The sequence below is a fragment of the Pseudopipra pipra genome, chromosome 8, assembly GCF_036250125.1.
Source record: "Pseudopipra pipra isolate bDixPip1 chromosome 8, bDixPip1.hap1, whole genome shotgun sequence".
Taxonomy (NCBI): domain Eukaryota; kingdom Metazoa; phylum Chordata; class Aves; order Passeriformes; family Pipridae; genus Pseudopipra; species Pseudopipra pipra.
The window spans coordinates 20046245-20333458 of NC_087556.1; the positions used below are offsets into that span (position 1 = coordinate 20046245).

General features: G+C 38.6%; 5 protein-coding genes and 1 long non-coding RNA gene across 10 annotated transcripts; 4 read left to right on the forward strand and 2 right to left on the reverse strand.

The window, feature by feature from the left end:
• Nucleotides 1–60328: 60328 nt before the first annotated feature.
• HTR7 (5-hydroxytryptamine receptor 7) lies at nt 60329–99729 on the reverse strand. Of its 2 annotated transcripts, none has more exons than XM_064662873.1 (3): nt 98564–99729; nt 73056–73802; nt 60329–64310 (listed from the first exon to the last, which is right to left on the reverse strand). In XM_064662873.1, the coding sequence occupies exons 1-3, from the start codon at nt 99712–99714 to the stop codon at nt 64274–64276; spliced, it is 1935 nt and encodes a 644-aa protein (XP_064518943.1). In that variant the 5' UTR covers nt 99715–99729; the 3' UTR covers nt 60329–64273. The 2 variants fall into 2 exon arrangements, with proteins under 2 accessions (XP_064518943.1, XP_064518944.1); XM_064662874.1 differs by having other exon boundaries at nt 73051–73802.
• Nucleotides 99730–105712: 5983 nt separating this feature from the next.
• RPP30 (ribonuclease P/MRP subunit p30) lies at nt 105713–125028 on the forward strand. The gene is made up of 11 exons (XM_064662876.1): nt 105713–105858; nt 106820–106875; nt 107190–107246; nt 107926–108000; nt 108543–108614; nt 113920–114009; nt 116116–116232; nt 119623–119652; nt 120084–120121; nt 121230–121309; nt 122759–125028. The coding sequence occupies exons 1-11, from the start codon at nt 105777–105779 to the stop codon at nt 122866–122868; spliced, it is 807 nt and encodes a 268-aa protein (XP_064518946.1). The 5' UTR covers nt 105713–105776; the 3' UTR covers nt 122869–125028.
• A 224-nt stretch (nt 125029–125252) lies between these two features.
• On the reverse strand, nt 125253–133768 carry ANKRD1 (ankyrin repeat domain 1). The gene is made up of 9 exons (XM_064662875.1): nt 133645–133768; nt 132021–132200; nt 130086–130223; nt 129888–129995; nt 129124–129222; nt 127885–127983; nt 127642–127740; nt 127378–127476; nt 125253–126194 (listed from the first exon to the last, which is right to left on the reverse strand). Exons 1-9 carry the CDS (start codon nt 133672–133674, stop codon nt 126084–126086), a joined length of 963 nt encoding a protein of 320 aa, XP_064518945.1. The 5' UTR covers nt 133675–133768; the 3' UTR covers nt 125253–126083.
• A 279-nt stretch (nt 133769–134047) lies between these two features.
• On the forward strand, nt 134048–152183 carry LOC135418044 (uncharacterized). Its single transcript, XR_010432301.1, has 4 exons — nt 134048–134159; nt 136526–136627; nt 147248–147442; nt 151697–152183. It is a non-coding gene; the product is annotated as an uncharacterized LOC135418044 (long non-coding RNA).
• A 29397-nt stretch (nt 152184–181580) lies between these two features.
• On the forward strand, nt 181581–182943 carry LOC135418434 (collagen, type I, alpha 1b-like). The gene is made up of 2 exons (XM_064663840.1): nt 181581–181730; nt 182341–182943. Exons 1-2 carry the CDS (start codon nt 181581–181583, stop codon nt 182941–182943), a joined length of 753 nt encoding a protein of 250 aa, XP_064519910.1.
• Nucleotides 182821–248115, forward strand: PCGF5 (polycomb group ring finger 5). 4 transcript variants are annotated; one of them, XM_064662879.1, is made up of 11 exons: nt 182821–183185; nt 192251–192362; nt 212260–212569; nt 223315–223411; nt 227683–227738; nt 227861–227920; nt 231698–231846; nt 233191–233289; nt 234309–234398; nt 236288–236347; nt 238559–248115. In XM_064662879.1, exons 3-11 carry the CDS (start codon nt 212458–212460, stop codon nt 238604–238606), a joined length of 771 nt encoding a protein of 256 aa, XP_064518949.1. In that variant the 5' UTR covers nt 182821–183185; nt 192251–192362; nt 212260–212457; the 3' UTR covers nt 238607–248115. The 4 variants fall into 4 exon arrangements, with proteins under 4 accessions (XP_064518949.1, XP_064518948.1, XP_064518951.1 ...); XM_064662878.1 differs by lacking the exon at nt 182821–183185 and having other exon boundaries at nt 192222–192362; XM_064662880.1 differs by lacking the exons at nt 182821–183185; nt 192251–192362 and adding an exon at nt 211720–211853.
• Nucleotides 248116–287214: the final 39099 nt, after the last annotated feature.

The following is a 287214-nucleotide window of genomic DNA, read 5'->3' on the forward strand; positions in this document are numbered from 1 at the left end:
TTGGATTTACTGTTGGTACTAGAGCTAGGGAAGTTGAATAATACATCACTAAAATCTCTCTCAGGAAAAGGCAAATGCTTTAATCCATGAAGAATGGCTTCACTGGTGTCCTTAAAAATTTTCAAGTGCTTTTCAAAAGAATATTTTCTTCTTCCTTCCTATCCATCAGCTTAAGAAATGGTGCACTATGAACAGAAACAAAGGCTTTTCCATTCTCCAACCATTTTGTGACTTGTTTAACAGTGTTGGGTTTGAACACAGCCACCTGAATGGCCACTGAAAGAGTAAAGGTGGCTGGTGAATGTGAAGCACAGTTCCAGCTGAGACACCTCTGAAACCCCTTGAAACTATTGATTCTGAGGTACTGAGAAAATGACCCAAGACCGCAAATGTGGCCAGTGACCCTACAATGAGTTTAGCTCATCCAAGGAATTTCTAAAGGTTTTTCTAATCTCCTTGTCTCTTTTTAAAGTCTTCAAGTGTTATGAAGTAATGCGTTACTGAGATAGTAATGCAAAGTATGTCATTTATATATAATAGGTATATAAGCTATATAACTTATTTATAACTGTAATTTTTATATCATGTGCTATAATACACACATATTAATATGTATTAATTTCCAAATCTCTCACTAGCTTGTTTCATAAAATAACTCAGATTTTCCTCTGAGACACCTAATTCGCAAATTATTAGGTGTTATGAAGAGTTCCATCATTGGTAAAGTTTGGTAAGGTTGCTGCAAGTAACAGTTTCCTTAAGATTGCTTGGATTCTGAAATTTTAAAAATTTTTCATTGCAGTGAATATTGTGTGTATGTAAAAAAAAATTAGGGGAAAGCCTCCTGGTTGATGGCATTCTGTCTACATATTTTGGTATTTAGGATTTAAATAGGATAGATATTGAGAATAATAATTAGCTGTCAAAGACAACTGTGACTGATAGCTTTGTAAAGAGAATATTGACCAAAGCCTCAGGTGGCAACATATCTTTTCAGTGCTAATGGAACTCTGTAGAACACATTATTCTTAGTTGTAAATTCACTACCGGTTTTTGTCTATTTTAAGGTAAATCCTACTGTACAGTGTACAGGATTAGAAAAGCTGAATGCATTTTTATCTTCCTCCTCTCCAGAAAAAGGCAGGCAGGTACCTTCAAATTTACTGAAGTGGAAGGAAGGCAGGCAATAATTTAAATTTCCACCTAGGTAATGAAAGCTCAGAACTAATGTGAATCTTCATGTCTGTAGTTGTTTGTTTTTCTGCTCATAGAAATGAGACATGGCTGCATAGATAGTAACAGAATCAGTTGTGTGCTCCAAGTGTATATGGGACTGATGTCTAAAAGCAAGTTGCAAACCGTATTATCACTGAAGTTAAATGTACTGAAAATAACTATAAGACTATAGAAGTTGGCAATGAAATTGTCCTATTCTGAAGAACAACCTCGTATACCGAAAAATGGTGTTGTGTCTCCCAAGTACGGTGTATTTACTAACTTTGTGGGCTTGTTCTTCCAAAGCATGATCCCTTTTGGACTACCTGTCCTAGAGTCCAGAAGATACAATGAGATTTTGAAAGTAACTGTTGTAATGAACCAAATAAATAACTAGGGTGAAAGTGATACTTCTTTGGTTTGTTTTCAGGCAGCTGACATTGAGTGCAGTGTTTTGTTCCTAAAATATTACTTCATGTAATTTATATGTAATGAATCTTTGCTGTTGTTGTATTTTCAAGTACATAAATTCCTTACACTGATTTATTGGAACCGTTCCTCTCACGGAAGAAGGAAGACTGTAGGCAACAATCGAATTTCAGTGTTTTATTTTATGCTGTTTACTTGCACTGTCTCCATCCTAGAAAAATTTGCACTGGTGTTTATAATAGTTCTCTTGCAAACCATCCAAGTATTTTTGGTTTGATTTCCCCATTGTTAAGATTTGCAGCTGATGAGAGAATTTCAGGGAGCAGTGTATTCACTGTATGGAGCAGATCTGTTCTTTTGAAGTAAGCTTTAGTCTCCCTTGAACAAATGCTGATATCATCTCAGTTTCATGATCTTATTAGTCCCTCCCTCTATTCCTACACTATTTAAAGACATATGATAGTCTGATACTGAACACCTTAGGAATTATCTGGAGTGTTGATTTTTCTAGTAAATGTCACCTCTTTGCTTATGAAGAATTATGATGCATACTCAAACAAATGTAAATATGAACAGTTTTTGAAAAATAAAACTATCCTTGAGGCACACTATTTAGTAGTACAGAGGTCTAGATTTATATTAGCAATTAAAAAATGTTATTTAAAACATGTCATTTTTAAATGTCATGCCCTGATATTTAAGAATTCCAAGAGGATCTTCCTGAAGGCATCCTATATTCTGTTATTTTTAGTTGAAGACTTTGTTTATAAGGATGTTAAAGGCATGGTATAATTATACAATATTTCAATGCGCATCTATGGTAACCATTACTTAGAAAAAAAAAGTATTAAATGAAATCTATGGATATTAACAGATAAAACTATTTACAACAACAGAATAAATTCTCTGTCAAAAAATCCCATTGCAAAATCAAGTGGTTGTTTGGTTTTTGGTTGGTTTTTGGTTTTTTTTTTTTTTTTAAACTTTTCATTAGGAGGATGAAATATGTTAATAGCCAATGACTCTTTTCTATTTATAGATCACATTGTTTTTCTAGTCGTTAAGAAAACTGTCTAGACATCAGTAACTTGACAAATCCAGGTTTTCCAGTTTTGATCCTCAAGATAGGTACACTCATGCTTTGCATAACTTTGTATTATACTCTAATGCTCTGACAATTGGGAATTGTTGTAATGTGGGGGTTGCAATATTATTTGTTTGTGTTCTTTAATAATAGAAACAACCGCAGAAATTTTCTGCATGGGAGTTGACTTCTGGCTGAGCTAAATAAAGGTAATCATGTAATAAGCTGAAATAAATGTAGAGTTGATCTTACATTTTCTAACATTATTGTAACTGACCATCACATTTTAAAAAAGATAATGCTGAGCTCTGTTACTCAATTTGGCCAGGTTGAATATTTTCTACCAATTATTTTTCATTGCAAAAATGTTTGTGATAATTATTGAAAGTGTACAGTTTTTATGGAAATGGGTAAATAGTGGTGGTAACTCTGGTTTGCTGTCTGCTCACTTCCCTCTCCTACTTGGCAGCCTTGTACCACAAGAACACATGGGTTGGCCGTTTCTTAACAGCCCGTCTGGCAAGCTGTCTGGGAGCTGTGAAAACTGTGGCCCTAAGAGTCATCTTCTCAACATCTAGGCACCAAAAATCCTTTTGATCCTTTTGGGGCTGTTAAGGGAGCCCTGGCTCTGAAAAAGGTCCTATCCCCACAGTTGTTTTGTGTGGAGACCTTGTATATCTCAGGAGAACCTGACTGAAGCAGCACTAGCAAAATTGGCAGTCATGAGCTTAAAGATCAAATAATTGTTGGTGAAATCAACACTGTAAAGTGATTTTTTTTCTGTTTTTTTTTCATTAGTTCTCAAACATCAGGTATTCTAATGGTTTTATTTGATGTGTCCATTTTGAAGAATATGTCTAACCCCATCTTAGCATCTAAACCTGTAGTGAATTCAACATTATTCCAGAATTTACTGTTGGAAGAATGTTTGTAAAATCCAGATCAATATGACAACTGAAAATATTCTTCAGATGTGTGGGTGTCCAATCCTTGTGGTTATGACCATGTGTCTATCTTCAACTAGAACTTGTGGGCCAGATGTTCTCGTCTGTTTGTGTGCTGTGTGTGCTTGTAGCAAAATGGAGAGAAGAAAGCTGCCTGTTTTCTGAAATATCCTTAAGATTCTCTTCCTTCTACAGCACTTCAACTTTCTTGATCTGTATTTGCTATCTGAATTTTCTTCACTGCAGCACCTTCCAAAACTGCCACTATTCAGTGTGCAGGGTGAACTGAGTAGACAGATATAACATTTTGAGCAAGAAGTGATGAACACAATTGACCTTCAACTTACTGGACAATTTTAGTTTACTTTACTCGTTGATACTGTTGCCTAAAAGACCTAGGAGAAAAAAAGACTCCAGGTCAATTTAGGTAGGAGATAAGATGAGCAGAGCTCTTGGCCCACAGGAATACAAACTCATGTGCCTGCGCTCGGAGGCAGGTTCTATGATTTTATAATGATGTCCATCCAATCCCTGTTCAACCACCGCCCGGTTCTGCCCTGTTCCGCCTCTCGGCACACCCCCTCAGGAATTGAGTCTGGGGGAGTTTGGGACCCCTCTTTCATCATCCTCATCCTCCTCTCATCACGTCGAGTCCTTGGAGGCCCTCCAGTGTTCTGGGCTTGAAGGTCACTTTTGCCATGTTTACATCTTTGGGTCCAGGCCTTAAGGTGTTTTTCTGCATTTCCATCTAGAAAAGAAGACTAAGCAGCTAACAGAATTTTGAGGGATTGGTATGGGACAGGGTTTGGTATGTGCAACTGTTAAGCTACTGCCACTACTTTTACTGGAAAATACTGGTAAAAGATATAATACAGCGAGACAGTAAAAGAATGCATGTTAATTATGCTGGTAGAGACTTCAGTGTGGAAGTCATACCTGAGTTTGCTGCTGTAGTTACTTCTACTGGAAATACCGATACATTAAAATCTACATCCGATACATTAAAATCTACATCCACTACATCTAAAATCTATAAAAATTAAAAAATCAAAAAACTCTGAGGCATCAATACAGGTTTTGGAAATGCCTTTGGAAACTGTTTCCAAGTTGAAATGGCAGAATAAGAAAAACATGAAACAATGTTAATTCTAAATGTCACCTGTTTTTTGAAGTTTTATAGCCTATTTTAAACAGTAGCTGCTCAGTGCCAGGAGCTGTAAACCCTGGCATATTCTCCATTGGCTGAACTTAACATTGCCTGCAGAAGCATAAAAAGTAGTGAGCTGTAAAGCAACTCAGTGGATATTCATGAATCAATAACGAAGTGTGTATGAAGAGGATACTTCTTAAAAACTATTATTTTGAAATGCAATATTGACTGTGAACTTGGCACACCCAGGTTAACTAATGGGCAACCTGATGTATCCTACTCTTGGGGAAACACCAATCAGTTTAAACTTTGAACATGTTTGGTGTGTGAAAGCACTTCCTTCATTTGTCATTGCTCTCCTCTGCTTCCTAGTGGCCTTTCATAACTTTAGATACATCCAGAAAAAACTGAATACTAAAATGCACAGAGTTTGTATAGAAGTATCCAAGCAAGTGCCTAGAAATATATAGGCTTTGGTGTGAAAGTAAGTGATTTCAGGGCTAGTTTATGGTGCAGAAATAAAAATCAACAATCATGGAAGTGTTTAATAACCAGTGTGGTTAAACTTACGTTGTAATCCTTTTTGGTTGATCGAACAGATAAATTTGCATTAATCCATAGAGCTTTTTTCCTGTCCTCTCAAAACAAAAAGTATTTAGAGGATACGTGTAGAAGGAGGATTGAAATAATGAGACATACTTATGCTTTAAGTAGTAAATTAATTGCATTTTCAAGCTGGGCTATTAATCCTAAAACCTCAATATAAATGCATTTATGGTATATCCATGGGGCAGAACAGATGTTGCATTATGAAGCACATATTGAATATATAAGGCAGTGAGGCAGTGGCAAGCATTGCTCTGTCAAATGCTGCATAGCCTGAGGAGTTAATAACTACTATCAGTGTAAAGCTGAAACCCTGTGCTGAGGGGTTTTGGAGCTTTTACCTAATTTTCAGCACAGTTTATGGTACAATATGAGAATGCAAGAGATAAATTCGCAAATCCTATCTCACTGATACTTATCTCAGAGTCATTAAGTTGTTTGACTAAACAAAAGGCTACAGGCATTAGTGACTTTCTCTCAATGTGTTCTTTTCTCCTCTGGGTGACAACTGACAGGCTTGGGCAGCATTATTGGTAAACATAATTTCTGCAGTTGACTGAAAAATGAAGCAGAAATGATCCCTGTGCTGGTCGATGCAATACATTTGCACCATGCAGTATTCCCCTTGCTCCAGTAAATTTGACCAAATTTGTTTGGGATGCTTGTTTGTCAAGATCTATTCTGATTATGTGCCTAAAGAAAAGGAAGAAATAAAACATCATTGTTGTTTTCTTTGTCTAGAAAAAGAATTTCTTTAGCATGTTGTTTCTCCCTTGTGTCCTTGCATTCCATATGTTAAGAGCTGCAAAAAATTTTTTTGCATTTTGCTTAATTATGCTGAAATACTTTTGTAGTCTCACCTCAATACTTCTAATTCAATATTTTCAGTATCTCCAATTTGCACAAAACTCCCATTCAGATCGATTCAATATAAACTCCTGCTGGTCAGTTCAGTACATCTCAGCATTTTCCTCACTCGTGAAAAAATTCACCTTTTTGTTTTTGGAATTGAATATTTGTGTGTGTGTGTATGCATTTTTCTCCAGCTGCAGCTTTGCTGCTAAACCCTTTGATTTATGAGAGTCTTATAATTGCTCTCTTTTCACTACCTAAAAGAGAAAATGCTGTTTGCTTTCATCCTAGATGACTCTTGTTGAAATAAACATATATAGACACTCCAGGAGACAAGGGAAAATTATGTTCTACAAGCAGCAGTGACCACAATAATTGCTCTACTGGCTGACAGGCAGATACAGCCTTGGTAGGCACCATATTCAGGAAACAGAATACTTTCTTAAATGTAATAATAACATGTACTGCTACCAGACATGTTTGGAGGTTTAGTTCAGAGATCCAGCCAGTCTCCAGCTTTCTGCTGGATCTTATGCTGACTAGAACAGTGCCATTAAAAATAGCAGAGATATAACAATCTTTCATGTTTTCTTTGCAGAAAAAATCCTGTTCTTGCTTGGGGAGTTCAATCATAGTAGAAGGTGAGTTGCAGCACTTCCATCGGATGCTGTTGCAAATTATGGAGTTTCAGAGAAAGCTAACTGCACTCTCTATTTCAAAGGCTAAAAAGTGCATCAATTATAAAAGTATGTACTTATGGCTCCACAAAACTTTTTTTCAAGGTATGCAGAAGGTAAACCTTTTTCTCTTGAAGTAGTTAGAAGTTCTTTTTTCTCAACTAGTGAATTTTCCATTAAACTAGGTTTTCATTTAAAAACATTAAGAAAACATTGATTTCAATAACATGATGCACAGATATGTTCTTACAAAGTCTTTTTCATCAGCCTCAATGGAAAATATGATGCAGTGTGCTATCAGATAAGCAGTTAAGAATATTCTTTTTTTCCAGCATATATCTTCCAAAAATGTTTGTTGGCTAAACGTATCTGCAGTTTGATTTTCTAGATGCTTAATGCCTGTAAATATTATATACCATTAGAACTGAGAATGCATGCTCCTTTCCAAGCTCATTTAGCTTTTTATAGAAAAGTTGGTCCTCTTGGTTTCAGGAGATCTCATTCACTTCTAAACTAACCTGTGTTAGTTGGTTTTGGTGTGATTGCTATGCTGCAAGTGTAAAATGACCTTTATTAATGTGCCCCCTTTCCACGTGATCATGGTTCAGGAAATGTTTTGGGGTGAAAATTTAATTTCTGTTCACTCAGATGTCATTTCTGGTATGATCAAACAAAAGCTATTCAGTAGGTTAAGATACCAAGCAAACCTTTATTTCTGTTGAGTACATTTTTAGAAAGGCTTTGATAAACAATCTGTATATGTGCAGTTGATATCTGATGGAGAACTGATTTTGCAAATTGTTCTGCCAAGTTTCTTTTGTTTCACCTCCCTGAGCTGAAGCAGGAGTAACTGACTGCACACTTACAGAGAACAGAGTAATTGGCTGGTTGATGTGACTTGTGCAGAGGGACTGAGATTTACAGTGGTTAATGAGTTGAAGAGGTATCTATGATGTTGTGCTGTTGAGAAAGGCAAAGGTCGTATAAAAGCTGCAATACCGTTTAGAAGACATCTGAATTTTTTCTCCTGTTATATTTTTATAGGGCTTTAGGGTGTTACCTCTGTCCTATGGGGGTAGGTAATAGAAGAACCAAATAGAAGGGACCAGAACAGACTGGTGTTTTGAACCATCACTTCTGGAAAAATATCTGGTGTGAAAAAGTTGCAGGAATTTGTGCTGAATTTGTCCAGAGATGAAAAGACAATTTGGACTGTGGCACTACAGTTTTCAGATAAGTGAAAGGTGAGAAGAGATAGAACTTTTCTCTGTGTACAAATAATGAGCAGAGTGCTTAAATATCACAAAAAGTAGTTCATCATGCACTGAGAAAAGTTCTAAGGAGCAAAAGGAAAGCACTGCAATAACCTACCAAGGGAGACTGTTGAATCCCTGCTGTCTAACACGTTCTGATGATCATTACCATGCATCCATCTGGAATGGCACAATGTTATTGATTTCTGCTTTATGAAAGAGAGACAATTATCTTCTGTCTCCTAGGGAGGTGGAAAAAGACTAGGCAGGTTAAAATTTCCAAGTGAAAATAGCACAGTATGGTCAAAGTGGAAGAAAGCACTTATGAAAAAATGAGCAAATCTGCAAATGTGTGATGTGCTAAATCAGTAATACAGTCTGTTCTCTATAAAACATGTAATAGATCTGATATTGAGGTAACAAAGCAGTGAACAGAGAATGTTCCTATGAACATGCACAATGAAACCAGGTCAAAGTCTCCCAGATGTTGCAGATGTGCTCAGTACCACACACTTCCTGGATTTGCATTATAGCAGAAAAACCTGCAGTATTCCATCAGATGCCTGAAAACTGGAATGCTGAAAAGGTAGGAGTCTGATAGTCTGATACAGAGCAGCATTAACTAGAGAGTGTCTTAGCACCAGAGCTTAAAAAAAATCCTCAGACACATGGACTGTGGTGCAGCCGTCAGAGAAGGGTTGGCTGAAAACAGCTGCAGAGTATCAGTCGGTGACTGCTGCAGGATGTTGGGGGAGGCCTTTGGCCAAACTGCCAATGCCTTAAAAGGTTGCAAATTCCAATGTCTTGAAAAGGTTGAAAATTCCAATGTCTTGAAAAGGTTGCAAATTCAAACTGCTGAGACAGTTGTGCCAACTCCTGTATTACATTTACTGTATGATGTCATTATTGATCATATCACTTTGCAATGTGATTTACAGTCCTACTACAGTGTTCACAAAGTCTGTTTCCCGTGTCAAGGTTGTACTCAGTTCTTCTTGTTACACAGATTGTTTTGGGGGTTGAGTTTCTCTGTCCATTTCCCCAAGAGAAAGGGAATTTTAGATAATGAAGCAGCGATGAGGAGGGAGGGGTACTGGCCCTGACACTCAATTGGCTGCAATTTGTTTTGCCTGAAATTATGTTCCTTCAGATACTAATAGGTCTTTGGGTTCCCTGGGGGAGGAGTGAGGAAAGATATTCTTGCTTTTTCTATAAGATCTGTTCTCACCCCTTTTGTTGTTATCATTAGGGTTTTTTTCTCCTCGACAGTGTTAGAGAATTTTCTATTGCGTTGGCTAATCTTATAATCTGCTGAGACTCAGAACAGCTAGAAATAGACACATTAAAGAAATCCTCTATTATTCTGCTTAGCCAGTTCTCTGGCATTTGCCATTCCCACTAGTACATAGACAAGTGTTTTTTGCTTGATTAGGTAAATTGAGAATAATCATGATGGCAGTAAAAACAGAGCTAATATGGTTAGTCTTTAAGTCTTAAACACTCAAAATAAAGTGTTATTATGGGAGAGGTACTACAGAATAGACACAAATGTGTGTGTAGTTGCACACACAGTGCAACTAATCTTTACAGACCTCATAGTTTTTCTTGGAAATGAGAGTGACACTTGCATTAATGACACTAATGACAGTCCTGTACTAAACTAGAGACTAAATTAGAACAGTCCTATGACAATCTACTTTAAATTTGTCTCTAGAACTTTCCAAAGCTATGACAATAGTTGCCATGTAACACTGCAGTACAGCCAGCATCCTTCTTATGAGTTTTCCAGCATAAGTTATGCATGTATACAAGTATTCTGTTGCTGAAAAGACACTGAATAGAGAGAGATTTAGAGGCACTGTTGAAAGAGATTCTGTCAGGTTTCTAACTTTTATTTAACCAGAGAAGAAATTATTTGTTTTTAAAAAGTTGTTTTTTTCTTTTACCAACAAAGATTCTGTGGTTTCTATATGATTGGTTGGGATTTTTTACACAGTAAATGCCAAAGAGCAATAGAATAATCTTAGCTCAGAATAAATAGGCAGTTTATTTAACACAAGCTTATAATAGATAGCTTTGGCATCCACAGTAAAACCAAGGACAATAAATTATCTGATTAAAACCTCTATTTTCTCCTCTGTGTTGGAGAACTCAGTCTATAAGCAGAGACTCAGCCAACCTGAAAATCTCTAAGAGAAAATACAGTAACAGTAAACAGTAATTTTTTTTTTCTGATATGGAACCCAGCTACAGATTTTAGTAGCTTCTGACAGGTTAAGAGATGCACAAAGTTTGAAGAAGATTATTGAAGTCACAACCTGCATCTAAGGAAGAATTAAATCTCAGATATTGCACATAAATTCTTACTGGATTAAAACTTTTGTGGGAAGATCATTCTATGGCAGGGATATATCTGTTATTGTGACATATGCACAAACTTTACAAATGTGCAATCTAGATCAATAATCAAAGATTTCATTTTGAAATTAAACCCCTGCTAATAAAATTCTCTCTGTGCTTGTTTATCTCAGTCTCAGTCATTTGAAGCAAGTATTTCTGAAGAGGTTAATGGATTTTTATGATAAAAGGCAACCCACATGTGAGTTCTAGCTCAATCTTCTGTCTTCAAAAGAAAACCCAATCAACTTTATTGAAAGAGATTTTTCAGGGATGTTTTGGGAGAAACTGCATGAACGGCCTAACATAAATTGAGGTTTGCGTGTTTTGACAGCAAATGGATATTTTTCTGACCAAGAATGTGATTTTTACATAAAGAAAGATTTTTATAATGAAATTTTTCCAACACAGATTTTTTTTTTCTGCAACTGTTACAATTCTGGACATTAATAACAGCAGCTGCTTTATGCAGGTGTTCCCTAAATAAAAAAGGAGGCCAGCTCCCATTCTCAGGATTTCACTCTGCCATTGTTCAAAATATAATTCTTTTCTCACCTTTCAATGGCTAAATTCTTCTAAGAAAGATCAACTGCTTTGTCAAAAAGGGGCCTTTAATTGCTTTGGGTTTTAGCATTCTCCACATTGACTGAATCCTGAACTTCCATAGCATAACTCTTTAGCCATATATATTGACTGTGTCCTGAGACAAACACATAACATGTTTATCTATATAATAATATAGTATGAATACCAAAATGGTTCTTTTTCTGAACCTTCTGCTCACAAATGCTGAACAGGTTTAAACACTCTGACGAGTATTTCATGCTGTCTGTAACAAATGCATGTATTTTAGGTTTTGGATAAGGATAGTGCTTTTTGTCAATGAACCTGCTTGGCACTGGAACTGATGGGGTAGAACTGAGCAGCACAGTTCACAGAATTTCAATAGTAAAAAGACAAAATACATATTAGATTGGGAAGCTGTTAATGATTTTGCTTTGCTTCAGGTGAGACTCGGTCTGCAAAGATTTGCTACACAGTCAGCTCCTTGAGATTATTGTACTTTTGTGCAAGTATTATTGACCAGTTAAACATAAAACTTCCACAAAACTGCAATAACAGTGTCCCAAAGAATCTTTCAGTCGTTACTTAAATCAGATGGTGAAAGCTGCTACAGCTCTGTAATAGCCATTATCAGTAGTTATTTCTTTTCACACCTTCACTACTCATTTCCTATGATAAAACAGGAGGAAATGTGCACAAGTAACCTCCTGATGTTAATAATTGCAATACCAGTGACAAATTTTTATATTTGGAAAAAATTGCTGCAGGAACAAAATGGTAATTACTGCAGACAATCCAGAAATGCTTGTACTTGATGGGCCCTCTGATTTGTGAGGTAACTAATTTGCTAACCACACACAATACAGCTACAGCAACTTTCTAAAATTGTTTTGTCATTGTAATTATACCTTGTGCCAGCAGTTCTAAGCAAAACTTGCTATTAACTTAATTGAGGAAAGAAATGAAGTGAAAAAATATCCAAACTAGTAATCCAAATTCTACAGCAGGTGCACAGCAAACTCGAGAAACCCTGGAGAACACAGGGGTGAAGTCCTGATTCTGGAGTACTAAAGATAAATCATAGAATCAGCCAGGTTAGAAAAGACCTCCAAGATCATCAGGTCCAACCCTTGATCCAACACCACCATGGTTACTAGACCATGGCACTAAGTGCCACATCCAGTCTCATCTTAAAAACCTCCAGGGACAGTGAACCCACCACTTCCCTGGACAGCCCATTCCAATGTCTGATTACTCTCGCCATAAAAAATTTCTTCCTAAAAATTCTTCCTAATATCCAACCTAAACTTCCCCCAGCAGGGCTTAAGATTGTGCCCTCTTGTCCTACTGCTGGTTGCCTGGGAGAAGACACCGATGCCAATGACCCTGAAGGTGCTTCATGAATAGATGTTCTCAATGCTTTTGCCTACTTTTTAAACAGGTCTTGGAACGAATTCAACTATACTGTAGTTTTTACCAAATAGGCATCCTTGTATTGGCTTGGTTGTGGGCTGTGAGGTGCATTTGCTTCTTGTCTACCAGAAGAGAATAACTGAACCCCTGAGGAGCTGAATGAGAAGCCCAGGAAACTCAGTATGAGAGGAATGCCAGATCATCACATCTCCATAGAGCAGACACTGGCAAGTTTCACTGCTGACCCTGCAAGTCAGGCAGCTGGGTTCTGCTGGCAGAGAACAGCAGTGAGGATGATAACCTACCCTTTTCCATCCTGGAATACCTGGATTTGGTGACATTGTACCTGACAGTGTAGCTGCTATCATGCAGAATGTGACTGGACCATGCTAGATTTATAGAGCACAAGGAAGGGGAAAAGGGGAAAAAGTAACAGTGAGCAGAACCACATGATTTTATAGCAGTGCCTTTTGTATGAAATACTGCTGTTGGAGACTTTAGCTACAGCATCTTCTATAGTAGCACTAGTTACAGTGCTGAATTCCCCTCTTGTGAGCAATGCTGCCTTGTCAAGAAGGCTTCTTTGATTTCCTTTAGGTAAAATAATGCCTGTGCTTTGTCTAGCAATACTTATAAATTGGGGTGGGGAGAAAAAAGAGAGACAGTTATATTTTAAAACAGTAACCTCTATTTTTTTTATTTAATTATTTTGCTGCTTATTCCTCAATGTCTAGGATAAAGCTGATTCTCTTGGCTTCCAATCTTTCTGCTTATCAGCTCTTATTTTAATAAAATTAATGAAAAGTATCTTTGAAGCTCTGTGAAATGATCTGAGAGTCAGCAACTCAAACTTGAAAATATTTGCTTCATCTTTTTGAAAGGCATTAATTTCTCTTAGAATGCAGTCATTATTTTTAGACTAGTGAGAGGTATTCTATTGTCCTGGTAAATACTGTTTTGTGTATTGATGAAAGAAAGTAGAGATTTTTTTCAGTTTCAGTGCTTTCATTATTAATTTACAGTGTTAATCAATTTTACTAGAAAACTAATGAATAAAAGGCAAATGTTCTTGCAGGACGAGACCTTCTGGCAATGTTCAGATCCATTTGCAATTCTTGCTGCAGGAATTTATCATCAGTTATCAAAATATTAAGTATGCCAAAATTTATATATGCCTAAGGAAAAGTAATTTAGTCATAAACACGTGGATTTAAGGTTAGCCCTGCTAATATCAGTGAGCAGGTTAAAATTAATGATGTAATCTGGCCTTGGGTAATCTGCATTTTAAATAGCTCACTGAACCAAAGTATCAAAGGTCAATGCAATGCCAGCTTCACTCACATGATTTGTTGTTACAGTGCTACTAAAGTGAGGCTTGAAATGCTTACTTATAGTCATTATTTAATATGTTTCAAAAGTCAGCCACAAGTGTATTTACCATTTGTAGCAGAGCAGTACTAAAACAATAATATTTTCAGACAGGGACAGCTATCATTCCCAATGGCTCTTGGAAATATTGTCCCCTGTTTTAGTTGGAAGTAATAGCAAAGACCATTTCTTATAAAATACTTCTTTCCAAATTTTTAGCCACTGTGACCTTAAGGGACTTGACTCCTTAAAAGATCTTATTTAATTGAGAGAATACTGTCTCTTCTTCTTGCCCTTTATTTTGAAAGCTCATGTCAAAATAAGGCTAAAAGTAGACTTTTGGGTCAAACCATGGCACGTTCTTCATATGAAATTGTAGGGTTTTTTATCAAGAGTAGTCCTTAGAAAGTCAAAGGGAACAGTTATCATAGAAGAGTGGTGCTACCTGATTCTTAAGAATTATGATTCTTTCTGGGCCAAATAGATAGCCTTGCCTCTTACTGATGTGTATCTCTTCCCAAGAAAAAGCAGATGTATAAATAACTGTGAATGTATTTAAGTACTTCTCTTTCACCTGAAGAAATAGTCCTGTTCCATTAGTCATTAAGAATACAAAACAGAAACCTTTATTTGTCTTGCATTTTTTTAGAAAGACAAACTTGATGAGTACATTTGCTATTTTAATAAACCTCAAACTATTGTAATACATATAAAACTCTTCAACTACAACTTAGATAAATCTTTAGTCACCTTGTTTCCAAAAACCTCTGCTCTTTCCTAGATATTGGGGGTTTGGCTTGCTTTAATTTTTACCCTCTACCAGATTCATTTACAGTGCTGATACTGAACTTTGCAGAATTAATGCTATTTGAATATAATTCCTTTATGGTAAGATAGTTCCTAAGACAAAAGTTTGAAGCAGCATTTCAATGATTTAAAATGATTTTTAAAATCCACAGAAACTCCCTCCAAAACTCTCCTTGAAAATTCTGGCCAAAACTCTTATGTTTTCTCAAGTCTCATAGACAAGGAGCATGCAGAAATAATGATTCAGAGACATAAGTGTTTAAAAAATATAAGTATTAAATAATAAATCAAAGTTCTCCTTAAAATAGCCAGTAATCTTTTATATTTGCATTAAAAAATCCAGTTGTTTAAGAATTTCAAATTATGCCACATCGTAAAAAAAAAAAGAACAGACTCCAATGGATCCACATTCTCACTGGAAAAAAAAGGCCTTAACATTTTCAAGAATCTGGACCAAAATGCTTTGCATGATTGTTAAAACCAAAGTGTGTCTCTTGTAAACCTCAAGAAAATAAGATAGTATGAAGTATTCTTTATGTTAAAATAGTCTGTGCTAATGCTTGGATCATTTCTTTTTAAATGCATTTGACAAGATTTTATTAACTATCAAAACTAACAAATACTAGTAAATACTAGGTCTAGAAGCAAACAATGCTTTGGTCAGCAGAACATATATCTTACACGTAGGTGTTAATTATTGACAGGCATATGAATTTAAGGTTTGCATAAAATACCACATTTACAGAGAATCTGCTTAGGAAAGTTTTTAGCACCTAATTAGAACTGAAGTGTCTCTGAGGATTGATTACCTTATATTTCTGCTTATCTGATTATTCTGGTGTTATCTTCCTCTGATTTTATTAGTCAGTGTGAATAAGCAATCTAATTGGTCACATTAGAGCAAGAATCCAAATAGTCTGAGATTGAGACTCAGTTGTATGAAGAAGCTGTAACTCCATTTCCTTGGTATCTGCACTTTAAATATTCTCTGTAAAATTATTTTATACAAGATACTGTTTTATTTTGGTTTTATTTGTTTTATATGTTTATATATCACAGTGAATTTATAACAATACTCCTTATCCCTGCCATCTTTAGCCTAGTTTTCAGGAACAGCAAATAAATGTCTTCCAGGCTGACCCAAAAATACAAGAAAAAGTCACGTAATTAAATACTTCAGGAGTTCTCACTGACTCCTAACCAATCGTCCTTGGAAACCACAGTGTCTGCGTTCACAGACATGCATGCAGCAATATTTTTTAGTATCTCTCTGAGCAATAGTATAATTTTGTGGTTTACTTGCCTTAAAAGGACAATTTGTTGGCTGAGATGACATAGCAACAGGAAACTGTGTTGTTTTTTCAACCAACACATAATCTTTTAATTGCACATAGCAGTCTTGCTGATGCAGAACTAAATATGTCATCTGGCCACAGTTAAAATTCTGCCTTGATTTTCTGTTGTGCTGCTGTCAGGCCCACAGTGTCTCTATAACTGATTTTGAGGGTATGTTGGTATATTCCGCTGCCTGACATGCAACTGCCAAAAGCCAGGCATGTTTGGAGCAGTCTGGTACTGAGGTCCTGACAACCCCTGCATATAGTAATAATGCTCACCTCCAGGGGAGCACAGCTATGTAGTTGTAGCTATTTGTTTGTTGGACTTAAATAGAATTTTGTTTATAAACTTCTGTGGCTAGATTGACTTGAATAATGACTTTTATGAGTTTTAACTATTCTTGCATTTTTAGCATGCAAATCATAAAATAGATTCAGAAGATGTCAAAGCTGGCTAGTTCACCTGCTTACTTATGGTGCAATCAGCTTAATCTAAACCATTTATTCAAGCTGGTCTTAACAAAGCTCCTAAGTAACCTCTTTCTGGATTTAGCTATAGCTAAGGAGAAAAGTTTCATCTTAGGTCAAACATAAGCTTTGCTTCCTGCCATATACAACTGTTTCTTCTACATTTTCAACAATAGTTACTGCTTTGCAGAACACCTATTTCGCATTTTCTTTGTGGTAATATTTTGTGGAAGATAAAACTTATTCCTGCATCTACTCTGGTCTTTCTCTGATTTCATTGGCATTGTTTGTGCAACTGTCTCTCATGGACCATGGGGTTACACTTGTGATCATTTACTGCTTTTCCTCACTGATCTAAACCTTTTTTAGAATGTAGTGCTTGAAATTCACCCAGGTGCTTCAATTGAAGCCTTACCTAGGAGAGGTAGAAAGAAAATTGACTTGACAGATTTGCATGGGGTTAATCTGATCCTCTACCCAAGGCCACTATTTTCTTTCTTTGATTTCATATTCAGTTTGTGTTCTGCAGCACCCTATTGTGTATTTCAAACTCTGAGTTGCTCAGCAAGCAATCGCTCTTTATTGTTTCAAGTGTTTGTTTTGTAGTTTGCCATCCATAACAAGGTTACCTAAATCATACCATTGGGTTTTCCCCTTTCTTTCTTGCCTCATACAAATAGATGGGTAACAATTTACAAGCATGAGTTCATGCATTTACAGGGTGAGTGATCTTGTATATGTTTGTGTATTGTGGAACAATATAATGATTTCTGTCGTTTTTCTTAAGCACCTTAGAGGTGTTCCCACATTCTTTTCTGTACTCTCATTATAGCAGATTTTCAAATGCAGTTTGGATGGGCAGGATAGGCAGTTGTGCTTTGTGATGGTTGAGTACTCTGGTTTTGTTGCTTGGGTTTTTTTCCTGGCTTCAGTTTTTTCCCTGACAGATTTTCATAAAGAATGTGTAGAAGCGACTTCATGCCCTGAGGTGTTCTGTGTACTCAAAGACTTTGGTCTGATCAGTGTTAAAGGCATATTATTAAATCAGCGTATTTTACTTTTTCTTATATCATTATTATTATAAACTATTATGTCCTGCTGAGTACAAGTACATATTTCAGATAGCTTATTGGTCTGGTTTCATTATTGACATGCTAGGATGGGAATTTTTGGTACCTTGTGACTCAGCAAAATAATTTACTTTCTTCCGGAGATCAAAGTTTAAAAGAGCTTACATCTACAACAGTGCAAAGTTCCTTGCATCTTGAAATCCTCAGGATTTTTTTTTGTTGTTTGTTTGGATTTTTTTCTTATTCTTACTGAATGCTGAAAGGAGTATATGTTTGGGGTTTTTTCCTAAAATATTTCAAACTATTTTTAGGATTCACTTGAATTAAGTAGCATCTATTAAGAGCTTTTACAACTTCTGGGAATCTGTTTTGAAGCAAAACTGTTCTCTGCACAGCCATGACAGTTCTGAAATTGGAAAAAAATATTTATAAAACGATCTTTCAATCTCTGAATGATAAATATATTTCTAGTTGTACTTCCATTGCTAGAAAGACTTTGAATTTTCTTTGCTTTATTATGCTATTTATAAGGCTTGTTTAAAAAGGAAATCATAAATCACGGACAAAGCTCCCTTCAGAATAATGTTATGAGTGGATTAAATCTCCCACAGATGATCAGTATATTAATCTCTTCAACATCAGTTTCTCTGTAAAAGAAAAGTGAGACCACTAGTGATATTGTCTTCAGTTACACTGTGCATCTGGGTCCAATATGTTATAAAAAGTGTATGTTCACATACTGTGAACATACATAGCAGTGGTATAAAAGTCAAAGATCACAGGAAGACAAACTCTACTTATACCAGTAAACTTACAATGGTGTATAATCACATTAAATTGGTGATTAAATGAGTATTGATCTAGGATGGAGCATCCCAACTGATAGGGAACAGTTTTTTAATGTTCATTTTAGAAAGCAGTAATTTCAAAAAGCTGTTTAGTGTTCCATTTAAACAAGTATGACACATTTGGATCTGGAAAGTGAAGGTGGTTAATAATGCTAACAAATTGATAAAACTCAATTAACAGGTGGAACATGGTAGTTATATGGGCAGTATTTGGACTTGCAGATATGCAAGTCTTACCTTAATTATCTAACAAGGAATGTAGGGTGTTCATTGCCTTTTTTAGATGACCAATAAAAGATTTCCATGCACACATTAATAATTACATATAGTACATAAAAGTATGGTTGATTTAGCTCTGAGTTTTGCTTGTTTGCTTTGGTGAGAGCCGCAAAACTAAGAAGCAAATCTCGGGCAGATATTCAGTAACATGAACATCTCTTTTCCTCGCTGTACAGATAAAAGTCCTGGCAAAGCTGAACAGGAAAATTATCTTTGCTGTGCCAGTGACATTTCTAATGACTGTATTGGCTTAATGCCAAGTTAATATCTACTTAATATCTGTTTCCAAGGCTTAGTAAATGAAAGTACAAATTGAATATTCTGTATAAGCTTTTCAATTTAGTTAAACATTTGAAGCTGTGGCATACCAGAATCAAGAAAACGTTTGCTGAAGTTTACCCCACTTTTACAATTGCTTTTTAGTCACTGTATTTTAGACTGTGTTAGATTTTTCCTGATATTTTGCCTGTAGTCTTCCATATGGGTGTAATACATTATACAAAGCCTAGCATTTTGTGTGAATTCTTCTGTAGTAATCGTTTTCAGTATATTGGTCTAGGTCTTCCTGTTTTGATGCCAGTGGTAAGAATTCCATTAATTTAGGTAAAAAAAGAATATGCCTGTTCAAAAAATAACCATGTGCTGGCTTTTGAAAGGCTTGATGCACAATTTTATTTAAAGAAAAATGTTCAAAATCACTTCAATAACCAATAATACATTGACACACTTCACATATTTTTATGAGCTTTAAGAGTTGATTGGCCAGAACAGCTCAGCCAATTCTTTTCATTTTAGCTAATCTCCCACTTTTCTTTTCATCTCATGGGATGAGTTGGCCGTGGTGTGGGTGTTTGGATACTGTTTATTAAATCATTGTATGTTATGTTTATGTTCGTCCCGGGTTATATATTTTTGTCTGGGCACACTAATGAATCTGTTTCTAAGTGTTTTTAAATGGTGATCAAAGTGCTAGCAGCATTGGCTAGCCGTGTTTACAAACTGTAAAGAAGCTGGATGAAAAAGGAGTTAAATCTTTGAAACTCCATGCTGTATATATTAACCCTGAGCAAAGTAACCTCTTAGCTACTGTTCAAAATAGTGTTCAAAACGTGACCATTTTGGTGGTGGGTCATCCCCTCCCAGTCTGGAGACTTGCCAAGAAACTGTCTGTTTTGCTTTAAGCCAGTTTATAACTCCTATTGGAAAGAAAAAATATTTGTCTTTTCCTTTTAAAAATATAATTGCTGCTTGAGAAAATATGGCTTTTCATCTGCTAATAGTACTTGCTGACGTTGTCAGCTTTTAGGAACAGTCTTCTAGAATTAGAACAGATTTGATAAAAACTTTAAATGGAATCTAAATCAAAATTGCTCAGAATAGGACAAAAAATAGCAAAATCCATCCCTACTAATTTGGCTGAATTTCTATGGAAAAACAGAGATAATATTCTGTTGAAGAAGCACACACATACAAACATATATACACTATTTATATAAAATCTATTCATGCATACATAATCTGTATGTGTGTTTGTCTATTTAAATGTACATAAACACTCACATTTTTGCCAGTGTCCTTACCCCATCAATGTGCCAATATAATTTTATTTGTAATGATAAACACAATCATGATGACAAACTTTTTTACAAATTAGTTTTGGCTTTTAAAAGTTTATTGAATCTATTCCATTGATTCAAGTAGTACTGTGTAAAAAATATTTCCAGTGCATGATAAGCAATCATTACTCCTATGTCCCCATAACATAGGCATCACTGGACTTCTGACTGATAATAGAACTTAATCCTTACTAGAGTGCTTATCATAAGTCGTATCAAGTGCATGGCATAATCGTGTGTGGGATCGATGTGTAGTTGTGTGATATATATTATTACATAACTAAAAGTAATTTTAAGTTTCTCTGTGTGAACCACTGAGTTGCGAGTCAATGAGTCAATGCATGTCATTATGCATGGCACATATTTTAAGAGTACTGGTAGGGGAGTAAGCATAAACACCAAATTACATTGCTTCATCTTAATGTTACTCCATAAAATCAAATTTCATGCTATGCAGTGGTTGCTGTGAATGTCTCCTGGTGGCTTTTCCCCTCATTTACTTATTTCATTTGGCCACTACATATCGTAAAACTGTCCATGTACAGGCTTCAGTATTTTCTGGAAGCTGTAAACTTGATACATGCAGTGGGCAGATGGAGACTCCAGCAGCTCTTGTCAGGTCTTGCAGAGAATGGAAGGCACCTGCTTCTGTGGACCACCTTGACTTGACCCTCTAACTGGGAAAGTGCCTTGGTTTCATCTGCAGTCTGTCCACTGCAAAATAACAATAGAAATGACAGGTCTCTGTATGCTCTGTAATACACAGGTTCAAACAGCAGAAACACTTGCATTCCTAGTAGGGGTGATAACTAAACCTCTTCTGGAAAGGAAGCTTACGCAGGAGAGTGAGTCACAAGACCTGTCACAAAGACCAAAGATTAATTAATTAGACTGAAGAGATTACCTACTAAATGGAGAAAAAAAACCAAAACAACCCTTAGGTTAAGCCCTTGCATATTATTCCTGTTCAAAATTAAACTCTAAAGTGTCTCCACTGACACTTCCTAACGTATGATTAAAAAACCCTAATATTTAGACATCCTAAAATTTCTTAAGAAATTTGAAAGCAATGTCTGAAAATCCTTGTGCAGTATCAACTGTCATACAAGGCCATCTTGTTGGATTCTGAGGAGTTGAACATTTGTGAATTCCTCCAACATGTTTCTGGAGTAACTCACACAGTAACCATTTATCATGTTCCAGAACTCAAATATTTAGCTGCCTGGCTTTGTGATTGTATTCAGCATCACTAACAAGCCATTCTAATTCCATCCATTTGTATTGCTTCTGCTTTCTGTTTAGATATCATCCTTTGCAACTCAAGTGACACACTGCAGTTATCACCTGATCCTTAAACCCTTTTTAATGCACCGAGTTTACACAGAGAAGGCTTAAACTCTGTTTAGATTAAGCCTAGTCAGAAGCTGAAATTTGCCAAAATAGTCCAAGCCATGCTTTAGAAGCAACGTCTGCAAGGTATGCCCTTGCATGCTGGTGACTGCAGAGGTTTTATTCAATGTGTCATACTTATTCTGGCACTGTGATCCTCCCTGTGCTTTGACGCAAAGTGGCAAATGTAAAGTGCTTCTGGACATGTCTTTGCACCAGTGCCTGCATCCTGCTTGCTGGTCACAAAGCCTGACCTGATGGCTCTTTTTTTGATTCCACTGACAAGGCTCTCAGTAAATGTTGTTTCCTGAGCTACAGTAGATCTGATCTGTTTTCAGTTTTTCCATGTGCGTTTTTCACAGGAGGGGGAGATGACTGATAGGCTGACCTACTAAGTTCCTATACTGTGCAGAGACCAAACCTGATTGTAGAGAGCCAAGGGTAGCCAGAGGCACAGTTGGTAACCCCCTCCAATATGCCACATAACTTGTGGAAATGCTGGCACATGAATGGAGCCCTCTTGAGTATCTGGGATCTTTCCATGTCACAGCAATAAGGAGGCATCAGACTTTGAAACTTGTACCACCAAGGTGTGTCAGCTCCCGGGAAAACAGCCTGTACTAGCAACTGTCCCATGTTGCTTCTTGGACAGTCTTCTCTCATCAGTATGTAAGAATGGTTTTGCTGTTTTGTAGCTTTCCAGAGATGAGTTAGAGCTTATCTTGCCTTGGAACTGATGTTCTGAATGCAAGTAAGGGTTAGCGACCTGACTTAGAAGAGGTAACTTAGAACTGATGGTGTAGTTTTACCTTCTGAAGTAATATTTTTCTTTTTTAATAAGACTTTTCCATCTTCTTCCAACCCCCAGTGTAACTCTCTATATTATTAAGTAGTCAGAGTCTGTAGCACCAGTTTTCTCCAAGTCAGGGATAATATCTCTGTGGTGTGGTCTGTACAATGGAGTTGGAGATGTGACCTCAAGGTCACATGTAAGATAAACTGCAGATTCACAAATAGCCTCTGAATCTCTAAGTCTCTATTAAAAAGCAATTCTTTCACTCACCTTTTTTGCCTCATAATTACTTTCTCCCTTGTTATGTCCTATTTTGCATTTTAGTAATGTACATTAATGTTTCTGTTTCATAAGGGAAATAGATCAAAAGAGCTGCATTAAATAAACACTCCGAACTTGAATTTTTAGAAGTAGTTACAAGTAGTTCTGCATCTACTACAAATAGTGACTTTTTCATACTTCAGCAGAAGAAAAATATTTTTCAGTAGAAAAATAACTGAGTATTTCAACACTGATAACTCATTCCACTTGCGGCAGTAGATAGTCAGTGGATTACCACCTTAGTTTAAAGATCTATTAATCTTGCTGAAGAACTGAGGCTGAAGGGTATAACTCTTTTCTCTTCACAAAGCTCTTTCTGCCTTATTTCAAACTAAATGAAAACAGCTGCATATCTCAAATTATGCTTTCAGAGAGCCCTCTGACATGGTACTCTTCAAAACATAATTAATTTTAATTTTTCTCATGCAATCTTCTGACAAAAAAGATTGATGATGCTTTGTTTCACCTCTTTTCACTATAATTTTGACAGTGAAATATCAGAGTATATTAATGAGTCTACTAGACATCTTATTCAGACTATGACCAGGGAAGATGTAGCCTATCTATTTCGTGTTCATCATTTCGTGAAGCAAATCCAAAATATAATGTGGCAGATAAATCTGAAAGAAAAAAAAAGGGAACTCAGATATATTGCCATGATATGTTTCTTTCTTTCAGTGAGGGTCCTGAAGTATGTCCATGATTGCAGTGCATTTGGTAAGGCCCTCAGAGCTTAATTTAGATGTTTCTTTGGTGATATTTGTAAAGGCTTTCTCATTTGGAACTATGCTGAAGCAGAGTTATTAACTCTGAAGCAGAGGTAACACTCTCAACACCAGAGTGCTTAGTAGCTGAAGTGTGTGGTAGAAAGTGTGTGCCTAAGAGCCATCACAGCAGCAGATTCTCAGTGTTCAAGTGACATTTTTAAAAATGATATTAATAAATCAAGTGGAAAAAAGCTTGAATGGCAGTGAATCGTTGTTGTTGAGTGCGTTATTTCCATCTCTCATTTTTCCAAATGCAGTGATTGAAATGTACCAAGGCCATTTGTTCAAGTTCCTCAGCAGATGATGCATGTTCTTCACACTTTTCCCTTTACCTGAATATGAAAGTAGTAGCAGCAAAATTTTCCATTTCTTGTTGCAACTAGTAACCTTAGAGATCTGCAATGCCTTGTTCTCCTAGTGCCTGCTCTGTCACTACTGCGAAACCCCAAGGGTGTTTTTTGCTACAGAGGTGACAACAGAATCCTTGACACAGCTAAAGGTGCAAGAAGCCTATTGAGAAGTTTTGACCTGTCTCTGAATCCCAACATCTGCTAATCCAAATGAATAACACATGTTTTTGTCATGATCTACAAAACTCATCTAGATTTCAAGGACACTCTTTCTCAAATGTACTAAAAAAATAAGTTGTGAAGGGTTTTCTCAAAATTTCATGATAATAAGGGAAAATGTTTCATCCTGTTAGTGTTTCCTTTCAAAAAAGTAAGTCTTTTTTGCACTGCTTTCCAGATACCTTAATTCAGAAACAAACAGCAGCTGACTGCCACAGTAGGGCCTGAGAGTGCCCTAAATGCCTTTTATTGGCTTCATGTTGGCTGGTAGTGGAGCCCCAAGGAGACTCACAACTGGGTGACTTGTGGATGACTGCTGTCTGTAACTACCTGCTGTGAAAATCAACTCGGAAGTGTGCTCTAAGCAGCTGTACCACAATTATCAACAAGCACAAAAATGAGATAGGAGATGTTTTTCATTCTTTGAAAGATGCACAAGGGACATCTCCAGCTCTGGAAATCCTGGAAATACTCCTTAGCCAGAAGAGTTGCAAAGCATCAGAAGTCACTCTTAATTCAGTACCCATCTTTAAAGCCCTATGTATGCTTCTAAACTATAATTTTATTTCCACCATTATTAAATGCAATGAAACTCTACTGATAAAGTGAAAACTCAGCTCAAATCTTAAGGATGCATTTACAAAATTAAACCTTGTGATTCCTCTTCCTTCTATTGTGAGTTTTGGACATTCTTCCCATAAATCTTGTAAGTTCTGTAAAATGACTTTTAATCATTGGAATTTGCAGCTTTTTTTCAACCCAGTTGTAATCTTGATTTTTTTCAATTTGATAAATTGATTTGCATTAAAGCCAAATAGCTCTTTAATGGGTCCAAGTAAAAAGGATCAGTGAAGTGGTTATAATATCCAGTATTTTAGCTGTTTTTCAAAATGTTCAGCATTTCTGAGCTAGATATTCTTCTTAATTTAAAAATAATGTAGACTTATAAAACATGCCTTCCTATATATTATTAGAATTATATGATATGTTCTCATGGAAAAATAAAATGGAAAAATTTTCCATCTTTACAAGGAGGTAGGAAGAACTATAATTTCAGTGTCCAATGTATTGTATTTTCTTTTTTTGTGTATGAATAAAACCTAGTTGTACATGTATGCATATATATAAAACCTAGTAAAGAGAAGAGACAACACATGCTGATGCTTTCTGTGAAATCTTGTTGTCTGAAGTCTATGTAAAATCATCTTTTTATTGTGCAGCTGCACATTGATAGTCATCTAAATATAAGTACTAAGCTTCTAAACAAGAGTACTGAAATGCCTTGTTGCCGCAGGATGGTACACGTATATTCTGCTGGACACAGTGTATTGCTGGAAAGCTCTGTTGATGTTCCACGTCTGGTTTCCACTTCCATGCTAGAAAACTACTGCAAATTCACTCAGTGTCTTCTCTTCTTCATGAGATTTAAATTGATGAAAATATCGCAGGGTGATTTTACTTCTAATTCCCTCATGTTATGAAAAACTGTGATTTGCTGACAGAGGATGGTCTTCAGCATGTCGCTGATATATTGTGGGTTACTTAATACATGTGATAATATTGAGTGACTTGAGGAAAATCTCCAAGTTGAGTGTAAGAGGCAAGCAGTGTCTTAGAACAGTGTTAAATTGATCCCAGTGCATGTTTTGCCTGGTTATATGCAGAGAAGTATTGCAAAATAAATGTAAACTACACATTTTAAAAGGCTTTGATGTTGCACATTGCTAGGAGTTCTTTTCCAGCTCATTTCTGAGAACACAGAGAAAAAATAACTGGTAGTGATGTTAAACAATATTCTGTTATAAGCTGGTGAGAAAATAGGAAACAAAATCTAGGTTCTTCATACAATTCAGAAATTGGTTGAAACCTGTTTACAGCTCTGAGAGCACTACACAATAAAATGATGAACTCAGGCAGTGGTAAATCCTGGTGATCTTGGGAGTTTGCTTTTTTTTTCTTCATCAAAAATTACCTATCCAGAGGTACAATTGGTATTTCAGATATAAGGTGACTGACACAGTACAGTGAACGAATGCTGTACAATGTATGTTTTAAATAGGATTTTTAAAAGACTCGCAAAGCGTTTTGTAACAGACATCTGAAAGTCAGTAAGTGATTCCTTCCCATGGGCCCAGTATAACCTGTACTGCCATTGTATTGTTATTCAGAATTGCTTGCAGTAATACTTCTGGCAAATGCAGCTGCAGCCTGTGCTGTGTGGATAACTGGCATTTTGTTTTGTTTGTAAACCCCAGCTCGTTTAAGATGGTTCCTAAAATTTTAACAGGCAGTTGAAAAGTGATAGTAGAATAATATTTACAAATTCGGCAAGTAAAACATTGTCTCTCACTACATTTGGTCTGCTCCTCTATCACAGCTCAATATTCCCTGACACTGTGACTGGAAAGCAAAGAGCCCTTCATCACAGCAGACAGGGTGCTGCATGCCCCTGAGCCTTTTTGAAAGTCACAGTTTGGTTTTGCACTTGTAAGCATCTGTTGAACAATAATGATGATTGCATTTGTTGTTTCTCACTAACAGACATAATTATTTCTTATTCTGTTTAGAAATGTAATTTTTTTTTGTTTTGTCTATAAAATGTCCTTTTACTTGAAAATTTTCAATAGTTTTCCAAAAATGGTTAAAATATTCACCTTATATAAACTATATTTGATGTGAAAGAGATGAATTCCAAGAGCCTATTAATTACAAGGTCAGATATATCAGATAACAGGATATTAGCAATTCTAGTGCTCACAGGAAGATTTACCAGAGTAGGTAGAGCAAAGTTCTGTAAAACACCCTATGCCCATTTCATTACTTGTTCTGTCTTACACTCTTCTTACAGTTCTGTCTATACTGTCAGGAAAAAAGTATTTTTGGTTTTGCTAGGTACTTAATTGTTTTTTCTTTCAGTTTTTACTTGTGCCTAAATTTCCAGTGTCTGCATTTAAAGTAATGCTTAAGAAACTGAGCAACTGTACATACTGCCTTTGTAGACAGAGAAACCAGTAAAAGTTAGAAGGATTCCTCTCTATGTGTCTTAAAGGCAAGAAATCTTTTTTATATATATTCCATAATTTCAACAGATTTTTTGTTGTTTAGTAATATAGAATGTAGCACATTTGCAATTTATTTTATTTTGCTGATTGCATACCAATTTCTGAACCTTTTGCCTCAAACATTGGAGGACACTGAAATTCTCTGGGCGGTCTTTAGCAGTGAAATAGAGGTTCTTAATCGACATGTGTGAGACATCAGCACCCTGTTGGTTCTCTCTGCTTTTATCAAATTCCAAATGTTAGTATTGTGCATTGTAAAGGTCTATAGCAACAGATGATCACAGATTTCTCTGAGTAATCTCTATGGGGGGTTTTTTGAGAAAGAAAATGTATCTACTGGAAATCGTTTCAGTTATGTTGTGCTCCTACTATGTTAATGTTGCTCCGTCAGTAAAATGCAGAAAAAAACCCATAAACTACTTAATGAAAGAATTTTTCCTTCCTCACTTTGCACTAAAAGCTTTTTTTAAGTATTAAAATTAGAATAAAATGGCTTTGTGAATTCTGATGCAGGATTTATCACAAAATGTATATTACATAGACTGGCACTCTTATCAGTAATTTCATGTAGTACAGGAGTACAGAAAGCAGCTGTTGAATGAGAGCTAGTCAAAAACCATGCTACTGTTGTTACTGACTCATGATAATGTAATATCGTCAAATAGGAAGTTTTAATAAATATTTATAGTATTTAAAAATTATTAGCAAGTGCTAACTAGTTTTGATAGAAACATTTAGTCTTCCCTCTACTTGGGCTGCAAAGAATTGCTCTGACACTGCATTACAAGCTGTAGAGTAATATGGAAATACCTGAAGCAAGCTTAATATCCAGAAATAGTCTAATTGCAGCACTGTAGCAATTCAGCACAGGCTGTTTTGCCACCAAAAGAGTTCTATTTCAACACAAGACCAAGCTGTGAGCTGTGCAAATTGCCTATGGAGTGGATTAAATTTCAGCCACACATCTTAGAACATATCCACTGTTTTCTATTTTTACTCTAGAAATAGGAATACTTAACATGGTGGGTCTCTCTGTTAAGCTAAAAGAAGAGGGAGGAATTTTCTGAATAGTTCTATTTCTTCCCTAGGACATATAAGTTTGTTTATGATCTACCATGTCACCGAAATGCTCAAATGCCTTTATTTGGTGGGAGTTGCTGAGTTGGCCCATAAGTTGTATGCCAAATTTCATGTGTAAGAGCACTAGAGGAGAACAATTCACTATGTATGCATGGTGCAGTTTTCTGTGCCACTAAACTTATTCAACAGTTTTCCAAAAGCAACTGGAGACAGATTTTAATACAAGTTATTATGGCTCTTTCAGATATAAGGTTAGAAAAAGAAGCTGCTGAAGCTGCAGCAGAGAAATTATAGCTTAAGAAAATCCAGGTTTCAGGGGAAAAAATTAATGTAATTAAACTCTACCAAGAGAAACCTGGCATAAATGTCTGGATTGCCAGTGTAGAAAAAATGCAAAAACCAACTTCTATCAGGAGTCAGTTGAAAAGGAAGGATTTGTGGAAGTTTTGGCCTTAACATCAGGGTTTTCTCAGCTGAAATCATCAAGGACAAGTCTAAAAGGGATACTGATTCTTCTGTGTTGCAGAGTGTGTGAATCATACCCTCAGGCTTCTCAGAGTACTCTGCTATAGAACACTTAAATCAGAGGGAAGGTTCTCTAAGGCCCCACTTTATGAGAATAAGGATGCTAATAGCTGGGCATTTTTTTAAGCTATGAGGTCTGTATTTATTGCATCAGAGTTGAATTTCTATGCAGAAAATAATACAAAATCCAAAGCATCTAAAGGTGACAGGTTCTATGTTCTTGGCAGTTTCACTGGTTATAAAAACTGTTTTGGAAAATTTTGGGGACATAAGTGAACAATCCTGAAATGAATTGTTCTACCCACATGGCATTTATTTGGTCTTTTCCAGAGAAATCTGTGTATAAAGGTAGAGGAAAAAAACATGGGAAGGAAAATGGGGATGGAAATTAATTTGAGTTGTGGATGAAGCTTGTTTACTCAGTGGAATAAAATAAGTAAGCAGTAAATAAAATGCTTAGGCAAGCTTTTCAGAGCTCATTACTTGCCTAAAGACACTCAGGCTCTCTGAAAATCCCCCCAGTCTACGTCTTTAGGCAGATAATGACCCAGTAAAGTCAATGCTTTTCCCATGCACCCTTCTGAGAGAAACACCATAACAGTCAGCACACGTAAAGTGCAGGTGGAAAATATGATGGGAGATATTTTAAAATAAATTTGTCCAAAGTAAGTTATGATTGAATACAATTCCTAGCAAGCAACCCTAGCATAATATTATCTACTCAAGATCCTATTTAAGACAAAGTTTTAGCGATAGATTTTTGGTTTAGCATGTTTAATGAAGAGCATCAATTCATCGTACTGTGGATAACTTCAGAAGTAAATGCTCATTTAAACCATGTTTAGTAAGTACTTAAAAATGTTTGGCTCTTAGGTGAACCTTTTTGAAAAGTGACAAGAAAACAAACTACTATTTGCTGCCCAGAAATTCCTGCTGTCATAACAACTTTATGGCAGCTGCTTTGTAGTATTCTTTCTTGCATTTCAACATCTCTAATGCTCCAATATATTAAAAATAAAGGAATTTTCCCCCCTGAGTTTGCCTTCTGCATTAAGAATAGCTTTATATCTAGGTATTTGACAGAATGATCTGCTTTTACTACATCCCTCTGACATTTTCAGTAGTATAGATAATATTTTAAAAACCTGACTAGGCCTTGAATCCTGATTAGAATAGTGAAAGTTGTCTTGTTCAATAGAAAAGAAAAACAAACATAAAAATACCTACAGAAAAACTTCAATTACAATATAAACTAGGAATATTCATCTACAAATATGCCACGACTGTTTTCAGAAAGAAAATAAACTCTGCTAGCTATAGGTGTTATTACTTCCAATTTCTACTTTTCTTTTTTCCAGACAGTTATAGAACAGCAAAAGTGTGGAGTAATTCTGGCACAACAGATATTTTTGCTACCTCCATTTCAGCATATACAAAACATTACTGAACTGAATGTGGTACTACAGTGCAAGTGGGGAGAAGAAGTAATTGAAACCAGAAATGCAGAAACAAGCCTAGGGCACTACCTAGGGTTTGTGTTTGCTGGTCAATAACTGTAAATACCCAGAGCAAAACTGTCAAATGTTATTAAACATCTTTTATTTACTTAGTTTTTTGATGCTTGATCTTTTCTGGAGAGGTTGGCAAATGATTGATGTCTATGCATTGTTCATTCAGTTCATAAGATCCAGACACACCAAAGCTCCTTGAATTCTCATGCAAATTTAAGAAGAAAGCAGAACTCTCCAGAAAGGGGCTTTTTAATTGGCTTTTTTTCCCACTGTGTTAGTTTTAAAACTTTTTTATATTTCATTTTCTATTTGTTACTTATTCCAAAATCTCAGCTTGGGTCCAATTTTCAGCTCAGCAAATACCAGTCAACCAGGGCACCTAACATCTCTGAAAATATCTTCTGTTCAAATATAGACTCTGAATGTTCTCATTCAGCAAAGCTACCTTTCTGCTGCCCATCTCCATGGCAGAACAACCAAGAGGTTCGAATGATTCTACTCTTTTTAGTCTCAGTTACTGATGGAGTCCTCAATGCAGCTGACACGGGCTTTGATTTATCCAGCTGACTAATGAAATATAACACATCTCATAGACTTCTTGTGCTATTTTGCCTTTTTCATTTTAATTTTATTTACCTCTCTTATTTCTCTTGATTTACAATCCTCCTCTCTCCTATGTGCACAGTTATTTTGTTCTCTCACCTGTATTTTTTTCTTCAACTATGAAAACAGGTGAAGACTTCAGCTAAATTAAATTTTAAGAAATAGTTCATTTCTTTAAGTCAGGTTTGTTTGTTTTGTTTTGAACTGACTGAGAAATCATTAATAAAGAGAAGTATTTAAAATATGCTACATTAGAGCCATTTACAAGAGATTACATGGCATTCATTGCTTCCTGACACTTGCATGACCACCAGTCTGATTTTTTGCTTCCATGCTACATTTTAAACTGTGGGTCTGATAAGACTTGTTTTACCTCTTCCTCTCTTCTTTAGTATGGCTACTGTCCAGGTAACACTCTCTACTTGCTGTGCTCCAAATCAGTTCATTTTCTGCTTTTATTTCCAGTCTTTCCAGGTCAAATTACTTTTTCCAGTGATAACCTCACTACCAGATTTTATTAACTTGAGTTTCTCTCATGCTTACCCAATGTTTCCCTATCTGTTAAAGTAAAACTTCACTAGAACTCTTTTCTTGAAATTATGAACATCAGGGTATCTAGCTCATATTTTTAACTATGAGTTGTCTGGTAAATTTTATTTTTGATCCAGTGGTATGAATTTCAAAAGTAAAAAAAGTTTATTTTAAAAATAAGATTTAATTATATACTAGGAAAAATATATATAGCAGCTGGAAACTGCTAGTATGATATCAGAAAAATATGCAAATTAGCATGTTAAACCACATTTGTGCTGCCTAAACTTTCAGCAGCACTAGGGAATTACCCTGTCTCTAACTTGAGAAAAAAAATAACCGTAACAGTACTCTCATCCTTCAGGCCAGGGCAACAAACAAAATTTTATTAGTTCTGTATCTTTATGCCTGGTGGATAATCTATGTCATTTCTGTGTCTTCTGCAGTTTTTCAAATCATCAGAGTAATATAAAAGGGATGGGATGCAGCAGGGAATTGTTCTTGCTATATCAAGTGCTTGACTGGAATTTAGATGGATTTACTTTATTCATCTCCCTTTTCCCCTGCCTTCCCCAGTTCTCAAAAAATTAAGAAATTGGGTCATTAAAAGGATACATTTTTAGAAAATTGAGTTGATTATCATCTCCAAATATTTTAGTTTCTCAAAATATTTCATTTGATATTTTACTGGAATTTTATTTACCGGTATTTTATTCCTGATTCATTCTGATTTTCTGTGATTTACAAAAGAATAATTGTGCAAACATTAGTCTTGTAAATTAATTCCTTTGAAATGCGAAAGTGTTTCCCCATTCTTGACTGCTTGCATAAATTGATATTGACTGCTTGCATAAATTGATATTTAGCAACATTTTCTTTTTATAATTATTCTTGTATTTTCTGGTTTTTTCTATTTTATTTGTGGTACTTATAAGATATTATACCAAAAGTTTTAGTAATTTGATAGTGTTAACGTGTTTATTTTGATGTTCTTCTCCTTTGTCCTCAGAGACACACTTTCTCCATGTTTTTTTTTTTACTGCATTTTTGGAATCTCATTCTGAACTTCTTAATCCATAGGATATTATTATCACTTCTTCTTGAAGAATTCCTCACACACCATCACCACATTTAATACACTATACATTCTTGGTTATTTCTTCTTTTTCTTATGTAATTTGCTGATTCTAGAATCCTTTTTGAAGATATGTCTGTTTCTGAAGTTGCATATGTTGCTGTTTATTTGTTGTTTCCTTTCTTTTTTGAAGAACATTGATAACATTTGAACTATTTTATGGTTTATTTAGTTTTCTTTCATTTATCTAAAATGTTTCCCTGCTGTATCATATTTCATAGTTTTGTCCCTTTTAAAATATCCTCCTTGTAAAAAAAAGAAAATGCTAAATAACCAAGCCCCCCACTTTCCTCAATGCTGATTTCACCAAGCCCTGACTTGTGTTCATATTCTAGCACAAGGGCTTTGCACTTATTGCTTCATGCGAAATAAAACTTTATTCATAGAGCCACTGAAGAGGAGCTAGTTCTGATTGAATCCAGCTGCCCAGCCCTGTCAAGGCTGAAGTATTTCTGGACATGCTCAGGAATAAAGCTTTAGTTAAGTGCAAATGAGAATGCTGAAAGTTTAAAAGCCTCTCCTCATTTTGATGGAAATAAAATTGGCATTTTCAGGTTTGCAGTGCTGAAGTGGTGTGACTTAAATCCATCTTCTCTGCTGTTAAATTTTTTATGGCTTTATATTCTAGCTTCTGCTTGAAAAGGTTGAAGATTTAATCAGTATACACAATCTTGTGCCTTATTGTCATTTTAGGTGACTTTCAACATACAGTGTAGCTGATATTCCTGTTTAAATTACCTTATTTTCAGAATTTCTCTTCATAAAACCATGGCTAGTTCTCTTTCTAAACACAAGAGGACGTTAATTTTTTGACTGCACTTTGCAGTCTCCTATACTGGCTTTTAAATTTCCAGCTGAACTAGTTCCTCTCCACATTTATGTATTCACTTAAACACTTCAGTCTTATTGAGAGGTGTCAAGATTTGTCTATGGAGAGCTGGCAGACAACTGCTTTTACAAATTGCAAGTTTCATCTCTTTGAATTTAAGAGTAATAACTTGACTTTCAACTTGTAACCTCCAGAGATCAAATCTCATGCTCAATGTTTGCTTCTCTGACAATTGGTATCTTAGATTGTAGAAATATGTCCTTTTATGATCTGCTTTTTGAATGTGAATTCTGGCAGATTTTACTTTGGATATTTCCTTTTTCGCAGGAAAGCAAGCAAAATATATTGTTTTAAGGAGCACTTAAAGTTCTTGTATGTGATTAGGAGCTGTTGAAAAAAAATTTTAATGAAGTGAACTTGATCCTTCAGGTCAGATATCTGTAAATACTGGACTGTACTCTAAGGTTTTATGTACCTCACTGATAGTAGGCTTATTCCACTGCATGATACATTTTCCTGTTGGTATTCAACTAAAACTTCCCTCATGCAAATTTAATTCGCACCCAAGTGATAAGTTTCAAATATTTTTGACTCATCCTCAATTCATGCAAGATACTTCATATATCTGTGTTGATAAATATATTCTTATTACTCTTTTTTTTTGGCAATAATATACATTGTAGTGAGAAAAAACCAATGTTTTCATATTGAAAAACTAGTTGTTCTCATAATTTCTTCTTTCTTTTCATTCTTCCCATGGCATGTAGTGGGCAATACCTGTAATCTAAAGGTTATTTTATTGCCCAGAGTACAGTTAAAATTCAATTTTCAAACTCCCAGTTCCTTTAGCAATATTAACTTGCCCTTGTCAGTTTCCCATTAAAGAAATGCCTGTGACTCAAAATGATTTGTGGTCAACTCATGTCAGGGAATTGTCACGAGGTATATGAAGAGACCGTTAATCCATAACACATTTTTAAATTTTATACCTAAATACTGTGAACTAGATGTAAGTCCAGATTAGTCATATTTCTATTCTATTTTACTCTATTGTAGAAAAACTGATAAATATAATATTAAATAGGGTGCGTTATTGGTATTCATTTTTACTGTCATGGGACAGAATTTAAATAATGTTTTAATAACTAACAGCATTTTGAAAGGCAGAAGAACCTTAAATAAATCACTGAAACTGTAATCTAAGCTAAATTGCCATTAGAGAGTCTTGTGCTGTTAATGTTGGAATTGACCTTAAGCTGAAACATCAGTGGCTGCTGCTAGCTGTGCCCACAGCTACCAAACCCAAAATCATAGCATACTGGCTTATTTAAATTATAGACTGCTGTATGAAATAATTTTCTGCTGCTGCTTTGTTAGATTAGGTGTCATTTCACTGTTTAGGAGGTCTGTCAAGGAACAGTGAAGGTTAAAACATGAAATCAAGCTGTGTCAATAAATATGCTTTTTATTCTGAATTTTCTTCACTTACAGTTTACTCTCCAGCCCCCCTAATGTGCAAGACAAGTAAAAATCATCATGGATAGATCTGCAGGCATTGCAACTTTAAACTACTTATTTAAACAAGTGGTTTAAAGAAGCCCTTAAAGGAAGAAAGTTTTAGGAAAGTTAATGATCTTCAGAAGCTGAATTAGCTGAGACAACTTCGTGGTGTGATTAAAAAAACACATTGTCAGGAATAAGTTGATGCTGAATTTGCTTGTTGGGCAAATGGGGTCCTGACTCTTCTCTCAGTGACTTTGGATCAGATCAGGAATGACTGTACCTCCTCTGGAGATCTGAGGGTGAAGCAGGGACTGTCACCCTTTGGTGCTCACGACGTGCAGGCGAGTTGCCCTAAAAGCAGTAGGGACTAGGACTGGATCACTGACACCACTCCCAGTGGTGTCAGGGGGCCCCAGAGCAGCTCCCACCGGGTGGAGGTGGCTGTGGGAAGGCTGCTGGGCAGTTCAGGGGGTTGATCCTTACAAGGGGTTGTCACCGGCAGCGCAAAACTCAGACTGTGCAGAACAAAAGGCATCGTTGCTCTCCTAATAGGTCATGAAAACTGACTGTCCAAGCTGAATTCGTTCCTTCCATGACAAATCCAAGGAAAATTTAACCCTGATGATGGGACTAGGGTGGGCACAGAACTTATATCCGTAATACCCAGATGGTCACTCCAAGAGGTGTGCACTGAGGTATTTGACAAAAAACAATTATCAGGTCAGTGGTGCCAGGTTATCTTCAAGCAGCCTTACTTGGAGCTTGCAGTCTAGGAATTGGGAGTCTATAAATTAGGTAAACCTCTTGTGTGTTAGGTCTTCAACTTACCTGGAAAGCAAATTTTCCTCAAACGCATTTTGAAAACAAGCTTTTATATGGCAAAAGTACTGCTGAATTATCCTCCATATTTAGAGTGACAATATGGATGAATTTTAATTTTGTTTTTGTGTTATTCTTATAATATTTTTAGATATTATAACACTAAAAAATCTGAATTCTTGAATAGCTGAATGTCATACATGAGCATTAGATTTTTTTTAAATAGTGAGGTGCAGAGGTGAAAATCGTGTTGTGAATTCAGTTAATTAGCAAAGAAGTCACTTTTCATTGCTTATGAAGAGATAATTACATTACTAATGTACTGAGCCATATGATTTAGTAATAACATCAGTACCTCTCTCATACGATAGCTTCATCTGTGGATCACAAATCACTTTATAAAGGAAGTAAATATAATTACCCTCATTTTATGCCACTAACTCTGTAAAGAAGCAGAAAAACCTCATAAAGAAATATTGTGCTCCAATTTTACTTAATTATTATAAAATAATGCTACTATCAGTCTTGTATTTATAACTCAGCATAGTTTCTAACAGTGCTAAGGATTTTTTAATAACCACAGAAACCAGAATTTAGGTTTAAATTTTTGAATACTTTGTTTCTCTTTTCAAATCTATTACTACATAACTATTTTAGCCGTACTCTCAAAGCTATTAGTTAAAAGCTATTAAATCATAAGATTTTTATCTGAATCTGAGGTTTCTGTGCAGGTAAATAGCGATTCAAGAACATAGATAGCATAGAGTCTCATAAGATTGTTATCTGATCTTCTTCAGTTAGCAATTCACAGTAGACTATATCTCACTTGAATTCAAAAACGAAGGCAACTTCAAATTCTTTTTTTTTTTCTAATTGAGAAATGCCGCTCCTGCTATGTACCTATTATCCTCTAGCCTCTATAAAGCACTTTTAAATTTGTTTAGAGAGGGATATGCATTCCATTGTGAGATGATAAAGCTCCTCAAAAAGAATAAAGTTCCAAACTGTAACTGACATCAAATATTGTGCTAATAAATTGCTGATTCTTTTTTCTTTTTAAACCGTTCAAAGTACAGTGTTGTGGGGATTTGCAAAAGATTAAATACTCTGCTCCAATTTCAAGCAAGCCAAAAGTAATTAGAATTATTTGCTTGACTAAATTATTTTCCTACCCCTTAGTTTTTCTCTCCTCCTCCTTCCTCATGATCTCAGTGCCACCCTAAGATTGCTTCTATAGATAATATGATGAGTTCAGGAATTTGATCTCACTTGTAAAACCAGTTCTGCTGTAAAGCAAATCACAGCTACTGAAACTAAACTGGATCAGCAAAAATACTTACTTATTTGAAAACTTGCATCATTTTCCAAGTAAATGAATTCTGTCACTGTTCAGTATCTGCTTCATCAAGGGCAGTATTTCAGTAAAGCTTTATAATTGGTAGGGAGAGAAATCTTTACTTCATTTTGGAATCTAGACATCTTTATTTTTTCTTTATCAACAATTAAATATAATTTTTAACTGACCAATATTTTGGCCAAGTATCTCCAGTAGGAATTGAGAACATAATGTAAAGAGGTTGATTAGAAAAGAGTGGTGCAATAGTAGATACAACAGTATATGCAACAGTGGGCAAATATAATCTCCAGTTCTGTTCCTTGAAAAGATTTTCAGTTTTAATATCACTGATGAAGGAATAATCTGAGTGAGCTGTTGCAATATTTTAAATCAATGTGTACTTCTGAGGTCGAGTGAATTCTTTAACTTTGGAGTTCCACTTAATTAGGCATTTCCTTGATTTATGCTCTTGAAATCTGTAAATACTTGGTAGATAACTACACTGTTATTTAGCAACTTGCATATGTTTATAAAACACAGTTTGGTTGCAGTTTGTTTTTGCAAATCATGGTATGTGATGGTTAAATTTATCAGTTTGGAGATAGGAGTTTTTTGGTGTCTTAGGAGAGAAACGAACTAATTAAGTGAATTTTTGAGATCAGATTCTTTGTTGTGATCTCCACTGTCAAACAACTGTTCAAAGGAACTTGGCAGAAATTACAATGGAAACATAACCTGTTGTTTCTATGGCTCTGGAGGCAATAAGGCATAGGGATAGCTTGCCTAAGGAAGATAGAGAACCCTCACAAGTGGGGACTTTAAAGAACACAATATACAAAAATCTGTCCAGAACAAGGCGTGTAGAATTCATGCAATGATTTCCTAGTGCTTCCTGTAATTCTGTGATGAAATGACTAATAGATCATTAGGAGTAGCTAAAAACCCTAGTTCTTCAATAAGAGTAAAGCAGTTTTTGCATAGACAAGGATATATTAATTTCTTCTATAAATTACAGTGAAATAAACTATACTTTCCTGGCAATATTAGTAACTAGTTTATTTTTTTAATTCCTACAGCAAAGACACTGTAGTTCTTTATCTCTTTGAACACTGAGCCCTAAATTTTATGCTCTAGTCAGAAGTAATACAGGCATTTCTAATTTTCTGTGAAGAAAAATTTCTTCCGTAATAGTTTGTTCTGCTGACATTTTGGTGGAAACTCTTCTGGCTTCATTGTGTCTTTCAGCATGAAAGACATGAATTGGTGCAGCTCATAATAGACAAGACAGAAAACTGCAGGAAAGAACAGCCTTTATGGGAGTGTGTCCTCAATTTTTTTCTCCTTCCTTTTGGCATCATGGCTGTGCTGGTGTGTTAGTCTGCTCTTCACACAGACCAGCTCTCTGTGTATTGGTGGCTGCTCCACTCCATCCCACTGCCTGGGACTAGGGGTCAAAAGCAGTAGAATTTCATGAGTGGATGTACTAGGTCTGAGTATAATGTGCTTGTTTAGCAGTTAAATTTTGTCCTTCAGTGCCTCTGTGCTGTGTGATGCTGAATGGTGATTCCTGGTATCCAGAAGCTAGAAGGTGAACTAGAAGCAGTAAGGAATGGTCTCCTTCAGTGTATTTCTCACGTGAGAAAATTAGCAACTCTGCTTGTTAGCACACTGAAGCACTCATTCAGAATAGCTTTTACTGAAAATCTGTTTGAGTTGTACCATAATATCCTTTAACTAATGTATGTAACCAAGGGTATTGTTAGCAATCATAAGAAAATATACACAGCTCAGTTGCTATGTAGAAATTGAGAAGAACTGAACCAGTGCATGGAACCTTTTTGTAATCCAAAGAGGTGACAGGGAGATATATATCTCTCTATTATATGTAATATGAACACTATGGAGAAAGGAAGGAAATGGCTTCTTTTGTCTTTTAAAATACAATAAGCAGTAAAACTGGATGCTGGGAATGACTCAGTGCATGTGTTAGTGTGTGTGTGGGGGGGGAAGTCTGAAACTATGAGCAGATTGACTGTTGTATGCACAGTAATTCCCTTCTGATAGATAGCCAGAATGCTACCAGTGGCAGGCATACATGAAGAAATATATGAAGAACAGGTCAATAAAATGTACCTGGATCTGATCCCTTTAACCAGGCAAGCTTTGTGAGTTGCCTCCTATAATTAAAGCATTCACTGATTCAAATTTTTCTTCAATGGCTCTAGAATATTTTCTTTTTTTTTTTTTTAGTTAATTATTCTTTTCCAACATCAATTTTGTGATTAATTTTAAATATATATCCTATAAAATATATCCAAGTATGAACTTTCAAGGCTCATGAATTGCTGAGCTAGAATTGGCAACACTGAAATACTGTTCTTTCATTTGGCCACAAAACCATTATATCCTAGTTGTCACCAGTTTAAAGAGATGATTTAAAAGCAGTCAATTGGCCTTTAAATGCCTTCAGAGATCCCACATAATTATATAGATGCCAAGCTCTACCCACAGGCAATCTGCAAAATTTCCTAGCACTCATAAATTGTCTTCATCCAGACTGAAAAAGGAACTATTATCCTTGTTAATGGATCTGATTTTAAAATTATCTGGATCTCATGATAAATCAGTATTAACTTCCCCTCTTTGTTAATATTTAAAATAAGAAAATTGATTAAATATTTAAGATCTTAAAAGAATTTATCCATTAAGGTAATTTATTAAAAACGGAAGTCAACATTTCATTAAAGGTGTCTATTTATCATTTGAGAAGGAATTCTTGGGCAATGAGGAGGGCAGGAAAGACATATTATGCCAAGTGTCTTCATTAGCTTTGTACAGAGCAGATGGGCTTTTCTATTACAGCAGTGTCTGCAGAGAATGTTTTGAAACCTTCTGCAAGAATGCTTAGTCTAAATTTCCTATGTCTTGTTTTGTGTTGATCCCATTTTACTTGCTTGCTTTTTAGGATCCACAGGGGGGATGTTGCCACGTTTACTGTTATTTTAGAGATGTCTTCTCTTTTATTCCCAGGCTAAATGATCAATGGTTATCACTAATAGTAAAGAGAGTTTAAAGGATGCAAGTCTGTCACTGATTAGTAAAGAGTGGAGCTCAGTCCTCATACCCAAAGCAGGCAGGACTGAAAAAGGGAACAGAGAAAGTATTTGGCACAGTGTGTAAGAAGTGCAGAAAAGGCTTCTGCACTACTTTATAAATACAGAAGCACATAAACACATGATTAGCCATTAGGCTAAAGAAGATTTCTCTGGTCCAGTCTCTCACCTAAGAGCAAGATTTGAACCTGAAGATTTACTGTGGTTTTAACCATGAGCCAGGGACTCTCAACACCCTGTCTTAACAGGCCAAAAAAGAAACATGTATTCTTTTTTCTCTTTTCCTTAGAGGCTGTCTGCGTGAGCCTTTGTCTTGGGTTTGACAAAACTTGTGATTTTGGAAGAAATACAAGTAGTTTCATTGCAACTTTTCTATAATTTGCAGGAAGCAAAACTTGGGTATGTAACTTACTTTCCACCACACACCCCCCCCCCCCCCACATCCCAACCATAGAAATAAAGACAATAGAACATTTTATGTTTTGTGAGATGAAGGGTACTCATCTTGCCCCGAAAGAATAGGCATTCAAGACATGCAAGCAAGCTCCAAATCTTTTTCTGAGTTAACGCCGTCTTGTGAGTTACTGTTATAAAGAAGTGCTTCTGGGATAGCTCTTTTCATTTCCTTCCGTTGCTTTGGCATAAAGGTATTCCTATTTTCTGATCTTATGGATGGTAAACCATGTAGGCTGCCAGATCCAGGCACAATAGTGAAGATCACCCACTAAACCTGCATTAGCTGGAATCTCTCTGGCAGCCAAAGGGAACATAGGAAAACTGATAGGACTTCCAAGAGTTCAGGTGAATTTGCAGCACAGACAAATATCATAGAAAACAGAGGGAATTATGTCATTTAAGATTGTTTTGAATGCTGATGATGTGTGATACTGTTACAGATTAGCATTTCTATGGTTGTCTCCCATGTGGATTGATTGCTTGAGCCTATTCTTGTAAATAGTTAAGTTCAGCTTAAAATAACATTTTTTGCCATTTCTTACATAAATTTATAGTTGCCTCTTTGGCTGCTGCCCCCAAGAGCATCTGATTACCAGTGTTCGCTGCAATCTCTGTGGGAATAAAATCGCAGCTAACACTATGCTCTAACTGAGCTCATTCTTTTGATTACTGTCTTTGACTCCTGATTGCAAATGAGCTTTTAACAATACAATCATACAAAAGAAATTAGAAAAATGTCAGGGCCAGATCCATCAGTCCCTCCTGAGGACTGCAGGATTGACAGAAATACTCAGTACAGCTGATGAAATGAGAAAAATAATAGCTCAGCTTTGAGCTCTGAGCTCTTCCACTTAGCAGAGCTCACATTTACTAGAGTTGTTTGTTAAAGCATCTCTTGTCTCTGTTCTGTCTCTTAAATGCAGTTTAATCACATTTATCTACTTAATATTTTAGAAAGAGTAGTTCTGAACCTTAGGGAAAAGTGATACGTTGACTTTTATTTGACAGTTTAGTATATTGCAAAGGACATTGCATTTCATGGAAAGCTGACCCAGGGATGTCAACAAGTGCCTCTGAGTGCTAATTTAATGCTTCGGAGCTTCTCTGTAAGTGAAACTTTTCTAGCATGGTGTTTTGATTCATCAACAGCAATTCCAGTCACGTCTCATCGAACTCCCTCTTCCCAAATCAAATTGCCTTGCAAGTCATTAACATGTTTACTCGATTTTTTAAGTGTTTTAAATGACAGTTTGGTTTTCAGGTATTGCGAATCTCTCTATGCATCATTCGCAGAAAATGTCTTAATGTTCACTGACAGAACTGGGCTTCTCTCAAAATAGCTTCTCCCTTCTTACTTCCTTATTGCAAAACCCATTAATGTGGCATTTAGAGAACCTAGATGCAGGAAAGAGAAGTTCAATTCTTAAATAAATCCAAGAGCATTAAAATCCCTTCTTTCAACCCCTGAGAATACTACTCTAATAGACTTGGTCACATACCATAGGAAGGGTGGGAATACCTCTCTTCTCCCCTTTCAGTTCTCTTATGCAGAAAATCATTCAATGGACTGAAAGTGTGGTCAGGTTATATCCAAACATTACAGACCAGCAGTTGGGGCATTAACCTTGGAGGGCAGAGTCACTCGTTCTGGTTCCTTCTTTGAGTACTTTTTTAGAAATTAAATGAAACATTCCTAGAACATAAACCACAAACTAGTACTCTACTTCTAGAACAGTGCCTGAATCAGTGAACTTTAGAGCCATGCTCATGCTTGCCATCACTTTCTGGTTCCACACAGGCACACAAAAAAGCGTATCTGTGTTTCCATAACTGGAAAACAATTAAATGGTGTAAGATGAACAGGTTAAATCTCTATTTATATAATGCATGTGCTTTTTCATTAAGGCAGTTTAAATTCTTCTCAGCAATAGCTACATTGCTTGTCTTCTACGGAGACAGGTTTAAGCTGGAAATACTTTTGTGATATCAAAACACCTTTTCTTTGTATGACTTCATTTTGCAGACAAAGAAGTTTTTTATTGAAGGTTGATAATTTCTGAAAGCACTTATTTTGAAAGTAATTTATTTTTAATGCCAGCTTCTCAGATTCAGCAGGTCAGGATTTAGATAACAACCCTCTTTAATTGTCTTGCATGGGATTTGTGTGTTTTGAGGACTGGTACTCATTCACAGACACAGCCTTTAAGGGCACTTGGAGCTGCTGTAATTTTTGGTCAAAGTTGCAGACTTGGTAGACCCCTTCAACTAGAGAAATGTAGCTTTTTAACGTCAATCTAAGAAGCGGTCACACATTTTGAACAGAATATCTGATATCACTATTTGCTTAAATGAAGACATTTTTATCCAAAGAAGGTTGCTTGATAAACTTTTTTGCAACCATTGAAAAACAGAACCATTTGGTGGAATGTGTTCCATAGTCTTTGGAGGCAAAAAGTTGATGAAGGTATCTGCAAAAGTAGGAGGACAGTCTCTTAAATAAGCTTTTACATTTTGTCCGGACATTCCTGGAGTTTTTAACTCTCGTTTTCTCCATTAATATTTTATCCTGATAATGTGTGTTAATTTGGTTTGTCTTGAGGCTAAAGTTGAATTACTATAGCCTGGGAAAACCCCTCTAGAAATAATTTAGAAATCTTTACAAAATCAAACTAATTGCAGGATGATAAAATAATTAAGCTCCTCAACATTTATTCACTTAGAATAATCCCAGATAATAAAGTATAGTAAAATGAGTAATTTTGCTAGAATAATTTTCTTTTGCTGAGCATAAAAATATGAATGTCACTGCTTACTATTTGAGTATCTCTAATGTAATAATGTAGATCACTGTAAATGAGCTTTGTTTTGAAAATTCACTGATTTACAGGCAGCATTTGTAGTCAGAATTTCTGCAAAGAGCAGAGATCTCTAAGATAAGCAGTCTGTTGCCTGTGAAAAATATGTTCAAGCTACATATGGCTTACTGTAGGTGTGTATGGTATCTGTAGGCCATAGAGTGATTCACAATTTATACATGAGTACTAGTCATAATAACGAAGCACAAAAGGAAAACAAATTCTTCAGTTGCAGCCTTTTCGTATTAACTTTGATTGGTACTATTAACAAATTATTCAGTCTAGCAGTACATATGAAAATAGAGGGGGGATTTAGAAGTACACATGCTCAGACGGACTATGATTGCTTAAGGAATTAGACTTCATCTGAGTTTCCCAAGCATGAAGGAGATGAAGTACTGTCCAAACGACTCTCTCAAGTGCAGCATTTCCTGGTCAAACACACTACAACTGAAGAGTGGATGACAGCCTCCCTGAAAGGGATTAGAATAACACTCCTCTACACTATCAAAGCAAAAGAGAAACCAACTGCAGCTCCCTGGCTGTGGATTCCTATGCAGCATGCAGGAGACCTCTAGCAAGTGAACAGCCATTTCCGTGTAGTCCTGGTCAAACTGTATTTTTTTGGCAATTCTTCTTTCACAGCAAGTGCTCCTACTTGTTCATGCCAAAGGCTCCTCTGATTCTGTAAGTGAAGCGTGCTGAGGTAATGCCTCGTAGGAGTTGTATTTTACTTTCCTTACATCTCAGGGTTTTTTGTGGCCCACGTAGCTGACAAATGCTTAGACAAACATTACCAGATGTGTCTTGCTTCCTTCACCATGTGCAGAGAAATATAACATTCATAAAGACTTGGCACACCCAGAATGAGATCAGAAGGCACCCAGCTGCATTACTCAGGAGGTACCACAGCAACATTTCTGAATCCAAATGTTTGAACAAGCAGGAGTAATCTTAGGGAATCATGGGGAAGAGCTCTTTTTCCTTCCGGTCAGGCTTAGAACATACGTATTCTCCTTGCACTTAGATTATGGAGCAGAGCTTGTCTGTGCTGATGTGGTTGACAGGTGACAGTGAGGCTGCTGGTTTGCACTAGCCTAATCTGGAGCTGTGTTAGCCAGAAAGGAAGGTACAGTTTGCTCTGTCCTCTGCTGTGTCTTCTGAGAGTGCTGTTGGAGTGTTTGGCCTGGGTGTCAAATAAGCTGCTTGGAAAAGAGTATAAAAGGGAAATCTTTGCATTTGTGGACTGTTGTAAATCTTGTGATTTTTTTTTTTTAATGTGCAATTTAGGTATATTCTCTACTTTTTCCTCATGGAATAAGCAGTAAGTGTGACGTTAGTTACTCTTACCTTTGTAACTTTCTCCCATGAACCGTTCTCTCTATTTTTGCCTGTCATTTCCAGAAGTACAATTATTTTTTAACTGACTGGGATTTTTTCCAATTGTATTTCTTTACATGGTCTATCTTGGCTTTGCAGCGTAGCCCTAACATATTAAACAAATGTATGCTCTGAGAACTGACTGCCTGACACAACCAACATTTTTCTACATCATACATGGATCTAAGAGAGAGACAATCACGTAAATTCCTGTCACTGCCTCACCAGCTACTCACCATTTTTACTTCCCAAAGCAGTGGTTAGTAAGGTTGACTGAACAGAGCAGGACAGAACTAGCATTTGGTATGTCTCAAATTTTCCAAAGTTTTAATATACACTGTAAAAAATGATGAGTTGGAAACAAAAGGGCTCCTCAACTTTCAAAATCAAAGCTGCAGCATGTTACATACTTACAGTCTCAATAGTATACGTTCATCAGGTAGAAGCCAGAAATGTGCTATGCACTGAAAAACCATGATTTATCCACCTTAAGCACATTGCAGCAGATTCAGATTGTGCCTGGAAGTGTTTTTCCATCAAAAGAGCCAGGATGATTTTAAAAAAACCCACAACCTGATCCTCTTCTGAAAGCTGTCAGCATCAGAATAGCAATAGTTGGGCTCTTTCCATCTGTACTTTTTGTTGCTGGATTAATTTTAGATATGCCGCATATGGATTATGCACAAAACGTTGCTTTCCTGTTTTTGTTGTTGCTGCAATTAGCTCCACAGTAAGCAACTCTTCTGGGGATTTCAGGGTCCAGCATGCCAGCCTGCTCTGGAAACAGGAAAGTAAGACACATATTGAAACCTAAAAAGTAGTTATATATGCGTTGAAAAAAAAGTATCAGTGGCTCTAAAGCTACCTGTGGCAGTGAATAGGAGAGAGAGAGCCACCAGCACAGATTCCACCAGCTGTGTGCTTTATCTGGAGCTGGTCATGGTTTGTGATGTGCTGGGCATACCTTCCTTCAGCTGGGGAGCCCTTGAAATTATCACACACTGGAACTCAAATTAATTAAGATGCAAATAGCATATCTAGTTTAATTTTTTATATTTTTACCCCTCAGATATTTTCTAGTGACATCATAGAAATAGGAACTGACAGTTATATGACAAAAATATATCCATTGGTAACTGTCACCAGGTTTTTCTATGTAGATTTCCTCTATTTTACAGCTGCTGGTTGTTTAAATGGTAATGCTGGATCTATTGCCATTTACATTAGTCAGTAATTCCTGAAAATTCAGCTAACACAGGGAAATAGGACTTTTGTTTTGTTTTAATTGAAAAAGAAAAATCCTGCTTCTGAAAAAAAAGTACCCTTTGGTGATAATATTCACATAAAGTAATGTAAATAAAGCCAAAGAACAAAATGTAGCCTTTTTAAACTTGGAACTGTTTCTAGCATTGTACCATTCTTGTAAAATCTGTACCAAAATAAATACTACTTAATTAAAGCACTTAATTAAAATTTTTAAGCATGGACCTTTTTATTTTTAAAGTAAGGTTTTATTGAATATAACATGAATAAACAGTTTAAAATGGTTGTTTAATTAGTGGACTAACATTAGTGTTAAAAATCTCTTTGAGTTGAAGCTGCAGATTGAGATTCTTCTAAAGTCTTCTAATGTCAGTGTGCTGTGTGAATCTCTTAGGCACTACTAAGGGTTTTGTACTATTCCCATGTTTTGGAACTCAAAAATAGAGGAAGGCACACATAATGGACTTTGTCCTTGAAAAATTATGGTATCTTTTGCTCCAGCTGATGGCACTCAAAGGGAATGGATTTAGGGTCGAGTTTCTTCTTCCCCTTTTTTACTCCAAGATGGAATAAATGAGGGCTTATTTCAGCATGACTTTATAAAAGTTTAAATTATATTTTCTGTGTGTGCCACAGCAGAACTCCAGCCAAACAACTAGAATGGAGAGCAGACCCACGAATGAAGTTATCACTGACTGTTCCTGGTGGAAGAGGGACGTGGGTGTTTGACTTTCAACTTGGGGACAGACTGTATACGATGAAGGTGCATTAGCTGCACTTTGGGAGGAGCATACTGGAGGCATTTCATCAGCAACAGGTAACACTTTATAAAGTCGAGAGCGGGAGGAGTGAGAATGAATGCCATGTAAAAATGTTTGCTCTAGAGTTGTGTGAGATGGTGTGAGCTGATTTAACCATTCATCCTTCTGACAGAAGGGAGGCTCTAGACCTTGCTGGATCCTGCACTGAAATAGTTCAAAGGCTGACCCAGTTGTGAGCCATCACCTTCCCTTGGACAGCTACACACAGATGCAGGTTCTTCCTTTGGACCAGAGCAGGTCTCAGCCAACTCTTGCTACCACTTGCAGCACCAAAAAGTAATGGAGAGTGACCACAGTGCAGGATGGGCTCTGGCCAAGATAGATGAGAGAGAGGAGGGAAACCTCCAACTCAGACAGGAATGAGCTCTTGGATCAGCTAAGCCATTTCTTGTAACTTCTAAGGTTCACTGAGTGTCTTAAAATAGAGAAACGGTAAAATCACTTTTAGATGAGAGATTTCTGTACAGAGTTTGAGGGGTGGTTGATTGAATGGGTACTGCTGCTACAGAAGGACCAAATGAAGAGGGATAATTTGTTAACTGCCTTTATTTTTGCACTGAACAATGCAAATTTTCCTACTAAGAGAATCTTATGGGAAGACAATGGAGAGAAACATAAAGGCTTGTAAGATAATGTATTTATCTTTAATTGATAACCTGTGACTACAGAACTTTCTTATTTCTCCCCCATTGAATTAGCTATATACATTTTTGGGTCCTATTCTGGGCTCCTGTATCTGTTGAGCATCACATCCATTGCAGACACACTTGTTTTTTCTACTTATCCTTGTCAGCATTCTGTGCTGCCAGTGAATATTGGCATTTCAGCATAGCACAGAAGAATCAAAAGCAAGAATTAAGTTTTAGCAAAATGGATAAAATGCTTATTCTATGCAACTTTTTCTCTGCATCTAATTTTTTTATTTCAAATCTAAATTCTAACTACACATGGTAAATAGGGATTTAAAGCCTGCTTTGCAGGGTAACTATACACTGAGCTGAATAACAATGAGGAGATAAACATTAAAGTGGTCTTTCTTTAGTGCTTCCTATTAATGAATGCTAATGTGTCTCTTCAGACACTGTAGCTTTACAGTTGCATTTATATGCCTTTTTGGGGCAAAGTACACATCAGAGTAATAGCTATATGTTAAGTGACAAGTCAAATAGTAATATATATTTACAATTCTTTTAAAGAAAATTTTGTCTTATGCAAATTGTAAACTAAGGCTTGTGTCCTCATAATGAACCCTCCCCTACTGCCTGATTGCAACACAGAATGCAGCTTTTCCTATTGTGTTCCCTGGACACTTCATTAAGTGTGAGGGCTGTTTGTGTAAGGCTGTTGCAAAATTTAGGCCCTACAGATTTCAGCTCATGCAGAATGATATGAATGCATGAACAACTTGGTACCACTCCTACAAATATTGGGAGCAGGCAAATGTCTGTCTAGAAATCTTCATTATTCATATTTGCAACATAAAATGTGTTTGTAGTAGAGTACTGAATATACCTGCTATACTGCAGTGCAAGTGTTGTTACTTTATAGATTGTGTTCTTCATAACAAGAATCCTGTATAATAGCTTATTTCCCTATAAATACTAATTACCAATTGGTCACATGAGAAATATTAGTGTATGTTGGGAAACACCCACAGTTTCCTGGATATGTCAGATTTTATCAATAGGATTAAACTAGAGTGGGTTAAACATTAATGCCCAGAGGGACAGATTGAGAAAGTATGTTGATTATGTGAGAGCATGCCCTCAGCTGTCTACTTAGTAGTGAAGTCTCTGACTTATGGAAGACAGAAACTGCTATCATGTGTAACTAGACTCATTCAGATGGAAAATCAGAAGTACAAATTGATGAAAAGTGAGCTAATTAAGATTGATAGCTTTGTTCTTCCTCCAGTTATTTTGTTCTATTACACTAAAAGTGTTTTCCTACCTACTTGCTGATGCCCTACTCTCCTCCTTAGGATGAAACCTGAGTTGTTCTGTGACATTGTTGCTCCAATTTAAAGGTCACCACCTCACCCACTGCTTTGGGGCACCATGATTAGTGGTTTAGCCCTAGATTTTTGATGTTTAAAGGCGCATCGAGGCTATTTCTTCATAAGTGGACACATAGTCCCTGGAGAAAGGAAATAAGTTCTTTTCCTCCTAGCATTTTCCAGAGTTGTGCTCTAAGCTGCTCCTTGCATTCCCACAGGATATCAATATAACAACTCCATTTTCTTCTTATATAGTAAATGACAGGGTTTTATCTCTACCATGTGTGTAGGTGAGCTAAGTATAAGAAACTGTCAAGGATGTTTTTGAGGGAACTCTTCTCAGGCAGAAAAAAAACATCCTGAGAAAAATCATAAAGTTTCTCTTATGAGAGAAGCTCAGGGGTGAAGCAGAAGGGTGGACAATAAAGAACCAGGATGCTGGCACAGTGATGCTAGAGATGATCATCACAATGGGATACTCAATTTTGACTTGGAAGGGCTAAATGATACAAGGACTTAATGGACAATGAGAAGTCTTGCAAGAACAAAAGAGCAACCAGGATTAAATGGTGAAGCATAGATGATCTACACAAATTTCCGTGGCATTGTATTGAATAGAGATAAAAAAAGTTGCTAGACTCAAGGTTTAAAAAGGGTGAGTTTAAATATAATATGTTGAGATGTTGGAGATGCACACGGAACAACAGAAAGGATGATGCAGTCTTTTGGAATACTAGGTAAAGAAAACAAGTAAAGTCTGGAAAAATCTCAATCTGGGCAGATCGAGAGGGCTTGTTGAAATTATTAATAATTATAAAATTTCAGGACTATTATAAAATAGTGAGATTTTTCTTCATCTGAACTGCTGCAGTTGGGTTGCAAAATGCCTAGAATAATTTTTTGTCTAAATCAGCACTCTTGACATATGTGAATTTATTTATTTCAAATATCCAAAGGTCATTTATATAAACTAATCACCCACCAGTGAAATATCACTGAGACGTCTGTGAGAAGAGCAGACTGTACTTGTAGTTTACAAAATCAAACAAAAAAGCAGTTTATCCAAAATACTTTTTCTTAGGCTATTTCATTTCAGCGCATTCAAGCTGCCTTCAAATATATATAATTTTGAAATGTTTTTAGGAATATGTTGATAGTAATACACCAGCTTGTCACCTTGGTTAGAAACATTTCTGTACAGAAAAGCTTTCCTAGGAGAAATGCAAAAATCAGATTCCCAGTCATGATTATCTCATCCTGACAGCTAGCACTGTCACAGCCGAGTAAGTTATATCACTTCATGGTCATTCCTGCCTAAATAGCTAAATGAAAAATTGGCTTCTTCGTTTTTATGGCTTTCTTTACATCTTCCTGTTTCTCTATTCATTCTCAAATTATTGCAAAATATTTAAGACTATGACTTTTATTATAATTGTGCTGCTAGAATACATGTATATGAGTAAGTTCTTGTTTTTAATATTGAGTTTTATTTAAATTAATTTTTAAAATAATTTAACTCGTAGATAAATAATATGGAAGAATGTTACCCTGCCAGTTAAATGAAAAACATGAATAATTTAACATGTTAAATATATTATAAAGTGAACAGATACACACAAAAAGATAATGGAGAAATTAAAAAAAATATGAAAAAACCCAATAAAAATAAAACAAGAACACAAAAAAAAAGCTAACTTTCTTTTTTCAAGGTTGCTTCCTAAAAATCCATTGGCCTAGGATCAAAGGTCAAAGTGTTTTACTAAACTGGAGGTCGTCCTCTTTCCCCATCTCACATTGATGCCTCTGTATAGACACTCAAGATATCAGAAGTTATTATTGGCTCACAAATAGCTGCTGAGTTGGTTTTTTTCTGTGTTAATGCAGAGAGAACCCCACGCTTACAGTCTCAAACGGATGTTTTTCTATTTATTTATGGCTTTGAAACAGGATCCTCAAAGAAAATACCAAACAAACAAAAGTTGTCTTAGATACAACCATACTAAATCCTTTCTTTTTCCTCATTTTAGCCTAATGGGGCTTAGTTTTATCTGACCATTTGAGCTCCACTTGCTCTTATTGATTTTAATGAGACTGATATGTGATTAAATGCATTCTTACATGCTTTGCTGACTAATAAGGGAATTAATTATATGCTTAAATAGTTTACTGAAGCAGAACAATGTTCTTTCCTTGCCTTTTAAATATGGAAATATGTAAATATAATAATCTCTATAGATAAAGATGCATGTATATAAATACAGTCATGCACGCTCCTGCTCAGATGGCTAGCCTTCAGAGCAATAAACACACTCAGAAATTTCCCAGAGCCAAGTTGTTTTAGGACAGGAGTTGTACCTCACCAGATCTTTGCAGCATGGACTGTTTCACTATTAAAAAGTGGTCCATGCCAGACTCTCTAGGGAGGACAATTTCGTAAGTCTTCTTCCCTCAGTCAAGCCTAACAGCAACATTGGATAAAAATTCAAATACAGTAAGTTCTGTTGTTGGCTAGATTTTATGTGAGGAGGAAGGGATTATAATAATGGTGTCAAACTTTACCACGTATGACAGGGTTATCAGGTATTATCTTCTAGTAGGTTTATTTGAGGTCTGATAGCTAAAAGTGTACAATATTCCTGAGAAAATGTAGGAGAGCTCACTGGCAAACCTGCTGTTTCCATTTTAGAAACTGCTGCAGCTGTGCTTTAGTTCTTTTCTCACCTCTAAGTCTCCATGTTCTTGGTATTCTGCATCAATCTTCATACATCATGAATTTTGCCATTCTGGTTTCACCGTATCCTTCTATTTTTCAGCCATGTTGCTCTTATAGTGTCTGGTCTCTTTTCAGGTCAGCCTACACTTGTTTCTTTGCTTCCATCATGAGTTATACCTTTCTGTGCACCCTCTTTAATTTCAAGTCTCGCTTACTTTATCCCATTGATTGATTATATACAGTACTTAGAGTACAAGCAGTAGCATACATATGATATGCCATCTGTAAGGCCCTGTAGCATTCATACTCAAGAATTTATTATACTTTGTAGTCTATAACATTATCTGAATGAAGGAGATGAATTTGATATTTGGCTTATGCCACATTTTCTTGTTCCATTTTACTCCAGGTGTTTCCTATTTTTCAAGAGTCCTTCAGCGTTAAGGAATCAGATCACATTTGTGTGAAGGCAGCTCTCCATGTATTTGTATCCCCCAGCAGGCACCTGCAATAACTTGATAGAAAGATGAAAACTCTGCTCAGCCTCTCTGAGAAGGAGGCTGAAGCTGTCCAGGAGGAGTACTGGGTTTTGCTACTCTGGCAGGTAAGCACACTGATGTTGATTTATCCTGCTACTATTACGTGCCTTGTCCTGCAGGAGTGTCATGTTTGAGTTTTAATTGCTCCGCATTGTGCACTGAGAGCATCTTCACAATGAACTCATTCGGTTTCACTCAGACTATCAGAGAAGTGTTTTTACAAACTGCTTGGTGAATTTATTGTTTGCAAGCTCTATCTTTGCCTGCTTTTCTTGGTCTTACCCCTTTCTGCACATAAGGCTAGTCAGGAGGCATTGGACTTGAGCTGATGGGGAAGTCTGAACCTGGAATTATCAGTACAGAAAGATCAATAATGCACTAATCTGAAGCACCAACAGCCAAAGACACAGCAAGTTCAATAATAGTGAAGATGAATGAGAGATTTGGTTTGTAATACTGGGCTAGAAAAACATTAAATGTCATAAGTTTTGATGCAAAAGAGCTCTTTATGAATGAAGAATGAAGAAAAAAATTCTTGCTTGGAGATGCAAGGGGGTTGATAATTAACCTCTCGATGCTAAATTTTCTATGGTGACTCAAAACTGAAGTATCAGTTATTAATATTGCTTCCTACACGTTCGGTAACAAATAATTACCCTTTATTGAAAAATAGCTTCATAATGTGGTACAAAGCACAGAGGAGTTAAGAAAACAGCAGATGCATGTGTTAACAAACAAACCCTTACAAAAGTTGTTTTTCCAGAATGCTATTCATTCCCAAAGGGAATAATTAAGTAGCTTGTAGCAAATTCAATTTTGTGTCATCCTTCAAAGTAACTTACGCTGTTATTACACACCTACATTGAATATCCTGCTTTATTGCTGACCTAAGTTAGAAAGCTTAAGCATAAGGCCACAGGGCACTTCTTCAGTTCCAGTAGTGCAGAAACCTCTGGACCAGAGCCTTATCAATCTACATGGCCCTGTATTTTACTTTCAATAATAGTGAAGAGTACTGAGACAGGTTTGGATTTATCTCTGAATTTTTAGAGTTCTACTTATAAATGTACAAATTCTGTATTTTCCCTGCTATTATAAATGTGGGTTTTGCCCACAGGGGATGTTTCATGTAGACTGAGTTTAGATTTAACATAGCCCTCATTCACAAATTTCTGCTTCCTTTTCAGTATACAACATGACTGTTAAATAGATAACATCAATGAAGGATTCATTTGTGGAGGTTATATGGCAAAAAAATCTAGGGTAATCAACATATCAGCCTCAACGGCCTGTGAAAAACTTATTTAGGGTATAACAGTATCAGGACAATGCCTAAAACAAAAAAAATTATGTTGGAGTGAATCCTTTATCTGAAACCTTCCTTGTTAGGTAAGAACATACCTTTAAGGTTCAAGAAATCACAATTTTGTCAGTGAGAGCCTATGGTATACATTTACCACCACTTTGCCTTACCAAGTGTCATACTATTGAGTTAGCTGAAGTATCAAAATACAGATCTGATACCACAGTGTTTTTAACTGCCAGGTCATCTTTTGGTAACCATGATCTCAGATAAGATGCCCTGTTTTGAATGTTCTCGGTTTAATTCACTCTAAAACCAGGAAAGCTTCTTTTCTTTTTTGAATCTGTAATGTGTAATTATTTGTTACCAGTCACTTCTGAAATACTGAGGAACAGAGGGACCAGGAAACTATTTATTCAGCTCATTAAAATACAGGTCCTGTTACCATAGGTTAATAAATCACTTAGTTTTAGAAGTGTAGAACACATCCTTTCTCCTTTGTGTTACATAGCAAATCAATTATAAAGTGATATTTTTCTTCAAATCCATTAAACTTCAATTTCCATTCTAAAAACAGTTTGACGTATAACACTGGTTAAAGCATCTTTAATCTGTAGCCCAGATCTCTTAATATTTAATAAGAAATATCATTCACCTGTTACAAAACTTAAATTTTAAGATTCTGAGTACGTGTGCATTAAACTATATAATTTCTTGAACATTCACATCATGTCCTTTTCATCAACAAAGGCAGGTATCAAGTTTAAAGTACATTTATCTGCAAATCTGTACATGTTAATAATTGATAGTTATTGAAAACTACTCCTTTTGAAATACAGCAGAAAGTATAAATTTAAAGACTAAAACTGGTCTTTTAACTCAAGACTTTTTCCTTGCTGGTTTAAATCTGAAGTTAAAAGGCGATTTAAGAATTTCAGTTTACCACTATTGCACAACCACTCAAAATTGGTCTAACTGCTGATTTTTAGAATCATTTTAAAGAGAAAGTGAACTTCTGAAAGTATAAAATTTTTTTGTGCTGAATCATCATCACAGAAGACTAAAAGGAGTTAAGGAAGATAAACTTTTCTGTCCTTTGTGACCTTTTTAGTAAGCGTAAACTAAAACTTATTAATGGCTGCTAACATGGTGTACACGATACAGGGATGCAGAGAGATGCACCCAGACTCAATTACACAACCTATAGTATGTTTTTGTCAATCACAGGCCCATCATCTCGAGCTAGTTGTGTCTGGGAAAAAAATCCATAATAAAAAAAAAATCCGTAATTAAAATAAAAGTGTGCTCTGATTGCCTCTTCCTATAAGGAAAAAATTAATCCTCTGTCTTCCAATAAACAACAACTGCAACAAGTTTTCTTCATGGGTCCTTGTGGATTTAAATTAGTCAGCCAGCAGACGTATTTGCATGGCACCAGCAAAAGGCAGAGCTGCTTGTTTCCACTATAATCCACAAATGGTCAGTGTTTCCCAGTTTCTTTCAAAGCCTTTGCTAGCCAAGAATAAAAATTCCATACTAAAAATTAAAAAAGGTTGAAATATATCTGTCAAATGTCAGCTGGAGGACAGAGATACCCATATGAGTTTGTATCCCAAGTAATCTCAGGACCATTTTCTCAAATAAAGGCTTAATCTTTCTCTGTGTTTTATCAGAACTAGTCAGTCTTTTCTACTACTTCATTCCCTAAATCACAGTTTAGGCTCTACAGGCTGTAACATGAAGATAAGAGTTTGAAGTCTAAATGGAAAAAGGTTTATCTATGTGAGCTGCAGTTTATGGAACTATACCAGATAAAGAGAAATATATTTTTGGAGCTCATTCAGGTTATTTATCTTCTAGGTATGTGTTTTGCTATCTGCTGTGCTGCTTAACCAGCTAATTAGGTAGGCCAATTTGAGGAAATGGAGAAAATTCAATCTATTTATAGCCCCTTCTAGGTGATAATTTAACAAATAATATTTTTTCACCCTGTCGATTATCTGGGACAGTTCTAAAGGGAGAATTTTAAAGACTATAGTGTTCCTTTGTGACAACAGAACAATTTTGAACAACTATTTAAAGCTTGCTTTGATATGAAGTCTTTTATGCTTAGTCTGAAGATCTTGCACTCAGATTAGTCACATTGGAGCAGAAGAATAAGAGACCCCACATTATAAAAGTTATCTTAAGTTCTCAGGTTTTCAATGTTGTATTTTGATATTTTTTAAGCTGTTACATAGGCTTTCCCTGCCAAATCCAAGCTTATACTATGTAAAATTTTAGTGTGTTATATGCAACAGGTACTTTTTTAGCTTCAGTTATGCTCTGTGAAAGTACTTCTGCCATCTAAACTTTTGTGGATAGCCAGGAATCAGGGATAAATTCACTAGAATGAATCCAAATAAAGGAGCTTGCCCAGTTTCTGTTATTATTTCCAACTACTAAGTGTAAGGACGCCAAATATTCTTAATAAGGCCTCACTGAAGCAGTTAATATCACATCAGTATTAGTGTAATGGCTGAAGAAGTGCCTCTGGTCTGAAACCCTCCCTGTAAGTTATATTTTTTGGGTTGTGCTTAATGTATATTCATAACACCTGCACAGCTTTTCATTAATAGGCAAAATATCAGTGCTTTCTTATTGAAGTCTTGTGAAGTTTCAGCCATTACTTAGACATGAGGAAACTTCACTTTTGCATTTTGAGAGTATATTTGTAAATTAGAGCAGGGACTCACACTGTACTAAGCAACCAGAGCATAGTCATAATCTCACATACAGCCTTTGGAAAGTAAATATGAACTGGTAATTCAAACAGCAAGATGAATGTAGAATTAAAGGCTTTAGATTAATGACTTAAATATACATATTGGTTGATTTTGGTTCACATTCTTAAAAACTTTATCTGTCTATATCCAAAATACCAGTAACACTGAGGATTTTTCTTATTTACTGTAGCTCCAAAATGTATCACAAGGAAGGAATTACTACTTTTGCTGATAGAAACATATCTTCAAATACATAAAAATGAAAAGTTGTAAATGAAAGTTTGAGTTGCCTCTGGTAAACTATGTTAATTAACATAATCATTCACTGTAAAATAATTTCTATCCCTGTGCAAGCTGCACAGTGGTTCTATGAACTTACTTCTTTTCATTGCATCTTAGTTGTTCCTCAGAGAGTACAGTATAATTTTATTTTAGTTAATTAAAGTCGATAATATAATGATTTCATCTGTATGTTCCAGCATACTTTGAAAATAATTGCATCAAATCCAATACAGGGCTTACTTTCTTGGGTGCCTGATGACCAAAATAAAATGACAATGCTGATGTTAGGTATATAGGCTTTTTCTGCAGTGTCTGAGGAGGGGCTGGTAGACTTAGGGTGGGATCCAAGAGCAATAAAACTTCCTTCAACTAGCCAGTGTAATACTCTATGTTATACTTAACTTTCTGGAATTAGGATATGCCTACTATTTTTTAGGTTCACTCCTAGAGATGGGCACCTATGTTCTTTCCTTGCAAAGATTTCAGGGAAGATCTGTGTTTTCTTTGAAAAGGCAGTTGCATTGTGGGCATAGAAAAAAGTGTTTATGACGCTCTCTGCAGACAGTGATACTTACCATAAGAAATCTGATCCGTGGGTGCCTCTTGAGAAAGCACTGAATTACCAAGGTCTTCTGACTTGGTAGTGGAAAGGTTTCCCACTCTGCTGTTGAAGTAATGTTCTTTTATGGGGAAAGATTTGAGCTCTGTGGACCAAACAGAATCTCTAGAGATTTGATGATGAAGCTCGTCTGGAAAACAGTAAACTTGAGTCCTGGTTTCTGCTCCCAGAATTTTGTCAACAACTTTGAATGTACTTTCACAATACACTCACTGGATAAAAAAACCTCCTTAAATGTAAATTAGCATCTGAAGTACTGGGCTATGGCATCATGTACCCCTTCAGTTCCAGTTTGGTCTGGTTAATATTGAATTGCTTTCTGCAAAGGGTCTTCCCCAAAAGGGACAGACAATTCTTCTGTCACTCAAAATAGCCTGCTGGCTGCAGCACTCTGGAAGTAAGGAGATTATGGATTTAATGTGAGCCTTGATGACAGGTTTTTCATGTGCTAAGTGATCTGATCACCTTAAAAGAAACAGAGATACTACCACTCTCACAAGCATCTCTAAAAGGTGGTGACATGGAGAGCTCTAGTTCTGGTGGGTACATGGGCCACGTTCTCAGCCTGTGTTGGACTGACAACTTGGACAGTTCATAAGGGCTCTGGCTCTGGCTCTGCAGACCTCTGTGCCTTGCAGGAGTTTACAGTCAGAGAATTGGCCGTTCAGAGATGTCCATGCTATGATGGCAGCTAGGTAGGGTTTTACTGGATCATAATTTTAGAAATATTTCATTCAATCTCACAAAACTTTTCCCTTCAGGATAATTTTTATTATATGTACACCATATTTATTATATATACACCATATTTCTGATCAAAAATTACTATTTCTTGATCATATATGTGTAAAAACTAGGGCTTGGTTTCACTTTGTTATCACATTCAGATTTGAAAACAAGCTTTTCTAGTGTGGCAGCTCTTAATGATTTGAAACAGGCTGCAGCTTTTCTACTGTTTTTCTCTTTGCTTGCTTCTTGCCCTTGCTGTCCTTTTCAAGAAACTGATCACTCACTATATCTTCATCTTCATAATGTTTAGATGAGAGATAAGCTTGTGGTAGGGCATTTTTCTCTAATGATTCATCTATAAATCGTGATAATGATTAAAATAATTATATTTAGTTAATTGCCATCCAGTTGTAAATTGATATTAAAATCTAGTTTCCCACCAGTAATTACTCCTCAGAAATCATATTTTATTCAATCTCTAAATATACTGCGCTGTTCATAGTGCTATTATACCTGTGACATTGTATTAGCAGGAGTGAAAATCAAATCAACTTTCTGCTGACAGAATAAGAGTAGTAAATGTCAAACTAATCAATATGGAGTGGGCATATGTAAATGGCCTAGGAGAGCAGAAAGGTTCTTAACATTTCTCATTTTAAGCGCAGATCAACCTGAGTTTCACCATGTGAAAGGTTCTTACATTGTTCATCTGCACCGGCTGTAACTTGATCAGAAATCATTTTAGAAAGGGCTTCCTATTCTTGCTAAAAACTTAGCAATGGTTAAAAAATGTCCAGCTTGACAAGAATAAATTAAGAACTGGGATAGCACAAAGATTCCTTTCCATTCAGTAATATGACAGCTACAGTCAGAAAGATGGGAACTGGAGAGGGGAGGCTTTTTGGCCCTGCTTCATTCCCACCAACTGCCTCCTCAGAAGGAGCCAGATGTGACCTTTCACCAAGGACACTTCTCCAGAAAAAGAGGGTTAATTGTGACCTGTTGAGCCCTGGGAAAAGGTTTGGTGACCTGACTTTGGGAGTGGGTCCTTAGGGCTCACTGAGCTCTTATTCCTCAGCAATCCATGCTTTTGGGGAGAGATGTGTCCCAGAGCTGACCAGAGCAGGAGACATGGTGTGTGCTCCATCTTGCTCAGTGCCTACCCTGCTCCCTTCCTCATGGACACAGCACGGGGAATGGTGCTGGGGAGAAGATGTGCTTTGTGGTACCTGCCCCAGATACACATCTGGATTCAGGCAATGGGAAGTAACCCCAGACTGAGGACACAGGTATAACCTGCTTGTTTGGTTTCCATTTGTTCTGGAGACCTCTGTATACATGCTGACTGTCTCAAATATATCTCTCACTGGCTTTTCTCTGATATGACTTCCCATCATGGTTTGTGGTGCTGTTTGTGTCTGTCATTTTTCCTGAATTAAAACCGTAAGAGAGGAAGTTTGCTCAGAACAACTCAAATGGCTACATGCAAAACTGATTTTTTTGAGAGCAGTTTCAAAATACTCTGTCTTCTAAAAACTTCTTTTGTGATATGTTGAAAAAAGTAATCAAATTATCATCTGTGCTGTCTCATCTATCAGTTTATTGTAACTCAGATGGAAATAATCTCTGCTTATTTGACTAAATACCCCACTTAGATACCTGGTATTTTTAACAAAATAATTCAGATAGGTAGTCAACTATAGGAGAAGTTGTTGGCTAAAGAAACAACCATTGATTCAACAGAGAAAAAAGAAGAAAATGCTTGCATAAATTAAATATATTAAAAAACATCTGAATATTGTTTTCTGAGGATGTCCCAAGATTGATGCCCTCTGCGCATTGAAGAGATTATCAGAGATGAGATTGGATGTTCATGTAATTCAAGAAATTGGACAAAATATGCTTTCTGTCTTTCAATATCTTTCAACCTTCTCTGGACTGAAATGCAAATAAAATTTCTAAGCCTTTCCCATTCCTTGAAAAGGATTGAATAGATGAAATCAGCTTCCTTTTAGGGGCAATCAGTCTCGACCTGCTCAGTATGGCCCGTGCCAGTGCTCCTTGTAACAGTGCCTGTGCTGAGCACACCAAACCACCCTTTCTTTAAGAGAGTCATTAACATTGCCTATCTCTCTTTCTTTCAGTTCAGGGCTATTCAACAAATGTAGATAGCTTTCTTTAACATTGATTTTAATAGAGTAAGGATTCTAAATTGCTTGAACTGAAAAAAACAGACATTTTTGTAGATGAGAATGTCTTCCATGAATCTAAATTAAAATCACTTATACAAATGAATTCTCTATTTTATGTAGCACTAATTCAAAGAAAGCACATGACACAGAGATTAGTATTCAGGAGACTTCTTATTTTATTGTATAAAAGTAATTACCTTTTAAATACTATCCAAATTAACATTATAATATTCCTCTGAGCTTATACATTTTAAAAGCATAATATAACTCTGTACCTAATACAGAAAAACCATATTTCCTTTTCTGCTAAATTAGTCTGCTGTATAAATTTGAATAATTTTCAATGCAAGTGGCAGCAATTCTCTTTTTTACAAATAAGACTCATATTACAACAAAAGACACTCTGCGTTTTCAGCACAGACCACTTAGAACTTGAAGAGCTTCATTTCCTTGTATCTGTATTTCTTAGTAAGCTACTTGTGGGACATAATCTTTTATGTTAAATGTTTTTATGTTTTACTAGACCTCATCAAGGTAAAATATATGACCGAAAATAGAGTTGCAACTCAATCCTCTAGTGACTTTTGCATACTAGAAGTCCCACCTGACTGAAATAATATATAGAATTCACTTTTACCTATTGAAATTATCAAGAACATCTGACTGGTTTTGAATTGTACATAGATATGGTTTTTGTGCTTTCACATAAATTTTTTCATCAGTGTTTCTTGTGATAATAAGAAAAATTTTCTTATTTTATCATTACATTTATTTTTTGCTCAGGTCTGAAGCAAATTAATCACTTTCTCATATGAATCAAGCTAGATAATTTAGCAGTAACTTTACAGTAAAATCAAGGGGACAGCTAGGAAAAGGCTTTAAGTTTTTTAAAGAACAGATCAACCTGGACAAAGAACAGGTAATGAGAGAAGGGCAAGAGAGACATAATAAAAGTGTAGTAGGCTGGTCCACCAAATATCTCAGTGGTCTGTTCACCCCAAGAACATATGGGGAACAAGACAGGCTGGGGTGGATAGTGAAAGATCAAGGGGATTGCACATTTTTTTAAAATTAATTTTATTCATTAAAACTGACAAATGCAATGATATCTACCATAAGGCAGCCCTGTGAAAATACTGTCACACCCCAGAACAAGATGCCAGAAAGGCATCTTCTGCAGATCCAGAGCAGTGAGTATGAGCCTTGTTTCTGACATTATTCACTCTGCTGGTTTTATGTCTACAGCCTGGGGACTCGCATTATCTCAGTGTGAGGCAGGTTTGTGTGCTGCCCTTCTACTACTGGCTGCAGGAACTATTGGAAGCTCAACTCCTTATCCCAACAGGTCATCCAATCACTTGACTTCTTTTGCTCAGCCCTATTTTTTTCTCTGATCCTCTAAAATATTGTATGCATTATTTGCTATTATTGAATATGTCCTTAGCCTTGAGTGACTTCTAGTTACTGCACAGATTAGCATGTTGGTTTGAGAGGGGGCAGACCTGGCAGCTACAGCCAGAAAAAAATGAGCTTCATCTTGTATGACAAAGCATCAGTATTCTGTAGTTCCCAATTTTCTCTGAGTTTTTTATGTGTCTGAAAATTCCTGGATGAAAAACTCTTTATGGAAAGAAACAGGTAGAACTGCAACTTTATTAGGTCCATGATGCCACAACCCATCCTAAAATATCCTCTAATTTCTGCACAATTCTGGGAATGTAATAGTATTAAAAGAAACAGATGTTTTTACCAGGTAATATTAGTTTTATTGCCTTCTTTTCATGAGGCAGTACCATTCTAAAATATGAGGGATGAATGTGTGTTATATATCTGTATAGTTATATCTAACTAGAACTGTAGCTCCCTAACAGCTCTTTCTGATTCTTTTGCCCTCCATTAGGTTTCTCCTAAAACATGACTTTTCACTTAAGCCTAAAATAATGATGTTAAAAAACCCAACAATTTTCACAGAAAAATTTCATTGGTAGCATTTTTTTATTTGAGTGGGGGTTTTAAACCTTCAAACTATTCTCATGGCATACAGTTTTTCCATTTCACTTTAAGTTCAGGTTTTGGCACAATATTATGATCAAGGAAAATGACTGTGTAATTCATCAAGGTAAAATTGATTCATGGCCCTTGTGAAATGGACATGCAAGTGAGACCGTAAAGCCTGAAAATGAGTTTCAGAGTATGACTAGTGCCCTTCATTTTAAGGTTTGGGTTTTTTAAAAGAAGAAACACCTTTTTTTTTTTTTTTTTTTTTTTACTGTTACATTTATGGATCTATCCTCTCTCTCATTAGGTTCAGTTATAATATTATCTGCTAGTGTAGTTTTGCCTTCAGCTGTTTCTCTGAATGCATTCTCATGTAGTGCAACCAGAAATGGTCCATTCACCATTGACAATAACTGTCCCATTTCCAGTTAAATACTTAAGGCTAACCAAGTAAAAAGCATTTCTGAGTCATTCCATTGGGGAAATAAAGCAAATTATAGGACTCATTTTGCTTCAAATGCAGAGTTCACAGTGATTAGTTTTATCAGTGAAATACTGAAAAGAGCCTTGCTGATCTACTACAATGAAAATATGATACTCTGGTGCTCTCTTGTGTAACCACAGGAGTTATCTTAGGGTCTCAGGACAGTGTGTAGAAGATGAGTTAGGCTCTCTGTTCTAGGTTTTACATAGGCTTAACATGTATTGATTTGCTTCCAGTACTTATCTCTTGCCAATAAATGAATTGGCCTGTCCTGATATCCCTGCTGACTGTTGTGAACTTGTATGTTAACTTAAACAAAGGAAATCAAAGCCATGATGCCACGTGGAGTCAGTGTGTGATTTACCAGCCACATTTTGGTTAAACTGCAAGTAGGAGACCATGTTATCACAAATCACACAGCTATGGAAATAGGGTAAGTGCTCACTGAGATGTACCTTTAAGGAAGATAGCCTTTAGGAATGGGATGTGCCACTGCCTTGTGGATGGTATAACCATGAATAGTTTAAGAAACTCTGTGGGGAAATGAATACGAGAAGCTCAAAACAAATGTTCAAAGATATATTTTAAAAACAATCTCTTGAATCAATTTTCCCCAGGAAAAATGTTCATTAATACTTGCCTATTTGATTTTTGTCAAGCCAAAGAGATCTATTTTAATTATAACAAAAAATTGGCAGAAGTAACACTTCTTAAACACATTTTTTAAAATAATAAATGTTTTAATTCTCTCTCTAGCTACCTAGTAAGACAAAAAGCAAAGTACTATAGACATTCTCCAGCCTTTTGTACTTATTTGAGTTGAAATTATAGAAATTTGTAAATTGGCAGTTCATGAAAATTACATTAAATCAAAGCAATCGTATTTGTAAATTAGCTGTGGTGTAACACATGTGCATTCTAATTCTGTCCCTTAACTTTTGTCACAGCATAACTGAAAGCAGCCTTTTTAAAAGTTTTGGGAGAACAAACCACATGTATGTTAACAAGTAACAGGCATTTGCTTAGTACAATAGAATGTTTGAATGTTTTTACAAAAATTGGTCTTTTATTGTTGTTGTTTTCAATCCCATTCCAGGTGCATGGCATCTCTAACACAAGCCCTGAAAGCATTCATAGAGCCAGCATTTGCCTGAAAACCTCTTTTTGTAGTGCACCAAAATACATTCAGTATCACTGAAAATCCCTGAATATTAATACTAATGTTATGATCCATGAGCATGGTAAACATATGAATACTCTTCTACATTGTTTAATGTGGTAGAAATCTGTACAATCTTTGAGTTTTAGTTGCATGTTTGTTTCTCAACCCTGTGTGCCAAACTCTTATTGCTGAAATGGCTTGGCTGTCTCAGGCAGAAAACTATTTTCATTTGTGTATAGCAGCACTTTCCTTCATAACAAACAAGATGTGGCTACTTCCAACAGAAATGGATTAATGTAATGTATTGAGCTCACGGAGTATTTTTAGCACATTTCCATCAAAAGAAGATGAAGTATGTTTCATAAATCTATCCAGATCTTTAGAAGCCAACTCTTCATTTTTCTTCTTCCTGTTCTGGCTTGGCTTTTTCTGGCTGCTTTAAAGCACATTTGGTCATGACTCTTTTTCCCTGGAGAAATCAGAACTTCTCCTGTATTTAAAAAAGTGGATGAATTAGATGAGAAATATCCTGGAGCAACTAAAATTTCTGATCCATATACCACTGAAACATTTCTTAATCTTGGCCATTAGATCATGTCTATAGAGAAGCTGGGGGAAAATGGAGCATTCTGGGGGCCTTCAGTCCTTCATACTCATTATATTTCGGGTTCTTGTGAGAACTGAGGAAGTTCCCAGTCCATTTTATGCAATTCAGTGTGAAAAGCCCAAAAATATTTTAGAAAATGTGGGTGGTTTTACTGAGATCCCTGCATTTGGCCCAGCCTTGCAGCCTCCGGTGGCAGCACTACACGAGCCACTGCTCATGGGGACCTCGCGTGTGTGAGAGAGGGAGGAAGGAGCCAGAGCAATAATGAAGACTTCTTCCTCAATTCCATAAAATTGTCTGCAGACAAATAATGTCTGCAAAAGCTTTGCATGGAAAATACAAATTCCTGCCTCTCTTCCCAAGTGTTTTAAAGGGAAGAAACAATCTTCTACAGCAACCAGGCTGAAATGTTGTAACATTTGAGTTGCAAGACAGCTTTTCAGGGCATCCCATGTCCAATTTTGCTTGGATGTAGCATGCAGCAAGGTACTGTTTTGTCTTTTTATAGTCTCCCTGTTGAAATCAATCACGGAATTATTCATATCTTGAATGTATCAGGAGCAGGCATTTTTACAGAGAAACCTGCATTCTCACTTATTTCAAATATTTTATTACATGAAAACACATCTTTGCAAAAATTGATCCAAATTAAAGGATGGCAGGTAATTACATTCAAGTTCAAAATTAGGTATTAAGTAAAGATATCTTCAAATGTTATGTTTTAGCTAGTTGTGGATTTTTTTTTAAGTCAGAAAAAAATTTTGGACTTTATATAATTTGCCCTAAGAAACATTATTGTCTGTTAGATATCACATTAATTGGATGAGCAACTTTTAAGAAAATACATGGAAAAAACCCAATGTTTTATTTCATTATTATGGCTAAAAGTTTACTTTTATAAATCATTCCAGACCATTTTAGTGCTGATGGTTTTTAGGCTGTTTTCTGGGCTCACAGGAGATTATTTTGGAAAGAAAATACTAATCTTAAAAAAAAATAAATGTTATTTTGTAGCATTAACTTTATGCATCTAACTGAACATTGGATTTTTTTTCTTGTAATGACAAGTAAAAGGTCCTTAACACGATTTTCACTTGCTGCATTTACTTCTTTTTTTGAGGACAGAAATAAAATTCATGGATTTGTCAAGAATACTTACTGTATACAAGCCAAGAAAAAAAATAAATATTCTGGAAGAAAGAGAGAGGCTCTTTGAATGTTTGCAGTGAAATATCCCAAACATTTCAAGTTCTCTGTATGGGTTTGTTGCCCATGTTACTTTTATTTATTCCTGTTATTTCTTCAGTATCAAGATAAATATTTGGGCTTCTTTAATGCCCTTTGCTTGGAGAGGCAACAGATACCTTGAGTAGGTTCTCTATAACATATCAGCACACAGAAGGTGTACATCCTCCTTACAGCAAACACATGCTGAGTTTAATAGACTGCAAAACCACAGCAACTTGCTCCAGCATTCGTTAGAGAAAGTCTCTATTAATTGAATATGAAAGGAAAAGTCCCTAAAATTGTTGGCAAGTAGCTCTAACTCAGTTCCAAAACATACCATTAAGGTATTAATTTTTGTATTTCTACGAAGCACCTGTAATATTTTGTCATTGTGCTGTTTCAGTCTGCAGATTACAAGAATATCATCATCGGTTTTACTTACTGGGTGGAGCTGTTTTGCTATTGCAACTATTGCTGGGAAGTAGATGTTCATTTAGTTTGCCTAATTTTGTCTTTTCCTTGCAACCATCTTCAGGATGATAGATTTGACTGAGGAATCTCTGCTGTTTTAACACAGAGCTGCTGAAATCCTGGTTAGTTTGGCCAAAGATGCAAAGTTTTCTGAGACAACAGTGAGCTTATCCAGATGCATTCTTCTGTGTTTTTCCATGCTTTAAAAAACACAGAATCTCCGGAAGGGCTGAACTAAGCGTATTACAGTGGCTTGCTTTCTCTTCTCTTGCAGAAGAAAATAAGTATACTGTAAACAGAATTTTCTGGAACTAAAAAGACCACACAACTACTGAATTAATGAAATATTGTTGGTTTTGACTGAGTAGATAGAAAACTAAAAGCAAAATATTTATTCAGTCTGGTATGTTGGTTTATAAAACTGCATGGTTCTTCTGGAAACTTTGATACATTCGTATGCTTTTTTTCTGAACTAAATTGACTGGTTCTATGCAAATGATCACAAATGACAGAAAAAATTTCAATCAATAAAGTCACAAAGTTATAAATCATCAAAATATTCTCTCCAACAGCAAACATATATTATTATCTTAAGAAAATACATTATCTCAATGGGTTTTCTTTTGCTTACAGCAGTGAGAAATGAACCTGGGAATCATAAGAATCTTTTCAGTTTTCAGCAAATAAAAGCCATTCTGCCCTTTTGGAAATATGACTTTATGAGAAGGGATTTGGCAATACAGCAGAGCAGCTGGATAGTGAGTGTGGGGAAGGACAGGCCCACAAAGTGGGTATAGAAAGCAGTACTAATTCACTTCAAACTCATGCTGAAGCCGCTCTTTAGCAGCAATAATTATTTAGAGATTTGAAACCATGAAGAGGGATATAAGTTTGGTTTTTTGCACATTGTAAAGATTGCAGTGTTTCTTAGGCTACTTTTAAATTTACTTACTTGAGTCCGTCTCTTAAAAGAAGTAAAAATCTAGTTCTCACAATTGTTACCTCCTCACTCTTTGAAATAAAGAGTGTCTTCTGTTCCAGGATATTAACAATTTTGCACATTAAGACCATTCTAAATTTTCTCCCTTCTCTCTCCCTGTGTCTTCCTGAGCAACACTGTTTTAAAAGACAAGAACTGATTCTTAAGCAAACTGTGAAGAGGATTTGATGACACATTGATCTTGCACATTTTCTGAGAATAGTGTAATTTGAATAGTTTTTCCTGAAAGATAAGAAAAATAATATGAAAATTTAAGGGGAAAGCAAGAGAACAAACAGCATTGCTTCCAACACCTTCTAGTTGTGTAACTGCAGCATCTTGGTCAGCAATCAAAACACTTAACTCAATAATGTTCTTCTAATGATGCTGCGCTGCCTGGAGCAGTGGTTGCCTGGAAAAACATTTTCCTGCTATAAATCAGGGGGGAGGGAGTGAATAGATATTGTCTGCATTACTTATAGTATTAATTTGATAAATAATTCTCTCCTCTATGTCTCATTGTAGATTTATTTCCCACTGCTCGACACATCTTTCTGCAGGTGGTTCTAGCTAGTAAATCTCTGAACAGAGCATGAAGGACGTTGTTTTTCTTTTTCATGGAACTGAAATGTGAAGCAATAGATGTATAATAATAAGATATTATAATCAATTCACGTTTTACAACTGGTATTTCTATTATTACCCAGTAAGACTCCTACTAAACAGAGGAATTTACTGTGTTACAGTATTAAACCTATAGGCTGGTAAGTGGCAAGAGTCTCCCTCAAAAAAGCAGTATTAAGTGAGCAGGAGGGGTACAGTTTTCACAATGTATTGATACTGCCACAAATCTTTGAGTTTTATTTGAACAAGGAGGGAAAACACCGTGGGAAATGCTATGTGTTGTTTCTGCCCAGTTTTACTGCAGGTTAAGTGCTACCATGAAATGGGAGTGGGGTTTACAATAGCACATTGTATATTTACAAAGGTAGTTGTCAGCAGGAACGGCAATCAAGAAATACGGTCCTATGTGGCACTTCAGAACATCTAAGCAACAGTTACTGATTTGACTCTGGGTAATTAAATGAAACCAGAGGTGGGAGGGTCCAAGGTGAGCAGGAAAGGCTGCAAACTGGCCACACTAAATCGTTACCTCAAACTCTGGTCCAAGAGTGATATACTGAGGAGATTTATTCAGTCTAAGTCTATTGATCTGAAGCCCTGTTCATTGAGGAAAATTGACATAAACGTGGTGCATATGAGCAGGATGAGAGAGAAGGAAACAGGGGGACTTCCTGGAAAAGTACATTTGGTGCTTTATTACTGGTGTCAGACATGCTGTGAAAAGACTGTTTCAAGTAAAGGAGGCTCATCCAGGACCATCTCATCTGGAATTCCTTGAGAGTTAGTGTTATTTTTACAGATAAATTATAAAAAGGGTATTGCTAATACCATATAATGAACTATGTAAGAGGAGGAGGGGAGTGGTTCCTGTGCCTTTCAAGCTTTGCTATTTTGCTTTTATTTTGGCCACAGGTGATGTTTATCTTGGGTCAAATGTGCTTGTGATACTGAAAAGTGGACTTAAGGAAGGATCTCTTACATAGTTGTGACTAATATCCTTTTAGAGAACTGCCTCACTCAGTGGCTACTCTCAAGCACTTTTATACACACTTTAGAGGTGAACAAAGAGTTGTATAAAGTAAACAAGGTCTAATTGGCATGCTGATATCTAGATAATTCTGGCAGCAATTGAAGATCTCGTGCTGCAGCTGAAGGCTGTGACTGAGTAGCCACTTATGCTGGATGAAGAGGAGGTCTAGATGCTGCCAGAAGCTGCACAGCTACTTCCTGATTTCCTCAGCTCCTAGCCCAGGCTATGGTAACCACTGCATTTCCCAGGATCACCTTGGCCATTGGTCCCATTTTCCTGCCACCTCCACCATCCAGAAATCTCATAGTGGCTAGAAACCAATTTCAGAACTACCAGCTGGTAGGAAGATGGTCTAGGACGTGCAGCAATATGACTGAGGTTTCTAATCAGAAACACTGAATGTGGGTCCTGTAGCTAATAAAAAAAGCTGCCTTGAGTTTCCCCAGATGAAAAAAAATCATCTGGAGATAAGGCCAGTTCTGCACTATAGTAAAAGGGCAATCCTGTTCTCTAGGATAACTTTTTCCATGCTGTCTTGTATTCCAGACTGTACTGCCCTGTGCATCTAAGGAACAACTCCAACCTTTCCCGTCAAACACTTCAGCTTACACAAAGTGACATCTACCTTCATAGAAAACCTGAGATTGTCAAATATTGTAAGATGGCGTACTCTGTAGTTAATGCGGGACTTCTCACATTTCAGACTGTGGCTTAAGGATGAGATAGCTGAAATCCTCCAAACCTCCCAGGAGTGGGGTTGCAGAGTGAGCTGTCACCAGCGTTCACATTCTTCTCTGACTACAATTTATGGATTTAGACAACATGAACTGCTTCTTAAATAAGAAAAATTGGCTTAGATTTCCCATCAACAGATCTTACCTAAGGTCAAAATTCTCTTCATGCTGCTATTAATTTTTTTTTTTTAAATAGATTTTTGTTAAATCCAGAGCAGTGGTGACCTACAGAGCCCAGCTGTCCTTTAGGCAGTGAGGTAGCAACAGTCTCTTCACTGGCATTGTACAAGCATATTTTAGAGAGGTTTGTGTCTTTATTCTCAATTTTTTGGATATGTACCTTTGTTGCCTCTATATTTTTGCACATTTTCCCAAAAGTAACTATCACAAGTCTGAAACTCAGAACTGCTTCCCCGTCTTGCTTCCAATATCTCACTTTTCTCTTTCTCTCTCATTTAGTCAGTGTTATGCTGGCTCCCTGTGCTCTGGATGGTTCTTGGAGTATTTTGTAGATGTTTTTTCACAAAACCATCTATCTAATTCACCCCTTTTGCTTTCTTCTCGAAACACATGTAAAAACACACTGATCAAGAGTGCAATCTCTTCTTGGGTTTGGTAAAAGCATGTACCAGGCTGCACACATGCTGATGTAGACTTCTCTCTCACCCATTCATATGTTACCCCCTTGTCAGATGTGCAGTGAGTTATCTAAGTTAAAAAAATGCTACTGCTGCATTTATAGTTCTATTTATTTATCTTTTTAAAAAGTAAAATGTCCTGTTCATCAACCCAAGCAATTATTTCCTTGTCTTTCCTTCCTTATCCAGGCCTCTTTCCGTTAGAATTCTGTCTGAAAACTTTCTCCTCTGTTTCTTTTATTTTTATCTGTGTGCTTTGGCAAAGGGACATTGTTCTAATTCTTCTTGATTCTCTACTTTTCCCCTCAAATACAGGTCCATCTAACAACAGCTTCCATTTGTCTATGTTTTGGTTTGGGTATATGAATAAACTTGGTGGTGGTTTGTTTTAGTTTCGTTTTGTTTTGTTTTTCTTTTCTTTCCAAACATATCCAGACATGAAAGGTGGATGTTTATCTCCAAAAACTTCAAGGATTGGTACACAGCCCATAACAACTCTTATTCTTTCCTGGGCTCTCATTACCTGAAACAGAGGAAAACTGGAGTCCTGCAGGATGTGTTCCCTGAGGAAAGGAATTGCCTTTAGTGACAGCTGGGCAAATATCAATTTCTGACTCATAAGATGCACATTTAATTAAAAAAAAGAAAAATCTTATTTGGAGGGAACACAACTTCTCAGACTTTCCTGCTGAATAAAAAGGCTGAAACTTCTGCCCAGAATTCTAAAATCACCTTCAGAGGTTTTATAGTTCCACTTGGAGTCTTCACAGATACATTTATTTGTATATATTCTCTTGTATATCCTTACACAGAGAAAAGAATTTACAGAAGGCCTTGAAAATGCCTTACTTATGCTGGAAACCAAAAAATTGCTACTCTGATAGGTAACAAAGAAACAACAGTAATTTCATGTTTAATATGGAAAATATGCTTGAATTAATATGAACTCTACTCTGTACTCCAGAGCTTGTGTATGTTCTGGGCCTAAATATCTTCTTGTTCTTCTGTACATAATATTGGAATATTTAAAAGAAACAGGACTGTTCCAAATCAATGTGAAACTTCTTCAGAAAACTGTTTTGAAGCTGGGATATTGCCTCTTACTATTACAAAACTAGGACTCTTCTCTAAAAATGAGACCAAAATGTTCTTCCTACTGTATGTATCCTGGTGTATAAATGTGTCTAAAATGACTGAAGCATGTTTCAGTACACATAGCTCAGCATATCTAATCCAAGATTTAATGTATCTGCTACTTAAAAGCTCAAGTGTTTGCAATTATGTCTGAATCCTTTGAACAAGGGATCTGGCAGAAAATTCTCACTACTTATCCCAAATTAACATCACTGAACTCGTTTAAGTCATTTTGGCTTCATACTGGAGACAGTGGGGACAGAAGTTAGCTTAAAGTGTGATCTGATGCTGAGGCAATTTGAGAATGAACATGTCTCCTCACTGATGTTCTGATATCTGAAAAAGTAGATCAAGCTCTGAAGCAGTCTCTGTTCACTAATATACCCTGTTGCTTCATCTGGAACATGGTGTGCAGCACAAACTTGGTCCAGAGAAAGCATTTTGATCTTATGAGTTGTTTTATATTATTTTAGGTTCTTACAGTAATACCTGATGCAATCAGTGCATATTATATTATTAAAAATATATTATTATAATCAACACCTTCGTAACTAATTTTTAATAAGAACGCTGTTATAATATTTGGCCCTGTTCCACTGAGGGCAGAACTTTGTTACCAAAATCAGGAGAAATAGGGTCACATACTTGGACAAGCTGCAGTGGTGGTAGGAAAAGCTAGAAACAGTAAACTATCTTGATTCTTACAAAGGGCAAGGCTTTAAATTACTTTAAGAAGAAGTGATGATTAAAATCAGTTTGTAAGGATGAAGTCCAGATGCCTCTGAAGTCATAAGGTCTTAAGTTTATTTTTTTCTTACTGACTTCAGAAGAGAAGGAAATCCCAAGTAGAAGAGCTTTCAAATAGACAGTAAATTAGCTACTGAAGTGGAACAAGGACTAACCATACATCAACAGAAATTACTTGAGCACAGACAGAGTCTCCATCTAGATTAGAGAAGGGCTCAGCTAAGGAAGCCAAGAGAATTAAAGACTGAAGAGATGGACAAAGACCAGACAGATACTGGAATAAAATGTAATCAGATATATTTCTTATGTTAGAAACATAGGACAATATCTTTACCTGGTGTAGTTAGCATAGCAGCACTGAACTAACTGTGCTGCATGACTGTATGCAGCAGTAGAAGTTGGTCCTTGTGACTTTACTCAAACTCTTATACTCACATTGGAAGTATAATGTATTCTTTCAGTGCCAGAGTTGCTGTGCAAAGGCAATATTAAAATTCACAAAGTAGTTCATTTCCAGGCAATCTAGTAAATGAATGTTTAATGAACATATGGGTTTTTATAATAAGGAATATTTCTAAATGATAGAAGTTCCTTGATCCAGCTTCTTCTTAAATGGTTTATTTTTATAATAACAAAGTGGAAAGTAATGAATTACAGTAAACTTTTCAACATTCTCAGGTCTTTATTATAGCAAAGAATCTCTAGGATACAAGATGCATCCAACATTCAGACCTTCAGTTGTTTGGGCCAAACAGGTGGGTTAGACCAACTTTGCTCTTTCCTCACTAGCAGCTCATACATCCCGCACCATATTTTACTCTCCTCCTTTCTCGTATTCCTCTTACACCCAAATTCTTCAGATGGTGGTCTTGTTTTTCCAGGCTCACGGGTGGGCTCTACACTGCTACCTTCCAGTTTCTCGATGACTGCATTAACAGTCCTCAAGAAGCCTGGTTCTTCCTATAACTCTTCTTTCAAATCTGTGGGGAAAAAGCTAATGTGATAAACCAACAGATTATCATAGTAAAGGATGAGTGACCTTACAGAACAAATTCTGGCTTTTCTGCAAGCTTCAGAGCCTCATGCATCCCTGCAGCTGACAGTTTCCGGTTGATATTCCTGTATCTGCACTGCAGGAGGTTGCGATAAGTTGTCCTCAAGTCTCGATTGAAGAAGGCATATATAAAAGGGTTAATGAGAGAGTTTGCATAGCCCAACCATAGAAATGTTCTCTCAACCCAGAGTGGGATACAGCTGCATGACGTCCCGCAGATGAAGGGCCTTGCAGTTGAGAGGAGGAAAAAGGGCAGCCAGCAGAAAGTGAAAGCCCCAACAATAATCCCAAGGGTAGTGGCAGCTTTCTGTTCTCTTTTAAAGATGGAAATGTTTTTCTTGTCGTGCTTCAGGAGTCGTGAAAAATTAGCACATTCTTCAGATTCCTTGTGCAGTTTTACAACTCCATTCATAGAAATCCCTTCCGTTTCTTCCAGACGGGGAAAACCAGTAAACTTGTGTTTAGCAGCACTCCTCTTGGCAGCTTTGTAAATCTGATAGTACATGAAAAGCATCACTGACATGGGGATATAAAATGCAACTGCTGTGGAGTAAATGGTGTAGCCGAAGTCTTGACTGATCAGACAAACCTTTTCGTCATTTACATTTTGGGCCCAACCGAAGAGCGGGGGTATAGTGATAGAGGCAGATAAAAGCCATACACACAGGATCATTTTGGCCATACACTTCCCATTCTGCCTTACAGGGTACGTAAGAGGTCTTGTTATTCCCAGGTACCTAGAACAATAATGTAGAGTTACTATATTATGCAGGGGTTAACTGTTAAAATTAATGTAGTCTGCTCTAAGCCAAAATCTTTCGCTAAGTTTTCTGTTTTGTATTTTTCAATCCTCTCTTTGCATGTATTTCCAACTTGTAAATTCATTTGTCTTTCATGTTAAAATTTATAGTGTTGATATTTATATAAAAGGTCTTTTATTTCAGAAAGAAATCTCCTGTTGGCCCTAATGGGCTGTGATTTTAACCAATTTGTACAATCTTCATGCAGATAACTCTTTTTTTTTTTGGCTTTTAAGGCAATTCTGAAACCTAAATTTAAATTTGCTAACTTATGAAATCTTGGAATATAGATGAATGCTCAGTACACAAAGCCTACCACTTTTCATATTGAGCGAATGGTTAAGTTATAACAAGCAAACATTCATCTCCATTCTTCTTACATATTCAACAGTTAGGACGATTCCTGCCACTAAGCTGAGACAATGAGTTGTCTTTCTTACCTTCATGTTTCAGACAGGAACAACCAACTGCAAACTTACACCAAGAGTAGATTATTTCAATATTACAAAATTCTTTTTATCATCATTTAATTAGAAAGAAACTATATTTATTCAATGTCCAAACTTCTACCAAACAAAATGAAAATCTATCACAGTTCAAGAAGACCTGGGGAAGAAAACACAATTTTACAGACAAGAAAACTATTTTTAATGTGTCAATTTTTTCATAGAAAAAAAATTAGTCTGTTGTAAATATTTCCTATTCTGCAGTATCTTATACTATGAATAATTTTCTAATTAAAAAAATATGATTATGGCTCTATATAGCTGGATAATAATATCCTAAGTTTGAATTTACACTAACCTACAGAGAGTTTCCTCTCTAGCTATGGGAATTTTCTCTTGGATGAAATCAGATGCTTTTTTTTTACATCTAATATTTTTAGTTTCAAATTTGTTTCTGCTCAGTTGAAACTTACCGGTGAGTTACCATTAACTTCTCAAATTGTTCTTTTTTGCTTCTTCCAAAAGGAAGAATTTTGAGAAAATCAGTGTGATTCGCTTTGCTACTTGTAAAAGAAATGGTTTCAAATCAGGTTTCAGAATAATGTTTTGGTTTCAAGAGTTACCAATGTTTACTCAGACAGTGAGGGTTCTGGAGGGTTAGAAACAAGAAATATAATAATGGGATTAAAAATATTTTTGGGGAGCATGTTTTCTCTCTCTATTCACTTAGCAAATCAAATATGAGATTTGTCTGGCTCTGGGGAATGCTGCATTGTTGATTTTACTGCAATGCAGTAAATTATGGCTGGTGCTCTTGCTTTGCACAAGCACCCAGGTATGCTACAGTTATGGAAGTAAAAAGAAGCATCATTCTGATGAGTAACAACAATTCTTCTCAACAATGTCATTGATTTTATATTGCTGTTATGATGAGTGTTGCACAAAGGACAGACTGGTTTAATGTGCCCTACTCTCAACAGGATGCACAAGTAAATTACAGCAGGCCAGTATTTTGCCAGTGAATCTGTGCCTGGAGCTAAGAACTGTTATTAAAATTGTCTGGGATTAACGGAGTGCAATCCATGGACCATGATGTTAAACAAGGCTTCTTCTTGTGCCCCTCACCATCAGCATCACAATATAGTCACTGCTCAGCTCCAGCAGCTGTGGGCAAACTGCAGAGATCACGGACTTAGTCTGTTTTACAGCAGCATGGCCAAAACCATTTGCACTCCCAAGGATCCAAGAGTTTTCGAGATGCTCCAAGATATGGAAGAGCAGAGTTAGTGCAGTTTAACTACCTAAGGGATAGATCACAGTGCTTTAAACAATTTAACAGCAGCAAGGGTGAGTTATTAAGTGCAGCCTTTCTGGGATGAGTGGCACACCCTTAAAATTTGTCCAAGAATAACACAGTTTAGCTACAAAATAGTCAAATGCATCCTTTCTGCAGAAAGACTACTTGCTGTTTACAATCTGTTGTTTTCAAAAAATCTTTTAAAAGTTGGTCTGAAGTATGCTTTTTTCTAGCTATTACCCAATTGGTCACTAAAAATAACACACTTCTGAGGTGCACTTTATTATGTAGCTAAAAAAGTTAAGCTGGATTTCTGTAAAAATCAGATCTGTGGGCTGCATGCTCTGAGTGCCTACTGATGCATTCTCATACACCAGAATATAACAAAAAGAATTCATGAAAGCATAAGTATACTGAAAAGAATTAAAATTCATTAGTTTTGCCCTGGCACCAATTTTTTTGGAGTCTATCTTAGCTTCAGAAATGCTATTTGAAATTAAAATACATTAATTAACATAAAAATATACCAGCATCCTTTCTGCCTTATTTTTTTTTGCTAAATGTAGTATGATAGGAGAAAAGAAAAGAAGTCACCAGGCACAAATGAAGGAATGCTATCTTTTAATGTCTCTATATGAAATCCATTACCCTTGAAAACTTATTTGCAACTCCAAAATAATGTAAATCACTAGTGTTGTCTATACTGGAGAGTGATCAGGACTTACAGATTGATGAACTTCAAAAACATTCTGTCAAAATAAGTGTAAAAATATGCTTTGTAATGCTTAATCTGTAATTACTACCCTGAAAAAAAACCCTGAAGGCAAATCAGCTGAACTTAACATATTCGAGAATATGTAACACCTTGAGGTCTTATTGCTGGCAAAGAATGAAGTCAAAGTCCCTAAAAAGCCCATTTCATATATCTCAGCTATCCCCCACATGAAAGAAATGTCTCAGACTTGTTATTCTGAGATTTGTTTTTCTTACACGCCACAGATGTTCATTTTGATCTTGGTGAAGAAACTGTGCCTCAGTTCTCATTTGTATGAGAAGGGCAATGCTATTTTCTGAATTTCATGACTACATGGTTCTGCCAGACAGGGCATATTACACCCAGCACAGTGAGATCTGTGTCTAGGTAACTCCCCAAAAGCACAGTACTACAGACGAAACAGCCTTTATATTTCTTATAAACTGGTCATGGCATTTCTCATTCAGCACTACCTTATGCTGTATGCAGAACACTGAGGTGCAGGATGCTGTACCAGTTGGGCAGCCCTACGAGAGGCACAGGACATACAGCAGTCACATCCTGCTGCTATTCCAAGGGTGCTGGGTGAGTGAGAACAGTGAGAAGGAAGAATCTGGCTATTAGACTAGTGTCTAACAGATACAACAAAAAAGGATGATGAGAACCTTTTTCCTGCTACATCACTGAAATCTGGAAAACAGCCCCTTGCTCAAATACCAGACAGCATAGACCCAAAAAATGGCACATGGTGAAGGACAGAGTAAACTTCTTTTTAAATGTGTGTAAATGCATGAGCACATCCCCATTCTGGGTTTGTTTCTTGTTACTTCTTCAGTGTCTCTTCTTCCCTGTAGGAGGATTGGAAACTGGTTCCTTTGCTGCACTGTCATTCAACTCCAGAGAGGCAAAAGTCCCCTGCACCATTCTTTCTGGAGCTCTGTTCAAACATGGGAGGGGGAGGGTAAAGAACTCCCTCCTTTGTTGGGGTGCTATTGTCAGCTATTGTATAAAATTGCCATTTGCCACATTCACACAATGAACACCAACAATGGAAAAGGTAAATTAACAAGTTCTTTCCTTTTGCTTTATAAAATTCTGGCTCCCTCTAATCCAGTATTCTTTCCCAATATCTCTGAATTGTTACCATATAATGACAGGCAATTGTTACAGACAATTTAATGTAAAACCATTATAACTATATTGGACTGCTCCTGAGATCATTCAGTTTGTGGGTTTTTTTCATTCTGGCTTTTCTGATACTGATGCATTACAATGGCCACACAGAATAGATTTTATTCTACAGGGCTAAAAAAAGTCTCCATTGTCACTTGAACTGTAGATTGCACAGGCAGTTCTTACTACAGTGTGCTCTATATATTAAATGCTACAGTATGCATTAAGATGTAACACATACAGATAATAGATTGCTATATAATTTATCTCCCTGTGATTCTTTGTATTGCCTCTTCCTGTCTTCATTTGTCTTAGTTATTTGCTCGTTGTGATGGCTGTGGCACCCTGGTACCTTACAGCTTGCACAGTGATTATCAGACTGGAAGCTGGACTGCCACCATGACTCACTAGAGGTAACTATAAACATGAAGGTTGCAATACAGTTTCTTTTCTTGTGAATATATTTATTTCATTCTCTAATCTAGGAAATTGTGAAAAGTAGTTTGCTTTATCTGCCCAGCAGTGGAGTGAATTCACACAGTCATCTACTTATCATCCACTAGAATAACTTTCAGGAAGATCTTTCTCAACACCTGCATATTAATAACCTCAATTTGTGGCTGAATTGATTAGTAATTCTCTAGATGTAGAAGATATCAATTTTTCCTCCAGGAAGTAAAAATCAGGAGTACCAGGCATTGCAGCATTTCAAGTAAACCAGGCATGAATTTTTTGTCTGTATGTGTGTGGTGTGAACCTGATTGTTTTTTCAGCAGTAGAAAAATTAATTTCCTTTTCTTTGTGGTTGTCATGGTTTAACCCCAGCCAGCAGCCAAGCCCCACGCAGCCCCTCATTCACTCCCCCACCAGTGAGATCAGGTGGAGAATTGGAAGGGTAAAAGCTGGAAAACTCATGCATTAAGATAAAGACAGTTTAATAGGGAAAGCAAAAGCTGCATGCAGAAGCAAAGCAACACGAGGAATTAATTCACTGCTTCCCATGGGCAGACAGGTGTTCAGCCATGTCCAGGAGAGCAGGGCCCCATCACAGGTAGCAGTTCTTTGGGAAGACAAACCATCACTCCAAATTCCCTCCTTTTCTCCTTCTTTCCCCCACTTAATATATCAAGCATGATGTCATTTCCCTGATCAGTTTGTATACTTTATTCTACTTAAAAGCAAGTCTGAGGGACAGAGCATCTCTTGCATTGTGTAAACACATCATCTGTGAAAAGAGAACAATTTCTGTTAGGTGTTTTGACATAGCCATAACAAAGTTGTAAAAATGGTGAATTTTTCATTACTAGGTTGGAAACTTTGAGATGAGTCTAGTCCTCACACCTTTTGAAATATCCAGACAGCAAACTGAGACCTTACAGCTACATTAACTTCAACAATAGAAAGAAAATAGTAATAGATGGTCCAATTTGTGATCATATGTCCAAAATCTTTCTTTCTTACCTTCCATTATATGGCTAAAAGATAAAGAAAAAAAGTAAAAGGACTAGTCTCTCACTGTGAGCAGTCACAGAGCAATAGAAAACCTAACAGCTAGAAGCATTAAAATAGTTCTGAAGCTTCCTGCCCAATTCAATAATAAATTGAAAGCACCATGACATTGACATCACTTATGTGACTTTTGTATCACACATGTAATTCCACTGTCTCTGCTCTCCATGTATGGTATAGGCAGATAGAATTCCATTCTAATTAGTCCACATTTCTTTCTCGGAATTCACTGACTTGATCTAACAGATTCCAGAATCAGATTAGTGTCTTTCACTGTCTGATTTAACTTTTATGAAGCAAATTGGATTACTACGGAATAGAACTAGAAACATTGTACTGGAAATGATACAGATGTGTATTATAGCTATTTCTACAAGGAATTGCAACATATTGTTCTCTTATCACTTATCATTTGATTTGGAGTTGTGCTTAACCTGGAGTTCTTTCAGTTCTTCCTACTTTTGTATTTTAAGAGTCATAAAACTTTTATTCCAGAGACACAACAATGCTTACTCCTGTGCTTTTATCCTCTTTCTCTAGTTCAGAAGCTTTCCATCTTCAATACGTGTCTCCATGTATTGTTTTCTCTGCCAACCCACAGCAATAGAATCCTGTCTGGTGATTTACCTGCAATAATAATTTATTCTGAAGAACAATGCTGATCTACTGATTTTTCTTCAGATCATGATTCTCTCATAATCTTTCATAATTTTTTTCTGTCTGATTCAGTTCAACATTAATTACATTGTGATTGTGAGATACTTCACGAGAATAAGAGCAAAATGCCATTCTTGAAAGCTATCCAGCATTTAGAAATATTCTTCCTAGTATAGTCATTGATCTAGATAATTTTTTTCCTTGTACTTCAATACATTAAACAGTAAGTCAAATGTAAATGTAACAGGTTGAAACAATCTATTCTTTCTGTTATGGCTATGTCAAAACACCTAACAGAAATTGTTCTCTTTTCTTCAAAGATGATGTGTTTACACAATGCAAAAGAAGCTCTGTCCCTTGGACTTGTTTTTAAATAGAATAAGACATACAAACAAAAAAACTGATCAGGGAGATGCTATTCCCATCACATATTTAAGTAATTGAGATGGAAGCAAATGGATAGAAACATGAAAAGACCTAAGTCCTGAGACATGAGCATTACAGTGCACAGCTATGGTGCTATAATGTGACAATTACCTCACTAATTATTATACAACAGTATTGATCCCTGCCTTTCTGCAATACAGACTGGCCTCACAATCACATCATGATGACTGCCAGTTCATTGTCTTGGAAGAGGAGGATATTTCAGAGGCATTTCCTTACCAGAAGTGAACAAAGTTACTGATTTCATTGCATATATGAAACCTTTTAGAATATGAATTGGGTCACTTTAACACCTCAACATAAAATATTAACGTTAGAGAGGCAAAACTAACAAAATGAAACCATTACTCAGTGGAGAGAAAAAGACTTTGACTAACTCTGTTCTCCATCTAGTTAAATGTTGCATCTTTTCTATGTTGTGAACTAGTTCACAGTTTATAAAAAATCTTCGCACAGTGGCCAGCTTCCACATCTTAACTGCATTCGCTAGAAGTGCTGGAAAGCTCTTCTTCATCTTTCTCAGTTGATGGCGAATGCACTGATGTGAAAGATCTTAAATTTATGTTTTGGTATCTATTCTTTTAGATGCTTATGCTTCACATTTCATATAATTTCAAAAGTATTCTTATTGTTGAAACAGTGATACTTCAATTTTGATATTTGGAAGAATGAGAATTAAATACTTGTTTTGTTTTCAGTAAGGTTAACACCTTCCATTATTCCCCTTCTGATTTTAAATTAATCATATTTTCTTAAATTCTTTTTATAATAGGATGACATTTATTACCATTGCTACAGTGGGTACATATTGAATTTATTCTACATAGTAAATGTTCTGACTTGATTTTTCTTTTTGTCAAAAATCATTGTGATGGAACTGAAGAAGTGTAGGCTTTCCTGGCAGTCGTTGATGATTAAGTCAATCAAAATTAAATATCTATTCATTCTAAAGGAATGTAATTTGCATAGTACAAGATTCTCCTCTCCTACAGTTATTTTAGTTTCTCTGAACTTTCATGGACTTTCTTCCTCTCATATTGTATAATTTTACAGCTTCATATTTTTCTTATTTATTTTAGCTCATTTTTTATTCTTTTATTTCACTCATTTTTATTTCACTTTCTTGCCGTCTTATTTCTATTTCTCTGTTAGCTCTGTATTTTCCCTTCTTCATTTTTGCCTACCAGTCTAAGATATCCATCCCATAGACCGGGAGATGTTTTCTGCTCTCATTCTAAGAAATACCTAACAACCGTATCGCCAGAAAGAGATGTGCAACATCTTTCCACTCAGCTTCTACTGTCTTACATCCCATTTCTGAAACCATATTGTTCTTTCCTTTCAGACTTTGGCAAATTTCTTTCACCTGCCCTCACCCTTTGCCTTTCGTTTTCCCCCTGCATGACTGATATGTCAAAGTATTTATCACCTGTCACAGCCTTGTTCTCAGATCCTTGACAAACCAGTTTGGTAGCCTTTTCTTTTCCTCTGCAAATTGTACCCTGTGAAGAAAAGTTCCCAACATGCAGTTGTTGATGTTTACTTTGCAACACTGCCCAAATGTTAAATAATATGTATTTCCTACCCAATATTTTGCAATTACCCATATAAATATTCTATGTTATAGACTGAATGCTCTTATTAAATCCCTTTGAAGAAAACAGTATATGTACATTTTCCTTTTGTCTATTTTCACCAAAGACATAAAGGTATGAGACATAAGAAGGGAAGTGCCTTTTAGCCCATTTAATCCTTCACCAGCCTCCTAGAAACTAGATGCATTTGAAAACTAAAAGGTTTGAGCACGAATTATTTAGAATTAAGTTGCACTCTGCAATGGAAGACTTCCTATTTTTAAGTTTTTCCAAAATGTCTGAACTCCAACTTTGTGTGTTTCATCATCCCTAGTTTTCTGTATACAAGTGTGGTTTGCTTACTGAGTGCAATAGGATTAATTATATACAGAGCTCAAAAGTGCTTCTCGCCCCACTTCTTGATAGATAATCTGTAACACTGCAAAAGCTCTGTAAATCTGGGCAAGTCACACATAAGAAGAATCTATTTTTCTTTACACTGTTCAACATTGTGAAGGTTGAGGGAAAATTAAAAAATAATTTCATGCTTTTCTAAAAGAAAATGTATAACTCTGTTGGGGACAGACCACCCATTTCTGCCCTTTCACCACCACCACCTCTCCCCTTCCCAGATTTGCAAACTCCCTTTAATTAATGTAGATCTGGTTTTTTGTGGAAGAAGTAAGAGAGTCAAAATGCTCTCCCTAAATCTTTTGTTCCTTTCAAAATAGAAAATAATAATCAAAATATAGGGTAAACTATAATTTGCAATACATATCAGGAGCATTTTAGGAATACTCCCTAGGGAAAAACTTCTCAGGCTTTTTAAGAAATATCTCCGTTCACTGAAAAATTCTTAATGGAATTCATCATAGTATACACACAAACTACTCCACAAGTGCAGATGGCCTGTGAGATGGCCTGTACACTGTTAGAGATTCAAACCCTGCGGTCTGATTTACAGTACTTGTTAAGTAATTTTATCAATCAAGGAGAAAAAGGAAAAGCAAAACATTTTCAAAGATGGCAGTTTGTTGCTATATTCAGTAAGGTGATTTATATCAGAAAACACTATTTTGATTAAAATTTACATTTCGGTTTATTCCACATTGAGTCCCTTCTTATTATTCCAAAATATTTTAGACTCATAGGAACAAATGCAGTGCATTTGCATCACGTCAACTGTTATATCTAACTAAATATGTAATTACTTGTAGACTGATGACTGTCTTATGTGACTATTTTTTCACCTTTATGTGTATGATGCAGTATTTAATTTTACTAAGTTATTACAAGATGCCTTTTTGAGGGGGCAGAGAAGCTACCTCAACCTTCTGATACTATCTGGAGACTAAGATAGGAAAAGCTTTGCTCTAGAAAAAGAATTAAAGAGAAATCACATTCTCATTTATTTCAGTCTAGTTGTACTGCAATGTTCACTAGAGACTGAGCATGCAGGAAAAAAGTTCAGGTTGGAAGAAAGCTAGGAAAAGAGGTTTTATCTCACATGGCCTTTTGTATTTTAGAGGACAACTGCTTAAATCTGAAAAAGGAAAATGAATCTGAGTAAAGGATTTGGCATGACTGGAGGGAGGTGGTGTTGTCAGTGAGCTTGAGGAGCAGCAGAAACCTTGAGCGTGAGTGGACATAGTTCAAACGTTACTGAGGAAGGATGTGGCCTGGCCTGAAATATTGCTTAATGTGTTACCTGGGACTTACTCTCTGCTGTGGGGGAGAATAACTTTAAGCAAAGACGTGATTTCTTGAAACACCAGCTCAGATGAAATCCCTACTCTGTTAAACAAAGGCAGTTCCTGAGCAAAAGAAAACAGAGAAATGGAAAAGAATATGTTTTGCAGATAGGAACTGGAAAATCCTCATTTTCCTTTTGTGTTCCCCCCATCTTAACCCTCTTGTTCCTCACACCCGGGGGTATTGTAAAAGACAATGAAGATTTCAGATTTTTGTCAGTCTGCAGCACATCTAACACACTTTTTCTCCCCCTTAATGTCTTCAGAAAGGGTTTTAGTTCTCAAGCTCACAACTTACTAACAGAGCTCAGATCTCCCACTTTCCCATGTCCTGACTGATGTTGTCCCAAGATGAGCAGTCGTGATTCCAGGCCAGTCTGCTGGCTGCAGCCAGGCCAGAGGAGATGTGCCAGGAGACAACCACCAGACATGCCTCAGTCTTGGAACCACCCTCTTCCATGCAAGCATTCAGGTAGGCTGTAATGAAAATGGCAATGTGATTTCTCTCAGTTCTGTACTGTGTCAGACACCAGCACAAACATCCCTTAGGTAAGCAACGAGGTAGGTTGGTAGCCCACAGGATTCCGTGTCTATATTTTGACCAATGTATCATCTTCTCCTTCCATGTCTGTGCAGCCATTCACATACACACACACCCCAGATGACCCCTTTGTATTGTCAGCACGGTGGATCCCAGGATGTACATGTAAAAAAACATTGAATCCAGAGCACGCCCTAGGAGGAAGGGTACGGAAGTACCCACTGATGCACATTGCATAAGGGAGGGTGCCTATGTGGATGCACCTGAGGCAGCCTGGAGGCTTCCTCAGGATGGAGTCAGGCCTTTAGATGGTTCTCAGGAGGAGGAGGAGGTTGCCAAAACAGTACTGTGTTGTCCAGTTCAAAACAAAGAACTGCCAAGTCCCTGCACCCAGCTAAGCGCTCTGGCTGTTCCCTGGCTACACACTGGCACACGACCCAGGCCTCCTGAGCCCCTTGCTTTTTGCAGGAGAGAGCCTAAACACACATGGAGCTATAGAGACCTCTGCTCTGGGTGATCAGGGAACATAAATATCAGGATTTGCCCTGAGCATATCAGGCTGTCACTTTAGGTGCAGTTTAAGTGGCCTGCCCAGAACCACAAAATAAGCCTATAGACCCTGATCACAGGGTCATCACAAGCCAAGATTGCTGCTTTAGTTACATAACCATTTTTGTGTGTGTTTCTTGAGGCCGGATAACAGATACCTGCAACTAAAATGTGTGGAGGCTCAATTTCAGAGCTATGAAAAACCGTCTGTTCTTTTTAAAACAGTAAACCCTCACCAGACTCCTCTAAAGTAGAAATGGCTAAGGTGATTTTCTCCAGCTTCATTACATGAGTCACTTGGATTGACACTAAACATCAGCTTAAAAGGAATTATTTTGAAAGTTATAATGGTGTTTAAAAATGAAAGCCTCCCACAACTTTAACTACAACATCATGACTGATGTCTTCAGTACAATTAAATGAAGCATTTCAGAAACTTCCATATTATAAGTGATGAATGAAATGAAAAATCACAGACCATTGAACTGATCATACCACTACATTAAAACAAAGTGTCTTCAGGAATTAGCTGTATAAATGTGCTGATATGTCTCTTCCTTCCTTGAATACAAAATGTTTAAACATAATATCTCCAGATTCAAGGAACAACCCTCTCTAGAATACTTCTTCCCTCCTCCCCCTTCTTCCTCTTCCTCTCTCTGAAGAGACAGGAAAAATACTGGTCCAAATTCTCCTCTTTGCTTCTCCGTGACAGTAATTTTGCAAGAGCCCTAAGGAACACCTATATAGTCATTATGGGTGAATCGCAGTACAGAACTAACCTTCTTGGACATTTTTGGCTTTTTCTATAGCTGTATTGGCCCAAAGGCAGATCTGAATTTGTCAAAAAGCACATAAAGATTTTGCTATGTTCCACAGGATCAGGTATGTGAAAACTGTAAATGTTGACCTCAGGCTTTAATTGTCCAAGCTCAGATAGATAAAAACCAAAGGATATCAGTAAACTGTGTTAGATATCACAGGAAAATCTAAGTCTAAAGCAGGTTTAATTAGGAGTCTCCTTTCAAAAACTTTGAGATGTGCAAAGCATCTTGTATAGGATTTGTCTAGAGTTCAGTTTTCTCTGCAATGGTACCTGTGGAAATGTCATACAGAGGTACCTACTGTTTCTAGGAAGTAGGCACCATGGGTTTTAATTTCAGCCCTTTCCTTAAAAGTCTTTTTTAAATATTGCCATTGCAGTTCAGACTAAAATACAGTTTTCACTAATGTAATCCTCTCAATGCAAATAGGTCTGAAAACAAGAAGAAAACCCACTAACAGAATAAAAGTGAGAAATTGCAACTTTGCAATTGTAACTGAGACACTGAAGCAGCCAAAGCATCTAAAAAACCCTGCTTCATAAAACAGTCCAAGATTAAAAAGAACAGTGTCTCCCCAAACACGAACATGTTTTGTCTGTCTAACTTAGATCAGTGGTGCGTTACCTGAGAATAGCGGCAATCAAGCAAAGAACTATCATAAGGCTGAGTCAGTTAAAAAAAAAATCACCAACAAACAACAAAAAACCAAAACCAAACAAAAAAACCCCAACCCCAAACGTGAGGTAGGGATTTTGTCATAAATTTCCAGTGTGTGAGCAACTAAGTACAACTCTAGTCAAAGCACTAGAAGAATAAGCTGCTTCTGCCTGAAGTCACATACTGATGGCTATCTAGCAGTGCTGTGAAAAGAATGAACAGAGCCATGTTGTGTTTCTGGAAAGCTTTAAAATTGGTCTTCATTTTGAATTTTATGAAGGAAAAATCCAAAGCTTTTTTTTATCTTGAACTGACTGGCTAGAAACACAATGGTGCCCTGAACTCTGCTTTTCACATACAAACAAATGAACTGAACCAGCTTGTTGTGAAGTATCAAAAGAGGACATTACCAGAAGATAACATTAGTTGTGTTACTCTAAAAAAACCCACCACATTCTAGCAAAATCATCTCAATGTTTCATTTCATAAAAGATTCTGATAATAGAACATCCCATTCTGATCCCCTATACTACCAGTTGTTTTTTAAAGATGCAGACTGGAGTTGCTTGTTTCCTACAGCAGTAAAATAATTTCTCTCTTCCTAATACAAATAAATCTTAACACAGGAAAAAATCATAACTTGTTTTGGAAGGGGAGGCAGTGGACTGGAAAGAGCACAGCATGAGGGAAAGCTATCAAGGAAGGAAAGCAGAAGGCTAGATCAAATTCTGTATGTATGATTCAAGAACCTTTTAGAAAACTGCTATTCACAGTCCTTTCCAACAGAAACTTCTGGTACAGGGTCCTATTAGATAATAAGGTGATTCCTTCCCTGTAACTTATAAAAAAAGCTATTTATTTACCATTTCTTTATATTTTAGCAGTATATTTTCTGCTCAGTATGTGGCACAGAATGAGGTTATCATGTCTCATCATCTTTCATGTCAATGAATGGAAGGTTTACTGTAGCTACCACATTTCTCAACCATATGTCATTTATTTCCTTAACACTCATTTTAACTAACATATTTATTTACAGCACGCTTGTACATCCGATCCCAAGTTCTCCCTTCACATGTAATCCTCCTGCCTGCTGTCATTTTTCTCACAAAATGTCTCATTCAGTGATATTTTGGAATTTAATATCAATAAAACACAGAATCACAGAGTCAGAATCACAGAATATTCTGAGCTGGAAGGGACCACAAGGGTCATCAAGCCCAACTCTTCAGTGAATGGCCCATAGGGGGATCAAACCCACAACCCTGGTGTTATTAGCACCATGCTCCAACCAACTGAGCTCATCTCAGGGTCAAATAATGGCTCAGATTGAGCTTTCCTCTATAAACTGGAAACAGAAAATTTGTAGGAATTTAATATTACTTTACAAATATAACTGCCCCTTGCAGTCACTCAGAATCCTTAAATACACAGGTGCCCTTTAACTAAAGGAGAACGTTGAAGGGGAGAAAGATTTAGTGACGAAAAATAACTGCAGGAAAGCCCAAATTGCAGTGGGTAAAACTCTATGTTCAGCCTTTCCCAACCTCAGTGTTTAATGGTTCACTTGTCATAATGTTTATTCATTTTTGCCAGCAGGCTTGGGAATGAAGAATGGACACTACTTCTTTCTAGCTAACTAGTTCTCCACTCTAATGAACTTTGAACCTCCTGGGTCTTGCTCAGACCTACCAGGCTGTGGTTCCACGTAGCTGGCTTTTTCCAGCTTGCTGCTTCAGTAACATTTAATCCAAATCCAGAAGTCCATAATCCCCATTTAAGATACCACCAGGTCTATTTTTGTAAAGGCAGCTGTAAGTAAACTTAGAGAAACCTGAAAAAAGATTAGCCAGGATAGTGTGTCCTCTTTGTCTAGTTGAAAACAGGCTTGCCCACCAGTTTCCACTACAGTATATTCTTTTTTTCAGCAACATTCTTCATATTTTTCCTTCTTTTAAAATTCATGTAAAATCTGCAACACTAAATATTTTTAAAATATAGAACACATTTCAACACAAACTGTTACACCAACTTCACAGGCATGAAAACATAGTACATCTACAAAATGAACCTCTTGCTTTTCTCTTGTCAAGAGAGGAGTTTCTGGCCCCCTTCACCTGGGCTTTCTGTATAGAGTGACAAAATTTAAGGTCAGATTCAACTATTGGTTATCCACAAATAACCATTTGTCCGGCTTAGTGTGTGTGTGTGTGTGTGTGTGTGTGGTCACGATTCTTTCACAATGCCTTTTTGTATTCCCCAGAACTTAGAGTTATACTTTTATGCTAAAACAGAACTACAGCTGACAACAGATCATCTCCTCCTCCAAAGTCTTTAAAGATAGCAGGATTTGGAGATTATCAAGGATCCCAGAACTCTGTTCTATATTCACTTTACAGATGCTACATAAAAATAAAAATAGACATGAAAACTGTACACACATGAAAGCAGTGAAATAAGTGAGATCAGCAGAAAGAAGCCTTTCTTCTCACCTCTCAGTGAGGTTTTTCTTTCTCAGCAGCAAGGTGGCAATTCTAAGGTTCTTCCGAGTCATGGTGGCATCAACTTTGTGCGGATAAAGAGTTAAATACCTAAGGTTTACTGCTATGCCTACAGCTTCCAATAACATCAATTCTCATTGCCAGGCTGAAAACTTCAAACATGCACTGAATTTAGGAGCAGAACTTTGGCATCAGAGTGGGATGAATCACCACGGCTGGCCTATGAACATCTCAGGTAGTTCGCTGCAAGCTGCAGGTGTTTCGGATATTTGGTAAGAATCTCCCTTCATTTCAACACTTAGGCAGTAGTGCAGAAGCTTCCCATTAAGTAACAGCCTTTAGAAATGTTAAGCTCCTTCCTGTGTTGTTTAATTCAAAGGCAAACATTCCACTATACTATTTTAATTTCAGTTATTTTTTAAAAATGAAGATTGTGTTCTGCTAACAACCATACTCATTTTTGCAAAAATAGCAATATAGGACAATACACTCTTGAGACACTACAATCAGTATTGTTGCTAAAACTGCTTCTGATAAGAAGTGGGTCTTCAAATGCAGATACTTAAGGTAAAAAGGAAACTGCAGTACATAACAATGCAAAAATTAAGTCTTTTGAGCCAAAGCTGTACTATTTTTAGCATCAAAATGTCTTACTAGACTACTGAAGAAAAGCTTTGCATCTTGTCAGCAGTTGTTTTGGGTCATGCATATAAATACTACCAAGTAATTTGTGACCAGACAACACACTCTTTGTTCAGGGATTTAATATTTCAACTATTTGCTAAATGTCAACTTCTACAGCAAATAAACAAAGCTTAACAAGCCACATCGAAAACCGCTTACAGAAAATTATTCTGGCAAATGGAACTCTATATCTGAAATATTTCATGATAATCACAACATGTTTTCATGGTTTATATTCATGATGACAGTTATGTGGCAAATTCTCCAATAAGTTTAGATAATAGCATATACTTCTGTTATATGCCTTCCAGTTCTACCTTCTAATATTTATACCTATTGCCAATTCCTGAACACTGGCTACAAGAGTAAATCTTCTAGGGCACTATTCTTTACTCTGATTAAAAAAATCCCTATATTTTCTAGCATGGGAACAGTCCTCCAACTAGTAAACAGACACTACTGCACAGACTTGGTTTTTTTGCGGTTGCCTTTTGTGTCCCTCTCTAGAGATCTGCAAACCATATGTTGAAATACATCGTCCCCAGACTCCAACACATCTCTGGTGAAAAGCAAGCAGTTTATAAATAAGGTACTTAATGAAAGTTCTGTATTGGCAGCTCAATTTCACTTCCAGCAGCAATAGGCCATATTTCTGATTGCAGGTACTTGTATGGTTGATGAGAAATGATGATTCCAATGCCACCAGGTATTCTTCAGCGGGAAGGAAGGTGGCCCAATTGCATGCCAGGTTATCGGGAGGAGAACTTATGATGTTTGCCCAGATCTCCAGTTACCACCTCTCCCCAGAAGACTGGACTGTTTTCAAAGCCCATCTCCCCCCCCCCCCCAAAAAAAAAAAGTTTATTTAAATGAAAACTAGACATTTGATCTGTTTAAATACAGAAAACTTATCACACAGTGAGTGAGACGTAAAAAGGTTTGTACATAATTCTGCCACAAAAATGGTTTTCTTGTAGGCAAGCTTTTGCTGCCAGTTCTGATTTTACTCAACTTGGTGAATGTCTGAGATACAACAAGCTCTGTCCAGCCTCCCTTGGTCCCTGAGCAGTTTTTCCACCACTATTAATACATGGCAAGCTGCTGCTTGCTCCTCAACCTGCTACACCCTGCAGGACAAATAGCTCCCAGTGTAAGAAAAGTGTTACCTTTCATATGGCTCTGCCTCCACTTCCCACAATCTCCTTAAATAGACATAAAAACTGTACACAAAAATGGATTACCAACTTTCCTTATGGTTATATCTTACACTTCTACAAGCTAAAAAACTTGGTTTTGAGTGCTTAACGGTTCCAAAACCCCACCCGTTTCCTTGATACATCTCAGGAAAAAATTTGCTATCAGTTTTTTCATCATGACACAATGTACCTCTAAGAATAGACTTTGTCCTGGTTTTCCTTACTTTAAAAAAAAGTTATTTTTGTAATATCCCGTTTTGGTTTTGTGTTTTGGGTTTTTTTAAAACAATCATACCTTTTTGCAGTGAAATAGCTATCCATGATAAAGTTAACCCCCTCCAGTGGTCTCTTCTGCTACCTTCAATTTGATAGCAGAGATCAAAATAGACTGAATATACTCAGCACTGACTTGATTTCCCTGCTCATCTCTGTTCTGGACTTTTGGAGAATTCATACGTGTCTGTACATTACCCAAACCCCTTGTTTAGTGTTAGAGGTGAATCGCTACCAGAACTGCAGACATGCTCATATGTACGGAACCACCCACATGTATCAGATAATCTAGATTTCTGTATAAAGCCTTGAGAAACAGCAAGGTACAAGAAGAAAATCATAGCTGCTGCACACTTTAATTTTATGTTAGTTCAAACAGAATAAAAACAAATTTTCCCTATGACATATTTAATTACTGGAGTCTTTTGAGAAGGAAAACTTAAACTTCACAGTAGGAGTTGGCTCAAAAAAAATCAGTTGCTTTTTTTCTCTTTTCAGTATACATAGGAAGAGATATAGTATGATTCAATCCTCTAGAAACAGTTGGCTACCCAGCACAAGAAGAAAAACTAAAACCTGTAAGCTTTCCAGGTGAAAGAAATTATCCTCACTTACAAACAGTAGTGACCATTAGAACAAAACTGCAATGTTCACTGCTTTATGATACTTGAGCTTTCTACATGCAGATATCAACATTTGTAATTTGGCTCCCGAGTCTTTCTTGTATGACAGCTGCACCTTGGCAAACTCAACTATTTCTCAAGCTCTTTATGATTGTGCAACCTACAATGGCCAGCTCTTTCTTCAGACTTTCTAGTCCACAGAGGATGGACCAGATCTGTGCTATATACTGAGAGAAAAAAAGAGAGAAGTGTTTGTAGCTGACAGACAGCGCCATATGTACATATCAGCTGCAGATGAAATAAGGTGTTCTGTTTCAAAAGTTGCCACAAATATTTCTGATAAAATGTTTCCAACTCAACAACAATATTATAAATAATTCTGTGTTTCTTTTAAAGGAATAAGATATTTTCTTTACATAATTTTCAGGGAGTTTTAGAAATAATTTTCAGAGAAAATTATTCCAAGAAAGTGAAAACATTCCCTGGTTAATTTCTGTTCCTCCAGAAGCTTGTGCGAGCATGCTACTACTGATATAGTAATCTTGCTTCAAACAGTGTATAATATCTACAAAGGCTTTGATGTGTCATTCTATGATACTCATCCATTTCAAGAAAAAAACTCAAGGAAAAAATATTTTGATACGAATGTACGCAGGTTACACTACACCATCGTGCCAGTGTGATATGCATCTGCATTTTGGTGATTTATATTAGGAGATATTTTTGAAAGCTCCCTTCAAAAACTAAGAGGAGTGTTTCTAGAATTGTATTTTTCCTGTGAATTTTGAAGCAAATCCAACCTTACTTATGGAAAAACTATTTTTATGGCCTTGGCAGGAAAAAAAATCACTTTTAAAATGTCTCCAGAATGCCCTGCTTGGTAAAAACACGAATTAATGTTCCCTTACCTCTGACTTATCAGGATCCTTTGAAATGTCTGGATGAACCCCCAAGAATTAGAGACCCCAAAATCACTTCTGAAAACTCATCCAGTGTTAAACCCTGGTAGGAGCAAACAGAAGATAGTTTCAAATGTGGGGGGGAAATGAAACATCCAATTTCAAGAAAAGGCATTCAGGTAAATGTGGTTTAATTTAAAATTTTCTTCTTCTAACTGAACTATAATTCCCCATGCATGCATATGTTGAAATGTTACCAACTTCAGTCAGCTTTTCACTGCTACCTCTAGTTTGTCTTGCATCTCCACAATTTGTAATTCTCCTTCAGTAACACAACTTAAATGCATCCAGTATATAACAGCAATAGAATAATCAATCTACAGATTTTTGTTCTGTAACACCTTCTAGCTTCCTAAACTTTGTCAGCTTCTACTGTGCAGCCACAAGACACGCCCACCAAGCTTCAGATCTTATGCTTGTTCCCACTGCGAAAGGACAAAACTACCACTTCTTTTGGTGTTCAAACTCCAGAGTTTACTCCTCAGTTAAGTCTTCACAAATCAGTCCATCTGCTTGATAAAATATCTTTTGTTTGTTACTGCCCACCTTACTTATTGTGCGTCTGGCAGTGTGGTCATGCAGAATTATGTATCTGCAAACACATAATAAAACAATACTTGTGGCTAATATCAGGTTACTCTGTAAGTAACTGTGTGTCTTTCAGGCTGCCTATGTGACACAGGAAAAGATACCTGAGGATGTCACAGAAAGGTACTTAAAGAAGAGGGATCATAATACAGAAGACTGCCCCAACTTTATTTACTCTTCTGGAGTGGGTTCTGGGTGACAGATACACATTGCACTGCCTTATGCTACTCAATGCATCCAACTTCCAATTCAACTTCTTCATCTGTGGATTTGGGATCAAAAATTTGTGTTGTTCCTCTTTTCAAGGTAAATAGTAAAATGGAGACCGCAGAAGTGTTCAGCAATTAGTTCTCTGCAAAAAGAAACTACATTAACTTGAGGAACATTTTTTAAGTGGACTACATTAGAAAAACTACATGGAAAGGAATAAAAACAAATCTGTTCTTTTTCACTTTAGTTTATCAATGCTGTCTGTATCTTTCATTAGCTAGACAAATTACTTACAATCTCAGAAAGGTTACTGTTGTTTATCAGGCTAAAAAGTGGAAATAATGCCTGTTGCAAGGAATTATCTGCCTTATTGATCTCCAAACTTTCTTCTGCAATATAGACCCTAACTGCAGTAACTCCATCACATGCTTTTTTTATAGTTCCTTTTAGGTTTTGTCCTCATTTCTCAGTTACTTCTGTGTAAATATATGTACTGAACAAAATATCATGAGTGGCACTGCTGGTGGGTGCCTATGTTTATTCTAGATCAGAAATATATTACATTGAGATTTTTTTCATGTCTAGTCTACATGTATATTCTACATGTCTTTTGTGAACGATCTGAGCAGGGTTGGTAGAACAGACCGCAGCCTTTTCCACACTCAAGGCAGAAAAAGTTTCATACTGAATAGGAAGCCACACAGGACTATTAGGTGCTGTTAAGTTTAGCAAATTGCTGACAGTTTTCAGGTCATATTATCAGTTTTGGATGTTGGCAGAATTTAGACACCTGGATTCTACTGAAAGTACTTGAGTGTTTATTTGAATTTAGTTCCAAGTACTTTCTTTGAGGAAGTTTGAGACCTGCTCAGTTCTCAGGCATGGAAGAAGGACTTGAGCAGTGAGTGAGCTCTAAGGAACTGACATGTTCTCTAAGGAGAAGCATAAGTACTCATACTTGGAGTGTGGCAAAACAAGGAGAAACACAGAGCTGATACTTGTGTATAAAAATCTCAGGGTCAACAAAAAGGCCCACTTACTTGCATACAAACTCTAAATCTTCATCAATTTAATGGAAGCCTGGAATACTCGTGAACTGTTGGCTAAGATACAGACTGGAAAAGTTCCCCGAAAAGTGTTTCATTACTTGTGTGGGTGTGGGGAAAGTGTTATAATTCATCAACTGTATCTGAGTAGTTATGTTACTTTATCACTTTCTAAGCCAAAGAACTATTTTTAAATTGAATTAAAAATTGCTACTTATGCAGTTATCCAGTGGATACTCTCCAAAACAACATTCCCGTAGCTATCTTGGGTCAGAACAACATGATGAATCAGCATGCAAACACCACCAGTTCTAATACAATTAATTCCCTTTATTTGTTCATCCCCCCACTAGGATGTGGTTTGTATCCATCCCTCATAATTTACTCCTAATGTCTGTTCACTCTTAAACATAAAGAATGTAAAGGAATCTAAATATGATATAATTTATTTAATTCAGAATCAGAAAAGTGGAGCTTTAAGGGCAAAAAACCAAAACAAAATGCACACTAATAAGAAAGGCTTAAAGGAGACTACTGTTCACTGAGACCCAATTCTGCTGCCAAAATCTTTGTAGCTCCTACCTTTCTACAGAGCTACTCCTCATATCATGGATGGCAGGAATAGCAAAGGTAATATATTGACTGTCTGAGTATCAAGTTGTCTTGCCTGTTTAATCCTCACGAAATCTGAAAAGGGAGAAAGCCTTTTCTCTCCATCATATATATTTTAGTTCTGACAGACCTGTCTGTAAGCAGATAGCCTTCTTCCAAAGTGGGGGCTTAAATAAGACAGAGATGCCTAAAAAGTAACATGTTCTTCACAGGTCACTCTGATAAAGATCTGTGAAGGTTTTCATGTTGTGAAACGAAAGGGAAGATATGACCTAAAAAAACGCATAATAGTCCAAACCTTGAATCTCCACAAATTTAGACCTTTTCAACCTAGCTTCTTCCATGTGCACCCTGCACAAAGTTAGAGATCCCAATAACAGCACACTAACTTCTACTTTGCACCCCTAACATTTACACCCCTAACATTTAGACGAGAAACAATTTAAACAGTATAATAAGTGCTTGATTTGTCTAATTAGGAAAAAAATAAAAGGCTTTCCAACACAATGAAAGCAGCCCATTGGTAGATTCCAGGCTAATCTGCATCTTTCAGAGCTTTCCAACTGATAGATTCAGCTAAAAAACACATCTGCCACTAAGGGCTGTGCATCAAAACATCCCTGTGAGCAATAGGCCTGCCAGCTGCTGGCATTTCAGGGCTCTCAGTGGCATAAGCCGAGTAGCACATATTTGTGCAAGGGAAACAAATCAAAAAGTCTTTTCAATTTACTCATCCTGTTTGGAAGCTCCTCAAAGCTTCTCTTTTACTGACCTAATTGTTTGTTTAATAAAAGGCATTACCTCTTCTTACACACCTTGCTTAGCAGTTTGTAACAAATTCTTTTTTTTTTAAGGTTAATTCAATAGTAATATTCTGTCAGCTATTTACCTAATTCTTATATCTGCTTCAGAAAGAACCTAAATATTTAATAATTAAATTTTAAAATGGCCAACTTATTTCCTGTCTGCAATAACCTCATCTTTCTCTTCAGGAAGGTGGATCCCAACAAAGGTTTCTTAAAGTGTCCTAAAGAGCCAGGTGACAGTGCCATTCATAATTATTCTTCAAAAATGTTCCTATTCCTATTTGTCCTGTCTTAACCTTTTCCCTATACAAATATCTCCCACATGATCCCAGGATACTTAATTGTGCTACAAAGTTCAAGTACATCTAAATGGCTCTGAAGGTAGTGCCAGATTGAAGGAAAATGAATTAATTTAATTCCCTCTTTCCCAGCTTCTGGATATTGTATTCTTTGCACTGAGATAGAAAGGCTAATAAGGGCTGTATCACTGATGATCTTCTCCTACATAACAGAAAACATGCAAGTGTTTCCATCAAACCCATGGAAAAATAGACCTTGTGAAAATCTGACCCTCTAACGCACTATATATGTTTGATTTGCAGCTCCAATACCAAATACAGTGCTTAATCTGGAGGTATGTTATTTTTCAGAGATAAATTTCCCTCACTGATCATTCGAGGATTTCGTCACGGAAGAACAATTGCCCGTAGGATAGCTTTATTAATTAAAATTAAATTTAAATTAGTGCTACACTGGCAACATTTCATCATTCACATTTAATTTTCCTAATTTCTCCCTGGCTTGCATATTTTGTACGTCTTCACTATTCAAAGATTAGTTCATCTCAAACTAATCTTAGCCCTGACTGAGCAGTGCTACACCAGTATAAGTTTATTTATTTTTAAATAGGATTAGAAATCATGGAAATTTCTTTTATTGTTGGGTAGTAGAGACATTTTGCTAATGAATTGCTGGCTTGTCTCCTTTTACTTATGATATCACCTATCTTAACTATATAATGGATTTGGGTGACAGAGGTTAAAGCATCATAATTCACAGAATTTTAGTTTCAAGAAGGGAGTAGACAACAGTATAATGACTTGTAAATAGATCGTGTTCAACAAACGCTTAATGATAGAATTGGGAATACAAAGACGAGAGGAAAATAATTCTAGTTTAAATCAGCACTTGCTGTTGAAAATCAGTCATTCACAACAGGTTCTAAATACAGAGATATATCTCTCTAGTATTTTGCGGGGAGAGGGAATTGGAGGGAGAATAATAAGAAGACAGCAAAAGACGCAATCACGACTGTGACCAGTTCAGTCAAAGCCCCTGTTAATCAAACAGCAGTGACCTCAAACGTTAAACTAAGAAAACACAGTTCTACAGTGAGAATCAGTCACACATCCCTACTTCAGTAAGAAAGCTTAAATATGTTAACCTGTCTTCAAAAGGTTGAAATGGAGGTGGAGAGCTCAGACATGAACATCAAGAACAATCAAAGAATGGGAATACTTTATGGGGAGAGAGTGGAAAAATGAAATCATCAGTCTTAGAAATAGGTAGTACAGAAAAACAGAGAATAATATTGGGAAGGCAGATAAGCCTACTCGTATTTTCTTACAGTATTGGAATTAAATTAAAAAACAGCAAATTTCAAGGCAACACCAATTTAAAAACAAACAAACAAAACAAAAATCCACCCTTTGATATTCAGTCATACTGTGTATGTAGATTTCATTGCTACAAGATGCTTTGCAGCATTCAGATACTGTTCAATAAAGAAGTTGCAAAACAAAGATCATTGGAGAAGGGGATGCTTATACAGAAATTAAAGTTTTGAAATTAATACAAATCGTGGTGCTCCTTGGAATGAAACAACCTCCATTTATTGCGGGAAACTTTTAAAAGACTGTTTCTCTGCAGAAACCTAATGCAGAGCTCTTTCCAAAAACTTTCTGAAGTAAAGAGTCAAGATTGCTGTCAGATATTGGACTTGGTAAACTGCTTCTACAATCTAATTATGAAGTTCTTCAGTTTCTACCAATTGTATGGAGCTGTAATGAAAAGTTACCCTCGAGATACCAAAATTCTTGGTGTGGAATTTAGGCTGTGGAAGAGGGAAGCTACAGGCTGCAATTTACTTTAGAACAGGTCCTGCATGGAATAAAGGAAACTGTCAGCCTTTCTCTGCAGAGGAGAACTCAGACACAGGCAAATATGAGACCTTAGGTTTGGCCCTGACATCACAATTGAACACCTAAGATCCTCTTCTGTGGTCTGTATACACCTCCTTGTTGCCCCAGTGCCTGGATCTTTTGGAAGTAGCTATTTAGTCAATGAGCATAATCTGATTTTTAAGAGAGCAAGTGAAAACTTTTAAAAAGCAAACATTTAAAAGCAATTTTTCCATATAAAACATTACTTGTCCAAAATGGTTCTGTTGGTTGAAATTGAGCTATTCTAGTGGTGTCCTAGAATAAAGATAAAACCATAATAAGCTATAATTCCTGCACCTTCTCTGGTATGGTAAAACTCCACTGAACCCAGCGAGGTTACACTGTCACCAGCTGCGGAATAATCAGCTCAAATCTAGCTGTGGTATAAAGCAGTTTTAATACATATGTTTCAAATATTAACGTGGCTGCAAATGCCTCATTACTTGTATGGAGCCACAGTAAACGTTAACAGTTTATGTTCAGTTTTGCTCTGACGCCTCTGCTCTGCAGTGAGAGCAGGGTAGTTACCCAGAGGGATAACCGGGCACCTGGGCTGGGATACGGGCGGCAGCACACCCTGCTCCGGCGGGCTCCTTCGAACAGAGGCTGAGGGCTGGCACTCGCCTCACTCCCTGCTCTGAGCACGTCTGCGGCTCATTTCCAAGGGACCCGGAGGAGGAGGCAGGAGACGGCTGGTGGGATCGCTCACGGCAGGTCCCCGCGCCAGCGCCACGGCCGTCCCCGGTGCCCGGGGCTGCGGGAGGGCAGGGCGAGCCGCGGGGCTCCGGGGCGCTCTCACCTGTCGATACTTATCACGCAGAGGGTCATGATGGAGGCCGTGCAGCACATGACATCCATGGCGATGAAGACGTTGCAGAAGAGACGCCCGAAGATCCACTCGCCGCCGATAAGGTCGGTGACGCTGACGAAGGGCATGACGGCCAGGGCCACCGAGAGATCTGCCAGGGCCAGCGAGACGATGAGATAGTTGGAGGGCTGCCGCAGCTTCTTCACGAAGCAGACAGAGATTACCACCAGGCAGTTGCCGGCGATGGTCAGAAGGGTGATGAGGCAGAGCACGGCCCCGATGAGAACTTTCTCCACGTTGCCGTAGCTGAGGATTTGCTCTCCGCACTGGGAGTCGTTGGCTGGGAGAGGGCTCGCCGTGGGCAGCGCCGACGGGGCAGGAGACGGACCGAGCTTGGCCAGGCTGCGCGGGGGCCAGGAGCCGGCGATCATCCTGCCGCCGCTCAGCGCCCGCGGGTCCTCCAGGACCAGGGGCCGGAGGTTACCGTAGAGGTGGCTGCCGTTGAGGGCGAGCACCATGTTGGCGTGAGCAGCCCATGAAGCCCCACCACCCGCCGCCCGCTCGCCGGCTGTCCCCGCCGCGGGAATGCTCGGGCTCCTCCTCGGGCGCCCGGCGCCGCCCGCCCCCTCGCAGCCGGCCGAGCGACCCGCCGGGGACCCAGCCTTCAACTTCCCCCCTCGCAGCCGGGCTCGCCCACGGCTCATCCCGGGTGGCCGCGGGGCGGGCACGGCGCCATCGCCCCCAGCCCGCGGGCAGAGGCGGCGGCCGCTCCCACCCGCGGCTGCTTCCCGAAGGCGATGGGATGGGAGCCGCTCCGCCCCCCTCTCCCTCCTGCCCTCTGAGCGGCAGGTGGGGGAGCGCCCCTTCCCGCAACCCGGGGCGCCGGTCCCTCCTCCCGCTTCTCCGCGGCCGCCCCAATCGAGGGGCGCCCTGGGACCCCCCTGTGTATATGTATGTATGTACATATGCATATATGTATACGGGTCGCACCCGAGAAGCTGCAGGCGGGTGGCCGCGGCTGGAGCAGAGGCTCCCGCAGGCTGAGCTGCCCCGGCGTAGAGCGGTGCGAGCCTCTCGGCTCCAGCGCGGCTCTGCGGCGGGATCGGTTGCTTCGGGAGCGCCTCTGCCCGCGCTACCGGCATATCCGTGCAGAAAGATTCGGGACCGTGGCTGCTGCTAGAGTTAATAGTGGCCGATCTTTTATGATCTACCCCCCAACAACAGGTCAGCGCTGAAGTATCTTTGTATCTTCAAGCTTGCGGATTCTCTTTCGTATTAAGTTGATGTGAATCCCATCACCTATATTTTCTCTTTTATTAATATTTATATACCATTATTTTCAATTTATTCACCGTTCCATGTTTAATCACTTCAGTAAAGTTAAAAACAACAAACTCCCATTGCTTTGAATTACCTACTTTTCTTGCATGTTCCCTGAACTCTGAGACTCACTGGCTTTCTCAGTTCTTTAAGTCATAGTCTTGCCTCCAAGTGGGGTGAAAGCTAACTGTTTGAATTGTCAGTTACCCATGGGATGCCAGCAGATTACACCTCTTGGTATAGTAACATGCTAGACAGTAAGGATTAAAAACAGGAAACCTGCTTCTGAACATTCCCTTGTGTTTTCTACAAGAGACAGAAGCCAGATGAACTAGAGAAGGAGAGGAAATGAAAGGAGGACCATTGATCTCAGATGGATCAGTAACCAATGTCAGTTATGTTTGAATGAAGGGGGATCTTGCAGGTAGCAACCATATAGCAAGTTTTGTTTAAGTGTGTACCAGTCAGAAGGCAGAACTATGTGTGAGACCCAGTAGTAAGAGAGTCTATAGCATGATCTCACATCATACAGAGTTTAAAATCTTCTTTTAAGACAGGCCTAATAAGTATCTAGCAATTGGAAAAAAACCTTGGTTGACAGTCAAAGGCGCCACTGAAACATAAATCCATAACAAGTGAGGGTTCCATACTTGGCTCACGGAATGTCTTGGGGTTTTCCAACATGCGTGACTGCGTTGGCCCATACATGAGTATGCCTAGGACTGGGGTTGGGGTCAGCTGTGCCTGACACAAGTTGAGCATAGCAGAGCCTGCGATGGTCAGAAACGCAGCAGGCAGCAAGCAGGTTTGGGAGTTTGGTTGCTGGCTCTCCCTTCCACTCCCACATCTTGATTTGACTAAGATAATAAAATAAGCAAGTTCCACGTGTTAAGGATGAAATCTAGTTGGGCAGCTCTTTGACCATTACCAAGTTGAAAGTGTTTTCCTATTCAGTCACGTATTTTCCTAAACTTTGTTAGTTGCTCCATTGTGTCTAATCACAATAAAAGCTTTCCTTGTTTAACCTCAGAGAATGTGTTCATGAGCCTTGAGCTTCAGGTGAGTTATCCCTCCTGGTGATGAAGCAAGTCCTTTTTCTGTCTTCCTCAGTTAAGGAAATATTAGGAAGAAAAAGTTCTTTAGAAATGGCAAGGGTACATTAAAATAAGTTAAAGCATTAAGGCAAAACTTGGAGAAAGGAGAATGTTTCCTCAATGACTGAATACATTTTTTAAAAATACTGTCTGAAGTACAGCTAAGGAGTTAGGAATTGAGCAAATTTTGTTCAAAATAGGTTCATATCATAAAAGTTAATAATATTGTACAATATAATACTCCCAGTAAAAGCAATTTTTCACTTGCTTAAAATGTCACTTAGGCAGAGCAAATTATAATCCGGTGCTTCCTGCAAATGTGTTGACACAGTTCATTAAATCCGTTATTCTTCTTGACAGCTTTTCAATACATTTCTGGAACGTGACTCTCTAAATATTCTCAGTGGATGATGTGCAGGATCACTTGTGTGTACTCCTACTCATTCCAATCTGAAAGAAGGAATTAGCCTCATCTTTTGTTCTGCACCTTCCAATACAGTTCATTAGAAGTTAATCACCTGATGTCTTTCCTTCTCAAGGGCCATACGTTACTGTTCTTTGTATTTACTCTCATAATCTTATCTTTGAAGAAACAAATAAATTTAAGTCAATTTATGTACCATTATAAAAAGGGATTTATGTAATATTGCAGAGAAAATGTGAAACCTTGGAAAGATGAAGCACCTGATACCTCTCTAAAATATGTTTCTTGAAAGCTTTTCTCTAGGACACATCTAAAATAACATTTCAGTTTCCAGGGCTGGGCTGAATCTGGAGAGATGCTTTCCCTGAGGGCTTCAGAGGCTTTGACATCCTCAGTGTCTGTGAAAGTAGAGAGCATCCATCATTCCATGAGATGACAGCTAGTCTAGATACTTAAAACAATGATACATGAAGGTAGGGCTTGATGTTTCCAAGGGTACATCCTTCTTTTGTCTTCAGTGATCCTATTTACAAATTCTAACATGTTGTTCCAGACAGCATACAGAAGTGAAATAAATGTCCAATTAGGTGTTAAGAATAACAAGTTGACATTTGTTCTCTCCCCAAGAAATTACTTTTTCACCTTCCATTAGGCTTCAATAAATATAATCAAATCATTTTTTTGCTGGCTGAGCTTAGTCAAGTCCTGTCCTTTTGAGTGATTTAGGCTTTCTATGCATAAAAGCTTCTTAATATGTCTGTATACCTCCAAGTCTGTGCTAAGGCCCTTGTCACTCATTCTTTCTTCACTTACTGAAGGTAAACAATTTTGTTCACATGTACTTTATTTGCAAATATCAACTGTGATATTTCACTGTTACTATATAGAAATGTTTCAGATTAAAAGAAAAAAAAAGCAAGAGAACTTTTTACTTTGATTTTTTCCTCTCCAAAACCAATTAACTTATTTGTTTTATTTTGTCTCCTTCTCCAGAAATAGTTCTAAATAACATGACATCTACAGCATTTGTCATTCATATTAAGTGTATGATATAACAGTGGGTATTGGTATCAATTTGTTGTCCCCACGTTAGTGAGATAAGGTAAGATAGGTCATCAGAACTGGCTAAGGAAACAAAATTTCCCAGGCACATGTTGATTTAGTGAGGCCAGACTGTATCTATCAAAGTGTTTGTGTTCAAGAACTTGCACTAGATCCTGGATACTTCATCCCTCCCTGGAGGACTTAATGCTTGCAGAGTCTGTTGAGACAGAAGGTCTGTGTTAGCTTGGAGGATCCTGACTGAAATGGGTCAAGGAATGCAGTGCAAGAGCTTCAGCAGTGGAGGAGGAAATGCTGACAACCTGGCATGGTAACACTTTTCCTCACACAGCTGCCTGTAGAAAACAGCCCTGCTCATCTTAGCATAAGAGCTTGAAGGCACTGCTACATTACCCTTCTTAAGCCATTCAATTTTGGACACATGGCAGGAAGGTAACACAAGTGAGCAATGAAAAAAATAAACAGATCAGAAATTTTTCTTGCTCTTTTTCCTATCATCCCCTTTTTTATCCTTCTTGCCTGAGCCAGTTTATCTCTCTAAACTGTTATTTTCATTTGTCTTGCAATTTTTTTTGTTTCCTTTTGTTTTCATCTATTTTCTTAGAAACCAATATATATATATCACTTGCTGTAGGGAACAACAAGTAAAATATAGGTATACATTTCTTCTGCCTTGGGGAAATATGTTGTCAAAATATTTAGAATATTTTATCAGAGACTGGCTAGAATTCCATGGACAATGATTACTGAAACCTTGATTTTTATTCCCTGCATGTGCTGTTTAACAAATAAGACTCTTGTCTAAGTTCTAGCAAAGATGTTGCAGCTGCAGTTTTCTTTTCTGCCTTTTCTTGTCTTTGTGAAGATAAATCATTATCACTCTGTGAGAGTAAAACAGAGAGGTAAACTTTCTCACCTTTGGCATTTCTTATCATTGTCAAACTAAATACTTGCATCTGTGCAACTTAAATATGAAATGATGTCTTCCCTTTTTTTAGAACCAACAAATGCTAACAATAGGAAGCTGGCATCTGAAAAGAAAACAAACAATTAAGATGACGCTTATGCTAAAAATTCTGTATCACTCAGAAAATGAGAGCTCCCAACCCTGAAGATTCAGTCTGCACCTTTACAAAGGAGCTTTTTGAGGTTATGCGGTTATGATAAAAGTGACTGTGACATTCATGTTACTGAGTTGCTAAGACAGATAGTACTAAATAATCTCTTAGCTCCCTGAAAGTGCTAAATGCAGAACTAAAGCAAAAAAACCCCTAACAGTTGCTACCATGGGCTGCCCATTCAAAACCTGTTAGAAGAATCATTAGGGTTTCTGCATCAAAATTTACTGAAAGGATGTCTTGAGATGTGGGTGTATTAAGAAAGAAAACACCTGGAGTGAGGAGATCTGTCTTCACCAAGGAGGACTTCAGGACACTGATGGAAAAAAGTATGTTAGAAGCTTGTGGCTTAACAGTGAGGATCATTAGGAGGTTCTAAGTAGATCACTGGGGCTGGCTTAAATAAAAGCAGCAATATCTAAGTAATATCATAGGAAATAAGGTTGTGCACCAGTCTGAGAACATGATTCATGATACCTCATGCTGGAAGTGCTTCATACTCAGATTCTTACAGCATTACAGCAAATAATGGTTGCTGTAATAATACATTCTGCAAATCTTCCATACGAAGATCTGTTTAAACGTTCTCCATTTTAATGCCTCAAGGAAAAGTTTGTTTTGCCTGTATATTGCCAGAAACAAAAGCTGCTTAATCCTGTTTGGTGTCTCTGAACACTGCTGTAGTAAAAATAACTGATACATGTTTACAGATTGCTTTTTACATTCATTAAGACAAATTAAATCAAGTTCCATTGTACACTGAGTCAAAGAAAACCTGGAGTAATACCTCAAGCTCTTCCATTTTTACACATATCAAAGAAAAACTTTGGCAATACCACTCAGGCTGTCCTGCTTGTTCAAATGACTGGCAAAGAAGCAGTAGTGGCTGATCTGATTGTAATAGGTGAACACTTTACAGATGCAGATAAATCAAAAGAGAGCTCCTTACTGAAATATCTTGTCCCAGTATTGTCAAGAGCAAAATGCTGCTATAGGTGTCTCAAGAACAAAGATGGTTTACCAGCTGGTTTGGCTTATTTTCCCTTTTAGAGTGATGTAGTTTTTTTCCTGTCATAGACATGTGGCAGGCTGTTTTCTACTGACCGTCAAAGCTGCTCCAGACTCCTAGTGCAGCGTCTTCAGCCCATAAGTAGCTTTCCTGCTACCACCATCCCAGGTCTGTAACTCATCAGACAGCAATGCTAGAAATATGCCAAGAAGGCACTGTTGTTTCTTAGCCATCCTTTGTAAACCGTGTGATCACTTTGGTAGAAATGAGCCGCAGCTCCTCGCTAGTCCCTTGTGCACAGCTGGCACAAGCTGCATCAGGGACAGACCCCATACAGAGGGATGTACTAGGGTTTGACAGCATCGATGCCTTCACCTGGGTTACAGGCATTTTTGCCTTATTAAGAATTCAGGGGTCCAGATACCCTGTAGACTTTCCCTGGTGTGCATTTAGCCCAGTTTGAAGAAAGAGAAAGCTAGGCATCCCCTGGCCTGGCCACCTGAAGTCAGATGGGAATCACAGACCTGCTCTAAGTCACCAAACAAACAAAAAAAAATCTAGTGGGAATTGCCATTTGTATTTTACATATTCTGTGTTATTTATCAATGGTAGAATAACATTTGTGCTTTTTGTAGCAGTGCTACACAGTGAACTTGCATCTGATTAGAGATTCCCTCAGTCCTTCTGCATGTCAGGGGATATTTGTTTCACGTGTTTCAATTAACGTAGGAAAGAGAAGACCTTGCAACAGCTAGAAAGGATTACTTTTATTTTTTCTTGACAATGTTCAGATGGAGCTCAACCAGTTTAACAGGCGATAAACGCTCCATTGTAGCAAAGCTACCGCTCCACCTGGTGGGCACACGGCGGCCCCGAGGAGCGCGGGGAGCCTCGGCCGGCGCCGCTCCGGCTGCAGAGACCCCGCCTGCGACCCGAGCAATTCAACCCACAGGCTTTCCCGTGTCGGGGCACCTCCGGCCGGAGCGCTCCCACGGCCACATGAACCCCCCGTTCCCTTGGCTGCTGCGATGCTGCGGGTGCCGCCAGCCCGGCGGGCCCACGGGCCCGGCCCGGCCCGGGACTACACGGCCCAGGCTGCCGCGGGCGGCCGGGGGGCGGTGCTGCCGCCGTGCGCCGCCGCCGTGCCCGGGATCGGCCCGCCCGCCCCGGCGTGAGCATGGTCGGGTTCGCCGACCTGAACCTGCCGCAGGGGCCCGACAAGAAGTCCCTGCAGAGCCTGCTGGAGGCCGCGGCGCACTGTGAGTCCGGGCGGAGGGGCCGCCTGGGGCTTGGGGGGGGGGGGGGGGCTCGGGGAGCAGCGGGACGCGAGCGCCTGGCTCGGGGAGCACCGGGCTCGGGGAGCACAGGGCTCAGGGAACACAGCCGGAGCCTGCGGGCTGGGGTGGGCGCAGCCGAGCTCTCCGGGGTGAGCCTTTCCTTCCCTCCACGCCGGCCGACCCCTCTCCGTCCGCTCCCATGCGGGCGCGTTCCCCGGTGCCTCCGCGCTCTCCCTGCCCAGCCTGCAGTTTTCTGCAAGTGCCCGGCTCTGAGCAGCGGGGGAAGCTCGTGGTGTGCTTCGCAGGCTCTGTGTCTGCTTATCCCAGCGTAACAGTTGTGTTTTTCCCAACGCGGACAAGTTTTTCCGGCTGCAGTTTCTTATGACCCGGCTCTTTTCCTGCAGAACTGTTGTACAGCCAGGTGCTGCCTGCCCACTGTTTGGAGGTGATTTAAATGCCCCTGTTAAATGTACCATCTTTAGAGTCCTTCTGAATGACACCTTTCAGTTTCGTCGGCATCATTTTGAGTCCTCATATTTGCCTATGGGAGAACATAGTTGTGTCTCTCCCAGGTCTGCGTCGCCTGCAGTTTTAACAATTGTCCTGAATGTGCTTAACAATTTTCCGTAAAGAAAGTCATAAACGGGGCCAAACTCGGCCAAATCTTTGAGGACCTCAACCCCAAGTATTCGTGTTCATAAAGCTCTGCCATTGAGTAAAAGTTGTCAGGCCTGGGATATGTTAAAAGGCAAACAGTTTGTTTTTTTTATTTTAAAACACTTTCTTGGGTGAACCAACCTTTTAAAAAAAATAACGTGAAAGCTAAATATGCACCCAATTTATTAATTTTAAGACCTTTAAGTAATGACTGTTTAACAGTTTTTTGATTGGATTTGTTTCCATTAGTTTACTGGACAAAACACTCTTATTGTGTGTTTTTCAGTGGGATATTCTGCAGTTGCTCTTAATCATGTCATCGATTTTAAAGAAAAGAAACAGGTAATTTTTCTTGGGATTATTTTTTAGCGTATTTTCTCTAGTAAACCTACTGCTTTATTGCATGTTCCCAGATAGCTTTATCTGCAGAATGCACATCTAGACACAAGTACAAAGATCTGTATTTGTAAAAAACTCCCATTTTATAATTTAGTATTATTGCCCTTGGGTTAATTTTTAGTGTGGTTCGTGTACTGTCCCAGGGAAATAGTTTTGTTAGCATGGTAAATTTCTTCTCATGAGCCCAACACAGCTTTTGTTTACTTGTAAACCTAACCCATCACATTTTTAATAACTTTGTTCTATTCTCTTTTAAGGAAATCATCAAGCCAGTATCTCCTTCGGAGTTGTTTCCATCTTTGCCTATTGTACAAGTATGTCTAGTTACATTCTATCTGTGTATTATTATTCTGAGATACATTTTTTTGCCTTGGTGTGTTTGTATATGTGATTTTGTATACTAGATGTTAATCAGAAAAGAGAAATTTGTCCATTGTTTGATGGTTAAAAACACCAAGCTTTGGAAGAATGGTACACTCACATTAGTCTCTATTCATTATTTTAGAAATTTTTAAAGATTGCTTTATGTGAATTTTGAATCTGCTTGTAGTCGAATAATTACAGTGCAGTTCTTGAAACTTGAGTTTTGGAAATAACTTCCTGGTTTTGATGGAGCAAAATTTGGATATAATAAAATACAAGACTATTTCAGGTCATTGATATTAATTCAGGAACTTGCAGTGGCCTACCTGGGGAATTATAGCAGTAATAAAACATACTCAGTTTTTCTGCATGATTTTTTTTCTTTATTTCTTTCTTTTTTCTTTCTGTTGACCCTTACTCAGAGAAACACAATGTCGTTCTTTGTAAGGACAAGTATAATATCAAAGAGATAGTATAAATTAGGGAAGTGTAAATACAGACTTTGGAAAACTAGTATAGTAAGACTATAAGCAAGGCACCGTTTTCTTTTTATAGCAGGCTGGGTGGAAATCACCACAAACTTTTTCTTTGGTGGTTTTTAAGTCTTTTATATTATTTCTTGTTCTGTAGGGGACATCTAAAAGGATTAAAGTCTTAACCCGGCTCACACTTGTTGTTTCTGATCCTTCCCACTGTAATCTCTTGGTAAGTATATTTAGTAATCAATTTTCCAATTTTTGTTTATTTTTCTCAGTGAATGAATAAAATTTTGGAAATTTTATGGGGAGAACTCCCTAGATTTTATAGGGCACTCAGCAGTGATTTCTCAGATTGCATCTTTCTTCAGATTGCATCATGAAGAGGTGCAGACTTACAAGACTGGATATGGCTTCTGCTGATCGTGTGTCAATAAGGAACAGCAGTTCTGTTCCTTGGTTCTTTTCTTCAATTTCTGGACTTCTGTGCATAAACTGGAAGACCATGAGCAAGCCTTGTGTCTGGTTGTGTTTTAGTGTTACATGATTGAAGCAAAAGGTTTAAGTGCCTTAGTAGGTGGGTGGCAATAAGGCTCAAATTGAGAATGAATGACTTCACAGTAGAGACCTACTGTGTAGTTGGATGATTACTGGCTTTCTTTTAGTACTAGGAAAAAAGAAATTTTCTTCTCATTATTTTGGTTTTAATCATTGTGCATAGCTTTGATATCTGCCAGAATTAAAGGTAGTAATTTTTTGCTCCTTTTGTAGAGATCAACATCTGCAAATATAAGGTTATATGACATCATAGCAGTATTTCCAAAGACTGAGAAACTGTTCCATGTAAGTACAATCATCTGATCTGTAATGCTTATTCAATAACTTTTAGTGCCTTGAGCTAGTTTAGGTACATGCTTTGTTTTGATTTTATTTCCTATTTTATAAAGACCTTATGGGGCTAATTAAGCATTATAGGCTGCCTGGTCAGTTAATAGTCTGAGCAGGTTGGGAGGGATTGCAGGAGGCTGCAAGGCCTTGAGGTGACAGGTCGGAGTCTGAAACATCTACCTGATTTACCTAATGAATGGACTTGTCTGCCTCTGCACTGTGGTTGCCTTTGTGTGCCTTGTACTCTAATGAGGAAACATCCTTTTTTCCCCCCTGATATATGTGTATTATCATCATGTAGAAAAATTCTCTCTTGAACTTTAATTTCTCAAACTCTGACTTCCCCAAAACACACTTGTGATCTTCTGTTAGCATTAATTGTTCCAGGTTTCTGAAATGCCGGGGAGGATTTTAAAGTGGAACTAATGTGATTCTGAGAGTTACCTTCTTCCTTTTAGTCCTAGGTCCTCTCCTGAAAGTTTGTCCAAAAGAATAGCTGATATCTTTCTTCTTTTTCTTTTTCCTTCTTTATTTTAAATCAAAAGAGGAGCAGGAGCTTACAAGACAGAGACAGTTCTGGTTGTCACAGCATCTTATGAACAGATAAACTAAAATTTCCAAAAGTAAATATGCCTGATTAAGCCCAATAGCCCTTGCTTCATTGTCAGACTGAGATTTCTGGTTTTGTTTTGAGTGTTTTGGATGCTCAAGTTGAATGAGAGAAGCTTCACTTCTGTGATTTCATGATACATCTGTTACTTTGCCTGCTGAGAAAACCACTGAGGCTGTACAAAAGTAGAACAGCCTCAGGGGAAACACTTGAAGGGCAGACGGTCATTTTCTCACTCAGATTTTATCCTGACTGTTCAGAGTAAACTTGCAACTGAAAACTACCTCCACAAAATTGGTGAGTCTTTGAAGGTGTTACTGAACAGGTGCTGATGTTTGTAGCAGTGGTAGCGCTCCCAGTATGAGAGAAAATAGTGGGTGTGAATAATTTTCAAACCTTAGTTAGGACTAATTTGTGACCATAGCTCAACAGGATTGTTTCTCACGTTGGTTTATGTTAATAGAAATGCAAATATTTTGAACAAGCCCCCCATTACTCTGTCATTTCTGTCATGTTAGGAAAACAAGGTGTTGCCAGTGTGTTTGACAGTGAACTGGTTTGTTTTATTTCTGGTGTTTGACTGGAGAAGACATTAGTGAGAGTTGATACTTCTAAATACAGTGATGTGCAGTAACTCTTTAACCATTACTAAAAGCACCAAGCATCGTATTGTTTTCCAGCCTTTATTCATAGCTGGTTTGTCGTCAATACAACTTGCATACCAGAAAAAATCGTAGTTTTAAAACGCTGTCTGAGACAGAAAGATCTCAGCTTGGCTTGTTGGGTGATAGGTGTTCACCTCCATTTCCCTCATATTTTTATTTAAATTGTTCTCAAATACTTGTTAACAGCTGATGTCAATGTTCTGATCAGGTGGAGCACTTTGAAGCAAATGATGTTTTTATCAGATTTTTTCTTACAAAACCCAGTATTGTGATGTCTGACCTGTTGTAAGCTCATAAATATAGTTAAGTCTGAACTGTGAGAGTAGATGGAAGCATCCCATCTCTGTTAGCCTTGGCAGTCAGGAAGCAGGTGTGCTTGTTGTATGAGGCAGTGTTAAGGAGGCACAGGGACACCAAAACCAACTGTTAGTCTCTTTGGAGAATTTACTTTCAAAGGGAACTTGTCAGTTTAAAACTGAGTCTGGTGGTTGGCTTTTCTAAAAAAGTTAAAGCCGCTTTCCAGTACTGTTGAGTACCTGTTTTGCCACATTAAAATTATATTCTTCTGTTTTGTTTTTCTAAATTATTTCCCCTCCTTTTTGAAGACTTGTCCAAGTAAAGTACAAAGCAAGAGGCTGTAGAAGAAGGTGAACTTTAAAGAATCTTTCAGTAGAAGAATTCAAGCACTAATTATAACAGTTACAGCTTAATAAAACTAATTTCTGAATTTTATTTCCCGTGCAAGATTTTAGGACTCTTGGGGGTGTGATGGAGGCAAACGGTTGTAAAATACTTTTAAGGGCCACTCTCCACCTCTCTCTTTTGATCTCTGGCAAGAGCATAAAATCTCACTTCTTAAGTGAGCTCAATCAGTTATCATATGTTTAAACAAGTGCCTGAAGTTAGATAATCAGCAGGGGTATGCTGTGTTGTTTTTAGGGGAAAGGATGTACTCTCATTTAAGGGTGATTATTGTTTATTTTCAGCCATATCATGAGTCCTGCTGTAGTTGGACATCCAGCTGTGGCGATGCTTAAGCTGTCATAAACATTTCTGCATGAAAAACACTCATTTCTGCAGGACCCTGACTGCTCTGCTGATGAGGCTGCTTGTATGCCTAGCTGCCTGGCAGTTTGCTTTGAGGAACCTGCTTTTGGCTGAACAGTAACCAGACTTTTTGCCAAGTTATTTTTCAGGCAGATCCGCTTTTCTGCTCTGATTCAGCCATGTGGGTCATTGTGGCACAAAGTGGATGGCTGTGCTCTGGGCAGGCTAGTGCAGATAGAGACTGGTTAAGCTGAGACTCTGTGCAGTGTGTTAGGACAGAAGCAGGATTGTCAGTGGGACCATCTTCATTGCTGCCATGCTGGCAGCACTTTGAGCTGGGGATGGAACCCAAGCATGTTCCTTGCAAACCACATGAGGTGAAAGACTTCATCCTTACATGTTCACGTTCAGGGCAGGTTGGAATGTGTGGCTTTTGTTTTAAGATTTTAGATTTTCTAAACTGTCTGTGGAGAGCTGTGTCAGTTTTGTAGAGGTATCAACATTACATATGGGGTTTCAGCATCTACATTTGGCTCTTATGACTCATGGATGTTTCTCCATTAAGAATAAAGCCATCTAGAGTGGGTCACAAATCAACTTCATATTTTAAAATTGGCTTTTGGTAACTCAGCATTACCTCAAGGGTATGAGGAAGCTGTATTTGCCAATTGTAGAACAGGCTTCTTCTTTAAGTCTCCCAGAAGGATTGTTTTGGGCTGCAACAGGAACGCCCACTCTGTGCCAGTAATAAGGTCTGTGCTTGTTGCTTTTCAAAACTTTTGCTTTTTAAGATTTCTGAATGTTAATTATATTAGTTAGCTCTGTTTACTGTTTGTAAGCAATTAGCTGATCACCAGTATCTAAAAAAACTTGCTTGTGTAAGTTTCAGGATGTAGTGCAAAGCCAAATTTCGATGTTTATTCCTAAAATATTGCCAAAGCTTGCTTCAGAGCATCCAGTGGCAAATTTATTTATTTAGGGCTGTCTAGAGTTTCCCAGCAGATGGGGCTCTTGCCCACAGTGTGGCCAGGCAGGTGCTGGGCTATGCAACCACTGCATGTCATTTTCTGTATGAAGTTGTTGCACTTCAGATCCTTTCAGCAGGCAGGGTAACCTTAAGTTGCCTGCATGTGTGACTTGTGAGCCAGAGATTGGCTGAACATAAGAATGTCTGGAGAAATCTCCTCTCCAGTTTTCTGTGCAGTGCAGGAATTCCTCAGGGGGAGGTATGACTCTTAATTTTGTTTTCCCTTGGTGGTATTTTCTGAAATGTTCTGGTCACTGGAATCCTGTAGATATCCTGGCATTTGAGTCACTCTCTCTCCAACTGTGCTTAATTTGCAAACTGGAAAAGACTTTTCCAGTGTTTCTGGAGCTGATTAGGAAGGCTTGATTTCTCATGACATAGGGAAGCTTGAATGCTTCTGATGTCTGTTTTTGCTTTCCTTCATTTTTAGCATTATCTTTTCCTGTATTTTCTATGGCCTCACTGACATCCTTTCAAGAACATGATTCACAGCTATTTGTTCTGTGCATGTTCCTGTAAATCACCTCTGTCTGGTAGTTTGTGTTTCATGTAAGACAAGGAGGAAGACTGGCTGTAGTAGGGCTGAACTTCCATATGCAAGTTTAATTCTATGCAATAGATTCCAACAGTGTCCTGTCTAACAGAGCTGATAAAGTTTAGTCTGAACGGCCTGGTAGAGATATTTTAACTTCAAAAACCTTGTGGTTTGACTGCATGTGTGCTGTGGCTGTCTTGTCTAGGAGGGAGCGCTATCAACAGCTAAGAAACATTCCTAAAGCTGGGTGTCTGCTCTCATCTCCATCCAAATTCCCTGTGAACAGACTGGTAGAAGAGTAGTTTGCAAAGCAATAGGCTGCCTTGCATCAGAGCAGCCCAGCCCTGGGACTGCCTGCAACCCCCACTGCTTTCATGCCAGTAGGAGGAGGGATGAATGGTTGGCGCCTGGCCCAGGTGTATTTGGAGCAGTTGCTGGCAGGTTTCTGAAAGCAGAGAGTTCCCCTACACACAGAAAATTCCTTTTCAACTTCCTCAGCCTATTTTATTTTCTTTGTTACAACGCTGTTTGCAGACATTAGTCTGGCCCCGTGTAATCATCTTTATCGGGTAGGCACATATAATTCCTACATACCTTGTGTGCATGTGGTCAATGTAAACTAAGGGCTCCCTTTTATGTGCAGTTGATTTTCCCTGTATCTCAGTGTGATGAGTCTCCACCCGTTGTTCGTTCCCTCCATCTCTTAATACAACCTGTAAATTGTGGTATGAATTCAAAGCTAAACTTTAGCCTTCAGTGCCATCTTCAGGCCCCACCAGAGGTGTGGCTCTCAGAAAAAGCTGCACATTCTCCACCTAGCCAAGAAGGAGAGGTTCTGTGGATTGGTCTCCAGTACTGGACATGCAACACCACCAGTCACTGTCTAAAATTCTGCTTTTCTTTGTTTTTGGTAAAAATAACTAATCCTGAAAACAAACAGGTGTTGCACTGGAAGTAGAGCATGATAGGGTAGGGGGCAGTTCCTGGGTTGTTCCCTTTGTAAACTGGGGTTGTTCCTGTCACAGGTTGAACCTGTGAGTTCTTTTGTCAAAAGCATTGCTTCTGCATGTCCTCTGTCAGATAAAAACAAAGCAGTAAGCCTTGCTTTGGGATTGGTCATTAATTTATTGGAAAAGTAGCTCTCTGAGTGAGGGAAGACTTGAGGTTTAAGCCTCAGATGCTCAGGCTGTGCATTTGTAGCCCTGCTGTTCTATTGGCATACCTGCATGGCATAGTACGTCTTAATTTTAAAACTGAACTGACCTTGGAGAGGCGTTTGTTGCATTAAGAAATGAAAGAGAACATTAATGCACCTAAAGTTGGTTATGCATTTTCTTTGGCATATCTAATAACCTGTTCCTGTCTCTTTGCTGTAGATCGCTTGCACAACTCTAGATGTGGATCTGGTGTGCATAAATGTAACAGAAAAGCTGCCATTCTACTTCCGAAGGCCCCCTGTGAATATGGTAAATTTACATCTAATTGTTTTTTTGCTGTTAGACTGAAGTGACATTAAATACAGAATTTGTGTTGAATTCCCTACTCCTTTCCTCCCACCATTCCCATCCAAGCAGTTCTTTTATTTTCTTGCATAATATATGGTGTTGTTCCAGATGTCCCTCACTTCAGGGCCTCCACTGCAGCATTTAATACACAGTGATGTATATTCTTTCTTTTTCTCCTCCTGTCCCCCACTTAAGAAGGCAGAAGTGGTGTTCCCAAGGAATGGAAACAGAGCCTTAAGGCCACTACTCTGCCAAGCAGTGAGATGTGGTGTGATTGCTGACTAAGCTGCTTCCCAAACCAGAAGTGGTACAGCTGTGTCAAAATAGATAAACAGCCCCGTGATTTAAAAGACAAGAAACATGAATGACAGTGTTAATTTAGGAGAAAGATGATGTGCTGGTTACTTGGAAGAGAACTGTGTTGAATCCATACTTAGACAAAAGAATGTCTTGGCAATTGAACCAAATGTGAAATTGCTAAATATCTGCTGTGAGACTGTCAGCGTGGATCCAATATTTTTTTAATTCAGTTCTGCCTACTTTGGTGGCTTGCCAGAAAGTTTAATCTGAACATGCTCTTAGGTGAACTAGTTGTTTCCTCTGAATATATGTCCAGGTTCATTCCACATGGGTATTTTTGGCTGATGTAGTCCTTAGTGCTTAAAAATTTAAATCTGGAATTGGCTAGTAATCCTACTTCCTTTTCTCAGAAAGTTTGACCTAGAATAAAAATTAAAAATTAGCTAGAATTAGTTCTGAAACAGAATAAAAATATTACATCAGATTTTATTATAAACTGAGAACTTTAACATTCCACCTGGAATAACAATTTTGTATGAAATGTTGTTTGAGAGTACCTTAGCTGCCTAAAACTCCAGAAGATGACCCAGGTAAGGAGCTGTGTGGCTCTTGGAGCCCTGTGTTGGGAGACATTTTCCTTACAAGCTACTTCTCATCTTTCACACTCCCAGCTGCAAGGCATTCTGTCTGTTGGACTGGTTTTGTGCATCCCAGGGCAGTCAGTTTTGGTTGTTATGATGCCAGTCAGACAGATTGGCAGGCAGCTGAAGTGGTGGGGATGAGGTTAAAAATCTGCTTGACTGGAAATTGGTGTATTGCCATCACCTGTTTTGGTTTTGATAAAGTCAGGCTTCTCTTGTTTGCAGATGTCAGACCAGTTCTGTGTAAACCATTTGATGTATACATAGCTTCTGTTGTGCTTGCATGCAGAGGTCATGCATGGATGGGAGCTGGATTAATTCCATCTGTATTCAGTTACTGGACTCTCTTACAATATTAGCATTGCAGCATATTTTAATGAGTATTAAGCATAGAGTATCACTTCAGGCAAATGTATTATAGGCCATGGACCAAAGAACTCCCAGCTCTAAATTGTGTCTTTATCACTAGTGCACTGTGCCCCATAGCAAGTTGCTTAACCTTTCTCTGCAAAAACAAGAATACTAGGCTTTTGGTGAGGTACTTTGACAGATAGCAAAGATTTTAAAGCAGCTGAAAATATAATCAGTATTACTATTTGGAACCTCTTCTGTGACTCAGTGTTATTTAATATTGTCACAAATACCAGAGTATGCTGTGAGACAGGAGAAGGGTCTTGATTGCTGCTTTTATGCAAGGACAAATTCTTCATCTGCAAGACATGGGTACTGTGGGAAGTGGTGATCTTCCTTACAGGAGGGTGTGGGACTAGAGGAGTGGAGTCCTCAAGGTTTCAAGACTTGTTTCTGACCAGCAGTGTTTACCTGTTTCCTCATCTCTGTGATAGTGGAAAGCCAATTAAAACAACTAAGTGGCTGGTAATTCTTTGTTTGTTAAACCTCATTTATCTATCATCCCAAGATTCAAGTACACATACCTGATGTACAGTGGAGCTTTCCCCTATGATCCTTTCATGCTATGCTGGGCTTTTGCTGGAAAAATTCCTCCTTAATTTTTTCATATATAAAACAGTTAAACTGAGAATAAGCTACATCAATAATAGACAGCAGTTGTTAGATTGTTAGGCTTCTCTCCTTTTGATTTTTGATTACTCTCTTTCATGTGAAGGCAATAGATCGAGGCATTTACTTTGAACTTCTTTACACGCCTGCCATCAAAGACTCCACAATGAGAAGATACACAATTTCCAATGCCATCAGCCTGATGCAGATCTGCAAAGGAAAGGTAAGCTCTCAAAGTGAAAACTAGGTAATTAATTCAGTTCAAATTCTTCTTGAGTTGTACAGACTGAGCCATTTTAAATGAGTTTGATGCCAGGGTATCTGAAGCTGTGACTGAATCTTTGCCTACTAACACAAGGACACAATTATTCTAGCTCCAGATACTTCCAGCCTTTCACCACTGCCTGCTTTCTTAAGTTGTCAAGCTGTTAGATTCTTTTTTCAGAACAACCTATGTTTTTTTGTGGTGTGCAATTCCCAAAACAAAGGTGGGAGGGGATGGGGAGAGAATAAAGTTCCAGAGATCTAAGATTTGCACTAGAACTGAAATCCACGCATTTCTTTCAAATCCCCCATTTCATATTTCTGATTGACCAAAAGCTCTTTTTTTGATATATTGAATATGGAGGGATAGAAAACGATAAGAAAAAAAGTAGAAATCTTGTTTTATTAAATGGTTAGTAAATTCCCTGTGTACAAAACAGACCCAACAGCTAGCTGGCTGTCAGCCAAGGCTTTGCTGCAGACAGATCAACTGCATTCTTCCATGCTACTGAAACCCAAGGAAGAAGTAATGCTGAGATGTCTGTAATCCATTGCTTTCATAACTTCCCTCCTCCCAGGCTACCAGGTTAAGCTGTCTGTCATGCTGGGTCCTCTCAGGACATGATTTTTTAATAGGGAAGCATATCATAATACATACCCAAGTTAAAAGAAATTGTAGCTCCCGCCAACTTTATTGGAAATGGCCTTTGCCACAGCTAGTCCAGAGAAGCTGAAATTGGCCTTACCCTGCAAATCTAGTCTGAAGTGGGATATAGAGCTTGGAAGGCAAATTAAAAGTAGATCCATCATTACCTCAGTTCCCCTCAGGCATGGCAACTTTTATAGGACAGCAGAGTGGGTCAAGCAGGTTAATTCCCTTGGTGCTACAGAATAAAGTAAGTATTTGCACAGTCTTTCCTGAGAAGCCCAGCTCTGGGAGTTAATTGCACAAAATACTGACTTGGACATGAATTATATACACAGCAGGCCCCTTTCCTTTGACATTCATTTTTTGCCAGTGCTTCTCTTTCCTCTGTGCAGTTCAAGATGTGCTTCTCACATGGTTGTTGATTTGGAGAGGACCAGTTGAGTTGATGTCACAAACAGGGCAAGTGAGATGTTCAGATGCTCAGGCTTGCATGCTTTTATTCTGCACCTGTCAGTCTTCAATCTGTAGCCAGCAGAGCTGATTGTTAGCCCTTACTGACAGTTTGCTTCCATCAGTCATGTAAAGGCGCTTTTTAAAATTTTTTTTAATGAGACAGGAGATGGCTGGTCCATAGACTACTTGCATTGGCACCTGGCACCCAAGTCTTGCCTTCTGTAAAGTTTAGTTGCTGAACTTGCAGAACCTTTTGGATCCTTTTGTTCTTCCTCTGTTGTAGCAGGGCAGAGAAACTTCCAGAAATTTGCTGGTGTCCGCATTGCGCGGAGTCCTTAAAACATGTTAAAGTGTGCAGGGGATGAAGAAGGGATTTGCCTGCCTTGCTAGTCAGAAGGTGTGCATAGCCACAGTCCCTCACCTCCTGTGTTTTGGTAACTGAGTCTGAGTGCTGCCTGGAGCAGTGTTCTGAACAGCTGCTGTCTCCTTTACCTGGGGAGATAGTGTTTTGCCTTTGAGTTTTTCCCTTTAGCCCTTCCCTTAGATTTGCCTTTGCCTGCCTCTCTTTTTGCTTGCTAGCAGTGCTTTTCTTGTCTGCTCTTGTCTCCTTCTCCTGTCTTACCCATCCTCTAATGGAAACCAGTTGCCTTTGAACCAGGCAGAGCATATCTCCCATGCACAGTGGTGAACCACAATCCCATGCTGGTTCAAGATCTTGCACAGCTGCTCTGGGAGCTTCTCTGAGCCTGGGACACAGGCATTAGTTGCTACAGCTTGGAGCAGGAGACTTGAATTTTCCCAGCAAACTCTTGCAGTCAGCACCACTGAAGCTCAAAAGCACCCTTGGGATCCATAGTGCAGTCAATTTAAAGGTGAACTATGCAGAAAGAAATGTCCTAGGCACCATCAGGATGCGTGCTGTTAAGTCCCTGTGATGTATGTATCGCTTCTGGCCTTCCTTATGGTAAGGCAGAATTGTCTGGCCCATTCTCTCCTCAGCACACAAGGAAACCTTGGGCACAGTGTGAACATACAGTCATTTTCGTGTAGCCTTCACATGTTGAGTTCCAGTTGCACACAGGGCATTTTCTTCCAGTGTCTGCCCTTCTCTTTATGCTGTGGAGGTGGCAGGACAAGCATAGCAGTGTGAGGAAGGGATCTAAAGCCCCACCTTGAAAGTGGAGGTGGCATGATGTGTTGGTGGTACTGACGTCAGAGAGGGAAAGCCTTTTGCTGCCTCAGTACAATTCTCATTCCTACCCACTCAGGCAAGAATTCCCAAAGCTTTTTATTCAGTGTAATAAAAGGTGCAAAGCAGTTTTGCTGCTGCAGAGTTTCCACCTGTGGAAAACAGTCTCCCCCTGGGTGAGCATCCTTGGAGGTTTAACTTTAGAAAAGCTCTGGCAGCTGAGCTGTGGTGTCTGCCAGCCCCTGTGTACTGATATACCTGTTTTGCAGAAACCTTTTAGGAGTGAAGGGAGAAGGATTTCTTTCAGCCTGGCAATTTTCGTAGGGGTGCCAATGTTGAGGGTATGGCACGAATTGGCAGCCACTGCCTAGGTGTAGATAGGTTTCCTGAACCACTGTGCGTCTGATTAAGGCCAACGTGAATGCTGAGCTTAGCATCAAGTTGTACTGCAACAGAGTAGGCTGAAAATTCAGGAGCACCAAACTGTCTAAAGGCACTATCTGTAAGCTGCTTTTGGGGGATCCTGGACTCCTAAATCCATTTCCATTACATTTCAGAGCGTGTTGTTGTTTGTATGGGGCATCTTTCAGCTGGTGTAAATAAAGGGGGCACTTCTTAACACCGTGTCTGCAGCTCTGCATTTTTTTCTTTGCCCTTAGGGTCCCTTTGAAGTCCACTATGAGTGATACAGGCTGATAGGTACTTGCTTAATGCCACCAGTCTTGACATTTGTACTGCTTAGCCTATCCCTCTTAAAGGTGCTGTACTTACTCAACTCCTATGTCTCTGTGAGAGGTTTATCACTGCAAGGGAGGCTTGTGCCAGTGCCCCTCTCTGTGTAGGGGACAGGGCAATAACTGAGTTTAATCATGTCCTCGAATTAAGATCCCACCCTGCTAGAGTTCACTTCATCTGAGGGCCTCAGATACTCTAATGTTTAATTGAGCTCTGAGCCTGAACTTAGTTAATGCTCATAAAGTCTGTGCTGTTTGCTGATTTTTTTTTTCATTTCTTGATGCTGTCTGACAGATGAATGTTTGTCTTCTTTTGTTTTCCAGAACATAATTATATCTAGTGCAGCTGAAAGGGTAAGTCCTAAATTTTTTTTTTTTGAAGTCAGAACAATTTGAAGATTTATCTGTAGCTTAAAATACAGCTTTGATTAAAAAACTCCTGAAGATGGCAATCATATTTAAACTTACAATTTTTATATGTTCAGTTTTTAATTAATCTGCTTTACCAAAGAATTGTATTATGGGTTTGGGGATTTTCTTTTTGTTGTTTTGTTGGGGCTTCTGGGGGGTTTTTGTTGCTGCTGCAATATTTTCCATGACAGTTTTTTCCCAGCTGGGGACTCTGCCAAAACAGTGGTATTTGTTTGATTTCCTAGTGTATCTTCGGCAGCTTGCTCTAATGTAGAATTTAATCTTGCCTTTCTGATAGCCTTGTCCTGCTTGCTCACTCTTTCAGCCTACAAGCAAGGGCATGCACATATTCAAACTTCTTTGGTTTTTTTTAGCCTCTAGAACTACGAGGTCCTTATGACGTGGCTAATCTGTATCCTTTTCACCAGTCAAAGACAGCAGTTAGTAGTAACACTTGAAAGTTCAAAGTGGCTTTGAAATTCTTTCATCCTTTACAGTCCTTGAACTTTATACAGTGATACTTGTTGGTGACCACTTCAATGAATCAGGGCTCTCTGTGTGTGTGGAAGGAGCAACAGATCTTGGTCATGGGGTGGTGTGAGTAGTCACTGCAGATAGTAATGTTCAGCTACAGGTATGTTTTGTTGTGATATACATTGATGTTGTGTGGGTGAAAATGGAGAAATGAATAAAAAACATACAAGTCTATGGACCCTGCAAACCAAAAAAGAAATTATTACTTAGGATCTCCAAAGTGCCACATATTTGGTAGCAAAAGCTATAAAATTGTATTTATGTAAAATTACAAGAAGTTCCTATCTGAGTGCTGATTACTTCTGAATTTTCCAGCCCTTAGTTACATATGTAATGTTAAATAAGTGGTTGTGTTCTGGAAACCAAGGAGAGCATCTTTCCTTCCCTTCTTCTAGGAATTCAGATGCATTTTTATGACTCTCCCCACCCCACAAGCACATCTCTGGACTGTCCCTCGAAGGGAAGGAGCGTGCTCTGAGTCATAAGAACTGTGTGGGAGGTTGTGCGGCCCGGAAGGATTTTATGCGCAACATTTTCTTCCCTCTTAAAATGAGCAGTCAGGCTCAGCCCAAATTAACACACCTAATCTGGTGTCATCCCTGCCGAAGGTGGCTGGAAACTTTTCAGCACGATGCTTTTGTATCAGACAGTGTCCTTTCCCCAAAACTGAAATTTTCCATGGGGTGATTTTTTTGCTTGATTATTCATATCTAAAATGTTCCTGCATTGACAGACTTTTCTTTTCAAAAGTACTGTTTCTTGCCTGGTAAAAAGCAACGTTGCCAGGAGGGCTGCTGGGGTACTGCAGCCTGGAGAATTGGGTGCCTCAGTTCCCTGCCTCTGGGTAACCTTATGCAAAATGTCACTTTGAATTACAGCTTTGCTAATTCCCAGTTATTTGTAGAGTAAGCAAACCTATGTGCCGAGAGACTTCCCTATTCTGTTTGCTCCTTTCTGTGCATTTTGATCCTGAGCAATGCTGACAGAGGTTTGCTGTTTGGCCTGTCGGAAAGCGAAGCAAAGGCAGCTGTGTCCACCAACTGCAGAGCCACCATGCTTCATGGAGGTGAGCACTTGTAAGCTCCTCTAAGTAACATGTGCATTTGCTAAAATAAATTCCTCTTAATGCATATTTTCCAAGAGGTCTGAGACCTTACAAAGCAAGTCAGATTAGGGTTTTAGCTCCCTTGTCCAATGAATGAAGAGGAGCTTGTGTGGCAAGGTTTTTTTTTTTTGTTCCCATGTAACCATGTTAGCAAATCAGTGGGGGAACTGGTGTCTGTGCTGGAGCACTTGCTTAACCACATTAACGAGTCATAAATGGTTTAGCCAAAATAGGGACCTGCCTGCTGTGCTTCATAGTGAAACTGTCCCCTGTTTCAGAACAGGTTCTTAGTTTGTTGATTTTTGTTGTTTATTCTGATGGCAGTTTAACTTTCTGCGTAGTCATCTCTTAATTTTGGCCTCTGTCAAGGTTTGTTGGGTAGGTGTGACTTCTAGTCACCTTCCCAACAACTTGAGTTGCTCTAAGGTGCAATTGCACAGTAGGATTTGGGTTGCATCTCTTTTTTCAGTAGAAGTGGGGCTTGAACCTGCTGTAATTTGCAGCAGGTAGCTTTGATCTCTTGGTGAGGGCATTCCTGTGAGCAGGGTCCTCCTCCAGCTTGCTGCTCATCTACATAGAGGCATAGAGTGTGTTGAAAGAATTTTTGTCAAGTTTATGTAGAATTTCTCAATACCCTCATCTATCTTATCTGTCTATCTTATCTGTGAAATTAAATAGCAGATGTTGTTTCCCTGTCCCCTAAAGAATTCTAGCCCAGAATAAGTCAATATGTTTTGGCAAGGTTCTTTCAGAGCCTCTTTGCTAACAGACTATTTGTAGGGAATTTCTTCTACCTTCAAATTTTGCAGAAAAGCCTCCCACCAGTCATTATGAAGTTGGATTGGGCTTCACCAGGTTCTTTGGCAAACATTACACACTAGTAGTTTATGGTAATGTTGAGGGTTTGGTAAATAAAATTCTTGAATACCATAAAGCCACTTATTGGGTATGTAGGGGATCCTCTGCCAATACAGCTGTGCCAGTATAGTCTGTTTAGAGTCCTGGAGTATGTGAATGCATTTTTTTAATATTTTTTTAAGAATGATATTTTTGGCTCAGAAATGCTTTTGACAATGCTTCAAGAATGTGTCCTTCTGTGACTAGTGAACTGATTAAGCCTCGTTTCCTATGGGTTGGTGTCTCTACAGCCCTTCAGTCCCTGCAGACCTCAGTTTTTCCTTGTTTGCTATACATCCATGATTGTATATCCCCCCATAGCTTCCCTATTCTATAATGCAGTGAATCCCCAGCTCCTGCCCCTGCAGTTGCTTGCGTGCTGTGTATGCTGACTGGCTGGCTGTTCAACATGTTGAACTGTGCTTTGGGGTATGGACATCTGAACTGAGCATGCCTTAAATGCATTAGTGTCATTTTATTTGAGGTACTGCAGCTTCTGCTTGTATATTCCAGAAACTCGGAAGACTGCCTGTGGGGTGGTGTACACAGTGAAGAAGCCTCGCAAGGTTGAGGAGGAGGAAACAACAGTGCCAGCCTGCAAAAAAGCTAAGACTCAAGCTTGAGGACTGAAACAACTGTCAACAGGAGCCTCTTCTTTACCTAGTGTTGAGTCTTCCTCTACCCTCCAGCCCAAGTCCTCCCTTACTACTTTGTTTAGCCTGGAGAAGAATTATTCCTCTGGTGTTCAAGTGAGGAAAGCTGTGTGAATGAGACTGCTGAATGTTAGTTCACCACATCTGAAAGGTCATGCTGGGCTTCTGGCCAGGAGACTGACTCTTCACCTGGCCTTAGGTCTCCTGGAATTAGTGCAAAATCAATGGAACATTTCTAACATGGAAATTTTCACTTATACATGTGCATTCCTTTTTTATTAAAGTGTTTCTAAGAACACATGCCTTCATAGTCTAGCTCTTATGGTTTCTTAAGTTTTAAATACGTCTTTGTGCAACTGCAAACCAGTAGATGAAGTTTACCTTCAATGGCCTGTGAAGAGATAATAGTGCAGTAAAAAAAAAAAATCTGCTTCCCATTCCATTTTGTGATCAATGGCTACAGTGAAGATCCCAGGATCTGTCAATTGCTAGGAGATATCTTGGATTTGTGTTACAGTAGGAGTGACTGACCTGACCTGCCAGATTTAAATCCCGAAGGCCATCTGTGTCCTGCAGCACTTAAAACCAAGCAGTAACATTAGATGGTTACCAGAGATGGGAAGGAAGAGCCCAAGGTTACACTGAATGTGTGCTCAGCATGGGGTGTTTCAGTTGCAGTGTAACAGCTGTGTCACCTAGGCCTGAGCAGTCTCCACGTCACATCATCTTTACTGCATCATTTCCTTCTTTATGGCCTGTTCTGGAATTGTTGTCTGTGCACGTGTTCATTTTGCTGCCTCTTGCCTTTCCTTCCTTCAGTGCCTCAGTAAACCTGATCTGGCTGCCAAAAACCCAATCATAATAGATTTATGATCAGCAGAGCATTCTCAGAGCTCTTCCAAATGTTGACTGAAGTTTTTCTTGTGATTAAACTAATATAAAAATTACGTAAGCTACTGTACTCAAAATACTTGAGTGAACTTTACTGCAAATATTCCTGTTCTCTATTTGCACCTGACAACATGTGGAAGTTGTAACACATAGAATACTGGGTCATCTCTGAGCTCTTGGTAACTGGACTGAGCAGAATAGAGGAAGTTCTCAGTAGACTTAGCAGTTCTGTATAATACTGGTGTAAGTCACAACAGCTTTTGCTTCATTCAACAAATAATGAGATATTTTTCCTTTATGTTATCATTTTATTTGTTGACTCTGTGACTTCTGACCACTTTATTTGTTGACTTTGTGGCCATTTTATTATAGGTATTGGGGAGTAACAAATATATATATATATATATATAATTATGCTCTAACTGGAGAAGAAGCAAAATGTGTTTGGTGCATGAATACAGCATGGAATGCCTCTCTGCTCTGCTCTCTCCCACCTGCAGTTCTGTGTCCTGCTCAGGAGTCCTCAGCACAGGAAGAACATGGACCTTTGGAGTGGGTCCAGAGGGGGCTACAAAGATGATCCAGAGGGGGCTGGAGCGTTTCTCCTGTGAGGAAGTGCTGGGAGAGCTGAGTTCAGCCTGAAGTAGAGAAGGCTCCGGGAACACCTTATTGAGGCCTTTCAGTACTGAAAGGGGACTTATAAGAAAGATCTTGCCAGAATTTTTATCAAGGCCTATTGTGATAGGACAAAGGGTAATGGTTTTAAAGTAAAAGAGGGTTGATTTAGATTGGATATAAGGAATAAGTTTTTTACAATGAGGGTGGTGAAACATGCCACAGGTTGCCCAGAGAGGTGGTAGATGTCCCATCCCTGGAAACATTCAAGGTCAGGCTGAACAGGGCTCTGAGCAATTTGATCTAGTTGAAGATATCCCTGCTCTTTGCAGGGGGTTGGACTAGATGATGTTTAAAGGTCCCTTCCAGCCCAAATTGTTCTATCAGTCTATGAAATGAGACATGATGCCCTGGCTGGCAGCACTGTGAAGGTTTGTCCTGCTTCTGCTAAAGCAAAGAGAGAAGTGTCTGCTTTTCCTAACAGGACTTGGCATCTCCCTTGGCTTGAGTAACTGGAGTTGTCTTGTGCCCCAAATAGTAAGTACTGACTTGTTGAGAATGAGATTTTTTTTTTTTAATCAAACCCAGTAATAAAACGGTAACTTTGTTTTACTGTTTACTCAAGTACTGTCTTTTTGCTTTCATATCTGCCTCCATTAAACAAAATAAGTAAGAGATGGGATTTATCTAACAGTGGCAGGGAGGTGGCTTGAGGGCTGGCTGCTCTTGGCAGCTCAGACTTCTTCCCTAAGTTTTTAAGAATTTTAGAGGCCAAGATGTGAACTTCCTTTAAAGAGAGAAAAAATAACCCCATGCATGTTCACCACTCCATCATCCACTCAAGCAAATAAAAAGAAACCACTCTGTTTATTTAATCTGAAATGGATCAGTTCAAAATGTACAGAAAAAGCAGTACAAATTTACAAATATACATAATCTGATTTTGCATTCTTCAGTCATCATACTTTGTAGTAGTCTAGCTTAAAAAAAAATTCACATTTCTGATACTGCCTCCTCTCACCTTCACAACATGGCATCTGAATCCTCCAGTCCAAATGATTACATGATGGTTGGAGCTCTGTCCTCGAGCTCTTTATCAACCACGATTGCCAAACCCTGTGTAAACACCATTACTCAACTACTTCTTTAAATCCACTTGGCATCTCAGTGTTCCTTCTTCCATTGCCCTTCCACATATCACCGCTCATTTCACAGATTATTTTAATAGTGAGAATTCAGCAGAGACAAGGCAACAATTGCAAGTATTCACTATTTAGAGCTGTTGGAAGGCTTGAGGAAAGTTGCTAATGTGGTTGGAAATACTGCCATTTAAGATAAAAGAATTTATGTTGCTGACAAAGATTGCATTAGGATGTAAAGCTCTATTAAAAAAAAGCTCTATTAAATAATATTAAGAATCATTAAAAATTGCTTTTAAATAAATAAATAATAAATAGAAATAAATAAAGCCATTTTAGAGCCAGTGGAATTTTAACACTCAATCTGTCTTTTAAAATGATTACTTTGCAGGGGTTTTTTTGCAGTTTTCGGTGAAGATACCTCAAATAATCCAGTGCCATAAATATTTTCAATAAAAATACTGTGTTCAAGGGCATCTTCATCCAGGTTCGAGTGAAGCATTTCAAAGCAGCAAAAAGAGAGTGGTCTGGTTTCTCTCTTCAGAATTTGCCTGGATGGACACTCTTTTTGGAATTGTTTTTCAGGTTGTTGAATATCTCTTTGGTGCCTTTCTGCCACTGAAGAACAAGATCCATGGGGGTTTTCCCTTGCTGGTTAAAAAAGCAGAGGAAGCATGATTTAATTTCATCCAGTGGTTGCCAAGTCCTTGTTCTTTCCTAGACACATCACTGCATCTCCTGATGTGAGACCCCTCTGCACACACAGGCTCAAGACTTAGTCTCACTCCCTAAGGTCAGAGTACTTTTGCTCTACAGAGCAAAAGGTTTCAGTGAGTCTAACCATATTGGCAAATACTGTGATTAGCAGAACATGCAGGTGTTTCTTTTCTTCTAGTTTCAACTGATAAGAAATATATTTAGGTGAAACCTCAATAAGATGCTTTTTAATTCAGAATTCAGATGAGAGTTTGTACTGGTTAATTAGGGTATGAACCACAGGAATTAAATAAGACCAATTTTTGTGTGCAGACAAAGTCTGAGAAAGCAAGTCTCTGGCCTTTGGGGCTTTATCTTCTATCATTGTCATACCCTGATGAGAGATAATGCCAGGAGCTACCCTGCTTCAGGGAGGTGGGCGGAGAGTAGGGAGTGCAGAGTGCTCCAGTGACTGTTTTCTTCCTTGTACCCTAAAGTTTTGATTGATTGTCATTTAAAAACATTGACTGGCAATGTTAAACCCCATGCTACTGCTGCTAGGTTTGGATTTGGGAGAAAGGGTCTATGATATGCTATATTTTAACAAGTAGTCACAGAGCTGCTGCTGCAGCTGTGAGCTGAGTCAGGTGTGGGACTTCTTGAAGCTCCCCTGAGCCACAGGGATTTGTTGCCCAGTGGTAAGGTTAACAGCCAGTCATCCAGAGGTAGTGCTGGGGCTGGCTATTGGCTGTGGGCTTAACAGAAAGGAGATTTCTCTGACAAGCTAAGATCTTTGTTGTCTCAGCGGTGGTCGAAGCCCAGGAGTTGTGCAGAGTAAGTGTCTGTCCATTGTATCTTTTCAATGTATGATATGAGTAATTAAAATAAATCTTAGAAAGATGTGATGCTTTTTAAGTGGCAGCTGATGCTTTCTAGTTTTAAAAGAGGTACTGGGTTTTTCCCTGACCTCCCCCAAGTTACACTTTCCTTGCCGCAGCTCTGCTTTAATTAGCTCTGAAGTGATCTAATTAAGTCTATTCACAGTAGTTTCTCCCAGCCTTGAAGCCTATGGAACTGCTCTGAAGGGAAACTTATTTTAAAGCATTTTGAATTGCTTCATTTTTGTGCTATTACTCACGCAGTTCTTTAGAGTTAAATCTGCTCCGTGCAGAATCAGAAGCCGGATCATTTTGTAGCGGTTCAGCCTCACGGCGTCGTGCATTGGAGTGTCTCCTTCCTAGAGACACGAGACATGGACCACAACGTCAGTCCTGCCGGTCCAGCACCACAGTCCAGCCCCAACTGCACAGTCAGGGATTTTTACAGGCAAGTGGAACTATCAAGGCAGTCAGCAGCTTGATGCCACCTGGTAGCTGACAGGTAAGAGGTTGCTGGTACTTACTCTGTCCCTGGCGTTGAGATCTGCTTCACAGGCAATGAGATGTTCCCCACAGTCGTATCGTCCCGTTCTCACAGCCACGTGCAAAGGGGTGCTGAGCAGCTGAGGGGGGAGGAGAGGAAGCTGTCAGTGGCATGGAACAGGTAAAAGCTGCTTCAAAAACAGCTGCCAAAAATTATCTACTAGGAGTAAGGATCAGCTTTTCATGTCCAATTAAAAAAGCTGCAGAGTCCCAGAACCACATACCTTATCTCTTGCATTTATGTTTATCCCTTTGTCCAGTAAGAATTTCAGAACATCCAGACTGCCTCCCCGGCATGCCCAGTGCAGAGCTGTAGATTGAAGCTGCAGTAGGAAAACAAATTAAAAGGAATTTAATATATCATTATATTAAAAAAGCCAAACTATTTTGATCAAATTTCTAAATAAAAAATAATTTTTATGCAATTTAACCTAAAGCACTTCACTGTGATCACTGAATTGTTTCTAGTAACAGCTTTTCTTATTTTGCCCTAATTTCTGCAGTACTGTGATTTTCTCACTCTTCATGCTAGCTGCATGTTGCTCCTAAAGACAGAGATCTTGGCAACGCTGCTGTGAGAGAGGATTTGTCTATTTGTCTGTGTTTTGTCTATTCTGTGAGCTTAAAAATTGTCTTTCACCAGGTATGTGGCTGGTATGTGCTAGTTAATGTTTTTTATTCAATGCCTTTTGGGTTCTAAAATGCATAGAAAATTAAGCTCAAGGGAAAGAATGGTTCTCTGTAAAAAACAGACAAAAACCCCACAACTTATCCAGATCCACAAAGTGAATTAGAACCCTTTTCCTCTAAAAAATTCAATTTCTCTGCTCTGAGCTCTGCTGGAAGGAGTGGAATGTCCCTTGACGGTCCCAGTGTTCCTGTTGTTCCTCCTGCTTCTCACAGCCTACATGAGCACTGCTGGGGAAGCAAGGCTGGCCAGTGCCAACTGTTCAGCAAAGGGACAAAGAACTAGGAGTGGAGAAGCAAAAGAACAGCTGCAGAAGCTGTTGATACCCAGGAACCTTTGTGGCTGGCATTCCAGAGGAGCAGGAGGAGCAGGGGGCTCTCCCGAGCCTGCCTTGAAATCCTGGTGGAGAATGTGCACATTGCAGTGAGCCCTGGATGCATGTGTGGGACAGTGGTATCTCCAGCACCTGCTAGCAGGCTGAAGTGGTAGCCTGACCTCAGCTCTCTTACCCTGAGTTAGGCTTTACTGTTTGTGGCACTCGACTGGCCAGCGTGTTTCTCTGCTGTGTTTTCCAGCAACCATTTTGGCAAAGCAAGGCAGACAACCCCTCCTCAAAAGTGAAACCTCTTCTCAAAAGCGTTATTTTAAGGATAAACTTACAAGACATTGTAAGGCTTTTTAATACTCCTCTGTAAGAAGCACTTATATAAGTGCTTCTCCTGGCACTTATAAAACAACAAGCAGTTTTTGGAAAGGTGTGAGTGGATGTGCATACCATGTCTTTCTGTTCAAGCCGGGCTCCAGCTTCCACCAACTTTTTCACCACCTCTAGATGTCCTTCAGAGCATGCCCTGTGCAATGCAGTGCGTTTGTACTGGCAATTGAAACAGTGCAAAGTCAGACATTATGTATCGCACAAGCATATGTTTAAAATCTTTTCTCCCCTTCTCCCTAGGATGATGGCAAATACATACTCTGTGCTGATTCATTTTTAACAGCTTATACTTTTGAAACCTGAAATCTGCTAAATATTAATAGCAACCTGATAGCTGAGGGCTGCCTACCCAGCATTTTAAAGGATGCGAGAAGTATCTGCAGTATGGCATTCAAATTTAATATGATGCCTGTTGAGTTCCCCATCCAACATGCTATGCTGTATTTTGCCAATGCAGCTTATGCATTATGGAATGTGAGGGCAGGCAGCATCACTTATTTCTGTCTTTCTGCAGACAAATTTCTTATCTCCTCATCTGTAGCTTTGGAAGATCACCTACTACTGAAAATCAGGGTTTCCTGGGCACCAACCACTTTCTTTTAAATATAAAGACTCTTTTGAGGTAATATGACTTTGAAGGGTCTCAGTGGCCTGCTAATCACTAGAAAACTTGATGTACAAAACTTCCAGCATTTATTTCCTCCCCCCCTCCCTTTTTCCTCTTCATAAGGGTGGAAGCTACAAAACTTTGTGGTAAAAGTTATGTCTGTTCTGTAATAACCCCTCTTCTGTAGCAGGCTTTGCATTAGGAAGGAAGATTGTACCTCATCACAGACATTTGGATCCCCTTTGTCTGACAGGTATTTTTCAATTACTGGCAACTTATTCTCCAGCGCAGCTTTAAAGAACGTGGGTATATCCACAGGTCCTGTCTGATGGAAAGAATATAGAGGGCATAAACGTGTGTGGCACAAACACCCACTACTGCTTTACCCAGAATAAGGTACTTTGAAGTAACTTACAATAACTTCTGGTTCAGGTTCCTTTAAAATGGGCACTTTCACTTTCTTGCATTTTTTCTTCTTCTTCAGCTGAATAATTTTTTCAAGATCCTCCAAGTTTTCAAGTTTTGTCCTTGCCTCTAATTTCTTCTTCTTCAACTGAAACAAATCAGGGAAGCCAGCAAGTTGAGCTGAGTGTGACCACCTCTTCCTTTTCAAAGTGGCAGGACAGCGTGTTACTATTCAGCTGCATTCCATTAAGACTGTATGAACTTTGAAATAAGCTATCTTTTTTTAATATTATTATTTGCAGATAGGGCTAATTGACCACTGGAATAAGTTACTAAGTGTGTGAGAAATTCTTTGTCATCTATAGTTTTTCATATTCCATTAGATCTCTTCCTAGCTTCTACTTCAGCCATGTGTTGTGGGCTAGAGAGCGTGAATTCAGGCCAGGAGTCAGAGCAGCACTGCAGTCCCTTCTGGCACAAAAATTTAAAAAATCTCATGTGCAGCTTATCAGAGCTGGGAAACTCCTGCAGTTTTAGCTGACTTCCACCAAGCATTTTTTCTTCAACCACTTTTATGATGCATCCCCTAATTTATTGGAACTTAATTCTCTTTGCTTAAAAACATACCCTTAAGTAAAGAACAAGGTTTAGACCGATCTTAGCATTTCAGTCAGCAAGTGTTTTATTTTGGTAAGCTACAAAGAATGTCCTCAGTGTCCTTGATGGGCAGTTCAATAAATGTTTAAGATTTCTTCAAGCCTGCTTGCAAAAAGCATCCAGGCATGAAGTCAGTATGGAGCACTGCTAATATCAAGGGAAAATGTGTTGCCTGAACTGAGATCCCATGAGGTGTCCTTGACTTCAGAAGGGGAATTCACAAACAAGGGGTAACTCAGGGTCAATACAGATGACAGATTCATGGTGTCATTAAGGGTAAATACCTTGATGATATCCTGTCATATAGAATACAGTTTTGTCAACTGAATTCTTATTCAGGCTATTTCCACCCTTTCTTTTTATTGTTCTCTCCATTTAGGGTTTGATCTGTAGATCATTGACCTTATAGAAAATAATTATGCTGAGTGGACTGTGGATCAACTGGAGACCCAGAAAGTTCTTAGAACCCAGTTTTGGAGGAACTCAAAAAGCCTCTATAGCAAGAAATGATGTCTCTGTTGAAGGTTAAGTAGTAGTGTTTATTCTAATATTTCTGAGACTCAGTTTCCCACTCTTTGTTTTTCAGAAAAAAGGCTTGTTTCCCCTGCTAGTTAAATTTTTTCATTTCCGAATCACTTTAAATTTTTAGACCAGTTCGTTCCTTATTCACCACAGAATTCAAGATGTGTTTTGGGAGAAAAAAGCATCAGTTCTTAGGAATATGGGAAGAATTGTCATGCTCTAGGAATAGAAAATGGTATTTTTCTGTAGACCCGTATCACTTTCATTTGTAATTGTTCTTCCCAAATGTGCTAGTAAACATAAAGTGTAATGCCATGTTTTCATAAAAAGAACATTTTCATGGTAAATAAGACTTCTGGCTTCAGAAATGCACTCTTATGTCTTTTGTGGGTTAGTTATTTTTGGTAGCAGTCATTAGATGTGGAAGCTGAAGGTGGCTAACTGGCTCTGATTGCTCCCCCCTTACTGACAGCTGGCACCAGGTGACTCTAGGCAAGAGGGAGCCCCTACAGTTTCAGTCAGACATTATAGGGAATGTTTTGGGTTCTGCCTCAAAGCGTTTCTGCCTGCAGCCATAGGCTACAGAAGTCAGTAGATCTCCATGGTGTTCAGTGTACTTTAGACCAACCTCCTTTGGTGATCTCCCAAGGGTTTATCTAGCTCACATGCATGTATTTCTAACTTAGAAAGAGGCAAAACTTCAAGGACTGCAGCAGGAAATGCACACAGGATGATAAAAATCCAAGCAGAAAACACAAGAGCCTACCTCTGCTTCTAGGTTTTTCTCCTTCTCGTAAGCCAGATCACCTCGGGTCAGTGAGTGCTCAGAGACTGTCTTTAGGTCATCCTGCTTCTCTAATCTCACAGCAGCTTCATACTCCCCATTTTTGAAGTCCTCAGGGAGGAAGCTGCCGGTCTCTTTATCATCCACTTTCTTCCCAGTCACCTGTAAATGCAAACATGGCATAATATAATCAGCAGTGTCATGACTGCAGTGGTCATCACCTGGGATGGATTCCCTAGGGTGGACCTTGTTCCTGTCCTGTGTGGGACGGACTGAGTGCAGACATCATTCCACCTGTGCCTGGGTTAGCTGTGTGTGCAAATGGCTACACCGATCTCGCCCAAGGGCAGATTTCCCACATCCACACAGCAACCCACCCTTGGCATCTTCAGGGCTTGGATCCAGATCCATGAGGCCAGCTCACAGCCTAACTCCCTGCCTGGCTGCAGCTGAGGTGCTGCTATATCGACAAAAGCCAGAGGGTTGGGAAGAGTATCCCTTTTGTTCAGAGTCTTCTTGTTTGTTCACTTGCCAGCCTGTGTCAGACTAACCAGAAGGCCCTAAAAGGCTGTGGTGGAAAGAGCCACCCCAACCAGCCACTCTCACCCTGCGAGTGTTGAGTACGGGAACTGAGCAGGTAGCATGGGAGGAGAGGCTTCCTCCACTGGGACCTTCCAGCTCTATTGAAACACATCCCATGCAGTTAAATCAGGTTGTTGAATAATTTCAAGGCTGGTTTTACCCGTCACTGTGAGTACCAAAGTCTCATTTATAAGAGAATGGGAAAAGGATGTTCCCGCACAGAAGCTTTGTGGTGCTGTGCAGCAGTACAGCTTTCAATAGCTTTCAGAAATATTTCTGATGCCCAATTAAGTATGTACAAAGAGATAACTTATGCCAAAGAATTGAAGACAGCATGAACTAGTTAGGCTGTATGGCAGTTATATCTTAACATAGTCATCTGGGAAAATAAAAGCAGTGCTTTACTGTATCGTCCCTGTTTTCCCAGTTTCTCGAACAGATCTGACATTCTTAGTCTAAACACTGCAGTGGCATGTCCCATCACTTGTGGTCTGGTTTAGACATTATTTTTCAAAGGCTTGTCTACATCATGAACAGCAGTGGTTGTAGGAACTGTTAGTATATTATATTATTAGAAAACAATACTATTACTAAACTGTTTGTTTAGTATTATAAAATACTTAAGTTTCTCTGCATTAATACCTTCTCTCAGTGCCTTATTAGATTGGAATTACTTAGAGAGATCATAAAATTCCTAGCTTCTAAAAAAGTAAAAATTAAAATCAAGGACAAAGGCAAATAAACAAGCTAAATCTGGTCAGTCTCTTCTTCCTGGTGAACTGTGCTCTGATGCAAAATCCAAACAGCTACGTAGCTGTATCTGTGGTGAGTCCACTTCCCAAAGAAAGTTTAAAATGAAAATATAACAGGATAACAAAAGATATATAAGGGTTTGCACCTGGAGCACAGCAGTGCTGGTAACCTGCTAAATCAGTGATCCAGTAAGGCCATCTTTCTCTGCCTGGTGTAATGACAGCCTAGAAAGAAAAGTAATTGTCAGTAAATGAAGGAAGGTTGTACCTACCAGCTCTTCTACTTTCATCATCATCGTCATATTTGCTGGTGTTTGGAGGTTGTACTCCTGTACAGCCTGTATGGCTGAAACTCCCAAGGGCTCAGACCAGCTCTGCAGGGACCACCACACTCACTTTGCTTATATATCTTTGGGAGAACTGTGCTTGAATGAGATAATCTTCCAACCTGGGAATCCAAGTATGCCCCTTGTGCTTGCCAGCTGAGAGGTAGGCTCGGGCTCATTCCAGACATGTTAACGAGCCAGATCTGGTGTCGAGGCAGGGAGGGAGGGGGGCGTCAGTTGGGCGAGGAGGGGTGAGCCTCAGACCGACCACACCGGGTATGTGAATCGGAATGAAATGTGAGCTCATCATTCTTTGGCAATGACTGCACTGCTCAGCAATGCGAGTCATTCTGTGTTCCCAGTGCCCACTAGGACAGCTGCCTGTTGATACAGCGTTATAACTTCATCTTCTTTTTTTTTTTCTTAATTGACATTCAGATCACTGTAAGACACTGGAAAGGGTAAGTGGCTTATGTACAATGCTTGTAGCAATATCTTCCTGATAAATTGATTATTACCTCTAAAGTCTCGGCAACCCATTTTTTTCATTGCTATTTATTCTTGGATGATAAACAGTTTTAGGGGAAAGGCTTTTTCTCATCATGATGACAGTCTTCTATATTTGTTGGAAGGAATTCTCTGAGGGATTACTAAGCCAGAATGATGTCTCTGGTGCTAAAAGGGCCTATGATGTGATAAGTTACAATCAGTGTAAGATCTCAAAACAGCAAGATTTGCATTTTTCTGGAACTTTGTCCATCAATGGTCATAAGCCAAATAATGAATTATGTCCTATTATGAAAAAAAAAAAAAAAAAAAAAGAAAAGAAAACTTAGTACTGGCAATATTTTCCTTTTAGATATGAGAGAATAGGGGCACAGAAGTGATTTGTTCATTTTTGACAATAAGATGGGATACAGACAAATACACACAGATGATGTGTGTGTTTGGGGGGAAAAGAGCTGTTGAATCCTTTTGGGAAAGCTTTTCTTTTGCCATGAATCATAGTAGCTTGAAGAATGACCACCAGCAGAAGGCAGTTTTGTAAGAGGAAGATGCACTAATCTTTGCATTCAAAGAGTGTGGATAAATGCCAAGAAGAGTCAGTTCTGTAATTGTGTAATGCTTGGAGCTCCTGTCTGATGAGGTGTAAGGTTGGCTGCAGGCATGTGGGTCACCTGGCTGAAATGAATACAGCTGCTCAGGTGCTCCAAGTATGACTTGTACATAAGTTCTTTACCAAATCAAGACATAACTATCCCACATGTTGTTTGTATCATTAGCATCATTAGCATGCTGCATTCCTGACACTGACCTTTCAAGGTGTCTCTCCTTTGAACTATCCCCCAGTAATCTGAGTACGTCCAAACTTCTCTTCTAGTGCCCATCATACCTATGCCCTCCCTTTCCCTGAAATGAAGCTGGACATCAGGTGGTTCCTTTACCACTCAGAATATATATGACATTAGAGGATGAGTCCCAGAACTAAAATAGAGTATGTGCTAGCAAGAGAACCTTTCAGGACATTTTTTTCCAAACCTAAGTACAGCAACAGTATCATTCCCCTCAAGTGGTATGTCCTGAATCACACTGCCGGACTTTTTTTTCACAACAATTTTTCAGCTCCGTGTGGCTTTTTCTAGTTTACAAAGGTGCTGCAACAGCTTACCCCACTCTGTTCTGTTCTGTGAATCTTATTTGGGAGATTGTCTTGAAATCCACAACCCTAAAAGATGGTTGCACAGAGTGCTTCTGGTTTAGCAGAAGCAGATCACAGCAGAGACCTGATGTGGAAAGAGAAATGCTTGCTTTAAGAACAAAAACTGTTTAAGGAGCTATGAACTTCCTCTGGACTTATTTGAAGCTCACTTTTCCCTCTTTTTGCTTTCCTTTTTTTTTTTTTAACAACCTGATATATAAAACTGACTATAAAACTGACTCAGCAAAGGCTTAACTGGAAGCTTTAAGCGGATAGGGCTTCCTCTGCAAATGGTACATAAATCCAGAGTGAGAGTAGCTTTACAGGAAACCTCGGTGCTCTGAGGGGAAACAGAAACCAAATTCTTGCATCATGAGTGCTACCAAGACCCCACAGCTTATTTATCTTTAAAGCATTCTGTCCATGATGACTAAAACAATAATACAGAATAGAAAAGAATATTCCTTGATTATCCCAAGTTTCTGTTTTAAAATGGTGGCACACAGAAACCCACTTGAACCAAAGGCTGGGATCTAAATTAACCTGATGGTAAATGCTTTTAAGCTAAATGTCATGTAAACCAAGGCAACACTATTGAAATAGCAGAAATGCACTGATTCATATCAGCTAAGACTCTTGGCTTATCACTATTGCTTAATATTGGAGGGGAAGTAGCATAATGAGCTTCTAACCTTGTCCTGGATTGTAACCACTTAATCACCTTTCACCAAGTGATTTCTCGTTACAGTGGTAATAGCAGATGGTCAGTGGGCGATGTGTGACGGGAATCTGAAAAACTTTTGCCACTCCACTGAAGGATAAGGGCAGAGCAATGATCAGCAAGGTGTAAGGCAACTGGATATTGTCACAAAAATCCTCCACAGAGAAAACACAAAAGGACGGTAGGCTCAGCATGACAGAGGGGAAACTATGGCACACCCTGCTCCTTGCTATCAAAACAGAAACTCCTTGACTAGGGTAAAGAATGTAATTAATTTTTTTAAGAGATTAATAGTAGAGTGAAAGCATCATGTGTGATACAGATGATATTGCCACCTCCTGTCAAGTGTACGACCATCCTGTTTTCAATGCCGTCACTGCTGTACTTGTCTATCTTACATTTTCCAGCACTCTGCCCTTGGCTCTGTCCATGCTTCTGAAGATGCTGCCCTTTGGATGCCATTGTGCCTGGTTGTCTCTTGTCCTTTTCCTACTGCTGAATAAGTAAAGGTATGAAAAAATCAGTTGCTGGGGAGGGGTTATGCACCTAAGAGGTTATTGATCCAGCAGATTATGTTCCACATGTTTGCAGCCAAAGATAAATTCATAACCGAGGTACGCAGAAGAAATAGTGACCTATAGCTTACTCCTCTTGGATTAGTGATGTGTTGGTGTGTAATGGCTTCTTTATTTTGCAGTGTGTGTGAGCATCCAGCATGCTTTACATATATCCACATACAACAGAGCAGTATAGAACTGTATATAGCAAGAACTGCATTTGTTTCCTTCTCTTTCTTTTTAGATGTTGGTTTTCCATAAAAGGCAGGAAACACTTTTATTCATCTTCAATACTTTTGACATAAAGCAGTTTGGGAATTAGTCAACTATAATATAAAAATTATACGGCTCACGTTCCAACTTTTTCAACACAGTGATATATATTTCTGCCTACTTTTTCTAGAGTGGTCAGGTAATTGCAATGTCATCTGTTTAGAGACTTCTTATCAATGTGTATTTTTGTGTATGAAACTGCTAAAGAGAAGCACATTGTTTCCATATGGGAAAAAAATACCCACAAAACTATTTCACCTAGGAATAGAAAGTTAGTCCTCAGTACAAAATTAGAATGTAAGAAATTATTAAATTAAAAAATTAGATTACAGTTCCATTTTTTTTCAGATCAGTTGTTATTAAAGAAATGAAGGAGTCATAATCTAGGAGGTTGCTGGTCAGGCCAACACAGTCCTCTGGTGTCAAAACCCAAACCAGCAATGAGTCAGTAGTTGCATCACTTAAGATATAGCTTAAAAAAAACCTCCTCAAATGACATCAGAGTTGGGGACTTCACATAATAGATAAAAATACAACCATGATTTCTATTTAAAAACAAGGTATTTGAATTTATCTGAGGCTGTGAGCTTTATCATAATGGCATTTTTGCAACATGCAAATCTGGATAATTCATCTTAATGGATCTCAGCTAACAAGCAAGTGCAGCAAAACACACCCGGAGGGTTGTTACGTGTGGTCAAATGAGTTTATCTATAGGTTTCTTGCCTTCCTAGTCAGCAATATAGGTCAGGGTCCCACTGCTCCAGCACACCTCTGCTGATGCTGTTCATGTAACCTCTGACTACATTTGTGTGTGGTCAACAATGTATACTATTCCTTCAGCTGCTGCAAAAAGGAATTTTCTGTATCAGTGTGGACTTGTCTAAAAGGTTTCTGCCATTCATAAATACTCCAGAACAGCTCCAAGTCAGGCAGGAAGGGAAAAGTGCTTAAAGTAGAGAACAGTGAGAGCCTGCCTGCAAATCCTGGTCACTTGAGTCATGATCCAACAGACATCTACACTGACCACCTGCTCTGCAGGAAAGTATGGGCAGTACTTTTGACTGGCAACAAGGGAGAATTCAACTTCACTCCAGAGAAGCTGTGGCATGTTTTAACTTTATTTTTGTTTAGAATTTCATATTGTCTAACTTAAAGCCTCCAGTTTTTGAATCTTGCTATAGCTTTACCTGAAAGCTTTTAAGTATTCCCTCTCCCCCCAGTAGTGCTCTGCTATAGTTTTTGGTGATACAAACCTCTCTCTGAAATGCTTCATAGCATGCCCAGGAACAGATCTAGCTCCCAGCTGTCCTTCTCTCCACTTATACAGCAAAAGTAGCAGCTCGGGAGATGTAGGAGAGCTCCGCTGGGCAGCAGTGCAAGACTTCACAGGCTGTACCCGAGGGAGTGATGTTCACTTCCTGCTGCTTCTATTTGAGGAATTCTGCTCTGCAAAGGTAGTAGGTTTTGTGGGGGGCTGCTTAACAGCAGTGACCAAATAACCTCCAGCCATTGCTTTTCCCTCTAGCCTTACTTTACAGCACATGTTGAAGTAGTTATCCAGTAGGATTCCCAAATCGCTCTCCAGGCAGAATCAACCCAATTACATTCCTCACAAGGGGAGACCGTGGGAGGTCATCTAGTCCAAGTTTCTGCTCAAAACAAAGTGAAAATTTAGTTCAGTAAGGGTGTTCCAGGCTTCATCCAGTCAGATCTTAAAAACCTCCAAGGAAAGAGATTTCATATCCCCCCTGGCCATCCTGATTCAATGCCTGAGTAACCTCATAGTGATTTCTTTTTCCTTATATGCAGTTGAAACTTTCCCTCTTTCAATTTGTGCTCATGGTCTCTTATTCTCTTCCCTCAAACCTCTGTAAAAACCCTGGCTCTGCTTTCTTTGTAACCTCACAGGCTGTTCTTGTTTTCCCTAAAACCTTGTCTTCTCCAGGCTGAACAAGTCCAGCTCACCCAGCCTTTTCTTACACAGTAAGTGCTCCAGCCCCCAACCAGCTTGGGACTGATTTTACATCATTGTTTGGACACGTGATGAACATACTAAACGATGTTGTACCAGGAACTGATCCTTGTGGGAATCTGCTGGAAATAGTTCCACTCGTTACTCTCACCACTTTGCAATCTGTCACTGAGCCAGCTTTTAGTTCTTCCAAAGTACATCCTTTTAATTCCATACAATGCATGCTTTTTAATCATACCAACATATGCCATGAAATGAAATGCTTTGGCAAGACTCAAGTAAACTGCATTAACATGAATGGTGCTCTCTACCAGACCTTTCATCCTGCGAAAAGAGACTTTTTTGAAAAGATCTGCTTTGCATCCAACCACATGGATTAGCATCCGTTGCATGTAATGTGTCTGGTTCTTTCTTGATAAAGCTTTGGTTAACTCTTCCCCCTGTTTTCTGGGAACCCAGTCAGGTCAGCCTCCCTGTTATTTACTCTTTCATCACTTTCAGCCAATCAAAATATCTTGGGAGCTAAGGAATAACAAAAAGGAGCTTCTCTGCTTTATTGACACTGAAGCTGTCCTGTGAGATCTTTGGATGCAACTCAAGAGGATGCTCTACCTTAGGGCGGTTCCTGCATCTTGTGAATAAAAGGGAGCTCAGGGAACCAAAGTGAGAAAGAATTGGGTGGCTTTTGCTTTAAAGTATAATGATGTTTTCATAAAGAATTGATTTTATAATCTCTTAGCAAAACAGTAGTGTGTCACAACACTTATAATACATGCACTCAGGCAGAGCAGCCTCTCTCTCATTTATAGAAGTCATACCCACTATATTGTTAGAAACAGCTCGAGGAGATTTTAAAAATCACTATTACCGGGGAAAAAGTAACCCTTTTATGTTTGGGGGTTAGGGGGGAGTGTTTATTGTTTGGGGTTTTTTTTTGCTTTTAACATATTGCAATTAAAATGTAAATGTGTAAACCTGCTTCACATTAAATTGCTGAAAAGCTTTTTCTCCCCTTCCATGAGATGAGCTTTCATTGTCAGTGAGGTATTACTGGATTTGTATCCAAGCTATTTTTAACAAATATCTCCTTTGAATGAGATAATACCAGTGAGGGTGGAAAAGCATTGATGCAACTTTGAAATTACATTACATCATATTATGTTGGTCATCCTCTTGAGGCTAGAGAGTAAGTATTTCTGTGACTGCAAACACAGATACAAAAGTCAATTTGCCCTTTATTTGTCAATTTGTTATAGGTACACGGCATATACTAAAAGTGCAATTTGAGTTTAATTTTAGAGAAGGGAGTAATTAAAAACCAACCAAGAAAAAAAAAAGAAAGCAGGCAAAAAAACCCAAATGTACCTTGTCCTCTAAAGTTTCATAATCAGAGGCAAATTTATGTCAGATGATGAACTTGGAGAAAAATCCTGTGCCCTTCTGTAACACAGAAGTTTTACAGGAGTCTGTTGCAACCCTTTGACATGGGATTTCTGTGTTCTGTTTCATTTCAGGAGAAAGTGTAGGGAGCGTATGCAAAAGGAGGAAGGAGGAGTGAATTATCTAAGTTGGTTTCTCCGGGTCTGCAATCTGCATACACTATTTTTAGTAAGTTGTTATTTCACAGGGAAAATACCAGAAATTTCCCCCGTTGCTATTTTGTCTCAGCCAAGGCATCTTCACACCACAGTCAGCTGGATAAGGAGACCATGGGGTAGGCTGTTTCCCCAAAAGTCTGTTATTATCCAAATTAGGGAGCTAAGAAGGTGACTAGGCTGTGACTAGGGCCAGTCAGTTCTTCCTGAAGCTCTGCCCATATCTAACTCACATATCCTGTAAGAAATTTTCTATGAGCTCTGCTTCTTTTTTCATGTCTTTTTTAGACCATCTGTGTGGCAAAGCCAGTGTAGAGGCAGGCTGTTCTCACTATAACATGACAGAAAGACCGGGAAGATACTTCTTCCTCCCCCTGGTGTATCGAGGGTGAGGACACAGGACAGCATTCATACAAATGAAACACTAAATTTCATGGTGAAGAAATGTAAAAACAAACACCTAGATTCCTTTTTCTGATGGATATGAGATTTAACTGTCTGAACATTTTTTTCAGAAATGAGGAAGAGTCACGTGAAAGTGATTTTTCCAAAGACAGAATTTCTAGACAACTGCAGCATTAAAATGCTCAGATTTGAAGGCCTACTCTTTCTGTTTTGAACTGAGCATCAAGCACCTGCAAATACTTTTGCGATCTCAGAGTCACTGCAGAATGCATTTTGGGGTGCCTGCTCTTCTGATGCTGAAGGGGAACAGTCATAATACATCTTCCCATGCTAGCTGTAAATTAACAACAAAAAAAAAAAGGCATTTTTTTTTTTACATTTTGTATAAGATCATGAAAGTATAATCACATTTGTAGTAACTTATGAGTTTACTGCTTAATTTTCCATTGATTTTTCAAAGAACTACTTTTTTTTACTGCGCTGCATAAGCAATAGTGCACGTGTTCATTATATTCTAGGGCAAGAAATTATTTTAGAAAACAGATGAAAGCAAATCCAATTTTGCTTTTATCTTTATTACAAGTTGGTAAATACTTAGCTATCAATCCAAGGAAAGCAGCAGCCTTGCTGTCTGGATTCTCTTTACCTTTTAGCTTAAGCATGTCACCTAATCTTTCTGAAATTTACACCACCTGCACCCAAAGCCCATGTCCTGTATCAGAACTCCTGATACGTACACAAAAATAATGAGTGCATGTTTATTTGGTGGCTGGCTCTATGAAGACATTGAAGAAGCTGTCTTTATCCCCAGGTGCCAGAAGTCATTCATAAATAAAACTAGGGGGAAAAAAGTAATACCTTGAATATGGGATTAAAATGTAATTTTATTTGCTTTTAGTTACAACTGTACATTTGAGAAGGGCACTTGTTAATCTCTTATCAAAGCATTCTGTTTTTCTTTGATCTTACTATAATTTATTGTCATGAGTTGCCACAGGCATCTGTAATCCTGCTTAAAATCCCTCTATGCATTCCACTCTCTTCCAGGCTGGCCTTTTTCCATCCATTGTGGTGAATGTATTCTCCCTTTTGTTTGTATGTGCATCTCCCACTTGTCTCCATTGGAGTTACTGGCACTAACATGCACATAAATAGTCCTTTGGAGTGTAAGTTTTCTTTGTATTTTGTTTCACATGATCATTAATTAATATGATTATTTACTACTCAGGAAGATCTCAGTTATCTATATATTAATGGAGCCTTTAGAATGTGGGAAAAAAAGACAAATATTTTCTTGGTAGTTGTCTAAGAATAATGGCAGGGACATGTAGCAGCTTTCACAGAGTGATAGAGTTTCACTGACATCTTTATGACATTTTTATTTAAAGAAAGACTAAAATGGAAAGTTTCAAACCTGTAAAATGTTGCAAACTCTTGTCACCTGTAAATGCCAAGGTAACCGGCCTTGGTAGTTTTGAAGCAACCCCATAGTTGTTTTCTACTTGCAGTGGGGTGCTGCTCTTCCTTACACAGAAAAGACATTTTGCATTTATGAACTGTCCCAAAATCACTGACTTGGCACAGAATTACTCCAGTGAAGTGTACACTTCTGAAAATGGTATCTAATACACTCGAGACTATAGTACCCATTTCTTACTGAAAATAAAACCAAGCACAGTGGACTGTAGCAATTACTTAGCCATCAGAAACCACAAGGAATTGGATACAAACTCAGAAACAGAATCAGGTAACTTGCAGGCTCTTGGTCTGAGAGTTCCTCCATGTTCATTACAAAGTTACAGCCAGGTGGAGTCAGTCCATGTGGTGCCTATAGATTTTTTTAAAGTATAAGCCTACAAATACAAAAACTGAACAGATTTTAAATTTTTGTAATTACAGCATTTCATTCAAGCAAATAATTCAAAGGTTTTGGGATGAAATGGTAAAGTTTCCCTGTGCATTTCAGGATATTCTATCTATTTCTTTTTCCAGGTAGTATTCAGTTCATAACTTATATGAGTTGAAGTCTATTCCTAAAATCCATCATCTCCTGAGATGCCACAGACAAGTATGAAACTTCCCAATATGTCCAAAACAGAGATGATGCTAACAGAAGAAACTCTTGAGCTACTCCATTGCATTGTAAGAGCATCATCAGTTAAAAGCAGAAATCCAAAATCATAAATTAGTCTACATCACCTTTTGAAAACCCAGTAATAATGAAATGGGTGCTACCTTCAGCATCTTCTCAGAACGTTGTGCCACAGTTATTCTGGACTTGACACTGGTTGCCTCAGTTCACTTAAGATAAAAACTAATCATTACACCCTCTCTTTGACCAGCACATAGCAAATTTATCTCACTTTTGTCCTGCCATCTGTGTGCTGTCAGCCAGTGAGATGGTTCATAAAGAACTCTCACGTGAAGCACAGCATACATATGAAAGCATCCCTAGATGCAATCAAACATCACCCTGTTGAAGTGCACAACTTGTCTCTGTGTCAAGGCTTTTCACCTCTCAGGATATTTTTCTAAGTCAACTAAACACAAAAATGCAACCACAAGATTTCTCAGGAACAAGTTAGTAATACCGGTTCTGCTCACAGGAGAGAAAAGGAAACTTATCTGAAAAATTCACTAAGTGCTGTTTGTTCTAAACATAGCTTAGTCTCCACAATCATGTCTTCCCAGCTTGCAAGGACATTAATCTGTGAGATTTTTGCTAGGCTGAACTAGTGCAGTGGACTCTGTGAGCTTAGCATACGTCCTACCTCATTAAGATGGCTTGAGCATGAGGGATAAAAGGGAATAGCTGCTAATAGTATCTTTTTAAAAATGACAGAAGGTATTTATTACTCGTAATAGTTGTGAGTGAGAAAGAGGAGTGAAGTAACTGTTAGAAGCATCAGTCAGAAGTGGACAAACTCAGCTACTCCGAGGAGCTGAACATGGAGCTGCAACACACTTCTTGATCAGAGCAAGTGCAACACCGCCTCCACAGCCTCTGCAGCTGCAGGTTCATGGAGCCACTAAATCCAGGGAAAACATGTGGGGTCAGAAGCTTGCAGAGTTTTGGCTGACTAATAACTGCAGCAGCTGCTGACTCCCCCGTCTACTCTGTCTGCTCAGGGAACACAAGACCTTCGCACTAGAAATTATTCCCAGCTGCAGCTGTTAGATATTCATGACAAATGTCTAATGGCTAAAATTGTGTGTTGTGGACAGTGTCACCTTTCATGTCATATGGGGACAATTGTGTATTCTCCACTGTGGCTGGGATACTGAGCTGTCACCCTAACATCATCTGGAGCTGTACTCCTAGACCACAAACCACTGTCACTGAGCAGTGAGTTCTGACTGCTGCTGATGCCTTCTTTGTATCAAGTTACTGTTTTCTACCACTATAGATATACCAGGACTGAGTAGCTGCCACTGTGTCTCACTGCAAGAGAGAAAGTGTAACTGTAGTAGCCCTGTCTATGAATTGCATTTAAATCAGATTCAATTCCAGGTTACAGCAGGACAAGGGACATGCGCATCCTGTTCCATAGCACTTGGAAGTTTGTGCTTCCAAAGGCAGTGGGCCCTTTGTGCTGATGTCTGGTATCATCAGAAGAAAACACATGGAGGATTTATTCTGTTGATGAATGGAGGGAGCTGAGCTGCTACCGACCAACGTGATGTTTCTACTGGATTACTCTGCACTTCCTTTCTTCAAGTAATCCTGAGTCAATCTTCTGGCAAAAACATGCCTTTCTACCGATTTACACTGTAGAACTAACCTGAAATAATATTTCCATGAATCAATCAATTTTCCAACTCACAGAATTCTGCAATCTTACGAAAATCTGCTTTTTGTTAACATACAATGAGATGCCACGAACAGCCTGAGGAGCTGTAAAGCACACAGAGAAACTACTATACTGTGTAGGGATGCATTGCAGGCCAGTGACCAACAATGCAATGCATCTCACACATGGGAGCTGTTAGGGACACAAACTGCACCAGCTCTTTTTAGGCTCCAGTGCCTTTAGGGCACTCCAGTCCAGACACAAGGGGGTGGCACAGTTGATCTGATCACGTATCATGTCCAGACACATCCTGGATATGCTGGACTTAGTGAAAATATTCGGAACAATTCTATTGTGTGCACAACAACAACTTGGCTGTGTTCAACAGCCAAATAACCAGAAGTTTCCTCTTGAAGTAGATTGCATATTGCCACCCCAAGTGTCAGTAGAATTGGTTCATCTGATAATAATGTGTGATCATCTGTCTTTTTCCAGCTCTAAATCTAGATTTGATGGACCGAGATTTGAAATCAAGCGCAGCCAGAAGAGAAGGAAACATCACTTGCTTTCTTTGCTTTTTGAGAGAAAAAAACCACTAGAGCCCAGTTCCTCTCCTGTGGAAGGACAGAACACATTGCATTAGACACTATTAACCTTTAACAGGTTCTGGGATTATTTTTAAAATTACAAAAACAAGCACATGAGTTCTTTCTTGTTTACAGGACAAATGTTGTCAGAAAATAAATCCAGCAACAAAGGGGAGTGGCAGGGAAAGATGGATAGCCTTTGGTTTCACTAACAGTCTACTCAGATGAAAATATCTCCCCTATATCTGACCCTCTGGGTGTGTTGCTGGTCAAGTGAAGCCAAGTTGCATAATGTTCAGCCAAGAGAGAACCAATTTTGGGCTGATGCACTGATGGTGAGATTTACTAGAGCATATTTATGTGTATAGACTCAGTTTAAGGAACCACTGCAATATTTGCTATCAAGTAGGGAAATGGCCTCATCCTGAAATGTGCTGAGATCACTTGCCTGGTGCTGAGTCACTAAACTCCTGTGGGAGTTAATCAGAGCTGAGAGCTTTTGATATCTTAGGGTGTACTTCATACAGAGTGTGATGGAAAGGATACTGCTTCTCAAATGCTGACAAGCCCTCCTTTTTCCCTGCAGTTTAATTCTAGGATTTGGCACTGAAATGTGTATTTTGTGTCCCCTGCTGTCATCACACACGTAAATTAAGGTGCAATTGCTATGGAAAGATGAGAGGTAGAAGTCCTTTTTCAGTAACTTTTCCTCATGCAAAGCAGAAAAATAGTGTCTGCTCCAGGGGAAAACTAAAAGTTAGCAGAACTTGAGTCAGTAATGCCTCTTCCCCTTTCTCTGATGTGCATCCTGTCTCTTGACATGTACTAATTTAATCTTTCACTTTATAATGAAGAAATCCCTGAAAACATAAGCTTTCTTAACATTTGCAAGAATGTTGTCTCTGGTGTGACTTGGGTTTTAGTTCTGTTGTTGAAGAAAATTATCCTACAAAACTATTGAATTCAGTCTATCATTTGATTGATCTGTATTTCTAAATTCACTTACACCTGTTACAGAAGAGTATCAAATATTTTAAGAAGCATTTCAGCTCGAACTCAACCCCTGAACTGGATGCCAAGACACAATCAGTTTACATGAAATGAGGCACCTGAAAAGGAAAAAAAAATAGCCCTAATGATTAGCAAATTTAAGAACTTGTTCAGAATTTAAATTTATAGTTTTGGCTGTGATGTACATGAAAAGAATCCTTCCTAATCCCTCTGACGGTGGCGTTGTGTCTGCACTTATGAGTGTCATAAACAGATTGTACCAAATCCATTCACAATCACATTTCTTAAATTTGCACTCAGGCTATGATTCATTGTGAATGCCATTATACTAAAAATAACAGGAATGGCAATTAATTATGTTAAGTGCACGTGTACATTGCTCTTTGCCATATCTCTACTATTCTTTCAGTGTTTCTTTTACACCCTTCCTAACAAGACAGTGAATCTCTAATCCATAACGTCTAATCTCTGATACTATATTCTAACATACTAAGCTGTTCCTGAAATGAAGCCCTCTAGTTTCTTATGTCATTTGTATTCTCCAACTCCCACCCACTTATTAGGAAGCTTTTGAGGCATAGTTTGTTATTCATACCACAGCACAAAGGACAGCTATCCATGGGGCTGCAGAATTCTGTGGCACTAATTTACGTAAGGTAGGAATTTATAAATCACAAGATACTTCTCTATGATAGTATGATTTAATGTAATTTATTCACATTCATACCATATCTTCTTAAAGCAACTAGAAACACTTTTATTTGCTTATCGTTGCATTTTCAATGATGGTATAACAGTTTATTAAAATACTAGGAGGTATTTATCGAGTAAGTTATTTTTAACCACAAAAATGCCCATTATAGCTCATGAATAATTAAAACCAACAATATTTATAAAGAATCATTAACTAATTCTTCTTTTGTTTTAAATGCTAGCCACCCCTGCACTCTGCTAGCAAGCTATGCTTGAACTAGCAGGTGTTTCTCCTAAGGACCACAGAGCAGCTGACCCCCTCCAGGTAGCTCATAAGGGAGGAGAGGAGAGCAGACCAGACCACCTCCACGTGGGAAAGCAAGCAGAAGTGCAGCAGCTTTAGGTGATAACAGACTCCCTTCTAGCCCTGAATTGAAGTAAGTGCTGCCTATGTTTTGGGCTACAGTTGAGGGAGATTTGCTTGCTTTCTTTACAGTAATATGCTGTAGCCTGTTTACTGTGTTTGTGTTTAATTGTCATATGTAATGGTGCCTCAAAGGAGTTGTGTTTTGAGATTATTGTCTTTGTGATCTGAGATATTTTGCAGAAGTTCAGACTTCTGTTTGTGTGTTTGGAATCTGTTCTTTAATTAACTGCCTTTCCCCAGGGTGACTGACCAAAACAGAAGGAAAAAGTGGTATAAAAACTTCACAAACTTTCTATGACTCTGTAACTCTAAGTTTCTTGCCTTGCTTCTAAGCGTTCCTTAATGTCTATGGCAGAAGATGATTCAGAGGAGAGGATTGGTAGAACACCTGTTTCTTGTAGAGCAGTAAGAAAGGAAATAAGATGTGACTAGAAACCTTCAGTTTGTGTGATAGACTACTTGTCAATCTTCTGCAGGAGCAGTTTTTTCAGTGAGATTAAGGAGAAAAAAAAAGCCCATGTTTGCTTTTTTGGTGAATCTGCGTTTCTCTGCTACAGCCTTCTATTTCCTTGTTTGAAGAAAAAAAATCTTGAATGTTTAGATGGTCACTCTAACACTTGCAAAAAATAGAAAAACCCTATTCTCCCTTAAAAACCTACTATAAATCTGAGTTCACTACACCCCTTGTTCCCTCTTTGATCCCTGTTCCCACCCACAGGCTGTAGAAGGGATGAACTAAGAAACTACCAAGGCATGGGGACTACCTTGAGACATACTACTTATTTCAATATATTTATGAAAATTACTGCCAAGTATTCCAGGGGAGATGGAAAGAAATGGGTGTGGGATGTTTTGTGTTGAAATGTTCACACAGCCTCCTATATGCAGAGAAGTACCTGTGTTTGGCTGGAGTGGGGTACAGAGGAGCTCAGCAGCTGCTACACCTGGCCTCTGCTCCAAGGGGTTCATCTCAACTCATGGTAAAGGGTTGCTGAGTCCTGAAGGCAGCAGGTTTCTGTGTTTCTGGTGCATTGTGAAAGGGCAGCGGTTGTTATTGAAAAGTGCCTGCTGGCATCAAGCTGTGTTTTGACTGAGAGTACTCCAATATTCACCTTAATGCTTATTCATAGGTATTAAGCAGGGTGAAAACCATGTTTAGTTGAGTTGCCAAACAGCATATGCAAAGAAGCTTGATTTTTGTAGGTTTTCTCCTTTGGTCTTGCTGCTTCACCAGAGTTAGAGGGATCTCCAGCATCTTTTAAGTCTCTGCCTCTCTGTAGCCACCAAGCAGGTCCTTGTCAAAAACCTAATTTTATCATTCACTTTTCTGAGTAATTTCAGGCCTATAGATGTGAAAGGGTATTGCCTGCCTTGTATCCATGATGATGCATCGTGACTTACTTTCCCCCTGAAATGTTTGAAAACACCATGAATGATGTTTTGTATCTCTCATGCCTGAATTCTGTCACTTCTGTAGCACCCAGAGCAGGTGAGCTGGATGACTAAATTGTGTTTGGTTGCAGGTAACAGCCAGAGCTTTCCTACGACTCTCTAGTATTGCTAACACCCTGCTAACTCTCCACAACTCCTTGTTACAGGCACTCTCAGTGCAGACGTTAATTGTTCCTTCCCCTGTTCCCCAGCAGCAGTGAGGCTGCAGAGGAATAATGCACAACAAATAGTTTGACTCATGCACACCTTTAGCCTCTCTACTCAGCAATGAGACCTGCATTTGCACATCAGCTTACGGAGGAATGATTTCCATAGCAACAGCAAGAATATGTGGGATAGTATGAATACTGCCTTGGAGAGCATATAAAGCACCTTCTTAAGAAATAACTGACTGCATGGGTTCTGAAAAAAAAACACTTGCAGTTGGCTATGTGAAGGCAGTGTTGTGTAATTTTTTTTTGTTGTGGTAAAAAAGAATTCATGTTTTGTTTTAGACAATATCACTTTCTTAAAAAGACATTCCTGTGTAGAGAGAATGGGGGACTTCTGCTTTGTGTAAACTGTTAGTGGATGCAGAGACTATGGAAAGATCCATGGTGATTCTTCAGCAGCGCAGTGAATTAATAGTTTTAGTGACGATCTAAAGGGAGGTTACCTGAAGCAAGCATCAAGGGGGAGGGAAGAATGACAGCTCAGTTGATTGAGGGGGCAGGGAAGCAGGATCAGGTGATAGTCCCTTTAAATAACAGGTTTTATGGTCACTACTGAGGGGCAGGCTTTCTGATATCAGAAGACAGGGAGGTGATGCTCTGGTACTTGGGGATGCAGATCCACAAGACAGGAAATATGCATGAAGGAATGACAACTATTTAATTCTTGGTGACATGCACATGTCTGTCTTCCTCTTGCTGCTGTTGTCTTACTGATTCTCTTCCTATTTGTTTTTGAGGGGTTTTTGTTGCCCAGCTCCATGTAGCCACAAAGCAGACAAGTATTTGGACACCCCCACAAAGCTTCTCTGGGGAACATAGACAAGTGTGTTGATTTCTATAGGTTCAGATGCGTTATTGCTTCAGGAGGGTTGGCCCTTTCCTTCCCGGTCCTTTTGTGAGCTTCAGGGAAATGTGTCCTTGGGCACGCACCTGCATCAAGCTCTGCAGTGCCAGCAGTGATTACTTGGATACAAACAGCTCTGTCTTTCTGAATGGCATGAATTGCTTCAACTCATTATGGGTGGAATGAACAAAAGTAACAATGATGATTTCATCACTTCCTTAGTAGTGTGGTACCTAACCAACAGTGTGTGCTGTACTGCAGCACAAGTATCTTAAAAATAAACAGTTTTGGAAGGGGAAAATTTCTTCATGTTTCAGATATTACTAAGTTTAACAGCTAAAACCATTGGAAGTCTTGAATCCCATGCTTAAGTTGGATGTTGCAGAAAAGCTCCACGTGCCATAGAATTCCTGCCCCTTCCACACATTCAGAGATCTGGATGAGTTTTCACAGCCTATCTTTTCTCGATCTTTTTTTCCACCTTTTGATAAATGATTACTATTCCTGAACAGATTTACTTATTGACTTACACAACCAGCTAATATTTTTTTCTTCTTTCCTAGCCTGAAGGCTTCTGTGCACTCTGTTTCTAGCGTTCTGTAACTGTGCATGCAAAGTCAGCAGCAACAGTGAGAGACTTGGCAACACACCCAGTGAGGGGGATAGAAGACGTGCCTGATTTTGTCTGCTCGGTACTTTAATAGTGAGAAGGCCAGTGTGGGGACAGTGACAACTGGCTGTGGCCTTGTATGGACTCTGTGTGCTTGTAAAGCACCAGCTGGAGGACTAGCTGGGCCCTTGTATTTGTAAATTCCCTTTGGAAATACGTGTGCTCTAGCTCTGGCACTTGTCCTGAGAAGGGATCCTAAACCTATGTCTCCATATGTGAGCAAAGAGCAGGGCTGTGGGATTTCTTCAGGCAGTGGTGCTGGGAATGGCAAGCCAATGGCAAGCCCTGCCTGCAGAGGTTAATAATGGTGGGTTATCCCACAGTGTCTGCTGCGGTGGGGTTTAGATCTCGGGAACAAAGCAAGCTATTTTCTTTTAATGAGTATCGTGTACTTCCAGCTTATGCTTTAATAGGATTAAACAGTCTCAGCATGGCCTTGGCAGGATATCACATACCCTAGGGCAGGAGAGTCTAGACTCCCTGTCTGCCCCAGGCATCCTCAGCCACTTCATCCTGGCATGCGAGGAGCAAGGCTCTATGGGCACCCTGACAGGTACGGTGTGGCTGAATCCAGCCCTAACATACACTGCCTTAATCTGAGATCAGGTTATTGCCTGTATAAGAAGCAGGTTATTACTTGCTAACTTGAGTTTTAAAAAGGCAAAGGATGAGCTGGAATACTGCATTCACTGATGGAAACATTACACTAAGGGATACATCTCTCTCTGAAGAGTATTGGGCAGGAACCATAAGTAGTTCAATGCCACCTCCCTCTGCAGGAATCTTTCCCTCCTCCCTCTTTTTTCCTCTTTTGTCTTCTGCACATGACCTGGTCCTATATAGACATGTAATGTCTAACACAGTGTGACCATCTGAGAGTGTCCTTGTTCATAGGGTTGCTTATTCCAGGCTGATGTGTTGCAAAGGAGGTTGAGAGCCTGAACTAGTGTGGAATAACAGCCACGTGCTGCTTACACTTGGTGTAAGCAATGAGTTTCACTCTGGGAGCAGGGGATCTTGTAAAGTGAGACATGAGTGCCTTCTCCTCACTCTTTCTTCTCTGCATTTACTTTGTTTTCCTGCCAGCTATATCTGCTCTGCTCACATGCCAGCTCTCCTGGCAAGTCTGAAATATAGGAGTTATAGACCCACATTTCAATGCCTGCCCAGCAGACATCATGGAGGACATGTGCACTTTCAGGATGGAGATCTCCTTGTTGGTATCTCTGAAGGCAGATCTGTGGAAGCAACTTCCAAGTAAAATGAAAGACTGTAGAAGACCAACACTGGAAGCTTTTTTGTTTTATCCCATGTATCTGTTTTCTTCATGACAATGCAATGTGTCTGTGTCAAGGCTATAAAATAAGATACCTCTTTTCCAGAAATGAATAAATCAGATGGTATTGCCATATATGCTGAATGGAGAACAAAATGGCAAGAGCAGCTTGTAATAAAATTCCTTTTATTGAAGCAGTAAGGGCCCTCGTGACCTTCCACCTAGCCTTTAAGAAAGTGACTCAGCTTGGCAGCACTAGAAACAAGGAGTAGATTGTTTTAGAGTTGTTTTGGTAGAGGAAAAACACATTAAATACAGCCTTGGATTGATCAGGTGAAACCGTTACCAGTGCTTGGTTAGCAGCATCTGGGGATGACAAGTTATTCAGCCTTGCAATCTGGTAGCACAATGGATGTCCTGTGAACAAAATATCTCACTGCACTGCATAGCAAGAGAGACCTCTCCAACACCAGCTCTTGGAGGGCGGGATGGTTGTTATGCCACACCCATGCTTTACATGATGATGCTTCTGTAAGCTTCTGCAGACTCTCATTTTTAACAAGCAAAACTCCTAGTAGCTAGCTCCTCTGAGTGTTTTGGAAATTGAATGAGGGTCATGTCTTGTGTTGGGAGCAGATGCAGATTACCCTTATTTTGTTCTTAAAGGGTATATTTGTTTCATGTGACAGTGCACAGTCATCTCCTCCATGCACACTTGGCAATTGCTGACTATTCTCTGCATTTCATGTGGGGCAGTTTGGTGCAGTATGACCATTCCCCTGGGCTCCAGAAGCAGCAGAGCTGTCAGGAAGGCTGTAGGCAGCACACTGGCTGCCCTGGGCACTGCCCTGTGTGGATGTTGCTTCTGTTGCAAAGCTCACCTGACTCTGTGCACCTTCACTGTCTCAGCACTGGAGGCACCAGTAGAGCTGGCACAGAGGAAGCTCCTGTGACTTTGCCACAGAGCAGCTGCGTCTGTAGCACCTTTAGCAATGGTAGCACTGGACAGGGATTTAGACTCTGTCTAAAAAGTCATAGGCTTTTTCAATTAAACTATTGCTCACTCCTCTACACTGACATCTTGGTGAGTTGTCAGCCAAGCCTGCAGGTCTCCCAGAGTCAATAAGTGCACTTGCAAGTCTGAAAAGGAGATGAATCTTTCCTGGGACAGTCTACAAAACAGTGAAACATGTTCCCCTGCAAGCTAGAGATTGTGGTAGCTTTCAAAAAAACAAATCCCAAGAACAAGTTGCATATCATCCAAACTATAGCAGCAACATAGTAGGATGTATGTTCTTGGGGGGAAAAAAGCTACTAAAGCAAAGCACTCTGCTGCATGTGCTTGGGGGAAGGGGGATAGGGGTGGGGAGGGGGAGGAGCAGAGACTGGAACAAACAGCATGTGACAGACTTTAGCTGTGTTTTCTAATGCCAGGCTGGAAGATGCTCAGAAGATAAACTGAGTGTAGGAACCTAGACAGAGCAGTGCTGAAGAGATTTCCATGGATCACTGTGCTTTGGTTACTAGGGCATTGAGCAGACTGCTTCAATGATTTGAAGAATTTAATAAAGTGTATAACAGTTGATCCAACACTGAAAGTTAAATGAAATTTCTCAAGAATGTCTTTGTCATCATGGATGGACATGGAGAGGATCTGGGTCAAGTGCATCAGGTGTACAAAGCATGCCTCCAAGCACTATCTCAGGATCAGCAATGTGGTTTGCTCTCTGGCAGTGTTTCCCAAAATGAAGCACTCACCTATGCTCTATTTAAATGAGGTTTAAGTGTGGTAAAAAAGGAAAAAGTGGAGAGGAGAAAACTTACTTGTGAAGACTATGGTAAGCAGATGTCTAAAATGAAAGGGGAGGGAAGAAGAGAGGAGGCACAATAGCTATAAGGTATAAGTGGCTACTCATGATGCAAAAGTGTTTTTTTTAAGGTTTCCCTCAATGTGCTTGTAAGACCTATTGATTCATCATCATAAGGATGGGTGATTTAAAGCAGCGAACTACTGGCTATGAAACTATTAACTTTAGAGTCTTCATCAAAAATTTAGCTTGTCCATATTTCTTTAGTCAGAAAAACTCAACTTGTTCTTTCTGGGTTTTTTTATCTCATGATATTACAGGAGTTTTGATAATCTGGCATAGACCAGATGTGGTAGGAGAAATGGGAATGGCATAGAGGTACTCTCTGTGGATGGTAGAGATACAGTAAGAAAGTGCTGAACTCGTGCAAACTATCCCATGAAGAATTAGTGGGGAAGTTAGAAGGTACCTCTTAAAATTTATTTTAAGGAAACTATAAGCAGCTTTTTGGGATAAAACTTTCCATGCTGATATCTTTGGGAGAAATCCTCCTTGGAATTTTTCTCATTTTCAAGAGACAGGCTTGAGAGCTCAGAGGATACAAGTATTTGCAATGTGGAAAACATTCTGGCAACCTATTCTAGGAGAAAATGTTTTGAAATTATTTGTCTTGCATCAGAGTCATTCCATAATGAAGCAAATCTGTGCTTTTATACTTGCCATACAATGAACATGGCAAAAAGAGATGTTTAGATATATGCTGGAAAATACAAGTATGATGCACAACTGCTTAGTGCTCTGAGCTCTCACACTGTCACAGTGCCATCCCTCCTGTGGCACTGCTTCAGTCTGGATGTCTACAGTCTTCTTGTGGCTGACTGAGACACAGTAATGACCAGCTTAATCTTACATATATCCCATGATTCCAGATTGTTTTCTCAGCTTAATAGTCAATATCCATGTGGAAAAACATCAGTACGTTTTCTCCAGCTCATGCTTTTGCAGAAGGCTGTACCAATGTGGCAGCCTGACTCCTTCAATTCAGTGGAGTTTAATTGTTGCTGAGATACAGCAACCAATACCAGGCTTCAAGTGGGCACCACTGTGTGGATTATGGAGTCCCCTCTTTGATTCCAACAGTAATTACTAGTGATTTTGTAATAAAGCTCCCTTGGTACTATCATGTGAATGAGCTGTGGTATTAAAAGAGAGATAATAACCATATGCTTGTCCCAATTTGTTAGCACCTGAGTAAGATGGAATAAAATTTCTTCTTGTCAAGTGCTGAGTCCCTGCAAGACCAATCCCAGTATTTCCTGTTGTAGTAAAAAGCAGTCCTGTTTGTTTTCAGGTCAAGCTAAAAGTAATTCTTTTGGTAATGACATGAAGCTATCAAAATAACCCAATTCAAGGTAGTCAGAAGCTTGGGAACCACCTTTAGACTAAAGCAGACTGAGAAGTCATATAAGGGCTAAGATAACCACAGAATATGATCTGCAAGGTGTTCTAATCAGGTTTTGATGACCTTTTTTCTTTAAGACAACTTTATCATTAATGTAAACATATAAGTGTTACTCCTTGGCTTTTCCTTCTTGCTTTTCTTATTTCTTAAATATAATAGACAAGGTGTTGAAATTTCTCTCCTATTTCAAATAATTTCTCACTTTCTTCTGCTCTAGTTTTAAAATCCTGAGGATAAGCCTTCCCTGAAGACTCTGGTTTTCCAATTTTCAATAATTCCAAGTTCACCCAGAGTAAGCTTATTCCCCTCCTTATGCCTTTATTGCTCTTGCTTTAGGTTCTGCTTCTGCACATGTGGCTGTTTTGCTTTGATTGCTTTCCATTTTCTCCTCTGCCTACAGGAAATTTCATATAGCAGCCACCCAGCTATTCATCCCTCTTTTATCCTTGCTGTGCTACAGTTTGGAGTCTTAATGTCTTCTCTCCACCACTGTCTCTCTCAAACCTAAATCCAAATCACAGCATATCTAGTAACCTGTAAATAAAGAACTGTGTACTCTTTTTCTCTTGCAGTCCCTCAGATTTTAAATATCCACTAGGATGGATTCTTATTGGTTCTCTTGATTTCGTGCTGTTTTGCTGTTGAGATCTTCCTGAGAAGTTTCCTTTGGCTTGCTCCTGTCACCATTTCTAAGCTGGACCCCAACACCTCCTCGGCCAACCTCACACAGGGGCTTTTTGCAAAGTGGGGTCCTCCACCTGCAGGGATGGCACTTCCAGCCTCAGGCTGCTGCTGGGTGACTTGGGAAGCAAAGCCTCACTCAGTGGCTCCAAAGTCCCTTGGTGTCTCTGGGAATAGGACTAATAAGGATTTTTTTATATATTTCCAAATCAAAAACATCGATTCACTAAAAAAGACTCATCTTTTAATGGAAATTTGCTTTTCCTCGAATTCTTGTCACTACCAGAATACAAAAACAGGGCAGCAAATAGCTACTGATTAGGTTTTCCCTGGAGAAAGAGAAACAGGTTCAAAGCTCTTGTCAGAATAGGATGTGGTAAGATTGTGAACCCAGGTATATGGTGTCTCAGGTAAGTTCCTGAGTCACTGAATTATTACAAAATAGAAATTTTATGCCTGTTTACCAAGCATTTTCCTCTTTTCTTCATTCTTTGGGGATTTATATAATAAAATAGTGGAATCGTTTTTCCATAAAACTCTATTAACCTTATGCTTAGTTTCTATTTTTGAACTGTACATTTGATTTGTCATGTGGAGGTTTGCTTAGGGAGGTCTTGGCTGGCACTTGTTAAATCTGTTTGCAGATTACTAAATCCTATTGCATAAGAGGACATTTGTGTAGCCAGGGGCCATGCAGATACCTAGATAAGTGCTCATGTGGGTAAATTTCTTCTAATAGCTTTTTCTTCATGTGCAAATAATAGTTGTTTTCCTGCCAGAGAAAAGTACTGCAATAAACCTAAAATACAAAAACATGAATAATTGGAAGTACTTCTATTAATTAAAAATACTTCTAAAGAGAAATGGAAAGCATTTAATAATATTTACATGTGATGTTTGGCATTCATTCTTTCGGTGTTGATACAAGATTCAAGCAAGAACAGATAACTATGAGGAAGGTAGTTTATTCTACTGATGCATGCTTGGCTATCTGCTGAGCTTTCTTAGGAAAGTGAGATGTTCCTGTTTTTAACCCTGAATAAGTGAGCAGAAAAATAATGAGTGATAAGCAGATGTTCCTCTCAGGATACTGTACAAACTTGCAGAGCTGAGCAGGCAAGAATGAAAACCATCACAGTGGAAAACGAAAAGAAAATGGACAACTAAAAATTAAGTGTGACATAGTCTTGAAATATTTTTCTACATTTTCTCTTGCTATGACTGCACCATACGTCTACCTCATTCCTTATTATATGTGTTAGGAAGAAAAGGGAGCATAAACTAAAACAACCTAAAATGCATGCTTTGCCAAAGTAATTAAATTGCATTTCACTGCTGTGATGCCTCCCTAGACTCTGCCTTTTGCTTCCTGTAAACATGTTTGTTTTTTTTCCTGTGTGATCTCACAATCCTCCACTGCACCAATCCATTACTGCTTCTGCAGCCACATATAGTCCCAGACTTTTGAATTTACTCTCACTTGTACCTGATGCACGTAATAACCATGCCTCTCTCACTGAGGTGTAACACTCAGCTGACAGCTGGGTAAGCCCCTCAAAGAAGACCTTGGGCACTGCAACATGAATTCTTGGCTGAAGCTTTCAGGTACAGAAGTATTGCAAATAAATAACTACATGTTATCATGGTGATCTGTGTTTGTTTTAGAAGTCAGCCTTTTCAATAAGTGAAGCATAAAATTACAGATGTAAACTTGTTCTCATGGATTTGTGCTGATGATCTCTGTTGCTTATTGTTCTCATGTAGTTGTTTGGCCATGTGCAAAAGGATGAGAGGAAAGGATTTGTCCTTCAGTAAGGGGAGTAATTGCCTTCCAGTGCACAAAGGACAGTCATTGCAACAGTCTCAAAATCATAATAATGCAGGCAAGCAAGCAAGCAACAGGGTTGTGTTTTCATGATACCCCCGAACTCTAGTTACTCAGGGTTTACTCTGCCTTCTACCTGTGATGGTTTATTGGTACTCACTAGTGCATCTGTTTACTGCTGGCAACAAAAACATGGAAGAGGATTTGGGTCAGAAGATGCAGCAGCTGCAATAAAATTACCACCAGATTATTCAACAGGTGTCTCATCTCTGTAGGATTATTGAGTTGTGGTCAAACACTAGTCAAACACTAGTGTAGTCAAACACTAGCAGGTCAAACACCTGCTAGTTCTACAGGTTGGAGAGAGAATAGGGTCTGAATCAGCTGCTAAAAGCATCTTCTTTGTTTTCCAAAGTCAGAAAAATTACCACTCATCGCAATTTAATTTGCAGTAAAAAAGCCCTAGTACTGCATAACAGCACCAACACCATTTCTTTTCACAGTGACTGATAAATTCTCTTGGACTCCAAACTTCTTTTTTAATTTTAGGCAGCTTTTGATTTTCCAAAAGTCTTCTTATAGCCTTACATTTGAACAAATTGATACAAATAGACTTCATTAAAGTAGCAGGGTAAATTTCAGACAAACCAATAAATTTTGGAATGTAGTTAAATCAGCATCTTGATTCTGAAAGGACAGCTTTCAAGGATAAGGGATTTCATACAATCCTTGATAAATAATGTTTCTACCAATAAAACTTGGGTTGTGAAAACAATTCTTTACTTCCATTTTCTCCAATTATTAAAAAATAACCTTTTGTGTGAGAAAGGTGTCAATGATATTTGAACAACTCTTCTACTGTTGATTATCCAAATATTTAATCCTCATTTAACTCCACACATGTCATTGACAGTGGAGGAATACCCAGTGTCCTGAAGATCCATGAGGCTGAAATAGGTTCTACAACTAAGATCACTTAAAGGATAACTCAAAGTTACATTCATAAATTGCACATGGATGTGTGTTTTTTCTCTAACTGATGCAGTTTTGCGTATAATTGAGCCTATGAAGCATCAACGAAAACCTCCTCAAAGTTGTGCTTCTAGAAAAAGGATCAGGGAGTGGTTTGCAATTAGAGCTGCCTAAATTAGCAGATGCTTTTTGATTAGTGGCTAAGCTGGAATGTTTAAGAAAAATGTTGGGTTGAGACTAAGTGAAATTCTCTTGGATTTGTTTTCCCAAGAATATAAGGAAAAGATCTTATCTGGGACTGTTTCACTTGGCTCAAAAGCAGAAAGCTTGCTTTGTTTTAGCATCTGCTTGGCAAATTTCAAAACAAATGTCAGCTAAATGTCAAAGTATTTTGATTTTCCCAGTTTTTTCCTCTTTGGTCACCATTGCATTCTAAATCTGAACTGAATTAATGAGTGCTTTCTCTACCTATTTCCTCTTCCCAAGGAATTTTTCAACAAAATATTTACTGAAGTGTACTTTTAACTTCAACTTCAGTTGCAGAACTTCAGCCAGAAGTAGGTCTTGTGCCCTCTGAAAACGTTGGGCATTGAAGTCTTTGTCCAAAGAATGATGGGCTCCTTTTCTGCCTATTAAGAGCCTGGTCCATGTGAGGTTCCAATTTCCATAGATGGGGCTGGCATTTCTGTTTCCAGAGCTGGTGTTGCTGTTTGGGGTCCTGTTGCACCAGGCATTGCCCTGGTCCAGTGGATAGAGTTGGTCCCTGCTGCAGAGAAGTGGAATTACCTCTCCAAGCATGCAGATGGTGATGTTGAGGGAGATGAGCAGCCAGGGCCCCGGGAGGGGGGGGCAGCAACCAGTGCATGGGGGGCAATGGCAGTGACATCCAGGTGCCAAACTGCTGGCAGCTCTGTGTTGCTGCCAGAGACTTGAAGGAAGGATTCAAAAGGGAAGGAGAAGTTCCCTGTAAACATTGGCAAAACCTTCTCTTCTCAAGCCTGAAGGGCAGAATGGCAGGGATAGAAATGCCTGCTAGAAACTAGAGGGCAGCAAAGGCTGAAAGTGCTGTTCTGCTAAGGGCCACACAGCACATCTCCCTGCCCTCTCTACACTCTGTGCCCATTGCTATAGCAGATCAAGCCGTTCTGTTGTGTAGGAAAACTGAACAAGAGCTGCAGGTTAAATAAAGAAAAATAAATATAAAAATAGTTGTGTGCAATGTTAGTGCTGCCTGTGGTACAGAACCACCTTTACAGAGTCTGTGGGGGCCTGGAAGATGCCAAAAATTCAAACCATCTCCTTCCTGCCAGTATGTTAGGATGACTGCCCAAAGAGATGCCAGACAACTAAACCAGATTCTTTTGTGCTTTGAATATGCCTCCATTCTGGATCTGAGGGGCAGCAGGATGAAGCACATTGAGCCCCATTCTAGGTTTTATGTGCTGATTCTGGCTGGAGATAAGGTCCAGGTACCCAGTTCAGGTCAAATGTTGGTTTCTTGAAATTTTTCATGCACAGGAATCCAAGTTGTAGTTTCTTCCAGTGTTTCTACTGTGGCACAGTAGTGTCTGGTATTCCATGTAACTGTGTGCCTTAGTCCCCAGATTGCACATCTGTGCAACCCTTGAAGTAGTCCCTGCTCGCTTGCTTTGTGCTTCCTAAAGCACCCTTCTTGCAGTGCTTTGGGATGACAGAGATGTATGTGTGTGTAAGAGTTCATGCATATGTAGTTTTTAGTGATGAAAAGGGTTTTTGCTTTAATTAGTGCTAACGTTTAACAATAAGGCTTTATGCATTTATTGGTGTGGCTGCCAAATTTGTAAACTGAATGATTCAATAATTCTTCTTTTATTTTGATAATTACTGTGAAACAAGATGATGTGAGAAAACTACAGACTTCTTTCAATGTTGAATTGTAGATGTGGAATATTTGACTTAATAGATTCATTCAAATACTTCACTTTTAGCCTTGCCCATTCAGGAGGAAGGTTAAAATCACAACTTGGGTTGGCACAGAATTTTAGTCAAGAACAACATGAATTATATTATCACATCAGAATATTTTAGCACTTATTAAAAAAATGGGTAAAGCAGAAAGAAGAAGGTTTTGAACAGATTTTCTATTCTATGAAGCCCAAAATGAAAAGCTTTGCCTGTAGGTTTCCTGTTTGTTTAGATTTATCCTATAAAGTTCTAAATGCACTCAATATTATATGAAAGGACCCTCAGCAGTGGCTTACCACTGATGTTAAAGGGAGGGTGAACACTGAGCTGCCATATGGAACTGTTGCAAAGCAACATGGAGAGAGTCAAAGAAAATCACTTCACTGTCCTGGGTAAGTTAAACTGACTGCATCATCTGATGTGTCCTTAGGTTACCTGCTACCTGCTCGCAGCATTTCCAGTCGCATGCTGAGCTGGGATCTGGTCTGCCCCTGAGTCTGTCCTGCTCCCACAGTCTTCCTGATCCACCAAACCCAAAACATAGCTTCTTCCTTCAGTTTTGACCCCCCTCTCCTTTGCTTATTTAGATTGAAAGCACCTGAAATGCAAGTTTGTCCAAGCACTCTGGATGGTGCCAAACTGCATAATGTCTTTTAAAACTGAGGACTCTGAGCAAGCAGCTTTGAAACTCATTGCCTACAGTTCCAAACCCCTAGTAAAAAATTTCATCTCTTGCTAGACCAGCCCTTAACTTCACAGCTCCTTAATTTTATGAAATAGTTCCTGGGCTCCTCTTATTCAAGAATTGAGTTATGATTACCAACCAATCTATTTTCCTTTCCTTTGTAATTAGCAATAGGAAACAAAATTGAAGTTTCTTTGCCCCTGGTGTGACACAAGGGAGTTCCAGGGCTGAGGATAACACAGGATGCATTCTCTGCTGTAGGTAGCAGGAAAAAAAAGATGTATTTTTAGATTATTAGTGAGTTTTATGACCTGAAAGAAAAGAGATGCCGTGAAATTGTTGACTGTAAGGACAAGGGGAGGGTGTTTTTTTCTTCTGCTGTGTAGCTAGGAGAAGGAAACCTGGCAACTCACGACTATCATGAATACTTATTTCAGAAAAGGATGCAAGAACTATAGTCCAATTTCAGTAGATGTTATCATCTTCTCTTTGTGACCACAGTAGTGTCTGGTGATATACATCCTTCTTCCCACGCAGGAAAGACATGACTAGTATCATGAAGGTCAACCTGATTAATCACCACTGTTTTTCCTCTAGAGAGCTACAGAAGAAAGGTTCTTTGGAGACCAGTTTGTAACAACATCCCATAACGAGGTCTCCTAGACACTTGCTGCCCTGCTTAATAGAAAGGCACTTTGTTTCACGGCTCTGGCTGTGAAAGAGGAGACAGAAATTGTGAAGGAACACGCAAAACATGTTCCCCAAACTTAACCATTAACATGCTTATGTTAAATGGAAATACTATGTTATCATTGCCAACCAAATGCATCAAGTTTTACTTAATTTGTGGCCTGACCTCGTAACACCACAATAATTAAAATGTACTATCATCATTAGAAGAAAGGAAAGGTTTGTTGTACAAAAGACTAATTAGATTACTTGTACCCACACTGTTAAGAGCTTTTGAAATCAAACCAATAACTATGTATAATTCATGAGACTTGTTTTTCTTCCATGTGTAATTACTAATCCAGAAACCCACCACAAAATGAATTGTGATTTACCTTTGAGGACTCTGTAGCTTCTCAGCTATGGATTAAAGGAATAAATTACACCTTAAGAGTTTAAAAAAACAAAACCCAACTATCTGAGACAGAAAGGATCACAGTCAATCTAGACCATTCGTCCTCCACAAAGTGGGAGAGACTACATTCTTAAGCCCTAGTGATGATATATTTACTACTGCTTACACTCTCCCTCTGTTTTGCTTTCCTCTTGGAAACCCCTGGTGATGGATATCCCATAGGGTGTCTACAAAACCTGCTGCAGAAATTTACTAAAAGGATGATTTCTGCCCCCTTGGGCTGTAAGCCGCCTGTTCATCTGGAGTGTTTTGAGATACATAAATCCTTTTCCATCTAGTATGCTCCCAGCATATTGATCAGACATAGCCTTAATGATGTTACCAGCACTCTGTAAAAGAGCCCACACAGTATGGGTCTATTTAGCTGGGAAAAAAAATAATCAAACCCAAATAGCAGAACCATGTAATTGAGGTACATCTTAACAAAAACACCAAAGCCATTACCTTAGACTGTTTCCTGTTGAGAGTGTGGAAGGTTTCTCTCATGATTTTAATTGCATAATTATAAAATTTGACTCGGCTATTAAGTTTTATGGCAGCTTAATCTGACAAAGCTAACAAAAAGACAGGGCTCATACATTGAGTTTTCAGTGATCTCAGAGAAGTAAATCACATGGAGGATGCTTATTCAGTCGTGTAACTCCATATCAGTTTTTGCCTCCTGGGAATGAAATGAAGGAATCCTAGGAATGCCAAAAGTAACTAATAATACATTTTCTGATGACCAAAAGAAGACCAAAGAAGCTCTGGGCCAGATCTGATGCAGCTACAGTGCTTTAAGGCAATTGATTTATGTCAGTCTATGTTAGTGGAGGATTTAATCCTCCATGTTCAGATGACATCACTTTGGAAAAGCACTTGTAAGAAAGTGTTAATTTTCTCCCTTTCCTCCCCCCCCACCTTTAAACAGTAATAATGAAATGGCAATGTTAGCTGGCCTACCCCACAACACACACCCCCACCTCAGAATTCAAAGTGCATAAAGGCTGCCTCTAAACTAATGCTGTGGTAGATACATAGCTCTGGTACTTGCCTATTCCATAGCCTGGCTAGGCAATATGTTCCTACAGAAATGCTCCTGCCCTCCTGGCCAGTGTTGTAACAAGTGCTAATTGGGATTGGCCTGATACAGAGCACTGCAGCAGGGAGCTCAGAGCTTGGGGAGTCTTTATGTTGTAGAGGAAAATAAGACAATGAAATTATTATCTTTTCAGATGAATGCAATATGCTGTACAGCTTCACAAATCTGACTGTGTCTTTGAACACCAAGGCAGGCTCTGGGTCTACTGCACAGGGAAACCCACACTATACATCCTAGAGGGTAACTACTAGTCTTCTCAGGACCACGGAAAGAAAAGGGTAGGATACTGAGATACATTACTGTCTTTGCCACTGCAGTGGAAGAAAGATGTGTTGGAGAGTTTTTAAAGATGCAATTACTCTGTGGTTAAGTGCAAAGTGGTTCTATTGTTGCCCAGAACTCTTAAGGAGGAAAAGAACTCACTGCTGTTGATTTCCTCAGTGTATGTCCTACTTACGGAGGCTGTGTGCTAGGGGGTCGGGATTTGAGCCAGTGTTTGGCAACTCCAGAAATCAAAGACTTAGCACTTCAACTCATTTGCAAGTACCGTATAATGAGCTTTGAGAATTCCTCTTTAGTCTGAGTTTGCTCTCAGAAGGAGTTCTGTAGCCTATGTATATTAGGGCAGCATAAATGACAGATGAGTCAAAGCCTCTTTTAGTCTCTTCTCTTTTGAACCTGTAGAAGAATTATCTGACTTGACTGCCTGTGCTCTCCTGAAATTAATTAGAGCTTTACTTCCACTACTTTTAGTCTCGGTGAAAGTTTTGTTTCCTACTCATCATGACAACAGTGAAAAACTTCTGAAACAATATTTATCAGCAAACTCAACACTTTCAGGTTCCCCAAAAAAAATTCAAAGGTGAGAGTTTAGATGTTTTTCCCCACTGTTTTCAGATTCTAGCAAGGTAACTAAAATCTTGAAGCTGGCAGAAAATTCTGTCAAGAACTTGGATTCAGCATCATTGCATGAAAAGGGGACATGTCATCTAAGCTAAAGACTACAAAACCAAGCCAGATCACAACTGAACTAGGCTTCAAGGCTCTCTGTGAATCTTCTAACTGCATGGAATAAGAGACACTGTTTTGTTCTCATTTGCCTTATTTTGAAAAATTTAATTTTGAGATGCATTTCACACATTAGTTCTGAAAAACATCTGATGTTGCCCTAGCTACTCTTGAAGTCAGCTGAAGCTTCAAGACATGAAATGACCATAAACCAAGCTCACCAGAGTGATCAGTTGTGATGGAAAAGAAAGGAGAATGGTCCTACTAGGGAATAAAGTGACTCACTGGGACTTGGAAAAAATGGTTTGGTAGCAGACTTCTAGTGTGATCTGAACACCTCACTTCAGTGCTTCAGTTACCCTTCCTCTACAGAGAGGCTATTTCCTTACACAGCAGGAAATTATCTAAGATACCTGACAAATAAATGACTTTATGAATGCTGACTCTTGCAACTGACTCAGGCCACCCTTCTCTCCAGTGTAACTGGCACTGCAGGTCTCTGGAGTCGTAATGTTTTCTGGCATTACTTTGGAATCATGACCACAACTGCCAGACTTGAAATTTTAGTAAGGAGCAACAGTGTCTATGAGCTTACAGAGAGGTTCTGGCACTGTAGCTGAGTCACATTTTGATAGTGCTGCAGATGGCAGTGGAACATGTTCTGGATATGGGACATCTCCAGAAGTTATGCTGTTCTCCTGAAAAGCAGTGAAGTTACAGCTCTTGCTGTGGTAAGAAATATTTTCTTGCAGTTCCGCTTTAGGACTTGCAGTGGATTGTATGACTGTCTGCCTAACACCAGCCAAAACAATCCCTTCCTGAAATCTCCTCCAAAAGGAAAAGCAGGAACTCTGCTATGGGCAAGGGCTGTCTGAAAGGTGAGGAGGAAAACCAAACCTGAACTAGATGACTGGGACAGTAAAATCCAGTCTGCTTCTTGCTGTGTTGTTATTCAGGGTTATAGTGGGGGAAATCACACAAACAAGAGCCTCTCATGTCCAATTTCTTTAACAATTGACAAAGTAAAGAAAAATGCAGGCTGTCTAAAGCTGTGCTGTTCAAAATGCTAAATATCAGCTGTTCTCTTACAGTATTTTTGATAAAGACAGCTAAATAAGAGTAGGGAGAAGTGCAAGGCTTTTTTAACTATTTTTTTTATATGTATATGTTTGTATATATGTATTTATTTCAGTTTTTATGTATATAATTGTGTATGTACAACTTTTGAGGCTACCTTTGGACTTTAAATTGGACATGCCTTTTTTAGATTTGAATTTGTTCACTGGGTAGATCTTTGCAAAGTGAGCAAACTGCACTGTAATTAAAGAATACATCAGTCCTGCCTGAAAATCTCAGCTTTTGGTGAAAGCAGCAGGAATTAATATTGTTGTCTTACCTGCTCTGACTCTGGTTTAAAATACAATAAATAGCTGACTGAAACATTGATTTATTACAATTAGAAGCTGGGCTCTGCTGTCCCAAAATACAGGTGCATACCGGACCAGTTTTGATGATAAACCCCTGCTAGTAATCACATTAGCATGAACTAGAGTATCCACTGCTAAAATGCTTATTATAAGATCTACAGAAATCTTGCTTTGCATGGTTATTATCTCTCTTGCCCAACATCCTCTTAGCTCCATTACTGTAAGCAATATAAACTATACCTTCTTCCGCATGTTTCTCAAAATGTGTCTTGTTGTGAAGGCAGAATCAAGAGGAGCACTTGATGCAGATCATACTGTGAGCTCTGCTGCTGTATAATGAAGAAGGAAAAATTGGTAAAGGAAGGATTTGAATTCTGCCTTCTTATGGCTAAATGGAAACAGGAAATTGGGGGGGGGGGGGATTTTCCAGAGTGGGATCTTGAGATAGAAATAAGCCCTTTGTACTAGGAAGTGTTCAAAATATAAATTATAAATGAAGAAGCCTTTTTCTATTTTTAAAAGGTGTATGGATTTGTATCCTGCCATCTCGAAGGGGGCCCAACTGCCAAATCTGACTGTTTCATTGTGGGATAATGATAGACAACTATTTGTACGTGAACTTGAGATAAAGCCACAAGGGAGGAGATGGGGAGGTGAGAAAGGTAGCATTTCTCTCTCGAGCATATTTTCTTCTAGTAAGAAAATTATATGAGTTCTGAGCAGATATATATAATATCTAATCTTAGGGAAAAGATGGGCAATTTCTAATTAGTGCTCATCTGATTCCCCAGAGCTGCCAATGACAAAGAACTTTGCTTCATTTAGGTCCCAACAAAATCTTTCCACTTCTCACCAGCAAAGATGTGATTCTTCTCATCAACCTCTAGTAAATTCTGGGTTTGTGCTACCACATTTCTCATTTTACAAACTGGTACTTGGTGTAAAAATAGAAATAATAACTGAAATAATAATGCTGATGCTTGTACTAGCATACAAAAAGTAGCAGTTCAGGTGATGGAGACAATTGGCAGACTGCCATTTAGACATGAGAAAACAATTCAAAAGTGATAAGAAATTTACAAATGCTCTGTATATGAGAGCAGTAAAGTTCTTATCTGCATTAATGCCTTGTTATTTCCAGGTTACTCAATGTCCTGTGTGTGTGTGTGTGCGCGTGTAGTTTGAAAAATGCATATGTTCAGCTGAATGAAAAAGCTTGGATTTTAAACCATAGCATAATTGCCAGAGGTGGATGGAGCTTCCTGGTGACAGGGAGGGACTGAAACAATTTCAGCTGCTCAGGTTTCAGAATTGTCTGGTTATTTCTGGGCTGCTGTGTAACTGATGCAAAACACAGATAATGAGCTGGGGCAAGGAGAGTAAAGGCTATTAGTAGATCAGTCCTGAATGTGCATTTATTTCTGCTCTCAGCAATTGTAGCAGTTGCTGCTGCTTGCTGGGGATTTTGATTCCCTGGGAGAGGAGGCTATCAGAAAAACAACCTTGCAACAACTAGTACAGCTTGTCTCCTAAAAAGACAAAGCATGATTGTTGTGAGAAAGGCTACCTCTGTAATGAGCACTTACATTACCCTGGAACTTGGCACTTCTCTAACATTTCTCTGTACACAAACTTCCCAACCAACTCTTTATGTGTATGTGGACAGTTAGTAAGAAAAATTGTGCTGTTACCCCACACCAGGAAAATACAAGACTCCAAATATATTCGTTAGAGGAGGTCTGTATTGCTTGTGCAAGAGTGCTCCATTAAACACAAGAAATACTAAAATCTTGACTTGATTTAACCACCATATATTGCAAGCAGCAAACTTTAAGAGAATTATGCATCTGCACCAGCTGCCAGGCAGTGTGCATGGTCTCTGCCAGCCTCTGCATTGGCATTTCCCTCCACAGCACGAGCCAAGAAGGAGATGAAGAAATAGGGGGGGAAACTGAGCAAGAACTACAACTGGGAAGAAAGACAAAAGAAAGGATGGGAGGTGTGTGTAAAGCTGGGAGAGGACTACAAGTGTTGCTGTCAGGCCATCATTACAGGTCTTAATTTAGGGCAAATGTGCTTTCCTGATGCCATACAACCCTGTCCCCTATCACCTGTGTAAATGTTTCTAGAACAACATAAAGTTGTCTTGTGGAAGAGATGCCTGTTTAGACTATTCATCAGAAATATATTTCTTTTAAAATATGGTCAAATAGTTGATTCATCAATATAGCCAGGGTGCTACAATTTCTGTGTCATTCATAGGATAAAGCTACTAGGAGAGAACCTCATCCATGACTTGTTTCTGCTTCATTGCAGAACATCCTCCAGGTTCGGTAACTTGTTATGACTAACAACTTTTTGGAAACACTGAAAATAGCTCACGGGGGGAGGGAAAAGGAAGGGAATCAAAAGAGACAATTTTCCAAAGCAGAGCTTCTGCAGAACCAAGGAGGTGTTTTCTGATAGTTTGCTTTGATCCTGTTTCTAGTGAAAAATACTGTGAAAAGAAAACTGTATAGCTTACAGGACACACACACACACAAAATCTTTAAAGGGATTAGATCCTCGTTCTCCTACTTATCTGAACAGAGACTGGTGCCTGACTTGTCTGTGAAAAAAACTTAGAAAATAAGATGGACGTGTATTGATGTCTTTTTGCTTCTACAGTAAGAAATGCCATTCATTAGATAAAATTTCTTTAGTGCCCTATATTGCTTTATTGATATTAGGATGATGAAGCATGTCCTTTGGCAGTAGTTTAGTGAAGCTCAGTTGTATTTACTGTAAGAAAAAGGGAACCTATTGAGGTAAATGAGAGCCATTAAAATGTTTTTAATCTGTTAACAATATTAGCCTCAGTTTCCTTTTATATGTGTAGATTTGCTGTGGATACAAGTAGGAAGTGCTTTTCAGGTATTGTCAACATATTGTTTAAATTGTTCTTTTTCTTCTTTGTAACTTTCTTTTTGTGGGGCTAGGAATTCTTCGCCTGGTTTTCTAAGGAAACAAGGCTTATGCAGTCATGTGATTTGGATGTGGTCTTGCATCTGTGTGTCATGCTGTGGCAGCTTTTTAACTCATTAGTAAACTTTAACCAAATTAGAGTGCAGCAGAAGTCTCCAAGCAATTTATATTCTTATATATTAATGAAAATCAAAAGTCCATTACAAAGGGGAGAGAGAGAGAGGCTTTAAGAGTGGGAACTTTTACGAGGTAAAGTGCCTCTACTAAGGACAATACACAAAAGATTCCACATGAAGAACTATGTTATGAGTATCCTAAATCCAGATGAAACTTCCTTTAAAATTTACACCCAGTTTGCTACCAGTGGACTCAGTTCCCACACAAAATTCATAGCAAACCAGGTTCCGTGAATTCCTCTCCTCACAGAACCACTTGTTTTGTGCATGTGACCTTGGCCAAGGATAAGTTAGGTCCAAATACTGCCTGTACCTTACTAACCTCGTTTATTTAGGCTGATCTGGACCAGACATGAAGAAATAATTATAAAAATGCTGCATTTTGTGATTCATTAAGCTTTCAGTTGGCACTTCATGACACAATAAATAGAAATGCACAAAAAGCATTTCTAGGGCCCTTTATTAATTGCTCTGTTTCTGGGAAATCTGTTTGGAAAGTGGCCTGTTAGCACTGCCTCCTCCCCTCTCCTGCAACAGCACGCAGCTTTTTCACCTCTAATGAAGTTTAATCAACACAAAAAAAAAAAGTGGTAGGCATTCCAGGTCACAGGCATTGTGGTGACTCAAACACTGAGTGCTTTTGACAGAACAGAATGCACTTTGCAAATCTTACATTGTTCTTGGATGAACAAAGGTAGAAATATGGACTCCTTGCTGCATTCACTGCAGCAGTTTTGTCTTGTTGGGGGTTATTTGTGTCTTCATTTTTGCATAAGTGAAACTGTGAATGAAATCATCCTTTTGGCACATTACTGTTGCTTGAATTCTCATTCTGTTGTTCAGCACTTTAGTACTTCTGAAGAAAATTAACCATAGTGATCCATCAGTTATTTTGTGTTGGGCTACTAGGTTTTGTTTTCCTGAGATGTTAAATGTATTTTTGTTACATAAATCAAGTCAAAGAAAAGATGTTGTTTCTTATAAAGCATTATTTAATGTCTTACAGTGTTACAAAGCTGATAATTGTGAAGTTTTCCTATTATTTTCTATACACAAAAATTTAGAGTTTCTACTATTACTTCCTTGCTGAGGAAGAATCTTAGAAGGGAAAACTGAGACCATGTTCAATTTCATAGTTACCATGTTTTATACCTGAAACAAAGCTACTGTTCTCACCTACTGCTGTAAGAAAGCTCGCACACAGAAAATGTTTCCCTTTCATGTCGCTCACTTCCCAGGTTCAGTACTGATGGGAGGTAAGAACATTCAGCTAAGAGCCACTAAGGTTTTTCTGATTTTCTTTAGCAGGTGATGACTCTTTAAAGATCTGCCACCTTTCTCTTGCTTCACTAAAATCTCTGGGCAGGGGTGATAGCTGAGCTGAGACTGCTTTTTGTTCTGTGTACAGTTACCTTGTGTTCACAAAGGACTGGCGATGTCACAACTTGCATCCCTTCAACAGTATTTCTGGTGTGCTAGAAGTAAATAGAGGTAAACCCCTGAGGCAAGGCACTTTTCAGAGGTGCACTATTAGCTTTGCTACCAGCTGCAGACAACAACCAGGATTCAATGGCAAGTTACAGTCTGAAAGCTTCTTGACTATGTTGCAATAGGATTACTTCATCAATGTTGTATTATTTCCACCCCCTTCCATGAGGACAGCTTTCTATTTTTTGCTGTTAGGGAAACCACACTGCCTGGAAAGATATCTATATTAAGATGACATATTATATGCAGTTGGGAAATAGATTTGCATTTGATTGGCTTATTCTTAGAAGATTAGTCTTAGAGACTAACCATATACAAAAGTATTTCTTCAAATGTCATTTCTTATGTTTAATGTACAACTTGAAAAGGAAGGCTCTGCTAAGAGCTGTCTTCAAAGATGCTTAAAAACTTTCACAGGGATTGAATACAGGCCTGGCCACCAAATGCTCTTATAAAACTAAGTACTGTGTGTAAAAGGATGCTCTTGTCTTCTGTATCTCTTTACCTTCTATTCTGCTTACAACAATGTCTCCTGCCTGGGCTCAGAAAAGCTGGCTGTCCATGGGAATATTAGTGCAACAGAAAGGAGAACAACTGGAAAAAAACAGTAAGTTCTCCTGCAATCTCTGTGTTGAACAGAGAAATATATCATTATTGACTCAATTTGCTGTGATTTTTTTTTTCTTTTTGTATCTTAAAAAATATCTTACTAACTTCTTGGAGAACATGGAACATGAAGTACTCTGTTGAGGTTAGTGGGATATTTGCATTATTTACCCCTCCTCTCACAATATCTGGAACACATGTCATAGTAGTTTACAAAGGATTCTACTGGAAATCCAAAAGTGTTTTAAAAATACAATAATACTGCTCTACATAAAGTCACAGATCTCTGAAAATCTGGCTGAATGAACCATCACATTGCTATAAAGCTGAATAGCTTTAAATACAAAATGCTGAATTCCCAAAAGCTGCTAGCACTAGCCTTTCTGTTTTATGCACTATTAAACTGGTGTGCAACAGGCTGTCACTGAACATTTGTTCCACATTTTGCTGAATGAAGAATGAATGCAAGGCATCTAACGTACCTCCCCTGCAGAGAGCAAAGATGAACAAATCGGGAGCTGCTGCAGGGATGGAAAAGCAGAGGTGTGGAATACCAGCAGTGTGTGTCAGTGATGCTTATTTGGAGATTGTGAGAGAAGGAAGCAAGATGCTGGAGCTTAGTGAAATTGTTGGAGCTATTATATAAGCCATTTAAAAAACCCCAAAACCCCCCAACCAACCAAAAACAACAAAACCCAAAAAACCCCCAACTCTAAGGTGTTAGCTATATGGCCTATTAATGCTAATAGGCAAAGAAGAGTCCTCACTTGGTGTCTCTCTTACAACTGGAAACAGTTTGGTGGTGGATGGATGTTCCCAGAAGATAAATCATCTGTAACAAATATTAGGAGTTACTTTTGGCTTCAAGAGTCTGGCTAAGCATAAAGAACATATGAACAGCATTACCTAATCCCACTAACTGTGAAGCTAATTAATTTAACCTTTATAATTTAACCTTCAGTCTAGGACTTGCATCAAATCTGTTGCATGAAGGAATGTGGCCTCTTGCTAACAATTCATCAGCCTTCATACCCCTAGCTCTACTTACCTAGGAATGCAGTGGTAAAGCTGTTGAGGGAAGGTGGTTGAAATTTTCTGAAAAGAAAGATGGCATTAAAGTAGGCATTCTGTCAGGAGGGATTAAACTTGGGCTGATTAAATGTGCCTAAAATCTGCGCTGGAGACAGAACTCTTCTATCCACCAGGCAGACTTAGCATAGCTAATGCCAGTGCAAGTGTATCCTGTCACACCACGTGCTTCTTTCTTCACCTCACCGAGCTAGACAGCTGTGATAGTGCAATAAGGACACACCTAGCTCCAGTTGTCATTCTTTGGTGGCTTTGCAGTCCAAACAACCTCCTGAATCAAAGTGATAATAAACAGAAGATCAGCGCTTGTTTTTACAAGACAGAAGGTGTATTTTTCATTCAAAGTCTCCTGGTTTCTCCTAGCTCCTCGGTGTGGTGCAGCAGGGACTACACTGAAGGTACCTGTACATCACTGAGGGGCTCATCCATGCAGAGAGAAGAAGAGGGGCTCCATCTAATGGTTTAAGAACTCCTGTTCTAGATGAAATAAATAAGTGGGGCCTCAGGCCAGCCTTACTCAGGTTTCTGAGGCTTTAGAGATATTGAAACATCAAGTGATAAGCAGTCGGATTTCACTAGAGACTTCCGCTGGTCAGAGTGTTCTCTCATTTAGACAGATATTCTATTTCATTATTTATTTCACCAGATACTGTGACTCATTTTTGAGCCTGGTACTTGACAACTGAAAGAATTAATTTCAAATAGCAACTAAAATTTGCTTGCATCGTAGAGAATTTTCATTTTGAATGAAGGCACAGCTAGTTATGTCTGAGCTTTTGAGACCCAAAGTTCTAAATGCTGCAGCAAAATAAAACTTACTCAACTCTATCTGTGAAAGCAGATCTTAAAATATTAGTAAAACTATTTGAAACTGAAAATAGCAACAATCAAATATCCATGTGTTTTGATATCTGGTCCAAAAAAAAGTCATTTTATTGTTTGTATTTCTCCATATATGTAGATACAGTTGATGAAGCTTGTGTGTCAGCTACTACACCTGTGTGTCAGCTACTAATCCAGGTCTGACCAGCTTATTTGGTGTGGTGGGAACGGGATTATGAAAATTATTTAGTTTTGTGTAGGAAATAAAATTGGTCAGATATTTCCTATCTTAGCTCTAATATATGAGGGCTTTTCAATTAAGTTTTCAAGGTATTTGCTAACTTCTATTTTAGGAAATACATAGACATAACATAGTGTTTTAAAGAAAGAAAGCCTTCTGTGAAACATGATTTATACTTGACTGGTGCCACTGGTGCCCTCTCTTCTTGCTTTTCCTAGATGAGATGCCTTCTTGAATCACAGCATTGCAATAGAGAAATAAGATTGTAAATAAGGACATCATCCTAGCCAGACAGAACCTACCCATGTCTCACTTGGGTGGTTCACCAGCTGGTTTGTGCATCCATGTTTTTATTTACTCTTCCACAGTGTCTATATCTAAGCAATTATGAAGGCTTTCTTTCCCTCTGGTTGGCCTACATAAGTCTCTCCAGTGCACTTAATTGGTATATTTAAAATTAGTGACTTCTATCAGTAACTAAGGATATGTGGGGCTGGATGGATTGTAGCAGAGAAAATCTAAACACTGAGAGAGGAAGAATAAAATTGCAGTAGTTATGATCATCCAGCCTGGCAAGCCATTTAATGTCATTGGCATATTTCATCCACATGACCTTGTGGGCAACAGATGGAAAAAAAAGTGGCACTGATTTTCTTGACTTGCCCCTCTGGAGTTTGTGAATGAAATCCCCTAAGAGTGTGCAAAAGCCTGGTGCTGCCACAGTACCTGCAGCTAACCCTCTGACGGGCTGAGGAGCTGCCAGTGCAGCTGAGAAATTATACAGGCAGCTGACATGCAACCTCTTTCTCTCTATGGCTTTTCTTTTTCCAGTCTTTGTTTCGTTGTGCTCTGCTGTTCTTTCTCATTTCATCTCCCTGGCTATGAATCAGCCTTTATTGAACATGCTATATACCAGAGAAAAAGTAACACCTTAAATTCAAAATTCAAATTAACTCTGTAGCAGTGCATATGGATCCTGAATTTGGCAGGAATTTAGACGAGATCTTGAAAGTTTCATTATATAAATTTGGGGGTGTAGAGTTTTTCAGTTTCAGCAATTCATCTTGTAGATTTTTCCTATTTATAGCTTTGGTTGTGTGAAAATAGATTCAGTGTTAAGCTTAGATGTCCACCTGCTTCCATTAACTTGTCTCTAAGGATGCCTGTAAATTTGGTTGCCTAAAATTCTTCCTCAAAACTTTGAATTTTGGTTAAAAACACCAATATGCTTATCATCAGGTTACAGAAAACCTAGTTTGAACTTTTAACCAGCATTATAGGAAATTGTTTGGTTAATACTAAATTTCTGAAGGCTAGATCTAGCTGGAATTCAGCTGGGTGTTTGAAAGAAATAAGATCTATAGAGCCACGGTTTGTCCATCTGCTGGCTTCCCATTCCTAATGATGTTTCAGTTTACAGACAAGGTCCAGCTATATCTGACAGATAGAGACTTGGAAAACATGAAGCTCCTGAAAGAGTTCTGTGTAATTTACAGTGAGGGGATTAAACCTGTCTGCTGTATCTGTGGGTACTGGGGTATTTAGGCCCTCTAGATACACATCTCTGTACACACACACAGTTCAAGGCCATATGCCACATACTTCCATTTATGTCCTAAAAGGTGAGTTGTTTGTTTTGGTTGTTGTTTGCTACCAGCCCTGCTGGGCTGTAAGAAAATGGATTTACCCCTTCTTTGTATTCAGCACAGGGTTTTGTCCCACTAAAGTTCTACTGCCTGCAACAACTGGAATTGTTGCAACATCGTTGCATTATCATCTGCTATTCTCCCTGTCCTTGATTGTGACTGCACATACCTGAAGTACCATTCAGCGTCAATGCTTCTTTCTGGGATTACGTCACCACAAAAATTGAGCAGACGGGATCTTTAGCAGCTTGTTCATTCAAAAGTAGCCAATTAGAGGAGAGGGATGGGCAGAGAGGGGAGCCAGAAGTGAATAAAAAGGCCTCACCCTGCATTTGATAAACGAAAATATCCTGGTAACTGTTCTGATTAGAAGTATAAAGAGAAGTCTGTCAAATTCTCCTTCCTTATCTCTTGGCTCCAAATCTTTTCTGTTTGCCAAGAAAATATGCTAGTACACTAACACCTGATAAGTAAATCATTCACTGACTCACTTTCAAAATATATATATGTTGCCTGATAATAATTTACATTCTCAATAATAACTGTTCAGACTGCTCACGTGTGCTTTTACAGTAGTTTTACAGACCATTCAGGATTAAGAACTTCTGGATCACTGCTGTCTGAGAAGTTTGTAAAGAATGTTACTTTTTCAAGTGATGGTGCCATCCAGTACTTGCAGAGGGAATAAAAAAATGTATAAAATATGTTAATGCTACGGGGCAGAAAAAATGAAGCACAGCACCTACAAGACGGACAAGGGATCAGACCCAGCCAGCACGGGTTTAGGAGGGGCAGGTCCTGTCTGACCAACCTGATCTCCTTTTATGATCAGGTGACCCACCTGGTGGATGAGGGGAAGGCTGTGGATGTGTCTACCTGGACTTCAGCAAAGCCTTTGACACTGTCTCCCATAGCATACTCCTGGAAAAGCTGCAGCCCACGGCTTGGACAGGGGCACTCTCTGCTGGGTTAGGAACTGGCTGGAGGGCTGGGCCCAGAGAGTGCTGGTGAACGGAGCTGCATCCAGTTGATGGCCGGTCACCAGTGGTGTCCCCCAGGGATCAGTGTTGGGCCCAGTTCTGTTTAATATCTTTATTGATGATTTAGAGGAGGGGATTGAGTCCACCATCAGCAAATTTGCAGATGACACTAAGCTGGGGGGGAGTGTCGATCTGCTGGAAGGCAGGAGGGCTCTGCAGAGAGACCTGGACAGGCTGGAGAGTTGGGCTGATTCCAGTGGGATGAGGTTCAACAGGGCCAAGTGCCGGGTCCTCCACTTTGGCCACAACAACCCCCTGCAGTGCTACAGGCTGGGGACAGAGTGGCTGGAGAGCAGCCAGGCAGAGAGGGACCTGGGAGTGCTGATTGACAGGAAGCTGAACATGAGCCAGCAGTGTGCCCAGGTGGCCAAGAAGGCCAATGGCATCCTGGCCTGCATCAGGAACAGTGTGGCCAGCAGGACAAGGGAAGTGATTCTTTCCCTGTACTCACTGCTGGTGAGGCCACACCTGGAGTGCTGTGTCCAGTTCTGGGCCCCTCAGTTCAGAAAGGATATTGAGGTGCTGGAGCAGGTCCAGAGAAGAGCAACAAGGCTGGCGAAGGGACTGGAGCACAAGTCCTATGAGGAGAGGCTGAGGGAGCTGGGGCTATGCAGCCTGGAGAAGAGGAGGCTCACTGTCTACAACTGCCTGAAAGGAGGTTGTAGCCAGGTGGGGCTTGGTCTCTTCTCCCAGGCAACTATCAGCAAGACAAGAGGGCATGGTCTTAAGCTGTGCTAGGGGAGGTTTAGGTTAGATATTAGGAAGAAATTCTTTACAGAGAGGGTAATCAGGCACTGGAATGGGCTGCCCAGGGAAGTGGTGGATCCTCCATCACTGGAGGTTTTTTTAAGATGAGACTGGATGTGGCACTTAGTGCCATGGTCTAGTAACCACAGCGGTAGTGGATCAAGAGTTGGACTTGATGATCTCTGAGGTCCCTTCCAACCCAGCTGATTCTATGATTTTAAGGTTTATACTCTGCACTTTAGAAAAATAGATTTTTTTTTAAAATACAATATAGTGTGTGCTGTGTCCTTAGTATTTGGTAGTGAACAGGTTGATCCTTAAAGATTAGAAAAGCTCCCTCTCATATAGGAACTTTTCAATCTATTTGTGCTCTATCCTGTGGGAAGAGTACAGATAGATGCTTTTTAAAGAAATTCAAGGAAGATCTCTGATCTGTGGGATGGATTTGTCACACAAATCTTTCTTTTTCCTCTTATCCTTGTACTGTTGCATCTTATTGTAAAGGAAAACTCCAGTATCCACAGCTCTAGTTATCTACATCAGGACCTCAACTACTCTGCCCTAAATACATAAATGCCTTAAAAATTGTGCGTTCAACAAGGTCCACAGACTAGACTGAAAATAAATACTGCATAAGCAGAAATTTTTTTTCCTCTCTACCTTTTAAAAATATTTATTCCTACATTCTAGTTGATATACAAATGAAAACTTAAAAATATATTTGCCCTTTAAGTACTAATATGTTCAGATGCCCCAGTGAGGATTGTGACAAAACATACCAGATGAAACCCTTGTGACCTTAAGGATTCTGAATTCTAATTTAGAAATTGGTGTAATACAAGAACCTGACTGGTTGGAATTTGTCTTACTGTTCAAATTGCCAGCAAGACCCATTGCATGTATTTTAGTAGAAACTCTAGAAATTTAAAAAACCTGATTTCTAGGGATCTTAGGAAAAAAAAAGTGTCATTCTACTTCAACTATGGACCTATGGCTTAAATCAACACTATCAAAAGAAAACAAAGACACAATGCAGGAAATATTTTTCTTTAGGATAATCTGTAAATGCTTATATAGCAGGGAATAATACACATGATCTGAATTTAGGTATCTAGATTCACCTCCTCCTTTCGAGCAGTTACTTCTCTCCATTGCCTTGTGAGTTGTTTTGTACACCATGGGCTACAAAAGGGAAGTGAAGGAGACCAGTTATGTCCCCATCTGTAAATGAAGAGGAAAAGTGTTCCTGGAGACTTTGCTCTTCCATCCTCCTTTCCTTCATTCATTCATTCCATTTGACAGTGTAAAGGTGATTGTCTAGTGTGGTCTCTGGGCTGTGAAAAGATTGACTCCTTTCAGAGTGTCTTGATAAGGGAATGTCTCCTCACTGAAAGGAGGGAGACTTTCTCAGAAAGAGTTGCTGTGATTATTGAGCACAGGTATCAGTCTTGTCCTGCCATTCCACTCAAATAAAGCATCAATAGTTAGTCTGTTAAAATCTACTCTCACAATTCTCTATGAGAAGAACTCCCCAATGTGAAATAATAAGGTCATTACCAGGAGACCACCTCTATATGCCCTTCTCCATTTTTAGGGAAGATTGCCCACAATCATAGACAGGTATTTTATCCTGCCTGTAAAATGACACCTTGTAATAATCTCTTATATGATGTAATTATACCTTAGTTCAAATTCCATAAAATGATGAAATTCAAACTCCTGCTGGGAAACACCTTTCTCTGACATTATAACTGAAATGCTTTATAATAATACTAAGCTATAGATCACAGTCAAGTTAAAAAAGAAGTAGTGAAATGGAAGCAAGTAAAGAAAGTTTCTGGAATGGTGCAACTGGAGATATCAGTTGCCTTAAAGCTCTAGAGCAGGTCTGTGGAGACTCCTGCTGCCTTTGCAGAATGTCCTCTTGAGGGTCTAGCCCTGATGTTGCTGTAGCTGTGCTTATGATCTGCTCCAGAACTGGAGATATTTGTCTTTTATGTACATATCTATAATGAACCAATACATGATATTAAATGAGCCATTTACCCAGGGATCTCAACAGCTGTGTCCTGAGGAGAAGGTAAACTCAGATTTTCTTGAGGTAGGCTCTCTATCAACTTTATAACTAGGCAGCTATTCCAGCTGATGGTATAGATCGTCTGGTAATTACTCCTCCTGCTGGAGCTGAAGCCAGGCTGAGCACGTGTTTTACAGCTCTTCCCCTCTGCAACTGAAAGAAAACCCTCTCAGTCTAGTCCAAAGGCAAGAGAGCACTTGTTTTCTGCTGTTTAATTCATATGTCAGGGTGTTTCAGTATTTATAGAATAAGAATAAAACAGTGCTCAAGTTGAAAATATCCACCAAAAAAGCAGAAATCACAATTTAATCTCACTGATGGTATAAGATCCTCTGGAATTATAGTAACACTAATCTGTGCTCAGTAAAACCCAAAGGTGCCTTTAGCTAACCAGTAAACAATTGATAACCTTGCTTAGAGAGCAAATTAGTTACACAAATGAAACTGATATGCTTGAAATGCAAGATCATAGTGTAAAATAGTATTTTAAATAGCATCATGATTCTAAATAGGGAGTTAGGATTGGTGATACTCTTGTGAAATGCAAGTAGTCATGGAGTGCCCTAGTACTCTGCTAAACAAGAGAGCTTAGTAGTCAAATTCTGGATGAAAAGGAGAGAGGGATTCATCACTCTCTGGCAAGAAGTCCTAGCTCATAAGAAAGCTGCATAATTAATGCTAGATATTTTAGAGCCATGATTTGCAATTTCTATGTAATCTTTGGAAAAGGGAAAATGTACCCTGGCAATATTCCTGAGGAAGCAGGGAGGGCACCCACTGAGACTTATGTATATTAAGTCAGAAATTAGAGCCAGGGATCTGAAAGATCCCTGATATACTGAAAGGTTATGGCTTGTCCTTCATTGGAAATTATGTGAGCTTATTTGAGAATAAGCAGAAACACATAGAATCTGCTAAGGAATTGAAGGTTAACTTACAACCCTAAATGTAGCAATTGCTGAGAACCAAATTAAACACTTTGATTTTGCTTATTTTTGAGTTTAAAAAAATGCTTCCCAACCATATATTTTACAGTTGAGAGTGACATTCATGCCAGTTCTCCAAAGATGCACTATCAGAAGAGGAGCTCCAGATGTGGCTGTTGCTCTAATCACAGTTAACTGACAGCTTATAAAAGCCATCATCTTAAGGAAACACCTACATGTTACAAAGCTTGGGATCAAGAAGAGAGCCCCAGGAAGTAGCTCAAGGCTTCTCACTCTACTAGAAATAAAATCAGCAGAGGAAGTGAAAGAAATATAATTAGAGAACTGAGTCTTGAACCAGACAAACCCTTTTGTCCTGCATGCAAAGTCCACTGGGAAAGTGCAAAGTTGTTTACACTAAAAATTCAGCACCATCTAAGATATAAAATAAAACTGGAATCTGTAGTTCAGGTTTTCACAGGCACTTAATGGACTTAGACCTTTATGTCTTACATTTCAACAAATAAAATGAGTACTGCCAGCTCTTGTGCTTTGATTATTAGTCTCTCTCACTATTTGGTGTCTCCTGGGAGACAAGAAAACATGTGAGAAGATAAACTTTCATCTAAATTTATGGTTTCATATGTATGTACTTATGTACATATGTGACCCTCTTGGCTGTGAAGAAAACCTTGAAAAGGGAAATCTGAATCCATAATTAGGTAGACAGAGAACATTTGGTGAAAGAACTGTCAGTACTGAGTCATTTTTCACATTGTTTTTATTGTGTGCCTTCCTTGTTGTCTTAGTAAACAAAATTAATCTGCTCTGAGCTCTGTCCTGCCAATGTTTAGACGTTAGTGGTAGCTACATTTCCTACTTGTAACAATAACTTGAATATCTTTACTTCTGGTATGGTTTCTTCTGTGACTTCAATGTGGGCACCAGTTGTTCCTCACTGACAGTTGTCTCTCTAGTGGTTACAATTTGATACTATTTTGCCTCCCAGAAACGGAGGGAGCTCTCAGAAGCTTGAATGCAGGGCTCATCTTCCAGTAAAATCACTGAGTGCTCGAGTACTTTCATGTACAGGAAAAATTTTTTTTCTCTTTCTGACTTTTTTTTCAGATAAACAAACACCTCAGTGAGAACTACTGTCTCTCTCTGGAACTGTTTTTTTCATGACTCAGACCTTCTCTACTTTCTGCAAATGAAAATTTACAGTCAGAAGTTTTCCTTACCAAATCCCCCAAAAACAAATAAAATCAAATAAAACCAAATGAAACACCCCAAGACTTTTAATGATAGGACCCAGGTAAAAGAATTCAGATGTGTCTCAGCTTTCAATGAGCTTGATGTAATAGCTTGAAATACGGACAGTCTGGTTTATTTTCAGTGAAGATTCTTTTAATCTCTACAAATATTCTGTGCATTGTGTGACCCCCATTGAGTATAAACTCAAAGGAGTTAAATGCATTGCTCTGATGTAACAAATCTGGCTAAGTATCACAAACACAGTTATAACTAACAGCTGACCTGACCGTCAAGATCAACACTAGTCTGACCAGCAAAACCTCAGAATATCTACTTACTGACAGGGCCCACTGATGTCTAAATAAATGTGATGCTGTGACCTGATTGAGATGATGCTAAAGCATCTTAAATTCAAATATCCTGGTAACTCCTCCGAGGAAGTGACTAAAAGGGAAAAAGTTCTAAGTAAGCAGGAACAAGAGAACTCTTCCCTAGATGGTTTTTTTTAATGCAATGCTACTTGGATCACGGATAGATTAAAATGAGTCCTTCAAAGCCACACTACTGCTTTCCATCTAAGAATGAAAGTTGATGTCATGAAAGGTGCTTACTTGCACGTGAATATTCAGCTCAAAGTCAGCATCAGCAGTGCTGACTACTGGTCAACTGCTCTACTGGCTTGCAGGAGAATGGTTCTGGCCAGGGGCCTTATCCCAAACTTTGTGCAAAAGGCAACATGAAACAGTTTCTAGGGACTATTGATTCTGTTACTGGTAGTGAGTTGAGTGATTTACTATTAAATGCCAGGAAAACTTGATTGAGAAGCTTACTCATCTGAAAATGAGTCAGGGAAATTCCTATGGTGAGTACTGAGAGTGTAAACTGGGGATTCCTACTGGAAAGAGCTCTCATGACATGTATTTTGATATTACATTTATTGCCATTGCCGACCGTGGGATGAGAGTAAGAGGAACATTAAGGTTGCTTAATTAGATTTAATGAATACATGACTAATGTCACGCAACCGTGTTCTCATTAATTCCTTGGTTAAAACTGTTTCTTTAGCTGGAAATTACCAAAGATGAGTCACAATCAGCCCAGCAGAAATGAACTAAGGAGCAAATACCCATCGCTGCGATGCCCTTTTGCTTACAGGAGGAGGGGTAGTGAGATGCTTCTGTGTAGCCGCTGTCCACGGACACCAACCCTCTCTGCCGGGGGGTGCCCGCGTATTGCCTAAACTTTGAAGTTTTCTGGATGCGAAGAGCATAGAGCATAGAGCACGTGAAGGAGAAGGGTCTGACCGGCGATGTCGTGTGTGTCGTGTGCTCCCGTCACCAGCTTCCTCCGCTGGTGGGGCCGCACCTGCCCGGGGAGGGGCGGGGAAGGGCTGCGGCCGCTCCCGTTACCCGGCGAGGGCGGGTCTTAGGGCCGGAGGGGGCACATCGCCCTCCCCGGGAGGGAGGGGCAGAGACCCCGCGGGGCAGCTCCTCCTCTGCGGGCGCTACCCCTGGCAGGGGCGGCGGCGAGGGGCTGCCAGAGACCCCCCGCGGTTACGTAACGAGCGCCTCCGGGGGCAGCTCCGCCGGTGCCCGCCAGTCCCGCCCCGCCCGGCCGGAGGGCGGCGGACAGAGCGGAGCGCCCTCGGCACCGCTCCCGCCCGCCCGCGGGCACGGACCGGGCAGCGGCTCTGCCGCCTCAGCGGGCACGCGCAGGGCGCATGCGCCTCCCGGGCCCGCCGGCGCGCCGGGCATGCGCGGGGGTGGCGGCCGGGCAGCGTCTGGGGGCGGGCGGGCGCGGGCGCTGGTGGAGCCCGCGGGGCACCGGCCCCGAGCCCCGCGGGGGCTCCGCCGGCGGCCGAGCGGCTGCCGGGGCCGCCGGGGCGGCAGCGCCCGAGCCGGGCTGTGCCCCAGTTTGTGTCCAATCAGAGAGTGCAGCGCCTGACACCGGGCGGGCGGCAACGCGTAAACAAGCCCCGGGAACTCCTCCGCCCCCCGCGCTCCCCTCCGCGCCGCTCCCCGCGCCGCCCCGCAGCCGCCCCCGCCCGCCAAGTCCGGCGAGGCGCGTTCCCGCCGCTCCGCCGCCCTCCCCTCCCCCGCCCGCCCGCCCAGCCGGCGCCGCCCGCGCTGCTACACGCACCCACTCCCGCACACGCCCGCGGGTGCCCGCGGCCTCTGCAGGGGAAGGTAAGGGGCCGCCGGGGGCCGCCGGGCGGGCGGTGGCGAGGTGCGGGTGCGTGCGGGGGGATCATGTGTCATAACAAGTTGTTGAACGTGACATTGCTCTTGAACCGCGGCGGGCGCGGGGCCGCCGCCGAGTAACTTTCTCCCGCGATTCGGCGCTGAGCAGGGAGCCGGCCGGGCGGGGCTGAGCCGGCGGGGCCGGGACCGCGCTCGGGAGGGGCCGGTGCCGTTCGTGGTGCTCGTGGCTGCCCGGGGGGGACGGCGGGGTGACGGGCGAGGGCTCTGCTGCGGGAGCCGCTGCCGCCCCGGCGAGGATTTTTCTAGCAAGGCGGCTGGGTGGGCAGTGAGCGAAGAGCGGGTGCCGGTCTGGAGCATCTCCTCCCGCGGGTGATTATCCCCGCGGATGCTCCGTGGCGGTTTTGGCTCGCTTCCGGCGCGATTAGCTCGGCTTATTATGTAAGATGTCACCGAAGGAGGAGAGGCACAAGCCCTCGGTGTGGCGGAGCGGGGGACGCGCCGGTCCCGCCGCGCCTTCCCCGCTCCAGGTACCGGAGCAGAAGGAGCAGCCCCGGCCCGGAGCGGGCGGGCGGGAGGGATGGGGAGCTCCCCTTCCTTCGCAGCCCGCCGCTGGAATACGGCTGCTCGTTTTACACGTGGGTTGGGTGTGTTCCCCAAACCTTGCCTTTGAGTAGGAACGTAACCTGCTCTGGTTCCTCTCCCATGTTTGACTGCTTCTTTTCTCTTCCAAAATGAAAAATAAACATTCGAGCATAAAAAAAAAGTTAAAGAACTTGATATTTTGCTTTCTTTATGTGCGTGTTTAGTATGTTAACATGATCTGGAGACGATTGAATGAATCATCAGTTCCATGGAATAAAAGCAAGTGAATCATCTCACATACACACGCACAAAACTGAGAGGAAGCGTAGTTGTTACCGTAGACAGTGAAAGGTTAGTGTCGGTTTCTGATGTGCAATGGGATGGCAGGAATATAGACAGTACTCAGAAACCCAGCAGGTTTCCTGGGGCTCGTTTGTGAACTGTGAAAGTTTTACAACGTTCAGTTGCAGTTTTTCTGGCTCAGTAGTTGGATGGTAACCTCTTTCAGTTATCAACTTGCCACCCATTATTTTAGCCAAATTCTCAGAAGGGGGTGTAAGTGGTAAGAGTTTAGTAGCTGTGTTATTCGAAGTGTATTATTTTAAAGTAAAATTTAAATGAAAATACAAAAAAAAATGGTATCACGCTATGTCCATACCCCGAAGCCAGAGACTGATCCCAGATGCTTTTGATCTGTGTTTTATTTTACTTAGTTTTATTAAGCATAAATAGTCTCAAAGTAAAAATAGGTATTTTTAAAAACTAAAGCAATTTATTTAATAAACACATTGGAGTTGTACCTAGATAGACTTCTGTTCCTGATCTTCTTGCCTGTTGCTCTTTTAAATGGGATTGAGGCAGAATCCTATATATAGTTGTTCTTTCAACTCTAACTTGCTTCCGAAGTGGAATTTCCATCCTCCACGTTTTCTTGACACATCTATGTCTCCTAGAGGTATAGAAGGCATAATATGAATTTTACAAGATTAGGTCCTCTTTTTTTCTCAGCATACCTGCCACTGGCGAGAAATGAAGTCACTGTTTATAGTGGGGAGGTAGAGCTTTACGCATACAACCACTTGGTTTTACAGTATAGAAGTATGTGAAGATCTTTGTATGTCTTGCTGGTGAACCATTCTGTTTTCTGTGGCATCAGGTGTCCTTTATCTTGCTGCCTATGTTTTGTACCTCCAGTCATTCTCCAAACCAGAACGGAAGACTAAATCAGTCTCGGGAAGGGTCGTTTTGGGTATTTGTCACTGTTGGGGAGAAAGGACATGTTAACATTTTTGATGTCTAGATCTGTGCACCAGCACTTCATAGTTTAACTACAGGATTGGAGAAGCTAAGTTTGGGAAAACTCTGTTACTTCAGGGTTCATTGTGTGGTTTTAACACATCAGTATCAGAAGCTTCTGAAGTTAACCAAGACTGCACAAGAAAGTGAATGCACTGTAATAGAGAATCTCTTAGGTACGTTGGGTGGTCAAGTTAACAAATAGGAAAAAATACTGTTTTATTTGTGCATTTAATTCAACAGCCAAATAGCATTCATCCTTTTTTATTGAATTTCCTTACAAAAAAGATTAAACATACAGTGTATGTGGTGTTCTACGTCCCAGACCTCAGCTGAAAGTAGTAAAGGAAATACTGAAAGTGGACTCACCACTTTGCTCCAGCTGTTTTTTCCTGCTGTATGTACACTCTAGGATTCAAAGAAGAAGTGAAAAATTCTAGGTTTCACTTTTAAGCCTGCAGAATGTGCAAAATAAAGTGTATTGACATAGACTAAGGCTAAGATAATAGGTGGTCCTGTGCAGCTCCATTTTTAGGATTGATAAGTGTGTTACTCTAGGATGCACAGCAGAACTTTGCGAACTGTGGAGGGGAATGCTGATAAAAGTGAATTGTCTGAACTTTATATCTTGATTTTTGCTGTGTTGGGGATACATAGGCTTTGTTCTTAGTGTGATCAATTATGTATATTAAATTTTACACTGCCTTTTTTAAGAAAATATATTAAGTTATAATCTTTTATGCTTTGAAAGACTGGTCTCAATAGCATCTTCATATGCTTTTCCAGCTATCTCAACTAGAAATGAATGATTAACATCCCAGTAGGAAAACAAAATAACATAATTCCTTTTTGCAATTTGGTTTAAAGACCCTTTCTAGACAAGTGCAGCAGTCCCAAGCAAGGTTTCAAACTACTCCTGTAGAAAGACATAGTTCTGGTGTTGAAAGAGGGAATCCTTTCTTCAACTATTGAAAACTTTGCACCAAGTGCACAGTGGCTTGGGGTTGTTTGTTCCCCAAATCCTCAGTTAAAAACATTTGTTGTGGTTGTCTGGGAAAGAAGTTTAATTTCTATTACTAGTCTTGATATCTAAAATACCAAGAAATAGTTGGAAAGAGTTGATACTATATCACTCAGAGTTGTAGCTAATCTGTTTTTGAATGATGCTGGGTAGTGCCTTAGATATTTCTTATAGTGAAGCTTGTTTTCCTTATTATTGTGTTTTTATCTTTATTTTTTTCCAGTAGATGTAGTGCCATGAAAAGTAACAGCTTGACAGACTTTGAGACTGAAGCCCATAATAAGCAGAGCAGGTGTAGCACTGGCAGCAGCTCCACTGGGCTGTGACAGGACTGTGTATATGTAGCTGTGCCCCTGTGGGAAATACCAGTGTTACTGTCTCTATCTTGATTATTGCTTATAAAATAAAAATTGTTCACAAGTATAGGATGCTTCTGGAATGAAAGATACATAGTATTACTTGAGCACTGTGGTCTTGACAGCTGTCACAAGTAGTTCTTACATGTGAAACAAATAATTTTGACTGGTTACCTAAAGCTGAAACCATTTATCCGATTAGTAATAGTTAAATTCATGCACATCTCAGCAGCTTTCTTAACAGCAGACCAAACTGTTCATTTGCTACTGTGCTTTGGTCATCTCTTTCCTGTTAGGGAATAATTTTCTTCCTTTGTTTGCCATCAGTTTGTATATGTTTTGAGATTTGGCTGGAATTAAAAAAGTAGCCTGCTAATTTGCCTTAATAATCCTACCCTCGTAAAAGACCTGACTAGGAAAAGACAAGAAGACATACTTTCTCAGAAGAGGTTTAAGGTGAGAGTAAGTTATTGGGAGGATCCTCACTTCCTTGAGATACTGTTGTGTTCCTGACTGCTGTGTCGCAGAGAGCTTCAAGTTGTTGCAATCTGTAATGATTCAGGAACTGCCTTCCCACTCATCTTCAGTGGCAGCTGAGTTTGCACTCATTGTTTTAAAGAGTGCAGCACATGAACATGGAGCAATGACTGCTAAAGAACCGGGTATCTGCACTGCAGACGGGGTGCCTTTGATGGGATTTGTGCACAGCTTCAGTATCGGTTCTTCCACAAGCAGGAAGACCACTTTGTAGTCATACCATTTCTACTCCAAGGAAATTCTTATCAAAAAGAACCCTTCCCACACAAAAAATCACCAGTGGAGATGTACCAAGAAATAGTGGTCAGACCTAAAAGCTGTGATTTTTTTCCTGATTCTTTGGTAGGATTCTCGTTCCATGCATATTATTGGTGGCAGTGTTACAGAATTATTTTCTGACAGCTGAATCAGTAAATACAATCTGATACCAGCAGGGAAGGCCCTAGTTTGTAATTCACATAAAATTGCTTGCATGCAGTTTGTTATTCCCATCTTCCAAACTCCACCCTACACGCTTGTTTCGCTCACCTGTTGTTACAGCTTAGTTTTTGTAATATGAGCTCTTGAGGAAACACTTTGCCATTAATTCTGTATTTGTGAAATCACACCACTTCAGTATTCTGGCTGATTTGGCTTCCAGTCTCTATGGAAATAAGTAATAAGTAATAGCTTTTATTTTAGATCTTTTTGCCTGAATCTTTACTGTGTTTCTATCCCAGTGCAAGGAAAAAACCAAAACAGTTCTTCTGAAGTTTTAATAGAATATTATTCAAAGACCAACACTGAAAGTAACATATTACTCCAAATAGACAACAGTACAAATGAAAGAGAATAGCAAATCTAAATTCACATTTTTGTGACTCATGTGAAGGTCCAAAGATAGAGACTATGAAAAATAAGAGATCAGTTTTGTTTTAATATAGTTCAACTGGAAAAATCTCACAGGAATTCTTAAATGTGATGAACTTCTGTAAGGGACAGATTGGTTGTAATTTTCATAGTATCTCCTGATTTTTCTTTAAAAAAGATTATTTGTGATTTTCTTGTGTAGCCAAGGCACCCTATAGTAGTTTTGAGTAGAAGTTTATTCAGTCATGGACTTGGAATTACACGATTCTTTTTGTACCTGAGCTATCCTGGTTCTCTTCAGAGAGATGTGGATTTAGAGACTGCTTACAGTGATTATAGACAGATGAAACAGCTACCATTGACTTCTTCCATGAGGAACCAAATGCTGCGATTATAACTTGATGCAGAGAGGCAATTTATCTTCACTTGTAATTACAGAGGTGATTTCACATTGGCACTGTATCACCGTATAGGAAATACATTGATTTTCCATGTGGCGTTACATAATTTCATGTTAATTTCTCTTTGCAGTGGTCTTTGAAACTATTAATGTTCATGGACTACTTTTTCAGGTCTCCTATACTTGTTCTGTAGCAGTTTCAGACAATACTAATGAATTCCATTTTATCAAACAAAACAAGAAAGTACCTAACTTAGTTTGTAACAGCTGTGAACTACTAGTTGTGTGATCATATTATGATTTTATGACTTTTTATGAGACAGTAACTTATATTTCGCAGTGGCTACAGCTGACAAACTAATTTGTGGAAGTAGAATAGCCAAGATTTCTCTTTAGAACTACAAAATAAAACATGTTAATATGCATTAACATTTACATTTTTAAAAATCATAGAATCATATAATGAAGTATTTTAATACGCATTCATACAGATAGTGTGAGTGTATGAGAACACATTTGGATTGATTCTTATGTTGTCATCTCCTGTAGACATCTCATTTTTGTTTTCAGTAATTTTAAAATGGGGATAATCTATGTAAATAAGAGCTTTTTTTAAAAAAACCCAAATAATAGAAGACAAGAACGTAGGGTTTAACAGGTATATTCTGCCCCAGTTGTTTTGTAGCTTTTACTGAGTACCCTGACCCATGAAAAAGTTCCTGTTAGGGAACGGTCTCAATTTTCAGTCTTGGCATTCTCCTAATCCCTACATTTTTCATAGTCTGTGAATTTGTGATGCAGATTGAAATTACTGGTATGGTCATAATTGCAATTTTAGCTTTGTCTGTCCAGGGATAGTGCTGCTGGCCTTGATCAATAGCAGGACTTGATTCATAAAAGCAGCTCTCCAAGGCTTAACAATGAGCCTCCCTGGTAGGTGCTGACATAATAATCCAAGGTAAAACTGATGACATGACGTGTAACAAGATAACTAACTTCCCAAATCTGAAATTATGTAGAAGACAGAAAGTTCCTTTTAATAGCAGAAGATTTTGCATTGTGCTTCCTAGTTCTAGTTCTTTCTTTTAACAATGCTGGTAGAATATTATTGGTTTGCTAATTGGAAAGTCTGTTTATTAGATTATTCCAACACGTGGTCCAAGTCCCCAAAAGAGAAATCACCACTTTTCTTTTAGATGCAAAATACACCAGGATTATCTGTTTACTTAACTTCCTTAGATATAATTTTTCAGATTACTTTTTGCGTTATATTATGTCTATTAAAATCTTTGTGTACAAACAAAGCACAGTAAAGTGAGGGAATCCAAAATTTAAATATTCTGAAGATAAATTTCAGTGCTAGTTACTACTGATCAGATCTGACAGATGCAGAAATTCTCTCTGCCACAAAAAAAAGCAGTTGATCTTGAGATAAAAGTCTTGAGTGATTCTTAGAGAAGTGTCACCACTGATTAAAGCAACTGTAATTACATTTATTTCCTTCCTCAAGAAGAATGGAATATGTAAGAAACCAGGCTCTTGATTAATTTCATAATGAAAACACAGTTCTTTTTTCAGATGAAAGATCATTTCTTAAATAGCCAATGTGTGGATTGAATGAAGTTAAAGATGTTTCTTTCTTTCGTGGTTTTATAAAATTGTTGTTTACTTTTTTGAAGAATCATCAGTACTAGCTGCAGAGACAAAAGATCCTTTATATGATATAAATGATATTTTGAGTAAGTATTCTTGTTGGATTCTGGCTGTAGAATTTCCCTGCATACAAAGTGATTTTGAAGAGCTGCTTAATCAGACCAATATTTTTCAGCTTTCCATCTTAACTCTTTTGATATATCATAGATAAAGTAAATTTTCATCCCAAATACATATTTACCAAAAGTACAAGTGTTTGGTTTTTTTCTGGTGTAGATGGTGATCACAGAATGCAAATGAATTTATTTGAAATAATGTACTAAGTGACAGTTGGTGCCTCACACAGGCCAGTGTTTAAAATCTACTATGGATGTGTAACTTTTGTGTATTAATTGCTAAAAACTTAGAACATAAATTTACATGGGATTGGCCTATAATTCAAAATTACCATTAATTGCAGAGGAGCTTTTCCAGTTAATTTACTGTAAAGCTGGATGAAACCAGTGACAGACTTGTAGCAGAGGAGCTTTTCTACAACATCTGGCTTCTCGAGGTATAATAACTCTTATTGCATCTAATACAGTAGGGAAAACCACACAAACTATTGAGCATACGAGCCCTTCCTCAGGTTTTGAACAATAGCAGCAAACCATGAACTAGGGGTGCAGTTTCAGAAGACATCTACAGCCACTGCTATGAAATGAGGCAAGTGCTGCTACTATGTCTTATGCTGTGTGAGCCCTGGCAGTCATTAAACCCCCAAATAAATTAGGTTTAACTAAACCAGCAGGAAACTACTAAAAAATAAGTTTTCTGCTGTTCTGGTGTATTACATGGACTTACAGATGAATCCACAAGTTCCAGAGCTTCCCTTTTTTTTTGGTACAACTGGTCCATTAGATCAGCTCTGCTGTTCAGCTAGTGGTAGATTTAGGACAAATTTGGAATAGTTGCTGTGAGTTTAATTTAATTATGGCAATTAAGTAGCTAATCAGAGGAAAAGTGTGATTATCACCTGTAAAACAAAGGGGATATTAGTATGGCCAGAAATTGTGAGATAGTGCTTCATCATGGGCAGATGGAAAATGGATCATTACCACCAGAACACTGAAGGCTTTAGCTGGAGTGTCACCATGCAGTAGGGACAGTATCCCCAGTTAAGTCTGTTCTTTTTGATATCTAGAAGAACTGTGAATACTCATTTCCATGTTTGACGTGGTGATCGGGAACTGAGAGATTCATTCTGGCACTAGAAGTCTTGCTAATGTGTGTGTAATTGTCGGAACAGCATAAATAGAACAGTTTACATTAAGAAAAGAGTTCTTAAATACTTATTTAAGGTAATCTCTGATCTTACTTTCTTGGATACTTACTAGACTGCTGCACTAACAGTGAGTTTGGGTCACATGGACAAGGGTTGCTGGAGCAAGTTTGATGTTCTCTGGTTCTGGACTATTTGGTATGAGCTCTGTGTCTGACTTCTTCCTTGGCAGTGGAGAACCCTCCCCGCTCCCCCACTCAAGCTGTCCTATAACTAGATTTCTCAAGCACCTCTGATATATAAACATTTGCTAAGATCTGCTGAACATTGGACTTTTGGATTTACAATTTCCATCTTTTGGTGTGTGTAGGGAGGGTAATATGTGATAACACTGACAAGCAATGTGCTGACTGAAATTTCCTGTATTTCCTACAAGTGACGACAGCTACTTACCCTGTAATTTTTACTGTATGTTTTCAAAGGCAGTGTCTTGGGTCCCATGAATCCAAGGTAGTATTCATAAAAATACATATAATTTAGAACTTCAGCTTTTTCTGATGAAAACTACTGTAACTTAAGCTTCAGTTTATCCATTTGACTTCATGCCAGTGTTGAACATGAAACAGAGGAAAGCCTAACCAAAAGTACTTCTTGTACTTACCATAGTTAAGTTACCATAGACTGTTCTAATATAGCTAAAGATATGTAACTAAAGATGTTTAGGCTGTATTCCTGCTCTAGAGTAAAGACAGTGGAGCAGATCTTTGCAGCATGCCAGTTTGGAGTACCTTGGTTAGGAGATCCGTGCAGGAGTGAACTGCATTGCAATTACCTGCATTAGACATTACTGGGCTTAATGACTAAGAGCGTTCTTAAAAGTTGTTTTCCTATAAGCAAATAGATGCTAAATATTTTCATTGGGGGGGCTGGAGTTGCTGTCTATGTCAACATATGTTGCAGTCTTTTGGTTTTTGGGTCTTGTGCTTTTCTCTGCAACACTTCTGAGTTAGCAAGGTTTCATATTCAGGGGTTTATTTTTTCACTATCTCTTTTTTTCTTTTTTTCCCATGTTCCTGCTTATCTCACAAACACAAGGAACTGATCGAAACTCCAGGTAGAAGATAAATTTTGGAATAAGAAGAAACTTGTGTACACTGAAAAGAAATCACAGAAGGATTGTTGAGAAGAGTCTAGAGTACAAGTTCCGGTATGAAATTCTAAATATTTTCCTTGGAATTCAGGTCACTGTCTGCTCTGGAAGACAAGCCTCACTTAGCATAGAGTATAGCATGTAAAATAGTCCCACTGTGTCTGTGCTGACCAGGCAATGATTACTTCTTACTGGAAAAACTAAGTTTAAATGGGTTCAAACTAACATAGCTCCTACTCTGTTGTACGTGGTATGCACTAAAATATATTTCATGCTTTAACCAAATATGTGTCTTATATGTAAGATAACTTTTTATTGTATGAAAACTAGCCATAAAGTAAGGTCAGCTTTCTAATGCCTGGTTTTTTGCCACTGTTAAAAATGTTTTGAGTATGTGGTTTTTTCTTTCTTAAGATGCAGGAAGGAAAACCATTTGTAAATACTATTGAGATGCATTCTTCAATCTCCACAATATAAAATCAAAAGGCAATTCATTTTCTTAACACTGAAGAGGTTGAAATATTACACACGTTTCAATAACATTGTATCAGTATTCACCTAGAGAGTACCTTGGTCTACTTCTGACTTTGTATTTCCACTGAAAGCACTTGCAAACGTTCCTGCTAATTTAAGGGCCCACAGTTTGAATCCTGTGAAGGTATTCTAAACTTAACCCTGTGAATTTGCACAAAGCCAGAGAAAAGGTCTTTCATTGAAAATCAGATGGGTAAAGTAGAAAACATTAAATACTTTTTTTTCACTCCTGTAGCACTAAAATTGTGAGGGTTTGTTTTGTTTTGGGTTTTTTTTTTTTTTTACTATTAAGTATTTCCAGAATTATGTTATGTAGAAACTTGTCAGGCCAAAACCAGGTATAGTTGCATTACAAGTTGACTGACTGGAATCAGTCACCTAATCCTAGGGAAATGGCTTGATTATTTTTAATCTTATGTGGATGGACTAACTGGTACAATTTTAAAAGCTTTCTCTTCGTAAGGACAAGACAGACGATGGGAAGGTCTCCATGCATGTTTTCTAGGCCCTCATCCTATGTGCTGTTATATAAAACCACCTGAAATTCAAGCTATGATCTCACTGCTAAGTGCCAACTTCAGTTTGTGTAAAGTGCTGCTGCTAGAAGTTAGTTCTATGTTCAGGGTGGCCATAAGAAAGGAGAGAGAGCAGGGAGAGGAGAAACTCATTATAAAATTAGTTTAGCAAGATGACACAAAACCTTGAATAAGGAGCAGTGCATCAGTAGAAATTAAATGGAGATATAATGGGGCAATTTTCTTAAAGTAATATAATCATGATTTTCCTACAGTAGACACTTGATTCAAATGTTAGGCTAGAGTCAGCTTAATTGTGAATCAAAAAAGCATCACAAAGGAGATGGAAGCCAAAGAATGCATATGGGGGGGCTAGGCATTCATATCCTACGAACTCTTCTCTCACTTAAAACTGCAGAAATAAGTCTGCAGTGTTTAATTGTTTCTCAGGGAAACAGCAGAAAAAAAACACAGAACAAATGGGAGCAATTCTAAAATTGATATATTCCATATAAATGTAATTAAGCTCCCTGATATTAGATGAATTCAAATAGAAATCTCATACACTTCTATGGGCATGTTCTAGATCTAAGATCTGAGATAATAAAATAGAAGAATAGGATAAATAGCAAAAGAGAAATCACTATGTAGAAACTATTTGTAGGTTCTATTTACAGAGTGCCTTATTCTTCTATCACAAAGCACAGACTTCTAAAGGAGTTTTGAAGGGTCATGGTATAATCAGTTGCCAGTGTCAAGAGGAGACAAAAGAATGAAGGTAGTCTTAGATGAATGGGCAAGGGGAATATCAAGCAGCTGTTGAATTACATTTATTCAGCGGTTGTTAATACTGTGATCACCACTCATACTGAACTTGATTCTGGCAATTGCACTTCAAGAAGGATGCAGAAAACTTGAAAAGGGTATATAGAAGCCCTAAAAGAATGATACAGCGCTTGGGACACATGCTTTATCATGAAAGACTGGGGGCACAGCTTAGTAAAAGTAAAGCTAAGGTGGCACTTCCAGACAGTAGTCAAGCCATCTCTTAATATTTTCTCTGGTAAACTACATGGAAACATTTGAGATAAAGTAAGTGATATTCAAAACCGGATTATTCAGTCTTGCTGATTAAAAGAAAACCAAATTACTGTAGCTTAGCAAATGAGGTCATAAAAACCAGACTAATTCAGATTACTATTAAGGATTTATATTTTTTTTAATAGTTGGAACTACTGATAGTTGTAGATTACTCAGCACTAGAAAATTAAGAAGGATTATTTAGTCAAAATATTCTGTTGAACTTCATGACAAAATTAATATATGTATATATAAATTGTAAATTATTTTTTTATCTTCCCTGGTGGTGGGTAGTATTGAAAAAGTATGTGGAAAATAAAGCAATAGTTATCCCTGTAGCTCTGTAGAAGCCCTTGGATATAAGAGAGAGCTATGTACTGTATTTTCATAACATGCTGGTCTCAAAGTAGGTTAGACATCTGCTTGACCATTTAGTTTTCTGTAAAAATACTGTTCCCTATTTGTTCTGTATTAAACCCTTCTCCATTTATATTTTTATGTTATTTAAAAATAAATTTAGAAAAGATGTGTTGTTTTAACAATTAATAAAAACAAACTAGCTAAGGTGCAGAATGGTCTAAGATCAGCACTTCAGAAGAGTTCTTTCAGAAAGAAGAAAGTCAGATTTGAGTGAATGTCTCATATTTATTTTTCAAATAATAATGTTAGAGAAAATAAATACTGTGTGGAACTGTATGCTCAGCTTCCCCAAAGTAACACAAGGGTGTTTGTTGTTTAAATAGAACTAACAGATGCTTAGGAATCTTAAGAAGCCAGGATTCCTATCTTTCAGGCCTCTCTTCATTGTGGCAGATTTTTTTCATACCACTGGTAGAAAATAAATATTTTTTTATGATTGATAAACGTACTTGTTAATAACTACATACTTTAAGCCATTTTTGTACTGTATTTCAGTGATATGCAAGACAGAGCTTTGCTTTAGATGTACAGTAATCTTTAAGTCCCTTTAGGAGATTCTCAGTTTGCTCTAAGAAGTAGATTATACTAGTTCTGCAGTTCTTCAGTATTCATAGTATTTTTTATATGTGACAGTGGGGCAGTGTTTATTTTAAGAGTCCAAAGCCACAGGTTCAAATCACCTTAAAGTCAATAGGGAAAATTGCTTTCAATGACTTCTGACTTATATAGCCTGAACATTTTGATTTCTATTTTACCCATAAAATTTATATATGAAAATCTACTGCTAGGTGAGGTTTTTATTTTTTGTGTAATATGGCATTTTAGTACTCAGTGAGAGGACATTAAGAATATTCAGTAATGCAAATGGTGCCTTACTATGAATGCAGTAAAAGCAACAAGTATCAGTGAAATGACAACCAAAATTACTAGCATTTGTATCTAGTACATTCCCAAACAAAAAAAAAAATTCAATAACTTGATATAAATAACTGTTTGTTATGAGATCATGCCGTTAATCTCTGTGGCTCCTTACGATGTATTTATTGCCATATAAATGAAACATCTTCCAGCAGTGCAGTAAACAATGTGCCTAATATCTGTAACTTGCTTTTCATATGCATACTCTCCCCAGGGAAAGAAGCATGTGCAGTACATAGCCATGTTTTGGTAGAATTTTTGGGTTTATTTTGGGGCAAATGTATTGAAAGCATTTGTGTTGACAACATATAATCAATATATAGTTTTACACAAAATTATTCTGTTTATGCTGATTGACCCATAGGCAAACTAGAGACTGAGTTGGATATTGCCTGGGTAAATACTTCATCTGACACCCAGCCCACTCCTGCGTTCTTTCCATCACTCAGAGATGTTGGTCATGTCATACAATGTGCATCTGCATCTGGCCATGGAGAAATGGGACAGCATACACCTGATTGTAAAACAAGTACAGGCTTAGTCATGTCACAAGTGTGCATAAACCCTCAATACCTACTCATACATTTCTGGACAGCACAACAGAAAGGTGGGAAATTACTAATTTTGTTGGTTATGTTATTTCTGTGAGTTAAGTCCAATAGGCAGTTAAGCACCATGAGCTGCTCACTCACTCACCCCTAATCCCCTATGGAATGAGGGAAGAGTAAAAGTAAGAAAACTTGGGGGTTGAGATTAAAAAAAAGTTCAAAAGTTTATAAAGCAAAGGATAAATGAAAGATGAGAGAAAGAAAAAGAAACAAAACAAGTGAGGCAAAGGCAATCACTTTCCACCTCCCAAAGGCAGACTGATGCACAGCCAGTTGCCAAGCAAAAGGTAACTAACTTCCCTAAACCCCCTTTTCTCCCTTATTATGGCTGACTTTGGTGTTCTATGGCGTGGAGTCTCTCTTTGATTAGTTCAGATTAGTTCTCTTTGGTTGTGTCCTCTCCCAGCCTATTGCACACCCCTCAGTCTTCATTGTGGTGGGTAGTAAGAATGAGAGAAGGCCTTGATGCTGTGCAAACACTGCTCAGCAATATCTAGAACATCAGTGTGCTATCAGCATTGTTTGGGTCAGATACCTACAAGACAGCACATTGTGAGCTGCTGTGAAAAAAGCTAACTCTGTCCTAGCCAGGCCCAATACAGTTATTTAGCAGGGTGAGCTTGGAAGCATTTGAGACTTAAGCTATAAAAAGCTATAGAGAGAATCTGCATAACAAAGTATTTTTCAGGAAGAAAGAATACAGTATTTATTTAGTAGATAACCCTGGTGTTTCTGAACACATGTCATGGGTCTCATGGTGGGGGAGATTATAAGTATTTCTAAGACTGGGAAGGAAATCCACACACAAATGATATTCAAGGTACATATTTGTGTGTCCCACTGAAGTTACTCAAGACTTGAAAGAATTGAAAAATAAGAATTTATGTTTTTCTTGGACACAGATTTGTACTTAGGTCTATTTCATTCCTTTTACTGCAGAAAACAGACTACTTATACAGTTGCGTGCATTACATAATGCTCAACTTTCTCAAACTAGAGTATCAGTTTCTTCTGCAGGAGCTTTTTGGATGTTTTGCCTAAATGTCTTATGTTTCTGCCTACTCCTGTTTAACATAATGCATTCCTTTTTTAGAGAAATGAGATCTGAAAGATCATACTTGGCGTTAGTCTCTAGTGAAACTGAAATTTTTACTGGAATCTGCTGAGAGTTTTGCAGGTTTACTTGCAGTGCTGTTTTGGGAATAGAGAGAAAAGAAGTTGCTGTTATTTTCATTGACATAGTCTATCGAGTTGTAAGCAGTTCAGCATTCCTGAAGTAGTTTTCTTTCCGTAACAATGTTTGAATATTGTGTGAAAACTTAAGTCTTTCCTCATGTCTGCTCGCATGTCATTAGTGAAGTGAGCCACTGTCTCCACTGTGAAGTGTTTGCTTGAGGGCTTATGAAGTATGGAAGTACTTTAGAGAGAGTAGAAGGTACTTATAGTATCTAACCGTCCTGGGCTTGGGATATGTGAAATTTGGAAATGTCATATGAGCAGTTTCTGCCTGTGCAGTGGTTATCACAACATAATGTAACAAAACACCCTTGGAATTATCATGCAATCTTTGTGGCTTCAGGACTGAGATGTGTAACAGGCCAGTAGACCAGAAGACTGCTTCAGTTCTTAGTATTGTCCACAGGCTTCCAGCACAATTTGTATTTTTGTTTCAGTGACTGTTAATGTTAACTGCTACTTTGTAAATGAGCATAACTGGGCATTTTTATTTCCTTTTTAATAAGTAATGTATAGCTGTAAAACACTATATCAGTACTAGATGTGTATTAACCAACAATCTCTTCATCACAGCAGAGATAGAAGGACATTTAATTACATCATAGAGGCATAAAAATGACTTGTTTCAGAAAGTCATGGCAGTATTGTGTTGGATTAGGCTCTGTAAACAGCAGTATTCAAATTCATGAGATGTTTGTTAATATGAAAAAGAAAGATGAGTTGATAGGTCTGATTCTTTGTCATCTTAAGCAGTCATTTGCTGTTGCTTAAAAGCAAATGCAAAAATGCAATTAAAACACAATATTCTGTTTCAGTCACAAGTGTATAAAATTATATATCTATAAATACACAGACACATACTATATAAGGTATGAAATTCGGAATAATTCAGCTTTTTATCTTCAAATATTTTAGCTTGCAAAATGTTATACTTACCTCCATATGCTGAAAATTTGAGCCTTGACTTTTAATTTGTTACCAGTCCTGTTCTAAAACTAACTGCAGATATGTTGATTATTTTCTGTAGCTAGTATCAATAGCACCATGAGGCAAAATGTAGTTTAAGTGTTCACTATGGCTATTTTTTTTTTTTTAATAAAATCTCTCACCTCAGAGATTAGGTGTCTGGCTTAAATGCATGTCAAATGATCTTTCAAATGAAGAGGAATGTTGTGATTAACACATTGTATTGGAATTTAAGAGTCAGAGGTTTAATTCTTAGGCAGTCATGTCTTCCTGCATAGCTGACATTAGAAGTTTATTAGGAAACAGCTAGAAATACTTTACTCTTTATGTAAAACAGGCTCAGTAATGCATGCATTTCTTCACACAGACTTTTTAGACCAGATGGGCTCTCAAAGGGTATGTTTCCACAGCAGCTGAAGGTGTATTAGATGAATTGATATATTTGCAGTAAGTGTAATCTTATCAGCTTTGTTAAATACCAATAAAAACAGTGTCGGGTGTTTCAGTAAATGGGACCCAGCTTGCTCTGGACCCTTGTGTGACGAGGTTATGCTGATATATGTGTTCACTTCCATTATTAATGGGGTTAGCTAGACTAAAGAGTAGATCTCCTTTTCCCTTTCAAAAAAAATTGTTTTATTTTGATCAGCTTTTGTCTTCTTTACTAAATCTTGCACTCAGCCTTCAGATTTTCTTCCAATTTGTTGTCCTGTAGAGATAAGCATTTTCCATCCTCTGTCGTCCCTTGGCCCTCCCTGCCCCAAAATACACAGATTCTCTCCTTATGCACAGAAGGCCAGAAAGCAGCAGGCCTCTGTGGCTGCTCAGCAAAGCTCTTTTGCTGGGGAATACTAGTTGACAGTTGCCCCAGAATTCCCAAGTTGTATGATTTCCAAGGTGCTTTCAGAAAAGCAAAAATTAGACATAATTAAAGCTTGAGTCAGTACAGTTTTGCCTAGATTTCCCTGGGGCTGGATGGTGGTAATACATAGCCCAGACCCTAAATCTGGCTACCTCTCATCCTGAATGACCTCTAACAGAGAGCCTGTTTCCTGCATGAGTTACCCACTCCTGAAATGACATTCTCCTCTATGACGATTGGACTATAGTGTTCAAAAGCCAAGTGGTAAACAGAATATGAAACTTATTTGATTGAGTGTTATACCTTGGAAGGACATTTTCTGCAGTTTGAGATTGTTGAGATTTCCTCTTCATGAAGGATTTATCTGTTACATAAATAACATGGAATAACACCTCTACCCCAAAACTGTACTATTCTGAAAACAAAATTATTTTTCTTGAAGCTAACAGGTAAATTTGTTCATCAGGTTTTGAGTTAAAATCTGATGCCTCTAAGAAATGTAACACACCAAAGAAGCAGGGGAATGCAGAAAGGAAACAAGAAATAGAAAAACTTGAATGAAGGGAAAGAAGAGGGAAGTTGGGACATGCAAAGCAGCTATTAACCTAGTTTAACAGAACTGTCTATTTTGCTGTTATGCACTATTCCAGGAAGTTATAATGGTAAGTCTGTCCTTAAATTATTTAACAATAGCTTCTTCATAATTTAAATTTTTTAGGCATGTCATGAAACAAATGGGAATGGACACAAAGCTGCAGTGTAATATGATATCAGTCTGTAATGATTTTTAGGAAAACCCAGTAGCTTTTGTTTAGTTTACATTATGGTGCTCACCACAGTGGATCCCATAGGATAATGTAGACAAGGATGTGACAGAGCTAGTGCATGCTTGGGGGTATCCCTAGTAACCATGCTGCACACTCAGGAGGGGCCAGTGTCATGGCCGTGAGACAAGACCCCAGAATTCACCATTGCATACACCTGATACGGTTCAGACTCAGCAGGAATGACTAACACTTGCTGTTCATAGGTAGCCTACAACAGCAGGTAGTGACTATATTCCAGGCCTATTCAGTAATTCTGGGTAGTATGTCACAGAATCCCAGCATCATCTGCTTTTGAGCCTGTCAGTCCTCAACATGAACTTGGGCAGAGTGTTGCATCATCTGAAACATTGCTGAGTGTGCACTCTGTGCCATCACCAGGTCATTAATGATGATGTTATGCAGTACTGGCCCCATTCTCAACTCAGGAGGTACTCCAGTAGTGACTTACCTCCAGCTGGACTGTGTGTTGCTGATCATAAACCTTTCTGGCACTTGAGTCAGTTATCAGTCCACCTCATTGCCTGTTTGTCTATTCCATCCCCTCTGTTCAAAGCAGGGTCAACTAGACCAGTTGTGAAGGATGGAGACTCTGCAGCCTCACTAAGCAAATAATTCTCGCATTTTTTCACCCTCAGTAGATTTTCTTTTTTCCTTATGTTTAAATGGGATTTCCCATGTTTCAGTTTGTGTGCACTGCTTCTTGTCCTGTTACTGGACAGTATCAAGCAGTCTCTTGCTCTGTCTTATTTGCTTCCGCTGTCAGGTATTTATACACATTGCTAAGAACCCCACTGAGCAAGGCCCTAAGAAACCTCAATTCTTTCAGCCTCTTCTCATATGATGGATGCTCCGATCCCTTAATCATCTTAATGACTGTTCAAGCCCTTCGTATGATAAAATCGTAAACAGAGGGGAAAATATTATGTGGTACAGTAGCAGGTACCTTTCACTTTTTATGGTCAATATTTGCATATTGTCTGACTAAAGTTACTGTGTTCTGTGGCTTTGAAGAAGAGACACTTACCAAAGAAGTAGGAATCTTCAGCATTTTTGTCTATGCTAAATAAATTACTTACAGTATTCTTGTAAGTAGTTACAAGTTCATTGTTCTTTGGGCACTAAGTGCCATTTAAATTGGCTCCTGTTTACATCAGTGACAGTAGTTTGGACAATAATATCATTGAAAGGTCATGTACATAGTGAAGATGTTTGCTCTAAAATTAGTAATATTGACTTAGTACTTACTAAGTAAAAACTGCATTTCTAAAGATTAAGACAGGTCTTCCTAGACCCTAGACAAACTATGGAGCTACTTTTTCTTTCATCATTCATTACTGGATGTAATCTATCTACAGCAAAACAGCATACTTTCTGTTTCTCTTCTTTATAACAGCCTTTGTTATGTGGTTTTGTTAGCACCATGTTAATTGTACCAAAAATTTTACTTCTCAGGAATATTATTGAGTCTCTCTGCTGAAATTAATTAGTTTGTCCTTATTGACTGAAGTATACTAACATAAAATAGATTATTAGGAAGCTGTTTCAGTACCTCAACTTAAGACTTTTCATCTGTTCTTGAATTTTTTGCACTGTTCACCAATATATAAAGAAAAAGGAGGGGAGTGGTACAAATGGTACAAATGTGGAGACCAGCAGATGCAGTGAAGAAAATGGTACAATACATGTTAAATATATCAGATAAAACTGTAAGTTGGCAGTATATGTTTGAAGGGGTTTTTTTTGATGTATTTTGTTACAATGGTTTCTCTCATGATTTTGTTAAGTTGCTGCTTAATGGAAGACATAGCCCCCAAATACATATTTTAGCTCCTGACTGATGGAGAGTTTGGATGGCACCAGGGTTTCTGACAAGTTTAAAAGACATGGGATAAAACACTAGACAGCATTCCAGGCTTCTCAGCAGGAAACATTTAAATCTCCTTAATTTTATTCCTACTGATCTGTGGCAACTGAGGTCTTGTATTTAAATGTGAATTGTTAAATAGACAGCATGGTGATGATAGAAGCAGACTGTGTGTTACATGTATCAACAAGTTCTCATGAGCCAAATACCGTGTCAAAATTTCATATTTCCATCTATGCATTTGTGATAAAGAGAAATAATTTTAAGAGTATTATGCCTTTTATTCTTTAAAGTCTACCAGGGGTATTAGATTAGGGAATTGAGTGAGATTTGCCATGTAAATTGATAGGTGAAACCTTCTAGCTTTAATCCTCTAGAACCTATACTTAATACAGTACCGAAGAAAATAGTCACATCTAAAAAACCTCAGTAAAATGCATACAGATTATTGCAATTTAGAAAGGTCAGAAATGGTGTACCTTTAGCATAGTTTATAATTTACTTTAGGAAAACATTCCTGAAATGTTTTTAACAGGGAGCTCAGTTCATTACAAAACGTGAAAAATTTTGAAAGTAAAAGGGTTTAGTGTTGGTTTGGGGGGTTTTTTTAAGTGTGTTGATACAGTGAAAAGAAAAGGCAGCTGGCTAACTGAAGCTGAGGTGTTATATCTGATAAATCTCATGGAATCTCTTAGTGTTTGACAGTGACTGTAGGATTTGAAACTCTTGCAATGCAGATTAGAAATAGCAGTGAGGTATGAAACAATAGTAAAGAGTGATGCTGACTTTATACTTCTCTGTCCAGTGCCTAAAAACAGGGAGTCCAAACTGCCATAGCCTACTCAGCTAAAAGCCATGTGATCTCATTAGCACCATGCTGAACCCAGACTTCCCAGCATTACAAAAGGAAGCTCAAGATGCAGGGATGGTAAACACAGTCTCACGTTTTTTGGTTGATTTTGTGCTCAGTCTGATTAAATGCACATAAACCGAGAATATGCTGTTTACATGCAGGCAGAGTCTGAAGGCCATGGCTTTGTAATTGCAAAAAAACCAAAAAAAAACCCCTCAAACTTATTTTTCATACTTGAGAATTGTTTTATACATCTTTTCTTCAGAAGACTCAGTGGTGATAACAGCAGACACAGGCACCATTTATGCAAAGTTTTCTGATTTACTGAAGTCATGGGACTACGGTTGGGAAAACCAACACTCAACTTCCTGAGGTGGTGGCACTGCAGTACTGGCATATAAGCAAAGTTATGGTCTGAGCAGTGATTGCTCACTTGAGAATAACTTCTGGCTAGAATCCTGAGCTTCTCTCTCCCCAAAAATAGCATATTATTCATGTGATGAATCAACTAAAAGTTTCAGGTTTGCTTGTTCTTTTTCCATTAGTATGGTGGATAAAAATGATTAGTATTTCAAGGTAATGCTTTCAGTGAAGTTATTTGAAGTGACTCTCGTTAATGCGAACTGTTACAAATATCAAAAATATATAAAAAATTCTATTTTTCCTTATTCTTATGGAATGATTTTTATCTAACTCAGTAGGCCAAATTCCACAATGACTACGGTCATATGATTGGATGGATTGGATCACATGGAACATGTTGCTGCACAGACCTTTAGATATACACTAAATTGCTGTCAAAAAAGATGTGAGGAGGATGTGAAGCTCTCTATCTTGGTCTGCACCCTATTTTCTCTTCGTTTATCCAGAAGAAACATTCTCTATTTAACAAGTTAAAAACTAAATTCACAAGTATCTCTGTTTTGTCCAATGAAGCTACTGTTTTAATGGGCTGACAAAGTGACGGTTCCCATGAATGAGTCTTCCCGTGCGGCGTAAATGAAATGGAGTCCATCCAACATTGTGTTATTAAGTTAAAGGTTTTATTCTTGAGAGAGCTGGAAACAGAACTTCTGTTGAAAATCTATTGAAGTAGAGTAGTTAACTCCCTAAGATGTTGTGAATGTCATTAATTTGTCATGTAAAAGATGAGGCAATTTGGTTGCTACTTTTCTATTTCCTTTCAAGCCTCTTTGTTTGGTGGTTCTGCCGTCATAACAGGCATGAGTAGATTTGTTGAGGATTGCTTTTGCAGAGCCTATTGAAGTTTTAAATTTGTTTTGACTTAAGATCTAGTAGTAAGTCTTGTTTTTAATTTGCAGTGCAAGTTGATTGCATAATTGTGAAGCTGTTTGACATGTGTGATACAATTTGATTTGCATTCCTGCCAGTTTTCAACTGTAAGAAACAAAATCTGTTAGTAACAATTTTAGCGGGAGTCATTGGAGGGTTCTTACAGTTTGTTTTCATTGTTTTCATTTGTCTTTCAATTTCAAGGAAATTGAAAGATGACATTCATAAAACTATTTGAACACTTCAGGTTATTGTTTAACTGTGCTGTATGTGTTGATGTAAGGGGCTTTGACGATTTCAGGGGAAAAAAGAGTGGAAAAATACATAATATAATAGATTTCTTATATATGTATAAAATGCAATGTAGTATGGGAGAGGCTATATATTACTGACAGAAACAAGGATTTTAAAACAAGAGTGATAGAACTGTAGCAGTAGCCAGTAGGATGTCTTGTGGAAAAGCATAGACTTCATTGAGACTCAATTAGAAAACTCTAAACCTATGTTCATACTAGTATAGAGATACTTTTTCCCTGGAAGGATACCTATATAGAATTGGCAAAGTGTTTACACTATGACCTGCAGATCCTAGAAATCTATGGAGGAGACATAGTCTTGCCCGTGCAGATAACAGCTATATTCAGGCTGGCCTGGGCATGTTACCCCACTGGAGTTTTTCTGATAATGTGGCTCCACTTGTCACTGACTGGATTATTTTTTCTATTGTGTAGTAGCAGGGAGACTTGAAGTAGCATTAATTCCAGAGCAGATTTTCTCTGTAAAAGCCACAGAATAAGAGGTGATACTATTGCAGAGAGCAGAGTAAAAGGGAACTGAACTGAACTAGCAGAAACATGTAATCAGATAGCCATAGGTAAAGAAGTTAAGAAGTATTGGAGATTATACAGTAATAGAAACGGCAACACTGGTGTGATTTCTGTGAATTCAGAGACAGTCTAACAAACTCTGCAGTAGAAGTGAGAGACCAAAACTTTTTTGGCCAGGGACCAAAAAAGTAATTCTGAAAGTGCAGATGTTTTTGATGGAGAACAGCTGATTAAGAACCAAGGCAATTGTTTCAAATGATGCCTCTTCTTTAAGATGTTACCAAAATACGTGACCGTTACTTGCTCTATTTATACAGAATTGCTAGATTGTGTACTTATACAGAATTGCTAGAAATTTATATAAAACATAGGACTGTAAAAGACTACTTTGGTCATTCCCTGTGGTTCCCCACAATCACAGGCAACTCTGAAATAATGCCTCCTCCATTGCAGCCTACAGAACATACCACGAACCACAAAACACTTTTTTCAATACCCTATAAAAAGCTAAAGGAGATGTAGCACAGCAGACCAAAGTGCATGGAAGTTACAGTGTGCCATGCAGCAAAACCAAGACATGTTGAGGATACCACCAGTATTTAATTGCCCAGAGTTCCTAACTCCATCACAGATCACTGTTTTTTTAACCAAGCACATGGGCAAATGGAGGCACAGAAGCATCCTGATTTCACATCTTGTAAGCCTCCTGCTGTTATCACTCCCTGTGAGCAATCTCTGATGGTTCAAAAGCAAACCCCTCTTTACCTGATCACCAAAAATCATTCCCTATGAAGAAAAGAAAAAATATAAATTGTTGTGGCACAATACAAGCCTCTATACCATAATAGAGATTTTTGCCTTTAAAGACAAAGTGATGGCAGTGAGGTCATTCTCATGACCCATGAACAATCAGCTTGGCTACCTGGCAGCCTATACTATATCTGTACTATGCTTTAAAAAAAAGCCAAACTAGAAAGCAACAGCTTATCACAGTTCACACGATTGGATACTTGAGTAACTGAATAGACAATTGGTCACTTAATATTTTAGAAGTTAGGAGTTTGTCTCACTTTCTCTGGGAAGCTTCTGGAAATGTTTGTGTCTGATGCATGCAATCCTGCCTATTAAGACTATTCTTCAAAAGAAAAATACAGAATAGTGACAAAATAATCAAAGAAACACTAGGAAAATACTTTTTAAAAGTATGGTCATCGCGCTTAAATCTACAGCTGCTTTCAGCTGAGTAGTTTGAATTCTGCTGTAATAGGTTGGTGTTTTTAAATTTGCAATACCGCTGAGGATTGTAACTACAGTTCTTAAATTTGTTATTTGCGGGGAGGTATGTCAAGCTGGTCACAAGATCTTCACTCAGTATGTTTAATGGTCACCTAATAATATGTTCTAAACCAGATATTTTTTCACTTCAACCTCTGCATACAAGTGTCTTCTTCATGCTTGTGACAATTTCTAGGCAATTTTATTTCAAAGTTATGATTTTTTTTCCTTGCAGTGACAGTCTCCCTCTCCCGCTGCTATGACCTTGTTTCTCACTTGTTTTTTGTGTTTCCCTAGCTGGGAAGAGACAGCATGTGCCATGGTTGACCAGTATTTTAGTGTGCCAAGGAAATATTTGACAATACAGATCTGCTCATCTTTCCCTTACTAGAGTAACTTATTTGATTGTTTCTTCTTTACTAGCAGCCAATTATTGTGAAATCTGTAGGAACTTTACGATTTCTCTTTTTAAAATTTGCTTGAAATTAGTTCAACAAAGTTGGAACATTTTGTGACACAATTTTACCTTACTCTTGAAGTGTATCTCGAAAGAATTTGTCTTGTTTATGTATTTGCCAATGGCGTAATAATACAGATGTTGGCATTTTGCAACCTGCTTTTCTACTTTACTTTAGGCTATAAAAGAAGAGTAAGCATAAAGAAATGCTATATATATCCCAGAAGTGCTATTATGTGCTAATATATGGCATCTTACAGAGAGCTCAGTAGGGATGAAGAAAAACCCTCATGGTAGAAATGCAAAACCTCTGCTGATAATTTTCATGAGTAAGTGATAGGGATAAGAATAGCCTAATTCCTATCGTTTCCTATCAAATAAAAGGCAGTCTTCACACTGAGCATAGTAACATTGTTTATATGATACACAATGTAACTACTCTTTGCCTAAAAAGAGCTAAGAACTAAACCTAAAGAAATGGACCTAAAGAAATAAACCCACAATGAGGATTGCCAAGGGTTGAGACAGGTTGCCCAGAGAGGCTATAGAATTGCCATCCTTGGATATATACAGACTTTCTTTAGATGAAGCCCTGAGCAACCTGAATTAACCTTAATGTTAGACCTGATTTGAGCAGAGGCATTGGACAAGATGCCAATTAGTGTATTGTTCTATTCTAGATAATGTTCTACTTGATTGGGAATTTCACTGGAAATAAGAGATCCCAAAGTGGTTATATGTCATCTCTTCTTCACACCTGAGTAACTATGCAGTAAATTCAAGTAAGTTGCCTGCAGTTCACGGGTGGTTGATTTTTCTCTCTGTTCAGCACTGATGAGGTGACGCATGGAGTGCTATGGCCAGTTTGGGGCTTCTCAGAAAAGAAAGATGTGAAGTGAGTCCAGCCCAGGGCCATAAAGATGGTTAAGGGAGTGTTGTTCATTTGAGGAGAGGCTGAGAGTTTGGGGACTGCTCAGCTGGGAAGAAAAAGGCTCAAGGGGATCTTACCAGCATGTATAAATACTCAGTGGGAGAGAATGTAGATAAGGAAGTCAAACTGCTCTCAGAGGTGTCCACTGACAGGACAAAAGGTAATGGGCACAAACTGAAACACATGAAATTCCATCTGATAACAAGAAAGCTTTTTTTTTTTTTTTGCTGTGAAAGTGATCAAAATGGGAACAGATTGCCCAGAGAATGGGTACAACCCCATCTGTGAAGATAATCAAAACCCCACTGGATACAGTCCTAGACAACCTGCTTTAGCTGACCCTGCTTGAGCAGACGGGTTGAATTAGATGATCTCAGGAGATGACTTCCAACCTAAACAATTCGGTGAAGTTTTCAAGTTTTTCAAAGTTGCAGAATGGCATTTTCATCAAATGTCTAGAGGCTCAGCTCCCTCTAAATATCATTCAGATTGCTACATAATTTCTATTAAGAGAAGCAGGGATTTGTTTTCCATTAATTTCCTAGTTCAGATGTGTCCCCGTAATTCTTCATCTACAAAATACAAGTAACTCTTAGGATAACTGGAAGGTAGTTGGAGACTTGCCTAGAAACAGACTCCAGTGTAGCTCTGTAGGGATGTAGCATTGTACTAATGTAGATCTACTTGCAGAATTAGAATTATTCACTCATTTCAAATGTTACTGAGAATTTGAATATTGACCAGTGTTTATTTTCTCTCTGGAATTTATTTGGGAACTGATGTCAAACATTGGTATTTTTCAAAAATGTTGGAACTGCTTTAATGAAATGCTTGGAGTTCACATATTCTTGTGTGTCCTGGCTGTTCCTTTAAAAAGATACATTTAATTCTTATTAAATGTAAATAATTACTCTGTTACACATATAAATAATTACTCACATTCACATGAGGATGATCCAGTAGTTCTTTAGGGATTTCAAGAAACTACTCCTCAATGTTGATAATGCTTAGAAAGCAGTCTTTATTTTCTATTTGTTAGACAAGTTCATATATGTAAAAAAGGACTTGGTTTAAAAAAAAAAGTAAGCACTGTGTTAGAGGACACTGTGGGAACTGCTGAGTACAAGTCAGTTGATGAGAAAGTCAAAAGTTTGAGAAACACAGAAAAATGAGAGCAGCTGTATTTTCATCACTCATTTGAGGACTATAATCACCCTCTCTGTCATACCATGTTTCCTGTCACCAATACATGATATATATTTACTTTTATGAGCGAAGTTCATTTTCTTGATTCTGTTTCTTTCATAATATGAAAATGACTGCCTCGTTTGATTCCTCTGTTACCTTTTAACTGCTATAAGTAGATCAAAATTCTCATTTCACTTATATGGACCTGTATTTTTAAATAAACCTGTTGTATGAAATGCTAGGAGTTAACTACCTTTGAAATTATAATTAATTCATAAGCATTTATTAAAGTAATTTTCTTCCTTATGATATAAAGTGGGAGTAAGTATTTAAGGATCTAGTTTCCTCTGATAATGAAATGAGAGCTCCTTTGCTGCTTCTTGTTTGCTCTTTATGTTGTGGTCTTGAAAGGTGCTGAAAGCCTCAACTTTCCTCGCCTTCAGGGAGCATCTCATAAATACACTTAGTACCAGCAGGACTGAGTGGAGAGATGAGGCAAGAATTTGTCGTCTACACTGTCACCTGGCATGGGACTGGTTGCCCTTAAAAGAACTTCAGTATGGCTTGTGGGAACCTGTACCGGTCGTGTATATTTGCAAGTACTACAATAATCACAACTGCTGTGTGATTATTACTGTGTGGGCTACACAGTATAATAAATGACATAACTGAGTTTTTGATGTGCTTGAATCGAACAGTGTGCATCCATTACTGGGTAAACGTGAGCCTAGCTGACTAATTTGTTTAGAAAATGTTGGGTTCTTTTTTTTCAAGTGAGACACTTAAAGTATGATTTGAAATCCCACTTAGAAACCAGTTTATTTTTAAAACAAGTCTTACCAGATGCAGTCATTTTGAAACAGCCAGGAAAGCATCAGCAGTTGCTTGTTTTAAATGCATGTATGTAAGTTTAATAATGCTGTATCATACTTAGCCTACATTCGAGCAGGGCCACTCTCACACTCATTCTGAAAAATGTCAACTTCTGCTAAACTGACAGAATGTGACTAATTAAAATATTCCCATGAGATGTATATAGTCTATATTGTCTATTTCTCTTCTTCATGTTTAGTTTACAGTTCTGTGTTCTTTAGCCTTTGGGTCATCAGTGTGTACTTTATGGTATAATAATGCAAACAACAGTTAACAAGAGAAGGCCAAAACCATCAAAACACAACTCTTTGTTAAACTGTTACTGTATCCTGGGATGCATTAGGCACAGCATCACCAGCTGGTCAAGGGAGGTGATTGTCCTGCTGTGCTCTGCTCTGCACTGGGGCAGCCTCACCTTGAGTGCAGGGGGCAGCTTTGGGCACCACAATATCAGAAAGATATTAAACTATTAGAGAGTGTCCAAGGGAGGGCAACAAAGATGGTAAAGGGCCTTGAGGGGAAGCCGTATGAGAGCGGCTGAGGGCACTTGGTCTTGGTCCAGTTTCAGCCTGGAGGAGACTGAGGGGAGACCTCATCACAGTGTACAGCTTCCTCGTGAGGGGATGCAGAGGGGTAGGCACTGATCTGTTCTCTGTGGTGACCAGTGACAGGACTTGAGGAAATGGCATGAAGCTGTCAGGGGAGGTTTAGGTTGGATATTAGGAAAAGGTTCTTCACCCAGAGGGTGGTTGGGCACTGGAACAGGCTCCCAGGGAAGTGGTCACAGCACCAAGCCTGACAGAGTTCGAGAAGTGTTTGGACAACAATCTCGGGCACATGGTGGGATTCTTGGAGTGTCCTGTGCAGGGCCAGGAGTTGGACTTGATGATCCTTGTGGGTCCCTTCCAACTCAGCATAATCTGTGATTCTATGCTGCTTCAAAAGATTTTTAGCTTTATAAACTTCTGTTCACATTGTGAAGAAATAAGCTTATACAAGATAAATATTTTAGCAGCAAAAATTATGTATGTCCTGTTGAATTACTCTATGTCTAGTTTATCATGTATTCATCATTGCACTGTAACTTTATTGGTAACAGTTTTTAATGCACCTGACTCAGATTGCCAATTGATTTGATGCACATGGAGATCTCTTGGATGGTAAATATTCCAGAGGTAAGAATGGATGGCAGGAACAGGCCAAAATTATTAAAGCCTTCTCCTGTTGCAGCACTTACCAAAGGATGAAAGGGAGAGTGCATTGGAGGGCCAATGCAAAGTGAGTATTTATCTAAAAATGTAGAATGGAAAAGCAAATACCTAACACAGTCACAGGTAAAGTGGTGGCATTGCAGATGATATAGAAAATGCCTCCTTAGGTTTTTGTCATTATTGTTAAAAGCAACGAAGAAGAAATTTTCCAGAAATAGTGCAATTGAAAAATGAAGGCCACTTTAGTTTTCTGGATAATTATTTGGTAATAATATGGCGCATTTCTTAGAACAGGGGAGCAAAAAGCAGATGCCCTGAACCGTGGAGACAGCTTTCACTCGTGCTTAGCCGTTCTCTGGCTAGTTGGTCCCGGTTCGAGGAAAACACATGTATGTTCACAGGATTTGGGTAACTTAGTCCAGTGTTTATCATTTGCATTTGCGGGCTGGAGAAATGAGTTTAACTTTCCCTCTTCCAGGGCAGAAGCTGAAGTTATTTTGAAGAAGCGGTGTCGGGGCCGCAGCGGGGCCCGGGAGGCGGGCTGGGCTCCGCTCCTGCTCTCACCTCGCCCGGCAGCGCCGCTCCCCCGCTCCCCTCAGGAGCTCCCCCGGCGCAGGGCTCCGGCCGCCGCCGCCCGGAGGGCGCTGCGGGGCTCGGCCGGGGAGCAGCGCCTGCGCGCCCGTCCCGCCCGCCCCGGGACCGGCCGCGGCAGCCGGCGGGGAGGAGGGAGCGCCCGGAGCGGGGGGAGGCGCGCCGCCTTTCTCTTTCTCTTTCGCCGGGCGCCCGCCCGAGGCCGCGGGGCTGCGCCAGGTACGGCGGGGGCCGCGGGAGGCGCCGCAGGTGCGGCAGGGGAGGGACGGGAGCCGGGCGAGCGGGGGCACAGCCGGGGCGCCGCCGCCCTCTCCGGCCGCGGCTCCCGCGGGGCGGCGGGGGGGTGCTCCCCGCGGGGCCGCCGAGGCCTGCGGGCCCGGAGCGCCGGGCGGGGTGCGCAGGGAGGGCGGCGGGGCCGGCCCCGGCCCCTGCACCTGTCACCGGCCCCGCGGCTCGTCCGGAGCCTGGCGGGGCGGGGGCGCGGCCTCGGAGCTCGGCTGCCGGGCTGCTGTTATGTAAATAATGGCCCCGTGCCCCCGCCAAGTTCATGGCGACACTGCTCCTCCAGGGCATCGCCGCTGTCCGGCCAGGTTTACACAGCTCTCTCTTTGCACGTGTGTTACAGGTAGGAAAATGACTCGCCTGGCACGGGAGCAGGAGTTATGAGCCATGTCCCAGTGAGACCGGCGGAATTAAGAGCAAATGCCTGGAGAAGTCCAGTTGCATCGAGCAGTGCTACAGCTCTTGTGAACTGCGGGTATCGACGCCTCTCAGACTCGCTTCTCTGGCCCCGAGCACTCTGCCAGTAATTCCTGCCCCACGAATGGCTACTCAGAGGAAGCACTTGGTGAAAGATTTCAATCCTCATATCACCTGCTATATCTGTAAAGGCTATCTCATCAAGCCAACTACAGTAACCGAGTGCCTCCATACCTGTAAGTAGTACTTTGCAAAATATTCCCTCCTTCATAAGTGATGGTTGCTTGAAGTGTGAATGTGTTTAATATGACCGCTGTGCTGGTTTTTGTTCACTGAATTTTTATATGAAATCCTCTGAATGAATTCAGTCTCAGCTGGGGTTTCCTAAACACTGGTCTCCAATCTGGGTCATCTTGAACTGTGTGCAGTACTGTGCTCCACAGTACAAGTACACGGAGCTCCTGGAGCAGGTGCAGTGGAGAGCTACTAAGTTGATCAGGGGTCTGGAGAATCTCCCTTATGAGGAAAGGCTGAGGGATTTGAGCCTGTTCAGCCTTGAGAAGAGGTGACTGAGAGGGGACCTCATTAATATGTATAAATATTTAAAGGGTGGGTGTCAAGAGGATGGAACCACGCTCTTCTCAGTGATGCCAAGCAAAAGGACAAGAGGCAATGGGCAGAAACTGATGAACAGGAAGTCCTACCTGAACATGAGGAAGAGCTTCTCTACTATGCGAGTGACCATGCACTGGAACAGACCACCCAGAGATGTTGTGGAGTCTCCGTCACTGGAGATATTCAAGAACCCTCTGGATGCAATCCTGTGCCATATGCTCTAGGATGACCCTGCTTGAGCAGGGAGGTTGGACCAGATGACCCACTGTGGCCCCTTCCAACCTGACCAGTTCTGTGAAAGTATGTCAACTCTGCTGAATGCCTTGTAAAGATACCTCTTTTCTTTCTCCTAAGCTAGTGATGATTGTGCTGGCTCTAACACCAAACTTGTATCACTGTGGCCTGGCTGATCACAGGTGAGATCATTAGTCAGGTCAGGTGTGCTATTCTGATAATATAACTGTGCTCTTGAAACTTAAGCTAATGTATCTGTTGACAGTGTGCATGATGGATACACAAGTTTGGTCAATACTGGCACACAACTCTCTGTAATGTGTTCCATGGCAAAATGCAGCGAAGTACTTGAAAGTTGGCAAAATATTTATTTAGGGAGTAGATTTCTTTCAATAAAACTGTCTCAGGAAAAATATTCAGCTTGTCTTAGGCTCCTAATATATCTAAAACATTGGCGTGTATGAATTATATTAAGCGTATGAATGGTCCTGTCAAACTCAGTCATCTTACTTCCACACTTGATTTTTTTTACATGTATTCCTGAATAGACAGTAGTTTGATTGGACTTTCTTGAGAATTTATGTCTTTCCAAATAAGATTTGAACTCTTCTAAAAGAAGAGTAAAGGGAACTATATGTGTCTGGTAGATTTCCCGTTTTCAAACCTTTAATATCAGTTAAAAGCCTTGTCTTGGCATTTCCTGTCATTTCTGCACAGTGTTGTTCTTGCAATTGTTATTGTTGTCTTGCAGTTGTTACTGTCTTCACTGTTAATTTTTACACTATGGTGTTATGTCCCCACTATATCACGCACATATAAAATTAAAACAACAGAAGCCATTGTGCAGCAGGAAAACTGTGGCATAGTTGCCATCACAGAACCATGATGGGATAACTCACACAACTGGAGGGCTGCAATGGATGGCTATAAACTCTTCAGAAGGGATAGGCAAAGAAGGAGAGCTAGTGCGGTAGCACTCTAAATTAGGCAGTGTTTTGGGTGTCTAAAACTTAGTGCTGGTGATAATAGAGTTGAGTGTTTAAGAATTGGGGGGAAGGCCAACAAGGCAGTGTCATTGTGGGAGTCTGTTATAGATCACCCAACCAGGATGAAGAGGCAGATGAAACATTCTGTAAGCAGCTGAGGGAAGTCTCACAGTTTCTAGCACTTGTTCTGGTGGATGACTTTGACTTAGCAATGTCTGCTGGAAGTACACTACAGCAGAGAGAAGACAGTCTAGGTGTTCCTGAAGAGTGTGGAGGGTAACTTCCTGACAGAGCTCACAGGAGTGAGGCCCCGATGGACCTGCTGTTAGTGGACATAGAAGGACTGGTGGGTGGAGGCTGTCTTTGAGCACAGGAATCACAAAGGGTAGTCTTCAATTCTTGGAGGAGTAAGAATGTTGTTTAGCACAACTGTTCCTCGGACTTCTGGGGGTCCGACTTTGGAGCCTGGTTGACAGTCCTTTGGGAGGCAGTCCTGAAGGGCAAAGGAGTCCAGGAAAGCTGTACATGCTTTAAGGAGGAAATCCTAGAGACACAGGAGCAGGCTATCCCTATGTGCCAAAAGATGAGCTGTCAGGGAAGATGACCAGCTTGGCTGTACAGAAAGCCTTGTCTGGAACTCAGTAAAAAAAAGGAGAGTTTATTAATTTGGAAGAAGGGGCAGTCAACTCAGGAGGACTGCAAGGATGTCATGAAGTTATGCAGAGAGAAAATTAGAAGGGCCAAAGCCCAACAGAACTTAATCTGGTTACTGCCATAAAAGAGAATAAAAAATGTGTCTGTAAGTCTATACATTAGCAACAAAAGGAGATCTAAGGAGAATCTCCATCCTTTATTGGATACAGAAGGAAAATAGTGACAAAGAATCAGGAAAAGACTGAGGTACTTAATAGACGGTAAATTAATAGAAGCAGGTAAATGTATTATTAAATTCTTTCCCTTTAAAGAAACTGGAAAAATTCTGGTATTAGCTAATTTTTTTTAAGATTGAAGTTTTATGAACAGTAGTAACTTTTAAAAGGTAGGGGTGAGAGGGAAACAGTTACTTCAGAAATCAGCTCAGATTTGAAAAAATGTTTTTATTCTGTATGTTTTTGTTTAGATAATTTATTTGTTTATTTATTTTCACTCCCATTACAAAACAATAATGGCAGGAGTGTTTTCAGTGGCATCTCTTTCTTTTGTTTACCTGTAGATTGAGAGCTCTTTACTGAGACAGCTCTGTTACTGCCTAGTCCCCACATTAGAGGACGTGAATTTTACTGAGCTGCCAGAGTTGCACAGGTCTCCTCCCCAAAAAGCTGCCCCGTGTTTGGGTCATTAAGTAGAACTGGAGGAAAGCAGGTGATGTTTCTTTAAAGCAAAGTTTAGTTGCCAAAGTACAAAGCTTACAGTGATGGAAGGGAAAATCAAATTAAACAAGTGGTGACATGAAAGTCTTATGTCTGCAGAGGAAAAGGTGACTCTGTGTGGCAGAATTCAGGATATCACAAAATACATTGATTTTAACTATCCTTTGATATTTTTTTTGTAGTATTAGTTGCCATAAGTCAAAACATTGTTGCACAAATGATCAAAATCTGCAGATATTAATGGTTGAAGAAGCAGCATAAATTCATTAGGTACTGGGAGTACAAGGTATTACTCTGGAAGGATGAAAAGCATGTATTGACATAGGTATTCTGCAGTGATCATAGGGGATCTGTTGTGATCAGTAGCAACCAAAGCAGTTAGCAGTTCATTCGCACATTCTGTGTGGTTGAAAAATGTTAGGTAGTAGAGTTCTGCTCTGAGAAATGAGTGCCTTTTTAATAAGGCATCTTTCTGATGGGATTTTTGAAATGTTGGACAGATAACTCTACCATTTACTGGGAAACATAAGTGCAGCTTGGGCATCAGAAGTACAAACTTCCCTATGCTGTGACCGAAATGGTTATGTTGCTGCAAAATAATTACTTATTCTGCAAATTCAGTACCTAATTTCGTTTTTACTACTTCCAACAGAATGGTTTTCTCTTATGGGCTGAGACCTTTTTTCTAGTCTGTTACACAGTTGTCAAGGATGTTTAAGAACTACTGATTGAAGCAGGCTGGGTGTGAGCTGAAGTCCGTGTCCCATCATCTGTTGTTTAGTACAGTGTGCGCTTACAAAACTTGGAAAATAAACTTTTCTCAGGAACCTTCTTTAGTGTCCTAAAAAAATATCAGACTGTTTACACAATCATAGAAATGCTGGTTGAAAGGGACATCTGGAGGCTGCCTAGGCCAACATGCATGAGACGAGTTCATTGCCAGCACTGTACCAGGTCAAGCCATGGCTCTGTATAGTTGACATGTGGCTTTTCAAGCATGAAGTCTCTACAGCCTCTCTCAATAGCCTTTTCCAGTGCTTCAGTCTTTACCTAGTTTTACTGAATGTCCTACCAAATATCGATGTGGGACCATTGCTCCTTGTGATACTTGCCACTCCCAAGAAGACAGGGCTCCGTCACTCCTGTAACTGCTGTTCAAGTGGTACAGGCTGTTATTAGATCACCTGATAGTGTATAATAATTCACTTTTGGCAAATTTGTACTGCCTATTCTTGATTACATTTTTGTCCCTCATGTTGTTGGAAATTGATTCCAGGGGCCATGATGTAATCTGCCATCTTTTCAGGGAGCTAGGGGAGACTGTTGAACTGAATTTACCTGGGTCATTCTTCCCGTCTTTAACAAAGGTGGGTTTAACACACTGCCCTTTTCCAGTCATTGAGCACCTTTCATAATCACCATGATTATGGTGATAAGGTTTCATCTTAGTAAATCCTATCTGGCCTGTAGATTTGAATATGTCAAGTTTTCTCAGTGGGCCCAAACCTGCTGCTCCTTGTCTATTGATCATCCCTCTCCTTCCCAAATCATGCATGGAGATCAGGCTCTGTCTGTGAAGACCAAGGCAAAAAGGTACTGAGGACTTCAAACCTTTCTGTATAACCTATTACTAAGTTGTTTCCTTCATTCATTAACAAGCAAACATTTTGTCTAAATTTCCTTCAACTACTAGCATACTTACACAATTCCATTATGTCTCTCACTAGTTTTAGCTATGGCTGGGCCTTGGCTTTCCTACTTTTGTCCCTAAGTGCCAGAGTAGTGATTTTATATCTTTTTGTTTCCCATCCTTGTCTCCACTTCTAATACGCTCTACTTTTGCATATTAATTAAGAACTTTGTGCACCAAGCATTTAGTGTGCACTAAGCAGTTCTTTAGACAAAATTCCCTGTACAAGAGACTGGTTAGTGTAGCGATTGGGACACGGACACCCTTGCTGGTCAGCAAGAGAGTCGTTTATTATTTATTTCAAGCCTCTATTTATAGAGGAACTAGTTTCATTTCTGGTCTGTGAGCTAAGCGAATTCAACCTATCAACAAGCAATACTTGGCCCTATAAAATTACAGTATGCATATTTCTACCTGTTAACAACTAATGTCCATCTTTACACCTGTCAGCTTTCAACATGCTTTCTTCTTTTCTTTAATCATCCTCTTGTTCTGGATCACTCAACCTTTGGCTCCACGCACATTGTAGGCACTTCCTCCCACCTTCTGCCACATTCTCTTCCATTCTGGCAATGTCCACTGCTTCGTTAACCCTTTGTATGCTTGCTCTGGTCACAATCCTCCACAGATTAGCTCTTGAGGTCTAAATAAATTTTCTTTAAAAAAAGTCAGCCAGCTCTCCTAAGTTTCTTTCTAATGATAGTCTCCTTGGGAAATCTGACAAGCAGTTACTTAAACAACTTGAAGTGCCATCTCCTGGAGTTCAGAATCCTAACTCTGCTGTTTAACTGTGTATCGTTCCTCAAGATCCTGAAATGAATCCTCCTGAGTTGCTGCTGTCTGTGTCTGTGTTCCTCACCAGTTTTTCCCTGTTTATGAAAAGCAGATCAAGTGGTGCATTATTCCTAGTTGGTCACTCTAGTATTTACCTTAAGAAATTATCAACCAAGGCAGTCTAGGAACTTTCAGAAATGACCTTCCATGCAGGAAAATTACCAGATATGTGATTTTCAGTATCAAACAAATAGTCCTGAAACTGGAGTGTTTTTCAGATTTTGCTAGAAACCTGTGCTCTCACTAGGACATCACAAAAAACTTTACTGCAGCAAAAACTCACCTTCAGACAATCAAGCTGAGCAACTTTCAGACTCCTTCTCCTGCAAAAGCTTTAGTCAATGACGTATAGCAGGTTATTTTAAAATAGAAATTTTCAACACAAAAAGTCTTTCTTGGTCATCATGTACTGAAATTATGGTATTCCCTTTCAACAGAAGGGAGTCCAGTTTGTATGTGTCTGGTAATTGTAATTAAGAGTGGAGTAGTCTCACGTGTAGTTTCTGAAAAGGGTGGTTAAGTGTATTGAAGTTTGTGTCCTGTTTTTATGCAGACACTTTCTCTAAATGTAAGTGCTTGTAAAGAAGGTTTAAGGTAGCTAATTGAATACTTCATTATACATACCAAATGACTTCTGTGCCTACACTGAGATGGGTTTGATGTTCCAGTAGCTGTGTGTATCCTGTGCCGCTCCTTTGCTCAATGGATCAGAGAGTAATTAACTTTGAGAGAGAAGATCCATGGAAGAATTCAAAGGATAGGTTCTGACGAAGAATTTGTCCCACAGTTAACTAATTAAACTTTCTCTTGTAGAATATTTTATTGCAAAAATGCAGTATGAAGTTTTATTTAGGTACCTAGTTAACCAACATTTAAACAGTAACCTGAGGTGAGTCTTTCCATTGAACTATATGTGAATTTGCATAAGATATGTACTTTTTTGTTTCCCTAAGATGACATACAGCACAATCCTGACACTTGTATCTGTATTTTTCATCTAATTACAAAGGTCTGAAAGAATGTGTGAACCAGATATCTCTGTACTGGAAAACGTAGCATTGTCTGTTATGGTTGCCAGCCAATTAGCATATGTCACACAAGTACTTTTATCAGCTGTAGAAAATCATCGTATGTGAGTTTAACTTTTATTGTGTCTCATCTGAAATGTTATAGTACAACTGTGAAATTCAGGTTCTCATTTCTCTGGCCTGTGTACCATATATCAAAATTCTGCAAACTGTGTACATTTTGGTTAAGCAATTTCTTTTCTCCTGTTTGCTGCCACACCATGACCTACAGTAAAGCAAATGATACTGTGTCATTTTGTTAGTCTGTACTGGAAGTGTAAAAGGTTTTTGGTTTGGTGTTTGTTTTTTCCCTGAGGAAGTGAATTAAATATATTCGTAATTTAATTGTGGTTAAAGATTCCCTTTTTCCCTATTCTTAAACTTCATCCAATACTTAGACTTCATCCCGTTTTCTGAAAGTGCCAAGTGATAGACTTTGAAAAATGTTCAGTGATCTATATTGAGAATAACAGAGGACACTTACACCTATCATATCTGAAAATACTGGTTCATGATCCCTATAGGACTATCATTTATCAGTTCATTACACTTGCGTGCTAGAATTTGTATGTATTTTTTACCTTTACATTGCTATTGGTGAATCACGTTTAGTTTTGATGGGCAAGTCCTCATAGCACCATAGGTTTGCATGAGAAAAAGTGAAAGTTGTTTTAGATTACTGCAGTATTGATTTACAATTTCAAGATTTTTTTCATGGCATTGAGCTGGCTGTACAAACACTTGATCCAGATCTGTGTGTTTGTTGGCATAGGGAATACATCCATATAGGACTGGAATAAGATTCTTGGTTCCTTGTGTTTTTTCTGTACATATTTTACTCAGAGATCTTTCTTACACTGGAGTTTAAGCTCTTCATTAATCATTAAGTCCTTTCCTGGACAGCGCATGGCTTCCAAGGGTGTGACCTTCTCTCAAGAAAAGGTATAAAGACAGCACGTAAATATATTCAGACTGAGTAATTCAGTTCCTTTCTATAGATAGGTTTATATTATAAATATTTCTTTAAGTTACATTATTGAGGATATTAGCATGCTCTGTGTTTAGCAGTGGTTAGTGGTTGGGAGGGTTTATGATTTTAAATGTCTGTTAGTTATCTATCCCATGGCATAAAATTGTTGTGAACAGTAATCATTTCAGATTTCTTCTAGGTGTAAATGAAAGCCATAGCTCAGATAGGCCCTTTTTCTCTTTAGTTTGAAAACAAACAAAAAAAACCCTACCAAGATAAAGATATTTAAAATATCTTTACAAGACAAATGAATTAGTCCTTTTCAAATCAGTTAGAACAGTGTCATCAGAGACTTCAAGAACTTCTCTGATGTGAATGGAACAGAGATCCTAAGAACAAGTGAAAGAATTAAATTCTCTTAAAAGAATTTCAGACATACTTTCTTAAAATGCAGGGAAATGCTTTCTAAAGGAGACTAATTCTGATTGTTTATGGAAAAAAATCACTCTGGTATCGACCCTTTGTAAGTCTTTTGAAGAATTTTTGTGCTAATTCTCGAAGAGTCTCAGTCGCAAAAAAAAAATCTAATACAATCGTAGAATGGTTTGGGTTGGAAGGGACCCTTAGTTAGTTCCAACCCCCCTGCCATGGGCAGGGACACCCTCCACTAATTCAAGTTGCTCAGAACCTCATTCAGCCTGACCATTTTCCAGATAAGAGAAGCTTATGAGTCCCAAAATTAATATTGACCAGTACTAGTTACATTTGTACCTTTTTTGCCACTTTGTTTATTCTTTATCAATCATTTTAAGTTGGTGTCAGGTTAGAAAGACTCCATAGAGGTGCTGCTGTTTATACCAGACGGGAGGCTTACCAAAAAAGAAAAATAAATTAAAGACTAACTCCTTCCTTTATTATAGCAGTTAGCAGAAGAGGAACTTCATTTCCATTGAAAAGAGCAAAGAGAATGGGGATTGATATTCTTGGAGAAGTGATTTTTGTATATATTTTACTGTCTGTGCCTCTTCCCTATTGTATCATTGTGTGTATATATCTGGGGTTTGATTAGTGAAGGAACAGAATGATGCCTTCAGTTGCTCCCTGTACTTTGTATTTCAGGTAGGTGACAGAAGGAATGATAGTTCAGCTGGTTGTGGGAGCTGGGATGGCTGAGGAGCTACTGATCAGCTAAAGAATTCCACCTTGTGATGTTTGCCCTTGGGTTGTACAAGTGCAAACACTACATCTTAAGAAAAGCTTTGAGCTGAGAATCTTCATATCTTTTCAATTTCAAGGATAGTTTCTGTTATTTTCAGTCCTAGAGGAGATTCTCAGTCATATTAATGAGGAGATGTTATAGAAATCTAAACTACATGCATTTCAAAAGTTAAGATTTGTGCTCTGATTTCAGCATGTTCTTAAATGCTCTCTTGGGCTTGCATGGGGGCTTCTGTATGGGTGATGACATTCTCTCTATTATGTAAGTGTAGTGGCAAAATGTTTACTTTTAGGAGTATTAGTTAGAAAAAGTATGTAGAAAAATGAAGAAATGTTGTTGTAGGTACAATCACATTTGCTGCTCTGTACTAGACTTCTTACCCTCTGGAAGTGTTAGGGAATGAATGTGCAAAAATCGATTAAGTCTAGTAATTCAACAAATTATAAAAGATCTGTGATATAAGAAGGGTTCTGTGTTTGCAGGTTCTTGCATCTGTATGCCAGCGCTAAATACCTCTCAACTTCAGGTTAAGCAAACACTAACTCATGTCCTGAGTTCTGAGTGCTGCTCTCATGGCATCAGTGTTCTCAGCTCTTTTGGAGACACCGTGTGCAGAGGACAGTGCTGTGCCCAGCTTAAAGGGCTTGTCTGGCAGGGCTCGTGGGCTTCCTGAGCTCGTTTTACCAGGTCACCAGAAATCTGCCCTGCATCCAGCCAGCCTTGCTAGAACCATTTAGCGTAGGGAGAGTGCTGAGAGCCTGCCAGAGAGCTCTGAAGTTTATTGTCCCATGTAAAGTGGAAAGTTCATTGTAATTTCAACCAGAGCTGTGAAGTTAATGTCCTTAAGTTAGTGTTCTAAAGCAGTTGGAAAAAAAACCTATGTAGAGGTCTAATGTGTGTGCATTACCAGCATTATCTGATTTGACATAACTCTTCTGAGCATACTAAGGCAAAGACAAAAGCAGGCTTTGCTTGTTAGGTGACATTTGTTAAAGGAATTTTGAGATTCCTTAAAGTTGTCTTATAATTCAGATTTACCAACTTGTTTAGAGATTTGTTTAGGTAATTGCTGAAAGAAATTACAGTGTTTCAGCGGAAAGCATATTGCAATCACAGCAGTCCATTTTTTTTTTCAGTCCATTTACTGATGAATTTGCAGTTGTCATTTCAGTGTAGGTGAAGTAATAATAAACAGAGGGTAGAGTTTATCTCCATGCAGAATGTTGCAATGCAGTAATAGTAGCAGGCATATTTGTTCTCATCAGCTTGGCTTCCATTTTCTTATTAATAGCATTAAAATCTACAGTTTGCAATTAATCATTTGGAAGCAACAGTAATGTAGCACCTTGCTTAATTTAATTTCAGTTTATTGGGGTTTAAGTTCACATTGTTCTTGGTTTGGGTTTGTTTATACTTGCCATGATCATGATCCTGAGTTTTCGTTATAAGATTCAAGTATTAAATGTTTACTGTAAGTTCTGTCATTGTTTTTGAAAACGCTGTGTCAAAAGGGAAACACTTTGAACCTTTGTACAACTTCTGTGAACTTTTCTTTTGCAAGAAGTATTTACACCAGTATTTTCAGTTGCAAGCAAAACATTGGAACAAAAATGATGTGCATAAGTCATTTTCAGATCAGCTGAAGTGTTGGTTGGCTCTGCTGTGCTCAAGCTCCCCAGCACACATTTTGTCAGAACCTGCTCTTTAAGGGCTACATGGTATGGACTTTGCATTTTATGATGTTGGGAGAATTATAAGTAGTAAAAATATCACATACTTTAAAGCAGTGCTTGTCTAACCTGTGCTGCTGAACTTGGTGTCTCAGTGGAACAGAACTGTGGCTTTGAGGAACAAGAAGTGGAGAAAATGTATTGTAATTATTTACTTTGAGATAATACTCTTTTATTTCTGATGCATGTAGTAGCTATTATTTAGATCTTGTCTAAGTTGATTTTTTCTTTCTTTCTGTCTTCCTTTTTTTTTCTCTGTCTCTCAGTTTGTAAGACTTGTATTGTTCAACACTTTGAAGACAGCAATGACTGTCCCAGGTGTGGCAACCAAGTGCATGAGACCAATCCACTAGAAATGTTAAGGTAAGATGCTATTTCACAACATTTGCTACAATGGAAAAACAAAACATTGAAAAAAAATCCTAGCATCTTTATCCTAAAAGGGAATTCATTGTTTTGCTTATTTGTATAAAGCATATATTAACTGTTCTGAGCCATATAGGTTGTCATTTTTCTCAGCTCCCACTAAATTGTAAATTGATTTTTTTCAGATATAATAAAAGGAGGAAAGGTAAGGGAAAGGCACTGAAAGACTGGGTATATTTTACAAGTTAAAATAAACATTTTAATACCTTTATTAAACAAATAAATGAAGCAGATCCCTATTATTCTTTACGTGGATGAAGTTAAATTCTAGAGTTTCTTTTTTCAAGTTATTTAGGGCATTCCAATCTGCATGGCAAATTTTTTCTTCTTAGAGCTATATAGAAAATGAATCATACAAATAACAATGTTTTTCAGGGCATAGATCTGCCAATCTGAATTGAAATCTGCTGTGAGATTAATGAAAAGACTAATGAAAAAAAGTTTTGACACTAAAAATACCCTTTTTTGAGAGTTTGTATTTTTATATCACAGTAACACACCTTTTTAAAAACAGTTATTTTTCTTGAAATTTTGGATTCTCTTTTAGTGATGTTATGTTGAAACAAAGGTGATAGACATCCCATAAGTATAAGATGGGGAAATCAAGAAATATCATCATAAGTGGAAGAACTTCATGTTTAACTCCAGTGATGAAGGCACTCCCTGCCCTCTCTCCCAACAATCTCCCCACCCCACCCCACCCCACCCCACGGTATTCTTATTTTGTAATACTGTTGTGAATTTAGGAAAAACTATTCTTACCTCAGTGTTAAAATATACATTTACATCTGGCATTTACTAGGGTTGGTATCACTTCCTGATGTCATTGTGTTGCTACAATTTATCGTATATTGCTTTGATTTATGACTCACATGATGCACAACCATCCCTGTGCTTCAGTTATATACCAAGAGGAGAGGTGACTGAGATTAAATTCAGCAACTCTGAAGGGTGTTAGTGGCCTTAGTCTTTATCATCTGAATGTCTTTGGAAGAGTTGGGCTAAGAGGGTTTGTGTAGTAGAAAATACTTTTGTGATCTCCCGTGAGTGTCTGAGGTGCTGTGTGAGCCATAATAGAAGATGCTGTGGGCTACTAATGAGCTGAAAACAAAAGCATTTTAGAAATATTTTTATTCTGATGGGACCACTTCATAGGAGATGAAAAATGCATTTTCTGAAACATTTTAGTAAACGAATACTGTCCTTTGAGAGGGAAATTATAGATGGGTGAGAAAAGTTAAAGTGCAAGCCAGAAATGTGGAAAGAGCTATTTTCTGTGCAATTATTTCCTGAAATTCCTTTTAGAGTCATTTGGTCTGTTTGCCAACAAACTGCATATAGTTAGTAGTTTCCTGGTTATATTTTATGAAACAGCTTTAAACATTTGCTAAACAAATAATCAGAAGAGCACGTGAACAGTGTAATAGAATGATCTTTTTTTGGAAGTTGCCGGCATAACTTAATGCCTGTCTTATGCTCTGACCAGAGAGACCGGCCCCATCATTGCTAAAGAATGCAGTCATTTTCTGAGAAATAGAATTGAACACTAGATAGTAGTTTTAACTTGAGATCTTTCAGATAAACTTTACAAACTACTTATAAACTCATTTCTGAGTAACTTCATAACTATGTGAGTTTTTTACATGTATCTCTTAGCTGGCAGCAATTAGAGTCTTTTGAAACTATGATTGAGCCTGAAATTTAACACTGAGTTGTAAAATGAAAATGTAGGAAGTGTTAAATTCTAGAATTGCCTTTACTGATTTAGCAGAATTCTGCATCATCAGTACTCAATAGGACTGTGTTGACTATACCATGCAGACAGGCTTCTTTTTCTCTTGGTAGCATGCTTCTGTGCATGCAAGTTTTCCTGAATTATAGTCTTAGAAATATTTTGGTTCATGTTCGCCGATAATTATCAAGAGAGTGTTGATCTTATAACTCATTCAATATTATAGAAGAGGTGAAAAAAGAAACTCTACAAAGCTGACACAAGTGCCTGGTTATTCTGTCTGTATGTTGTTGTTTGGAGGTTGGAAGATGTGGGAGTGGAAAGAGTTATGTCTAAAATATCAGTGTTCTTGTTACAGCATTAGCAGAGAGTATATTAAATAACTGAGACCAACTTTGTCAAGGAGTTTTGTTTTGGAATGGGTTTGATGCAAGTCACAGAAATACAAATCTTTATGTTAGAGTGCTCATAGGTGTGGATAATAGCAACACTGTAAGATGCATCTGAAATTGAGAATCTTTTATGATTTATTTTTTTCCCTATAGTTTTTAGTTTTCACTTAAAAGATCAGATAGAATTTTTTTTTCTGCCCTTTTTAAAAATATTGATTAGTATTTACTCTCTGTAAGGAGAAAACAGCTTTTTTGTTTCATTTTTTGGAAGAAAATGAAGTCATTAACTGGAGTAGGAAGCTGGTTCTTGCTGCTAGCATTGTAAATCTCCAAAGTATGCTGGGGTTTTTTTTGCTATTTTAGCATTACCAGTGACTTTTGTTTTGGGCTGTTGAAGACAAATTAGAAAGTGCTAAGTGGGAACTTTCAAAAATAAATGTAGAAAACCCAGCATGTATTATATCATACTGAGGAACAGTCGGATTTTTAATTAAGGTAGCAATGTTCTCTTTTGAAGTTGTCATTTAGTTTCTCTTAATCAGTACGTTATGAAGATTGGAGCTTTCTTAATATGTGAAATGAATTCCATTTCTAAGACAGGTTCCCAGGTTCCCAGTGCTCTTCTGTGGGAGCTTCATAGAAAGCAGTGCCATCTAGTTATATCAGATACTGACAGAGGAGGCTACAAAATACACCATTTGGAAAGGTAGATCTGTTTTGTCCTCTGTCAGAAGTTAAGCACTCAAGACATCCCATGATTTTTGTTTCCTTCTTATCCATGAGAAAGTGGTGTGCTCAAAGTAGCTCTCTGTGCTACTTTGTTTTAGTGGAGGTAATGTTTCACCTGATGATTTTTCCTTTTTTTGTCCCTGTAAGAAGAAGCAATTAAAAAAACGGATTATGGTTGTAGCTTAAACATGAATATTCTTATGGTATGATTATATCCATTGACAGATACCACAGGGAACTAGTCTCAGAATGTGACATTTGGGTAATAGGTCTAATTGGAAACTTTGAATTACAAATTCTGTAAATTACTTTGAAGTACAAATTCTGTAAAGAAGAAAACCTTCAATACTCATATATGTATTATAAGAAGATAATTGTTATCCATTAAAATGGATTGTAGGCATTGCTAAATTTCAAGGTACTTAATTTCTCTGGCCATATTACTTTGTATTTTGTTTTGTCCTGGGTTTTTGTTTAGGCTGTGGGCAGTGGGAGTTTCTGTTCACAAGAAATGAGACAGAGAGCAAAGAAGAGAAAGAAAAAGGAAACAGAATGAAATACAGAGGAAGCTGAAGAATAAGAGAAACAGGGAGAGGAAGCGGAACTAGAAAGCAGATGATAAATTTAAGGGATAGGAGAGTAGGTTAAATTCAGAGAAAAGGAAAGAAAAGTATTTTAGCTTCAGCAGCAAAGGTAACTTCACTGTGTCCAGTGGAAGGGACTGTAATAACTAGTTTTGGCACTGATATCTGGGTATCAAAGGACATGCCTGTGCTGTGTTCTGTCTTCTGATATACAAACTCATGGCAGATTTCAATAGTTCAAATTAATTACGGGTACTGAGAACTGTCAAGTCAGAGCACCAAGGATGCTCTGGGGTGGTGTAGTGAGCAGGGAATAGCTTGTTCAGATTTTCGTAACAGGCTTATTACCAAAGCACTTGAACACTTAATATGATAATGTAGTTTATAATTTTCATGCTTACTATTCATGAGCTGGACCTTAAAATTGGATACTGCTTTTCCAGTCTGTCCCTTTTAGTAACATGAATGTTTGCACGTAATGCAAAATTCAAACAATAAAAATTTTAGAGTATTTTTTCCTCATTTGTTTCATTGTTGTTCTTATACATTGAAAAATAAATTCCTTAAAAAAAATCCCTTTAAGAGGTGATTAAGATAAGCTTTGATGCATGTTGCTTCTCAAGCTAAACTCAGTTGGCTTTGACAGGATTTATTATTTACCAGAAAAATGCAACTCATTTTATTATTCAAAAGTTTTTGTTACTTAAACACTAAAAATACTTAAAATGCTAGTTTCCATTTAATGTGAAATGTATTTTTTCCCTCTGAAAGGCTGGATAACACCTTAGAGGAAATTATATTTAAGTTGGTGCCTGGACTTCGAGAACGTAAGTTTCTCACTTGGTTTTGGGTACCTGCTTGGGTTGATGGAGGGAATATGGCTATTTCTGATTACATACCTGTATTATTGATTAAAAAATTCACATTACTGTTCTTTGGTATTAACTAGAGGAACTGCAGCGAGAGATCGAATTTTGGAAGAAAAACAAACCTCAAGAAAATGGACAAGGTGATGATTTTTTCTCTTTCTCATCTCTGTGTTAAGTAACATTGTTCATTAAGACCTGTTTGTTCACTTACACAAGTACATTGTTTTTACTGAATTCATGGTACTACAGAAACTTGTAGCAAATCTGTGTAAGTGTAGTGTGGGCCCTCATGTACTGCTGCTTGTCTATTAACCAATTGTTTTACAAATACTGACTGTTTTACCATTATTTTTGTTTGCATTTCCCTATGCTCTCACTTGAAACACTCATCATTTCCCAGTTAAATTCTTAATTTTCTTAATACGGCAAGATACAGATTTTTTTTTTTTACAGAGTTTTTACAGATTACTTTCTGTTACTGAATGTGACCATCTGTTAAGTAGGAGGTTGTCAAGAATTAGTTACGACAAGTAGTAAAACAGCTTTCCACACATGCTAAACAATTGTTTTATATAGATTCCACAATATTGTTGTTGGTTTTTTTTTTTTTTGTAATTGACCCATGAAGTTTGAAAGCTCAGTATTGAGGTACTAAGTGACTACATCCAACTGTTTTAATGCCCCTTTAACTTGACAAGTTTTTGATACCACAGCCTATTTGATTTGATTTTGAAGAACTTTTGAAAGGCTCTGTTAAGTTAAAGAAATAGCTCTTTTCAGTAAAGGATAACTGTCAAGTAAACATCTTGTAATATTCTTCTGCACTCACTTGTTTATATCTTCCTTTCAACTTCATAACATATAATTTTCTTTCTCACTAGTTTTGATGATTTGCATTTGGCATCCATTGTAAGGGACAAGGTTATTTTCTCTGTTATATAATTGAATAAAGAACTGAAGAACAGTTCAGATGAAATTAGGTTTGTTTACTACATCATACTATGTAGTGTATATCTGTTCAGTTTTAAAAATACTTAGAAAATATTTATATGAAGTATAGACATTTCTGACTGTTTAGGAAATTATTTTATGCTATATACATAAAGAGAAAGAATTAGCACATCATTTACAAATTTGTAGAATGTAACTTACTTTTAACCTACTTATTCTTCTGGTTCTTACCTTACTCCCGTAATTTAATGGTAAACCTAATGGAGATGAGTTACTCAGTGTAGTGAGAGCTTGGATTGTTTTGTGAAGGAGACTTAGGCTCTAACTCAAAATATACTTTTGAGTAGTTACATATGTATCCAGCTCCATTAGTGACTGTATTCTTGGGCTATAGAAATTTGTCTCTACAAACCATTTAGAAGTCATGACAACTCATTAAGACAAATTATGAGCATTTAAGCTATCTTCTGCCATAAACAAGCATTTAGAATCTTGCCCGAGAATGAATTATTTGCTGAGAATAGTTTCAGTAAGAAGAGACTGTTTCAGTTGTCAATGCTGTGCCCTGCAATCACGTTGTCAATCTAGTTTAAGAGTCTGTCAGTTATGTCCTGTACCACAGGTCACAGCACAGTTCCCAACCTTAACACCTAAGATGTGTAAAAAAATACCAGGACTTAGTTTTCACACATCAGAAGGGGGGAAAAAATCAAACAACAAAGCACATCTCAGGCATTGGTGGTGTCAGTAGAAGAGTGGTTACCAGAAAAAATTGAAAGATGATGAAACATACAGTGGTACAGAGAAAAAAATATTCATTAGTCCTCTCCAGCCTGAACTGGGGAAGGAAGAGGGCAAACAGCTTTACAGTAACTCACTCTCTAGCAATTAGTTTTATGGTCAATATCTGAGAAAAGCACAGAAAGTAGACAATATCCAAGGTTTGAAGGAAAGATGAGAAGAAAAAAGAGACACCAGTTTACTCCTTAGGGAAAGAGGGGAGGAGGGGAACGAGGTTTTGGTTTGGTTTTCCTTTCCTGCTCTTGGCTTGATGCTTTTTGACTTGGAGAACAATGAGTCCATTCTAGTGAGATTAAATTTATTTATTTTTTTAACTTCTATCATATTGAATAACATGCCAGTAATGGACCATCACATTGATTTCTGGACGTTGCCTGTACAAACATCATTACTTCTAATATCTACAAGGATTTTTCAGAAAATATTCTGGTGCCATTTACATGGGGGAACATTTGAATTTCCTATCAGGATACCTTGGAAGATGTGACCTTTTTGCATGTGCACCTCTTTCTGGAATTATTTTATGATGGGAAATTTGCTGTTTTTCCTATTTCTGTAGTTGGTTTGTTTTTCAAGGCTTTTCAAACTGCATAACTAAACTTTCCTCCATTATTCAGCATTGGTAACTGTTGAAAGTTTTGGATGTACTTGCTGAAGGATCTGTGAATCATAGGCAGACTCCTCAGATAAGTGATTGTGATGGTAGACTGCACCTGCTGGATTAAGAATTTGCTTCCTGGACTTTCACAAACAAAGAGAAAAAAGTCTGTAGGTTGATACTGAAAATTCTGTTCATAGGAAGATGATAATAACAGAATGTATATATGATACACAATCAACTGAATGTGTCAATAGCTAATAGGGGACTTAGGGACAAATATAATTACAAAATACTTAAAAATTCTAAGAAAGAAAAGTAATGAATGTAGCTTAAAACTCACCTTGAATATTTAAACTGAGCAAAGGGAACTAATTACTGTGTCAAGAAACTTAGTCATGGCTTGCTATTTATTAAAGTTTATGTTCTATTTTCTCACCTGAACTCTTCTAAATTACTTAAGAAGTATGGTAAGTGTAGCAAAGCAGCACAATTCAATCTGAAAGTTTTTCAAAAAGATGCATACGCAGCTTATTCAACTTACTTGTGATAATGTTTTATTCCAACAGAGAACAACCTTTTTTTAAATCTAAATAAATAAGTTAGGGATATTGAAAAAACAAATGTATACAATAGGATTATTGTATACTGTATTACAAATCTGTAAAAGTTACCCCATTTTATGGTTATTATTTACATACACTGCAGCCTTATCTAGATGTACTTGCTGGTCTCAACATTCAAGTGTTCAACTTTGCTAAACCTTTGAAAATTGTAGAAGATGGTACCTTTTCCAAAGGGGTAGAATTTTAAACCAGGGGTCCATAGAACATGTTAACAGCATCAGTGAAAAGAGATAACACATTAAGTGTGATTTTGTAGGATATATGTGCTCTGCTAAAAAATACTGGGACCTTTCGTTTTTTCTTATTTTTTATTTTTAAAGGGGAATAAGTAAGTATATGGCTATTTAGTTGTAAAATCCATCTGGAGAGAAACACCTGGATTTCTTACAATGATATTACTTAGATAGCATCAAAAGTGGATGAAAGTTAAGCTTTATCTTCCCTTACTTTACTTCATGATAATATTCCAGGAACTTTTCTCCACTGGATTATTGTGGCAGACAGTTTATGAATTGATTACCCATGTGTACTTTGATATACAAGTGTTTGAATTAGTTATTCCACTGTTTATTTACAAACATCGTTTTTTGTCACTGAACTACCACAACATAGGGTAGGATTGCATGTTTGAGTGTTCCTGATGCGTGCACAGTTGCAGGGTTTTTAATTACCGGACACATCAGAAGTAGACAGCCATTATAGTCCATCAGACTAATTATTTTCTGTTCCATAGAAATCCATTGTTTGCATATTGCATTAAAATTTCAGTGGTAAAAATTTGTTTTCAGAGATCTTTTAATTGGTCAATTTAAGAACGCACTGCATTAAGATGTATAAAGTTAATTTGAAGAAAAAATATGCTCGTGAAAATGTTGTATTTCCTTAAATATGTGACTTTTAATTATTTTACACTTAAATAGTTTGATCTTCATATTTTACAGATGAAAGTCCAAAAGCTGATAAACCCAAAGTAGATGAGGAGTGTGATGAAAATGAAGAAGATAAAGACTATCACAGGAGTGACCCACAGATTGCTATCTGCCTCGACTGTTTGCGCAACAATGGGCAGTCAGGAGATAATGTAGTCAAAGTGAGTAGTAAACAATCTGTGCTGTTGTTATTGATGGCAGAATAGCATCTTATAGGAACCAAATAATTTTATAGCCAGTAACAATAAACCTTAGTGTGGTGACTTCCACACTTATTTAGTCATTCTGTATGAGGCATTTCAATGCATCTTGGAATTTTTTAAAAAACACAGTTCCATACAGAAATTCATCTGTGACTGTGGAGTTTTTTTTGTGTATGGATTATAGTTTTGTAGTCCACAGCCTTGATGGTATATAACTGCATTACACAACAGATTACAGCATACCACAGAGGTATTTGTAAAGCTAGCTGTAGGTGAGCTGCCTCATACTTTCAGGATTACTGTCTTAACATGCCAGCATGAACTTGCTTTTCAGATATGTTGTGCACTGAATGACTGGGATCCAGATCTTCCGAGCTGTAAACCTGATTCTGACACAGATGTGTTGTCTGTGGCCTTGGGCAGGTCACCTCCGTCTGCAAACTGTGTAGAGTAATACCTGCCAAATGCTGTTGTAAGAATTAGGGATATTTAGTTGCTGTTCCTGAAGAGTTTTACTTAATGATATTGAGTCTGGAAGAAAGTCTTTAGAAATCCCCTTAGATTTTAATAATATTTTATTAAAATACAAATACAAGAATTTCTTAAAAATATAAAGAATTTTTCTAATAAAATTACTTATATTTTCTGTGTGATATGTTACATGTATAATTTTGGAAGTTCGTAACACAGTAAGAAAATTTTGATTCATCAGGAAAACATACCTATATGTTATCACTCTGTTTATGCTATATACAGTGAGAAATCTGTGTCTCCATCACCATGTGAGAGTCTCAGGTTTCCAGTCTTCCTGTTGAATCAAAACCATTAGGCTCTGGATCACAGAATCTATGGTAATAGATCACGTCTCAGATTTGTAGCTTCTCTGTATTTTACCTAGATTATTTCAGAATGTCTTTACTTCCTTTTTCTCTCAAGGACTGAAAAAATTCAAAGAAATGCAACATTTGTTTAAACCCGAGTGTTACTAATGCAAACACGTAGATTATTTAAGTTCTTCTGGGGCTTTTTGTGGTTTTATGGTAGTTGGGCTTTGGTTTTTATCTTTCTTCCCTTTGGTATCTTTTAGACATTTTTTTAGAACCAGAGATGGGTCAAATGAACTTGTTTGTCATCTTTTAAATTTTGCCAAAAAATTGAACCTATGGTGCCATTATGGATTAGAAGAGGGTGCACTAAAATTGATTACTGGTTGAAAAAATTACAGCTGTTCTTGCACTAATGATTGCTCTTATTTTCCAGAATTTCTAACATGGTTTTCCTGATTTTTTGCTGTTGCTTTAGGGTTTAATGAAGAAATTTATCCGCTGTTCTACTCGAGTGACTGTGGGAACTATCAAAAAGTTTCTCAGCTTAAAATTAAAACTTCCAAGTTCTTATGAGGTACATTTGAAAGAAAAATGCTTTTATTTTTATTTCCCTGCAACATAATACATTCCTTCAAAATTTAATCATATTTGAACCTGCTTCCCCTCTTTCTAAGGATACAGGAATTTAGACTGAAGGACAGACTGTTTCTTCAACCAGTTCTCTTACTGGAGCCAATGACTCCATGAACTGCAGCCTCCCAGCTTTGGTCAGGGATGGGGCTGAGTTAGGTTAGGTGCACATGTGTATTACTACGCCCAGGAGTTTGTCACAGTGTCAGGACATGCTGACCAGCCTTTTTGGTGTATTTGGCTTTGTTATTTTATCTGTCTGGCACCTTAATGGCTTGTGTTACAAAGAATCTGTTTACCTCAAAATGCTTTTTTTCATCTAAAAACCAGAAAAACATTATAGCTCTAGTAATCAAAATATTGTCAAACATTTTCAGTGATGCGTAGCCGTAAGGTGCTATAATACAGTTTAAACATTTTTCATAATAAGATGATTATTTTTCTCTGTCTTTTGCTTTCAGTTAATGAATGTTTGTATACTTGGAAGTGCTTTTTATTTGTAATTTATAGTTATTTTTAAACTAATTTTTTTAACTATAATTTATTTTTTATATGACAATAACAGTACTTCTGGTTTGTATCTTTGAATTTGAAAGAGCATTGGCATAGTAAGGTGGTCTTCAAAATACAGCAAAAGTCTTTTTCTTCAAACAGGTACTGTGTACTATTGCTAAATATAGGGAATGTTTGTCTACTAGTGATTTCCTACCTCGTTGGCAGACTTCCTTCTGTTCACACTTCAAATGAAAACACGAAAAGTGAAAAAAATAAAGTTGAATGGTAGTGTACAAAATAGCATATTGTCAGCATGTTGTATTCATCCAGGTTTGATATACATGTCTGATGGAATTGTTGTATAATGATAGAAGTCAAGGGATTAACTCTGAGATGCACTTAGGAGTTCATTTAGATATTAAACTTTTGCATACCTTTATCTTACTGTTTGTTCTCTTACATTTTAAGCTGGATGTACTATGCAACGGAGAAATTATGGGGAAGGATCATACTATGGAATTCATCTATATGACAAGATGGAGACTAAGAGGCGAAAACGTAAATACTGTTACATTATAAATAAATGATGTTTTGGTATATTTATTATAGATGGTATACGTGCTTTCAGCGCTTGGTCCAAGAATGTATTCTATGACCCTTCAAAAAACCCTTACTTAAAAATGCCTTTCACGTGTTTTCTGGATTTCTTATGTAAAACTCTGTGAGGGAAACCCTGCAGCACATGTATTGTGTAGATTCTGAAACTTCAAAATAGCAGATATACAATGTTCATATGCAGGTTCTGCTCTAAGTTTTAGTGTCTGAAAACCCAAGTGCTTGTTTTTTTCCTGAAAATGTGCTTTTGGTGACCTTTTGAGTTACAATAGTTGGCGAATCTGCATCCAGCAGATCCAGTAAGAACCTGCTTTATTCAGTCAGTAGACTGAAAGTGACTCTGGAAAATTATTGGTGAGATCTAATTGTTTTATTACTGTTTCTGTTAATACTACACACATTTTTTTTAGATGTGCTATTTAACACTAACATCCAGATAACAGCCAAATGGGTTTTCCTTGCCGCGTGTGTATATTTTTGAATTGCAATATTTAACCTTTTTACAGACTTTTTTCAGGTCTGATCCTCAGTTTGATTTAGTAGCCCTTATATTGCCTTGTATATTTAATTTTTTTGGTTAGAAGTCATATCCCCTTTGTTTCCCTTTCTTTTATACATTCATTTGTGTGCGACTGTGGATTGTTCTTCAGTCTTTATTGCTTTGTAGTATATACAGGGTTGTTGTCTGTCATTATTAGTGGAGGCTAAATTGGAGTGCAGCTAAGATTAAGCATTTAACATATCTTAATGTAATGATCTGTAGAAGACTCCAAACTTGCTGTATTCTTTTTTTTGTTTGTTTTAAGCACCCTAGTGCTCAGAATAAAAGGCACTGGGGCACGGACAGAGAAGACAGAGAATTAAACACACTGTGGAGTTAACAATTCACAAGTTTCTCAAAGTTTTACCTTAATCTGAAGCGGTGGGGGGAGGATAGATTTTGATAGGAATTAGAGAAGTTAGTGTATATAAGCAAGTATTCATGAAATTTGAAAGTAATATTGCACTGAAATTTGATCATTGCTGAAACCACAATATTGCACAAATAAGGGAGCTTTAAGTAGTATTTTTTCCAATACTGTCTTGAAACCAGCGGGTTTTGGCTTGCCATTCTGTATTTTTGTTAGCATTGGCAGTACTATTAGGAAGTGTTGAGGCAAAAACTAATGATAATGGAATTTTTTCCTGACATTTCATCCTGCAGCACCTGCCTACAAATGGACTTTTGGCAGATGCATTGTATTGGAAGCAACAATAGCTATCGTTTTGACAAAAAAGACATTTGTACTGATGAAATTTTTTCAAAAATCTCAGAACTATAGCTTTTAACATTAAGTGAATGTAAGAGTTGACAACTCTTAAGTTTGTAAGTTGCGTTTACATACACACAGTATGTGTTCATCTTTTATGTAGTTTTAAATCACTCCCCTGAAGTCAGAGATGACTAAAACCTGTAAAAATTAAACTGTGCTGGTAATAAATCCAGTAATATATAGGCTTTTATGATTTTTTTTTCCTTAATGAAGTTGCAATGGTAATTAATTAACAACGTCTTCTTCTGAATGAAGATCAAATAAGTCTGTTATATACATCTTTGGTACTATTGACCATGAGCTTTTACTGGTATACCTATGGACCTTACATGAGCTAGACAAGTAAAGGGAAAATGTCCATTTATTCATTAGAGAAGTCTTTCCTATTTTTAAATAAATAAGTTAATTGTGAGCTTTAAATTTGAAAATTAAAAAAAAAAAATGAATTCACTAAATGGTAAATGTGTATGTCCAGCTGTGAATGCCTCTTATCTGATCAGAAAATCATCTCCTTCGCAGTTTCGGTGTCAGAACTGCTCATCTTCGCAAGTCTGCTCACAGGATGGCACTTTTTATCAGGTAAGAGGCACTCACGACTGTACATATTACAGTCATTAAGGTCCTGTCAGCACTTCAATTGGAATTCAATTTGTGGAGTTTTTATAATTCCTCACTAAGAAGTGCTAAAACTCTGTGAGCGAGGCCTGAGCATTTTCGTTCCCTCAGTGCAAGCTTTATTGAATGAATAAACACAGTCCATTCAAAAGGTTTAGGAGTTTCTTTTACTTTACATTAGGCTGTTTTGTTTTTTTTTAATGGAGAGATACCCTTGTGTAGGGTGATATTCATATCAGTCTCAAAGGATTATCTACCTCTTCCTATCTCATCCTTCTAACTAAACAGCGTTGGGCAGTCACTGACAAGGAATCAGAACTGAAGAATGTGAATCAAAGGAGACAACATTGGTTTCATCTCTTTATGGGAATTCATATGTCCTTTTTAATGGAGTAAAGAAATGTTAGATTTTTGTAAACTATATTTCTTTCACATATTTTAAAATTAGAAATGGAATAATGCCTTAATCTCTAGACTATATAACAAAACAAAACCTACAGAACCTGCAAACTGAAGCTGATTTCTAAGTTTCATTGACCAATCTGGTTCATACCTATTTGAAATGATATTTCAGTTTCCTCATTGAAAATTTTTATTTGAACTTCATTCTAATTACTTTGCAAGTTTGAAATAATATTTTTGCATGAGTAAAAAATTAAAGCAAGTGATAGAGGGTCACTGCCTACTACCAATGGGAGCAGCCTACTATACTCATGTTTACTTCAGTAATTAGAATTGTTCCAGCGTAGTGCATTTTATTTGTACACTTTTGGAATTTTGTTTGCAAAGACACTGAGCCTCACTGGTTTACTTGGCAATTCAGTGAGGTGACTGCTCTGTCTCTGCCTGTGTGCATTTCCAGTATGATTTGCGTACTTCTAGAGACAATTTATATAATCAAGGTGAAAACCGTGTAAAATAGCATTTAAATAATATGGTAGTCATATCCTGTGCAAATAAAAAAATAATCAAAGACAAGTAGTTTATGGTACTACAGATAAAAGTTTGTTAATTGCACATGCAGACCTACACATGGTGCTCCCTGTCTTCTCTCCTAAATACTCCTGATACTGTTAATACCTCTTGGTTTAGGTTGTGATTTCTCTACACTCCAGTTTGTAAATCCCCTGCAAATGTGATCACATTTATTTCTCGTGATTTCACTCCCATGGCATGGGAAGTTTATTAACCCATATAGGTCTCTGAAGCTATATCTCTGTTTCTTCATCTCTGTTGCATTTGAATGCAGCAAAATATTTCTGGTTTCATTGATAGCTTCTGTAATAATTCTGTGCACTTCCAAATTTGCAATTAAAAAAACTTTAAATTAGCTTTATTCCTCTGTTCTGTGGCAGAGAGGTATTTAAGCCCATACAGCTGCTGAGCCAATGAGATTTTCCGGGGTTATATGCTATAGAAAACATCCAGTACCCTATTGAAGTTAAGAGGAAAACTTTAGACTTAAATGAACAGGCTGAAATAATAAGACATTTAGTAAGACGACACTTTGAGCAACAAGTGCCCAGGTGTTCTACAGCCCTTTTGGGAAACCCACCCAGTGTTGCCTTTCGTTTCGCAAAAGTTTTGTCCAATTCAGGGATCCAAGAAGTAATTTATTTGCCTTTTTTTTTTTTCAGTAGAAACTAATAAAAATGTATCACTAGATCTGAGATTAAGGAGTTTGGATTTGGGGGAAAAGTTAGCCATCTTCTCTCAGAAAATCAGCTGACACCAATTTGACGTCTTTTTTTTTTTATAGTATAGCTATGGAACCTCTGTAAATATAAAAATTCAAACAAAGTACATCACCTGTAAATATACTTCAGTTTAGAAAGTAAAAAATTTCAAGATTGATTTTTATCAAGCACAGCAACACAGAAGTAAGAGTTGTTTGAGCACTCCAAGTATATATGTAATAAAATATAAATATTGAAATATATGAAAGCAGATAGAGAAATTTTGTATCAATGACAAATAGCTAATAGATTTGAGGTACGGGTATGTATTTAACTGTTGTATGGAATCGTTTCATATAAATAAAACTGTCATATATTTGTATCTTAGGGATAAACTTTGGCTATTCTTAAGGCAGTTTTTAATTGCATTTTCTTTATGAATTATGTCTTCATGCTTTCTCTGTTCTTGTTGTTGTTTTCCCCTTGCTTTTGTTTTCAGTCTTACCCCATGGTACTTCAGTATCGACCTAGAATTGACTTCGGTTAGACCAAAGGGCCAGATCCCACTGAGATGAATCCTGCACTATTTGTTTACCCATCGACAGATTGCACAATGAATGGATGTGCCTGGATTGGGGGGACACAGCCAGATTTTCAGCATGCAAATAAGGACATTGTCTTTCTTAAAAGTGTCAGTTGCATCTCTGTTGTTTCTATTAGAGCAAGCCAAGTGCCATTCTGCTACTGAAATGTGCATAAGATATTCGTGTATCTTAAGGGTGTGCTGCAAATCATAGCCAAAATCATGAAGTGTACAGTCAAGATTCAAAAACTATGGAATATTTTTGCTTGCGTGTTAGAAAATTTTTCTGGTCCTAATATTGATTACATTAGCAAAATGGCAGAGTGCTCATTCCATGTGGTGTTGCAGTTTCACACACTTACTATTTTACTGAATATTGTTGTTTAAATCATAGAGTACTGTAAAAATAACTAAGGATTATACCTTGACAATATTTTGTATAGAAAATATATTTAGAAATGTGGTGGTTGGGCCACTACCTTTTTCTTGATAAGGTTCTCATGGGTCCAGGTATAGCTCACTCATGAGCGTGCAACAGTCCTTTTGCAGTGAATGAAGATTAATTACACTTAACAAGAGGTGTAGAACATGATAATTCAAAATAGTAATTTTAAATCTTCTAAATAGATTCTACTAATATTGCTTAAAAGCATTGCAGCCTTTGTGATTGCACTTTTCTATGGTTTCCCTGAAGATTGGAATTTGGGATACTACCTATTTTTGGAAAATGGCTTCTGGTCAGATTACATTTCTTCTAATTAAGCTTCCACAAAAATGAAGCTAAAATAATATAAATGTCTATGGAACAAATAAATTTCACTACAAAATTACAAGCAAGGCAAAATTTTACATAATTATTACCTCTCATAATAAGCATTTCCTTTTAAGATTGGATGGAGGTCTATAGTATGCGAAAACAAAAATAATATATAGCTTTAATTACATATTGTACCTCTTGCAACTATCTGGAGTTTAGAATTCATTACAGAAATTTTCATTAGTTAAAGTCACATCATAAAACTATTTCCATAAAATTAGAGGTAATGCAATACTGAAGATAAGCAGTCTGACCAATATAATTGTTCAGGTCGTCTTTTTTCCTAAGACCTGGTAGTGCTGGATAAAAAGTGATTGTTGCCTTAGATATTGTAAGCATAATGGTTCTAGTATGGAAATTTTATTGGGTTTTTTGGTAATGTTGCAGGGAGCATAGCAATGTGTATGTTTTCTGTAGTCTTCCATTGTCTTTACTCTGCTTAATAGTTAGTTGAGTTTTTCTCTTCAGGTTCTCTGGAGATACTTATAGTTCAGTAACTTTATGTAATTTCTATTTAATAGATGCCTGCTAGTGTTGTAGATAGCTATTTACTTTCTTTATGCCTTTTGCATACAGCAAAAAGGAACCAAATTAATTTTTCAGAAGCTACTGTAGAGTGAACTGGTCGTTCTTAGACAAAGTGAAAATTCTTTCTTGGGATCAAGTATAAAAGATGGATGCAAGGCTGTAAATCTTTTGTTAGTGTATGTCCCTGTACATTAGTAAGTTCTGTAGGAGAAATAAGCATGTTGTGGATTAAATCTAGCCCCTTTAATGTTGTTAGGGGTTCTAACATTGATGACTTTAGGAATACATAGGCGGGTTGAATTCTACCACTGCACGCCAAAGCCCATATGACAACACAGAAATAAAGATGCTGTCAGTAGCAGTCTGTTTAGGAAACCTGCTATTGCAGGTCAAGTTTGCACATATTGTGCAGGTGCCAGTGGGACTGGGGAAGCGAAATGTTAAGGAAGCTTCTGCCCCTTTCTGCAGGCAGTGTGCTGGCTGATACAGGCACATGTTCATGGGAAGGGGTGCATGTACTGGCTGCAGGGAGCAGTCATCTTTTTGCCCACCTAGTCTGTGATGTGCTACTTGACAGAAAGAAGATTTTCCATGAAGGCAGGGCCCTTCTCTGCAGAGCCTGTGGGGAAAAATAGATTCTTTCTGTATATAGAGGTCCTCCTCATGGAGCAGCTTGGAAGAGCAAAGCATGCATTCTGATTGCAAATCATTTTTCTCTTTAGTATACATAGTTGTTTTGTACAGTTGAAATAGGATATTATTTGTAAATATTTACATGCACATAGAAATGACACCTTACAGTTTTTATATATTTCCCCTGTTTTTATACCAGAATTTTCACTGTAGATTCACTTGACACAAAACATCTGTTTCAGTTTATCACAAAGCTAATGGTAGGATGCTTAAGCATAATTTCTGCTTGGTTCAGGGCACAGTTTTTTTCTCAGCAATTGAGCTTGCTGTTTTGACAAATTTGAACAGACTTGTTTTAAAAAGACAAGAATGCATCATTTTTAATCCATCCACCTAACAGGACCCCTGTAATAGCACTGTTTTGTGTTGGCTTTGGAAAGGCACCTAATAGAAGCTTTCTTTGACTGTTTGATAGCTTTCTGTATTCATAATTCAGAGAACCATGAATTCTCTCGATCAGAATTGGACATTGGTTTAACTCATGGTATTTTCTTGACGCAAGTTAAAACTAGATTACAGAAGGCAAATCTTCATTTTAAGCATGGAAAATACTGACAGATCTGAACCAATGTTCCCAGCTAAGAATGGTGGCATTAAATGCATATGAGCTAACCACCCACACTTTATGCATTTCTGATTTGATGGCACAGTGCCCGAGTGCTGCTGCAGTTTAATAGTTTTTATAACAGTGAAGTGCCAGTGAAATACATATCTTAACTGGGCAACTTGTATAGCACAGGCATTGCCTTCCTTACGGGAAATTTCTCTCCCATATAGTACATATGTGCCATGTGTCTACAGATATGCATATTTAATTAATTTGTGCCAATTAAGACTATCTGAGCACCATAGGAATATGAGAATGCATGTGCAGATTCCTGTGTGCCAAAGATGGGGTAAAGTGAAATGAGTACCTAAGCATTCCCTTCAGACTGCACCATATGCCATCCTAGAGCAGATGCCTGGATAGAGTCTGAGCATTCCATGACAAAGTGTCACCACTGCATGCTTGTAAAGCATAGGAATATAAAGTAAGTGTTGCTGCCACTGTGTTTCTATGGCTTTCCCATATCAGAAATATCTAACTGCAGAGGGATAAGACCTAAAAAATTCCACACTGCTACCTAACCTTGCTGTCTCTTATTTAGCACATTTGGTGCTGCTTTGTTTTTCCCTTAAACTGAAAAACTCATTAATGAAAGTCATAAGCAACTTTTTGTTCAGGGTAGCTGATTGCTGCATTTATCTAGTAACAAGCTGTAAGCTAGAATTTACAGACAAGGTCCTATAACATCTCAAACAATATGGAATTAGATGATTAATCAAGAAATGTATCTTCCATCATGCATTACTACACTGCCAGTAGCTAAAGGCCTAGTCCTATAAACTTTTTTTTTCCTTTTAAATACCAAATAAGATTACTACAATAACTTAAGTGACTCATCACTATAGTAGGTACTGCTCACTTGAAACCTGGGATTTGGGTCCGAGGAGTATGCAATGCTGTAAGTATATTGTGCATACTCAGCTAGCTTGCAGTTATTATGCAAAAAAAATTATAAAAGTATTATTTTTACTGTACTAAAAATGTTATACAAAACAAAGTGCCTGATTATTAATACAGAATACCTTTTCAGCCCATTATTTGCATTTGACAGGGTAATATTTGCTTCTGTATTTTATCTATGGTCTTAATGTTTTCAGCAAGAATATTTCATAAACATGCTGTATTGAGAAGCTTTCAGGGGAAAAAAGCATAAAAAGAAATGTGTCATTTTAGATAAATTAAACCCTATCTCAGTAGAAATTATATGAAAAAATACTTTTATATTGAAAATATTCAATTTTCTGCATAAGGGACACTTGAATCTGGATCTTGGTCTGTTTTCCTCTATAGGTTCCAGCAATATGACTTGACTTTTCTGTTATTGAAAACAGTTCTAGTGCAGCTGCAGGAGAAAAGAGATTGATCCCATTCCATTTAGATAGAAGCTAGGCTCTTATTCTCTGCTGCAGACAAAGTAATGGTCCAGAGTTTCATCTCATGTCTCCCGTGTATAACTGTTACACATGACCTTGGGAGAGACATAAACTGTTTTTCCTTTTCTGCTGCTTTCTAAAATAACAAAATAGGCCAGGGTTTAGTCCTTTAATTGAACCAATTACTGAGCTTTATTATTTGTGGAGTTTTTTTATGTTCTCATGTAACTGAAGACAAGAAGAGGCATTCACACCCCAGAAAAAAACATTTTTGAGAGGAGCTGCAACGAAAGGAATAGCATCCAGCTCAGCCAGATACTGTGTCTGATAGAAATACTAGAGAACAGATAGCTGTTCAAAGCCAATCCTAAATCTCAAAATAAACAGATTGAGCCTTGTGTATAGAGGGGCTACATAAAATACTGGTCAATTACATGCACTGATCAAACTTATTTTTATCCTGGAAAAGTGCCAAGGCGTTAAGACTTACATGCCTATCCAGGAGCTTAGTCCAGTTTCTTCACTTAATCTGGCAGGTTGAAGGCATCTCTTTACTTCCTACGAAAATGCGTATATCATGCAGCATATTCCCCTCTCATTTTACTTCATGCTTTGTTATCTTATTATTTCTCTCAGTTAAAATGTCTAAGCAGGCACCTTCTGTCCTCTAATTCTAGGTCATTACACATCTTTTGCCCTTTCCCATATCCCACCCCATTTCATACCCCCCAAGTAAAAACACTGAGGAATTATAAAGGCAAAATCACACATGAGGTGTCAGCTCACAGGTTTCATTCATCAGGCAGCTCTCACAGATTTCAGCAGTTTTCACAGTTCTGCATTTTGAATCCTGTATAGCCAGTTTGAACAAGGTCATACTTCCACAAGGGGTTGAGCTAAAGACACTTGTTTGAGTAAGGATTGCAGTCTGCTGGAGTGTGCTCCACGATGAATTCCAAGACATGAGGGGATTGATTCACCCTAAAGGAAATGTGAAAAGCTTGCAACTGCACATTTACTGCTAATTTTGTACCATAGGGATTGTCTGACCTTCAGACCTCAGCTGAAACATCCATTGTAGGAGTGTCCTCCAACAGATGATCTTGTAATGTTAATATATTTTTCTTCAAAAGCAGACTTACCTGTTGATTGTCTAACTACTGTCTACACTGTTTGTAGAGCAAATTAAAGCATTAGATTCCAGAATAGGAATTTGATTAATTAATGAATTCCTGACAGATTCTTCCATCCAAGGTACGTGCCATAAATCTTTTGAATTCAGGTAGCTTGCTACTACAGTTGAACAAGGCCATGGTTTCATTCTCTAGTGAGCAATTTAGGTCTGTATGATTCTGGAGTGTGCTAGTGAAACGGAGGAGCTCTGTAGATGGGTAGAAATGTCTAGGCCATCTTTTGCACTTGCAGAAGGAGACCACGTTCTATAAGCTCAGAAGAGAGGAGAATTCTGGAATGAAAGATGTCTACAAGTGGAAGTTTTTGCCATTACATTAATTTTAACCAAAGAGAGGCATTGGTTTGACGTTGCTTGTTTTTCTGAACCATTATGCATACTTTTCTTTGAAGTTCATACTAGAACTTCTATGTGTATTTTTAGGAAATGTTTCTAACGTGGTTGACAGTTGACAGGATGAGGTGAACAGAAGTAGCTATTGTGCATTTTCCTTTTTTCTTGTGGATAGTGATAGTGAGTGGAAAGCAATGTAAGAGTTGAGGAAAGCTTGCTATACAATACACAAAATCACTGCAACAGTATAACATTTTGCTGCTAGTTAACATACTGAGGTTTTTATTACAAGTGAAGTTGTAGTGAAGATATTTATTATCAAAGTGCAAGGCCCATATTTTATGATAGTATTCTATTCCTAAAATTCAGTTTTGTATTAATATTGAGTATGGTAGGTATTGTTCCTGTTGTCTCCTGAATATCGATACAGTAAAATGAAACATGTTCCCTTTTTACTGAAAAATACCACACACTAATCAATTTAAAGTTAGTCTTTGTTGTCAGATATTTAGTTTGTTCAGAAAAAACAAGTGTTTTTTTTAAATAAACTACTTTTATGAATAATCTGGTTGCCTAATAGTTTTAGGGGACCCATTTAATACCAAAGGTAAAGCCACTCAGAAACTGACTTGGAATATGGCATCGACACTTTCCTGGAGTGCAGTGGTCAGGAGGTACACCTGGAATCAATCAAGCAGAACTGAACCAGTGGTAGTTGTCTGTGTCACCAAGCTGAAGGGTTAGGCACACCTAGCAGTTTCCAGCGCAAAATAGAAAAAGAGAAACACAACAGGAATAGCATAAAGGTTAACAGACATAGAGTAGCTCTTTGAGTCCTAGCTCATGTTCCCAGAGAAAAGCACAAAGGCTTGCATTACTGATGTGTCTGCTATACCTGGCCTGTGAACTAACAAAAACTTCAGTGTGCTGTCAATCCTGTAAACCTTCCAAAGCACAAAATAGTCACCAAGCTACTTTTGGGGTTTCTAGTTGTATTTCAGTGATATTTTGGAGGGTCGAAAGGACAGACTTGGAGGATAATGAGAAGATATTAAGTATGTTTTACAGATTTTTATAACTATTTTTTTAGCAAATGGTATTGCTGTCCTTGATGTGAGACCATTGATTAGCAAGACGTGCTAATACTTGTGCAGTATAAAGCAGAGAGAATAAAGAAATCCAAATATCTTGATTTCCAGGATAGTGATTAGCTAAACTGGAAAGTAATCGGTCAATTTAATTGTTTAGCTGGCTGAAAGATTTCATTCTAAATACTTACTGATCATAGTTTTTTCTTCAAATACAAGCTTCTTAGCATAGATATGAAGCAATGCATCATTTTTTCCCTTATTGCAGACTTAACTATTGAAAGAAAAATATTTTGCATTTTTTTAAATTAATGCAAAGCCTGAATTGTTGGATGTTCCAGGCTACTGAATAGATGATATAGAGTTATCCTCAATGGATTTTTTGGGGGTGGGGGCTTAAGTGTCCTTATACAAGCTGTGATCCAAGTTATGATAAGAAAGGAGCCTATGGTGAGCAGTAATAATGTTCTAATGCTTCCTTGCATTTGATCAGTAGTTACCAGTTTTTAATAAGCAGCCCTCACAGTACTTAGGAGCTCATAGAACATATTGTGATCTTATGTTGCTAATTTGTTTTAAAATATAAAATGTTTTAAGCTTTTTGTCAAAAGTGATAACATCATATTACAAATAAACCTTTTTGTGGTTGTAAAATTTAGCTTATAAATCATTCAAATTGAAGTGAAAAAAAACACAGGTCATTGTTAATGACAGTCTATCCTACTATTAAGAATATATGTATTTTTGTAAAGGAAAAGCACTTGTAGATATTTAATCAGTCCAATATCTATCTATGTTAATGTTTTGAAAAAAAAAAGAAAACAAAATGCTGCTTAGAGAATCACTTACATATTTTTATTTTTTGTGCTCAAATGCATTTTCTGTTGATTTATGGAATCTTGTTTATTCTGTGTGAAGCTGTATAGTTAGTACAGCTGGGCTAAATGCATTTCTCACCTTAATCAACTGTATCTGACTATGATAATATATTTTGTGTCTGAGCAGAAAGCTAATTGCAAAACTTAGGCTGGTGGTGCTGTTTTTCATCTTCGATATTAGCTTCATCCTGCCTTATAACTTTTCTACTTCATAATAGGTATAAAAAATGCTACTCGTTTTTTGTGATGTATATGTTTTAATGGACATTTCAGGGTATATTTGGTTATTTAGTTGAATATACTGTGCTTACAAACATTTTTATAAAACGATGACAGAATTTTACTTACAGCGTTTAAAAAACACTCTCCTGGATGAAAAAGAGTGCAAGATTAGTCGAGTTTAATACTTTCCTACAGAGGAAACTACTGCTGGGTACATTCATGAAACATAATTGCATCACAAAAGTTTTTGAGAATTTAACGTTTTTAAAATTTAGAATAATTAATTTCTTGTAATATTTTGCAGCTCTTTGAAACCTCACTTTTAACTGTGTTTTGATTCATCATAATACATTAACACAGCTTCAGGGGAAAAAAAACAGTAAAGCAAAGAATTTTATTAAAGTACAGTAAGGAGTGGCAACCATATTTGTTTGTAGTTATTAGTGTACAATCCAAAATCTATTTACTTATTTCAGTGGAATTCTACAGGGATATACTCTGTGGGCTAACTCTGTGTTGCTCAGTTCAGCTTGACCTCAGTGGAGCGGTTTTCTTCAATTGTCCTTGTAGCTAAGACTTGAAATGACCCAGACTTCCCACTTTCTCACTTCATTTCCTTTCATGGGTGGCCAGTATTGTTTAAATTTATTGTTATATTAACCACACAGGTAAAAAAGTTTTGCAACACTGAGTGTGTACACTAGCAGTAGAACTCATTGTTAGGAACTCAGCTGACTAAATACTTGTGTCCTTTTCAAACTGGGGGAGAAATTCACTTGGAGTATGAACATTTGAAATGGCATTCTCTTATTTGTATGCATGCTACACAAAGATTTGCAGTTGATCAGCATTTGATGTGTTTGGTTTATTGTATGAACACTGTCTGTTTTTATAATTTTTGTTAAGAGCTAATTTCTGTATTAATTCATTAGGGTTGACATCTCAGGGTCCACGAAGTAGCAGTTGAAAAACTTAAATCCATTTGATCTGAGTGCAATAGCAATATTGCAGGCTTGTATCTTTTGAAGAACCAAATATGTTGTGTTTTGAAGTATTTTAAAAAGCACTGTAAATTTCACCCAGTTCTACCAAAGGAATGTGGGGGGGTGTTTAGTCTTAGAAGCTGAGTGTGGCCCTGGAAAAAATTATAAGACACCTGTAATTGTCGGCACTAGTGAGCAGTTTTACAGTTAGGTAAGGGAAGTGCTGGTACTTGGGGGTTTTTTGGCAAAACCTCGTGGTCGTGCCTCTTGATGTAGAGCAAAGCGTGCCTGTGCAAAGCTGCATCAACATTTGTAAGCAAGATTTATTTTCAAAAAACAGCTCATGCAAACCCTGTAAATGGGCCTTTAGAACTTTGTGTGTCAATTTACCTGGTATGTAATGATATTTCTAATAATGAACTACCTGTATGGCTCAGTACTGGTGATGTTGCATTGAGTGCTTCATGCTAATGTCAAGAAGGTTTTACAGCACCTTTATAATGGCTGATAACAAATGACAATTTGGCCTGACCCGTATGCTGCAAGATGCCTCTAGCCCAGTTGGATTAATTTTGTGAAAAATCTAGATGAGCAAGAAGTATAACTAATCTGCTTACTAGCACTGAATTGCTCCTTTCTCAAAGCAATAAATATATTCATGTTGTAACATCTGTTGTGCAGCCTACAATACGAGTCGTTTTGTTGCATTGTTTCTATATAATTTATTTTGTGCAATAAAAAATCTCTGGTTTTATCTGACTCGTCTCTAGTTTGTAGTAATATTTGAATTTAAACATTTATTAGCTTTGTATCTTAATCATGCAAGCGTACTATCAACTCAGAAATGCAGAGTATAAAGCAGAATGCAGTAATATTATGCATTATAGAAAAGTCAGAGGGGACTCATATGGCCTGATTTTGTTCTAGTTAATGTCATGGAGTGTTACCATTAATTTTCACAGGTGCAGAGACTGCCTCACACTAAAGCTAACTGGATTTTGCACCCCATTTGTAAAATATAACCAGGTGGGTTACAGAATGTGACTGTGTTTGAGGCTCTGTTTTAAAAAAATAATCCCATAGAGCTTCTGCCACTTTTTTTAACCTAATTTCACTGCTTTTTATTTTTTTTCCTTTTTGTTCCCTGCCTTTTTGATGCTTTTCTGGGTTGACATGGTTTCAGTAGTGTTTATTGTTCTATGCATTTAACTTCTGATTACCCTTTATTATGTTGTTGGGCTGTTTTTAACTCTAAGGTAGTGTAAAATGAATGTGTGTGCAAATTGGAAGCTAGAGGATATCTTACAAATGAGCTGTTATTCAAGGGAACTTGTACCTTTTGTCTGAGATGCTACTGTGAAACCTGCAGTACCACCAGATGAGCTTGGAGATGTGGTTCAGTTCTAGAAATAATAGAAAGGACTGCTGATTAAACTAAAATGATCTGAGGCATCCTCTTGTAAAATCCTACGTGTTAGCAGCAGAAGATAATTGCTTGTGAGCACAAAAGGTGAAGGTGTATATAGTATATGGCACTATGTACATATGATTAAATAAGAATTGTTCGTTAAGTTGCAGTTATCTGTTAACAGGCAAAGAGCAGCTGTGGCACCACTGGCTGCTGTATAACCTGTGCAGATGAAGCAGTGCAGCCTCATTGTCTTTCTTTAAACCTTTTTCATGTGGGATATTTGACCTCAGATTTGTCAAAGGTTATAGACTAATACTTTCCCATCTAAAAGTGTTCTTTAAACTTAAGGTCACTCAGTGAAAAAAACCCCAAACTTTACATAATGCTTCTACATAATAGTATTACATTCTTTTTGAAACAGAAATTGAATCATATCTAAGTGCAAAATTCTGCTCCTAAGTAGGAAGGAATGTTTCCTCAAGCAAGGTTTCTATTAAAAATGCTGGTGGTTAAATTATTTTAAATAATTACTTTGTTTCAAGTAGCTAAAAAGAGAGTCATTGTGGGGGGGAAAAACCCGTGCATAAAAATAGTAACAAATGCCTGATCAGTCATAAACCTGGATTATGTTTTATTGAAGGAGGAAGGTAGGGGGTGTACAAACAGCTATTTGCATCAGGGCATAGCATATGAATTTCCCTGTTAGAACTGTGATTCAGATTGCTTTCTACCCTGATTATTTTTTTCTGTTTTATTCTAGAGGAGAATATGCTATGTCATTATAGACAAGAGTAATGTTTTTCAAAAGAAAAGTGCTTTTGTAATTTAGGTTTCATTAAAGAAACAGAAATTTGCTGGCAGTATGTAATAGGAGCACCTCATTCCAGTGGCACACTTCCAACATCTTCATTTAGAAAGAAGGCTGCTGCATTCATAATTCATAAAAGCGTTGGCGTCTATCCCATTAAACTCACACAGGAAAAGAAAACATTCTTATATGCAAAAACACTCTGTCTTTTCTAGACTATTTATAGGTGAAGTTCTGTCCTCTCCTGCAGTACACAAATAACTACAGTAAGTACGTTTGTAGATATAGATATACCAAAATACACATACACAACATGTATGTGTCAGTGCCCCTGAAGACTTCCAGTCCTGCTGCCAGTAGCCTCTACAGATTTTAATGTCCTAGTACATCTCTGAAACTGGCAGAACTTGTTACTAGCCAGTATTTCTCCTTCAATAATTCTGTCCATGTCTTTTTCAAAGTAGTAGGATTTTATCTTGACTAGTTTCTAAAACGTGTTTCATTCCCATGCTCCTCCCTATAACCTGCTTAAAGTGATGCTGACACAGAGCACTCTGTGTGCTCATGATGTCCTTATGCTGCACCCAACGTCCAGAGTTCTGAAGATTGTAAAAAGTGAGCTCAGGAAATTTGCTGCTGCTCCTGTGCTTTGCTAGTTTATTATGTTGAGTTTGTAAAGCACCTTATTACTAATGAAGAATTCGTGGAGTGTATTTGAAGACATTAACAAGGAAAGAGAAAGAGAGGTACTCCAAATGAGTATCCCCTTGGAAGCAAACAGCATCCAGAATAGCATCTCTACCTCTATTTCTACTTTCTACAGTGTTAATTGCATTATAATGTTAAACAGGAATTCCACTGCCGACTTCTAGACCCTTTCCCTTTCTCCAAGTTTTCAACTCAGATTGTTATTCTCTGGTAATGAAAATTCCTGGAACAAGAGGAAAAAAAAGACAGGATACTGCTGAATGGTACTGTAATTTGCAGCAGTCAGCCTACCCCTCTTTCCATGTTCTGCTGGTTGCAAAATCTTTCTTAGAGTGAAAATGTGCTTCCAGAGTGCCTTATAAATAAGTAAAGAACATTTCTACTCTGCTTGAGGTAAGCAATATGCAACTTGTTTTTCATCTTTGGAAAAATTGCTGTTGAAAAGCTCTGGCTAATACTTTGAGAGGATGAATGTGCATGTTCAGAGCATTGTCCATGTGATTTGACTTTTTTTAATTTATTCACAAACAAATAAATGTTTGCTAGTGAAAATTTTTGTTAATATATTAATAAATATGTAAATTATGCTATAGCTTATTTAGAGAAGTGATACTATGAAAGATAAAATCTGTGTTTTCAACCAAGGACTGCTATAATTCAATTTTCTATACTTGCTATAAAAACCACAAGGTATTATGTCACAGTATAATAACAGCATGAAACCAAACACATGGTATGTAGATGCCTGATCAGATAAAGGCCTGTGCTTAAAGAATACTCACATGTGTAACATGCAACATGTGTAGATAGGCTTTTAGTGCTCCTGTTTGTGGAAATATGAAATGGCCTACTGATAGCATGCTCTCCATTTGTTTTACAGATTGTATTTAAAACAAGAAAATCACTTGGAAAATAGATGCTTAGCATCTATTCAAAGGAATCAAAGTGCTTTGTATGTTATGCATTTAAAACATACACATGCAGGAGTGACTTTGCCATGGCAACATGGCCATAGGTGAAAGTAGAGTAAAGCAACTTAGCACAAGAAAATAATTCAACTGCAAGATAAGTTTTCAAGGTAACAGTAATGTGAAATCAGAATTCACAGCTAAATCTGTTCACGTTTGCCCCCTGACTTTGGAGAAAAGTATCAGTAAAATGCTTTAAGTGATTGCACAATGAGCTGCATTCAGCCTCAAAACACTGATTTCTGCCTGCAGCTCCTGGCCAAGGCTGTTCTATGGCAAACAAATTCACAGGGTTAAAAAGTTTCAGAGTAAAATGTTTTATCCCCATGAGCCTTAATATAGTCTCATTTCCCAACATGGGGAAACTAAAGTAATCACTGCTTAAAAAAGCTGAAGAGAAGCTAAATTCTTCTAAGTTCCTTCTGATATCTTCTGGATTTTGAGAAGGAGGTGGATTGGGTAGGAGAGCCTTCTTGTCTTTCCAAGAGAGGGCTGTATACTAATTTTCTTTATTCTGATATCATCTATTGCTACTCACAGGAGGAGACTGGCTAAAACCAAAGTTGAATAGCCCATAAGAAAGTCTGTCTTCAGCTCTGGTCATTCCCATCTATCTCAATTGCACAACAGCAAGTGGGGACAAGAATTTCCAGAGATGCAGCATCACAGCACCATGTGGAGGAAATTGCTCAGCACACCAACACAAGGGAGTACCAGGCAGCACCCCACAGAGCAGTAATGAGCCAAGCAGCTGAGTACAAGGTTCCACTGGTGCACTTCTCAAGCTATTCATAACTCTGTGCTATGAATGTGTAAACTGGCAGCAGATAGGCAGTGGCTGGCTGTTTTGAATCCCTGTACAAGCTCAGATCACTGTTAGCCAGACTACATGTACACCACACTTCATTGTATACAAGATGTTTGCCCATGGGATATATATAAAATATTGGATTTCAAAGTATGTTACCTTTCACCAATAAGCATTTTTAGTATCACTCACCTTAACTGCTGCCAAGCGTGACTCGGGTTAAAGTAGGAAGCCAGCAGATACAACTGTATCTTCTAAATGTCCTCACATTTTGCTACTAGGAACCATAGACTTAGTTCCAGCTACTGTTTGCGGTCTAATGTTAAGAGTTACCAAAGAGCTTGACCTTTGAAAATGGTGAAAGAGCATCCTAGAGCCTTACTACAGAATTGCAGGCAGAAGCTCTGGCAGAAGACGGGAGACTCGGTATGGCCATCAGCTTGAGACTCTGGCTATGAAACCCAGTGCAAGACTGAGCCTGTTGTTGCTAAACTCTGTGGGAGCATAGGTCATGGGGAAGGAAAAACACCTTCTGTATAGCAGCTCTATCATCTGCTTTGCTTTTATTTGTCCACAAGGAATAAGAATATTTGAGAGTTGGTAGAAAGTACTGTGGTAAAGACTGCACAGTTGTGATTATAGATTAAAGATTTCTGTGAGAAAGTAAGCTCTAGACAGTGCTCCATAGTATTAATAGCTTCCAAGGAAAGATACCATGTCCCAAGACCAAAAGCATCATGAGTTGTGGCCTGCTGTTCAGAGAACTTATTCAAGTGTAGTCCTCACAGAGACTGCTGATTATTTCCATTGACTCTGTAAGTCAAATGTGGTTTTTTCCACTTCAGTACAGGATCAATTAAAATCATCTGTAAAAGACTTCATGTACAAGCACCTCTAGTACAACAGACCACAAGGCACATACACATTTTTAATTTGAAGAGCCAAAGCTGGACTGAATTTCTTTCTCTTCATGCATCAGCAATATTTAGAAAAGGAGAAAAAAAATCCATGTTTGGTGAGTTATGATCCACGAATGCTGCATTAAGAATGCTTGAAGTGTCACAGATTCCTTCCAAGCAGTGCCTTAGAGGCTCCAGTTGTGCTTCTACAAAATTCACAAAGGGAGGTGGCAAGATTTTCTTTGACTTCCATAAATATGCGGCAAGACAGCAACACCCAGATGCTGAAGTGATTTTGAGTAAGAATGGGGAGCAGCAACACAGCACACAGCTGATTGCTGTCAGCAGAGCAGTGTGGATGTATGCAAGACCCAGGTTCCACAGTGGGACCCAAAGCAAACACAGGCATCCATTCTTAGGAATGGGATGAAAAGTTCCTCCGTGGTTCTCTAGAGTCAGATAGGCTGAGGCTTGTTTAGCTTTCACCCCCACCCAGGTCTTTTGTTAAGGGTGTAATGCATATGGAGAGTTTGTGCTTTGTATTCAAAGAAAAATTACTTTTTGACAATTTTCCAAAAGCATGGCTTTTTTTTTTTCCCCTAAATTTAACAGTAAAACCCAATCCTGGAAGGTCATAAGGCAAAGCTCCTCCCTTAGCAACTTCAATGACATGGAGTGACTGCAAATAGACAGCAGCAAGTGAAATTCTGTGAATGGAAAATGTCTTATTAAATAGAAAAAAAACTACAGAAGATTTAATAACTGAAATGTACATCAAAGTAAAAGCCAAGGAAATAAAAAAAAAGCAGCAAAAAAAAGGGCTTGTTAATGGTTTTATAGATGTTATCCATGTTCATTAATATCTGATCTTTTTCCTGTACAAAGACAATAGTTGAGCCCTAAGCTATGAGCATAGAATTTATTGCTGTTAATGATCAATCCAGAGCAACTTCTACCTGGGCCCATATGTGTCCAAGTCAGGATTTTGAACTGTAAACGATACCTTTACTGTGGTTAGGCAAAAAGTGAGCTTAAATGCAGGAGACAGCTGCTGTAGATCAGATGTGATAGCTGGGAGGAGGTGTAGAGAGTTATCTTAAGGTCTGGAAGCTCCATCTGTGTGCAGTCTGTCGTCAACCCTGATTTTTAGGAGCTTGGTGTTAGTTAAAACAGAGTGACTCCATAACCAAGGCAGGATGACACACCGAATTCCACTCTGCAGCTGTAGCTCTCTTATATGGTAAACATATCTAGCAAAATCCTTAATATTCAGGATCTGTTCTGCAGGTGACACAGATGGGCTCTTCTGATAGCATTTCTACTAGATAGTTTAGTAGAAAAACAAAGGTAAATTGACCTGGTACTCTGCTACCTAGCAATAAGCAGCAGAAAGAGTTATTCATATTCAGGAGCTGTTGGTAGGAATGTGCTGGACCTCCATGTTTTAAGCTCATATATGTGTGCCACAGATATTTGTTTAAATCACAGAAGGATTTTGCCCACCATCTTCCATTATCAATTCAGTTCAAGCAGCCAGTGGGCTTGTGAAGCCATCAGCTCTTGCCATTGATTTTGCCAGCAGCAGTGACTATTCTGGTTGCTCTTCACACCAGAAGTCCCATCCAAGAAGATGCATTGTGTTAACTTGTTTCCATCCTTGCAGGTTGGATCTCCTATCAAATCAGGTACTGACTTACCAGATCTTCTTATGGAAGATTTTCCTCTGTTCATTCATCATCTTTGTCCTTTTAACAGCAACAGCTCTGCTTGAAATTACAGTGGTTCATTTCTTTGCAACCAGCTCTCCCAGTGCCAGTCATGTCAGCAGGATGGAAATTGCTGCTAAAACAGCAGCCACAGGTACGTGCAGTTGCTAAGATCTGAATGCAAAGCTGTACTCAATGACTCCTTCTTTATTAGCACAACATCAAAGCATGGGGCATCCTCCCCAGGTAGCTCCTACTCTGGAAAATTCCCATCTCACCTGCATGAGATGGTACAAACTCACAGGCAGGTTCCTGGGGCATCTGCAGTGTCCCCAGCCTTGCTCTGCCCTGTACCCTGGCTCATGAGGCAACGTGATTTGCCCCCACCCCTTTCAGCTCAGAAGACCCCCCAGGAGATAAACTCTGGGAGATGAGCTAATTTTATCCCTTAACTGATGACACCTGTAACCTGCTGTGCCCATGGTGGTGAGACTCTTGATGCTGTGGAGACAGGAGGATTGCTTTAGGTATGTGAGTAGATCTGATCTATAAGTGCTTTAGTTGGCTGTACTCAGTTAAGAATGCATTATATTAATCTAATATCCTTCTAAGTAGTGGGTAGATAGATCAGTTTCTCCTTTTCTATTCTCTTTTCTATCATTATTTATGGTGTTTTTCCCTTGACTTTAGTTTTATATCATAGGCTTACAATGTAGCAGTTCCTTCACATCTCTCTTACATTATGCTCTACAGACTTCAAGGAGGAATCCTCTACATTTATACTGCATTTCTGAGTAATTTCACAATGCATGTTTCACCCATGAAATCCTCTTCTTCATAACAATGCCCATAACAAAAACCCTGAGCCTCCAGCCTCTGTGGACACCTGCTTCAGCTATTAACAAGCTGTCCAGGTATTATGGCTGAGAACACTTGTAATATTTTTGGTTTTTTCTTAAACATTAAATTTAAATCTTCATTTTTCTATTTTCTTCCAAACTTTATCTAAGACCAGCTAACTCATTAAATCCTGTGCCCCTTCTACCCAAGTGTGACTCCCATGAGAATTTAAACTGGGGCAAACTTCTTCACTGCCTTTGCCAACATGTTAGGATCAGGGAGATTGCATGTGGCAAGAATTTGGATAAGGTAAGACTCTTCTGGAGGGGAACCTAATTCTGAGCTTCCTCAGTTTAAGCCTGGACTTTCTGCATGAACCTCAGGTTCATGCAAAGCAGAGATTAGATCCCGAGGTCCCCTTTTTAGCATATGCAATGTTGAACCTCATCTTTCTTGTTATAAACAGGAGTGCTGCTGTGTATTTTCTTCCTGTGATCAGTGCTATTGTCAGGTTTGCAAAAACATACTCTACTCAAGTAGTTTTGAGGGTCTCCCCACAGGCATCCATGCAGGGTTTCCTCATGCTCTCCAGGTGAGTCTCTTCTTTCTTTCCAGTGTGGACCTCCTCCTGGGACGAAACAAGGCAGTGAGACTAGTTCCTCTGTCCCACTGGACCAGTTTTAGAACAGTGGTAATTTGTGCTGTGCACAGGGGACATCTAGTTAGGGTTAATGTCACCTTTGAATTCGTTTCAACACAAAACCAGTATTTATAGTAGGAGTGGGTTGACTCTAAACGTAGCGAGAATGGATCAGAGTTCATCACTGCTCTTTATGAACCTTTCAATCAGCTAATTAAAGAATCAGAACACAGTTTTGCTCTTTGCATTGCTTCCTCATATAGATAAAGTATTAATTTCAACCTTAGCTGCAAGAGGACATTGGCAAGAGATGTTTGGATCCAAGTAGGTTTCTGGCTTTGTTTTAGTCTGTTTCTGAACATCTGCTGAGGTGGGTGGCTGCTTCAGGGGGGAGGGAAAATTAACTTTATTGATTGAGTAATTTCCTTTATGAAGGATCTGAAGGGGATGGCTGCCTGCAGAAATAATATTTGTTAAATGGCCATATTTGGAAAATGAGTCACTGAGAAAATAGCATGCAAATCCCTCAGCTTATCTCCAGCAGGGAAAGAACAGAGACATGCTAAGAAAGGAATAAAGATGCTGACTTGGAGATGACAAACTAAAATGACCCTAACAGGAACTTTTTTAAATTTTGAACTAAAAAATCCATTAGGAAAATGTTGGAGCTGGCCATTTCAAATGCTAAAACCTCTTCCTAATGAGAAAAATTTGCACAGAAATAATTGCCACCTGCAAAATATGTTTAAGTTCACAGGTGCCCATTAGTGCTGGATATGTAGGTTTTGCAGCTCTATACTTTACCTAACTTCACCTACCTTTTCTAGAAAAAAAAAATACCTAAAGGAGAATGCAATGGTATATTTAAGGTATGAATAATAAAAGGGAAAAGAAACACCTTTGTGTTGTATGAACTACTAATATGCAAGCGTGGTGAGGCCCCAAAAAGTTAAAATATCTCACAGACAAATCCTTGGGTTTCAGGCAGCCAGGCAGCAGCCCATCTAATTAGCTACAGTTACTGTCTCTTTAGCAGCTTTGTCACTGCTGACCTTTCTCTTTTACTGTGAGTCTTTGTAAGAGGACATTTTCCATAGTCTTTTGTCCTGGCAGCTGACTCTTTAAACCCAGGAGCAGACTGAAGTAGTTTCTACTTTCTACCAGTTCCTTCGTGGGTGTCTTGGGTCTCATTTTCTCTTGTGCTCCTGAAGAAATGCCGTGGCCTTGCTTGGCTTTATGTCGATGTGGGCTTGGAGTGCCTGCTGGGGAAGTGATAAACTTGTTATCTGGAAATCTTGGGGAAAGAGCAGCAGCAAATTGATGCAAAGTTAAATTATTGCTTTTGTCCTTAGCCTTGAGACTGGAGTGGGCAGTGGTAGATGAAACAACATGAAATCTGATATTTACTAAGTAAGCTTTTAAAACTCATTCATTAGCCTGGGAGGCTGCACATGGAACAGAATAGCTCTGCACTGATGCAACTAAAACGTTCCCTGCCAGAGCTAAAACCAAAACAGCTCAGCACTGGAGAGGAGCTACTCTGGGAGTGCTGTGGGAGCCACTGTGCTCAGGACTGCCTCATCCTGGGGAGCTCTGAGGGTATTAGCAGCTGGGACATGCTTTGAGGCCTCGGCCTGGAAGGTATAGAAGGTTTACAACGGTGTTACTTGTTTTCACTAAATCCCTCCCCACCTTGCTGTGTGGTGTAGATGTTTCTAACATGGGTAATACTCCTCTTTTGAAAAAATATGCAACAAGCAAAGCAAGCCCTCTGAGTATCTGGGGCTTTGCAAAGCAGATGCACAGTACTGGGAGTGACCAGAGGGTCTGGCTGTGCCCTGATGGCAGTACATGCCTTCCACTTCCCTCTTGATGGGCACTGCTTCACCTCACCTGTGCTCCTCTCCATGAAACTGTTGTACAATTGGGAGACAGTGGAATACAGCCTTTTAAAAAAACTTTGATTTGTCATTTTCTGATACCAACATTATTTTCATTCCCTAGTGATGCCAGAGAGAACATATACTGCAAATGATGATGATTTTTCAAAGATGTAAGTCCCTGTACCCAGCACTGGTGCTGTGTTCAGTTTTGGGCCCCTCACTACAAGAAAGACTTTGAGGTGCTGGAGTGTGTTCAGAGAAGGACAACAAAGCTGGTGAAGGCTCTAGAGCACAAGTCTTATGAAGAGCAGCTGAGAGAGCTGGGATTGTTTAGCCTGAAGAAATGGAGGCTCAGGGGAGAACCTTATTGCTCTCTGCAGTTTTCTGAAAGGAGGTTATGGCAAGGTGGGGATTGGCCTCTTCTCCCAATAAGCCAGTAATAGGACTCAAGTTGTACCTGGGGAGGTTTAGATTGGCTATTAGGAAACATTTCTCCATGGAAAGGATTGTCAAGCATTGGAACAGGCTGCCCAGGGAAGTGTTTGAGTCACTATCCCTGGAGGTATTTAAGAGAGGTGTAGATGTGGCACTTGAGACATGGTTTAGTGATGGACTTGGCAGACTTAGGATGATGGCTGGACTCGATTGTAAAGGTCTTTTCCAACTTAAAGGATTCTATAATTCTATGATTCCAAAGGTTATGACAGGGAACCAGTTGATCAGGGTGGTACTGAAATATTGTGCTACAAATATGACCAACAAAGGGAGGATTGCAAGATGTGAAACAAGCACAAAACAAGCTGTGAAACTATAATGAGGTGGGTGTGGGATGGCCGTTCGTAAGGTTATCAAGAAGACAAAACACTTTCAAAAAATACAACTTCCTACAAGTCAGAGGGCACTAGCTCTGGCCAGGGAACATTTTGGCAGCTCTTTAAAAGATGATCCTTCTAAGAATAATATTTAAACCCTCTGTTTACAGTAAGGGTTGTTTTCTGGCCCTAGACTGCGGAGCATTGTTATCATTGTTCTGCTTGCTTAAATAAAGATGAAATATCACCCTCATGTCCCAGAGAAATATGAATTAAGTTATTTCCTTCTAACTGAAACTTTCTATACGTCTTAATTGGATGTACTCTAATTTGCCTTGTGAGGCTGGGGAAGAGGAACATTCTGTGCAGAAAATCCTGCCCAGTCCAGGTCATATAGGAGGTCTAATGAGCGAACTGCTGAGGTTGTTCCATCAGCTCCTTTGATCTGCCCCAGAGCCTCCATCAGCTTGCAGAAGAGAAAATAATTAAGCATTGCAATAAAAGTTTTCACAGTAGTTACAGGTGGATTAAGATCTGCAGTACTGATTGTAATGGGATTCAATTGTTTAAATGGCTAATATGTTTATAAATTCCTAGTCTTCCACTGACTTTTTTTCCAGAGGCAGCATATTCAGAATTCAAAGCAGTGTTGGTAGTGCCCTTTCATGCCAGCCACAGTACCCTGAGCTGCACCCTTTCTGTTAGACTCTATCTGTATGTGAGGTAGTTCCTAAGACACTGGGTGTGTCTTAGGACAGTCAGACAAGTTCTGATCTCCGTATCAGTTTGCTTTGTGTTGGATTTGATGTAAAGGATCAAGTTGGTTGTAAATGTATGAAGAACAACATCAAGCAACACTGGATTTGCTGCATTTTTTGTAGTAGATTTACTACAGCTCTGTATGGACTTCAATAGGAGAACAAATGACTACTTGTAGAGTTCAACTGGTTCCACGGGGAAGAAAAAACCCAAGGCTTTAATGTCTTTCATCCTGCACTGGCATATTTGGGCTTACTCACAGTAGGAAGACCAGCAATATGTAGTTTTTCTTAATCAAGTGCAGTGACTGACAAATTAATATATTCAGTGGTGAACCATTGAAATGGGGGGCTGAGGAGAAGGCCAAGCATATGACAGAGAAGAGAACTAAAGGAGGATGGGTTATTTGTCCTGGAGCAGAAAGGGCTGGGAGGACCCAGTTACATTCTCTGATATTAAAGGGTTGTTTGAAAGTTAAAAGATAATTTCAGTAAGAAGAAACTTCATTAAATTGTAAAATTCTTTGTAGGCTGAAGAACAGGGAGTGCCACTGAGGTTACACAGCACTGAGACTTAGCATATGCCTCTGTACTGGTAATGCTTGTTCACTGCTAGAAGCAAGCCTGACATATTCCCTTCTCAGACTGTTTGGGGTTTTAAGTGTTCTTGCAATTTCCGAACAAGTACTGTGTCCTTGGAGTTGCTGTCCTGACAGTGGCAGGGGGAAATAAAAAGTTTCAAGTTAGAAGCCCAAGTTTCATGGGAATTATAAATGTCTCAATGAATTTCAGAGGATCTTTAAGCAAGCAAAATGAGAGAGTGCTCCAATGTCTCTGTGTAATCAATTGCAACGTTTATGACTCAGACTATGAAACATGCAGTGCTGAATTAGTCACTCTGGTCCAAGAAGAAAAATAAGACACCATCTCTTACTACATGTGAAATATTATTACAGGACAGTGGTGGTATGCTGAACTCCTAAAAATCCTCTTAGTATAAATTAACTGAAAGTAGCAAAACATAACAGACATATCCAGTTTAATTTTATCAAGCTTTTCTGGTTTTGTTTTTAAAATTGCTCTTTTCTTAAAGCACGGGAAAAGCTGAAGTGAAAATATGTGTATTTGTGTATTGGAATATCATGGTGTAACATGATAATTGTTATTTCAGTTGCTTTTGATCTTTCCACATGAGACAGTGGGGCTTAAAGGTTGGGCAGGGTCACAGTCTCTTTGGCCCCTGGGCCTTTGCTATGGATGCCTGAAGTAATCTTCATTTGACACCTTCACAGTAGTCTAAAGCACTTAGCAAGTGATCTAAGTCCAGCTTATGAATATCTGTTGGCATTTTTTCAGGAAGATCATGCCCTGAGACAACCTTTTTGCAGTTTGACTAGCTCTGAGTAACCCTGACCTAACGCTAACTTAGTTTGAAAAGAAGCTGTAGGGGAAAATCACTTTTCAGCTGAAAGGTCTATTTTACCTGAACATTTTAGATTAGCATTCAGAAAGCCTGAAGAAACGGACATGGAAAGTCTGTATGCTCAACAGGAAGTTGCCTGGATAATTACCTGTGTAAAATGTCCTACTACAAGTTTTAAGCTTCAGGGAAAAGCCTTCCTGCAGGAGCCCAGTCCTGGCTCTATCCTGAGGACACTTCCAAGGTCCATTCCTTCAAGGAGCATGGTATGGCTTGCTGTATGTCTCAGATATGCACCTCTCCCATTGCAGTGGGCGGTTACTGTACTTTCAGAGAAAGCAGGGGCTTTACATTTGATTCCCTTCTCAATTGAGAGATTTCAAATACATGTGTCCTATTTCCAAGGCAACCACTTATCCTGGAAGAACACCCTTCTCTGCTTTTGAATGTGTTCTGCCAAACTAAAATTAATTAAAAAGAGAGAAAGCGTGAATACAAAGACACAAAAAAGCTGCAGGACTATGGGCTACTGCTTTGGGCACTCATGAGGAAGAGGGGAATTGTGAGCCACGGTTCCTGCCCCCAGGATGAGTTGTGCTTGGCACTTGGGCAGTAATGTATGCAAGCATTTCTGGCAGCAGACAGAGCAACCAGAACTCCCTGCTCACGCTGGAGTGCCCTGAGCATGGTGAGTGCTTCCCTGACCAGTGTCATGGCTTCAGCTGGTGGGGTGGGGAGTGTTGTCTCAAGGATGAAACTGTCACCTAGTGACAAAGGCATCCTCCTCAGAAGCACAGCTTTCTTGCCCACAGGCAGAAACAGCTAAACATCAAATTAATTAATTGAGAGGACCCCACCTTATCCTCTGTTCTACAAGAAGACAGAAGCTCCTGTGGCATCTGTCTGCTCTCTGAGACTTGGAAACCAACTGTCCATGGCTGAGTGTTTCCTGCCACCAGACTAAGCTAAAGCCCTGTTCTGGGTATAGAGCAGGTTGAAGCAGAGCAGGATGCTGAGCTACTCTGCTCTCCCTGAGCTGAGACAGTTCTGGATGTATAAAGGGCACTTGGGTATTGGAGAGTGGAAAAAGTAGGCATCTGTAAAATTGAGTTTTCTCCAGTGCTAGGAGCCAACCAACCAAAGAGAGTCTGGGATCAGACACTTGAGTCCTGAGTCCTGCATAAGTCCTTTTTGATGTTGCCTTGTATCCTTTTTAGTCTCTCTCTCTTTTTTTTCTTTTTTCTCTCTTTTTTTTTTTTTCTTTTTGTTACCCCAGGTCTGTTTGTCTGAACTGCTTCATTGCAAGGACCCTAACAGGTCTCTGAAAGGAAGAGCATTTAAAGGGGTTACGTATTTTCAGTGCAAGTAAACATAAGAAATGCCCTCCAGTATATGGAAAAACTGGTTTTAAACCTGCTTCCAGTTTCTCCATTTAATCTAAAAGTTGTCTGTTCAAGAAGCTTGAGAACACTGCTGTTCATATTAGTGCTTAGTGATACTAAGTGATACTGCTTTAGGGCATGTGCAAGTTTGGCTGTATGGATGTTTTAGCCTAGATGTGCTCAGCCAGGACATGTTACTGGAAGAGGGACCAGCACTGGCTCACTCCTGCTGCATTGGCAGGCATTTCCTGTCACTGATGTTTATTTTCTTTGCTGTTGGAGCCAGAGAGAGGAGGCTGAAATGAAAGTTAAGATAGGCAAGGAAAGAGTGAGGTGTAAAGATGTGAATCTCAGCATTCTAATCACAACCATGGTTATAATTAGTGATAGGCAAAGATAAAATACACAGTATGCCTGAGGGACCTATCCACTGCTCCTGGATTGCTATCTGACAAGTTTAATTAACCACAACAATGTTGAAATACACACTCAGAATGGTTGCTTGGGACTTGACTCGCAATTCCTTCATTAGTGACATGGAGAGAACAGAGAGAAACTTAAAGGAGTAAAAAAAGCAGTGAATGAAGGAACTGTTTCTCAATGAGAATGGAGTTCAGACTAGTAAACCTGCATTACAACTGATGCTGAAGATGAGCGAGAACCCTCCCAAACAGTCTGGACTTGGAGCATGCTTAGAGAACTCGAGCTGCATGGAGGAAGAGGAAAGAATTTTTCCTCTATGGCTAGCCCACTTAAAAATATATTTAAAAAAAAGAAAAAGCCTTTCCTGGTTCTGAGGAGACTTCTTTTCTTGTACTTCACTTTCTAGTGTCTTTCATTTTCTTTTGCCCAAGACTGGACACTTCTGAGTCACCAGGCTTTCTATGGATACCAGGACAAGAGCGTAAGCAGTGGAGTGATGATGGAGCATTTCTTCAGGGTAAGCAGAAGGAGGTTCCAAATTTGGATTACTAAATGAATAGCTTTCTCAGCTGTAGGTGCTTGGGTACATAGTGCTGAGTAACTACACTTAAATGCGTCATTATTGTTTGGTGTGTGCTGACAGATTCTGGTGCAGATGAAAGAAATCCTTTATATAAAGGAGAAAAATGCAGAGGTGGCCATAAATGACAATTTCTGTTTCATGTGAAATGCTGATGTGTCAGCATTTGTTCTTGTCCTATCTCACAGAGAGGCAAGACAATAAAGTTTTTTGTTGTTTTTTTTTTTTAACCTGTAGAAGATGTCAGTCATGTGGAAACTATTTTCTGGAAAGTTTCAGATGGGTTTCTATACTGACTACACTTAAAGTGAGTTGGCAGAGCACCCTGACAATGTTTCTCACATTTTTTGGTCTCTTTGTTGAGTTTACTGCAATCCCCCTCTCTGTTGCTCCAACAGAGATGGAGTGTTCCAAGGTCTATGAGTTCCACTTACTGGGTCTGTCCACTTACTCCAATGTGGAAATTTGAAGTGGGAGCCATGACTCATGCAGGGAAGTTGCCCATTGTGGGAACCATATGACTAGCAACTTGAAACTATTAAGTAATTTTTAGTGAAATAGGAACCTTGTAAGTGAATTGTAGATCTCTAGTCAGACCGAGCTTCACTCCTGTCACAGGTAGAGTCTGACACGTGTGGTTTGTTGGCAGAGAAAAGTCATATCTGTAGGAGATGGCATGTCAAAGCGGTCTATCACAATTTTCCTTGGCACTATGTATATGTATTAGTTAGAAGGGCTTTTAGAAGTACCTTTCAAAATTTCAACTTCTTTTCTCCTTTATTAGCGTACAGGTGTATTTATGCTTGGTCTTCAATTGCACTGTTTATTCACCCAAGAGCACCACAGCACATTCTCCTTCCCTCACCACACTTCCTTGCTCTCTTTCAAGCCACTGACAGCCCGTTCAAGTAAAAAATCTGGAAGGAGGGTACGGAGGGGGCTTAGGAGACCAGTAGAGCCATACTTGATAATTGCAGGTGGTAAGAAAAGGTCACCACTTGCTTTAACTTCGCTGCTTTGCAAAAGTATGAAATGCCACCATGCCACCATGTTTTCGGTAAATGTTTAAAATTATTGGAAAAAAAAGAGTAATATGTAGTAGATTTAGCTTACTGTTCATTTTCATTTTAGTATATTGGGTATTTCTGATTGAATGAGAAAGGTCCACAATGCCAATAGACCAAAAAGAAATCTTGGCTCAAAAGGCACATCTTGCAGCACTTATCAAGCAAATCTCCTAATAATTCAGATGGAAATCTTGCTGCAGCAAGGATCATTTTTTGGCAACAAAATGTAAGAACTACAGCAAAACATGAGTAACTTTTACATGACGTACTTACTTTCTTCTTTGTAAATGACTTGTTTCTTATTTTTGCTTGTAATGCAAAATCTCCTCTTTCCTGCACAGCCACAGAGCCTGCTTTAAAACCCAAAAATTGTTATTGGCCTGTTTTAAGCTGCTTGTCTTGACGTCAGTAGGAAGATCTGGCTCTCCCTGAAATGCAGTAAAGTAGTGGATATGACTTTTATAAATATATCAAGAAATAAAGATATTTTTTCAAAACAAGTGAGCAGCAGCTCCTACCCCAGCAGACACCCTGTTGCCTCCACTTGGGCAATAGGCAGGAGCATGGCTGTTTGGTTAGATGCCCTTCTACTGAGCTGTTGCCTTCCATTCCAAAGCATATCTATTATTTCCAAATAGTCAGATCAAGTTAAATCTAAACAAAGGAAGGTTCTGACAGTCAAACAAAAAAGCAACATAATTTTACTACAGAGCCAAAAAAAAAAAAAATTGCTATAATTTTATATTCCCTGTGCAGAAAAAATGCTTGCTATTCAGTCATGATGACTTTTATTTTCACTGGGATTTCATACTGAAGGAGATGCAGAGGGTAACCTGGGACACCGGTAAGTGGCTTTTCTTGTAACACAAGATTTTCATGCAGCACACATACAAGCAAAGCATTTGTGTGCAACTCAGCACAAACAATCCTTCAGAGATGATCACACTTTGTTATTGATGGAAAGATGACGCAGCTCCTCAGCCGTGCAGACACAGCTCTCCCATGGTTTGCATTAGTTCATATAGAAGGCATTCAGACTATGTCACCAGCAGACAGCTCTGCCTTATTAGGATGAGGCAGTTTTCTTCAGAGCCTGTGCTTTCCTGGGTTGCTCAGAGCCTGATGAATGGGTGGATACCAATCTGACTCTCACCTTTTTTGTGCCAAACTGACTATCCTGTTTTAACATATACTAGAGCCCTTTCTTTAAGCTGTATGTTGACGTTTCTTTGAGTCTAAATATGCAGCTTTCTATCTTGGGAAGGCACAGACTGTGTTCATCGCCATCTGTGGGTGAAAGCTATATTCTTCATATATTTAGATCCACATCAAATCTTAAAAGATGTGTATGCCAGAGGGAGAATTTCTACCTGAACCTCTTCCCTTCTTAATCTGTCAGCAGTGATTTTTTCATGTGGGAACTTCCTGGGGAGCTACTGTAATATTATCAAGCAATTACTTTTAAGACTACTTGGACCAATCAGCACTGGGGCTTGAGTGGTGCTGGGAAACAAACGCAGATACAAAGCATTGGGCCCTGCAACTTTGGCATTAGGAACATGTCTGGTTTTTTACACCGATAAATTCCATAGTTTAAAAAGTTGCTGCAGCAGAAGAAACAGCTTCAACAAAACCCATTTCCCTAAGGAAACATAGCATACTACACATGCTTTTTTTCAACATTGAACAGAGCCTGGTGCTTTAGGCAAGTGAAGGTCTTGGTCTCCATTTGCAGACACTGAAGCTACATTTAAAATGTGTATCTACAGGGCAGCTGGGCACTCACACCCCTCTGCAGGTCTGTGGGTGTAAGCACTGCAGTCTGAACATGGGGCAGCTCAGCACAAAGTCAGATGGTTGGTTACTTAACAAAAATAGCATTGTTAAACTTTACTCTGATTTCCACCATTTGATGTAGTTTGACCCAAAATGTTCAGGCAAGAAAATATCCTGATATTTGCCTCCAGCTTCAAATAGATGGTTTGCAGAAGCTGACAATTTGCTTTTGTTTGTTCTCTGCTCTAATTTTGCAAACAAAGCAGGACCTTTCGAATACTCAGAAAACAACTGACAGTATTGCTCCAGAATAGACTTAACGAGGTAACTTCTGCTTTTAGAAAAAGAAGTCAGACACATGACTACTTTGAACATTTTTTGAGATCACATTTTTCAGTAATGGCTCTTTCCAGTATTAAATGTAGATTTTTCACAGCACCCTGTCAGGAGCAGCTTTGGGGCCAGTGGTGAGGAGGCCAAGATTTGGAGCCCCACTGCGTTGAGTCCCATTCGTTTTCTATAAATCACAAAATCCTGACAAGTTTCCCAAGTGGTTTAGAAATTATTTCTGTTTTCTAAATTCCTTAAATTTTATTACAGCCATAACTAAAAAAATATTAGAATAAAAAAAGAAAATTCCTCTCATTTCTTCTCTCAAGTGAGAAGTCCCAGTAACTGTTTTGGGGGAATCCATCATTGCTATAGCATTTCATTTATTTTTCTGCAATAAACTGTTAATTCCAGGAGGAAGATATTACCCTTCTAGACTCTCAGTCCGATAGGAGATTAATTTCTCCTAAGGGTTTATATCAGTTCTCTTATCTAGATTTCCCACTTACTTTATAGCTATTGTTTCTGTACGTTTCCCAAGGGACATCCCACAACACTTCCTGCTCTAGGCTTTCACCAAAGCCAAAGTGGGCAGCAGTTACACCCATAACTTCTTAGACAGATTCCTGAGAGAATGCATCATCTCCCCTTTTTTGGCTTGCTGTAACATGCTTAACTTTTATTGGCATTAGACCTTTTAACACTTTCTAAATTTATGCTACCAGAGAGTTGAGAGGTATAGAAGAGCCAGAAGTCGCATCTATTACATTGCTCTCTGTTAAATATATCTGAGAATGCAGTGCCTCTTGCCTCACAGAGATTCTACTTGGTATCAAAGACGTGTACTTTTAATTAATAAAAGCTGAAAGAAGGCCTCAAGCAGAGATGTTTTGTAAATCATTAAATTCTTATGTCTCAGTCTTCAGAAAAAAGGAATGTTTAGACTATTACACTTGTGCAGAGCATGACTACCTCTTCTCTCAAGGTTTATAGCTTTTGGCAAGGAAGGGGTGTGCAGGGGGGTGTGAAAAAAAAAAGAAAATGAGAGGTGAAACATAATGCTGACCTGGATAATGCATCATTTCTTTAAATATGTATGTTTTTATTAGCTACAAAAAGCTTATTTCTCCATTGTAAAATATTTGCAGTAGCAGCTTCATTACCATCACAGAATTCTACTTCTAGTTACATTTGTAACACTAGCAAAGCTCTTTACAGCTGTTTTTACAATGATTTCTACTTAGGATAAGCTTGAAGACTGTATAAAGACCATTCCTAAAGACCATTCTTTGGCTCTTTATTATACCTGCTTCCTCATTCCTCTTTTCTAGGAATTTCTGTATAAAAACAGTGTATTGGTTTTCAGTTCCTCATTGTGACCTTTCCCTTAACCCTGTAAGGGAGAAATGATTTTTTTTTTAATCCTTTGAAATGTTGATTAGAAAAATGTTTTTATTTGAGATAGTTCATATTTGCTCTGAAAAGAACAGACTATAGTCAGAGAACCAGAAGACATCTCAAACAGCTGCTGCAGTTTTAATGACTTAGAGTAGATCCACTCTATAAAGTGTCTTCTATCTGATACTTGCCTTCTTTGGCCTTGCCATGGAGCTGTGCATGAACTACATCAGAGAAGTTGCTTTATAAATTATATGTTTTGGGTGTTGTTTGGGTTGGTTGGTTGTATGGCTTTGCTGTAAATAGATTTGCATCTAATCTTGTTTCCATTGGTTTTATTGAAAGTAATGGCTGCTAAAGTTGACTCCATTACAGTAATATAATTCCTGCCATAATGGAAGTCAAGCATTAGAAAATATAAAACTTAGAATCTAGGGGTCCCTGAATAATACAGAGATATCTAGGATAAGGTAGATTTGTTATCCTATCTGTTCATTTTTGTACTAAGCATCCAAGGTAACCTTATTGTCAGCTGGCAAATTAGCATTTTCCCTAAAGAAAGGCTTTCAGATTTGGAAAGACCTCCAGAATCACCAGCTAAAAAAAATTTGATGGTGTTCACCTCTGACATGATTTCTGCATTATCAGACACCTGGCTTCATACCTTTGCAAATTTAATGTCTGAGAGAAAGGGACAGATGTTCTGATAATAATAACTTTCTTACTGTATGAACACCAGAACTAACACCTTCCAGGTAAAAAGACAGATGTTTCTCTCCTTGCATTGCTGCAGTTCTTGGCATGGGGGTTGCTGTGATGGAGGGTCTCTGTCTCAGGAGCAGTTCCGCAGGTCTCCATCTCTGCCTTATAACAGTTTGGTTACCATCTAGACTGTAATGCATATGTGGACTGGATCCAGCTGCCAAAAGCCATCTAAGTCCCCTGTGGCAGCACAGTGACAGACAGCTGTTCTGTAAAGCCTGGGTGCACAAATGCATCTGATCTTTGCTGGGGCTGTGGGACTCTGCAGTTCAGCTCCCCACATGCCAGAGCCACTGGCACTGCCAGGGCTTGCTGTGAAGCCTTAATCAAGGGTTGTCCCCCCTAATCCTCTGCAGGTGGCTGATAAAGCCATTAGCTGGCTGGTGGCTTAGCCCAACACGCAGCAAAGATGGGGACATGAAAGTAAAGACAGTCATGTCAGCCCTGTGGAGCTGCTGTGGTATGAGATACATGCCACCACTCCTGCTGCAAAGCCGGTGGATCTCTGCTCCAGTGCACATCTATCACAGGAATAAAGACATAGCAGCAATAGTGCTAGTGCTGGCTGCCAACCTGAGAAATCCACTGACTGCCAGGGCTCTGCTCACCTTTGGCTGCCTCCAGGATTATGAACTAGGCTGATGACGGAAGAAAATTTACAAGGCAATAGCTTTTAATTGCTGTCACCAATTAATGGTCACAAATACATAGGCAGAGCAAAAATGCTTCTGTCATTCTTCAAAGAAACAAATGCCTCATCCATTTCTTGGCCTTACCGTAAAAAAAGAACCTGTTACAAGGATTTATCTGAAATTTTCTGCTTGTCTGAGCAGGTAGCTGATATAAAAAGATCAACACTTTCTAACAACACAGGGCAGGGCTGGCTTTCATTTTATAATGACAAGAAAACAATCTTTGGCTTTGTAAAATGAAGTGAAACACAGAGAGAGGTGGGAATACTGGCTTTGCTAGGTCCTTCACTCAGTTTTTCCTCCATACTTTCTGATCCCTCCTTAACTGATTATTTTGCTATTTAGCATGGTCATTTTGGTGGGTAGGACTAGAGGACTAATTGGATGGTATTTCACTCCCCCTACTGCATTTTTAAGACCCTTTGGAGAGTTTTCAGAACATACTTCGATCTCATGTAATTTAAACTGAATTTTCTCTAGTAAGATTTATGAAGTTCTCAATTTTAACTCTTCCTTTTTTCATACTGTTTAAAAGTGACATTAGAATCAGCACCAAACCCAAAAATAATCTGGGGTTTTCTGTAACATCAGACAGTTACTGGCCTGTGCAAGGCAGCTGAAGACTTGTATGGCATCTGATGTAATTTTATCCCAGGCTCTGCTTGGAAAGTGAGGTCTTGCTATACCTCTGATGAATCTTGAAGTTCAGTACATGAAGTTAACCCCTCACCTGGCCATCTTTGTCTCTGCTGTGCTGGAAGGACAGGACTGATATAGCTCCTTCACTGGGGCAATCCTTCATACTGTAAAGGTGGTAAATTTTGGTTGAAGTAAATAATGCTTGAACTGTGTCACTTCTGTACTTGGGGGGCTGCTGCCTGAGAATCTTAGCTGAGGCCAGAGTTCCTCTATCTTCTAAACTTGAGATTTTAAGTTCACATCTTTCTAACTCATTTAACTGTGAGCTACCAATACTGGTGTCAGTTAGATAAGAAGGTTAATTTGTGCTATTGTTCCTATCTATTGTGATACTTCATTGGTTTTCTAGGCTGCATGACAGGAAGGGAGAGGTTAGGTCTGTCTTTTTCATGCCTGTGTGTTAGCTATGCCAGGATAGCACTAACAGCACCAAAAATATTACTCCAATAATGTCTGCAAAACACTTTGTCCTCATTGCTTGGTTATGTTGGACTTGAAGTGGGCTTGAAGCAGAGCTTTGGGGCTTGGGTTTCATCTTCTTCTTGCTATAGCTGCTACACAAAGTTCTTGTATTGTGAGAGTGAAGAATTCCCTCTAATGATCTCTTCAGACATGTTCCTACTTGCTGCATATTTCCTTCTAATGTCATAGCCCAGTACTGAATTAGTGTCACGGTTAACATGAATTTCCTTAACATGGGGAAGTGGGACAGGACATGAATATTATCTTTGAATTGCCCCTGGCTGGTTTTGCCAGCCATCTGTCCAAACTGTGGAAAAACAATCATTTGTTTAGGCTGAATATGGTACTCTGGTTCGGATCTGTATTGCTGTTCCTTGCCATGGGATTTAACTTGCCCCTCTCCACTCTAACCAGTGTATCCCAGCACAGAGCTCTCTCAAGACAGATGGAGAGCTTAAATCACCTTTTATGGTGGGTCAGAAAGAGAAGGCTCTAGCTCTGAGAGAGACTTGCTCCAGAATGGCCAGCAGCCTTGTGCTTAAGGCTTATGCACCAGCAAGGCAGCAGACCCAGGGTGAATCAAGGGCTCTGCCTGAGAGGGAACAAGAACTTGGCCTGGACATCCCACGAGTGCCTTGAATGCCAGGCTGCTGTTCTTCAGAAGGTTTCTGTCTCTATTTATACCAAGCAGAGAAGCTTTTTCTTTCAAAGCTACACTGAAAAAACCCAACAAAAATACAGTATAGCTTTCTTTGGCAACTAATACTTAAGAGCCTGGCAGTTTAAGTTCTCCTAATAACAGCTATGGGAAGTAGGGAAATTCTGTTTTGCCACATCAGGACATGAGAACAACCATACTGCAAGATAAAATAGCCCTGATAAAACAGAGCACTGACACAGCTCTTCTCCTAGTTAAACTAGGCAATGCTTCTCTTGGTTTCATACCCTGGGTGACACAGGCTATAGACAAACATGATAACCACTGAAATGTTTATACCTAGTCCCCTTCTGTGGTATGGCCCAGCTGGCTGTCAGACCTTCCTAACTTCTACCCCAACTTCTGTAACTGATGGAATCTGGATCTGCCCTCTCATCCCCAAATACGGATTCAGAAGTCAGGCTAGTATATACATTTTTAAAAGATACATCTCAAAATCTTCTAGTAAGGCAAGCTAAAAAGGCTACAATTTCTACAGGAAAAAATACATGATGTATGTTTTTCAAAGGCCTAACTATAGTGAAGTGTAATAATTGCCAACATGTGTATCTTATTTTCAAACTGTAGTCCAGCCAGTTTCAGTTAATAAACTGGATTGTGTATTTGTTTACAGTACTCTTTGTTTAAAAGAGAAATCCCATTTAAAATAATCTCATACACATGGAAGTCATTTTATTCATGCCTTATCAGTTGCTCATGAATTTTAGAATATTCTTTATTCCAGTTTCACTAGAGCAAGAATTATTTTAGTTCTGAATATGATTAAAGAAACATTACTGAAATATAATTGTTTGCTAAAGCACTGCAGATGAAGTGAGAATTATTTCTGCCCAGTACCAGATCTATCCTGGAGTTTCTGTTGGTGTACAACACTGATATGGTTTTAGCCGGCCCAAATACTCTGCCACATGCCAGGTAAGACTTTGTAGCTGAGTGACCAATATCACCTTTTTTCCTCATTTATTCCAGTCATTCTCACAGTGAACGCACATTTCAGGCATTCCAGACCTAAGTGCTGCTATCACACAGCACAGCCTTGCAAACAATACCTTTCAAACCCTGCTCTCCACATTGTCCAGGTTGCATCATTCCCATGCAAACTAAGCCAAATTAATGACTTTTTAAAGACCCTGTTAGAAAAGAGTAGAAAGCACATACATAGGAGTTTCAAGGAGCAAGGACTTGTTTACAAAATCTGTGGTGAACTTAAAAATTGCATTCAATTGTTTTTAACAGCTGCAAAGCAGAATGTTCTCATTTCCAGTTCATTTAAGTTTCATGATGGATTTAGCCTAAAATATGATTGTATTAACAGAAAAAGGTAAATGGTGATGGATTTTCTGCTGGAATATATACTTTTTTATCATCATGCTTCAGCTTTTATGTGAGGAATCATTTTCGTTAATCTCGGTTTTGAATTGATACATTTATATGCCCTATTTTCCTGTATTTTGCAATCCCAAAATAAGTATTTAACCATACAAAAAGACTTTTTAATATTTCTGTCTGTGTTTGTTCCCCTTACTTCCCCATTCCTAGCAAGCAGGTCAACTGTGAGATACCCATATTCCCTTTGAGTGGCATCTTGCTTCACAAATAACTTCCCTGACATCAGTGGATGTACTTATTATGTCTGGCAGCAGCTATTGAACTGTGATTTACCAGCCCAGTGAGATTCTGGCAGTTCCAACAGGGTGACTAGCCTGACAGAAGTAGAATTGTTCATATAGTTTATATGGTTACAAGCCCAACAGAAGTGGGATAAAATGGGGAAAAATTTGGGAAGGGAATCTAGGGTAAAAGCTAAATAGCTGTGAACACAGTATCACAATCTGGCTTTTGATCATAAACCATTTTATCAAATGCTGTAGGACTGCTGCAAATATTTTGTGATGCAAAATAGAGAAGCAGTCTTTGGTGTTTGAAGATCACCTGTGCATGCCAGGATGCTTCATTCGAACAAACATTAAGTTTGCACCCCAATGGCCATCTGCAGATGCCATTTCAGCTCCATTGGAGAAATCGTGCCAGTAGCTTGTATGAACAAATAGGAATTATTATCCCTTGTTTTTTTTCAGCTACAATGTAATAAGGGATTTTTCTTTATAAGACTTCATCCTACTTACACTATGTGTCCCCAAATCATCATAATTGTTTTGCTGTTTCAAAAGAACAACTTTACAAGCTTATCCTTATGTTTGCTAAATGATACAATAAAAATTCAGTTCAAATGCAGAGCTAATTCTGCAACATTTCATTTAATCTAGTTTATTGTTTCATCATGTTTATTAAATGTTTAAGAGGCCAAAGTCTTGTAATACTCGAAGAATGGAAGTTAGTTAAGAGCCACATTTAAAACTAATAAACCTGTCAAACCCATGGGGTCTGAAAATAAACAGCAGGTTTGTTTGTGATGATAACTCTATCCTTACAGAAATCTGCACCTCATAAAATTGGAATTGAATTGTTAGTTTCATATGTCTGAATACTATGAATAAGGATGCTGTGTACCTGGATGACTGGCTGTGGGAATGGCTAAGGGCGTGCAAAGCCTTCTAGTTCTCCATCAGAAAACTTAGTGTGGAAAAGTCCATATGTAGGTATTAAGGGAAAAGCCACCCCGAGTATTTAGAGCAGTGAAGTGCTGCACTTGTGAATACCAATTTTAGAAAGTCAAAATTGATCTAAGTCATCCAGCTCAGAGGTTGGAGGACAAACAGCAGAAGTCTGAAACTCTAGTTCTTTCCTTCTTTGTGGTATTCCCCCGCATTTGGGCTGCTCAGTGACACAGGGAGTAGGCGGGAGAAATTATTGCCCCACGCTCAGAGCGATCACTGCTCTTTGGCTGCAATGGTCTTGGTTTATGCAGCTCAGGCAGCACAGAGCAGCCACCCACCCTTAATGCTCTCACCTGGAGGATTATACAAGCAAGGGACAGGCAGAATACCACTGTGAGCCCCTGTGCTAATGTCTTGTAGCCTGATTGCTTTTGTTATTCCAGTTCTCAATGTAAGGGTCCACTTGGATGCTCAGCCAGACTTCCAGAGTTAGGCAGAAGCCAGGACAGAGGAAGGTTCTGTGAATTGCAGCCAATGAGGGATGGGCTGCTGAAGGTTGGCTATGAGTAAAGGAAGAAGAGGGAACTTCAAAGGCTGAGATGAAGAGCCTGGACTTTGCCTTACATGTGTTTTCCTCAGTGTACACAGTGCATGAAAGGACTGTGGCAAGAGCCTCTGAAAGCATACCTGAAATGCTGACATCCCAGGCCACAGGCTGTACACAGGGTTGGTTGTCTTGACCTTGGCCAAGGTACATGGAAAAGATTTCCAGCTTCATACTGCAAGTCTTTCCATTTGATCAAATGACATAACTGTTGGGCTTGGAGGGTTATTTTATTACCTTTGGGCCCATCAGATTGTGATAGGAATATAGATGGAGGGTTGATTGGTTTGGGGTTTTTTTTCTGCAACAAGAGAAGTGAGGTCTAGTGGAAACTACTTACTCCAAAGTGGAAACTTTCTTAACTCCAAGCATGGAGGTGTCTAAGCAGACCTTGCTTCCTTGCTCAGGAACACATACTATTTCAGACTGACCTGGAGGGTTAAAGGGTACTTTGTTTATGAATGCTGCTTTGGGAATTTCCACTATAGAAATCAAAGGTAGTTTTGGCTTGAAGAAAAAGAAAACTAAGGATTAAATATTTGAAGTCTTGCTTCTTTTTTTACTAATGAGGCCATAACTGGTTAACTGAGGGGGTTCCAAACCCCACACCTTTTCAAACTGTGTCACTTCTTTATGTGGGAGACACTAAAAAGTAAAAATGAGGAAATACCAGAAACAAGAACTTTAACTGTCAGATGAAATTAGTTTTATAGTGTTAATGCAGACGATATAGAAAAATGACAGGATTTGCCTTTAGTATAGGTCTTGTTGAAATAATTAGCACTAAAGAGATGAAGCTTTGAAGATCAGTCTTGATATGCCATGAAATATTCATTTCTAGTAAGTCATTTAAATTAGAAGCATTGAAAAGAGAAATTATTCTAAGATTTCTCACAAAATCTGTTGAACAGTTACATGGGAATAAGGAGGGGGAGTGGGGAAGGAAAAGTTGTTTTGGTTTTGTTTTCTTTTTTGACTCAAAACCTGAAATGTGGCTTACTGCTATTACTGATGAATTCCTTGCTATTTCTCTCATGTAGTCATATGATGCTGACCAAAACTAGGAAGGAAATGTTTGAAGCCCCTTTTCCTGTTTCAGCAATTTGTACTGTGGGATATAGAGTAATATCAATCAGCAAAACTGCCCGAGGTGTTGGTTAACACAGTCGTGGAAGATTTATTACCACCCAAAACATGAGAAATTCTTCTCAGTTGACTGACTTTATAGTAGTAAGATCTCAACAGAAAAAAAAAAAGCATTTACTTTGGTAATGTTTGGAAAAATTCCCTTTGTACTACTGTGTTGTAACAGGCTGCCAGCCAATGTCATCCGCATCTGCTTGGTAGTAAAAAGATTTTCATCATTTCTTCTTACTAAAATGAAACATTATAGATATATATTTCAAAAGCATCCTGACATTTTAAATTAGATCACATACATTTAGTTCTACTTTGAAAAGGAAAACAAGGTTCACACCACTTATAGTTTGGCTTCACTTCCTGTCATTCAGTTCTCTCTTTTTTCAATCATCTTTCAGCACTATGCCAACCAGTCTTAAGCAGAATGCCTTAGATTAAATGGGCCCAAGTTTATACAGCAGAGAATAAAGGGCACAGTGCTACAACTCCGAAGGAAGTGCCATGAGTGGAGTTTCACCCACATACTGGGAGTCTGGAGCCTGACTTACCATGTGAGCTGAGCTCACATGAACCCTGAGTTCATCACAGTTAGTGCTTTGCCCACAAAACTAGAAACAAGCCAAGAGAACAGATAGTCATTGGAGACATTTGCAACATGAGCAAATGGAAAACTACTGAGGCAAGGACATCTTGTGTCCTTGACCTGTGTTTTCAGCTGTCCAGCTGTCTGTTACCATTAATAATTTTTACTTATTTGGATTGGGACTGTGTTATTCTTGGTACAAGACAAAGACCTAAGTGATTTTTTATTCTGCTTGAAATGCATTTTGCATGATCCATGGAGACTGGCAGCAGCCGGGGCTCTGCTTTATTCTCTTGATAAATCTATACCAGAGCCAGAGGTGCTGGATTTCTGGCTGCAGAGCACCACTGCAATGGTGAACTCTGGTAGGGCCAGATTCAGACATAGGACAAACCCCTAAGGTTTAGGGGTCCCTCTTTAATCCAGAGATCACAACCTTGTAGACAACCAAGAGGGTTCCACAATAATTCATCAAATATGCATAAAACATAAGAAGAAATACTTTAAACTCACTAAATACCCATCAGTGTTAAGATGAATCTCCAGCTAGACTGTAAAAAGACTCTGAGCAAAGTCCTTCTATTTTTGCTAGAAAACAAGATGTTTTTACCCTCTCACACCTTCCCTGCATATCAATTCTTCAGAAGGCTGAAGAGTAATAGTGTTATTTCCTTATTTCCATCCATTAGCACTGATTTATCATCTGTTGTATCACACACAGCTCTCTTTGGGCCTGCCTTTCTATTCCAGTTCTGTACAACATTCTGCACAACAGCTTTAGGGGCTCCAGAAACAGAGATGAATAATGTCTGTACAGAACTCTGCTAGCTTCTAAAGTGCAGCTCTTGGAAATGTGGATAAAAATCCAAATTCATATCATTTTACCTCACTTTTCCTCTTTCTTAGGGGCAGTAAAGTGAATTCTCTCCCTCCAGAGCTGTTGCAGCGCTGAGCCAGTTGCCCTCTCAGTAATGCTCCTGAAAAGAATGGGCACAAAGAGTGTCTTCTGGGGTATCACTTCTCATGGTCATAATAAAAAACTGCCAGCCACTTCCTAAATGTAACATTTCTTAGGAAAGAGATGTTACCCACAGCTCTGTGCAAAATTCTGCCAACTTGTTTTTGCAGAGTATGTCTTGTACACATGCATATTAAAGATCATGATTCTCCTGAATAGCCTTAAGTGCTCCATGAATAGTATAAAAGAAAAGAACAAGCAACTCCTTTAAAGCAACTCAGTGCTCTAAGTCACCCCTTTGTCCTCGTATCATAGAGTCAAATAAAAATGTGACAAAACAAAAAGTATTAAAAAAAACCTTCATGAATGTCACGCGATACTTTACTAAAATTGGTATTTACAGCATAAACAAATGGAGAGCAACTCTTCTAAAATAATTATTAAAGTTACCTTTGTAGAGGTTTTGGATTGTTAATTTTGGGAATGCACCTTTTAGATGCAATTATGAGGCACATCTGTTTTTATAGTAAATAAATGCCTACTGTGTGCAAATCTAACCCCGCTGGTGTTTGCATGGTATCATGTTCCACAAGACACGCAGTTCTGTGCGCTCAGTATCCCTCTTGCACGTATCAGATGTTGTCAACATTTTGGCATGGAATTCACTCAGTGCCACCTTCTGGATTCACACCCATGGCCCCGAGGTGCCACATTGCTCCTGTGGGCAGAGTGAGCAAACGGTTGCATCATCCTGCTCTTGCACCTGTTTTGGATGTATTTACTTTTCCTCTGCCTTTTCTGTGGATCCTGTATTGACATATATTGCTCAGACAGAAGAGGGAGATAGAGTGGTTTAGCAGTAATGTGAAGAGTATTTTACAACATGGGAGTATAAAAGCGCAAGTTTTAACGAGTATGACTGGAATTATTAAAATGCATAGCAGCAGAGAAGCAAAAGAACAAGTTATTTGTTTTTATTATAACTGGCAATTTAGTAAGAAGCAGATTGTTGTTAATGAAACTACTCATATGGGTAAAATGGGCAGGAGTTGGCTTTATAGTTCTCTAAGGCTGAATTTAATCACTTTGTTATTTATCCAGAACATTTTGTTTATTACATTGTTGTCCTTCCCAAGTAACTTGGTGTATAAATTTCTCTGCTCCCCCTCTTCTGATTCTATGATTGTTAGAACCAGAATGTATCCATTTAAATAATTCAGCAGATGCTGCTGTCTCTAACCAGAATTTCAGATCTTGGGTACTTTTTCTAAAGTTTGTCAGAACAAGTCTTCTCTCATGGATGCTCCCTTAAACCACAGTCATGGTGTGCCACCCAGAGTTGGGATAGCAGACCCTGGGCACAGACTGGGTTTGGAGAGAGGATGAGGTCCTTTCATGTCAAGCATCCCCTCCATGTTTCCCTAGAGATGAATGACTTTATACAACTTAAAAATAAATGCATCTTCCCATGACAAAACACAGGGAGGAAAACAATGTCTGCAGTAGCTACAGAGATATGATATGTAGCGGAAAATTGATGCCTAATATGGTGCAAATGATTACCTATGCATGTTTTATTTAGCTATGACTCACTTCTAAACAGATCATTTGTCATCCTGCAAGGGACAGAGGGGAGAGAGAGATAATGTCAAGCCAGCCCCAGTTTATCTTGCTGGCAATGCAAAAAGGCTTACTTTAAAATGTCCAATGCAATGTTTTCCCTCTTCTGTGGTGACTTCAACTGGGACTGACATTCCATTTCCCCCTCTGTATGCGATAATACTCTGCATTTCCACATGCCCAACAGTATTTTTAGCACATATTGCAATTCCCTGTATGGAAAGCAGCACCACGATGTTGTATCTCAGTCCAGTGATATCACTTCAGGCCATGAGCTGGTACTTAAGTCATACATCCTTAATTATATCAGATACATACTGGGACTGCATTCTTTGCCCTGGAAGGTTGCTGTGGCATGTCATGTGTCAAATCACACCACAAGCAAAAAATATCCACTGTACCTTTTTGGGGCAGTTCTTGCAAAATATAGCCTGCATGCACATTCCCTTTCTGTGCACATGAAGGCAGCCAGGCACCAGAAGTGAACTTGGGCTCTGAATCCCAGGGATGCCCAGTTTGCATCTCCCTCAGAGGTTGATTTAGTCGCCCTTTCGTGCACAGAAGCTGCATCAGTGTGGTGAGTTCCAGCCTTGGAGCTGGTGCTTGACTTTCAGGTACTGCCCTGAGCCACTTCTGAGCCTAGGTCCTGCTGCTGCTCCTCACCATCTTTTCAAGAGTGACGTAGCAACTTTTCTGAGTTTTTCCCTGGATTAAGCACAACCAGCTCTACACATGACCACACAACATGCTCCTGCAAACACAGGGGAGTGATAGGATTACAGTAGGTATCTGGAGGGTGAGAGAGGATGGACAGCTTCTTTCACACCAGAACTTGTTTATGCTACCTGAAAGCATTCATGAAACTACAGCCACTGCTGACTATCAACAGCATGAGTAACCTACCTAAAAGGTTCACCTTCTATTTGTCTCACTTGAAGACAGGTACAGATGAAATTCTTGAGAGATAGAAATCTCTGGCATAAACCATGTTTCCTGAGACCTGGGGTTCATGGAGGCTGAAGAGACACAAAAAGCATCTGGCCTAGGTGTGCTCCTCTGGCCCATTCCCTCCGACTGTTTGGCCTCAGGAAAGGTATGGAGCTGCTGCAGGTGCATACCACCTGGAGCACACACGGCAAGCACAGAGGTCACACTTAGAGCTCTGAACCAAATATCCTGGAGAACCACTTAGGCTGAACCAAGTATCCCAGAGAAGCTCTGAAAGTGAGTGCTGGCCCTATGGCCATTCTGTGCTCCACCTGCAGCTGTGCCCAGGCATCCTGAAACCTCTTTCAAAGTAGGATACAGTGTTAAAGAAACACCAGTTTATGCCCACACCAACAGCATGATGTATAAAGTCAAGAGCCTCCCATTCATGCAGCTCCAAGAGGTGGTCTGGACAGACACCAGCACAAGCGTGGATTCTTTTGCTTGTATCTTTCTAGTCTGTCTCATTTTTATGCCTAATAGGAAAAAAACGGAATCTCTAAATTCTTATATGTATTTTCAAAAGCAAAGGATTGGTAAAGAAGAATCCCTTGTGGGCTTGGGTTTTTAAATTTTTTTATTTGTAAAATTAGTTTAACATTTTGAAATTACTAAAAAAAAAAAAAAACAGATTTGTACCACACTGAGGCTTAGGGTTTTTTTAACAAACATGATTTGGTTCAACCTCCATGTTTTCAGAATTAAGAAAGTGGACTCTGAGTTTCCTCTAAATAAGCTTTTAGAAAAATAATTCACAGAACACACAATGACCAGAAAACATTTGCTATTTCACAGGGACAACTGTAGCAGCAGGGAAAGAGACTTCTGAGCTGATTCCCATCAAATGATAATGTGAGATATGTGACCTTCCTAATAGAATACTGGAGCACTTGTTTGAAGAGTAAGGTCCTGCTGGCATATTTTCAAATCCTAACCATATATTAGTTCTCATCCACAGCTGTCTAAAGCCCAAATAAATTAGCTCAGGTTTTTCACATTGCTTCATTCTGACAGGAAAGACTGAAATGTTTGTATGTCAGGAGTACTGTAGGTGTGCAAATACTGGCTACTAAATAGAGCGTGATATGGTCTCATCTATTATTTTGAGGAATTTTAGAGGAGAAATTACCACTGAAGACCTCTAAAAAGAGGTATAGCTAATGAGTGTTGAAATTCTACCATTCCTCAGAGAAAATAAAATGAGTAAGTATTGAATATGTATAATGTATGAGCAAATGCTTCAAGCTTACAATCTCATGATTGGTCTTTATTCATATTTGTGTCTAGTTTGATTCAGTGGAATGAAAGGGTCTAAACTTAAAAATATTTTTCTGCAACCGTTGTGATTTTTTAAACAGATGGAGCATGCCTCCCCAGGAGGGGTAGAATAAGGGAGTCATGCACATTAACTTGTATTGGCACAAGTGCTTCTGCAGAGAGTAAATTGCTCACTGGAAAAAAATACAGCTATGAATTTGAAGATAATGTTAAATGAGTAAGTTCAGTTGAAACCTGATCACAATCTTTGCAATCTGTAAGTTTTCTTAAAACTTTTAAAATTAACAAAAACCTACATATGAGACTTTTTAAATATATCAACATGCTTACAAATAATTATATATTTCCTCCACTTGTTACAAATGCTACTTGTGCTGGAGACAGACCTTTGACTAGGCAGGACCTCCCTAGCTTTATCTTCCCCATCCTGTCTTTCAGGGTACTTACAAAAGAAAGAGGACAGGGTCTACGTCATGATTACATTGACCTGCCCTCTCCTGCAGCTGTTGGCAGGACATGCTGCAAGAAAACCGTGTTTTATAGTCTCCTAGTTTTGTTTTCTAGTCTACCAGAACTTAGGTTATGGCAGAGGGCATTTCTTTGGCTGTGCAAAATGGAACAAATGGGTTCACTTGTGGATAAATATATTTGGATTGATTTATTTATGAGAGGCAGTTTGTTACTACTCAAATGGTGTTGTAGATCACTGAACAAAAGTGAATCTATACTATTACAAGTTTTCTGAATTGTGGTGCCTTAGACTTTAATACACATACTCAATAAATATTGTGGTGTATGGAGGCCTGTACTCTGCAATGATTACTGGAGGAGGAGATTTTGGTGATCCCTGGAAGAAGGTCCTTCCTTGTCTAAATGGGAATGTTAGGGAACCTCCACAGTGCTGGGGATTTCATCTTCCCTTTCACTGTGCTGTCAAGAAATATGTTATCATTTTGGGTAGTGTGTCCATTTCGGGTGTCTTCTTAATTATTTGCCTTATAGTGACTCTGAAGGATAGTTCTGTTTCACCAAAAATGACTATTACTTACACCTGCTTCCAGGGCACCAGCATCCTTGGATTATCACTCCAGTGTGATTATTGGCCTTCTTATTTCACAGTGTTCAGGACTGTAATGCTGGAGAATGGAGTAATGCTGGAGGAAGGTGACAGAGTAAGCTTTTGTATAATTGAGAAAGCCATGAAACTAAAGCATCTGCAACCACTGCATAAATAAGCCACTTGACACCTTTAAAAGTTTCAACATACTCTATTTTTGGCTAAAACTAGCATCTGTGCTGACAGCTTACATGCCAAGTTTCAGCTTGATGCTGAAAATTTGAAAAATCCTGAATAAAAACTGCTAAATTTCAGGAGCATATAAACACTACCTGATCCTAACTGACATTCAAAATAGACAGTAGCTAAGCTGCACTATTTATATAGTACACTGCTTCATACTCTGAAAGATAGAAACTAATCTCCTTTAGATGTTCTTTACCAAGTATCTGATTGGGTCACCTGAAAGGTTATTATAAATAGAACTACTTGGCTAAATACAAATGATGTTATAATTTGGCACCACTGTCTTGGGAAGGAGCCTGTACTCCTGCAATGCTCTCCAGCAAATCAGGCACCTCTGTACTCAATAACAGGAAATTCTGCAATACCAGCTAAAAATGTGGGACACTGTGCTACAAGCAGAGGCTGGTTCCCTCGTTCTCCTGCTGCCAGCTAAGCCCCTTGGAAGGAGCAGGGCCATCCTTGCCTGCCTTCCCGACACCCCTGCTCCCCTATATCCAGGCTTTGTGGCACAGGGAGGATCTACACACATTTCCTTATTGCCTCTTCTGCTGGACAGAGGGTTCACAAGAAGCTTTGCAAGAGCTTTCCTCTGCCCCTTTTCTTTATCCAGAGAGGTCAAGTGGAGCAGTACAGGGTGGAAGTCCAGGATGAGCCTATTTTGTCACTCAGATTGAAAAGGAAAGTGATGCCCTGCTCACGCTACCAGCACTGGACAACAAAGCCAGGAGCTGAAGCCAGTCTGAAGAAAAACACTTCCAGATTTATTTTGAAGAATTGTAATAATTTAGACAGGGAACTGCTATACAATCCTGCTATACAGGATTCTCTACTGCCTCTACTATATGTCTCAGGAACTCCAGTGAAGGTGAAGATATTTGCAAAAAAATATCAAAATATTTCTTTTTAAGGAGAATAGGTGCAGGAAAAGTTCAAAGGGAAAACATTCCTTAAAATGTAATTATTCAGGAAGAAGTCAGATGTATCAACCCTATTACCTAGAACAATGCCTTGCTTTTATAAAGTTTCTGCCCCTAGAATCAAGCACTGTGGTGTATTTTTTTTTAATACAGGGATACAGGGCAAGGATAGAAAATGTGATTATTAACCACTTGTTGGACATTTTCTCTGAAGATGACAGAAACAAAACAGCATTATTTGTTCATTTATTAAGTAAATTTAGTCACCATTACATTAGTTGTGTTTACATCACTCCTTCTGTCCCACACAAACTGAGAGGAAATTTTTGTGCTTTTGGGTGGACGAGAAGGTTTGACTAGAATAGACACTGTTTAGGAAGAAACAAGTTTTGAGTGAGTATGAGTAGTTATATAAAAGAAGCTAGATGGTGTCCACAAACACATCCTGATCTTACTTACTCATATTTGTGCATTTTTTTTAAAAGGCCATCAGTGAGTACACTCCTGTGACACGCACTGAGTGCTGTCTGCAGCCACGTGCCAGCAGTTCAGGCTGATTGAAGGGCATCCACAATGCACAGCACAGGGATGCCCTTGGCACCCATCCCATCCCATAAGCATTTCTGGTGCTTCTGGAAAATTGAGTTGTGTCCCTTGCTGCCTCTTGCTGGCACACAGGGAGCTTCTGGTTTCAGAGCCCACACTGACTGAAGATTTGTCCTAAAGCTGCTTCTCACCCCAAATCTGCTGTGAAACCTCATGTGCTCCTCAGAGGTATGGTGAACATTTCAGTCTATATGTGTGTGACAGGCCTATAGGGACACTACAGAACACTTTGGGGTCTTGTTGGGAGTTTGCTTCTCCCTTCTGTGATTCTGGTCTGTGGCTGCCATAGCACCACCCCAGTGTTCTTTATCTCTACTCTCACAGCTACTTTAGGTTGAAAAGCAGCCTGTGGGTCTATAGCAGTGTCTAAGGGGAACTTTGCAACTAATAGCAGTGTGGGAAAGTTAAGAAAATCTTGTGAAAGTGGAGGAGTTGGGTTTGAAACTGATGTTGTTTACAGGAGACAAGGGTACTCATTTTGAAACAACCAACTTTCTCAAATAACTTGCCTTGAGCAGGGAAGAAGGGAAAGTAAAGGAGCCGTGGAAGAGGGAAGGCTGAACCTAGGAAAGCCAGGCACCTGCCCATTTAACATAGCACTCAACAGGTTCTGCTTGTTTCTGGGGCACATCAGTGTCTGTGCTACAGTTCCACAGGCAGATCCAAACCCACCTCCAGCTGCACATGAGGAACCAGATTTTGGGAGAACTGTCCTCAGGGCTTGCTCTGCTGCAGGAACAGCCCCATTAGTACTGTGGTAGAGGCTCCCCCTCCACTTTTGGTTTCCATAGGCTTGTAGCAAGTAGAGCTGGTTTATCTTACAGACCAGCCTGAAAAGCATGGCAGGAAAGGTGCATATTCATTGGCAAGGACCAACCATTCAGTGGGGGGTCAGTAACAGCCACAGCCCTCTGATTCCAGCTGCCATCATATGTCTGCCAGAGGCCTTTCCTCCTTGGGAGAGTCAAGACCTCCACAGTTGTTCAGACATCTCTCCTATTTATAAAAGTTAGCCATAAATAGGAAAGACAATTAGAGTTAGCTAACCAAGATATTGAAAGAAGCAGGCACTGTACCCATCCCATTTAGACATTGCAAAAGGAATACAACATGCTGCATTAAAAATTCTCAACACTCTTCAAGCATCCAGCTCTTAATCCTGCCCAAACCAACACATGGGATTAATTCTGTCTATGCTGTTTGCCCTAACAGTTTCCAGGATACACATGCAAATCACGGTACACATGATATGACCTATATTTATTATCTTTAAAGCTCAAAAGCAAGGAAATTCTACCATGTGAAACATGTCTGTGAGCTAGTACGGAATTTCCAAAAGCCAGGAACCCCGAGTGCGATGATGTTTTCTGAGCAGAGGCCGGCTCCCTTCCCTGGAAACGCCGCCATGCCGGCGCTGGAGGGAGCTGCAGCCCCGGCTACTGCCGCCTCCTCCGGCACCCTCCGTTCCTCCCATTCCCCCTAAGCAAAGAGGATGAGCATACTGAAATTATTTAAATGTTATATCTCTCTATCGCAACCGTTCAAGAATGCTATCTTTTTAAAGAAATCCGAGTCTTTTGTTAACCACTAAGTAAGTGCAGGTTTGCAAAGCCATGCTAAACAAATCTTAATTCTAACAGCATTTTACTATTTTATGGGTCATATGATGACAAAGGCACAGCAGCTACTTTCTGAATTAAGCATTATTACTGCCTCCTCATTTGAAACTTCTTTATCATGGCACATTTGTTTCTTATTTCCAGTTTGAATAGAAATTGGATAAAATTCTGTGCGTAATATCTGCTTTTCTCTCATTTAAAAATAAACTCTGGATCAAGCATGACAAAGGTAGTGGGTTATGTCCCAGCCTTAACTTTGGGGAAGATCGTGTTCCTGTTATGTTCTGTAAAAAATTAAGTTAAATTAACTGCAGTTTAAAGATTGAATAACCAACATCAACTTTCTGGAGAGAAGAAATGGAAACCTTAGTAAAATTATGTGGTCACTAAGTGAGTGCTCTTCACTTTGTAAATTATTCTCTTGCCATATCTTTCTTCCATTGTTTGCATGTTTACACTGTGTTATCACAGATAACCTCACTCTGGACATCATTAAAATAGCCATAGCATTTCTAAAGGAGAGGCTAATGATTTCTTTCAACCCAAAGGTCCTGTTCCATGGCAAGAGGTAATATAATATTCGTCTTATTCAGGCAGACAAAAACGAGTTAATCACTAACCTAGAAAAGCATCTGTTGCCTAGGTACCAGTGTCCATAAGCCTTTTTCAGTTAGCTGGTACAGCTGTTGTATTGCACCAGTCAGTGATGACAAGGAACCCAAAGTGAAAATGTAATGATATCAATAACTGCTATCAACAGAACTGCTGATTACCTCTTCCTTCTCTGTTCTAGGAATGCCCAAGTTGGATGCATCACGTCTGATGATGTACCTTCAATCAAAAAGTTACAACTTGCCAAAGAGAAAGATATAACTGAGTATCTGCCACGACAAACCAACTTACATGTAAGTGCTTCAGATGAATTATCTGAGGACTTCTTTGCCCCACTTTTTATAAATGTCTATAAACTTTTTTTAAAAATTAGGCTTTCCAAGTACTGGAGGATGTCCAAAGGGTAAGTGAGAGCTATAGATTAGTTCATCTAATGTTGGTCATAAGGGAAATAATGTGGACTTAGCTCAGGAGAATTCAAGTGCACCTTGTACATGTGCTCCTGGAATAGAAGGAGCTTTTCTCTCTTGCAAATGAAGGCATATGAGATAGGGACTAAAAGATAGAGTAAGACAAGCTCAAGGTTGACATATTTCCAAATTTGCACCAAGAATAATAAACATAAATGGACTAGCTTGTTAGCAATGGCAGATGGATTCATAATCATTTGGATTCTTTTTGACAAAATTCTCCAAATTTATACCTTAGTCCAACTTTCAAGGGAAACAGATGGCTGCAGATAGGGAGGCTAGATAAGACTGGGGTCATCCCTTACAAGGTCTAAGGTTGTGCAGTCTCAGAACAGTTATGATTTGTGAGCAGACATGAACTTCCATCTTCCCTAAATGATGATGTGGGCAGGTGGCACAGGAGGGTACTGCAGCTCAGGAGTTAGTAAGAGTCCAGAAGTTATGCTGTCTCTGATTTTGGTGATTCACATGGCAAATGTGGTGAGCTCTCCAACTGAGTCGGCAGAGTAGCAGGTGGATTTCAGTGGCATCTTGCCTGAGTTCTGCTAAAAGGTCACTGAAAAAGATGCTTCTTTGTAAAACATTTCCATTTCAATGAATCAAGTCTTTCTGTTGAAAGCGAAATGTTTTGCTGAAAACCTGTTGTGTTGGAA

Excerpts from the sequence above, each read along its gene's own strand:
- HTR7 (XM_064662873.1), bottom strand. The coding sequence starts at position 99,714 with ATGCCGGTAGCGCGGGCAGAGGCGCTCCCGAAGCAACCGATCCCGCCG. Across the intron at positions 73,803-98,563 it reads TGCGTGATAAGTATCGACAG|GTACCTGGGAATAACAAGAC; the intron begins GTGAGAGCGCCC and ends TTATTGTTCTAG. Across the intron at positions 64,311-73,055 it reads GAAAAGCCAGAATTTGTTCT|GAGAAGTTCTGATTTCTCCA; the intron begins GTAAGGTCACTC and ends TTTTAAATACAG.
- RPP30 (XM_064662876.1), top strand. The coding sequence starts at position 105,777 with ATGGTCGGGTTCGCCGACCTGAACCTGCCGCAGGGGCCCGACAAGAAG. Across the intron at positions 116,233-119,622 it reads TGCAGATCTGCAAAGGAAAG|AACATAATTATATCTAGTGC; the intron begins GTAAGCTCTCAA and ends TTTGTTTTCCAG. Across the intron at positions 119,653-120,083 it reads TATCTAGTGCAGCTGAAAGG|CCTCTAGAACTACGAGGTCC; the intron begins GTAAGTCCTAAA and ends GGTTTTTTTTAG.
- ANKRD1 (XM_064662875.1), bottom strand. The coding sequence starts at position 133,674 with ATGACGATGATGATGAAAGTAGAAGAGCTG. Across the intron at positions 127,477-127,641 it reads ATCTCAACGCCAGGGACAGA|GAAGGAGACACTCCAATGCA; the intron begins GTAAGTACCAGC and ends TCGTGTCTCTAG. Across the intron at positions 126,195-127,377 it reads ATTTAACTCTAAAGAACTGC|CAAGGGAAAACCCCCATGGA; the intron begins GTGAGTAATAGC and ends TTTTTTAACCAG.
- LOC135418434 (XM_064663840.1), top strand. The coding sequence starts at position 181,581 with ATGAAAGTTGATGTCATGAAAGGTGCTTACTTGCACGTGAATATTCAG. Across the intron at positions 181,731-182,340 it reads TCCCAAACTTTGTGCAAAAG|CTTCCTCCGCTGGTGGGGCC; the intron begins GCAACATGAAAC and ends TCCCGTCACCAG.
- PCGF5 (XM_064662879.1), top strand. The coding sequence starts at position 212,458 with ATGGCTACTCAGAGGAAGCACTTGGTGAAAGATTTCAATCCTCATATC. Across the intron at positions 227,739-227,860 it reads GGTGCCTGGACTTCGAGAAC|AGGAACTGCAGCGAGAGATC; the intron begins GTAAGTTTCTCA and ends GGTATTAACTAG. Across the intron at positions 233,290-234,308 it reads AACTTCCAAGTTCTTATGAG|CTGGATGTACTATGCAACGG; the intron begins GTACATTTGAAA and ends TTACATTTTAAG.